Raw genomic sequence first — 288,358 nt, forward strand, 5'->3', positions numbered from 1 at the left:
AAGCAAGAATACTGGAGTGGGTTGCCATGCCCTCCTCCAGGGGATCTTCCTAACCCAGGGATTGAATGCACATTTCATTAAGCATGTCTTCTGCATTGGCAGATGCCTTCTTTACCACTAGCACCATCAGGGAAGCCCCAGGGATAATTTGGGGAAAGAGAAAACCTGAAAAGATAATTTTTAAAAAGCTTTAAGAAATAATGTGTGACCCCACCCAAGAAACTGTCAGCAAAAATACATGTTGCTGTCTACACTCTCGGGTCAGGTTTGTGGGGAATCTAGTCGTGTGAAAATTGCACACGGACAACAGGTGAAGCACAATTAGGGCATTTCCCCAAAGTTCACACCAAGAAGTGTACGTGTATAGCAAGTGGCAGAGCTGCTCAGAGAATGGTTCTGGAAGGACAGCCTCAAAAATTCGGAGTGGAAAGCAAAAGGAGTGCATGTCTACAGAAAGGACGAAGCTTTGCCGATTAACTGGGTTTTGAGGGCGAGTCTCATAGGAGATTTCTCTGCCCCCGGCTCCCCCCTGCCCTCCCCCACCCCCGACCCCCACCCCATCTGTCTTTTTTGCCAAAACCAGAATGGAGGAGTCTGGAACTAGTACTTCAAGACCAACTTTTAAAGGCTTATTTACTCTTAAAACATCCTTGAGGGACCCCAGGGGAAGAAAAGGGAGGAAAAAGCCAAAGATAAACACCTGGCCGGGCTCACAGAACACCTTGGAGAGTAGTCCCGGGTTCAGACCCGCACCAGCGGCCAGAGGAGCAGCTGCGGGGGCCGCTGCAGCTGGATAATGCTTTTACCATTTCCCATTCGGCCCTGGATCCCCGGCCGTCCCTGAACAGTCTCAGTCACAATCCCTCTTCTGCTTTAGGAATCTGTTCACCCAAACAGATTAAGCAGAGACAGAGGCCTAAATAATTTGAACAGGGGTAACAGGCGGGGCGGCTCAGCCACGTTGTCAGGAGACCACAGGAGGAGGACTTTTATTTCCTGCCATGTCTGAGGCTGTGGAGGGGCAATTCCAGGCGGGGACAAGCTCAGGGGTCTCTGGGTCTGGCACCCAAGGCCAGGACTCTCTCGAATTCACCCAACTAGCAGGAAATGGTGTTTGAGCAAAAACGCCAAACAAACTGCTCCATAATCAGTTAAAAGATAAATCTCACAAAGCAAACAACTGAGTCCCTGGATGTTCCGAGTCCCTTTCTCCAAGAGAGCAAAAACAAAGAAAATTCCTAAGTTACCAACAGGAGGGTCAGGCCTTCCAATTCCAGATCTTTGCATGTGTTAAGCAAACCAAGAATAAGCAAGAAAATATGCTATTTGAATTGCGTTCAAAACGTCTTTTACAAGTGAAGCAAATTACTTCTGCATGTTTCTGGGGCTCTGCAGAGAACAAATAGTGTTCTGCGTTTAATGGGTAAAATTACACAATTTGCTTTTAACAGTAAACCCGAAGCCACGGTGGCTTCAGATAGCATTGCGCTCCCGAGGATTCCCTCCATGCAGCTCCACTCCCAGCAGTTTCCGAGCACTTTGGAGGCACGCAGTTGTCCCCATTGCTCGCAGCGTAGCGAGGAGAGGCCGGGAGGGCGCCGGCGGGGACTCTGCCCTTTTCCCTGAAAGTTTTGTTTCTCTTCCTCCCGCGCCACCGGTTTCTGGGATTGGGTGTCTCTCTGATATGCCCGGTGGAGGCTGGCGGGGCACCGAGTCGTCCTGAGTTACAGATTTACCGTTAGGCTCCCGGGGGTCCCGCCCCTAAAGGTGGGTGCCAACTGCACCAGGAGTCTCTATGGCGAGGGCAGTCCCCGCGAGGTCTGGCTGGACGTCCCGAAGGCTCCACCTTTGCGTCCAAGAGTTCCGAGGAGCAGGCCGGAGGGCGGGCGCGGGAGGCGAGTCCGGGGACGGAGCGGCTGCCCCCCGGTTCTGGCCCCGCGCTGCCCGCGCGCCCCGCCCGCTACGGGCGTGTCCGTCCAGCAGGGGGCGCCAGAGCTGGCCTCTCGCTCTGCCCATCGGGGCGGGCGAGCCTGGGACCCTGCCTCCCTGCTTGCCCGCGGTCCGCCCCCCGCGCGCGTCCGGCCGGCCCGAGCCGAGCGGCGCATCCGGGCCGAGAGAGGAAGAGGACCGCGAGTTCCTCGAAAGGGACCAACTTGCCAAGCGCCCAGGAGAAAGGGCAGCGGACGCGTGGCCGACAGGGGTGGTGGCGCCGGATCCCCGCGCCCAGGCCCCTACGGCCCGCGGCATGGCCCGGGGTTCGGCGCTGCGGTGGCTGTGCGTCCCGGCCGTCTGGGCGGTCGCCGCTCTCTTGCTCTGCGTGTCCAGGGCCTCAGGTAGGAGTCACCAGCCCGCGTCCGCCCGGGCGCACCAAGCGCGGGCAGAGGGCTTGCCACTCGCGCGCCCGTCCCTTCCCTCGCGATGCTGCTGCTCCGGCCGCCGCGCCGGCGCCGGTGCTCCTGGGCGAGGGGCGCCTGGCGGGGGCCCCCCTCCCGTGCCCACCTCAGCCCGGCTCCGCATCTGCGCCCCGCCGCCCGGGGCTGCTTTCAATAAGGCGCGCTCCTGGGACGCCTAAGTGTTTCCAGAGGCTAGGGCGGGCGGCCCCGGCGCCCGCGAGGAGCCCCTAGCCGGGGGTTTCCGAGGGTCGTGAGTGTGAATGCGGCCGGCGCCCGGGTCCTCAGACGTGTCCGAGGTTCTCAGGACCTTATCTCGGCCCTGCTCCCCGAGGTTCTTTCCAGAGCTCCAGGTCTGCGGCGCCCGGGTCTGCGCCGACATCTCCCCAGGGCCGGCGCCGCGGTGGGACGAGGCTCAGGGAAGGGGGCTCCCGATCCCCGCCCCTTGGTTGGAAGGGAATTTGGCTTCCCTTTTGTTGGCCCCTCACCCCCTCCGCCACCGCCGAGAAGTGGCCAAAGCAGCGTTTCCTTGCCTGGGGTCCGGGGTCCCCGGGCTGCCTTTCCGCTGCTGGAGACCTAGCCTTTTTCGGGCTGGCTGGAGGGTGGGCCAGGCTCCCGGGTGGCATTCCCCTCGAGGGTCGCACGCTGTTGGGCTGCGTGGACCCCGGGGCGAGCAAGAGGTGCCATCACGTTCGGTGGAAGCTAGGGGGATCGGCCTAGGGTGCCACGCTGTCCCGATACCCGCGGCACCCGCCTGCCCGCCCCCACCCCGCCCCCCGCCAGCCAGTTTCCCGCACCCTGCTGCGGCGAGGGAGGGCGGCGGAACCTCTAGGTTTGAAAGCTAAGGGGGTTCACCTCGTGACCCAGAAATGTGTGAGCTGCCCCTTACACCTAAGTGGGTCTCCGTGTCCCCCACTCAATGTACTGTGCCCCCTCCCACTGGCATTTCTGCAGGTAGGTGAGAATAGACAAAAGCACAAGAAGGGGGCTCGGTGGTTGTCGTCTTCTGCTGCCAACTGCGCGCTCCAGGGATCCATCCAACGATTCAGGAATGCTCGGCAGCCTTTCCTGGGGGGCGTTTGGGTTTAATACAAGAGCCAATTACGGCACACATCCTTGGTTACTTGATTTGGGAAAGGGGTTTGCGTTTCTGTCGCTGTCCCTTAAAGTGTAAGCCGCTCAAGGTGCACGGTACAAAGGTAAGTAAAGCAGACCTAAGTTAGTCTGTGCCTTTTGAACAGCATCCCTCTAGATTTCTGCACCCTTTATCCCGCTAGAATCCCTCTCCCGTTTCGAGTCAAGGTGTGCATTTGCTGCGCTGCGGGAGGGGAAAGAAGGGGTTTAACCGCGGGGGCTCGACGTGCCACTGAACAGCGTTTGCCTCGTGGCCATGTGGGGGTTAATTGCTCTGCAAAACCCTACTGCGCAAACCTGTGGCCCAGCGGTTTTAGTTGCATTTGCCAGGGGGGAGTTGAAAGTGGGTGATGTGAGAAAAGGTGATGGGTCTGTTCCTTAAATCAAGATTGCAGCAAGACTGAAAAGTTGCTCGCATTTTGGGCAGAGGAGTTTAAACATTGCCATAGTTTCCAGTAGAGTTAAAGAAATCTCTGAGGAACAAAGCAATCCAGTATCACTTTCCTTAATTTCTGAACCCTGTGTGGAGGTAATTTTCTTTCTCCAGTGAAATAATAGTAATTTCTATAGGGGAGGGAGTAAGGAAGCTGTTTATAATTCTCTTTCTTCTGAATGTTAGGTGAGGTGGAAATGCAAAGAATAAGATCATATTCAAACTATGAATACAATTTTATGATTACAGGAGATTCAAGTATTTGGCATCTTTTCTGCTGTAAAGAGGAATCCCTGTAATCTGAGTGTATTTTATACTCAAAACATACGTTACTATGTAAAAACAAGGAAACGTTATTCTGAAAGGATTTATAAGTTCTATGTTTTTATAGAAGGTTCTGTTCCTTAGGGAGACAAATGCTTAATTTTGGACTGTGTGTTCTGCCTGGGTTTGACAGGCTGGGAGTTTTGGGGTCTCTTCACCCCTGATTTTAACAGTGCAATGTTGACTTCTGGCCCATATCCCTGGAGTGATGGCAGTAATAAATAATGATAGTGATCCATTTGAAAAGAAGTAAATGAAAACATCTTGAAAAAGAAGACTGTGGAAAAAGAAAAGTTTTTATATACTCTATAGTAAGGCAACATGTTTTTCTTATTATGGCTGTGTACCAAGAAAAGAAGAAGCACACATTTGAAAATTGTCAGTATTTAATAGCAAAAGCAAGTTTAACCCTCATGTCTACTTGACAAAAATGCCATCTGGACAATGACCACCACTATGTGGCATTCCATGTGAGCTGCTGTACTGAACTGTTTATAAAAATGGCGATAGGTGACCGAGGGGCTCTAGCCAACGAGGCTGAACTCTTGATTAGTAAAGCAAGTCATGGTTAGACAACTTACAAGAAATCTACTTAACATTTTTGCCTTCAGAAAAGCAACATGGGTTTAAAAAGATACATTGACCAGGGGTTTTGGGTGACAGCGATCTGCAGATTTACAAGACAACGTGAAATACCATTTCTATTTTTATTGTTAAAACGTTTTCTTGTTGTTTGGTCAAAATACCACTGTAATTGTGTGTGTGTGTCACTCTCGGTTATGGTGTGATTTGTCGTGAATTACTTGTTCCTTGTGGACGTTTTGTCTTTCTACCCTCGGTTTAACCTTTGAGACATTGAAGCCTCGAAGAATTTGGGTTTCACGCTGTAGCCTTTGGAATCTTTTCCTGAGATCAACGGGATAGAAATGCAGGGGCTGGGGAACAGCCTGTCTGACAGGTAGGGAAGATTAATCCCCTAAAGAGGGATTTCTAAAGCAAGGTTGCAGCTGGAGAAGTGGCACTCCTTTAAAATGCATTCCACGGGAGGCCAGGATGTAGAAAGTTATCATTATCATTGAAATGGGAACTGGGTGTGAAAGGCTTGGTCCCCCCCCCCGCCGCCCCCCCGCAATCTGCAGAGCCCTGGCCACTCTGATTCGGTATAGGAAATTTGTGCACGCTAACTCTTTTCTCAGGGAGAGGTGTAATTATATACTTCCAAATTGTAGTCAGGGAAGAGAGAGTGGGTTACTAACTGTTATCTGTACCCAAGGTTTATAACCATCTTCTAAAACATTCGTTGATGTCAGGGGCCTTTTGGTGTTTATCTGGTCCATTCCCTGGGAACCTGGAGGGGGACCGGCAGCATCCTGTGGTTACCACCTGGAGAAGGGCTGGGCTGTGAAGCTTTGGGTTTACTCTGCTGTCCCCCATGGGGATCCCCTTATGCGCTGTGATATGTTCCTGGTAAAGAAAGTTGCCATTAAGATATTTCTTTCTTTGGGGACCCTGTGGTGACTGCCAGGTGGACCCTATGAATACCATGCCTGGAAGGTGTCAAAGCAAAGTAACCAGGGGGCTTTGCTTTGCAGAGAAGTGTTGCTGATTAAGTCTGGATTTTACATGTCCGATAGCAATTTCATGAAAGGACAGCTGGGCTGAAAGAACTGGTTTTGAAAACATTGCTTCTCAGTGACTCTGAGTTCTTTGGTTTTATATTGTAGAACTGTATCACTGTAAAAGAATTGCTACAATTTTGGTGGGTAGTGCAGGCTTCTTGAGTTTTGAAATAAAAATCTAAGCAACAAGACCAGTTCTGGCCCACTAATTATGGCTGCAACTGGCTGGGGTTTGTACCAGCCTTCTTCTAGTATGTATTTATTTGGTTTTGCCGAGGAGCTTGCCAAGTTGGAAAAAAGGGCGGGACAGCTCTGCTTGCATGTGCTGCTGTCATAAAATATGTCTGGGGTGTGATCTGTTTAAAATCATATTAACAGAGTGGCCAAGGAATTGTTGAACAGTGTTGGGAAAACTTCAAAACTAAGGAATTGTGTTGGTGTTATTTGTACCATTTTGGGGATTTCCATTTTTTTTTTCCCCCAAGTTCTACTGAAAGAACCAAAAAATCAAAAGCCAAAGGGAAGGAAATAATTACAGAACAATCTAGCCTGATTAGACTAAGTGGCTTGTCCTCTAGAAAGTCCAGTGAGATGTGGTGTGTGTCTTTAATTGTCATTGGAATGAGCTTCAGTAAGCGCTCTGTCACTTTTGAGATGTTATCTGGGGAGAATGTGGCAGCTTCTTCAAATCCTCCTGGAGTGGGGGAGGGTTTCCCCCAAGTCTCAGATGCTTCCAGCCTCTGGGTTTCCACACCTCGGGTGCCCTCCTGGAGGGCGAGTTAACCCAGTGTGCACTTAAATGACAGAAATCCTCACTGTAGGCTTCTGCTGTGGAGTATAGGTACATGTAACTATTTAGGTTAAAATTAATTAAACTGAACTGAAATGAAAGATTCAGTCCCTCCACTGCACTCGCTGCATTTCAGGTTCCTCATGTTTGTGGTGCTAGTGGTAAAGAACCTGCCTGCCAATGCAGGAGACACAAGAGATGTGGGTTTGGTCCTTGGGTTGGGAAGATCCCCGGGAGGAGGGCATGGCTACCCACTCCAGTATCCTTGCCTGGAGAGTCCCATGAACAGAGGAGCCTGGAGGGCTTACAGTCCTTACGGTTGCAGAGAGTCGGACACGACTGAAATGATTTAGCACACAAATGTGACGGGTGGCTCGAATGGTCCAGGAACATAGAGGACATCTCCAGCATTGCAGGAAGCTCTGTCCACCACCACTCTTCTTTGCCGAGCGTCTCTGTGTTAGTCGCTGTTGTTTTAGGAATGTCTTGTGGAGTCCAGAGTCAGGGAGGGGCTTACCTTGTTTGCTTAGAGTTCTGTTTGTTGACTGTGGGAGATTTGATGGCAAAAATGAACTGGATTGACTGACTCTAATCTGTAGAGTTAGATTAGAGAGGCTTCCCCAAGAGGGGCTTAGCAGAGGTGTGATGACCAAGGCGACATGCATACACTTACATACCATATAGTGCTGATTTGGGGAAAATGTTATTTCTAAAGAATTCACATATTAAGGGCTAGACAAAATTATACGAACATGTTGTGTGTGTGCATGTGTGTGGGAGGGCCACATCATGGCTTCAGTGCCATTTAAAAAGCACATGAAACGGTCAGAGTGATGACTGTTGATTCAGATTAGACTGAGTCTGACGTAATGGAGGAATCTTCAAGTGTTGAAAGGAAACAAATATCACATCAAGGTTTAAAGCACAGATGCAAAGAATTCCAGCACAAGAAAGGACGAAGAAACTTGCCTGATTACTGGTTGGATTCCCCTGCACAATGCCAGGCACATTCGGGGTGTGTGAAAGCAGTTTCCCACTTGAGGAAGGAAATCACAGTGGGGGTGAGACAGGGAGCTGGGGAGATGATCTGAGAACATGTTCATGGACCAATTCTCAGTCCCATCTGAACTGAGCCTTAATATGCTTCAGCTAGGATTTGCCAAAGATTTCCTGCAGCCCACAGCTCTGTGATGACGCCTGATAGTGGCCAACCTTCCCAAGATCTTCTCATTTATTTCGGAGCCACCACGTGGGATGCGGTGGAATGTGTTTGTGGAATGTGTTTGCAGATGGGAAAGGGCTGAGAGAGAAGGGCAGGCATGGAAAGAGGCAGAACCAAGAGCAGCCAGAGCACCGTCCTCAGAGAAGGGGAAATGGTGTGGAGTCAAGAGGGTGAGGATCTTAGCTCTCAGGCAAATGCAGGGTGTGATGCGATAAGCAGGGCAAGATATGGTGAGCCGCAGCCATATTTTCAGAGGAGGATTTGGCAGCAGCGAGGGGTAGTGGTAGGGGAGCTAAGTGGGTAGTAGCTGCACCCCAGAAAGGAGGTGCTTGAAAAATCAAGGGGCTTGGCCTTGGATTTGTGGGGGAATTCCCAGGAACGGTCCTGGTGGAGGAGCATCCTGGGAGGAAACTGAGGCAGAAGGAAATGTCCAGTTATTCCTTGGGGGTCTGGAGGAGGGACGCACACAGCAGTTTAGCTTCTGGCAGACAATGGGCACTGGGAAGGAGAATGAGTAGGATTTGGGGGATGGTGAGGAATTGAGGGGGGGCATAAGAGTTCCATCTAGAAAGTGAGCCACTTTCTAGTGGATGGTAAGAGGGGTGTAGAAAGGGAGTGAGGGCCAAAGCTGAGAAGGCTTTCAGGCACAACCTCTGGGTCACATTCGGTTAAGTGTCCACCTTGGTGTCCTGTTGCAGGGTGTTGCCTTATGTTTTCAACTGTTAGTGAACATTTGGAAATAACATTTAGAAATTAGGAATTTTTCTCCAGACAGGGAAATAACCACCAGGTCACTATAGTCTTTGTATAACACTGAATACGTTTCTAGAGCAGCTTAAGGGCTACCGGAGGAGATGGTGACGAGGGGGAGCTCTGTCTTACGAGAAAATAAGACATGGAGGGACGGATTGTACATCTGGTTATTTTGCAAAAAGAAACACAGAAGAACCTAGAAAGTGACATCAGTTACCTGAGATCTTTTTACAATAAAGGCAAGTGTTAGTTGTTCAGTCATGTCCAACTGTTTGCAACCCCATGAACTATAGTCCACCAGGCTTCTCTGTCCATGGGATTTCCCAGACAAGGATACATTCCCTTCTCCAGGGAATCTTCCCCACCCAGGGATGGGACCTGGGTCTCCTGCATTGCCAGCAGATTCTTTACTATCTAAGCCACCAGGAAAGCCAAAAATAACGGTAAAATATGTATAAAATAGACCTTTGAACCCATTATAAGTGTGCATTTCCCCAGTGTTAAGTGTCTCCACCTTGTGCCACGTCACCACTGTCCATCTCCAGACTTGTCTTTATCCCCCAGGTGGAGACTTGCCCCCGTTAAACCCCAGTGGCCCATTCCTCCTGCCAGCGATGACGGTCCCCATTCTACTTATGAAACTGACTACCATAGATATCTCAAATAAATGGAAGTGTATGGTATTTGTCCTCTTGTAAATGGCTTCTTTCACTTAACACAGTCTTTTCAAGTGTTCATCCATCTCAGAATATGTATTAATACTTCTTTTTAAGACTGAGTAATACTCCATTATGCACACATGTACCTACACCCCGTGCATACACCACATTTTGCTTTACCGCTTTTTCTGTCTGTTGGCAGACATTTGGGTTGTTTCCACCTTTGGCCGTTGTGAATAGTGCTGTTATGAACATAGTTGTACAGAAATCTGTTCGAGTCCCTGCTTTCAGTCCTTTTGGATATATACCCGGAAGTGGAATTGCTGGATCGTATGGTCATTCTAAGTTTACTTTATTGAGTAACCACCATGCTGTCAACATCAGTTATTTTCTGCTTTATTGATAACAGCCTTCATAATGAGTGTGAAGTGGCTTTGATCTCATTGTGGCTTTGATTTGCATTTTTCTAATGATTCGTGATGTTGAGCATCTTTTCATGTCATTTATATATATTTCATGCACCATTAGTATATCTTTTTTTGAAATATGTCCCAGGTGCCCCTGATGGTAATGAACCTGCTTGCCAGTGCAGATGTAAGAGACGTGGTTTTGTTACCCTGGGTCAGGAAGGTTCCCTGGAGGAGGGCATGGCAACCCACTCCAGTATTCTTGCTTGGAGAATCCCAAGGACAGAGAAGCCTGGTGGGCTACAGAGTTGACACAACTGAAGTGACTTAGCATGTACTATTCAAATCCTTTGCCCATTTTTAAATCAGATTGTTTGGGTTGTCTTGGTTAAGTTGTAGGAGCTCTATATATTCTAGATATTGACTCTTTATCAGATATATGATTGCATTTATTTTCTCCCATTCTGTGGGTTGCTTTTCCACACTGTTGATAATATCCTTTGATGCACAAAAATTTTTAATTAAAAAAATCAATTTATCTATTTTTTTAAACCTGTGCTTTTGGTGTCACATCCAAGAAATTGTTGCTAAGTCCAATGTCCTGAAGCTTCTCCACTATTGTTTTTTTCTAAAAGTTTCATAGTTTTAGCTTTTGTTTGGGTCCTTGATCCATTTTCAGTTAAGGTATGGGTTTGACTTCATTATTTCTAATGTGGAAATGTAGTTTTCCCAGTACCCTTTGTTGAAAAGACTTTTCTTTATTCATTGAATAGTCTTGGTATCCTTGTTGTTTGCTCCACATGTAGAGCGGGGCAATTCTGGATTCTCTATTTTATTCCATTGGTCTGCGTCTATCCTTTTGTCAGTGTTTTGATTATTGCAGCTTTGTAGTATGTTTTGAGATCAGGAAGTATGGGTGCTCCAACTTTTTCTAGATTGTTTTGGCTATTTGGGATCCCTTGAAATTACATATGAATTTTAGGGTGGATTTTCTCTTTTGACAAAAGTGTCTGAGATTTTGATGAAGATTGCACTGAATCTGTGCATTGCTTTGGATGTTCAGTTCAGTTCAGTTCAGTCGCTCAGTCGTGTCCAACTATTTGCGACTCCATGGACTGCAGCACGCCAGGCCTCCCTGTCCATCACCAACTCCCAGAGTCCACCCAAACCCATGTCCATCGAGTCGGTGACACCATCCAACCATCTCATCCTCTGTCATCCCCTTCTCCTCCTGCCCCCAATCTTTCCCAGCATCAAGGTCTTTTCAAATGAGTCAGCTCTTCGCATCAGGTGGCCAAAGTATTGGAGTTTCAGCTTCAACATCAGTCCTTCCAATGAACACCCAGGACTGATCTCCTTTAGGATGTACTGGTTGGATCTCCTTGCAGTCCAAGGGACTCTCAAGAGTCTTCTCCAACACCATAGTTCAAAAGAAGAATCAATTCTTCTGCACTCAGCTTTCTTTATAGTCTAACTCTCACATCCATACATGACTACTGGAAAAACCATAGCCTTGACTAGATGGACCTTTGTTGGCAAAGCCATGTCTCTGCTTTTTAGACACCTTAACAAATCTTATAGTTCACAAAAACAGCCCAGAAATAGGTCCAACTTAAAGGAGACTACAGGACGAGAAAAGTAAATGCGGCATGTTTCTGAAGAGGACTGGTTTAGAGTGAAAACTGACTTGCACATCATTGGAAACTTTGATGAAATTGGACTATGGAGGTCAATTATTTAAAGTGTGGTCTGAGTTCAGTTTCCTGAATTTGTTAATTGTACTGAGGTTCTATGAGAGAATATTTTTGGTCTTAGGAAGTGTGTACTCAGTGTTAATGGATAAAGAGCATAATGTCTGCAACCAATTCTTAGTTCGGAATAAAAAGCAGTGTGAGTATGGAGAGAGAATGATGAAGTATGTGGGGTGAAACATGAAAAATTAGTGAATCTGGGTAACAAGTATGGGGGAGTTTCATGCATGAATCTTCCAACTTTTGAGTAAATTTGAAATTATCTCAAAATAAGGTATGAAAATTATGTTAATTGATACAAATGTGTGACTGTGGACAGTGAAATCTATAATGGGGTTGAACAGATTTGCTTAGAGAGACTCAAGTGGTTATAATTTTATGGGAAATGGTGTCGCACCTCACCTAGGGATGGGGTGGGGCAGGCTCCACGTGCCTTTTACCTACACTGTGTTTATCAAAGAATGAAAATCACCAAGTCTTAGTCCAGTTTCTGGATCCCCAGAACTTCTAACATCTTTTACCTTAGCCTTTTACTATAGAAAACTTCAAGTATACATAAAATTAGACTAGTACAGGGAACCCCTATATATTTTTCACCCAGCTTCAACAGTTAACAAGTTCTGTTCATTTCATTTCTTCTGGCCCACTTAATGGGTCCTGGACAGCTTTAATTTTTCTCTTGTAAATACTTCAGCATGAATGGTAAGACCTGTTTTCCATATAATCTCTGTACTGTTATCACAAGCAAGTGATACTTGATACCCAGGCCCTGCCCAGCTTCCCCAACTTCCTGGAAAATGGCCTTTCACATTTGGCTTGTTTGCAGCGGGACCCAGGCAAGGTGCGCCCGTAAACCCTGGTTTTCACCATCAGAACGGCCTTCAGCCAGAGGGAGTCCCATTGGGTCTGAGGTTCCGAATTCCAGCAGGTATAGGCGCTGCTTCTCTGCATTCCCAAGGCTGCCCTCAGTGTGGTAGGGACCTGTACAGAGCTGGGTCCTGATGCAGAGGCCTGGATACCCTGCCTTGGAGCAGCAAAGTGCGTGGTGTGTGTGGGGGGCACAGGGAAGGCCTGCTGAGCTGTGTCCAGTGCAGCCCTTCATTCATCCTCTTTTGGAGGGTGCTCCTATGACTGTCTCCAGGAGAAATGCCCCTGCAGAGCCTTGCACAGAGTGGGCCAGCCCACACCCTTCTCAGAGCCCTGGACTCATTAACACAAAGATTGTTAAGGTGTAGAAAGGGAGCGAGGAAGGCATTTTAGCTTTCTCGTGTGTATTGTACCCTCTTCCCCTTTTCAACAACAACATATCACAAGACTCAGTTTTGTGCTTCCTGGTGGATGGTTTGACATCCCACTTGAAAATTCAGACTGTTTGCTGGGAAGACTGTGTTTTACCAAATATATGACAGATGAGCAGATCTGTAACCAGAATACATAAAGAACTTGTAAAAAAAATGTTCCAATTAAAAGGGACACAATGCACAGCAAGCGGTTTGCAAAAAAATACAAAAGACCCAAAACTTAAGAAAAAGAGTTTGGTGTTAGTAGGGTTCAAGAAAATGCAAGTTATGAGGCAGTTATCCCAAGGTATTTCTGATTGAGCAGGTCAGAAATGGGTCATAAGGAGCATGTCAGTAGTGATATGAAGAGGGTGGCATGGTGGTGTGTAAGCTACTGCTTTGAGGGCCATGTGACATTTACAATACACATATTCTGTGGCCTGATCCACAAAAGTATGTGCACACCTGGAAAACATGCTGCACCATTTCTAATAGTGAGAAGTTGGAAATATCAGCATGTCTTTTAATGGAAGCCGAATAATTGAAGTGGTACCATGTCTCTACTATGGATTACTATACAGTGGCTAAAATGAAGATGAAACTCTGTAGATGCCCACAGAGGAAGATTTCAAAGTGAAATTCTGGGTAGGGACAAAATCAAGTTGCAGAAGATATCCTTCTTCGTGGGATTGATCTAAAAATGTCCCACGCCCCTCTCCTCTCTCTGTGGATAAAGCTGTCTCTAGAATAAAGCCTCCAATCTACAAGTCAGATTGACAACAGTGGTTACCCTGGGGGAGATGGGAAGGCGTCATAGGAATCTTCAGGATCTTTGATTCCACCATACCTCCTGTGCTAGGGATTACTTTACTGGATCCTGTTTATAAGCCTCGGGGGCAACATTTATGTCTACACATTCAGATAAATTAGCAGGAACTGTTACACAGTTACTTCCTCTCTCCCATCATCTTGCTCTTTGCTTTGTAACAAATTCTTGTCCAGCTCTGGCCAGAGGGGAAGGTGAAGGGAAAATGTGGCAAGTCAATTTGTTGAGGAGATGTGGAAGTTTTTAAGCGATTCATAAGCTCTTCAGGGGTGCATCTTGATCTTTGGGTTGAAGGCAATGGCACCCCACTCCAGTACTCTTGCCTGGAAAACCCCATGGATGGAGGAGCCTGGTAGGCTCCAGAGTTGCTAAGAGTCTGGCATGACTGAGCAACTTTACTTTCACTTTTCACTTTCATGCATTGGAGAAGGAAATGGCAACCCACTCCAGTATTCTTGCTTGGAGAATCCCAGAGACAGAGGAGCCTAATGGGGTGCCATCTATGGGATCGCACAGAGTCGGACACGACTGAAGTAACTTAGCAGTAGCAGCATGGGTGGTAAGTGCTTCTGGGGTAGCCTAGCTAGTAAAGAATCTGCCTGCATTTCAGGAGACCCTGGTTCAATTCCTGGGTCAGGACGATCCCCTGGAGAAGGGATAGGCTACCCACTTGGGCTTTCCTGGTGACTCAGTCAGTAAAGAATCCTCCTGCAATGTGGGAGACCTGGGTTCGATCCCTGGGTTGGTAAGATCCCCTGGAAGAGGACATGGCAACCCACTCCAGTATTCTTGCCTGGAGAATCCCCATGGACAGAGGAGCCTGGTGGGCTACAGTCCATGGGTTGCAGAGAGTCAGACACGACTGAGTGACTAGGCACAGCACAGCACAGCACATGGATGGGTAAAAAAATGGAAGTTTGGGGATGTAGAAAACTAGTGCCTGGGGATGTAGAAAACTAGTTCAGCTAGTTCTCCTGGTTGTTGAATTCTCTGGACTTTGCAAATATTCAATCTAAATTCCATTTTGATGACTTCCATGGTGGTCCAGTGTGAGTTCACCTTGCAGTACAGGGGACACAGGTTTGATCCCTGGTCAGGGAACTAAGATCCCACATGCCTCGGAGCAACTGAGTTGGTGTGCCCCAACAAAAGACCCTGCATGCCACAGCAAAGATCCCGTGTGCCACAACCAAGACCCAAGGCAGCCAAATAAATAAATACTAAGAAAAAACACATTAGATTCTGACATATTTAATGTTTTTAGAGCATCATGCAGAATGCCCTCATGGTTGCTTCATGCCGGCCCTGTGATGTCTCTTTAGACAGCTTTGGGTCAGCTTGTTTTGGTGTAGCCATCTCTGTATAAGCCTAGAACCCCAATTTTGTTCTGAGCACTGTTGCAATACTTTTCCTTTGTGAAAATGGCCACAAAGAATCCAAATTATCTTATATTCTGAAACTGAAGCAAAATACAGGAAATCTAGTTGCTTTGCCAACAAAGGTCCATCTAGTCAAGGCTATGGTTTTTCCAGTAGTCATGTATGGATGTGAGAGTTGGACTGTGAAGAAAGCTGAGTGCCGAAGAATTGATGCTTTTGAATTGTGGTGTTGGAGAAGACTCTTGAGAGTCCCTTGGAATGCAAGGAGATCCAACCAGTCCATTCTGAAGGAGATCAGCCCTGGCATTTCTTTGGAAGGAATGATGCTGAAGCTGAAACTCCAATACTTTGGCCACCTGATGCGAAGAGTTGACTCATTGGAAAAGATTCTGATGCTGGGAGGGATTGGGGGCAGGAGGAGAAGGGGATGACAGAGGATGAGATGGCTGGGTGGCATCACGGACTTGATGGACGTGAGTCTGAGTGAACTCCGGGAGTTGGTGATGGCAGGGAGGCCTGCTGCTGCTGCTGCTGCTGCTGCTAAGTTGCCTCAGTCGTGTCCGACTCTGTGTGACCCTATAGAGTGCAGCCCACTAGGCTCCTCCGTCCCTGGGATTCTCCAGGGAAGAATACTGGATTGGGTTGCCATTTCCTTCTCTAATGCAAGAAAGTAAAAAGTGAAAGTGAAGCTGCTCAGTCGTGCCCTACTCTTAACGACCCCATGGACTGCAGCCTACAAGGCTCCTCCATCCATGGGATTTTCCAGGAAAGAGTACTGGAGTGGGGTGCCATTGACTTCTCCGCAGGGAGGCCTGGCATGCTGCAATTCATGGGATGGCAAAGAGTCGGACACAACTGACCAACTGAACCGAAACCAAAAAGGACATTGAGGTGGAAATATGATTGGAACTGTCTTTCAAAATGTACCGTTTCAAGGTTTTATGGCTACAGTCCATGGGGTTGCAAAGAGTCGGACACAACTGAGCGACTGAGCACAAGTGCGTGCAAGATGAAGTTCATTCCTTTTGTCATAAAGATAATATTACACTGTTACAGGTTAAATAGTGTTTTCTTCCAAAGATATAGTATATTGGAGTCCTAAAACTGTGAAGAAGGCTGAGCGCCGAAGAATTGATGCTTTTGAACTGTGGTTTTGGAAAAGACTCTTGAAAGTCCCTTGGACTGCAAGGAGATCCAACCAGTCCATTCTGAAGGAGATCAGCCCTGGCATTTCTTTGGAAGGAATGATGCTAAAGCTGAAACTCCAGTACTTTGCCACCTCATGCGAAGAGTTGACTCATTGGAAAAGACTCTGATGCTGGGAGGGATTGGGAGCAGGAGGAGAAGGGGACGACAGAGGATGAGATGGCTGGATGGCATCACTGACTCGATGGACATGGGTCTGAGTGAACTCCGGGAGTTGGTGATGGACAGGGAAGCCTGGCGTGCTTCGATTCATGGAGTCGCAAAGAGTTGGACACGACTGAGCGACTGAACTGAACTGAACTGAATTGAACTAAATCCTCAGTACTTTAGAATGTGATCTTATTTGGAGAGAGGGGTTTACAGATGTACCTGAGTTAAACTGAGGTCATCAGGGGTGGGCCCTAATCCAGTATAGCTGGTGTCCTTATAGAAAGGGGAAATTTGGGCACAGAGGGAAGGCCACGTGTGGACACAGGGAGAAGGTGGCTGTCTGCAAGCTGAGGAGAGAGCCCTCAGAAGAAGCAGCTCTGCCCACACCTTTATCCCAGACTTCCAGCCTCCAGAACAGTGGGAGGATGGAGGTGTGTAGTCGAAACCCCCTAGTCTGTGGTGCTTTGTCAAGCCAGCTGAAGCTGACTCATACAGACACTTCTGCACTTACATGCAGGCTAATCAAGTATTGCTTTCTATCGATTTTCTTTTCAGAGGACCTGCATAGGAATTCAACTGATAGAAATGTTCCACTGCTAATGGACACTTCTGTGGCTGAACCCGTCATGCCTGGGGTGGCAGCAAACTGGATTGGCCCCATGATTGGTTAGTGATGCAGTTAGGAGTCAGAGTCACCAGGCCCAGTGTGGGCATGGTCAGACTCTCTCTGTGTGCCTATGGCCTGACTCAGGCCAGTCCCTTGGCATCAGAGGGCAAGTCCACTCCCTGGAAAGCTTGCTGTTTGGGACTGCTTCCCTGGTTGATGCTTTGGCCGGCTCCGTGTGGTCTTCCGAGCACCTCTGTGGGACCAGCCCTGTGTCCAAGCCTGGATGTCTTTGGTCAGTCACCCATCTGTCCCCTTTCCCTTCCTCCAGCTGTTTGCCTGGCTCTTAAGAGAGGCTTTGATGGGAGTTTCCTGGAGCTCAGAGGAGAGAGAGGTGGGCTGTTGAGGCCCCAAGATGTCAGGCACCCATCCCAGCCTTTGTTTCCCTTGGGGGAGCCTGGGTAACAACGAAAACAAAATCCAACAAAAGCACACATCCTTGGGCGCTGGGACGGGGCGGCTGTCAGCCTGTGTGATTTATCTGGGCCTGGGAGCCTTTGAAGCAGGAGGCTGTTGGAGTCCTTGAAGGCTGGCCCTGCAGGGAGGCCCTGGAAGTGCCAAATGGAGAGGAAAGAGCAAGCGGGTTGAGAGGGGTGGTGAGGGAGGGAGCTCTTGGAAGTCCATTCCTTTGTCCTTTGGGTCAGCAGCTCCTTTCTTCACCTTTGTCCTGTTCCAAAATGCAGGGGTAGCTCTGGAGGCCACAGGAAGGTCCTGTGGGCAGAAAAAGGCATCGACTTTGGGCTGGCCCTGAGTTTGCCAAGCAGGACTCCCAGAGGGCTTCCCTGTAGCTTTTTGGAGACTCTGGGCAAAGATGCGGGGAGATGAGGCCAGCCCCTTCCCAGAGGGGCACCCGATGTAGGCACCCATGGATGCTGGAGAGGGAGGTAAGCATGGAGTCCTACAGAGGATGAGTTTTAAGGATGAGCATGTGTAGGGGTGTCAGCCTCCACCAAGTGGCTGCTGGGGCTTCTGACTGGAAGGCAGCTTTATAAGAAGGAGCCCAGAGGATGCTTTCTTAAATGTCAACAAGAGGTATAATTCTGATACAACCTTCTGACTGTTTCAGTAATGGTCAAGCACATATGTTTCATTGTTGAAATTCAGCTGCTTTTCTGCTATATACATCCCAGTTTTTCTTCACTATTTGCTAAATTCGATGTGTCTTTCTCATTTTATTTTGGAAGAAGGAAAATCCTTTGTTTTACAAGGCAGTGCCCAGGCACAATTACCTTTAATTAGCAAAGCATTTTCAGAGTTCAGATAAGGTTCACCTTTTTTTTTTTTTTTGCTACTCTAAACTTTGACCCATTTGTTTTCTTATTTAAAAAAATAATAATTAAGGAAAAAACCCAAGATAATCACGTTCCTTGTAGTTGACTAACCATAGATTTCTATGGCGTCTAAAAGCCAAACTGATTCAAAACAAAATGAAAGAAGGAAAGCCAAGTATGGGTATAAGTTGATCTGCCTGGGATTAAGTTTTTAAAAATGTTCTTTATAATTAGTTTTTTCCCCAGAGGTGGAACGAGTCCTGCCCTAAGTTTTGGGTGTGTGTGTGTGTGGGGCAGGGGATGTTCTCATGATACTGAGGGAACTTTGGCTTGGGCCCAACTATATACTTATGATTGCAAGTATTTTATTTTTTAAAATCACTATGTGAAAACTCCCTCAAAACAATGCTTTCTATCTTTTCTGTTGGCAAATATTTACTAGAGGGCCCTCCTAGCATCGGGGTGTTATTTAGAGGAACTTCACGTAGTTTCTTCTGAATTGTTTTCATTTTACTTTATAATTTTTTTATCTTTTAATTTTTTTCTTTTTTTGGCCATGTTGCACAACTTGGGGTATCTTAGTACCTTGACCAGGAATTGAACCCAGGTTGCCTTCAGTGGAAGCACAAAGTCTAAACCACTGGTCAGGGAATTTCCTGTTTTCATTTTAAATCAGGGTTATGCATTTATTCCTCAATTGAGTAATGATCTAGAAAAACAACAACAAAAAACCCCCAGTAACAAATGGTGATGACTTAAAAAGTAAAACTGAGAAGGGTATAAAATGAAAAGCCCTTCTCACTTCTCAACCACCCTCCACCTCCCCTGCAGAAAAGTGTTAGTCACTCAGTCGTGATCGACTCTTTGCAACCCCATGGACTGTAGACTGCCAGGCTCCTCTGTCCATGGAATTCTCCAGTCAAGAATACTAGAGTGGGTAACCATTCCCTTCTCCAGGAGGTCTTCCTGACCTGGGAATCGAATTCAGATCTCCTGCTTGGCAGACAGATTCTTTACCTTCTGAGTCACTAGGGAAGACCTGCAAAGGTCCCAGGTGAGCTTGGCCCACAGTCTTTGTACTTCCAGACATTTCCTGGGTTCCCGTGCTTGTCTGTGCATCTCTTTTGTTTATTTTTAAAAACTGTGGTAAAATGTGCATAACATAAAATTAACCTTAAATGTACAATTCAGTGGCATTTTGTGCATTCACTGTGCTGTGCAACCATCACCTCTGTTGGTTTTAGAACATTGCCATCACTCCCAAAGGAAACCTCCTACATTAGCAGTGACTTCTCACTCCTATCCCCAGCCTCTTGCAACCACTAAGATACTTAGAGTCTCTCTGGATTTGCCTATACTGGAAATGACATATAAAAAGAATCATACATTATATGGCCTTTGTATTTGGCTTCTTTAACTGAGCGTAATGTTTCCAAGGCTCATCCGTGTTGTAGCATCCTTGAGTTGTTTTTGTATACAATGAGGTTATACCTTACATACTGAACTGAGGTTTGCTATAACAGTAGTTCTTGCAGATCTTTCCATCTTAGTGCATGCTGCGCACCTCATTTTTAAAAATCCCTTGTTAATACCTGCCATTTGGATACACATCGTTTATTTCACTGGTCTCCTATGGATGGATACTTCTGATTTTTAACTGTTACAGGAAAGAGTGCTACAGGTACATCTGTACATAGGTTTTTATTTTCTCTACACTATGTATCTGTAGAGTCAGTTCCCAGAAGTGAATCTCTTTGTCCAAGGCAATGATACAGATTTTTTTATAGATTCTCCAAGGTTGTACTTCCCAAAGGTGGCAGTGATTTATGTGGCAGCGAGGGTGTGTGAGCCTCTCTGGTTTTTCCAAGTCCTGACCAACACTGGAAATTGCCAGGCATTTTAATACTACTAAGTCTGCCACAGAGAAACGGCATGTTAATTCTTTGTATTGACATTTAAAAAATTGTCCATGGGGCTGAATGTTTTCATAAGTCTTTTATTTATTTTTTTCTGGGAAATAAATGTTTGCTTTCTCTACTAATTTTCAACTCATTGTTCTCAATTGTTTCACTGACTTCTAAAACTCTTTAGGTCTATTCCAGAGTGTATGAAAATATTTCCTTCTCAGGTTATCCTTTTACATTGCTTATGATTGTTTCCACACAGAAAGTTTTATGGAGTCAGGCTAAGCTAGCTTTTATTTTATGTGTGAGTTTTGAGTCAGACATTGCAATCTCTTTTCCATTCCAAGATTATTTTAAAAAATTAACCTTTTTTGAGGAAGTTTTACGACACTTTTTATGGTTAAGTCTTTCATTCACATGGAATTTTGGTCCAGCTTTAGTTGTTCTCCTCAGAGAAGTGAGTTGCCCTGAACTCTTTTATTGAATAACGTGTTCCTGTTCAGTTGTTGGCAAACAGCCTTTTTTTTTTTGGTATTCCATGTTTGTTTGGTCTTATTTTGAGATCATTCAATGTCTTCCTGTTTCTAATTAATTATCATAGCTTTATACATTTAGTGTTCTACACGAACCTTAGAACACTTTTATTATAAGTAAGGCAACTTTTTAAGGTTATACATTTTCCTATGCATGTAGCTTTGGCTACTGCTTTTAGATTTTGTTACAAGTTGTTATTTTCCAGATAGTCTTTAATCTCAATTTTTATTTTCTCTGCAATTCAAGAGTAAAGAAGAACATTTAAGACCTCCAGGAAGTTATTTTCTAGTTTCATTGCATTTTGTTCATAGAGAGCGTGGTCTGCTGTATTTTGGTGTTGGGGAATTGGATGTTCTTGCAATGGCGCCCCACTCCAGTACTCTTGACTGGAAAATCCCATGGATGGAGGGGCCTGGTGGGCTGCAGTCCATGAGGTCACTGAGAGTGGGACACAACTGAGCGACTTCACGTTATTTTTTCACTTCCATGCATTGGAGAAGGCAATGGCAACCCACTCCAGTGTTCTTGCCTGGAGAATCCCAGGGACGGGGGAGCCTGCTGGGCTGCCATCTATGGGGTCGCACAGAGTCGGACACGACTGAAGCAACTTAGCAGCAGCAGCAGCAGCAGCAGCAATAGCTTAAAAATACAGTTATTATTTTTTATGTAGAGTGGGAACTTAGATATAATCTTGGTTTCAGTTCAGTTCAGTTCAGTCGCTCAGTCGTCTCTGACTCTTTGCGACCCCATGAATCGCAGCACGCCAGGCCTCCCTGTCCATCACCAACTCCCGGAGTTCACTCAGACTCACGTCCATCAAGTCTGTGATGCCATCCAGCCATCTCATCCTCTGCCGTCCCCTTCTCCTCCTGCCCCCAATCCCTCCCAGCATCAGAGTCTTTTCCAATGAGTCAACTCTTCGCATGAGGTGGCCAAAGTACTGGAGTTTCAGCTTTAGCATCATTCCTTCCAAAGAAATGCCAGGGCTGATCTCCTTCAGAATGGACTGGTTGGATCTCCTTGCAGTCCAAGGGACTTTCAAGAGTCTTTTCCAACACCACAGTTCAAAAACATCAATTCTTCGGCGCTCAGCCTTCTTCACAGTCCAACTCTCACATCCATACATGACCACAGGAAAAACTATAGCCTTGACTAGACGAACCTTTGTTGGCAAAGTAACGTCTCTGTTTTTGAATATGCTATCTAGGTTGGTCATAACTTTCCTTCCAAGGAGTAAGCGTCTTTTAATTTCACGGCAACAGTCACCATCTGCAGTGATTTTGGAGCCCAAATCTTGGTTTAGAGCAACCTAATTGATTAGTAATTTATTTTTACTTTCTGTGTTCTTTATTTGCCTAAGGCAGAGAGGTAGATTTGGTATTCTATGCTATTATTTCTGTCTATACCTCTGATTTTATTTCAATCTTTTGGGCACTGTGGTATTTGCTACGTATATTAATGAAAGTTCCTCACTGAGGATTGTACCCTTAATAATTTAAAAGTGTCTTCCTTGTTTTTTGCTTCTTTCTAAATCATATATGTTAATAGTATGTGATTTTTTTTTTGTTCTTAGTTGTCTAGTAAGTCTTTGTTTCTAAAGATTTTTCTGCTTCCTAGCTGTTTGGTTTAGATAGCTATTTTAACTATAATGAATAGCTTTATTTGGGTTTTGATCCTGATTGTCCTTTTCTTCTAGATAACAAGTTTTCCTCTGTTATGTTTATTGAAATACGGCCTTAAATCTGTTGTCTTTTGGGGTTACATTTTCTATTTTCAGTGCTTCCTTTTGCTCTCCCTTTTGTTTGATTTGTTCTCTTTGGCTTTGATGTGAGTGCATGTGTGCATGCTAAAGTTGTTTCAGTCGTGTCTGACTCTTTGAGACCCTGTGGACTGTAGCCTGCCAGGCTCCTCTGTCCATGGGGTTCTCCAGGCCAGAATACTGGAGTGGGTTGCCAAGCCCTTCTCCAGGGGATCTTCCTGACTCAGGGAACCTGTGTCTCTTGCACTACAGGCAGATTCTTTACCACTAAGCCACCTGGGAAGCCCTTTATGTAACAACGTATCTAATCCCAAGTTACTAGAAGGTAAAAAAGCAGGTCAAAGATTTACTAGGAAAATATGAATTCTTGAAATTGAGTAACTTTATCAGCTTGTACCCCAAAAGTGTACCCAATAATCTGTTGCCATTTTTCTTGGGGCCTAATTAACTCTTCCTTTATTTCAGTTCATTTTCATCTGTCATACTTTTGAATGTGTGCATTTTTTGTTGCTGTTTGTTTTCTGTATTCTCTGGGGCACCACTTGTGGTATGTTGTGTCTCAGCTTCTGTGGTCTGCTGGCCCATCTTTTGTCCCCTCGACTCCCTCTGTGTGATTTTCAACCTTGCCTGTGAGATGGGCTCACTGATGGAGCTCTTCATTTATCTATAGTGGGATCTACGTCATGTACAAATGTCTCCAGTGACTCTAATCAGAATCTCTGCTTTTCTGGGGAGCCTTAACATATGGCATTTGGGTTTCTTCCTCCCTGCTTAAGGTTCTAGTTAAACTGGATGGAACGTGGCTACGGTATCCAGATTGTTTGTAAGGCTTCCAGTTAAACCTTATGCTCTGATGGGATTGCTCAGGAAGGCTGTCTACTCGCAGTACAAAGCAGTGTATGATTCCTCTTGCTGTCAGAAGCTTTCTTCAGTGCTTGTTTTGGGTCAAGGGCAGCTCTGTGCACTTTAGAATTGTCCCATAAGTAATGATAACCTTCACCAGGACAATCACTAAGACAGGTGCTATTATTAGTCCCTTTTACAGATGAGAAAACTGAGGCAGAGAGAGGCAGCATGACTTGTCCAGAGACATGCCTGTGGGGTGGCAGGGTCAGGATCCTGCTTTCTGGAGAGGTGCTCTTCATGATGACTATGTTGAGGGAAACCCACTGGCCTCTTTTCCTTTGCCCACCACGGGTCAGTGGGCAGCCAGTGATGGGTCACGGGTGTGTCAGTGATTGTACCTGTGGGATTTTATGGAAAGAAGAATTTACCACCTACCTTTCTGGTGGCTCAGATAGTAAAGAATGTGCCTGCAAAGCAGGGAACCTGGGTTTGATCCCTGGGTCGGGAAGATCCCCTGGAGGAGGGCATGGCAACCCACTGCAGTATTCTTGCCTGGAGAATCCCATGGATGGAGGAGCCTGGCGGGCTACAGTCATGGGGTTGCAAGAGTCAGACACGACTGAGTGACTAAGCACGCACGCACGCAGTGAGTGTTGATGCAATAGGTGTGGTCTGAAAAGGACTACTTTGCTCTGTTAGGCTAAGTCTGGCCTGTGAGATGGGGGAAAATAGAGCCATTTCACCAACTTCTGTGGTATATTACTCTTTTTAAGAAAAACTGATTATTTTTCACATTTTAAAATTGTGGTAAAATACCCATAACGTAGAGTTTACCAACTTGACACCATTTTCAAGTGCACGGGCCAGCGGCATTAAGTACACTCACACTGTTGTGTGAACATCATCATCGTCCATCTCCAGAACATTTTCATCTTGCACAGCTGAAACTCTGTCCCCAGTTAAACACTGACTGCCCTCTCCCCTTGCCCTAGGCACCCACCATGCTACTTTCTTTCTCTAGGAATTTGCCTTCTGGGTATCTCGTCTAAGTAGAGTCATACAGTACATGTCCTTTGGTACCAGGTTTGTTGACTCTCTGCAGCCCAATGGATTGTAGCCTGCCAGGCTCCTCTGTCCATGGGATTCTCCAGGCAAGAATACTGGAGTGGGTCCCAGGGATCAAACCTGGGTCTCCTGCATTGCAGGCAGACTCTGGATTTCTATATCTCATGGCAGTGATGACCAGTGGTCATGATGAAGACTTTAAGTTTGAAAATTCACCCCCTGTTGATATGTTTTAAATTCTTCTTGGAAGGATAGATACAGGATATCTTAGGTATAGCAATTAGTTGCAGGAGAAATTAGGCAGGGTGCCTGGAAGTCAAGTTACTTGTTTCTCACAAAGAGGAAAGGCCTTTCTTCAAGGTCCTATTGCTGGCTTTTCTGCCCAGGCCTCCATCACTGTTGAACCCAGAGTAGTGTCCACGTTGGAGTCTTCTCCCCGCTTTCCATGGAATGAGTAGGTTCAGTGAGCCAGGTTTCATCTCTGACCGCCACTCCTAATATAGGACTGTGATTATTCCATGTTTGAGTTCTTGTGTACTGCCTGGCTGCATGTGTCTGTAGATTTGATGCCATCCAAGAAACTTAGGTTTATGCACGCATTTGGGGTCAGGGAAGAGTCACAGAGAGGGAACTGGGAATTGATGCTCATGTGGAAAAGAGTCATAAGTTTGAGCAGAAGTGGGTGTTTATGCTGGGCACCAAAAGCAAGCAAGTGTGTGTGTACACAGACCAGAAGCCAAGAGCATCTCTGAAGACCTGGCTCAGTGAGCCCACCGGGGTGAGGATGCAGCACACCTGGGGGTGGGGGCTTTGGTCTCATTAGTGGAAGGCTGTATCTGTCTGCAAGGTGAACAGATGCAAGATGCTGCCAGGGTGTCCTTTTCCAGGAAAAGGCAGGGATTGTCTCAGTGTGGTCCTTGGGCCGGCATCACCAGCAGCACCCGGGAGCACGTTAGGAATGTGAGTTCTTGGACTCGCCCTAGAATCTCCGTGATCAGAAACTCTGGGTGCGGGTTCCACACTCTGTGTGTTAAGAAGCCCTCCTGGAGAGTCTGAGGTATGCAGAAGTTTGAGAAACAGCGGTTGTGATTCTCGTAGTGCACCGGGGCCAGAAAGAGCCTGGCAGAGGCCCCTAGCCTCGAGGGTGTCACTCATCACGAAGGGATTAAAACCGAAGTCACTTTCCTTCTGCCCTTTCTTCCTTCTCCTCCACCACAGGGACCACCAGGCAATCTCTAGCCTAACTGCAGGAGTCCTGGTGTTGGGGATGGGACGAAGAAGAAAGGAAGGGAGGTGCTGTGGTCAGCTACCGCAGAGGACTAAAGCCCCAGCTGTGTGGAATGCTGGGCCATTTGTCCACAGTGCAGATGGGTGGCGGGACAGTGGTCTGAGAAGAACTGGGAAGGATTAGTGGTCAGTGGTGTGGCCAAGATGAGTTGCAGAGGAAAATTAAGGGTGTCAGCAGCCCATGGGTCAAAGTGTGGTGTGTGATGGAAATGTGTGAAAGCAGAGCCTCCTGGAAAATTTGGGGGAGAGAAAGGCACTCACATACTCTGAGACCATCTTCAGTTCTCTCAGTAGGCATCATAGAGGGCAGTTCATCTGACATTTTTGCCACCTACAGAATCCTGGTGGCCCTCCATTTCTGGGCTCTGACTCACAAATTGCAAAGATATGCCTGTTGAAGAGGCTTACTGTCCAGAAAATGTGCTCTTTTGTATGTACGTTATTGTTGTTTTAAAAAATGTTTATTTATTTATTTGGCTGCATTGAATCTTAGTTGTGGCATGCAGGATCTTCGTTCATCATGTGGGACCTTTGTGTGCTCCGGAGAGTGGGGGCTCAGTAGTTGCAATGCCCAGGCTTAGTTGCTCCTCTGCATATGGGATCTTAGTTCCCAGACAAGGGATTGAATTGATAACCCCTGCATTGCAAGGTGGATTATTAACCACTGGGCCACCAGGGAAGTCCCTGTATGTTATTGTTACTAAGTCACAAATTTATACATGCTTTGATAAAACTAGGTCAGGATTAAAGTATTAAAGTCACTGCTGTCAGCCTGAAATTAATTATAAGACATTGATTACTTAGGAAAAATATAATGTTTGTCATCCTCCCATGGGCTGTCTTCAAGGCTTTTAATATAAATTTTAGAAAGTGTTCAGATCTTTTCCCCAGGCTGTGGTCTCCATAACCGTTTCTCTCCTCAAGATCTAAATTCACTAGCTGCAAATTTTGTTATCTTGGACATTTCTGAAATATAATTTCAGGATGCCTGGGGTGTGCATTGTTTTGTAGCTGCCCTAGGTAGCCACTAATTGCATGCGGCTACTTGGTTTAAATCCATTAAAAATAAGATTACAGATGGAGCTCATCAGCCAAGCATAAGTGCTCGACAGCTACAGGTGGCTGGTGGCTACCATTGTAGGCATGCAAATACAGAGCATTGTTATCACCAGGAAGATTTCTGCTGGGCAGCGCTGCTCTGCACTGTGTTCTCTTGTTGCCATCATTCCAGCCAGTCAGTTTTTGAGCACCTGCCGTATGCCTGGGAGATGCTAATTTGTCAGTTTATTCAACAACATACATCAGGTATCTCTGTGTAACAACATCCCCTTTAATGTTATTATTAGTGTTTTTTTTTTTTTTTTTTCCAATTGGGAAGAAGCCTCTGATGTGAAGGAGTGACTTTATGTGCAAGTGGAGATGTCTTGGGCAAGGGTGCTTGGTGGGGCTAAGGGAGGCCATGTCCCACAGAGCCCTGGAGGAGTGCATACGTGGGGGACCGTGCTTGGAGGAGCTGAGGGCTGTGCACCCGGGAAGGAGGGCTGGGACCAGGCTGCCTTGCTCAGCCACAGGGCTGACTTGCCCAGCTTGCTGGGAGAGGAAATGCTACCACGGATGAGTCAACAGGCTTTGGAAAAAATTTCCATCCAGTGGTTCTTAAAGCATTATTTAAGTGTGGTGGTGGTGGTTTAGTCGCTAAGTCGTGTCGGACTCCTGTGATCCCATGGACCCATGGAGCCCGCCAGGCTCCTCTGTCCATGGGATTCTCCAGGCAAGAATACTGGAGTGGGTTGCCATTTCCTTCTCCAGGGGATCTTCCTGACCCAGGACTTGAACCAGGTCTCCTGCGTTGCAGGCAGATGATTTACCAACTGAGCTATGAGGGAAGCCCTTGTTTAAGTGTGCTTAACATGAAACACTTAGTGTGGACATCATACAGTTACTATTGAAACTGTTTCTCACAGGATTGCAAAGAAGAAGATTGGAGAAGTCGGTGTGGATTCCCACAGACACATTTCCGTCACACAGACAGTTTTCATCTCTCTTGGGTATACCTAGGAGTGGGATTGTGGTGTAGGTCCAAGAGCCATCTGATGCTGGCTAACGTCTGGAGCATCTGGCCAACGTCAGTCTTAGCTTGTTCTATATTTTAGTAACTGAGGAAGTACTTTATAGAAAACCTCAAACTTATATTTCCCTGAGAATTTCTTTTAATTTTAACTTACACATTTCAGTTTAAGCCATTATACTTTAACAAATGTCAAAGCCTATTTACTCTATTTTTCAAAACATTTTTTTCTTCCAGTTTTATTGAGCTATAATTCACATACAACACTGTATAAATTTAAGGTATATAGGGTAATGATTTGATAATCATGTCATACATTTAGCAGATATTCATCATCTCATATAGATACAAAATTAAAGACATACAAAGAAATATTTTTTCTTGTTATGAGCATGCTTAAGATTTATTCTCTTAACTTTTTCATATAAGATACAGCACTGTTAATTATATTTATCATGTGGTAAGTTACATCCCTACTGCTTATTTATCTTATAACTGGATGTTTAGACTTTTTGACCACCTACATCCACTTCCCTCTCCCTCCACCCCTGCCACTGGTAATCGCAAATCTGACCTGGTTTACTGTGGATTTGTTTTTGAAATATAATTGACCTACAACATGGTTAGTAATTCAGTATTTCTATACATTTCAAAATGATCAAAGTCTACTTGTGATATGTCGCCATACAAAGATATTACATCATTTTTTACTCTATTCTGTACTTTTCATACCCATGTCACATTTATTTTGCAACTAGATTCAAACTGTGGTTTTGATACAACCAATGAGGCACATCCCTTGGCTCTTATCTGATTGCGGCCACAGTAATTGAATTATGTTCACTTCACATGTCTCCTCGGTGCTCTTACTGGGTTCCATTATCCATTTTGTCTATGACTCTGTCCCGTTTGAATGTACCATCTACTTGATCTATTAATGATGTGTTAGTTTTTTGTCTGTTTCCCAGACCGAGGGCAGAGATCCTCCTTCTCTTTGTGGCTGTATCCCCCGGGCTCCTGGAAGGGCACCTGAAATGCAGCAGGTGTTCATTGCTGAGTGAGTGCAATGCCAGCCTCCTCCACTGGCCTCTGCCCCCTTCTCCCCTCTCTGCATTCTCATGTGGGAGGATAAAGCACAGCGCTTATTCTTAACACAAACAAAGGCCTAAAGTTAAAGGAAAAAAAATGGACATCATAGTTCGAGAATTTTTGAATCAGATGGTATGCTCTATATCAATATTTGGGTCTTAACAATAACACCATATAATCTCATGTGTAATTCACTAAGGATTAGATTCTTTTCAGTGTTTCAGGAGTTACTAAAAAAGAGAAATATCTCTTAAAACTTTCATCTAACATACAAGTGTCCTCTTTAATATTAGGAGTTGAATTGGGTTTATGGGAGCTGTGGGGGGAGCCTTTGGTCACTTTTGGATATTCAGGGTAGGTGGTCTCAGTGGGGCAGATGTAGGGTGGAGGCCAGGCCTGCTCAGAGCAGTCCCAACCAGCTTGCCAAAAATGTTTCAGGAAATCCTTGTTCTGTAATGTTGGAACCCACAGTCTGTTCTCTCCCTCAATTCCACCCAGGAATGCACAACAGACTAAGGGGTACAGAGAAGCCTTTCCAGTGAGGTCAGAAGAAGAAGAATCCAAGAGCCGGGGGGCCTGGATCCACCTCTTCTACCTCCCCACCTCCACCGGGCGGGCTTAGAGACCTGAGCACACTGGAAGAAGCAGCTGGAATAGGATTTGCACTGCCAACTGTCAAAGGAAATAAGTTCATGTGGAGACTTAGCTAAATTAGTATTGTAGGAACCCAGGTTCATGTTTGGTAAGAGGAAAAAAATTAAACGAGGCTGTTAAACATGTGAAATGATCCTCTGAGATTTTTGAGTAATGTTAATACTGGAAGTGAGATGGAGGAATAATATTTGGAAGGTTATAAATCTTGGGTTAGTTATTCAGATGGTCCTGTTCTCAGAGACACAGAGGGATCTGTGGGTTTATTGAACTGTTATTTTTATAAGTTGGCCTTTGCTTTAATATGAATTTATACAGGATGAATTTGGTATTTAAAGAAAGAATGGACTCAAGGAAAATAGGCTCATGTACAAATCCAGAGCACATCATATTGTACAATTGGGCCAAGGAATTCTGGTTGTCTGAGAAATCAGCGGTTTAGAAGTAAGGGATCTTGTGTAAAAACTCTAATTATGTCAGTAGCTATAAGGAACGCTTATTGAATGCCCATTTAAGAGCAAAGTGCTGTCCTGGCCACATGAAGAAGTTCATTCATGATTTGTCCTTAGAGATTTTCCTGTGTGTTTGGGAAGCTGGCCTACATACATTTTAAAATAATGTAAAATTGAAAACAGTGGTTATGTTGAGAGGAAGGGCCTGTAAAATCAGGTCAACAGGGGATGTAGACTCCAGAGAGTGATGCTGTGGATTACAGGGAAGCTCTGGAGATGGGATCCAGGGAAGATCTGGAGTTGGGGATCCAGGGAAGATCTGGGGTTGATGGTTCAGGGAAGATCTCAGGATGGATCCAGGAAAGATCTTGGGATGGGATCCAGGGAGAACTGGGAATGCGGATCCAGGGAAGATTTGGGGATGGGATCCAGGGAAAATCTTGGGATGGGATCTAGGGAAGATCTGGGGATGGGATCCAGGGAAGATCTGGGGATGGGGATCGAGGGAAGATATGGGGATGGGATCCAGGGAAGATCTGGGGATGGGATCCAGGGAAGATCTGGGGTTGGGGATCCAGGGAAGATATGGGGATGGGATCCAGGGAAGATCTGGGGTTGGGGATCCAGGAAGATCTGGGGTTGGGGATTCAGGGAAGATCTCAGGATGGATCCAGGAAAGATCTGGGGATGGGATCCAGGGAAGATCTGGGAATGGGGATCCAGGAAAGATCTGGGGATGGGATCCAGGGAAGATCTGGGGATGGGATCCAGGGAAGATCTGGGGATGGGGATCCAGGGAAGATCTGGGGATGGGATTGGGGGAAGACTTGGGAATCAACTGAGCTCAGTATACGGGCCTGACAGGACCAGAGAGGCTGACTGCTAATTCTTCCCAGTTTGTTCTTTCAACTTCATTCATCTGTAATGAAAGCAGCTTCTGCTATATTAAAATAAACCTGTTAGATTTGACCACAAATTATGTGCTCAGGACATTTTCTGGCATTTCCTGCCCCTTTTATTTTAATGACAGAATTATTGAGATAGAGTACACATACCATACAATTCCCTTTCTGCATGGGAAGTCACTGTTTTTTTGGAGTCACAATATCATCCAGCCATCACAACTATTGGACTGAGGGGCAGCCCATCACGTGTGCCTGTTTTGACAAGATAGGAGGTTGTACCATGTAAGATTGATTGTCCCTGGTCATTTTCATCCTGCAAACATGGCAGTGTTCTATGTTCTAGCTTCCAAATAATGTTTTAAAAGAGCTTCTCTTGAAAGCTAGTAGAGGATTTTTTTCCTGCATCTTATCTTAAACCATCTGAAAAGTGTTTGGAGGTCAGGAACCCCATGTATGGAGAAGAGTTAAAGGAGATTTACGGACAGCCCACTCTTGGCCCTTGAAATCTGTCACATGTGAGAACTTGGCCATTTCTCTGTGTGCTTTGGCCTCTGAGGGAAACAGTAGGAAGTGAACAGTGAGATAGCTTCGAGGAAGTATTGAGGAACAGATTTCAGTTTGATACAGCACTGAGATTTCTAGATGTAAAGCTGCCTGACCAACAAGCTCTGTGCTGTATCCAGTTATCACTGGGTGAATTTGAGCTGAGATGAGGGACCCCTGGACTGGGGCACAATTGGGAGGTGCTTCCCACTGGCCTCTCTGGCTTCTTCTCACCTGACCAGATGCTCTCTTGAGCACCCCACATGGGGAGTGCCCTCAACATCCTCATCTTGCAGGACCTGCCTCATCTATCTAAGAAGTCCCCCACATTTGTCTGGTCAGCGCTGCTCCCAGAAGATGCCAGTTTCAGTGTGTCTGTATCCTTGTTTGGGGTCTCCCAGGCCAAGGATAGTGTGATCTCTCTCTGGGCCCTGGCTCCCTTTCTGAATCAGAAGCTCCCTGAGGACAGGACTGTGACCCGGCTTGCTCGTTGCTGTACCCCAAGCCCCCTCTGTGGTGGGCTCCGGCCCCCTAGCTTCTCAGTCAGTGTCAGAAGAAATGATGGGACTTGCTTTGTAAGCAGTTGTGAGTGTGTGTGCACAGATATTTGTGTGTGTGTGTGTGTAATTTTGTGAATACCCAAAGGAAGATAATTCTATTAGGTTAGAATGAACGGTATGGAGTTGCTGCCTTTGTGGATTGAAAATGGCTGAACATTACGTGAAAGCAGTCAGTCTGAAAAGGCTACACACTCATCCCAACCATATGATGTTCTGGAAAAGGCAAAAATATGGAAACAGTAAAAACATCAGTGGTTGTTAGGGGTTAGGGAGGAATGGAGGAATGAATTTTTAGGGCAGTGAAATTACTTTGTATGATACTATAATCTCCTTGCAGAGACTGGAGATCAAACCAGTCAGTCCCAAAGGAAATCAGTCCTGAATATTCATTGGAAGGACTGATGCTGAAGCTGAAACTCCAATACTTTGGACACCAGATGCAAAGAACTGACTCATTGGAAAAGACTCTGATGCCGGTCAAGATTGAAGGCAGGAGGAGAAGGGGATGACAGAGGATGAGATGATTGGATGGCATCACGGACTCAATGGACATTAGTTTGAGTAAGCTCTGGGAGTTGGTGATAGACAGGGAAGCCTGGTGTGCTGCAGTCCATGGGGTCGCAGAGAGTCAGACACAACTGAGCAACTGAACTGAACTGACTGAACTGATACTATAATGGCAGGTACATGACAGCCTCCTCTGTCCATGGGATTTCCCAGGCAAAAGTATTGAAGTGGATTCCATTGCCTTTTCCAGGGATCTTCCTGGGACCCAGGGATTGAACCTACTTTTCCTGCATTGGCAGGAGTGTTCTTTACCACTAGCGCCACCTGGGAATTAGGCATTGGTTAAAACCCCTATAACTTTCTATTAATAACACAAAGAATGAACCCTAATGTAACTATGGACTTTAGTTAATAATATTGTATCAGGATGGTTTCATTAATTGTAACCAATGTACCATAGCCATACAAGATGGTGATAATACAGAAATCAGTTGAGGGTGTCCAGTGGGAGGGGAACTACATGCAAATATGGTACTTGCTGCTCCTTTTTTCTGCAAACTTAAACTAGTCCAAAAAATAAGGTCCATTCGTTTATAAAAAGGTTAAATAAGAGCAGTTTTGTATGATTCATCTTTCCTTTGTTAGATTCTTTTTAATAATACTAATGGCTTTATCTGAGTCACATATCATAAAAATTTAAAAAATTCAGTGGTTTTTAGTAAATTCACAGAATTGTGTATGCATCACCACAGCCAATTTTAGAACATTTTCATTACCCTAAAAAGAAACCCTGCATCTCAGGTCCTGGCAACCAGTCATCTGCTTCCTGTCTCTTTGGATTTACCTGTTTGGGATATTTTATATAAATGGAATAGTAGAATAGGTGGCCTTTTCTGACGTCTTCTTTCATCCGGCATTATGTTTTCAAGGTTTGCTCATGTCAAACATCGTATCAGTACTTGGTTCCTTTTCTAAATTAAAATAAAGTTTTTTGTTTAAGAGCAATTTTAAATTTATAGAAAAAATGCAAATATAGTCCAGAGAGTTTTCAAATACTGCACACTCCATTTCCCTAATTATTAACATCTTGTGTGAGGACAGTGCATTTCTCACAACTAGTGAATCAGACTGAAGATCATGCTGTATTCATATTTCTTAGTTTGTACTTAATGACCTTTTTCTGTTCCAGGATATCCCACATTCCTTTTAGCCTCAGATCTCCTTAGGCTCCTCTTGACCGTTACAGTTTCTCAGATTTGTTTTGGATGACCATGACAGTTTTGAGTAGTGGTCAGTTAGTGTCCCTCAATTAGGGTGTGTCCAGTGTTTTTCTTATAATTAGTCTGGGCTTGTGGGTTTGGGGAGGGAGACCACAGAGGTTAGGTGCACACATCCTATGAAGGAACCATGGTATCATCATGACTCATCACTAATGCTGTTCCACCTGGGTCACTACTCATTCCTTGTTACTGCCAGATGTATTCCACTGTTTGGAAATACCATGTTTTATTTATTTATCAGTGAATGGACATTTGATGTATTTCCACTTTTTGGCTATCGGGACTCATGCCACTATGAACATTTATGTACCCGTTTTTGTGTGAACACACATTTTCCATTCTTTTGGGTATCTTCCTGGGGGTGGAATTACAGGGTCATATAGTTATTCTGTGTTGAACATTTTGAGGAACTTCCAGATTTTATGTAGAGTCCACAGCATTTTACATCCCCCTCCTAGCAGTGTCTGAGGGCCCAATTTCCCCACATCCTCATCAGCACTTGTTATTTCCTATCTTTTGGATAGATTCTCCTGTTGTTTAAGAGACCCAGTCTAACTTTTTGAAACTACCTCTGGGCATTTTCTGAGTGTCATATGAGTCCTTTGTGGTGCAGAGGGTAGCTGGCCCATCTGTCTTGCAGTTCAGTGGGGTCTGCCTGCCGAGGAGGAAGATGGGGTTGGAGGTGGGGCGAGTGGGCAGGTGTTGGGTACCCAGGCCCTCTTGGGCAGTTTTCTAGTGTTTCTAGCTCATCTGTCTCTTTCAGCACAGAGGGCTCTTTTAATCAGAGGTTCAGGAGGTTGGCACAGTGCTACCTCTAACGGTGAGGGCACAGGGCTTTGCCACCTGGCAATAAGGAGCAGTGTCCCGAGCCTTGGCATTAATCATACTTCCTCACAACACATCTTTCTCTTTTGAGGGGGTACTGTTTATAATCAATTTAGTAAGTTTTGTTTTATTTAAATAAATAAAATTGATGCAGATGGAAGATATTGGGGTACATTGCACATAGTCAGGAAAATTTTGTCTTTGCTAGACTTTGTTTTAAATACATACATGTAAATATATACTGGGCCAGGAGTAAAATGTATTTATTAATGTGAATCCGTCGAAATAGTTTAAGGTCAGCAAACTATGGCTCAGAAACCAAATTTGGCATTCCACCTCTGTCTTAGTCCGTACAAGCTTCTATAAAAGAATACCGTTAAGTCAGGCTGCTCATAAACAACACATATTTAGTTCTCACAATTCTGGAACACAGCTCATCTTTCTTGATAGCTTCTCCCCAGATGTCTTTCCCCCACCCTCAAGTATCTGGGTTTTGGAGCCTCTTTCCTGAGTTGATTTTTAGATCACAGTGGGTCAAGAGTTTAGAAACCTACACAGACCAGTGGAGGGGGGGCACATAACAGCATGAAGGGCAGCACACAGATCCCATTTGCAGAGGGAATTTGAAATCCACAACAGACCCCAAATGGCTGAGCTGAAGTGTTGCTCTTAACTGTTCAAGAAAGTGGGAGGCATGCAGTGGGGTCAGGAGGAAATTAATGACCGTCACCGGATGGTTGGTGATGAAACAGATAAGCAACAGTTGAATAAACACTGGAATTAATTTTGGAGCCACTGGGAAGGAGTAAAAAACTAGAGAATTATGGAAGACACAGTGTCTTGTGGTTTTATTTGTTTGCTGAGACTCAGAGGCGGCAGTTATTTTCCATCTGAGAATGGGAAAACCTGGAACCAAGTGAAGCTTGTTCTTTTTAAAGAACTTGAGAGGGTCTTCCTACCATGCTGGTGGCCACATGTGGTTCTTTTTCTCCTTTGTTTCTTCAGAGAAAGTAGTTCTCTGTCACTTATGTAATGAGGTTTTGCATTCTAAAGAGTGTTGCTAAGTTTCTCTTAAAAATTTTTATTAAAGACTTTATGAAATACCTCTTATCAGGGCTTGGGAAAGGCCCCCAAGCACAGTGATTATCATTTATTTGGCTCTTTGCTTGAGATCTGAAGTATTATGGTGGTGGTGGTTTAGTCGCTCAGTCGTGTCTGACTCTTGCAGCCCCATGGACTGTAGCCCACCAGGCTCCTCTGACTGAGGTGTTTCCCAGGCAAGAATACTGGGATGGGTCATCATTTCTTTCTCCAGGGGATCTTCCTGACCCGGGAATAGAACCCAAGTCTCCTGCATCGCAGGCAGTCTCTTGCGTTGCAGGGGGATTCTTTACTGACTGAGGTATCTGAACCATAAGGAAAATCATGACTGCATTTTAATGCAGACAGATGGGATAGGATGGCTGATGGTTACAAGTCTGAATTTAAAGGTGGGTTTTTGGTTTTGAAGTCTAGAAGATGTTGGCAGTTGGGTGAAGGAGGGCTTGTGAGGTGAGGGGCAGGAGTGGCTGGAGGCCAGAGTTCCTCAGGGTTACTCTGCAGGAGGGAGGTGCCCAGCTGAGGCTTTGGGGAAGGAGCAGGGAAGCGGTGAGATGGGCTGGTTGCTGACTGAGCATTCACAGGCTGGGCATTGCACATAGGAAATACTTGGCTGGATGACAGGATTCACTGACAGAAAAGTCATGGAAGCGTCCCCTGAGCAAAAGTAATGGGACTTAAAAATCATGTGAGATTATTCATGACTTCAAGTTTCTAATTTCATTCCAGAGTTATGGACATCTGGCAAGACCATGGAAGAGTTCCAGGTGCCGAGATGATTACTGACTGAGGAAACAACTTTCCATGATTTTATCAAATCAGCAGTGGCTCCTGGGAAGAGGCTCCCTGCCCTCCTTCTCGTTGCTGTCCTGAGTGGAGCCAGTTGTAGCCAAGACATGACTTCAGACCCCCTGGGCACAGTCCATTGTGAGACTGAGCTCTTAGAGCCTCTGTTAACAGATGCTGTGATATGACTGAGGAAGAGATGTGAAGAGTTACCAGACACTGAGTTCTAGGCTAGCAGCCTGCCCTTTGCATCCCCTGCCTCACTTCCCCAAAGGGAAAGAGAATTGTATTGACCTTCTTCCCAAGGGTGCCAGAGAGAGAGAACAGATTCCAGTTAGAAGGAACCACTTTTGGCAGGCCACATGTACAGGATGTCAGTTGGGGGCCATAAGTGGTGGTCAGAGTCTTTTATCAACTGTATGACCCTGTGTGAGGAGGAGGCCGGGAAACCTTGGATTCGTCCTTCTCTGTCACAAAAGGGGCTGACACAGGCTGGCTGCTGAGCTGGCATTGAGATGTCAGAGCCTGGAAATGCCAGGTGTGGAAAGCCACTGCCACTGTTCCCAGGATGGTGGCCCCTGTGTTTGAATGGCCAGTTGTTTATCCTAGAAGCAGTCCTGAGGTCAGATGCTACTGTAGGGGAATGGGGATGTTCTGACACAGATGGTGGAGGCACCTATGGATATAAAATATGGTGGCCGATTGGCTCTTAAGTAGGGGTGTTGAATAGACTTGTGATGTTTTGATCCAGAAACCAACGATAGAAATAGGAGGATTAAGTCCTGTAGGAGGGCTTCTCCTACCTTTTCTGATGCCTGCCTTATCCTCCTTCTTGCAGCCCATGTTCAGGTGTCCTGAGTGGGACACAGGCTAGCAGCCTGCCCTTTGCATCTCCTAGCCTCCTTCTTGCAGCCTATGTTCAGGTGTCCTGAGCTGAGTGGGCCTCTGGCTTCATCCACCTGGACCTGTCACGGCAAGCACATTTGTCTGTGCTTGGTTGGGGACAGAACCAGTGATTGGTTGGGGACCAGTCCATCTCCTGGTTCTGGCCAATGAGATGTGAGGGAAGGAGGGGCTTCTTACAGGAATAAGGAGAGACTATTAGAGAAGGCCTTTGGCCACTGTCTCTCCTTTACTGCTGGTAGGTGATGTGATCCCTAGAGCTACCTTCTGTGACTGTGAAGTGACCAACAGGAGGATAGAAAGCTCATTGCTAAACATGATGGGATGAACAGATAGAGCCTTAGGCTTCAACGATGTCACTGGACCCCTCCCTTAGGCAGATCTCTTCCTAAAGACCCTTATGGTTAAGATTTTTTTTTTTGTCATATTTAGAGCCCCAAACATCCTAACTGCTGGACAAGAATAGAGTTGTACTGTATGCATATCTCTCAGGAATTTAGACTCATTCTAGTGACTGCTTTGCTGAACAAAACTGAACTTTATTGGAGCCTTAAACTCTCTGTAGATACTTTGAGATATTGTTGTATTATATTTGTTAGGAAAAATAAAATTTATCAAGCTACAAGCAGACCTAATGAGTTAAAATGAGGCTAGTTTGTGCCTGAGTTCTTAGCTTTGGAACTTGAAGTTGACTTAATTTTACAGAGCTTTATGTCTGCAGCTTCCCTTTTTCCTAGGCCAGGCTGTGGTAAACACACAGGTAGGCACCTGGGTGGTGGCAGCTGTAGTGTTAAGGACAGTCACATTGTTGTGCCAGCATCACCATCATCCATCTCAAGAGCTATTTTCAGTGTGTAAACTGAAACCTTATGAATTAAACACTAATTTCCCATTCCCCTCACCCCGCCTAGCTCCTGGCACCCGTTATTCTACCTTCTGTCCTGTAATGTTTATGTTATCTAATGTATGAAAGCTTTACAAAAATCAGATTTCTTAAACTCTCAAGGCTTGTGAAAGCATTGACTGGCCAGGACAGAGTAGGGTTTGGAAATAGCTTAGAAAAGAAATCCATGGCAGTTAGCTACCTGGGAAGCAGAGTTCATGCCCCTGAAGGAGTTCTTTATAGAGCAGGAAGTTGGCATTGTGTTTGCCTGATGTAGTCATTCTGAGTTGAATCTCTGCCCCTCACTGTTATTCAGAACCGTCCTCGGGTGTTTTATTTCTTGCCTGGCCATTGCCAACTGGAGGTAACTAGCTTCCTCTCAATTGATGTCATCTTTCTAATTAATGGTGGGTCCTGGGGCGACTGTTGATAATTGTCTTCCCCTTGGTCAGCTTTGGCTATTGAGTCTCTAGGAGGCAGCTGAAAAGTTCTAGTGAATTCTCTCAGCTGATGCAACAGAGAATTCCTTGCCCTTTTCATTGACTCCCAAGGCTGGGATCTTTTTGTAGAGAGAAAAGGGACTAATCCTTTCAGTATGATTCATTCCAAAGGATAGAAGTCTGATCGGCCCGTATCAAGTGTGGATCCTGTTAACAATGTATTTGAAGGCTTTCTATCATATATTGTCAACTGATGGATTTTTGTGGTCACTTTAACTTTTAATAAATATTATCAGTTTTTCCCTTTAAAAAGATGTACCATTTTATACTCTTTGCTGCCTTTTTGCTTAATTATTTCTATCTCAAGAAAATATTAACTAAAGATCTAATTATAATGATAATGCAGTATTAGAAATAGAATATTAATATATGTAAACATTGATTAAAGAATAGAGTTATAAATCAAAACAAAAAAAATCAAAAAGATCCTAAATTTTAACCTATTGCATGTTTGATGGATTTAATAATAATTTTCTGAAAAATTTATTCTTTATGTTCTTTCAAATATATTGATTTTTGTTTGACTTCAAAAAAATTCATCTCGGCAGAAGAATGTACATGTAACATGCGTGCACATGCATACACACGCAAACACTTTAATTTTTAAATACGTTTAGATGTATAGAAAAGTTGCAAAAATAGGGTAGTTCCCTTAACCTTTCACCCAGCTTTCCCCAATATTAATATCATATGTTGAGGTGCACATTTATCAAAACTAGGAAATTAAGGAACTTCTGTGGTGGCCTAGTGGTTAAGAATTGCCTTCCAATGCAGGGTGTGAGGGTTTGACTCCTGGGTGGGGAACTAACATCCCATGTGCTGCTGGACAACTAAACCCATGAGCCGCAACTAGAGAAACCCCTCGTGCCTCAACAAAGACTCAGTGCACCCCCCCGCCAAACGCCCCAAATAGGAAATTAACTTGACGTAAAACTGTAATTGAGCCATAAGCCTTAATAAATCTTGCCAGTTTTTTCATTAATGTCTGCTTTTCGTCTGGGATCCAACCCAGGATTCTGCATTTCATTTGAGTCACATATTTCCTTCTTCTTTTAAAATCTGTGACAGTTCCTTAGTACTGCCTTGCTCTTGTTGACCTTAACACTCTTGAAGAGCACTGGTCAGTACTTTTGTACACTATCTTTCAATTTGGGTTTGTTTGTTTTCTTATGCTTAGATTCAGGTGATGTATTTTTGGCAGGAAGAGAACAGAAGTGATGAGGTATTATATATCCATAGGTGCATTATGTCCACATGTCCCTCTGCTGGAGAGGTTAGTGGGATCACTTGCTTAAGGTCATATCTGCCAGATCTCTTCACTGGACAGTTTCTAATTTTTTTTCTTTTTGATTAGTACCTTAGTCTCTCTTTCTCTTGCAGGGAGATACTTCGTGAGTACAATAAAATCCTGTTTCTTGTCATGGTTTGTCCAATGATCTTACCAACCAAAGTAATTCCGTGATTTTTGATCAAGTGGCTTTGTACTTCCATCATCCTGTCTACATTTAACAATTGGAATATGTACTTTCAAAGAGAACCTGTGTTTAGAACACTGAGTTTTATCTATTTTTAAAAGGGGCAGGTGACAGAGTTGGTTGGAGTCATAGTGAGGAGACCAGCAAGGGCTTGTTCCCTCCTTTGTCCCAGATATTTATTTGAAGAAACGTCTGTAGTGAATGCATGGTGCTGGTTGGTGGTTTAGTTGCTCAGTCATGTCCGATTCTTTGCGACCCTATGGACTGTAGCCTGCCAAGCTCCTCTGTCCATGGGATTTTCCCAGGCAAGAATACTGAAGTGGGTTGCCATTTCCTTCTCTAGGGAGACTTCCTGAACCAGGGATCAAAACCAGGTCTCCTGTATTGCGGCAGTCTCCTGCTTTGCAGGCAGATTATTTCCTCACTGAGCCACCAGGGAAGCCCCATAGTGAATGCATAACAGTGTTGTAAATATTAACAAAAATGAAGGATAAAAAAATCATACGATCATCTCAATGGATACAGTAAAAGCATTTGAAAAGATTCAATATTTGATTATGATAAGAACTTTTAACAGAATATAAAGGGACTTTATCAACATTATAAAGGCCATGTATGACAAGCCCACAGGTAGCATACATGCTTGACAGTGAAAAACTGAAAGCTTTTCCTTTAAGATCAGGAACAAGAAAAGGATGCCCACTCTCTCCACTTTTATTCAGCATAATATTGGAAGATATAGAGCAGTTAAGTGAGAAAGAGAAATAAAAAGAATCCACATTGGAAAGGGAGAAGTAAAACTCACTGTTTGCAGATGACATGATATTATATGTAGAAAACCCTGAAGACTCTACCAAAAACTGTTAGAACTAATAAATTCGGTAAAGTTGCAGGATACAAAATCAGCATATAAAAATTGGTTACCTTTCTATACGCTACTAACAAACTCTCAGAGAATGTAAGGAAATAATTCCATTTACAATTGGATCAAAAGAATAAAATCCCTAGAAAAAACTTTAACCAAGGAGGTGAAAGATCTATTTATTGAAAATGTTAATGAAGAAGACACAAATAGATAGCCCATGTTCATGGATTGGAAGAAGTAATATTGTTAAAATGTCCATACTACCAAAAGTGACCTACAGATTCAAGTCAATTACTGTCAAAATTTAAATGTCATTTTTCACAGAAATAGAACAAACAGTTATAAAATTTGTATGGAGTCATAAAAGACCTTGAATAGTCAAAGAAATTTTGATAAGGAAGAATAAAGCAGGAATACATGCCTTCATTTCAAACCATATTACAAAGCTATAGTAATTAAAACTGTGGTATTGGCATAAAGACACAGACATAGATCAATGGAACACAATAGAGAGCTAGAAATAAACTCGTGCTGCTGCTAAGTCACTTCAGTCGTGTCCAACTCTGTGCAACCCCATAGATGGCAGCCCACCAGGCTCTGCCATCCCTGGGATTCTCCAGGCAAGAACACTGGAGTGGGTTGCCATTTCCTTCTCCAATAGATGAAAGTGAAAAGAAAAAGTGAAGTCGCTCAGTCATGTTTGACTCTTTGCAACCCCGTGGACTGAAGCCTACCAGGCTCCTCCGTCCATGAAATTTTCCAGGCAAGAGTACTGGAGTGGGTTGCCATTGCATATATCATCAATTAACCGACAGCAAAGGAGCCAAGAATATACAATGGGGAAAAGACAGTCTTATTAGTATGTGGTATTGGGACAATTGTACAGCCTCAGTCAAAAGAATAAATTTGGGCCTCTAACTTACACCATACTCCCAAATTAACAGAAAATGGAATAAATACTTGAATGTAAAACCTGAAACCATAAAACTCCTAGATGAAGACAAAAGTGGTAAGCTCTTTGTCACAAACCTTGGCCATGATGTTTCTGAATCTGATATCAAAAGCAGAAGCAACAAAACCAAAATAAACAATAGAGCTACATGAGACTGTCAGCAAAATGAAAAGGAAACCCACTGAATAGAAAAAATATTTCAAAATCATATATCTGATAGGGGGCTAATGCCTAAAATATGTAAAGAACACATACAACTCAATAACAAAAAACCAAACAATTCTATCAAAAAATGAATAGAAGATCTGAGTAGACTTTTGTCCAAAGAAGATATAAGCTGGCTAACAGGCACATGAGAAGATGCTTTACATCATTAATCATGAGGAGAATGCAAATCACAATGGGATATATCACCTCACACATTTCAGAATAGCTGTTATCAAAGAACAAATAACAAGTATTGGCGAGGATATGGAGAAAAGGGAACTATTTGCATTGCTGGTGGGAATGTAAATTGGTACAGCCACTATGGAAAACAATATGGAGATTCCTCAAAAAAATTAAACTAGAACTACCATATGGTTCATAATTCCACATCTGGGTATTTATCCAAAGATGAAAACACTGATTTGAAAAGATATATGCACCCCCATTATCCTTGCAGCATTATTTATGATAGCCAAGATATGGAGACAACCTAAATATACACTGATGGGTGAATGGATAAAGACAAATATTTATACACACATACATGTGTATGTACATATTTGTGTGTTAGTCACTCAATTGTGTCCAACACTATGACCCCAGGGACAGCCCATCAGGCTCCTCTGTCCATGGAATTCTCCAGGCAAGAACACTGGAGTGGGTAGCCATTCCCTTCTGCAGGGATCTTCCCAACCGAGGGACTGAACCTGAGTCTCCTGCATCTCCTGCACTGGCAGGAGGATTCGTTACCAGTGTGCCACCTAGGGTTTGTAGTTTCAGTGGGAATACCACTTAAGTTTCTTTTCCACTAAATTTACAGGTCAAAAATAAGGAGACTCATAAAGCATAAAAAAGGCAGATGATTTGAAGTAAAGACACAGTATTTCTTTTCTTTTGAAAGAATTAAAGTTTTTCAAGGGATCAAAATCCACAGATGGAACAGGAGGGGAAAACCAGATCTGAGGTACAGTTAATCATGTGTGTCTGAGAGACAGAAGTAGGTGGGGGTGCCTGTCGAGGGTTTGGTCTTCATTCTTGGTTTCCCAGTCAGTGGGGATAAACCTCTTCATTCTCCAAAGAAGAGGAGCTTTCCTGGTTTCTGAACTGGGAACCAGTGTGCACAGCCTCTTGCATACTCTTGTCATCGCTTGTCTGAGTCACTGCCCTGGGAGCCCTGGTCAAGGAAGCAGCAGCTGTGTGGAGGGGGTGGACCCCACCCCTGGGGCTGAGGGTGCACAACTTGACTCTACCCTGGTGGGTGAAGTGCACCCAGGCTCAGAGATTTGAAGACAGATCGCTGGACAGGAAAAGCAATTAAAAGCAATTTAAATTTTCTCATCTGAATGAAATTCTATAGGTTGTTTTTGGCAAAGTGATGTGTTGCGTTAGGCTCCATGGACTCTGGTGCTCTGTAAATTAAAGAGGTTTGGGGTCATTGTGGTTTCTTCTTAAATTCCTCTTGTTGGCTTGATGCCGCTAGCAGCCGGATCCACCATGATGTGCTAATTTGGAGGGATGGAAGGGAAATTTTCCCTCCTGGTCCGCAGACTCCAACTGCCCAAGGTGTCAGCTTTATGGGTTCCCATAATGAAATTGTAAGGGGTTTGATTTCTAGGAATTTGAGTCATTTTTCTTAATTGGCACCTTCCACTTGAACACTCAGTGCTGTTTCTTTTGGCTCTATTGAGTGTTTTAAAATCTCGGTGGGGCTCATTTTGGATAATCTCTTAATGACATTAATTTTATTTGCTATTCTATCAATTAATAATCACTTTTGAAGAAACAGTGGAGGGATGTTGAATTTATTTTAATCATCTTTCATTGGGACTAATGTTTATTATGATGTCCTCTGGCTTCCTATATAACCATCCCTTCCATAGCTTAAATACCAGTGCCCACCTACCTCACGGGGTCCTTGTTTTGGGGATTAAATGATTTAATAGTTATAAAGTCCTTGGGACCATACTTGGCTTGTAGAGAGTGTGAGACTGATGTTTGCTAAGATAACTTCTGTAGAGCCTGTTTGTGTTCCTTGTTAAAAAGTCCTTAAAACTTACATTTTCCCTAGCTAAATATTCTATTGGAAAAATCTCCCATAGTTGGGAGATGTTTTGGTGGGTATTTTCCATAAATCAATTGCTACCACAGATCTTGCACTGGATGTGCTGATGGTGCCTCAGAGGCTACAGGTCCAAAAGCAAACTTGTCATCAGCCTCCTTTGGGGTCTGCCAGCCTGTCTTTTGAGGCACAGAGTGTCCCCTCCCCTCCTCTTGTGATCAAGACAGAAGCCAAGGAATTGCTCCTGACTCATCCCTCTCCTTACATTAATCCTCTTCCTCCCCAGAGGATAATACAGCCCTCCTGTGTCAGTTTCAGCTAAAGACTAATTTTAGATTCCCCTCTCTTTCTCTCTCACCCAGTCTGTCCCCTGCCTGCCAGCTCTGCTGTAGGTCCCACTAAAATCTGTGTAGGATCATCAGATTTATCTCATTATGTTCTTGCTGTAAGCTGTAGGATACTCTTCAAGCTCTGCCTGGGACGTAGGGGTGCCTCACATGGCTGTAAAGATGTGGGCAGAGATGCTGCCCCCTCCACTGGCACTTTGAGATGCCTTTCAACAGAACCTCAATGACACTCAAGCTGCTGCAGAATTCAGTAGTGGCTTCTAGAAGCCGTGAGTGTAACCAGGTTCCTTTATCATGCCCTCTCTTCCAGGCTGCACTCCTGGCAGCTGGTCTCATCTCTTTCTACCTTCAATGCCTCAGAAGCAGTACACAGGAGCTTTTCAAATGGTGGCTGACTTTGTTTCGGGATGGATGACTCTCCGTGCTTGCTTCTGCTCTCTTCAGCTTGATGATCTCTTCATTCTGAACCCCCTCTTCACTTTGTCTTCACTGCATGCATTTGGAGGCAGCCCTCTGAGAATGGCATTGATCAGAAGAGGCAAGTTTCTGGGAAAACAACAAATTTAGGGGTGGAAATCAGAAACTTCTCAAGGGAACAAAACTAAGGCCACCCATGAATCCTGGTACTAATTTAGAAGCATCTTTCTGACACCTAGAGTCTGTGTTTTTCATGTATATTACCTGGCACATGTCTGTGGTAATGAACAACTTGATTCCCAGTTTATTAACCTGGAAGTAGACTTTGGATCTACTTCCCCAGAGTATCCCAAATGCCTATATGCATGGAAGACACTTAATAACTCTTCTTGGGTTTTTAAAAAAATTTTAAATTGTGGTAAATTATATGTAACATAAAATCGACCATTTTCACCATTTAGTTCAAGCAGTTAAACAGTTCAGTGGTATTGAGTACACTCATGTACTTTTGCAACTATCACCATCCACCCATAGAACTTTTTTCATCCACCCGTAGAACTTTTTTCATCTTCCCAAATTGAAACACTGCACCCATTAAACAATTCCCCAACCCCCCTCTTCCCAGCCCCTTGACAACCACCATTCTACTTTGAATTTGTCTACTCTCTATATTTCATTTAAAAAAATTATAGTTGATTTGGGCTTCTCTGGTGGCTCAGCGGTAGAGAATCTGCCTGCAATGCAGGAGTCGTGGGTTTGATCCCTTGATCAGGAAGATCCTCTGGAGAAGGGCATGGCAACCCACTCCAATATTCTTGCCTGGAGAATCCTGTGGACTGAGGAGCTTGGCGGGCTACAGTCCATGAGGGGCAATGAGTCCAACATGACTGAAAGACTGAGTACACACACACAGTTGATTTGCAGTGTTGTGTTTATATTTCATATGAATGAAATCAGGTAGTATTTGTCCATTAAAGATGGGCTTATTTCACTCAGCATAATATCTTCAAAAATCATCCATGATGTAGTGTATGTCAGACTTTCTTTCCTTCTTAAGGCTTGGTGTTCCACTATATGTATAAACCTCATTTCGTTTAATCATTCATCTGTCCATGGACACGTGGGTTGCTTCCAGCTTTTGACTGTTGTAAATAATGTGCCTGTGGACAAGGGTGTGAAAATGATTCTCTGAGACTCTGCTTTCAGTTCTTTTGCTCTAAATTCTTTTCAACACCCAGAAGTGGAGTTGCTTCATTGTTGGCTAATCCTATTTTTAATTTTTCATTATGGAGTTATTGCATTGTGGCATTTGCAGTCTCCAAGGAAGTTATTTTCCATTACAGTTCATTGCGTCACAAACCCCAGTTGTTTCCCGAAAACCAGACTCTTTCCCTTTACTCTGAGCCTATGCTGCACCCCCACTGGAGGCAGCATATGTGGGGCGTGTAGGGCTCCCAGATGCATCCTGAGCCTGGGGACGGGGTGGCCCCCTGATCCTGTACTGAAGAGGCTGGTAGGAGGTAGGAGGCTCACAGTTCATTTCACTCCATACGCAGGTCCATTTAGAACATGAGAAGATGACTTCTATTTAAGGAATGGAAGCTGACCCTTTAGAAATTAAAGTGAGTGGAAACACGTGGTGTGCTGGCTGAGAAGGCTTTTAGTATAGCTGCTCGGAGTGTGGTTTTCTCAAAGATTTCTTAATTGACTCATTTTTGATCTCTTCTGTTTTCACATCCCCTTTCCCAGTCCTGTATTTTTTTTTCCCATCTGCAGAATCTCAGCTCACTTAGGGATTAACAAGTTGATGCCTTGAAAGAACTTGGGCTGCGTGGCTGCCTAAATCTTTGTGCCCAAGGAGTGCAGGAGGAGTCTGTTCTTCCCTTCCTTTCCTTGTGGATTTTGGAGAAATTCTTTACATCTGTTTGTGTTTGGGATGGGCCTTCTTCCCATGTGTGTCATCTCCCATGACATTGGCACCAGGAGCCTGGGTGCTGTGATACCCCTCAGCTGGGAGAAAAAAATGCGTGCTGGCTCCTGGGAATGTAGGCTTGACCCCCCTTGTAAGGGAGTTTGTAAATAAGTGGCTTCCTGTCTGGGGTTTTAAGATAATTATGCAGATTTCTCCTTTAATGAGGTTTTATTTGCTGCTGTGATTCAGCCCCTGCAGTTTTATCTCCCTTGATTTTAAAAATGGATGAGATCCAATGGGGAGTTGTTGTGAGTGGGACAGTTTTGGTTCTGCAAGATGCAAAACCTCTGGAGATGGATGATTGTAATGGCTGCACACTTATGTTAAGGCACTTAATGCCACTGAACTATGCACTGAGAAATGGTTAAGATGGTACATTTTATGCTATGTGTTTTCCACAATTAAAAAAAAATTTCTTTAAAAGAAAGCCTGGAGGCTTGAATGCCCTGGGCCGGATGGAAAATGTGTACAACTGAAGCCTGGACAGTTTGTTAACATTCCTCTATGCTTCTCAGACTATCAGGGAAAGAACTGGTCAGGCTTTTTTCCCCCAATCATGGCAAATCAGTGCTTTTCTAAAGTATAGCAAAAAGAACTAATAGAAAAGGAAAGATAAAACAATTAGATGAAGTCCATTTAATAATGCGAAGATCATATGACCTTAACTGAAAGAATAAAAACAGTGAAATAAACAAAATATAAGAGATTTTCTTAAACTCCATGAAGGGAGGGCCCATGCACAGTGGGAGTGATTGTCAGGAGCTCCACTCTACTGACTCTCGGGAGGTCAAACACCAAGGGGCAGCTCTGGCTGTAGGGAGAGGGTCCCTTGGCCAGAGCTGGGACTGTACATGTGATCTTGACTTGGTGAGTTCCTTGGCATCTTGCCACCATGTGCCGGTGGGAAGGCTGCTCAGAGTTTGGTGGGTGTGCAGATGTTGAGCCATCCTTGAGAGGTTCTTTTCCTCCAGATGCCCAGACTCTTAAAGTTTGCAATGCACAGACATTGTTCTGTTGGTCAAGGAAGAATTTACCTTATACACTGCAAATTTGCTGTGGCTGACATTCCAGTACCTGAAATATCAGTCTGTGCCCCCCTTCTAAGAGCCACTTTCAGCCTGGGGACATACAGCTCCCCTGAACTCAGCCCCTGCAGGCCAGACTGGAGGGGCCCACAGGGAGGCAGCCATCTGTGTGCATAACACCAATCATTCGGTCCCTGGGCCCTGCCCTCACCTCCTGCAGCCAGGGCTGAGGTCACTGCTGGGACAGCAGGAGCTTCAGGGACAGTCGACGTCTCTCAGGGGTTGGTGTGGCTTAAAAACCCTCCCCTGAGTTTAGCTTCATTATGCCTGCTCAGCAGTTATTACTGTTTTTTTTTTTTTTTTAAAGAATTCCCTTCAAATGAGCAGTGTTTTTGCCTCTTCATTAATAATAGTTTCTCAAAACCAGCAATTCAGTGTTGTACATAAATCTAGCCTGTAATTTTCTACATTTTCTTTAATATGCAATCTTCTACTGGGATCTAGAGTTTCCCAGGAATGGTTGTACTCTCGGGTTGTTTTTTTTTTTTTGTGGGGGGGGAGGGATTTGTTCTTTTTTTCTTTTAACAAAAAGAAGAATATACTGATTGGCTCCCTTTCTTAGTTCTGGGACTGTCTTCCCCCATTTCTTCATATTCACTTTCGTTTCCATGTTCTCTTCTGAAAAATGTGCTGTTTTGCTCCCTCCCCGTCTCTGCTGTCCATCTACCATGTGGAACAAGGACTTGTAGTCTTTAATAAAGAAAAATATTGGACAAGTGTGTGTCCACGCACACACGTGCATGTGTGTATCTGCATATGCGGACGTGCATCCTGTGGTCGTGAGCTCAGTGCAGTCCCAGGCAGCAGGTCGTACTGAAGGCGTTGAGCAGTGAGCAGTTCGATTTTTCACTTTTGGGGGCTCTGCCTTGTTAGCTTGGAAGCAGGGGCTCCTAACACCATTTGTTATTGTCTAGTTGCTCAGTCCTGTCTGACATTTTGAGACCCCATGGACTGCTGCATGCCAGGCTCTCCTGTCCTTCACCATCTCCTGGAGCTTGCTCAGACTCATGTCTACATGATGGATGATGCCATCCAACCATCTCGTTCTCTGTCACCCCCTTCTCCTCCTGCCCTCAGTCTTTCCCAGCATCAAGGTCTTTTCCCATGAGCTGGCTCTTTGGCAACAAAGGAGGCCATCACATCACAATGGGAAGCCTGTGCACTGCAACCAGAGAGTAACCTCTGCTCTCCACAGCTAGAGAAGGGCAGGCATAGCAACTAAGACCCAGCAGAGCCCAAAATAAATAAATAAAATTATTAAAAAAAACAAAGAAAATAGATAAACAATGAGGTTGTACAGCAGAGGGAACTATATTCAGTATCTTGTAATAAACTATAATGGAAAAGAATGTGAAAAAGAACACCTCTATCTATATCTGAATCATCTTGTTGTACACCAGGAACTAGGAACACCATTGCAAATCAACTATAATTCAATAAAAAGAAATTCGATAAAATAAATTTTTATTGTGCCAGACTCTATCTTAAGACCTGGGGTAGAGCAGCGGACAAAATAAGCCAAGTTCTTGCCCTCATGATGCGTTCACCCTAGTGCCAGGCCCTTCAAGGATCAGCCAACACTGCCTGCCCACCCGTTGCCCTGCCCAGCTGCCCCGCTGATGGCCTCACCTTGCTCCCACCAGGCAGTGCTCACAGACACTGGGCCATGTTCAGAAGAGAATAGATGGTCACCTTCCTCTTGGGACACTCGTCAAGCCACATGGTCGACCGAAGAAGGGACCCAAGATGGAGGGAAGTCAGGTCTGGTGGCCACCACCAGCTCACCAGCCCAGTTGTCTCTATTCTTAACCCTCTTGACACTCTCATATTTGCCCCAACCCTCATTTCCTAACCATCATCCCCTCTTTGGGATTTTGTTCCAGAAAACAAAGGGATATTGTAGCAGTATCCCTTTAAATGCATAAAACAAGTGTGGGCTTTTATTGCCATATAATTCCTAGTCACCCTGAGTCTCAGGTATTTTTATGAGCTCCTGGTGAGCCTTCTCTGGAGGCGGCCTGCTCTGGAAGAGTCTGTTGTGAGTCCCCTTTGTCTGGAGGGCTTCTTGCATTCTCGCTGAGCCCAGGGGGACCAGGCTGACCAGGGGACCGGGCGACTGTGCCAGGTAGGTGCATGCTGCCTTCCTGAACACCGAGAGTGTGAGGAGGAAAACCCACTTCCAGGGAAGGAGCCAGTTTGCTTGCTGCAGGGAGAAAGCTGTCATCCTTACGGAGAACACTTAGGTTGATGTTGTTTGTTCTGACCTATGCCAGGGATGGATGAAGCACAAGCTGGAATCAAGATTGCCAGGATAAATATCAATAACCTCAGATACGCAGATGATACCACCCTTATGGCAGAAAGTGAAGAAGAACTAAAGAGCCTTTTGATGAAAGTGAATGAAAATTTGGCTTAAATCTCAACATTTAGAAAACTAAGATCACGGCATCTGGTACCATCACTTCATGGGAAATAGATAGGGAAACAATGGAAATCGTGACAGACTTTATTGTTATGAGCTCCAAAATCATTGCAGATGGTGACTGCAACCATGAAATTGAAAGACACTTGCTCCTTGGAAGAAAAGTTATGACCAATCTAGACAGCATATTAAAAAGCAGAGACATTACTTTGCCGACAAATGTCCGTCTAGTCAAAGCTATGGTTTTTTCAGTAGTCATGTATGGATGTGAGAGTTGGACTATAAAGAAAGCTGAGCGCTGAAGAATTAATGCTTTTGAACTGTGGTGTTGGAGAAGACTCTTGAGAGTCCCTTGGACTGCAAGGAGATCCAACCAGTACATCCTAAAGGAAATCAGTCCTGAATATTCATTGGAAGGACTGATGCTGAAGCTGAAACTCCAATACTTTGGCCACCTGATGCAAAGAACTGACTCATTGGAAAAGACCCTGGTGCTGGGAAAGATTGAAGGTGGGAGGAGAAGGGGACGACAGGAAGAGACGATTGGATGACATCACTGACTCAAAGGACGTGAGTTTGAGTAAGCTCCAGGAGCTGGTGATGGATAGGCAAGCCTGGTGTGCTGCAGTCCATGGGGTAGCAAAGAGTTGGACATGACTGAGTGACTGAACTGAACTGACTAATGCCAGGGAAGAATTTGGAGGTGTGGAACTGGACTTCATTTCTGACTTGATAAGTTTGGATTGACACTGTGGGGTACATTTATTTGGGGGCTTGTGTTGCAGAAGTAAGAGGGTACACAGTGGTGGGGTTTCCTTGGCTTTCGGGCCTGGGGTAGGATCCACAGCCTGGCATCCATGCAGGCTCTTCCCAGCCAGTGCGGGTCAGGCCTGCTCATGGGTCCTCCCAGGCAGGAGCACAGAAAGATCTGATTGCTCTTTGAAGTGGCAGTTTTTCTATTCTTCGAATTCACAGTTTAGGGGAGAATTTTTTTTTTTCATTTTTGAGCATATGGCCTTTTAAAAAACGTTATAGTAAAATGACACACTGCATAGTTAACCATTTAAATCATGTTAAGTGTCCAGTGTGGTGGCATTAAGTACATTCACATTTTGTATGGTCATTACCACTATCCATCTCCAGAACACTTGTCATCTTGCAAAATTGAAAAACTGTACCCATTAAACACCAACTCCCTATTCCCACTGCCCAGTCCCTGGCCCCCACCATCCTACTTTCTGTCTCTTTGAATTTGCCTGTTTCAGAGTCCCCTGGTGAATGGACTCAAACAGTCTGTTCCTCTTTGTGACTGGCTTACTTCATTCAAGCATAATGTTTTCTGGGCTCATCTATGTTGTAGCCTGTGTCAGAATTTCATTCCTGATAATGCAGTTTTACAATGGTTATTTTGTTTTGCCAGTGCAGATAAATGTTCATATATTAATTCTGCTCTGAAGAACCAGAAACTCATATTAAAAGGAGTTCCAACATGTTCTTTTGTTGTTACCAGCGGGCTGGTGTGTTAGTGAGGGCCAACCCCACCCCTGGGGTCTGGTGGTGGGGAGGTCTGGGCCTCATGGCCTGACCCACAAGCAGTTAGGAAGCCCTCCCACATGTGGCATCCATCAGGAACTGCTTTTTGAGATCTGCTTTCAGTGGGGGGCTGCCGTAGGCTGAGGGAGAAGCTAGGGGCTTGGTAAGGCCTGGCTTTGTGGCTGGGGTCAATCCGGTGAGCCCCTTGGATGGTTGATCCTGGAAAGAAGGAAAGCAGGAATGAGAGGGAATGAGAGGTTTACTTCCCTTAGGGATAAGTAAGGATAGAACACTGAACATTCTGCTTTGGCTTAGAAGTGCTTTCTCCTATGTAGGAAAGAATTAGATAAAGAAAACACTAGGAAAACTTTTGGAAAGATTGCTTCTTCACCATTCTCTGTATTTTTGTGCATCCCAGTCTCTTAGTTATTTCAGAGTACGTAAAATGCCAATCAACCATTTTGGGATTGTTTTTTTCCATGACCATGGAGGTAGCCTTGCCAGTTTGGAGGAGATCCCGTTCTGTTCAGGCCTTGGCATTATCATTTGTTGTGGAGGAGAAAGTGCAGATGGCCCTGGAGCTGGCACCTTGAGCTGGGTGGAGCCCTTGTGAGTTAGTTCATCTCCCTGAGCCTCAGGTTCCGTGTCTGCAAAATGGGCATGACAACCCCATCATGTGGGTTAAAGTGTTGGGACTTGTTGAAGGAGTTGAGGGAGGGACTCTGTGCAGAAGGTCTCTTTTCAAGTGTCTTTAGCACTCCTGGCCTGATGTTCTAGACTCAGCTGGTGGCCCCTGCCACAGGTACAGATGGCCTCTTTCACACAGGAGCGGTGGAAGAATCAAGCTCTTCCTGTGCCTCAGGTTGAGAAATGTCAGAGCACTTTTATTTTTAACTCTCTGCAGAAGTAGATAATATACTCAACATTTGAAATCACACAGAGCTTTTCTGCCTGTTGGAAAACCTAGAATGTAGTTCTAAGTTGGAGGGAAATTCAGCCAATGAGGTCATTGTAGGTTTGGTTACATTTGAAGCAACTCATAAACTGTCTCTCCTTAGTTGTGTGAGGTTTTTTTTTGACTGTCAGGAGGTATCTGAAACACTCCCACAAACAGTTAGCATGCAGGTTTACATTTCCAATGGGTATAGTTTAATTTATACTGGATATACTATGTAATTTATCTATTTATATATACCATGTAATTTATACCATCCTTATTTATAGTATAGTCTGAATTTCAGATGGGTTTAGTTGGGGCTCAAGAAAAACAATTAGATGTGACATTTTTGTTTCTTTAACTGAATAAGAGAAAAATTAGAGAAATCAGAGGTGATGCCTTGAGAGCCTTTGTGCCCCTATGATTCGCCCGTGTGTGATCAGTAAAGCAAAAGGACTTATGCGTGGTGCAGTTTCCTAACTTATACAGGACCCATAGCTTTTCTTTTTCATCTGCCTGGAAAAGGGATTTACAATCCAGTACTTGATTAAACGGTGTGTTTTTTAATTTCAAGAGTCTTGCTTCTTAGTTGCTCTTTAATTAATAACGGATTCCCTTCTTTAAAAATACATCTGCATTCTTGACTTAAAAGGTTTTTTTTTTTGGCCTCCAAGAATGTCCCTCTGTTTTTATAGGATTGAGGTGCAAAGTGTGTGTAGTTGTAGTGACTCCTTGGGGACCATGATTTTATGATAGAGGTGAGGGGTGACGAGAGGGATCTCCCCATCCCCGCCCCTCCCCAGCCTCCAGCCCCTCAAGCTCTGAGGGCAAAATGGACCCCTGATCTCAAAGCAGCTGTGCCTTCTGGCCACAGGGTGCCCAGCCTGCGTGGAGCTGGAAGTCCGCAGGGAAGTGGGGTGCAGCAGGGCTACACGAGCTCTCTTCAGGGGTCTGTGGCCAGGCCGGATGGCGGCGCTCGGTCCTTCCGCCTTACCATCTTCTAGGGGACACAGGTGTCTCAGGGACCCGTTGGTTGCTGCGGCCGCCTTACACACTTCCTTCTTATTCTGTGTGGTACGGGGCACTCCAGACCCTGTACCCCTGTCACACACGTGTCCTCATCTCAACTCCATGTCTCTGGCTTATCTGGAGCCCTGGCTGATAAAGTGCTGGGGCCGATTACCTCCTCTCCAACTGTGGCTCAGGCTGACTAATCTCCCTGGTGGGAGAACCACTGGCTTAGGGGCTGGATGCTTCTGGTCTCTAGGTACTTAGAGATTAATGTTTCACTAAGTTATCAAGGCTGCATTCACAGGTCACCATAGATTTTATACTTCTATAAGCTTAATTCTCTTGCTGTTGGCTTCCTGGTGTGTGTGTGTGTGTGTGTGTGTACTGCATGCCTGTGTACATGAGTGTGTGATTTCCTGGTGTGTGTGTGGCATATGTGTGTATGTGTGTAGTTTCCTGGAGTGTGTGTGTTTGTAGTTTCCTGGAGTGTGTGTATGTGTGTGTATAGTTTCCTGGAGTGTATGTGTTTGTGTGTATGGTTTCCTGGAGAATGTGTGTGTGTATGTGTGTGTTTGGGTAGTTTTCCTGGAGTTTGTGTGTGAGTGTGTCCATGGGAGTGTGTGTAGTTTCCTGGCATGTACGTATGTTGGGGTCAAGGTGTCAGTGGTTAAAGGCAGAGTTTGGGGGGGCCTTTGGGGGGCCTGGTCTCAGATGGATACCTCAGCCCCCCTGCCCTTCTATCCCTGAACGGGGGAGGGTCTTCCCAGCTGCCCCACCCCCTGAGCCCTGCTGACTTCTTTGCTTCTAAGCAGGCCCATTTCCCAGGTATAACCTGTTCGCTGTTTACACTCATGTGCCCCTGACAAGTCGCACCTGGGCATGTGGAGGAGGAAGCGTCCCAGCCTCCGGTCACACGTACAGTAAGCACCTTATCCCAAGACCCCGCTCTCCCCCCTGCACCCAGATCCGTCTGCCCTGCGGTGCCTGCAGCCCCCTCGCAGAGGCTGTCAGCACATGTGCCCACTTTATCTCCCTGATTAATTCTCGTGGATCCTTCCCCGCTGTTGCTGCACCCAGGCCTTTCTGGTGGGATTTATTGCTTGGGTCCTCTCTCACAGCAGTGTGCTCCCATGGGCTGGTTTTGGGTGGATGCGAGTATCCTGCCCACAAATCCCTGAGGGAGCTGTAAGGGACTTGGCCTCACGATGCGGGTAGCTCCTGGTGGCTGTGTGGCTTGGAGAGTGAGGGGCAGCTCTGCCTTCTCAGTTGCTCTCCTTGTTCAGAAAGCTGCTCCTGCTGTTGCTTCTTGAGCAGCACAGAGTGACCAGGGGCAAGACTAGGGAGAAGAACCTTGGGGCACATGGCCTGCAGGGGTCCCAGGTCTCCCCCAGCCTTTCCAGAGGCCTCAGGTGGAGGCAGGGTCCCACGGCAGGGCGAGTAGGTGCCACTCCCCGTGTGGCTTGGCACCTGGTCTCTGCCAGTTGGCTCTGGAGGTAGATGCTGTTTCCTGAAAGGGGAGATAAATTCAGCTTAGTAAACAGGCCTGTGTCCTTGGAAACTGCTGCAAGAATTCATGAGTTAAGGGCACCTGAGTAAACGGCCCTCTTGCTGGTAGGTCCCTGGCCCAGGCCCCCTGGTGAAAGGGGGCTCTATTGCACAGGTGAGTGGGTTTGCCACATCCAACCAGGGGTCCACATTGTCACATGTAATTTACACTTTAGGAAAGTTGAAGTGAACTTAAGCGTGGGCTCTGTGGGACCTTTCGGGTTTTGGATCCTAGCTCTTCCTTCATGTTTTGTATAATGTTTAATCATTCAGGTTTAATATCCTGGGTCTCACTGTCCATCTGTGAAAGGAAAACCCCTTTTTCCCTGACAGGGGTATGACTGGGTCGAGTCCCAGCACACTGCCAGCTCCTTGGTGTTGACTGCTGTCATCACTGGGGTCTTTGAGTGGGCCATGATCACTTTTCCTCTGAGGGCAGTTTGTAAATGGACCATTTATAGAGAAGAGACTGACACGGGATACATCACCAGATGCACATAGACAGCCATTTGGGACATCCTTTCCAGAAGTAGTGACCATGATGGTGAGGCCTAAGGGATCCAAGGGTCTGGGGGCCCAGCTGCGGTAGGGTGTCCATGTGGCCTGTCTGTCATTTCCCTCCATCTTCAAGCATCTCCTCCTTGCTGTTTGTGGCTTCCAGGCATCAGGGCTGCTCCCTCTGTAACCACAAACACATGTGTGGATACGGTGATGCAGACCAGGACACGTGGCGTCTTCAGGATGGGAACTCTCCATGTGTCAGCTAGGTCCACCTCTGGGCTTCCTCCTGACCCCTGTCTTGGAGCCTTGGAGTGGAAGTCCTAGGCCTTGAGTGTTCTCATCTAGAAAGAGTCATAAGGTTCTCAGTGAGCTGGTCCTCCCAGAGTTGCTCCCAGGCAGGACCCAGCAACTGTCCAGCCCAGATGCTCCTATCTCTGGGCTCTGGGGAAGCCTGTTGTCTACCCACAGTGGGCTCCTTAAGCTTACCCCACATCCGGGACTCTGCACCTTTGACAAGGTAGTTCCCTCTACCTGGAATTCGTCCAAAATCCTGCTCATGGGTCTGAGTACTGCTCCACATGGCTTCCTGCATTTATCTCTTGAAAATTTCCTGAAGTGTTGGAATTTTGCACTACTTTTTAGTGGAGGGGGGGTGGTGTCCAGCCATGGGACTATTTATACCATTTATTAGCCCTAAGACCTCTGCAGTGCCTTAGAGTAGGGCATGCCAGGAGATCTCGATTACCTTCTTCCTCTTTAAATGAGCTGTGTTACCCCAAGAGAGGGTCTAAAGAGAGCAGTGGAGGGTGGTGGAGCCCAGCGGTGTTTGCTGGGGGCTGGCCAAGTGGAAAGCAGGCCTGTCAGGAGTGATTAAAGAGCCCAGTGTTAGAAAAGAACAAGCCTTTATGTTAGTGGTAAAATGATTAGGAAGTAATAAGAAAAATGCAAGTTTGGACAGAACATTGTTTTGTTTAATCAGTTCTAAGTCCAAAAGGAAAAAGAAAAAGGACCCTTAGAAGTCATTTAAAAAGAGATTACAGCATGCACGTGAACGTTTTCCACCTAGCTTACAGGTTTAAACTTTCGAGGGAAGGGGCCAGACAAGTCTCTGTTCCTGGCTGTGTTCCTCTTTCTTCAGAGGAGGCCGTTTCTATAATGGGAACTGGAAGCAGAGGGCGGGTGAAAAGCAGATGGGTGTGAGCAGGAGGTGTCGCCTGGTGCTCGCAGTTTTGTCTGCTGCACATAATGCACTTGGGTCAGATCGTCCCAGAAGCCGAAGGGAGAAACCTGGAGTGTGATCACCTTGCAAGGAGAAAGGAGAACTGAAGGAGACTGAATCCTGTTGGTTTTAAAGCAGTGTTGTTTCTGAAGGTAAACCTGATGGAGACAGAATTGTGGAGGAACAGGGGGTCCAAGGTTCAGTCAGAGACAAAGTCGAGGGCTACGAATATGCCCAATGGAGCAGCACTGTCGGAGCCCAACAGAGTAGCCTGATGCTGCTTTTTTGTATAGACTATAGTCGGACATGACTGAAGCGACTTAGCAGCAGCAGCAGCATAGGATATAGACTGCTTGAAGGGCCTTTCTGGAGGGAGGAAGGCAGAGAGATTTAGGGAAACCTCTTTAATAATGAGTCCTAATTTCACTTGGACCCTTTGACTTTTACGGTTGTTTGCAACACTGTGACATTCATGAAAAATGGAGGCTTGCTTGAATATTCTTAAATGACTTGTGCTGCATGTACTTAGTCACTCAGTTGTGTCTGACTTTTTGCAACCCCATGGACTGTAGCCCACCAGGTTCCTCTGTCCATGAGGATTCTCCAGGCAAGAATACTAGAGTGGGTAGCCTATCCCTTCTCCAGGGGATCTTCCCAACCCAGGAATCAAACCAGGGTCTCCTGCATTGCAGGTGGATTCTTTAACAACTGAGCTACCAGGGAAGCCCAGATGATTTGAAAAGGGTTAATGCTTGACTGATATGCTAGCAGTCTCAGCGCTTCCCTGATAAGAAGTACTGGCACAGTGCTGTTGTCGATGAACAGGGCTTCTCTGCATCACCATGTACTCAAATGATTGAGTTCAGGAAGAGTGGTTTTGTTTGTTTTGTTTAGGTGATTTTATATTTTAGAGCAGTTTAAGGTTCACAGCAAAACTGAAGGGAAGATACAGAGATTTCCCATATTCCTCCTGCCCCCACTTACACACAGCCTCTCGCCATATCAGAGTGGTGTATTTGTTACATTTGATGAACCCGCACTGACACATCACAAAGTCCATTGTTTATATTAGGGTTTGCTCTTGGTGTCACATATTCTGTGGTTTAGGAAGATGAATAAATATGTAACCATCATTATAGTATCATATAGAATAGTTCTGCCCTAAAAACCCTCTGTACTCTATCTGTTCATCCTTCCCCCATCCCTAACACCTGGCAACTACTGATCTTTTAACTGTCGCCATAGTTTGGTTCTTCCAGAATTGTCTAGTATTGAAATCATTCAGTGTGTAGCCTTTTCAGATTGGCTATTTTCACTTAGTAATATGTGTTTAAGTTTCCTCCATGTCTTTTCTTGGCTTGATAGCTCCTTTCCTTGTAGTGCTGAGTGACATTCCATTTCTGGATGCACCACACTTTATTTACCCATTTACCTACTAGAGGACATCTTGGTGGCTTCTGAGTTTGGGCAATTATAAAGCTGCTGTAAACTCTGCGCAGGTTTTTGTGTGGACATAAGTTTTCAGTCCATTTGGTAAGATAGCAAGGGACATGATTGCAGGATCAAATGGTAAGAGTATGTTTAATAAAAAACTGTCAGACAGTCTTCCAAAGTGGTGTACCATTTTGCATTCCCACCAACAATGAATGACTGTTCCTACTCTACCACATCATTGCAGCATTTGGTGCTGTTGGTGTTTTGTAGTCAAACGCTGTACGCCTGAGCTATACCCCCTGCCACAGTGTTCTGAACAGGAAGAATTTTCAGTGAAGGTTGAGTATCCTTAAAGGGAAAGGAAAGGACAGACTTTCCTTTCACCCCCCCAGGAATAACATTGGAAATGCCCAGGACATCCAGTGTTTCTAACCAAGGTCTTGAGCATATTTTGGGCACCTACAAATTCTCTATGAGAATTTTCAAGTTTTGTGCTTTTCTGTTCAGTGACAATCTCATCTAAAATCGGTGTTAGCCAGTTAGTAAACGTACATGTTATGATGTGAGTGAAGATCAGATTAGCCTGAGGCACATTGTGCAAATGAAGTGAAGATAGGAGATGAGGGACAGAACACTGGAATGTGTAAGGAAGAACTTTTGTGGTAGAGGGAGGGGTGGTACAAAGGCCCTGCGGCTGGAACAAGCTTGGCGCATTTGAGGAGTAAGTAGTGTGGCTGGAAGTGGGTGTCAGAGGAGTAGGCCTGGGGTTCATAGGGCCTTGCAGGCCATAGTGGGAATTTACATTTTATTCTGTGTGCACTGGGAAGCTTTGAGCAGAGGAAAGTTGTTATCTGGTTTTATGTTTAAAAAAAAAAAATCCTCCCCAGGGTCAGAGTGAGAAGGAACAGGAGATGGAGCTCAGTTCTGCCTTTCTGCAGGTGGTGGGCAGGGAGCTTAGGCATCCCCAAGCTTCCTGCTCCAGCTCCCAGCCTGTGACTGTGATGGAGCTCTCTTTCGTCATTAGGTTATCTCTCTGACCTGGCCATGTCACAAGAGACCCGCTAAGTCTAGAGGACAGAGAGGAAATCAGGACTCAAACTGTGAGGAGAACTTGGTGTGTGTGTCTGGCTTTGAAGATGGAGGGGAACACATGGCGAGGAATGTGGACAGCTTCTAGAAGCTGAGAGCGACCCAGCCCACAGTCAGCAAGAGAATGGATGCTTCTGTTCTACAGATGCAAGGAATGAAGCCAGAGGACAACTCAAGTAGCCCAGAGTCACTAGAAAGGAACACGGATCTTGCTAGCACCTTGTTTTCAGCTTTGTAAGACCCTGACCTGAGAACCTGCCACACCATGCTTGGACCTCTCATCTACCAAATTGTAAGCTCATCAGAGAGTGGTGTTTTAAGCCTCTAAATTTATGGAAAATTTGTTGTGCAAGCAGGAGAAATATCCTGAATCCAGATGTCTTCTCAGCATTTGAAAACAAAGATACAAAAATCCTATGTAGAATTTAGCAAATAAGACCTGGCATTATGTTAAATGAGCAATAATAAAAATAGTTTTTCCGAGGAATTCTAGGATGATTTGTCACTTAAAAAACCCACATTTACAGAGAGGCTAAGTTAAGCTAAGTGAAAGTCACTCAGTCATGTTCAACTCTTTGCAACTCCATGGACTATACAGTCTATGGAATTATCCAGCCCGTAATACTGGGATGGGTAGCCTTTCCCTTCTCCAGGGGAATCTTCCCAACCCAGGGATCGAACCCAGGTCTTCCACATTGCAGGCGGATTCTTTACCAGCTAAGCCACAAGGGAAGCCAAAGAATTCTGGAGTGCATAGCCTGTCCCTTCTCCAGCAGATCTTCCCGACCCAGGGATCAAACGGGGGTCTCCTGCATTGCAGGTGGATTCTTTACCAACTGAGCTATCAGGGGAGCCCTTTACAGAGTAGAGGGGGAAAGTAGTCTCAATCGATGCTACAAATGCTTGTGCTAAATTTCAGAATTCTTTGCTGATGAAACAATGAAAAAAATAGGCCTAGATAACTCAATAAAAGGAAATCTTTTAGAAACCATACATGAGTATTATATTTCGAGTACAACATTTGAAAGTCAGGCACAAGAAATGGATGCTGCAGTGCTGTTCAGGAAATCCCAACAAACATGATTGAGACAAAAATGGGAGAAAGCTGTCATTAGTAGGTTATATACATGTTCATCTGGAAAATTCAAGAGAATCTACTGACAAGTATTAATACCAAGGAGACAATCTAAGAAAGGGACTTGCCTTGGTAGTCCAGTGGTTAAGACTCCTTGCTTCCAATGCAGGGGGTCAAGGGGTTTGATGCCTGGTTGAGGAACTAAGATTGTCCACGCCACTTGGTATGGCCCAAAAAAGAGGACATTAAAAAATTAAAGCATTAAAGTATTTTGGGACTTCCCAAGTGGTCCAGTGGCTAGGACTCTGCACTCCCAATGCAGGGAGCCTGGGTTCAATCCTTGGTCAAGGAAGTAGGTCCCACATACTGCAACTAAAAGATCTGCTGCTGCTGCTGCTGCTAAGTCTCTTCAGGCGTGTCCGACTCTGTGCGACCCCATAGACGGCCACAGCAAAGATCGAAATTTTCGCAAGCTGCAATTAAGACCTGTGCAGCGAATAGATAAATAAATATTAAAAAATAATAACTCTGTTATGAAAACCAAAAAAAAAAAAAAAAAAACACTAAAGAAAACAAGATGACTGAATGAGTTAACATAGAAAACTCATCCACTTCCTGATACATCATGAATGACCCTATTAGAACAAAACCAAAAACAGTAAAACACCTAGAAATACATCTAGTAAAAAATGTGCAACATCCATGAAAGGAAAACCATAAACGTTCTTAACAGATCCCCAAAGAAGATCCAAATGAAAGGAGAAACTGTTATCATCTAGGAAATCTCAGTTCTGTTCAAATGTCAGTTCCCAGCCCCAGCATCCTCACCCCTACACCCTCCTCCACTCCCCAATTGCCCCCAGACCCAGCCCCACCCAAATACTGTCTCAATTCAGTGCATTGTTAACCAACCTCCCCCAAAGGCTTTTTCATCAAACTCAACAAGCTGATTCTAAAATTCACGTGGACGTGCAAAACCTAAAAGCAATTATGACTATTGAAAGTTAACAATAAAAGTGGGGAAGTTATCTTACTAGATATCAAGACCTCGTCCAAGGCTTAATAATTGGAGTTGTGTGATATTGACACAGGAATAGACAAGTGCTAGGAGCTGAATTATGTTCCCTCTGAAGTTTGTATGCTGAAGTTCTAACCCCCAGGACCTGAGTGTGACTGTATTTGGAGGTAGGGTCTTCAAAGAGGTGATACAGTTAAAATGAGGTCATTAGGGTTGAGCCTTAAACCAGGTCGACTGATGTCCTTAAAAGGAGAGGAAATCAGGACATGGGCAAAGAGAAGCCCATGTGAAGACCTAGGGAGAAGACTGTCTGTAAGCCAAGGAGACAAGCCTCAGGAGACATCAACCCTGCTCACACCTTCAGCTCAGACTTCTGGCCTCCAGAACTGTGAAAAAATGAGTTCCTGTTATTGAAGCCCACCAGACTCTGGGACTTCGTTACAATAGTCCTGGAGTACTAATACAATAACTTAGTAAGAAAACTGAAGATCCAAAATGAGCCATGTCTGTGTGAACTAAATTTAATATAAAGATGCTAGGCTGTTGGGTATTCATTTGGGGAGAATAGCTCTACCCTCACCATTCACAAAAATGAATTTAAGATGGAGTATTGACCCAAAAGATTAAAGAAAGGCATATAAAAGGTTAACTTTGTAACCTTGCCCTGAAACATCTTCTCTGTGGGAAAAAAAAAAAAGCTGCGTGGGAGAAGATTCCTACATTCTTTATGTGTAGCATTATCATTCCATAGTGTAGATATCTTTAAGTGAGTGATTTCTTCTTTTATTTTTCTGAGAAAATCTTGCACTTTAAAGTCTGTTGTATTGGGTGCTTGTTGTAGGGGAAGGAAGCCAGGCTAAGGAGGAGGGGACTGGTGAGACCCCGTTTGGGAGGGTGGAGGGCTCACGCAGTGCTGTGAGGGGTGAGGTGCTTTGTTTGAGAACCACTGAAATCCCAGTACATTCTGCCAGGTCACATTCATGGCACAGTCAGCGTCAGCGTTTCTTCATAAGCCCTCACTGTAAACCATGTGTGTCAGGCATAGAATCGTGGTGTTTACCCCAAAACATACAAGGAAAATGGCTCTTTGGAAAAAGGGGATCCTGTTTCTGTTGGAAGAGCCGTGGCATCATATTAATGGACTCAATGTGTGTGAGCATCCGTCTCTGACCAACATTCACTTGTGATCAGTTGTCTTTTTCGGTTTGTGAAGCTCAACCGTGTTCTGTGAGTTGTAGTTACAAAGTCGGTGCAGAAGGTCTAGATCGAAGGTGAACACAGGCAGGGCTTCCGGGGAACCCCTGATGGAACCCTGGGAGGCTGGAGCACTTGGGTTTGCTTTCTGGATGGAGGTGTGGAGAAACCGGTGCTGGTTCTAACGGCTTGTCATGAGAGAAGTCTGAAAGGGTGGGGGGCACACTGCCCATAGGAGTGATGTGGCTCTGTTGTCCCAAAGGACAGACTCCCTGCTTGAGCCCGAGCACAGCTCCCAGGGGCAGAGGGTCTCTGCTCACAGATGTGTCCTTGCCTATCCTGTCCTCATCCCCAGAAGTGGCCTTTAAATTGTTCTCTGGCCCCTGATTTTTCTCTTCTGGCTTTTCTTCCAGGATACTGAGGAAAAGAGTTTATTTCCATTCTCTAAGAAAAGAACAATCTGAGTAAAGACCGATGGACTCACCCTGGGCTTTTACTGCTCTCGCAGCTGAAGTCACTGGCCCCCTGGGGTGTAGCCTGACCTGGCCGGCCCTGTAGGAAGCAGAGCCAGCCAGTCCTGTCTGCTCTGCCTGGGGCTGGCTGGCCTGGAGCCTTGGCCGCGGTTACAGTGACTCCCACCCCAGCATCCATCCAGTATTCTCAGGGGCTCAGGCCAGAAAGATTCTGGAACGTGTCCGGTACACGGGGGTTTCCTGTGTGGGTCAGCCATAAAACACCCATTTCTCACTCTGACGGCCCCTTAAAGAGGCGAGGTGCATGAAAGTAGAGTTTAAATTTGAGTGCTAAGTTTTCAGACTTCAAGAAATTTCTGAGTCAGCTTTTCTGAAGACAATCTTGGGCCCAGTTTCAGGGAATTAGTATGTTTCATGCAGTTTTCAAGTCTGACATTGGCCTTGATGTTTTTAGTAAGCCTGTCTTCTGGTCAGAGAGGCGGGATGTCTGTCCAAAATTCTCAGAGCAGCAGATCCAGTGCTCAGGTCTCTTGACCTGGCCACAGCAAGCACATCAGCTGCATATTAGAATTTTCTTCAGCTCTCTGTGGGGTGACTTGCATGACGTGACCTTCACGATGCCTGATGTGCTGGGTGGTCCTGTAGTTGTCTGGCTTCCTAAGGCTTGGGCTTGGGCCCACCGTTGCCAGCCTCAACTCTGCAGGCAGGGGCTGCGTATTCAGCCTCAGGTGTTAACAGGCTCAGGAAGGGCCTTGGGCCTATTGAGTCACTCCACCAGTCTTGCTGGAGAGGGTTCAAGGTTTAGTATTAGCTAGATGTGGAGGAGTGAAGTGCCAATCTCTTTTATTACATGATCTCTTTTCCAAATGGAGTTATCCTATGATGGGTTGTTTTTCCAAGGGGTTGTTCAGACTCAGTGAAGAGCAAAGAAAAATGAACAGTTAATGTAAAATGTTAAAAAGTGGCAAACGAAACCCAGCAAGCCACTTGGTGATGGCCTGTGGGCAGGAGATAGTGAGGAGGGTCTCTTCCCTATCAATGCTGGGAGCCAGAGAGTTGTTAGCCTCGAGGAGGCCCTTTTCTGTCTTTGGTCTGCAGCAACTCCTCTCCTGGTGGCCACTGGTTTCTCCTTGCTAATTTAGCCTTTATTTTCATGGCCAGACACTCCTGTTGTCTTGCTACTTCTGAGCAGTGGCCTCGGGCTTAACCCACATCAGAGAGCAGTCTAGGACATCTGGGTAGGAAGGGAGAAACATTTACTTCTGTTCCACTCCATCTGGCACCCCACTCCAGTACTCTTGCCTGGAGAATCCCATGGATGGAGGAGCCTGGTGGGCTGCAGTCCATGGCATCGCTGAGAGTCGGACATGACTGAGGGACTTCACTTTCACGCATTGGAGAAGGAAGTGGCAACCCACTCCAGTGTTCCTGCCTGGAGAAGCCCAGGGACCGGGGAGCCTGGTGGACTGCCGTCTATGGGGTCGCACAGAGTCGGACACGACTGAAGTGACTTAGCAGCAGCAGCAGCACTCCATCCCAACACTGCCACCCTTGTGACTCCAGAGACAGAGACGTTAAACAAAGAAGGAACCTTAGGAGTGTCTGTGGTTAGCTGGATGCAGAGCTAGTGTGAACTGGTGTTTCATCATGTCTCATCTCCTGAAGGGATGTCAGCATGACAGAGGAGGGAGGTGGGTGGTGGGAGGAGAAGGAGGTAGATACTGCCCGGGTATTTCCCTGGATATAATGCACTTCCTCCCCAAGGGTCAGTGTGGCTTGTGGTCCATTGTTTGTACCTTTAAATCTTCGTAAATACCCACATTGCCCTCTAGCTAAATAAATGGAACTAAAAAATATAAATAGGCAACTCACCTATAAGGAAGCCTTTGAAAGACTCATGAATCTGAAAATACAAGTTAAAACCTCAGAGGGACCACTTTGCCTCTGTCAGGGACCCCAAAATTTTAAAGTCTGAATTCCAAGTGTAGGCAAAAATATGCTGAGAGAAGAAACTGGCAGAGGGAGATAATTGACTAGAGGATATTTTTAATTTAAAATAGTATGCAGCATATTCTAATGTTAAGATCTCTATTGGGTTAGTGTTACCCTTGACCTAATCTGGCGTAGGTAAAATGTTTATGTCTGTATTCTTTTCTTTTACTGATTCCTTGTGTAAGATAAGTGTTCTTGCTTTTAAGCTTCTAAATAAACAGAATTGGTAACTTACTAACAATCTGTAAATACAAAGTATTTTCTATTCGGATCAAAACCTCCCATTTTCTGTGTTATGTTGTTATTGAATTATGTGAATAATTATGTGGATAAATTACAAATTATAATTGGGTTATTTTACCCACTTCTTTAAATGAATATTTGATTAGTGTATCTTATTCTCAATCTCCCTTTAGTTTTAATTGTCCTGATTTTAGCCCTCTGCTTTTTAATTTTTATTATTTGTATTAAAAAAATTATTGATGTATAGTTGATTTACACATGGCTGTGTTAATTCCAGGTGTACAGCAAAGTGATTCAGTTATACATACATATATATACTCTTTCTTTCACATAAATATACTTTTTTTATATTCTTTTCCACTATCGGTTATTACAAGCTATTGAGTATAATTCTCTATGCTATACAGTAGGTCCTTGTTGTCTATTTTATATCCAGAGTTGAGACTGATATACCTGCATTACTGAGTAGCTAAGCCCCAGCTGGAGAAGTTGGATCCTGCCCCAGTGAGGAAGGTACCAGAGAAACTATCACACACGTCGGAAGGGAACCACAGTGGGGCTATTCACAGAAACTGCAGACAACCCAGATGTCCACAGGATACAACCCAGATGGTGATGAACTGTGATCCTGCTTACTGAGTAGAGCCACAGGTTCTAACACGCATGGCTCTCACAACACAGCTTGAGCAGGAAAAGCTAGCTGTAGGAGGATTCACGTGACCTGATTCTGTTTACGTAAAGGTTAAATCTGTACAGAGCAATCTTACATGTTGCCTTGGGATGAAGATGTATGTGGCAGAAGCTTGAAGCTATTTATGGGAATACTAAATTAATATAAATTCAGGATAGGATAGCGGGGGCCTTTGCAGTGGGACTGAGAAAGGAATAGGGCTGTATTTTTGGCTATTGTATTATTCATTCACTTTTTCGGGATATGTCTGAAAGATAAACTATTTCCAAACCTGAAAAACAAATGAATTTGAAGTCTTTGAACAGTTGAAGGTTAGGAATGGAACCCTGGAAGGCTTTTTTCTTCCCATAATGTGCCCTGTTGCCTAGGATAGAAGATTGTCCCCTGAAGCAAAACCCCCACATAGCACGTCCTGCCTGGCCTTGTCCTGCCTTTGTGGGTCCCTTCTGGGGAGCCAGATACGTTAAAAACTGTTTTGCTCCAGATGCTTGAAGTGTTTGCAGTTTCTTAAGATCCTGGGATCCTGGACAAAAGAAAGGCGGGCTGTCTCTCCTGCTGTCAGGGGAGCCCCTCTTGGGTCTGTATTTATATATTCTTAGGACCCTCTCCTGCAGGGCTTTTAAATGGTGAGTAATGGGTTCATGACCCTTGGTGCGAAGAAAGATAACCCCAGCAGGTAATATTATCTTTTCCTTTCATCTGCTAATCTCCTTGCTGCCGGCCAAACACCCCAGAGCACTGGGTCTGTGTGCTTGCCAGCCAGAACCCTGCAATTACACCCTTTGACACCCCCATCCCCCACCCCCGCCCCCTGCCCGAACTGGAAAACCTGATTTTCTTAAGGAGAAAAGAAAAGAAACCTCATCCGGGGAACGGAATTTGGTTTGTGTTTCCAGAGAAGCATGGGGTGGTCAGGGATCACTTCCTGACCCGCAGACCCAGAGCGGGAAGCGTCAGGCCTTTGTCTCAGCGCAGGAGGGCAGCTGCCCCCAATCCTGGCTCCTCTGCTCAGATGCCTCGGTGTAGACAGTCTGAGGTGTAGACGGAATCATCGTTCCTGCCCAGGTGTGCTTGGACTTGTGTCGAATCCTCAAAATGGGGAGGGGGAAGGATTGATAAGAGTAATCAGAGTTTTCATTACGAGAAAATTTCCAACTCCTACAGAAGTAGAGGGAGTAGTATCAGCCCTCTCCCCCTGTGGACCCCACCCTCCCCACTGGCTCCAACAGTAATCGTCTATTCACATCTCCATTCTCTCCCCTTCTACCCTTTGAGTCATCATTTCATTTGTACATAAACATCTTATTATGTGTGCCCAAAAGATAAGGTCTCTATGACAAAGCAACCACTTTCTGCCATTATCACATTTAAAACAGTGAACAATTATTTCATAATATAAAATATGCAGTTGGTGTCCACCTTTCACTGTTTCATGATTATCTTATTTTTCATTCTTCAACCAGGATTGAAATAAGGTCTTACACATTGCAAATGGTTGATTGACTTAAGCACATTAATTTAAATTAAATCTCACCACTGGAGATGATCACCAGCTTATGGTGGGTGGGGGAGGTGCTGGAGGTTTCATGTTGGAATCACATTATGGTACCTCTCCCATTTAGGATCCAAGCTTCACTGAGACATCTAGCTCTGTGCTTTCAGTTCACTCTGTGTCATATTCACCTGGTGCAGCAATCCAGGTGTGGGGGTCACACTTCTGGCCAGCGTGAAGCCCCACCCCTGCCACCACAAGGGTGGGACGAAGGGATCGTGAAGCACTTTAAGGAGGACAAGCAATCCCCCTGACATGACAGCTGTTGCTGGGCCCGATGACACAGAGGGGTCTGTGGAAGCTGGTTCATTCCTGTGGAGGAGGTCTGGGAATGGGCCTCCAGAACCATAGACAAACCACCCCCACCGCACCCCCCCCAAAAAAAAAAACTTTTACAGAGGCTGTCTTTTTTTGTTTTGTTTTTAGTCTCTCCAAGGCCCTCTGCTGCCTCCCCTCAGCCCCTCTGTGTTCCGGCCAGCTGCAGGCCATGCCACCATTTGGAAGCCAGACTGTCTCCCTGGGTCTGGCTAACAAATGGGAGAGAGCTGGGGTGCAGAGACTCCCGCCTTTCACTGACCAGTTTGGAGGAAAGTTGCGGTGGAGAGGGCTGCCTGTTCAGTCACCCCGGGTTCAGGGAACTGCCAGGTCTCCACTGACTGCTGAGCTCGAAGGCTTGTTAGCATTCTCCGTAGAAGGCTTAGTGCGCTCTGCTGGGTAACAGAAAATGCTGAGTTAAGGCAACAGAGTGCTTTCTACATCATATCCCTCACCAATTAATCACCTTCTCAGCACAGGAAGTCGATGACTTCATTTAGAAAATATGATTTAGAAAAGTTGGTCCAAAGACTCTTTGGATTTAGTGCATGTTAATATCTCTCCAGATTATATCCTGACATTCGTTTAATTAAAAAAAAAAGACTCAAAAGTTTTTCCAAACTGGAAGTGGAATCACGCTGTATGGATGGAACAGTCTTGGACGTGCTTGGCAGCCTGAGGGATGCTCCAGTAGAGGAGCGAGTTTGTTAGATAATTATCAGATCAGCGAGAAGATTGAGATAGAGCTCTGCAGCATTAATATTCTGACAGTGTTAAAAACTGTCAGGCAAACAGTCATGATAAATGGAGAATGTAGAATGTAGAAGTTGTGTGCACCTAGAAGGCCTGTTTTTTGTTTTTGTTTCTTTTTCCTTTAAGGTGATCAAGAATAAATGGAGAGTGAGTAATCCTCTTTGTAGATCAATTAGGTAAATTGCACCTGAGTTCTCCCCCATGATTCCTGGAGGGGTGACTGTCTGTCATACACACGTGACTGCAAAGTGGAATCCGGAATCCTAGTGCAAAGGGCCTTGACTGGTGTGTGTTACTACTGCCTGTGTTTATTTGGATTTAGTTGGGCAGAAACTGACATGTGGACAGGTGAGGTGAGCTTTATTGGATGGTGCTGAATGAGGAATGATGGAACTGAATTGAACAGGACTGACAGACAGAGCAGTGAAAGGAAGGATGAAAGAAGAAAGGGATTAGAACTCAAGTACCTTGACTTCCCAGACCGAGATTCGGCTGGAGACTCCTCTAGCTTCCTTTGGGTTGAGTGGCTTGGTGGTTCTATGTACAAGTCTTCCTCAGTGATCAGTGCAAAGAAATAGAGGAAAACAATAGAATGGAGAAGACTAGAAATCTCTCTTTTTTTTTAATTTTATTTTTTAACTTTACAATATTGTATTGGTTTTGCCGTATATCAAAATTGAAGGGAACATTTCATGCAAAGATGGGCACAGTTAAGGACAGAAATGGTATGGACCTAAAAGAAGCAGAAGATATTAAGAAGAGGTGGCAAGAATACACAGAAGAACTCTACAAAAAAGATCTTCATGACCCAGATAACCACAATGGTGTGATCACTCACCTAGAGCCAGACATCCTGGAGTGTGAAGTCAAGTGGGCCTTAGGAATCATCACTACAAACAAAGCTAGTGGAGGTGATGGAATTCCTGTTGAGCTATTTCAAATCCTAAAAGCTGATGCTGTGAAAGTGCTGCACACAATATGCCAGCAAATTTGGAAAACTCGGCAGTGGCCACAGGACAGGAAAAGGTCAGTTTTCATTCCAATTCTAAAGAAAGGCAAAGAATGTTTAAACTGCCACACAGTCGCACTCATCTCACACACTAGTAAAGTAATTCTCAAAATTCTCCAAGCCAGGCTTTATCAGTGCGTGAACCATGAACTTCCAGATGTTCAAGCTGGTTTTAGAAAAGGCAGAGGAACCAGAGATCAAATTGCCAACATCTGTTGGATCATCGAAAAAGCATGAGAGTTCCAGAAAAATATCTACTGCATTATTGACTACTCCAAAGCCTTTGACTGTATGGATCACAATAAACTGTGGAAAATTCTGAGAGAGATGGGAATACCAAACCACCTTACCTGCCTCCTGAGAAATCTGTATGCAGGTCAGGAAACAACAGTTAGAACTGGACATGGAACAACAGGCTGGTTCCAAATAGGAAAAGGAGTACGTAAAGGCTGTACATTGTCACTCGGCCTATTTAATTTATATGCAGAGTACATCATGAGAAATGCCAGGCTGGAAGAAGCACAAACTGAAATCAAGATTGCTGGGAGAAATATCAATAACTTAGATATGCAGATGACACCACCCTTATAGCAGAAAGTGAAGAGGAACTAAAAAGCCTCTTGATGAAAGTGAAAGAGGAGAGTGAAAAAATTGGCTTAAAGCTCAAAATTCAGAAAACTAAGATCATGGCATCTGGTCCTATCACTTCATGGCAAATAAATAATGGAAACAGTGACAGACTTTATATTTTTGGGCTCCAAAATCACTGCAGATGGTGACTGCAGCCATGAAATTGAAAGACATTTGCTCCTTGAAAGAGAAGTTATGATTAACCTAGACAGCATATTAAAAAGCAGAGACATTACTTTGCCAACAAAAGTCCATCTAGTCAAAGCTATGGTTTTTCCAGTAGTCATGTATGGATGTGAGAGTTGGACTATAAAGAAAGCTGAGCACAGAAGAATTGATGCTTTTGAACTGTGGTGTTGGAGAAGACTCTTGAGAGTCCCTTGGACTGCAAGGAGATCCAACCAGTCCATCCTAAAGAAAATCAGTCCTGGATATTCTTTGGAAGGACTGATGCAGATGCTGAAGCTCCAATATTTTGGCCACGTGATTCCAAGCACTGACTAATTAGAAAAGACCCTGATGCTGGGAAAGATTGAAGGCAGGAGGAGAAGGGGACGACAGAGGATGAGATGGTTGGATGGCATCACCGACTCGATGGACATGAGTTTGAGTAAGCTCCAGCAGTTGGTGATGGACAGGGAAGCCTGGCGTGCTGCAGTTCATCGGGTTGCAAAGAGTCGGACACGACTGAGTGACTGAACTGAACTGAACAGGAGCTTGTGAATTATTGGGTCTTGACATACTATAAATGTGTCTGCAAATACACTTTAATTATATTTGTTACTGTGTTATCTTGCTATGGCCACTGTTACAAAGAACCACGCATAGGGTGGCTTAGACACTGGAAATTTATTTCCTCACAGATCTGGAGGCTGGAAGTTTAAGATCAAAGTGTTGGCAGGGTGATTTTTCTGAGGCTTCTCTCCTTGGCTTATAGACAGCCACCTTCTATTACAGGTGTTGTTGCTGTTTGGTCACCAAGTTGTGCCAGATTCTTTGTGTCTCTGTGGACTGTAACTAACCAGGCTTCCCTGTCCTTTACTCTCTCCTGGAGTTTGCTCAAACTCATGTCATTGATGTTGTCTAACCGTCTCATCCTCTGCCTCCCCCTTTTCCTTTTGCCTTCAATCTTTTTCAGCATCAGGGTCTTTTCCAATGAGTTAGCTCTTTGCATCAGGTGGCCAAAGTATTGGAGCTTCAGCTTCTGTATCAGTCCTTCCAATGAATATTCAGGGTTGATTTTCCTTTAGGATTGATTGGTTTGATCACCTTGAAGTCCAAGGGACTCTCAAGAGTTTTCTCCAGCACCACAATTCAAAAGCATCAGTTACTCTGTGCTCAGCCTTCTTTAATTTATAGGTCTGTCTGTGTCCAAAATTTTGTTTTTATAAGGACACCAGCTGGATTGGATTAGGACCTGCCCTAATGACATTATTTTATTTTAACCATGTCTTTAAATGCTCTTTCTCCAGATACAGTCACATTCAGAAGTACTGGGAGTTAGGGGTTCAGCATATAGATTTTGTGGACAGCACTTAGCCCAAAGCAGCTACTAACTGGGCTTTTTTGCTTTGACGTTCTACCTGGCCAACATTTGCTGGGATGGAATACTCAGTTTGTCCTCCTTAACTTTGCTAAGAATCTTTTCATACGATGCCAGCACAAGCCGAGGCCAAGTTTCTATGTTTAAGAGGAGGCACGGGCAGGGCAGGCGTTGGAACTGAACCCTCCATAATCTTTGTGTAAGTTAGCCAGTTCTCTCTTGATACTTGCTGAGGTCTTCACTTAGTCTTTAGGGCCAGGCTTCTGTCAGAACCAAGAGTTTTCCTAGGATTTGTTTCTTGGTAGGCATGTTCTGACCATCATATATGCCTGACTGCACATCAGAAAAGATTAAGGATTTGTGGATATTTAAAGAATGCAGGAGTTGTTGCCTCTGCAGAGTAGGGAGATGGGTGGCTGGGGAACAAGAGTAGAAGACTTACTTTCCATTTCTTTAAAACTTTAGAATTTGTTCCATTCTTGTGTGTGTGTGTGTGTACATATGTCTCTTATTTAGAAAATAAATAAGTAAATAAAATTATCCTTGAAAATAGAGAGGAAAGAGTGTCAGTGCATCTTTCCATGGCTTTGTCCTTTGTTCTTTGTTTCTTATTTATTTTAATAATTTAATTTTAGTTTGTTATTTTGACTGCACTGGGTCTTCCTTGCTGTGTAGACTTTCTTCAGTTGTGGCCAGAGGGAACTGCTCTCTGATTGTAATGCATGGGCCTCTTGTTGCAGTGGCTTCTCTTAGTGTGGAGTTTGGGCTCTAGGGCGCACAGGCTTCAGTGGTTGCGGTAATTGTGGTACATGGGCTTAGTTGCCCTACAGCATATGGGATCTTCCTGGACCAGGGATCAAACCCATGTCCCCTGCATTGCAAGGTGGGCTCTTAATCACTGAACCATCAGAGAAGCCCCATCCTTAAATTCAGAAGGATGTCGCCACTATCTTTGCTGCCCCAGTGGTACAGAATTCTGGGCTTCCCTATCTCGTTTCCTGGAATAGAGCCCAAGTCCCATTTGCTGGTGATGTGAGTGAATATATGCTATGTATTGAGAGTTCCTTTTCATGGAAATCAAAACTACAATGAACTATCATCTCACACTGGTCAGAATGGTCATCATCAAAAAATCTACAAACAATAAATGCTGGAGAGGGTGTGGAGAAAAGGGGACCCTCTCACAGTGCTGGTGGGAATGTCAATTGATATAGTCACTATGGAGAACAGTATGGAGATTTCCTGAAAAACTAGGAATAAATCTACCATATGACCCAGCAGTCCCACTACTGGGCATATACCCTGAGGAAACCAGAATTGAAAAAGATATGTACCCCACTGATCACTATTTACAATAGCCAGGACATGGAAGCAACCTAGACATCCATTGACAGATGAATGGATAAAGAAGCTCTGGTACATATATACAATGGAATATTACTCAGCCATAAAAAGGAATGCATTTGAGTCAGTTCTAATGAGTTGGATGAACTTAGGCCTATTATGCAGAATGAAGTAAGTCAGAAAGAGAAAAAGAAATATTGTGTATTAACACATATATATGAAATCTAGAAAGATGGTGCCAATGAACCTATATGTAGGTCAGCAGTGGGGACACAGACATAGAGAACAGACTCGTGGACATGGGTGGGGGTTGGGGGGAAGGAGAGTGTAGGACAAATGGAGAGAGTAGCATGGAAACATATACACTATCATATGTAAAGTAGATAGCCAGTGGGGATTTGCTGTCTGGCTGAGGGAGCTCAAACCAGTGCTCTGAGACAGCCTGGGGGGATCTGATAGGGAGGCAGGTGGGAGGGAGGTCCAAGAGGGAGAAGACATATGTAAAAGTATGGCTGATTCATGTTGATGTATGGCAGAAATCAATACAATAGTGTAAAGCAATTATCCTTCAATTAAACATAAATAAAATTAAAAGAAGAGCTCCTTTTTGGTCATTTGCAAGGCTTTTTGGGATGCCTTTCTTTTGGATTTGTCTTTTTAAAAAAACTGGAATTTTTTGTACCAAGTTCTTTGCAGAAGGATTCTAGAAATACGGTTGGCTTTTAATTTTGGCCTCTAGAGAATGAAGGCCCTTCTTACATTCATGCTTCTAAGAAGATGATGGGTCACAGTTTGCTTGAAGCCTCTGAGTGATGTTGCAAAGAGGCTAAGCCTCTGAGTAGTGTTGCAAAGAGTTTAATTTGTCACATTTATCCAAAAAAAAGTGTTGAGCCCAAGAGAGTCCTGAGAATGAATAAACACAAACTCTGTCCTTATGTTTTATGTGAGGAGCTGAACAAGGGAATAATCGTTCATCTTGATAGATACTGTGAGATGGATAGGTCTATATGAAATACCAATTGATGACCCTCTGCTGATGAGGCCAGAAAAGCTTTGTGGAGAAGATATGGCCTCTGGAGCTGACCTTGAGGGACAGATCATCTTCACAGGTGGAGGATAAGAAGAGCTATGGAGGTGTGAACACAGGACCTTGGACCCTGGGAGTGGAAGGAGCTATCATGGTCTGTTGAGGCAATATCTATTCATTCTTGCTGCCACCCACCTGGCCCTGTCCTCCATTGGTATCAGTAGACTAAGTGAATTGAATGAATGGGCACAGTTACAGTGCTACTGTGATATTTTTCAAGCAAGAAAGGGATTTTTCAGATACCATAAATATTCCATTTGTTGGAGGAAGCCAGAGTTGGTACTGGGCCCTAGGAAGTTCTAAACACTCTGGAAATCTTGTTAAAGCTAGAGGCTTAAACAGATTAAAGGGTCCCTATCCTTAAAGTTTTTCTTTGTCAGCCTCCTTTTGATGAGAAAATAATTGATTATCTTTTATAGTCCTTCTCCCTGGGGAGCACTGGAATAGATTGAAAATGCAATCTAATTATAAATCTTGAAAGCTCCTACAGTGGTAGGAGGCAAGTATTATTACCCTTTTGGTCCCTTTCTCCTCCTGTTTTTAGCTTAAATCTGACCCTGGGAGATGAAGAGACTTGCCTAAATATAATGTAGTCTGTCAATGGACATAACAAAAATAACTGTCATATAAAAACTCCAGCTGCGAAATGATTTGATAACATCATTTGCTATGGTTCTTCAGAATTATTAGCTACTGAACAAGAATTGAGTGAATATAGTAGTAATCTGGCAACCCTTGATCTGTTTCCTGGAAATCCAGGTTTTTTGGCACGTCTGAATGATAATTTTGCCCTTACAGTATTGCTCTTCTTTTTCTGACACTGTAGTCTTTGACCTTCTTGGTCCTTTCTGGTCACAAAACCCGTCAGTCAATTCCCTGGGAAGCTTGTTCTGTTTTGTCCTGCCTCTTATCAGTCTAGGCTGGATACCTGACTTAGGGATGGGCATGCTCCCTACGCCAGGCATCCATCGGACTTCTTGATATTCTCCTTTCAGGAAGGGTGGATGAAACCTTGAGTGTGGTGAGTGAGGTTGGAAGGAGAGTGAAGGGAGTCATGGGAAGTAAGATAGGTACTTTCTAAGAAGCATTGTATAAATAAATGGTAAGTTTTCTGAATCTTTGTAAATCACACACACACATGCGATAGTTTGGCTGGGTATCGTTCTCCTTTGGACGTTATGTTCCCGGGAACATCACCCCACAGTTGCCTGGCGCCCTGTGCTGCCTTCTGAGAGGCCCACTGCCCCTTGTAGCCTCGTTTCTTCTCTGGTGACTCATTTCTCCTTGCAGAGTTTTGATGATCTTCTATTTATCCTTAGTGTTGCAAAATTTCATGATGGTATATTAGGTGTATGTGTTTTTTGGTTTGTTGTTCTGAGTGCTGGCTTGGCTCCTTTAATAAAACAAGTCTTTCAGCTTGGGAATGTTCTTTGTATCCTTTTTTAAGCCCCTCCATTTTTTTTTTTTTATGTTATCTTTCTAAAACTCTCCTCTTCCTTTTTTTCCTCCTGTGGAATTCCAGCTTTATCACTCTGCCCTTCTATTGAATTTTGTTTTTAATGTGGGCATCATATTTTAATTTCCAATAGCTCCTCCTTCTCTATTTCATTACATTCTGGTAATTTTTAAAGAATTTGATACCATCTCTTGTGTCTCCAAAGGTTTAGTTTTCTTTCTTTTGACTTCTCTGGAATAATTTGCTTGTGTTCTTATCTTGGTACCTCTCTTTATATTGGGGGCTTCAGATGTGTGGTAGTTCTTGGTTGATTCTTGATTGAGACAATAGCATATGACCATGAGACCAATTTACCTGTGTGGACAGGTGAATTCACTTTAGATTCAGTGTTGGGGACTTGGTACATTACAAGATGTATAAGTCTGTTCCTAAGTAGTCTCAGTTCAGTTCAATTCAGTTCAGTCACTCAGTCGTGTCTGACTCTTTGCAGCTCCATGGACTGCAGCACACCAGGCCTCCCTGTCCATCACCAACTCCCAGAGTTCACTCAAACTCATGTTGATTGAGTCAGTGATGCCATCCAACCATCTCATCCTCTGTCGTCCCCTTCTCCTCCTGCCTTCAATCTTTCCCAGCTTCAGGGTCTTTTCAAATGAGTCAGCTCTTCTCATCAGATGGCCAAAGTACTGGAGTTTCAACTTCAACATCTGTCCTTCCAGTGAACACTCAGGAGTACTCTCCTTTAGGATGGCATGGTTGGATCTCCTTGCAGTCCAAGGGACTCTCAAGGGATTTCTCCAACACCACAGTTCAAAAGTATTGATTCTTCAGTGCTTAGCTTTCTTCACAGTCCAACTCTCACATCCATACATGACTACTGGAGAAACCATAGCCTTGACTAGATGGACCTTTGTTGACAAAGTAATGTCTCTGCTTTTTAATATGCTCTCTAGGTTGGTCATAACTTTCCTTCCAAGGAGTAAGCGTCTTTTAATTTCATGGCTGAAGTCCCATCTACAGTGATTTTAGAGCCCCCCAAAAAAAGTCTGCCACTGTTCCCATTATTTCCCCATCTATTTGCCATGAAGTGATAGGACCAGATGCCATGATCTTAGTTTTCTGAATTTTGAGCTTTAAGCCAACTTTTTCACTGTCCTCTTTCACTTTCATCAAGAGGCTCTTTATTTCTTCTTCATTTTCTGCCATAAGGGTGGTGTCATCTGCATATCTGAGGTTATTGATATTTCTCCCGGCAATCTTGATTCTAGCTTGTGCTTCTTCCAGCCCAGCGTTTCTCATGATGTACTCTGCATAGAAGTTAAATAAACAGGGTGACAATATACAGCCTTGACATACTCCTTTTCCTATTTGGAACCAGTCTGTTGTTCCATGTTCAGTTCTAACTGTTGCTTCCTGACCTGCATACAGATTTCTCAAGAGGCATGTCAGGTGGTCTGGTAGTCTCATCTCCTTCAGAATTTTCCACAGTTTTTTGTGAGCCACACAGTCAAAGGCTTTGGCATAGTCAATAAAGGAGAAATAGATGTTTTCTGGAACTCTCTTGCTTTTTTGATGATCCAATGAATGTTGGCAGTTTGATCTCTGGTTCCTCTGCCTTTTCTAAAACCAGCTTGAACATTTGGAAGTTCACGGTTCACGTACTGTTGAAGCCTGGCTTGGAGAATTTTGAGCACTACTTCACTAGCGTGTGAGATGAATGCAATTGTATGGTAGTTTGAGCATTCTTTGGCATTGCCTTTCTTTGGGATTGGAATGAAAACTGACCTTTTCCAGTCCTGTGGCCACTGCTGAGTTTTCCAAATTTGCTGACATATTGAGTGCAGCACTTTCACAGCATCAGCTTTTAGGATTTGAAATAGCTCAATGGGAATGCCTTCACCTCCACTAGCTTTGTTCATAGTTATGTTTCCTAAGGCCCCCTTGACTTTGCATTCCAGGATGTCTGGCTCTAGTTCACTTTAATCTTGTATGCCTGACATACTCTTTTTCTTTGGTCTGTGCAGGGGTTAGGAGAAATATAAGTCCCTTGGACTATAAGGAGATCCAACCAGTCCATTCTGAAGGAGATCAGCCCTGAGATTTCTTTGGAAGGAATGATGCTGAAGCTGAAACTCCAGTACTTTGGCCACCTCATGCGAAGAGTTGACTCATTGGAAAAGACTCTGATGCTAGGAGGGATTGGGGGCAAGAGGAGAAGGGGATGACAGAGGATGAGATTGCTGGATGGCATCACTGACTCGATGGACATGAGTCTGATTGAACTTTGGGAGTTGGTGATGGACAGGGAGGCCTGTTGTGCTGCGATTCATGGGGTCGTAGAGTCGGACACAACTGAGTGACTGAACTGAACTGAACTGAAACTTAAATCATACAAATATCCAGGAAGTCACCAATCTTTTAATGAAAGCCAAGGTGTTTTGGTGAGAGTCATCGAAATGACCCTCAATTGTCCTCTTAATTGGCCATTCCAGCATTTTCCTGGTATGGTCCTGCTGTGAAGCAGATCAAGTTTCCAGATAGGAGTCCTCAGTTGTCTTCCTTGAGTAAACTACATCCAAAAGTCAGATGTTTATAATATCTTCTTATATATATGATATTATATATAATATCACTTATACTTTTATCTTTCACACCTCATTCTAAAATAGGTTTTATTCATTGTATTGAGTCCTTTCGAAGCCAACGTAGCTTTCCTAGAAAGAACTCTTTTTACTTTCATATTTCCTCATAAATATTATATATAAATAATGCTGGATTATGTACTTTAATGACCATAAGAAGTTCCATTGGCATAAGCAGGTTTGGAAACAGATGTGACTGAGTTCTGGCGAGTGTGTATGTCACTTCCTGGAGCAAAGTGTCAGTGTGTTTTCCAGGGGCCACGTAGAGCCTCCTGTAACTCCCAGAGGAGCTGGCTTGGAAGAAGTTGGTTAAGAGCATTTTGCTGGAATGGTCCTGCTGTGAAGCAGATCAAACTTGAGTCTTCTCTCTTTCTCTAAGTGTAAGCCCAAATGTAATGGTTTCTGGAGAGTCTTTCTGGGAGTGGGGCTTTGGCAGCCCCCTTCCAGGTGTCTACTACCTTTACTTCACGTCCTGACTTGATTTTTAGGGATAGACACTGAATTAGGGCTGTAAGTGTTTGTCGAAACAAAAGAAGCCCAACTGCCCCAGCCCATCCAACAGACCACCAAACAGCAAAGCCTTTGATGTATTTCTCCTAGACACTCTCCTTTTAAAATCTGTCTCCAAGGAGAAGTGAAAGTTAATTTGTCAAAGGTAATTTACAACCTGAATTTTCAGGGGAGAAAAAGTTTCCCTGAAGGCATCTCTTTATGGAAGAATTTGGATGTAGAATGAGACGTTGGGCTCTGGGATTCAGTTGCTCTGCTCTGGATAAATTACAGTGCTGTCAATGCAGCAATATTTATTGCTGGGTTGGGTACAGTATGTTACTGTGGAGGTGGTGTGTGCATCTGCCCTGGTTAAAATGCACTTCAGATGTCCCTGGGACTGTAACAAAGAGGCCTTATTGCATCCTGAGTTCCCTTGGTGGCATTTTGGTGTTCTTGCCAAACACTTCCACTGGTTGACAAGGGGCTTGGGGCCAGATGCACACAAGCAGTAGTAAGTGAGTCAACGTGCAGTTTTCTTAGATGCAGAATGATGGGATCCAGGAGGGGGTAAAAACCAATCTTTATGCTGTTTCATCCAGAGGAAGGAACCAGACCCACAGGGCCAGGAGTCATGGGGACAAGCCTTATCCCATTGCTAACAAGAGCTGGAGGGAAATAGGATGATGAATATACCATGAAAATGGTTAAGTCTCTGTCAACTTTAAGTATTTTCAGGGCTTCCCTGGTGGCTCAGTGGTAATGAATCCACCTGCCAATGCAGGAGACATGTGTTTGGTCCCTGATCCAGGAAGATCCCACATGCTGAGGAGCAACTAAGCCCATGTGCCATAACTACTGAGCCTGTAGAGCCCGGGAGCCTCAACTTACTGAAGGCTACATACCCCAGAGGCTGAGCTCCTCAACGAGGGAAGCCACTACAATGAGAAACCCACGCAGTGCAGCGGAAGAGTAACCCATGCTCACCGCAACTAGAGAAAAAGCCTGCTTTGCAACTAGAAAAAAAGCCTGTGCAACAATGAAGATCCAAAAATAGGTTAATAAATAAAATTATGTTAAAAAAAGGATTTCAAAGAACAGTACTCAGGTTCTCCTGCAAAGCAAAAAAATGTGAGATAAGGGGACACTGGGTCTGTGGACCTACCTGGGTGTAGTTCCTTAGTTTTAGGCAAAGTAACTCATGGTGCTTTAATTCTCCTCACTGTGAACAGGACCACAGTGTCCAGGTCCTTCTCTGTCCCCCAGCATGTGTTGTTACTTTGGCTGTGAGCCATGGCTCCCTAATTTATACTGAGGGACTGCTAAAGGAGTTCTTATTCTGTGTATTTTTATATTTCTAGCCCAGCCTCCCGGGTTACATATTAAAATGCAGGCCCTGTGTTTTGATAGCCGACAGTGCTGCCTATTGAGCACCATATGAGGGGGTCCATAGAATACACCGCACAGCAGCTGAAGAGGAAGAGCTTGGAAATACTGAAATGAAAGAAGAGTTAACTCACTATCAACCTTACAAAAGTCTGTCTTGACAAAAATAGAGTTGATTCTGGTCATGTGTAAATGCTGCCTGATCCTACCTCAAGGCTGAGCAGGAAAAGGAGGAAGAGTTGTTGGGCCTGTTGGAAATCTAACATCTGTTGAGAAAGAAAAGTAGATTTCCTTGAGTGATGCAATTATTCATAATTAAAAGAACCAAATGGATCAAAGGGTGAATAGTGCCCATATGAGACTATAGTTTCAACTGTTTTTACATGCGGAACCTAGATCAGAAAACTTTCCACCCTCCATAGGCTTAGACTCCATTCGTAAAGATACGGGAATATCGCACCACCTTACCTGCCTCCTGAGAAATCTGTATGTAGGTCAAGAAGCAACAGTTAGAACTGGACATGGAACAATGGACTGGTTCCAAATTGGGAAAGGAGTACGTCAAGGCTGTATATTGTCACCCTACTTATTTAACTTATATACGGAGTACATCATGCAAAATGCCAGGCTGGATGAAGCACAAGCTGGAATCAAGATTGCTGGGAGAAATATCAATAACCTCAGATATGCATATAATACCACCTTTATGGCAGAAAGCAAAGACGACCTGAGGAGCCTCTTAATGAAAGTGAAAGAGGAGACTGAAAAAGCTGGCTTAAAACTCAACATTCAAGATATGAAGATCATGGTATCTGGTTCCATCACTTCATGCCAAATAGATGGATAAATAATGGAAACAATGACAGACTTTATTTTCTTGGACTCCAAAAATCACTGCAGATGGTGACTGCAGCCATGAAGTTAAAATGATGTTTGCTCCTTGGAAAAAAAGCTGTGACCAACCTAGACAGCCTATTAAAAAGCAGAGACATTACTTTGCCAACAAAGGTCCATCTAGTCAAAGCTATGGTTTTTCCAGTAGTCATGTATGGATATGAGAGTTGGACTACAAAGAAACCTGAGCACCGAAGAATTGATGCATGTGAACTGTGGTGTTGGAGAAGACTCTTGAGAGTCACTATGACCATACAATACAGAGGTAGTGACCATATGCCAGTCTGAATGAAGCCCAAATCTGGCCAGATTCCACTTTCTGCCTTTAGAACACTCATTCTTGGACACCAGCTGCACATGATGAGGCCAAACCACAAGGAGAGGTCACATACGGGATCTCAGGCCAAGAGACCCTCCTGAGCTCTAGGTCAATAATTGGCCTCAACCATCTGCCATGTCAGTGCACCATCTCAGATGATCAGCCCAATCAAGCCTTCTGATGAGACTTCAGTTCAGTTCAGTTCAGTTGCTCAGTCATGTCGGACACTTTGTGACCCCATGGACTGCACCACGCCTGGCTTTCCTGTCCATCACCAACTTCTGGAGCTTACTCAAACTCAAGTCTATTGAGTTGGTGATGCCATCCAACCATCTCATCCTCTGTCGTCCCCTTCTCCTCCCACCTTCAATCTTTCCCAGCATCAGGGTCTTTTCCAAAGAGTCAGTTCTTTGCATCAGGTGATCAAGGTATTGGAGTTTCAGCTTCAGTTTCAGCTTCAGCATCAGTCCCTCCAATGAATATTCAGGACTGATTTCCTTTAGGATTGACTGGTTTGATCTCCTTGCAGTCAATGCCAAGGCCCACCCAGATTTTGGAGGATGGGGAACCAGTGGAGAAGTGTCAGGGTCACCTTGCAGAAGAGCATGTAAAATGGGAGATATTTTTCCAGTTTTCTTTGGAAAAATATAACTTCTTACAAGATTTTAAAATCAACATTGTATATACAATTCTTTTAAAATAGCCATATACACATTTGTATTATTACAGTACACAGCTTACAGAACACATTTTTCCAGTCTGTAGGCTGATTCTTTCATTCATTCAACAAACATTTATCTAGTGCATACTGTGCAGTGTATCATGGCCAGTAAATGACAAGATGAAAGAATGATAGAAAGAGAGAGTAAAAGACGCAGATAATTGTTTGGATAGAGAAAGACAAACAGTGATATATCAATCAGACAGCTGCTCTACACATGGAGAGAACCCAATGCATAAACAGAGAAAATGAGGCTCTCCAGAGGGGAGAGCTGCATACTAGAGCTGTAGGAAGGACAGCATAGGATAGACCATCTCAAGTTGTACTTTCTCTCCTCTGGACTCTCACCTTGTGAGCCATGTTGAAACAACCAGGAATTTATGTGATCTGGAGAGTCCTTCTCTGGAAGGTGCCACTTTAAAGAGTAATTTGATTGAGCTGTAGAACAATACTATTTTTAATGCAGGTATTAGCAATCTTTATGATTGTATTTTTACTTAATATGAACTCTGCTGATAGAATTCTGAAAACTAAAGGATGATCATGCCTCTAGTTTTTGTACTCCTGTGAGTGTCATTAGAATAAATATTTTCCCTAGGTATATAAAAATATTATACATACTTAGCCAGACTCTCCTTAAAAATCAGTTCCAAATATGTGGCTTAGGGGCATTTACAGGCTGCATGAAATAATGCAGTCCAGATTGGCTGAAATATGAGGGCTTTTTTTTTTTTTGGACTTAAATACTAAATGCTGTCTTCAGTTTCAGCATTTAATATTTTATTCAACATTAAAAAATCACTTTTGATGCAGAGTTGCTTTCAACATCACAAGGAAAGATATGTTTGTGTAATCACCACCAAAATCCGGATACAGAACAGTTCCAGCGACTTCCCAAATTTCCTTGAGGTACCCCTTTATAGTTGCCCCTCCACCACCCAAAAGCATTGGCAACCATTGATTTTTTTGTTCTCTGTCTTATATTTTGTCTTTTCAAGAATGTCATGTAGTAGAATTATAAAATATTTAACCCTCAGAGTTAGCATAATGCCTTTGTGATTCACCATGTTGTTCCAAGTCTCAGCAGTTTATTGCTTTTTATTGCTGGGCAGTAGTCCGTTGTATGGGGGAAGCACAATTTGCTTGGCCATTTACCTGTCAAAGGGCATTCGCATTATTTTTAGTTTTCATGGTTGTAAATAGAGTTGCTTTACTATTCATATACTGGTTTATGTGAGAACATAAGTTTTTGTTTCTCTTATGGTAAATTGTAAGAGTGGGATTGCTGTGTCATATGATGTGTATATTCGGTTGTATGAAGCCTGCTGAACTGTTCTCCAGAGCAGCTGTACCACTTTGCGTTTTCACCGTCAGTGTAGGAAGGTTTCAGTTGACCAGTTTTGTTCTTCTTCTTTCATTCTTGATTATCTGAGGTTTTCTTCTGATATTAATTTCCTTCTGTGTGAAGTATTAACCAGTTAGTCACTCTGTCGTGTCAGACTCTTTGCAACCCCATGGACTGTGGCCCCATAGGTGCCTCTGTCCATGGGATTCTCCAGGCAAGAATACTGGAGTGGGTTGCCATTTCCTTCTCTAGGGGATCTTCCTGACCCAGGGACTGAACTAGGATCTCCAGCACTGCATGCAGATTCTTTACCGTCTGAACCATCAGAGATGCGCAATATGAAGTACTTTTGCAGTTCTTGTATTGTCTGCAACAATGGATTCAGTCAGTCTGCTGACAATGGATTCCATTAGTTTTCCTGCGTTTAAAAATATCGCCTTCATTCCTTAAAGATGTTTTTGCTGAGTGGGTATAGAATTCTGGGTTGATAGTTTGTTTCTTCAAACATTCTAATATCTATTCAATATCTTTCTGACCTCTATTATTTTTAATGAGAAATCTGCAGTCATTAAGGTAGTTTTTCCTTTAAAATAATTTGTTGTTTTTCTGTGGTTGCTTTTAAGTTTCTCTTTGTCCATGTCTTTAGGGTTCTTTTTTTTTTTTTTTTTTTAGCAGTTTGATTGTTATATATTTGGGTGTAGATGTCTTTGAGTTTACTTTCTGGGGATTTACTGAGTTCATTGGGTTTATATTTTTGCCACATTTAGGTTTCTTCTAGTCATTATTTTTTCAGTTTTTTCCCTCTCCTTCTGGGACTCTGATGATACAAATGTTAGACTATTTTGTCCCACAATTCTATGAAGATTTGTTCGTTTATTTCTCAATCTTTTTCTTTTTTTGTCCAGATTCTATAAATTTTATTGAAACCTCTCTATCATTTCCATATTAGTGTCCGTCTCATCTCACAAGGTTTTATTCCACTGATTGTATGATTTTTACTCTAAAATTTCCATTTTTTTTTATAGCTTCAATTTCTTTGCTGAGACATTCCACCTTTCTTTTGGTTTCCCAAGTGCTTATTACTTGTGGGAGAATTTTTATAGTAGTTGTATTAAAGATTCTGTCAGGTAATTCCAATATCTATGTCCTCTGATTTTAGCGTCAGTTGATTGTTTTCCTGGTACTCTGTATGTTGAGTACTTTCGGATTGCATCATGGAGATTTAGCATATTATATTTTGTCTACAAGATTGAGTGTTGTTTAACTCTTAGGGGAATGTTAATATTGTTTTAGCAGGCAGTCGACCCATTTGGTTCAGTCTACAAGCTCCCAACAGCCTTCTGTATTTGTGGTTCTAGTGTCATCTGCTTTCAAAGCCTGTGTAGTGCTATTTGTAGAGACAATGAGATCTGTCTCTTGCGTGTGCCAAGCTGTGGCCAGTCTGGGACCTGAGTGGTGTTCTATTTTTTGATTCTATTCTCAACATCTGTTTAGGGTCAAATCCACACATGCACAGCTCATGGGTGGTCTCAGGAGTTTATAAACAATTTTAAGGGATCACTTTTCTTAATTTCCCCCTACCATGGCCTCCCTTATACTTTCTAGTTCCTTGGAACTCTCATTTTCAATCCCCTCGCACAAAGCCTTGGGCTTTAGTTACATGTTCAGTTGCATACCCACCTTGACTGTGCCTGTATCCAGGACTAAGCAGTTGGAAGACAGAAAGAGTAAAGGCAATGAATTTGGCCACTGCCTGGGACCCCAACTCCTCTAACTGTGGAAGTAGGTCCTTTTCCTTCTGAATTTTAGGCTACTTTAGTCACCTGTTGCTACCTCCAGTACCACCTCCATAGCACCCCATGGGGCTGGGGATGCAAGAGTGAAAAGAGTAAGAAAATGATAAAAACAACTGGGGGTGCTCTCTGTGCTCTTCTAGTAAGGAAAGATATACAGATGCCCAACTTCTGATGGCTCGACTTATATGGTTTTTGACTTTATGATGTTTCAAAAATGATACTCATTCACTAGTAATGACCATACTTCAAATTTTCAATTTTAATTTTTTTTCCTGGGCCAGCAATATGCAATATGATATTCTCTTATGATGCTGGGCAGTAGCAATGAGCCACAGCTCCTGATCAGTCATGCAGTCAGGAAGATAAACAGCTGATACATTTATGACCATTCAGCACCTGTATGACCATTCTGTTTTTCACTTTCAGTAAAGTATTCAATAAACTACATGAGATATTAAAAACTTTATTATAAAAACAGGCTTTGTGTTAGATGATTTTGCCCAACTTCAGGCTAATGTAAGTGTTCTGAGCATGTTTAAGGTAGGCTAGGCTAAGCTAGGATGTTCAGTTGGTTAGGTGTGTTAAATGCATTCAATTTCTATAGTATTTTCAACTTAGGGTGGATTTAGGGTAGGTTTATAGGGATACAGGGTTTCCCTGATGGTTCAGCCAGTAAAGAATCCACCTGCAGTACAGGAGACACAGGAGATGCGGGTTTGATCCCTGGGTCAGGAAGATCCCCTGGAGGAAGGAATGGCAACTAACTCCAGTATTCTTGCCTGGAGAATTCCATGGACAGAAGAGCCTGCCAGGCTACTGTCTATATGGTCGCAAAGAGTCAGACATGACTGAGCGACTAACACTCACTTTACACTGTAGGGATATAAACCCATCATAAGTTGAGGAAGATCTGTATTTATCTTTATACTCCTCAAGAAGAGCCAGAGGAGTTCTTCTGGCACTTTATTCTGTTGATAACCATGTGTGAATCTTGGGCTGGGTTAATTTCAGGTCTGCAGACTGCAGAGGTGCCAAGTAGCTGCTTCCTTCATTTATTTAGTGGGAAAGACGGCACAGTGTACTTACAGCATCTTGTCCAGAACCACCACTCTTAAGGTATTTTGATCATGATAAACAATTTACAGTTTTTAGTTTTTATTTTCCCTTAAAACACACTAGCACCAACTTAATTTTGAGGAGGATTTACAGACTTCAGATCGTTTCAAGATTTTATCCGCTTTTTCTATTCCAACCAAAAATGTCTACAGGCAGTATCTGTTAGATTCTCTCAGTTCTATCTCATAGAACTTTTGGGGATGACGGGAATATTCCACACTTGTGTATGGTGGCCATTCATGTCATGTGGCTCTCAAGCACTTGGGATGTGACTGGTGAGACTACCTGAATTTTAAATCTTCTTTAATTTCAGTTAATTTAAATTTCAGTAGTCCCCTATGGCTACTGAAGGAGCTGCATGGTGGCTCCTTTGCTGTACAGTTGCCACTCTAAAACATGCAGCTGGTGAGCCTGGGTTTGCATCCAGGGAAGGGACATCTCTGTTTCTTGCTTTGCCAGTTCACATGAAAGCGTCTTTGCAGTGATTCCACTGTTGTAACACAACACCTAGCTGGAATATTTTGATTTAGGTAATTCGGGAAGTGCCCGTTTTTCAACACAGGCTGAATTTGGATAGTGTCTGTGTTGGAGGCATATCCTGTGGAGCCATTTAAAGAAAACATCTCCTGTATTACATTTTAGGGTGTGGGGCTCTATTGAACAGCTCTGACAACTCTGATTCAGCTGTTTCCCTTCCTTTAAAAGTCGCCTGAGGCCGGTTACCTGGCCTTGGGACAAGCCAACAGTTTTCACTCTATCCCTACCCATGCTTCCAACTGAAAGCCAAAGTGGAACTTAGTCAGTGACCTCATAATTGTGCATTTAATATAGACTCACACTTTAGGCCTGTATTTTGAAATATGCCTTTGCCTAAAATTTTTAAGGAATGACAAAAGACTTATCTCCAAAAAGCTATCTCTTTCTAGCTTAGTGCTTTTATTTAATAAATTGCTTTTTGGTTGCTTTGTGTGCTTTTAAAAATGAATACTCTTAACTTTCCCTAATTTTATGCTTGCAGTGTCAGGGTTTTGGTATTCTGATTTGGAAAGAGATAAAGAGGAAGAAAGTTAATGTGATTAAAGTCACATTTTTCAGTTTAAAAAAAAAAAGGTTTCACAATTGATTCATTTGATTCCACCAGTCTCTCATCTGGGGAATGTTCTCCTAAGCTGAGGTGTCACTTACAGAGAGGTGTCCCTGTCAGTTGCAGGAAGAGCCTGATGGTTGGAAGTGTGCAAACTGCCTATTTACTGCGAGTGATGGGCTTAAGAACAGTGAGTGCCTTCATGTGGTTTTTCCCTTTGTTGTCCTATGAAAGAGCTGGTGGAGATCTTTTAAGCTTTTTATTGCCATCTAGAATTACTGTATTTGAAAACTATACTGAAAGAAAGCTTTTGCCTTAGCTCTTACTTTGGGAATGTTGTAGATCACAGAGAACTGAGTCAAAGACTTTGCTGTTGGGGAGAGTATTTCGCAAAGCACACAGATTCCTGGCTCAGGGAAATATTGTGGCCATTTGACTTTCCCTTGGCAGGAATGCTGCGGCTAAGGCAATGTAAATGAACTTATCTTTAGAAACCACTGTCCTCCCCTTTAGAGCAGACAGAAGGAAGATAAAATGGGCTCCGTGTATCATCAGCAGAAATAAGATGAACAGTACATTTCTGTTTATCAAGTTCTAGTTTATCTATTTCTTTTCCTTTGTTCAGTTATGGTGAAAAGGATTCATCTTTTAAGTAAGTTGTGTAAAATGAGTACATCCTGAATTCATCCCAGTCTCAGTGACTCCTTTGGCATGTCCTCATGGACACAGGAGTCAGATGTTTGGGACTTCTGCTTGAAAGGAGCAGCTATGTGAGGGTGACTGCGCCGTCATGGGGGCCAACTTACTGCAGACCTTCTTGATTCATGTGACTTTCGCAAGTCCCGGAGGGGCGCCTTCCACATGCTTTGATCTCCAGTCGTATTTCCCTGCAAACTTTGGCACGAGAATCACAATGTCTCTAAGTCATATTTAAGACTGTACGACAGGAGTATCCCTGACCCCTTCGCAATTGGCAGTGCTTCCTTATTCCCACACTCCCACTACTCCACATGCCTGTTGTAGTCCTGGTTCTTAGCTCCCAGGGGAGGGGAGGCAGAGGGGACGCGGAGTGGTTCTTTGACAGGATGAAATGTAGATTTTTCTGCATTGCTTGATTCTGGCCAAACCACTGAGGTGTGTGTCAGAAACAAGAGGACCCCTTTCCCAGAACAGTCAACTGATAATATGACACAAATGTCAAGATTTTCAGGTTGAGTTTTTTTATTTTTAAATTAATTAATTAATTACTTTGGCTTCTTTGGGTCTTCGTTGCTGGGCGGGCTTTCTCTAGTTGCGGAGAGTGGGGGCTACTCTCTAGCTGTGGTGCACGCGCTTCTTATCGCGGTGGTTTCTCTTGTTGCTTCTCAACCTTTCTGTGCTACATTTTCCTTACTTGTAAGTCAGAGATGCTGGCACTAGCCTTAGAGGGTCATTGTGAAGATGAATTGGTCCATGTCGGTGTTTAGGACAAGTGTGGTGTGGGGAGGCTGTGTGGAAACGCTAAGTGCTCTTACTGTTACTGCCTCTGAGCATAAAGAGTGTTTTCAAGTGAAGTCATAAAATCACTCTATTTGTTTTGAATGTAAATGGACTTTATTTTTAGAGCAGTTTTGGGTTTACAGGTACTTTTTGTGAAGGTTCAAAGATTTCCCACATACCTCCTGGCCACCTCCACAGTCTCTCCTCCACCATCAATATCCCCACTAGGGTGGCACCTTATAGTTGATGAACCTACACTGACATGTCATTGCTCAAAATCCATAGTTTACATTAGGATTCACTGTTGGTGGTGTGCATTCTATGGATTTGAATAAATGTATCAATATATGTATTATGGTATCATAATGGTTTCATATCATTTTGATATCATACAGAGTAGTTTCACTGCCCTAAAAATCCTCTCTGCCTTGCTTATTCACCCCCAACCTCACAACCCCTGTTAAGCACTAATGTTTTACTCTCTCTATAATTTTACCTTTTCCAGAATGTCATATAGTTGGAATCATACAGTATGTAGCCTTTGCAGATTGGCTTCTTTCCCTTAGTAATATATGTTTTAGTTTCCTTCTTGTGTTGTCATGGCTGGAGTGTTCATTTCTTTTGTGTTGGTTAATATCAATTTTATGAATGGTTTATTGTTTTTTAAACCAATACTTCACCTCTGTGTGAATAAGATCTGCTCTGCAAAGTGGTGGCTCTCAACCTTTAGCCTTGGGTGCGTGCCCAGTCACTTCAGCTGTGTTTGACTCTTTGTGACCCTGTGGACTGTAGCTTGTTAAATACAGATTGTCCTCTCCCACCCTCAGTGTACTGGATTCTGTAGGTCTGGGGTGGGGGCTGAGAGTCTGCCTTTCTAAGGATTTCCTGGGGCTGCCGCTGGTGGCATGCACTTTGGGGAGGCAGTGCTCTGTGGAGTGTGTATGTGAGTGTGTCCCACTCTTTTGCACCTCATGGACTATAGCCCTCAGGCTCCTCTGTCCATGGGATTCTCCAGGCAAGAATACTGGAGTGGGTTGCCATTTCCTCCTCCAGAAGATCTTCCCAACCCAAGGCATTGAACCTGTGTCTCCTGTGTCTCCTACATTGGCAGGTGGATTCTTTACTACTGAACCATCTGGGAAGCCCTGTATGTGCACAGATACATGATTGTGCATGAATAAGCAAGTTTGTATGTGTATACACATGTGTACATGTAGGTGTATATGCATGTGTGAGCCTATGTGCCTGTGTGTGCACATGTATGTATATGTGTGTATGCATCTGTAAGCCTATTGTGTGAATGTGCGTGTGCATGAGCATATGTGTATGCACATGCATTTACATGTGTGTGCACGTGAATGTCTGTGTGTCCTTTTCCAGTGCCCGGCCAAGTTGCTGATGGTCACCACCCTCCCTGGGTCAGCCCTGAGGGTGGGTATAGGAGCCCAGGTTGGGGACTAAGGGAATAGGGGTCATCCCCTTAGGAACAGACTGGAAGGACATAGTCTTTGTTCCAAGGTGCCGCCTTCAAGTGGGCCAGGGTTGTCTTTGTTTTCTCTTCCCACACAGGATCAGGGCTGGATTCTGAGTGGGAACCAGATTCGTTTGTGTTACAGGGTTTGGCGGCTGCACACTGGCTTCTTCTGAAATCCAGAGGATCCATGGCATAGCATCTACTCTCATTCTGCACATTCACCCCTTTATTTTCTCATGTTCATTTCAACAGGATTTATGCTTGATTAAGTTACTCTCTTTTATCATAATTAAAGAAAAATGTGGTGGGAGAGCCCTCCAAGCTCCACTCAATGAAAACCAGATTGTTGAACCTGCAGGGAAACAAGGGCTGCCCTGTGCACCCGGCGCCCAGTGGAGAACCAGCCTTCAGGGGGACCAATTGGCCTTGAAGGGGATATGCCCACCCGGCACTGCCCGGATGACCCAAGGCCAAGGGCAGAGTGGCCTGTTGACCTGCTGGCCCCAGCCCTGCCTGGAGGCGCTGCACCCTTGGTGCTAACTCAGGCGCAGTGAGCTGCCCGGGTGCCCAGCTCGGCTCATAAAGACCCTTTCTTGTGGGCCCGCCAGCCACCTTCAGTGTCCATGCGGATGTCTGTGAGGAACGTGCTTCTAGCTGACTCAGAGCTGGTCAGGCTTACTTATAGAGGTGACATTGCAAGGGTTGCAGTGCCACCTGGGGGGTCACAGAGCCTTCCATCTTGCCAGGACCAGGGTGGTAAGGGTCCCCCAAAGACTCAATTAAGTGAGGTTGATGCTGGCAGGTGGGATGGTCTCACAGCACCAGGGAAGACGAACTTGCTGATGCTGATGGGATGGCTTCTGTGATCCACATGGATGCTTGGGGCGTTTAGAGCCCCGGAGTCCCAGACCTGAAGAGCCAGACAGGGAGAGGGGAGGTGGTGCTTGAGAAGGGGCAACAGTCGCCAATGAAACCAGGAGCAGAGGTGGGGGCTGTGGTCCAGTCCCAATTCTGCCACAACCACACACAGGGTGCACTGGCCCCTCTGACCAAGGGACCCTTTTGGGGGGTGGGTGTGAGCATGGGTTCTGGAGCCTAACAGCCCGGGCCCCTATCCTGGTGCTGATGCTTGCCAGCAGGCTGAGCCTGGTGAGTGACTTCAGCACAGAGTGGCTGGATTTGATCCTCTCTCCACTGTGGATACAGAAAATGATATCCCATGTGAAGGTGTTGTGGTGATTGGATGAGTGGGGTGCTCAGAAAAGCAGGCGCCTGTCAAGGGTTGGGAATGATCGCGATGGTTAGGGGATGTCTCTCTGGGGCTGTGAGGCCTCAGACCATGGCATTGTTATCATTCGATCTGGTTACCACAACGGGGACCACAGACTGGGCGGCTTAAGCAACAGGCATTTGTTGTCTCAGTTCTGGAGGCTGGAGATCAAATTATTGGCAGGGCTGCTTCCTTCTGAGGCTTCTCTCCTTGGCTTGAAGTCCCTTCTCCCTGCATCCTCACCTGGTTGTCGCTCTGTGAGTGTATTTATAAACAAACACTGCCTCCTGGACCAGGGAGGAGGCCTGCATCAGCCTCCAGGGAAGGGGATGCAGTAAGCAGGGAAGGAGGTTGGCTTTGTCACTTACTCAGCTGATGCTCACTGCGCTCTGCATGTGCTGGCCCTGGGCACCCAGCACCCCTGCCCTGATGCAGCTGGCAGTTCTAAGGTCCTGTCCACCTCTTAGCCTGAGTCCTGTCCACTTCTCAGACTTGCCCTTTTGCTGTCTGGTTGCCAGAAACTCATGAAGTGAAGTGAAGTGAAGTCGCTCAGTCGTGTCCGACTCTTTGCGACCCCATGGACTGTAGCCTACCAGGTTCCTGTGTCCATGGGATTTTCCAGGCAATAGTACTGGAGTGGATTGCCATTTCCTTCTCCAGGGGATCTTCCCGACCCAGGGATCGAACCTGGGTCTCCCGCATTGTAGACAGACGCTTTACCGTCTGAGCCACCAGGGAAGTCCAGAAACTCATGGGGGGTACAGTTACTGCCGCTGCCTATTCCAGTGCTGTGGGAGACGAAACTTCTCCCCTTCTTTTCTCAAAGAGGGAATTCATGCCTGCCTGGGAGTTTGGGCTTCAGAATCTGCATGACATCCCTCCTTGTCCAACAGCTCATCTCCATCTACAAGGACATCCTCCGTGTCCTGGTCCAGAAGCCTCAGAGGAAAAAAAGGCCCATGGTTTTTATTGAGCCTTCTGGGAACATTGCTTTCTTGTCACATGTGAGAATAGGGTTGACTTTAAGGTAAATTTTTAGTAATCTAAGAGCTTCCTGGGGAGAAGGAAATGGCAACCCATTCCAGTACTCTTGCCTGGAAACTCCCATGGACAGAGGAGCCTGGTAGGCTACAGTCCCTGGGGTCACAAAGAGTCGGACACGACTGAGTGACTTCACTTCATTCACTTCATACTTTATCACTGGGGAAGGAACTGGCGACCCGCTCCAGTATTCTTGTCTGGAGAGTCCTATGGACTGAGGAGCCTGGCGGGCCACGGTCCATGAGGTCGCAGAGTGTCAGACACGACTGAAGTGACTGAGCACACGTGCAAGAGCTTCCTGGACCCAGAGGACATGTGACAGCACTTCAGAACTGAGTTGCTGTTAAGCTGCTATGTCATGTCCAACTCTTTGTGACCCCATGGACTGCAGCATGCCAGGCTTCCCTGTCCTTCATCATCTCCTGGAGTCTGCTCAAACTTGTGTCCATTGAGTTGGTGATGCCATCCAACCATCTCATCCTCTGTTTCTCCTTTTTTCTCCTACCCTCAGTCCTTCCCAGCATTGGGGTCTTTTCAGTGACTTGGGCTCTTTACATGAGGTAGCCAGAGTACTGGAGCTTCAGCTTCACTATCAGTCCTTGCAGTGAGTATTCAGGGTTGATTTCCTTTAGGACTGACTGATTTGATCTCCTTGCTGTCCAGGGGACTCTCAAGAGTCTTCTCCAGCACCACACTTGGAAAGCACCAGTTCTTCAGTGGGGTGAGCATCAGTGAGGGCCCAGCTCATCCTACCTGGTCCTACCTGGAAAGATAAGGCCTCCTCTGAGAGTAGAGAGAGTAAGTGATAACTTATTTAACTTATGGTCAGAATATTTTTAAGAGCAATTGAGTTAAATTTTATGTTCTTAAATATGAAACATTAACTTGATAATTCTGATTTCCTGAAAATATTGCTCTTTAGCATTTTAGAAATATCAGTTGTGGTTATAACCTATTGATAGGGGTTTTCATTTGCCTCTTCTAAAATATTTGAGGTATCGCTACTAAATACAGTTTTTAATATAAAGCCTTTGCTAGTTCTCTGTTGTCTTATCCAAGCCAAATGGCTGGTGACAATGTTGCTTTCATGACACTCTGCAATTCAGACTTCACTTCTAACTGGAGTCAAAGTTGTTGTTGTTGTTATTTAGTCACTAAGTCATGTCCTACTCTTTTGCAACTCTATGGACTGTAGCCCCCCAGGGTCCTCTGTCCATGGGATTCTCCAGGGAAGAATTCTGGAGTAGGGTTGCCATTTCCTTCTCCAGAGGATCTTCCCGGCCCAGGAATTGAACCCAAGTCTCATGCATTGGCAGGTAGATTCTTTGCCACTGAGCAGCAGGGAAGCCCTGGAGTCAAAGTTAGAAGGAGCTTAATCTAAAAGTGAGACCCTCGGCTTACTAGGCATCTGCCACTGTGCTACGTTCTTAGAGACCACAGAGGATCAAATGACTTTAGATTATGAATCTTGGAATCCTTTCTTGTTACTTGGGTTCTTTTAAAGAGAATGCTTGATCTTTTATTTCTTGATTTAAATCATTGGGAAGTTATATGGAGTCAGATCATCTTCACTGAGAAAATGGAGTAAAAAAAAATCATTGCTTTATTACTCTGCAGTCAAGATTTTGCAAATGAGTAATGTCTTCATATAGAATGTCAGTAGCCATAGAACATATATGTGACAAGGAAGGTGCAAGGCCAGTAATTCTGTAGTGGACCAGTGTTGCCAGTTGGTACCCCTGCCATGTCTTGCAGTCTGCTGACTCTAAGCCTCTGGGACTCTGCCCCAAGTCTTTCCTGGCCAAGGTCATCCTTGACCCATAGATAAGATACACTGGAAGTGTGGGGAGCTAGCCTATACCCTCTGCCTCCATCAGTCCTCCATGAGCAATGACCAGGACCTAGTAAAGAAATAAACCAGCTTCCTTGGCTATTGGGTGGATCAGCTCCATGATGTGTGATTGCATGACCTTCCAGGGGTGCATCCTGCTCATCATTTCACCTGGTTGGGGTTCCACCCCACCCCTGCTTTCCTACTCCACTTCCAGGGTGTGACATAACCAACAGAGATTTGGTCTCTGCACCTGGTTCCTGACACAGGCCTCCTAAAACCTGGGTCATTTCTTGAGTGATGGATTCGAGAAGCATCTTTTGTGCCACTGTGTGGTCTTTGACCCCAGTTCCTGACGCAGAGCTCCTAAGTCCCTTGGGATTTCCTGGGTGATCTGAGCATATTTTATTCCAATGTAGTGGCTTATCATGAACACCCTAGCTTCAGGATGAGGGCTGTTCACCAGGCAGACCAAGCTGTGATGACAAGCTTGGAACTTGCAGGCTTAGCCCCACCCTGGGGAGAGGACAGGGGCTGGAGATTGAGTGAGTGATTTATCCTACTGGTATGGTGAAGCCTCCATAAAAATGTGTGAACTACAGGGTTTGGAGAGCATCCAGGTTAATGAACAAATCCATGTTCTTTGAGTGTTGCACCCCCCAACTCCACAGGGACACAAGCTTCTGTGCTTGGGACCCTTTTGGACTTCACCTAGGTGTCTCTCTTCATATGACTATTCATCTATATCCTTTATAATAGCTTAGTAAATATAAATGAACATTTCCCTGAGTTTCTGTGGTTCTAGCATATTATCAAGTCTGAGAAGAGGGCTGTTGAACCCTTTACTTTGTAGCCAAGGTGGACAGAAGTGTGAGTACCCTGGTGACCTAATACTTGAGACTGGTATCTGAAATAAGGATGTCTTGTGGATCCTGACCCTAACTCTGTGTAACTGATGTGAGAATTGAACTAAATATGGGACAACCATTTGGTGTCTGGAAAGCTGGAGAATTGGCTGGTAGGGGAAGATACCCCCACATATTGCCTGCCAGAAGTATTGTGAATAAACGGTTTACCCTTACAAGGCCACCTGGGATAACTTCCCAAATACACTGTTTGCTCTCAAATTCTTGTCTCTGAGTTGACTTCTTGAGGAACTCAACCTATGATAGAATTGGCAGATTTTGGCTCAGGGATACCTTGTCCATCCGCATCTCAAGTATCCCTGTTTTACTCACATTTACCCTTTCTATTATCTTCTCTGTCTCTGTCGTTTTACACTGTCAATGTGGGTGCCATGGCAGTATCATACCTGCTGCTGCTACTGCTGCTGCTAAGTAGCTTCAGTCGTGTCCGACTCTGTGCGACCCCATAGACGGCAGCCCATCAGGCTCCTCCGTTCCTGGGATTTTCCAGGCAAGAACACTGGAGTGGGTTGCCATTTCCTTCTCCAATGCATGAAAGTGAAAAAATAAAGTGAAGTTGCTCAGTAGTGTCCGACTCCTAGCGACCCCATGAACTGCAGCCCACCAGGCCCTTCCGTCCATGGGATTTTCCAGGCAAGAGTACTGGAGTGGGGTGCCATTGCCTTCTCCAGTATCATACCTAAACACATATTAATATGTGGAATTTGACAGAACTTGGTTGGTCCTGTTTTACTCACAATATCAGCCCATGTGAAATTAATTCACATAGCAGAATGTTGAGTGGAATGCATCCTGTCGTCTCGAATTAGCAGCCAAGACCCCATTCATCAGGTGGGTGAGGGCCTCTGCAGAGCTCCTGAAGGGGCCCAGCCACCTCCAATACTATGCCCTCCTGAGTCTCTTGCTCCTGATAATTAGAGGGTAGAGGAGGGAAGGAAGTTGGACAGCAGTATCCTTGGTTTTGTCACAATGTCACTTGTCTGCAAATTTCATCCATGGGATGGCTCATCTGGTACTGGGATGTCTGGGGTCTGGACTGCCTCATCTCCAGGGGCCTTGTCCTTCACCTGCACCAGGTGCTGCCACTCTTGAAAGCTCTTTATTTGGGGAAAACCTCCTTCTTTGCTACCTTACAGGAGCATCTGGTCCACCCTACCTGTTCATGGCATGGTACCGTTCACCTGTTCACCGAGTGACCACTATCCTACCTATTTATGGTGTGGTCATCTTTCAGTACTCTTCTTTACATGTGTACCCTCTGGTCATTAAGTTCTGGGGTCATCTGGTGAGACCCAGCGCTGGAGAAATCCAGCTGGCATGCTCTCTGAGTCTGGGTCTGGGTAGCAGTACACAGCTGGAGGGCATCCCACAGCTTAGAGTGGTCAGTCCTGTTCACTGATGATTGTTGTTCCTAACTGGGTTCTCATTGCTTGGCACACTCACTCCTCCCTTGGCGGCTCATCCTCATGTGTTCCCCATAGATTATTTTTATCCATTCCCTCAGCCAGCATTTCTCAAGTGCCCTCAAGGAGCTTGTACTCAAGAGGGAGTGAGAAAGGCAGTAAGCAGGTAGACAAATAATAGGTGGTGTGAAATGAATGTGCTGCAGATCAAGCAGGCTCCTGTGATGGGTGACTGTGACCAGCTTCTCTTGCATGGTAGAAATCTTCCTTTCCCTTCACGTCTTCAGACATTTCTGCCTTTTAATTCACAGACACTAAAGAAGGTTTCAGATGGGAAATCCCTCAAATTCTTGATCTTCATCCTCTCAGCATCCTGTCCTCGCTCTTCCTATCAGGAGAGATTTCTTTTTTCTTTTTTTGAAGGACAGTTCTACTTCCTTTGTGGCCCCCATTCCCTCTCATCTTCTCACAGACTCTCCAGTGGTCTTGCATTGATTTCATTTATTTGTAATCCTGCCCTTTCATCTGAATTCCTCTCACCACCTTCTAGATGAGATCACATTTCCTGCATTTGGGGAAACATTCTGCCTGCTACACCTCTTCAAGGAAATGATCCCTTATTATATCTTGAATGTACTCCCCCTCCACCATGTGGGATGGAATTTGTTACTTTACTTCCCACTGCACGTGGGGTGGTTATATGATAGTCATATCCACTATTGTGAGAGGTGAAGCAAGTGTCAAGAACACTAGAAGGTTTTAAAGAGCCTAATTTCTTTGAGACAAAGTTAAATGAACCTAACAATAAATAGTGTACTTTTTTTAAAGTGATAAAGCTGAAATTAATTGTAGTTGGTTCAGTTTTCTATGTATAGAAAGTCCAAAGGAATTTGGTTGAACATCTTAGAACTAATAAGGGGATGTGGCAAGTTAGCTGGATTTAGGATTAACTTAGAAACATCAGTATCATTTTATTTACTTGTGGAAAACTATGAGAGCAGAACACAGGTTGGGAAATAATCCTGTTCACAATAGCAACGAAACCAATCAGATAAGCAGAAATCACCTTAGTAAGAAATGTGCAGCAGCTCTGTGACTTCATTGAAGGATATAAAAGATTAAAATAACTGGAGAGGGAAACCCCGTTGTTTGAAAGGGAAAGCAATATTATAAAGATAATCAGTTCTCTTTAAATTGACATATTAATTTATACAGTTCCATTTAGTAGCCTATTAAGTTATGTTACCGGATTTGGCTTGCTGTTTCTAAAATCTATGTAGAATTGAAAATTAGCAAGAAGATCCAGGGTAGTTTTGCAAAAGAAAATCTAATGGGATCCTTTCTCTATCTGAAATCAAAATGTGTTACGGTGATTAAATAGTGTGAAAAATAGGTCACAGGAATAGAATAATGAATTAATAGACCCATGAAATATTTGGGAACTTATTAAATGATAAACATGCCTTTTCAAATGAGTGGGAGCAGTAATGAAGTTTTCAAAAATAGTGTTGAAATAATTGAAAGTAGCCTTTGGGAGAAAGTCATATTAGAGATTTGCTTTATACCAGTCACCAGAAAAATATACAAGTATTTATTTATGACCTTGACTTAGGGAATTTATTCTTGAATAAGTCAGGGAAAACAATAACAGAAATGATTGAGAAATCGTAATAGAAACTCTGTTGGGTAAAGGATATTTTAAAAGGAATTTATAGAAAGGAATATAAAAAGTAGCCAGTAAATTTAGAAAAAATCCTCACCTCAGTAGTTGTATTAGTTTCTCATTGCTGCTGTAACAAATAATTCTGGAGGTCAGATATCAAAATGAATTGGTGTGTGCTGTGTTCCTGCTGGAGGCTCCAGGGGAGACTCTGTTCCCTTGCCTTTTCTTCTTCTAGAGGCTGCCCACATTCCTTGGCTTGTGGTCCCTGCTTCCATCTTCAAAGTCAGCAGCAGAGCATCTTCCAGTCTCTCTCCCCTTTTGCTTCATCATCACATAACTTTTTATTTTTTAACCCTCCTGTCTCAATCTTATCAGGACCCTGGAAGCATCAGTTTTTTGGTGCTCAGTTTTCTTTATGGTCCAACTCTCACATCTCACGTTTTGAAGGACAGTTAGCCGTATTTCTTAAAATTAACATGGTATGTCCCCAGGGGCCTGGGCTTGCCTTGCAGACTCACTGAGTGTGGGGCACAGAGGAGCATGTACAAGATATTCATGACAGTAGGTTGTTGTTTAGTCACTAAGTCATGTCTGACTCTTTGCGACCCCTTGGACTATAGCCCTCCAGGCTCTTCTGTCCATTCCCCAGGCAAGAATACAGCAGTCAGTTGCCATTTATTTCTCTAGGGGATCTTTCTGACCCAGGGATCGAACCTGCATCTCTTGCATTGCCAGACAGATTCTTTACCACCGTGCCACCAGGGAAGCCCAGCAGTGATGTTGGGGAGAGAGAAAAAGAAACATTAACTATTTATTGTTTTGGACATGGTGAAAAAGCAAGAAAAAAACTCACAAACATGGTATATTCATCCTAAGGAATATTATGTGTTCATTATACAGGAATGAAATGGAAAATTGGAGGTGACTCTAACCTCAAAGATCATGACTCAGTGAATAAAAGTCATTTGCAAAGTAGCATGTGTACAGTGATGGGCTTCCCACGTGGCTCAGTGGTAAAGAATCTGCCTGCCAATGTAGGAGACACGGGTTTGACCCCTGGATCAGGAAGATCTCCTGGAGAAGGAAATGGCGACCCACTCCAGTATTCTTGCCTGGGAAATCCCATGGATAGAGGAGCCTGACAGGCTACAGTCCATGGGGTTGCAAAGAGTCAGACACAACTTAGCAAGTAAACAACAACGATGTGTACTGTGTTGCTATTTAGGGGAAAAACAAGACTCAATAAATATTTGTATAGCTAGAGAAAAATTTGGAAGCATAAAGGACAGAGTACAAGCTGATTGTGGTTGGGGAGATGGGGTGAGTGGACTTCAGCTATATTTACGAGTGTGACTTGGGGTCGGCAGTGTATTCACATATTACTTGCATGGTGTAAAAGAAACTTTGAAAAGCAACGGCAACTTCTTTGAAGCAAAAGGTCAGATATTCTACAGTGATCACCCAGAAGTGTGAACACTTTAAGACAGTGAACTTGGTTCTTGGGCTACAGGTTCTGTATGAAGCTGGCTGTGTGGCTGGGGTGGGGTCTCGGGCTGGAGCTGGGGCTCCTTGTAGTGGCCTTCCTTGCAAGTGTTAGCCTTAACCCCAGGGTTGAAGGGCAGAGCCGGGAAGTACTTGGTCTCCCTCAGAGATTGTGTTTTCTCACCACCTGGAATAGCTGGCTTGTCTGTTAAGATATTCCTTTCTTTTTTTCCCTACAAGCTGTATTTTTATTTTTTATTAATTTTTATTAGAGTACAGTTGCTTTACAATGTTGTATTAGTTTCTGCTGTACTGCAAAGTGGATCGGCTATATGTACACATACATCCCCTTTTTTTCAGGTTTCCTTCCCATTTAGAGCAGTAGAGTTCCCTGTGTTATACATTAGGGTCACATTAAATATCCGTTTTAAACATAGTAGTGTATATATGTCAATCCCAATTACCATGTTCATCTCACTCCCACTTTCCTCCATGGTATTCATATGTTCATTCTCTACATCTGTGTCTCTATTTCTGCTTTGCAAATAAGTTCATCTGTATCATTTTTCTAGATTTCACATATATGTGGCATTATATGATATTTATTTTTCTATTTCTGACTTACTTCACCCTGAATGACAGGAGAAGACCATAATTCAAAAAGACACATGTAACCCAGTGTTCATTGCAGCACTATTTACAATAGCCAGGACATGGAAACAAACTAAATGTCCATCAACAGAAGAACAGATAAAGAAGATGTGGTACTTATATACAATGGAATATTACTCGGCCATAAAAAAGAATCAAATTGTACAATTTGCAGAGATGTGGATGGACCTAGGAACTGTCATATGAGTGGAATAAGTCAGAAGGAAATAGTTCTCATGCTGAAGTTTTATCTGCACCTTCTGGACCCCTGCAACTGACCTCTTATTGCCTTTCCCTGCCCTGTGATTCTCAGTGTTGATATCAAGAGAAGCCTGGGAGTGCTGCGTGACTGTGGTTGAGACGTGAAGTGGAGTTCATGGGCACAGTTTCTCTAATGCTCCTCAAGTCACATAAAATTACCGTGATCCACAGTCAGGCTCACCTAGGTGATCTCCTCACACGATGAGCAACTTTCCTGTCGTCACGTATGTCACTTTGAATGTGGACACATGGATGGGCTTGCGGACAGTGGTGGCTGTGGACTTGAATTCTCAGTCCTCAAGGTTGGAGTGTTAAAAATACTGGTATCCCTGGAAAAGAATACTTAGAGTTGTAACTGCTTTAAAAGTCTTGGAACACAGAAGTATTACATAATGCATTTCTTTCCTTCGTGTATTATTTGAAGATTATTAGGAAAATATTTCTAACTGTAGGCCAGCATGAGTCCAGCATGATATTATGGACTGCATCCTTATGTCCTGCTGTTATTGAGAAAATAAGAACTCTTTAAGGAGACTGGTGAGGAGAGTGGATGGTCCTGAGCAGCGGAATATCTGAGTCCACATCCCCTGGAGTCTGGGGGTGGGCAGACACACAGATGTTCACCCCTTTCTGAAAAGCAGGCAGAGTTTAGATACAACCTCCCTCCCCTGGTTTAATTACCTAAGACACCTCCCTCTTAACCTTGACCTTCGATGGGATTCTCAGGAAAGAACCCTCCTCTCAGGTCCTTGAATGGCATTTCCCCTTGATTGCAAGCACCCACCATGCATCCATTATTGGAAAAAGAAATCAAGAAATAGAATCAAACCAACACATTTCCTTGTTTTATTTTCCATAAAACACATCTGCCCCTTCTCTGTGAGAAGACTGGAGTATCATTGGTTTTGTGACCCAGGTGATAAACCTCAAGTTTCTGCTTGCTCTGAAAGATTCCACAATATAAATAACTTTTTCTTTAAAAGCCTCATCTGTTTTACATTTCGAGGCCGTTTCGACACTGCTGGGTGGGGGATGCTGGCCTAGGAGTTCTGCCGAAGCCAGTGCCTATGTACTTCCCATGTTGCAGAGTGAGTCTGTGTGCTTCTTGCAAGATCAAAGACAGACTCGTGTCCAGCTGAGCGGAACTTGAGCTCTGGGGAGTATAGTTTTGGTGGCAGCAAAGACGTGAAGGATGTCTTCCTGCTCAACAAGAGCCCCTCGGAGGGAAGGATCAGGGTCTGCTCTGGGCGGGGGGGTTCTCACCTGATCTTCCTCCCCCACCCTCCACGCACCCGATCAGGAGATGAGAAATGCAGGTCTGGAGGAGAGATGTGATTTAGCAGAGCTGGGTCTTGTCTGTTCAGACTTGTGTTTAAAGACTGGAATTGTCACTTTGTGTGCTGCCTCTCACATTGTCTCCTCCAGCATCCATGGAGCCTGCCTACAAGAGGGAGCTGTGGATGCAATGCCGGCCCCAAGCCCACATGTTGAAGCCCCACCCCCAGTGTGATGGTATTTGGAGATGGTGCCTTTGGGAGGTGATTAGGTTTAGTTGAGGCCATGTGAATGCGGTCCCAGCAATGGTATTAGTGCCCTTTTAAAAAGAGGAAGAGACAACAGAGCCCCCTCTCTCCCTATCATGAGAAGACAGCTGTCTGGAAGCCAGAAAGAGTGTTCTCTTGCCAGAACTGAATCTGCCAGCACTGGGTCTTAGGCTCTAGGCCTCCAGAGCTGTGAGAGGTAAACTGTTTGCTGTGCAAGCCACCTGTCTGTAGTATTTTGTTACAGCAGCCTGAGCTGGTTGAGAGTGGGGAGATAGGTCTGGGAGCCCTTTCCAGGGGCACATCAGGGCCTCTGTGTGGTGTGGAACACAGCCTTCTGTTTTGGGGTGTATTGTACAGAGGAGTAGCGGCACAGGTACTTAGCAAATACTAAGTACTTACCTGACTTGTTTCCCAGGTGGCTCAGTGGTAAAGAATCCGCCTGCCAATGCAGGAGACGCTGGAGATGCAGGTTCAATCCCTGGGTTGAGAGATTCCTTGCAGAAGGAAATGACAACCCATTCCAGTGCTCTTACTGGGAAAATCTCATGGACAGAAGAACTTGGTGGGCTACAGTCCATGGGGTTGTATAGAGTCATACATGATGTACAGTATATACATACATATACGTATATGTGTATATGTATACACATATACACAAGTACTTAGCAACAGGTTGGGCCCTGAAAGGACCTCCTGGAGCTGAGAGAGACAGAATCCCTGCCCAGGGCCCAGGAGGGAGGCACAGTGGCTTCCCCCAGGGGTCAGGTACAGTGCCCCCACCACCGCAGCCCTTGGCATGGAGCCTGTCTGAGTGGGACAATGGTCCTTCCAGGGCCCAGCCCACCCCTGCTGTTTGCTCATGCTGACAACTTGAGTCTCATCTCATTCCTCTGTTGTGGGGACTGGGCTCATGGGACTCACTGGGCTGCAGCAGCCCCAGGATACTTTTGAGAAGGACGGGGGTCATGCCCACTTCAAGCCCACACCCTTTACATGAGTGCTGCTCTCTCCTTGGACTCACCCCTCCCCCGTCTGTTCCCCACCCCCACCCAGGCTGTTTTGGGTCTTGGTGCCTTTGCAGGTGGTGTCCCTTCAGCTGTGCAGCCCTTTCCTGCCCCCCGGGAAATGCGCTTGCCTCTGCCCCAAGGCATCTGCACGCTATGTGCTGTGGTTGGCCACATTTGCTGGGTACTTTTTCTTTAGCAGATCCTTGTGCGATTTGACCTATAGTTTCTGACACATTAGGTCTGTCCCCAAGCCAGTTCATATATGGATCATGGTGTTTCCAGGGGAATGTGTCTCATCTTCCTTAGAAGGCAGGGGAGCAAAACAATGCAAAGACACTCCCTGCCCAGCAGCCTTCCCACAGTGTGCTCAGCAGCTCTGGTTTCAGAGGAGGTTCAGCCACAGAGGGGACAGCAAGACTCAAAACCGAAGCCCCACACCCTTATGCATAGAGTACCTCCAGCATATTGTTCTTTTTTAAAACAATTTATTGAAATATAGTTGACCTACAGTGTTAAGGGGCTTTCCAGGTGGCGCTAGTGGTAAAGAACATGAGACAAGAGATGTGGGTTCAATCCTTGGGTTGGGAAGATACCCTGGAGGAGGAAATGGCAAGGTCTTCAGTATTCTTGCCTGGAGAATCCTATGGACAGGGGAACCTGGCAGGCTACAGTCCATAGCGTCACAAAGAGTCAGACACAACTGAAGTAGCTCAGCAATTACAGTGTTACGCTAGTTTTAGGGCACAGCACAGTGATTCAATATGTATACTTTTTAGATTCTTTTACTCAAAGGTTACTACAGCATTGTGTATAGTTCCCCGTGCAGTACAGGAGGTCCCTGTTCATCCATTTTATATACAGTAGTGTGACTATTTGAATCCCATCCTTCTAATTTACTCTCTCATCACTTTCTCCTTTGGTAACCATAAGTTTGTTTTCTGTCTGTGAGTCTCTTTCATTTTGTAAATAAGTTTGTTTCTATCTTTTTTAGATTCTACATATAAATGACACCATATGATATTTGTCTTTCAGTCTGACTTATTTTAATTAGTATAATAATCTCTGTCTATCCGTATTGCTGCAAATGGGATTATTTCATTCTTTTTTGTGTGTGTGGCTGAGTAATATTCCATTGTATGCATGTACCACATCTTTTTTATCTATTTATCTCTAGATGGGCGTTTCGGAGAAGGTAATGGCACCCCACTCCAGTACTCTTGCCTGGAAAATCCCATGGATGGAGGGGCCTGGTAGGCTGCAGTCCATGGGGTTGCTAGGAGTCAGACACGACAGAGTGACTTCACTTTCACTTTTCACTTTCATGCATTGGAGAAGGAAATGGCAACCCACTCCAGTGCTCTTGCCTGGAGAGTCCCAGTGTTGGGGGAGCCTGGTGGGCTGCCGTCTATGGGGTCGCACCGAGTCGGACACGACTGAAGTGACTTAGCAGCAGCATAGATGGGCGTTTAGGTTGTTCCCATGTCTAGGCTACTGTGAATAGTGCTGCTGTGAATATTGGGGTGCAGGCGTCGTTTCGAATTCGAGTTTTCTCTGGATATATGCTCAGGAGTGGGATTGCTGGGTCATCTGGTAGCTCTATTTTCGGTTTTTAAATGAACCCTGTACTGTTCTCCTTGGTGACTGCACCAGCTTACAGTCCCACTAATGGTGTAGGCGGGCTCCAGATCTGTTTTATGTTGAATAATGAGGGTTAACCTGAGATTTCCTGTAAAGAGAGGGTTTTACTGCTGAAAGTCTGTCTCAGTCAGCCTGGGCTGCTCTAATAAAGTACCACAGACTGGGCAGCTTAAAGGATTGACATTTATTCCTCATAGTTCTGAAGGCTGGAAGCCCAAGATCAAGGTGCAGGCACAGTATTCTGGTTTGCCCTCTTCCTGGTTTGCAAATGTCCCCCTTCTCACTGTGTCCACACATGACAGAGAGATAAGCTCTTGGGTGTCTTCCTCTTCTTATAAGGGATCCTGTGGGATGAGGGCCCCCCACGACCTCATTTAACCTTAATCACCTCCTCACAGGCCCCATCTCCAGATACAGGCACATTGGAGGCTAGGGCTTCAACATACATAGGGGTTACACAGCCCATTCATAGCAAAATCAAAACCCACTGTACAGCACTCTTAGTTTTGAGATGGAGAATCTGAGGCTCAACTTGATCCAGCTATTCCAGGTGTGACCAGGGGGCCCAGGCCTACCACCTCCACCTCCTGTCACCCCTACCACCCAGGGAGACTGTTGCTATAATCGCCTAGCCTGGAGCAGTTCTTAAGAGGCTGACCATGCCAACCCATTGTGGTCACTTCTTTTGCCACCTGCTTCTTAAGGCTGCTTGTGGTGCTGCTTACATCAGTGTTTGTACTTGCTGGCCAAGATGCGCTCCTGAAATGTGAGTTTTCTTGTGTGTGAACTATAACCCAGTATAGGTGACTTAGAGTCCTTCTTTGTGACATTGTTTTGGGTTTGATTTTAGGATAAGATATTCATACGTGAACTAATTTTTAAAATTTTGAATGAGAGTAAAACCTTCAGAAGAGTTATAAGAATGAAACGAAGCATTTTTATTCCCTCTTACTCTCCCAAGAGCCAGCTACAGATACAATGCCCTATCACATTATTTGGAGGCATCTAAAATAGAAGAAATTGTGTGCTGTAAAAAAATCTGATGTATGAAATTCTTATACTTTGTGCTTTGAATAAAAAGCATTTGCTTTGGTCCAGTGGTTGAGAATCCGCCTTCCAGTGCAAGGATCGCTGGATTCGATCCTTGGTCAGGGAACTAAGATCCCACATGCTGCAGGGCTACTGAGCCACGCCGCGACTACTGAGCCCCAGCACCTCAACTAGAGAGAAGCCTATGTATTGCAACGAAGAGCCTGTGTGCTGCAACTGAGATTGATGCAGCCCAAAATAAATATTTTAAAAAAGCATTTGCTTTATTCTGTTAACATGTAAGAATCCTTCTCTGGGGTGAATAGCGTGGTTGCATGTGCATTTGAATCTGCCCCATCAGGATGATGAGCTGCACGGGAAGTGAAGTACGTGCGTCAAGAATTCCCGCATGTTTGTCAAGTGGGTAAGTTTTGAGTAAGAATTAAATGGTGAGGAAAAGAAAGATGGTTATCCAGAAGGATGTGTCCACCAGCGTCCTCTGACTTGAACGCTGCTTTGAGCAGAGTTGGCAATAGAGTCTCTGATTTCAGGGGAGGCCTGGCCTTGCAGCTCTTTAGGGTTGCTGCCCAGAAGGGGTTCCCAGTTGAGTCAGGGCCTGGCTCCCCCAAAGTAGCTCTGACTCTGAGCTTCCAGGTTGGACATTAAAGGTGAGGGGTGCTGGGAGGACAGGGTCCAGGGCCCACTCCAACCCCCACTGTGTCCTCATGTTTCTGGACAGAGGGTGATGGAGGAGAAAGGGATCTGACCTTGAGCACCTTGGAAGTGGGAAGGGCAGCTACCTGGCCTTGAGAGGGCAAAGAATCAGGACTTGTCCTTTACAGCAGACCATGGGAACGTCCTCTAGTTCTGATTGGATTCGTAATTTCAAAATGTGTCACAAATGCATCTTGCTTTGTGTAGCAATATTTTGCAAACCGTGAAATGGATGCTTTAAGTCAGGACACATGTGTGGAAAATGCAGAAATTATTCCTTCCCCCTTCTTCCTCCAGCCCTGACCCTCCGGGGCAAAGGCTGAGGTTATGGAAAAGAATTCCTAAATGTGGCCTCTGGGGCCCCAGGGCTTTCCCCCTGGGTTCTGGTATTCCTTTCAATCTTCCCAACCCAGCAGGTTCTGGTGGCAACGAGGTGTAGTCCAGACACGAGAAAAGCTGTAATGCTGCAGACAGCCCAAGGATCTTGAGTAAAAACCACAGTGTATGTGATAGCGATTGGCAGAGAGGGAAGCGGTGGCAGCGCCCTGGGCAAGAAACAAGTGCTTGTCTGTGGAAGGAGCGCAGTCCAGAGCGCAACGCGCCTTCCCGGAGCAGGCCTGTGACCCTCCAACAGTGTTCCTTTGTGCTCTGGGCTCCCGGGACTAACGGCCTGAAGCTGGTAGCTAGGAGTCTAGCCACCAGGCAGCGGTTTAAATCAAAATAATCACTTTAAGAAACGGTAGGGAGCTTAGCTGGAGAACCATTTCCTCTGCCCCGAAATGCTAAAAACACATTCTGATTTATGCTGTTAGCTCTGGGCAGCTTGCTAAAACATCCAGAGTAATGCTAACCCCTCCCCTCTCCTTCCCCCACTCCGGGATGAAAAACATTTCAGGAGGAGAGTTTGCGGAAGGCCTTTAGTGCCAGCGAGTGGCTGTTGAAAGGACTTGGGTCTGCAGGGAGGTGGCGATGGGGCGAGATGTGTGGCCAGCCAGCTCGGAAGTGTGCGCTGAGGCTGACTTCGTTTTCTTCTGAATTGAGAGTGTTAGGAAGCTGTGCTCTGCCTCTTTAACTTGACAGTGTCCCTTGAATTTGATGTTGGAAGTTCTCCTTCCTTAAGAGAAGCAGGGGCAGCACTAGCCTCGCACGGGGCGTGCCAGTTCAGGCTTCGTGGTAAGGGTGGCTCTGCACCCTGTGTCTCCACCCCCATGTCCAGTTCTGGGGGTGATGTCATGGTGTCATGTGGCTTCTCTCCACAGGTGATGAGGTTTTTTGAATTTCTTCCATCAAGCAGATGTGGATTTGGGGCTGGAAGCCGATTTTTCTCCTCACAGCAGCAGGTGGGCGAGTGCCACACAGAGGGGGTGCAGGGGCTGACTGGGGCCCGGGGCCCTATGCCCAGACCTGCTGGGCTCCCATCTCGTCCTTCTCATCCTTGGTCTAGTGCGAGCTTTCCACCCTCTTCCCCTCAGGTGGGGTCTAGTCCCTTAGTTTTGGCGTTTGTCCATGCAGACTGTGTTCTGGGTGAGTCTGATCTGGTAATTTCTTTCAAACAGCTCTGTTGATGGGCAGGAATGCCCTCCCTGGACAAGTTGACTCTGCCAGGTGTCTGGGGCAGGCTGGAATTTCCAGGAAGGGGGGCAGGAGGGTGGCAATGGGTGTTCCAGGCTCCCATCTCTTTTGTGCATCTATTACATAAAACATTGAACCCAGCCTTGGGGCAGGGTCTGTGGACACAGTATGGCTAAGTGGGAGCAAGCCTATGGGAATGGGGCAGAGCCCGGTAGGGGAAGTCCATTTCCTCCCAAGAAAGTAGGAAATTGCTGTGGTAACACCCGCTCTACCCCAGTCTAGATCAGCATTTCTTACAGGGGCTGTGGCTGTCAGGGTGTATTATTTGGGACATTAAGAACAATCAATAAGATTAGGATGAAAAGGATGTCTCAGTGGGGCTATGTGGGTCTTTGACTGGCTCCTGCACCCCAGCCTCTCCCTGGGGAGTGTGGAGTGCCCCCCTAGGATGGGAGCCCCGTGTGTCCATGGGCCTGTGGTCACAGTCCACCAGCCCCCTAGCTCCTTCCTAGGCTCCAGCCACCTCTGTGTGTTGCCCAATTCCCTAGGTAACTGATGCTGCTCCCTTCAGTTCTGACACACCTGTTTTCACCTAAACACACTCACCATGGTCCCATTCTTTTCGCAGGTTGTTCTCATTTAAATTCATATTCTCCCAGCAAATGCTCCTGAGTGTCAGTCAGAAAAGTCCATCCAGAAATCCTTTTCAGAAGGGAGGGTGGGCTTCACTGGTGGGCAGGTGGGCACCTTGGTCCAAGGGACAGGAAGGAACGGGCCACGAGAGGATGCTGCCTTGTGGATCAGGGGCCAGGAGCCTGTCCACACCTTTCCCCCCACCAGCCCTGTGTGGGTGGCTCAGGGACCTACAGATTGAGTAGACGCATGGCCGGGCAGCCCAGGGCCCTGGGTCCTGGGGTTGCGGTGGCAGTGAGAACCGGACACTTCTGCCCTCCCTCGAGGCACTGGCACTCCTGTCTGCTCACCTGATGCCCTGCTGGGGTCTGGGTCCACTCCCCCCCCCGCCAGCTCTGTACTGGGTCATGTGATGGGGAAAAAAATATGTGGAAATGTCCGGAAGTGACTGTCTGGGCACCACGGGCTGTTTCTCCTCGTTGTCTTGGATTTGAGGAAGCTGTGTGCAATTAGAACTGGCTGTGCTGTCCTCTGGTGGGAAATGGGGGCTGTGTGACTTGGCTAGCACAGCACAGTCCTGGGTGGGTTTTTCCTGTAGGGGGCGCTCGTGTTCAGGGTTGGGAGGAGCCTCAGTGTCCACAGCGGACCAGTGGGGTGACAGTGGGGTCATGAGGATTAAATGGGATGACGTGGGGCCGGCGTCTGGCACACAGGCCATATGCACTGGTCATTTCTGAGACATGTAGCAGCAAGAATAATTAATAATACAGCAAATATTCAAGAGGGCTGAGGACCAGGAATATGTTTGAGAAATTGGAGGAGGAAGAAGATTAAGAAATCCTTTCCAACACTGACTTTGCATCTTGGGGAAAAAAATCTAGTTTTTGACAGTTTTTCCTCTTTGTGCTTTTCCTTGCCTTTTCTTTCCTTAGTTTCTACTGTCTCTCTTCTTAGCCAGTTCAGCACTGGCTAAGCAGAGTCCAACTGCACTGGAAGTGTGGATTTGTGGCCTATTGGAGAGCACAGGGCTAGGGACCTGGCCCAGGCCTTGGGGGTAGGTGTCCTTGTCTTCTCTTTGGGAAGCACAGATAGAGATGCTCTCAGATGACTCCAGCCAGGTCCTGGACAGAAGATGGAGGAAAGTGCACAAGTTTCTTGACATTGTGCTTAGTTGTGTGTGCTTAGTCAGTCGTGTCTGACTGTTTGTGACCCCTTGGACTGTAGCCTGCCAGCTCCTCTGTCCATGGGATTTTCCACACAAGAATACTGGAGTGGGTTGCCATTTCTTTCTCCAGAGGATCTTCCTGACCCAGGGATCAAACCTGCGTCTCTTGCATCTCCTGCATTGGCAGGTGGGTTCTTTACCACTAGTGCCCCCCGGGAAGCCCTCTTGCAGTTGCGGTGCCCTTAATGTAAGAGGAGGAAGATCAAGAAGAGGTAGCCAAGTAGGGGTGGCATCAGGGCCTCTCCTGGGCCTGGGAAGTGCTGCCGAGGGGCTGGAACTCTGAGGGCCTTGAACACTGGCCAGGAATGAAGTCAGTTCCAAGAGCAGTGGGGACAGCTTTGGAAGCTGAACAGTGGGGGAGCCATGGTCCATCGGAAGAACTCAGGAGGTGACCTCGGGGCAGAAGGGAGGAGGGAGGCTACTTAGGAGCCCCCACCCAGTGCTCTCCTGTGGAAATAAATAGGGATGTTTGCAGACGTCCCTACAGGCCCACATCCACTTTCTTTTGTGGATCACCTACTGGCTGGAATTAAAATCATATCACTTTAAATAAACCAATGGACACAGTCTTTTTAAAGTAATGTTCATGAAGAGCTTCTGGCCTCAGCCAGTCCTGATAGGGCTGTCTTCGGGCTTGTTACCAGATTCCAAAGTTGGGCCAACACTATTTATTAATGTTTGTGCAGTGGAAGAACTTCTTTCAGAAGCATTCATGCCACAGAGAGAAACTTGTAGCTTAGAAGATTGCTTTATGTCACCGAAGCCTTTTGTGAGCAACAGAAAGAAATGTGCTTGTGAAGAAAAAGGAGTATGGTTCATGTTGCATCCTAAAATAAAAGGTAGTGGGGACTGGGAAATTTTATTAAACCCATGTGTGGCATCTACCAAAACATTGTAGAAAAAGTGAGAAAAATGGCTGTAGGCCCCTGATGCCACATGCATACATCACCTTCCCCAGACACAGATGCATACAGACAGACAGACAGAGATACACAGAGAGAGACACACAGATAGACACATATACACATATAGGAACACAGACAGATATACATAGTCACAGATAGACACACACACACATGCAATGCACGTAATGTAGGCAGACACATATTAAAAACACTCATAGACACACATATTGACACAGACATACCCAGAACGTGGGCAGACACACTCAGACACAATGGGCACAGAGACACAGACACAAATGCACACAGGCTATTGGAGGAGGTGTTGGTAAAGACAAAGTAAACCCAAATGTCCTGGCTATTGTAAATAGTGTTGCAGTGAACACTGGGGTACGTGTATCTTTTTGAATTATGGTTTTCTCTGGGTATATGCCCAGTAGTGGAATTGCTGGGTCACATGGTAGTTTTATTCCTAGTTTTTTAAGGAATCTCCATACTATTCTCCATAATGGCTGTATAACACAGAAAACTCAGCCCCATGCTCTGTGATGACCTAGATGGGAGGGACGGGGGGTGGGGTGGGAGGGAGGCTCAAAAGGGAGAGGATATATATATGCATATGGACAGGGAAGCCTGGTGTGCTGCAGTCCATGGGGTCTTAAAAGAGTCGGACATGACTGAGCGACTGAACTGAACTGAACTGATATGTATACATAAGGCTGAGCACATTGTTGTACAGCAGAAACGAACACAACATTGTAAAACAATTACCCTGTAATTAAAAATGATAAAAAATAAGTCCAACACCCCCTGTGCTGCCCCTGAGGCTCCTTGTCTTATCAAATCACTTGGGCTCCCCCTAGTCTCCTGTCATCAGCCTGTGCCCTGCCCCGCAGAGGGCCCTGGGCCTGTGTGGTATGAGCTCCGAGTATCTTTATTTTAAGGTCCTTCTGACTCTTTGCCCAGGATCAGTTATGAGATTTTCCTCTCAACCAAAGTGAAACGTGTCCACTTTTCCTTCAGAGCTCACAAAGAAACCTTCTCTCTGGTTTCTGCTGAAGCAGACTTCCACTGTATGTTGAAAAACGATTTTCTTGTTCCTTGTGCTCTTTTTATTGAAAACTCTGGAGTGGAGTATTTGCTTTTATGAATGCTGGGTTTCACGAAAATTCATAACATCTGTAATGGTTAAGTGTGTAAACACGCAATGCCTGTTTTGCTCTTTTAAAAGGCTTTGGTAAGATCTATCAGTTTTCTGACAGCTTGGGTCCTCTGTCCTCAGAGGATTCCGCCGCCAACTCCCCCGCCTTCCGGAGAGAATGGAGCCATGCTGTGGGCGTCCCCCTGTGCACCCAGTTGGGGAACAGGCCCTGGGCTGCAGATAATTTTTTAATTAGAGGTCTTACGTCACAGTGAAATCCCCCCCTGGGTTTTGATCTGTCAGTATTTTTGTGTGTTGTTTTATATAAAGGTGATTTACGATGAAGGGAGACAAGGTCGAGGGTTGTAGAACAGGCGGGACTAGGTGTTCTCTGGGTGCCGTGAAATCCGGAGTGGTTGTAGTCCAGCCCATGGCCAGGAGGCACACTTGGGAACAGGGGGACCACTCCAGGGGGTTAGAGGAAAGCCCTGGAAGCCCGCTTCTGCACACCTTGGGCCTCCCAACTGGTGGGGGCTCCTAATGCACTCGCCCTCACACCTCCTTTCTGGGCCTTCAGCCTAATCCAGTCTGAGACTTGTGGTTTGGGTGGCTTTTGCTCTGTCCCAAAATGGCCTCGTACTGCCTGGTTGAGTTTGTCTTTATGAGCTCTCAGGCATAGCTGAGCTTTTCAAAGGGATACTCTTTTTCTGAATTATGAGTTGCAGTGGACATATCTTTCAGCGTCCAAAGGGAGAATTATGCACGCCAGGTGTGCCCAGGTTAAAGAATATGCTAAAGATGTTAACTGCCTAATAAACTATAAATCTCAACATAAACTCGTGAACAAGACAGGAAAAGCTCCAGGTCAACATGTGTACCTGAAACCTGTCTTGTGAGGGCACTGAGTATATGGATCATTTCTATTTTTCCTAAATGTGTATTTAATGTGGCAGTTTGACAATGAAAACTATCATTTGAGATTAAAAATGTTTTTTTTACATGTTCCAGTTAGAATGTGTGAGCCAGTGACACTTTATATCTCTTATTCTTCTGCTTTGTAGTTCAAAATCAGAGTATGGGGAAAAGGAATTAAACCTACAACAGTGCTTAAAATTTTTTTTTCTACTTGCCAAATGTGTATAAATCAACATAAGAACCCTTAAGAAAATTTCTTGTGCACAATTGGAATCTTTCCTCTCTTTTTAAAACAGTTTAAACATCTTGAAAATGAGACAGCTGGGAAATGAACAATTTACAAGGCGCCTTTGAGAATAACTGCCGACCCTTTAATTGATCAGCCCCCTCCCCAAACCCCTCAAGATCTCTCACCTTTGGACAGTGTTCATAAAATATGCAAGGGTGGAGGGGTTTATTGCAATATAGCCATTTTTTTCCTTTTTTTTTCTTTTTAATTTATTTTTTTATTGAAGGATAATTGTTTTACAGAATTTTGTTGTTTTCTGTCAAACCTCAACATGAATCAGCCATAGGTATACATATATCCCCTCCCTTTTAAACCTCCCTCCCATCTCCCTCCCCATCCTGCCCCTCTAGGTTGATATAGAGCACGTTTGTTTCCTGAGCCATACAGCAAACTCCCATTGGCTATCTATTTTACATACGGTAATGTAAGTTTCCATGTTACTCTTTCCATACATCTCACCCTCTCTTCCCCTCTCCCCATGTCCATAAGTCTACTCTCTATGTCTGTTTCTCCATTGCTGCCCTATAAGTAAATTCTTCAGTACCATTTTCCTAGATTCTGTATATGTGCGTTAGAATACAATATTTATCTTTCTCTTTATGACTCACTTCACTCTGTATAATACGTTCCAGGTTCATCCACCTCATCAGAACTGACTCAAATGCACTCCTTTTTATGGCTGAGTAATATTCCATTGTGTATATGTACCACAACTTCTTTATCCATTCATCTGTCGATGGACATCTAGCTTGCTTCCACGTTTTAGCTATTGTAAATAGTGCTGCAATGAACAATGGGAAATGTGTCTTTTTCAATTTTGGTTTCCTCAGGGTATATGCCTAGGAGTGGGATTGCTGGGTCATATGGTGGTTTTATTCCTACTTTTTAAAGGAATCACTATACTGTCTTCCATAGTGGCTTTATCAATTTACATTCTTACCAACAGTGCAAGAACGTACCCTTTTCTCCACACCCTTGCCAACATTTATTGTTTGTAGACTTTTTGATGATGGCCATTCTGGCTGATGTGAGGTGAAATCTCATTGTGGTTTTGATTTGCATTTCTCTAATAATGAGCCATATTGAGCATCTTTTCATGTGTTTGTTAGCCATCTGTATGTCTTCTTTGGAAAAATGTCTGTTTAGGTCTTTCCCCCACATTTTGACTGGGTTGTTTGTTTTTCTGGCATTGAGCTGTATGAGCTGCTTGTATATTTTGGAAATTAATCCTTTGTCAGTTGTTTCATTTGCTATTATTTTCTCCCACTGTCTTTTCACCTTGCTTATAGTTTCCTTTACTGTGCAAAAGCTTTTAAGTTTAATCAGGTTCCACTTGTTTACTTTTGTTTTTATTTCCATTGCTCTAGAAGGTGGGTCATAGAGGATCTTGCTTTGATTTATATCATTGAGTGTTCTGCCTATGTTTTCCTCTAAGAGTTTTATAGTTTCTGGTCTTACATTTAGGTCTTTAATCCATTCTGAGTTTATCTTTGTGTATGGTGTTAAGAAGTGTTCTAATTTCATTCTTTTACATGTAGCTGTCCAGTTTTCCCAGAACCATTTATTGTATACACCCCATTGTGTATTCTTGCCTCCTTTGTCAAAAATAAGGTACCCATAGGTGCATGGGTTTATTTCTGGGCTTTCTATCTTGTTCCGTTGGCCTATATTTCTGTTTTTGTGCCAATACCATACTGTCTTGATGACTGTTGCTTTGTAGTATAATCTGAAGTCAGGAAGGTTGATTCCTCTAGCTCCATTCTTCTTTCTCAAGACTGCTTTGGCTATTTGGGGTCTTTTGTGTTTCCATATGAATTGTGAAATTTTTTTGTTCTAGTTCTGTGAAAAATGCCATTGGTAATTTGATAGGGATTGCATTGAATCTGTAGATTGAATTTGGTAGTACAGTCATTTTCACAATATTGATTCTTCCCAGGAACATGGAATATGTCTCCATCTGTTTATGTTATCTTTGATTTTTTCATTAGTATCTTATAATTTTCTGTGTACAGAAAATGTCTTCTTAGTTAAGTTTATTCCTAGGTATTTTGTCTCCTTAGTTAAGTTTATTCCTGGATATTTAATTGTTTTTGTTGCAGTGGTGAGTGGGATTGATTCCTTAATTTCTCTTTCTGATTTTTCATTGTTAGTATTTAGAAATGCAGGTGATTTCTCTGTATTGATTTTGTATCCTACAACTTTGCTAAATTCACTGATTAGCTCTAGTAATTTTTTGATAGTATCTTTAGGGTTTTCTATATGCAGTATCATGTCATCTGCAAACAATGAGAGCTTTACTTCTTCTTTTCTGATCTGGATTCGTTTTAATTCTTTTTCTTCTCTGATTGCTGTAGCTAGGACTTCCAGAACTATGTTGAATAATAGTGGTGAAAGTGGACACCCTTGTCTTATTCCTGATCTTAGAGGGAATGCTTTCAGTTTTTCATCATTGAGAAAAATGTTTGCTGTAGGCATATCGTATATGGCCTTTACTATGTTGAGGTAGGTTCCTTCTATGCCCGTTTTTTTAAGAGTTTTAATTATAAATGGGTGCTGAATTTGTCAGAGGCTTTCTCTGCATCTATTGAGATTATCATATGGTTTTTATCTTTCAGTTTGTTAATATGATGTATCACATTGATTGATTTTGCATATATTGAAGAATCCTTGTATTCTTGGAGTAAACCCAACTTGATCATGGTGTATGAGCTTTTTGATGTGTTGCTGAATTCTGTTTACTAAAATTTCATTGAGGATTTTTGCATCTATGTTCATCAGTGATATTGGCCTGTAGTTTTCTTTCTTTGTGTTGTCTTTGTCTGGTTTTGGTATCAGGGTGATGGTGGCCTCGTAGAATGAGTTTGGAAGTGTTCCTTCCTCTGCAATTTTTGAAAGAGTTTTAGAAGGATAGGCATTAGCTCTTCTCTAAATGTTTGATAGAATTCTCCTGTGAAGCCATCTGGTCCTGGGCTTTTGTTTTTTGGAGATTTTTGATCACAGCTTTAATTTCAGTGCTTAGAATTGGGTTGTTCATAATTTCTATTTCTTCCTGGTTCAGTCTTGGGAGATTGAACTTTTCTAAGACTGCCATTTCTTCAAGGTTATCCATTTTATTGCCATATAGTTGTTCATAATAGTCTCTTATAATCCTTTGTATTTCTGCATTGTCTGTTGTAACCTCTCCTTTTTCATTCCTAATTTTGTTGATTTGATTCTTCTCTTGTTTTTTTCTTGATGAGTCTCGCTAGAGGTTTGTCAATTTTGTTTAGCTTCTCAAAGAACCAGGTTTTAGTTTTATTAATGTTTACTATTGTTTCTTTCATTTTTTTTCATTTATTTCTGCTTGGATCTTTATGATTTCTTTCCTTCTACTAATTTTGGGGTTTTTTTTTGTTCTACTTTTTACATTGTTTTAGATGTAAACTTAGGCTGTCTATTCGATGTTTTTCTTTTTTCTTGAAGTAGGATTGTATTGCTATAAACTTTCTTCTTAGAACTGCTTTTGTTGCATCCCATAGGTTTAGAGTTGTCATGTTTTCATTGTCATTTGTTTCTAGAATTTTTTTTATTTCCCTTTTGATTTCTTCGGTAACCTGTTGGTTATTTAGAAACATGTTGTTTAATCTCCATGTATTTGTGTTTCTTACAGTTTTTTTTTTTTTCCTGTAATTGATATCTAGTGTCATAGCGTTGTGGTCAGAGAAGCTGCTTGATACGACTTCAATTTTCTTAAATTTACTGAGGTTTGATTTGTGACCCAAGATGTGGTCTATCTTGGAGAAGGTTCCATGAGTACTTGAGATGAAGATGTATTCTTCTGCATTTGGATGGAATGTCCTAAGATATCAGTGAGATCCATCTCATCTAATGTATTGTTTAAGACTTGTGTTTCCTTATTAATTTTCTGTTTTGATGATCCGTTCATTGGTGTGAGGGGTGTTAAAGTCTCCTATTATTATTCTGTTACTGTCAGTTTCTCCTTTTATGTCTGTTAATGTTTGTCTTGTGTATTGAGGTGCTCCTATGTTGGGTGCATAGATCTTTACAATTGTTATGTCTTCCTCTTGGATTGATCCCTTGATCATTATGTAGTGTCCTTCCTTATTTCTTGTAATCTTCTTTATTTTAAGGTCTATTTTGTCTGATATAAGGATTGCTACTCCAGCTTTCTTTTGTGTCCCATTTGCATGGAATATATTTTTTCATCCTCTCACTTTCAGTCTATATATGTCTTTAGGTCTGAAGTGGGTTTCTTGTAGACAGCATATATATGGGTCTTGTTTTTGTAACCATTCAGCCAGTCTGTGTCTTTTGGTTGGAATATTTAATCCATTTACATTTAAAGTAACTACTGATGGGAATACCAGACCACTTGATCTGCCTCTTGAGAAATTTGTATGCAGGTCAGGAAGCAACAATTAGAACTGGACATGGAACAACAGACTGCTTCCAAATAGGAAAAGGAGTACGTCGAGGCTGTATATTGTCACCCTGTTTATTTAACTTATATGCAGAGTACATCATGAGAAACGCTGGACTGGAAGAAACACAAGCTGGAGTCAAGATTGCTGGGATAAATATCAATAACCTCAGATATGCAGATGACACCACCCTTATGGCAGAAAGTGAAGAGGAACTCAAAAGCCTCTTGATGAAAGTGAAAGTGGAGAGTGAAAAAGTTGGCTTAAAGCTCAACATTCAGAAAACGAAGATCATGGCATCTGGTCCCATCACTTCATGGGAAATAGATGGGGAAACAGTGGAAACAGTGTCAGACTTTATTTTTCTGGGCTCCAAAATCACTGCAGATGGTGACTGCAGCCATGAAATTAAAAGACGCTTACTCCTTGGAAGGAAAGTTATGACCAACCTAGATAGCATATTCAAAAGCAGAGACATTACTTTGCTAACAAAGGTTCGTCTAGTCAAGGCTATGGTTTTTCCTGTGGTCACGTATGGATGTGAGAGTTGGGCTGTGAAGAAGGCTGAGCGCCAAAGAATTGATGCTTTTAAACTGTGGTGTTGGAGAAGACTTTTGAGAGTCCCTTGGACTGCAAGGAGATCCAACCAGTCCATTCTGAAGGAGATCAGCCCTGGCAGTTCTTTGGAAGGAATGATGCTAAAGCTGAAACTCCAGTACTTTGGCCACCTCATGCGAAGAGTTGACTCATTGGAAAAGACTCTGATGCTGGGAGGGATTGGGGGCAGGAGGAGAAGGGGACGACAGAGGATGAGATGGCTGGATGGCATCACTGACTTGATGGACATGAATCTCAGTGAACTCTGGGAGTTGGTGATGGACAGGGAGGCCTGGCGTGCTGTGATTCATGGGGTTGCAAAGAGTCGGACACGACTGAGTGACTGATCTGATCTGATTGATATATATATGTATATGTTATTCTTATTGACATTTTCTTAATTATTGGGGTTGCTTTTGTAGATATGTTTTCTTTGCTTTTATTTCTTGACTATATAAGTCCCTTTAACATTTGTTTTAGAGCTGGTTTGGTGGTACTGAATTCTCCTAACTTTTGCTTGTCAGAAAAGCTTTTTATTTCTCCATCAATATTGAATGAGATCCTTGCCAGGTACAATAATCTTGGTTGTAGATTTTTTCTTTCAGTACTTTAAATATATCCTGCCATTACCTTCTGGCCTGCAGAGTTTCTGCTGAAAGATCAGCTGTTAAGCATATGGGGTTTCCCTTGTATGTTACTTGTTGCTTCTTCCATGATGCTTTTCATATTCTTTCTTTGTGTTTATTCTTTGTTAGTTTCATTAGTATATGTCTTGGTGTGTTTCTCCTTGGGTTTATCCTGTATGGGACTCTTTGAGGCTCTTGAACTTGATTGACTATTTCCTTTTCCATGTTGGGGAAACTGTCAACTGTAATCTCTTCAAAAATTTTCTCATAGCCTTTCTTTTTCTCATCTTCTTCTGGAACCCCTATAATTCAAATGTTGGTACATTTGATATTATCCCAGAGATCTCTGAGACTATCCTCAGTTCTTTTCATTCTTTTTACTTTATTCTTTTCTTCAGAAGTTATTTCCACCATTTTATCTTCCAGCCACTGATTCATTCTTCTGCTTCAGATATTCTGCTATTGATTCCTTCTAGAGTATTTTTAATTTCTGTAATTGTGTTGTTTGTCTCTGTATATTTATTCCTTAATTCTTCTAGGTCTTCGTTAATTGATTCTTACATTTTCTCCATTTTGTTTTCAAGGTTTTTGATCATCTTTACTGTCATTATTCTGATTTTTTTTTCAGGTAGTTTGTCTATTTCCTCTTCATTTATTTAGACTTCTGTATTTCCAGTTTGTTCCTTCATTGGTGTAGTGTTTCTCTGCTTTTTCATTATTTTCTTTTAAACTTATTGTGTTTGAGGTTTCCTTTACCCAGGCTTCAGGGTTAAATTCTCTCTTCCTTTTGGTTTCTGCCCTCCTAGGGTTGGTACAGTGGTTTGTGTAAGCTTCATATAGGGTGAGATTTGTGCTGAGTTTTTGTTTGTGTGTTTGTTTTTCCTCTGATGGGCAAGGCTGAGTGAGGTGATAATCCTGTCTGCTTATGATTTGGTTTGTATTTTTGTTTTGTTTGTTGTTTAGATGAGGCATTCTGCACAAGGTGCTACCGGTGGTTGGGTGATGCCAGGTCTTGTATTCAAGTGGTTTCCTTTGCGTGAGTTCTCACTATTTGATACTCCCTAGGGTTAGTTCTCTGGTAGTCTAGGGTCTTGGAGTTAGTGCTCCCACTCCAAAGGCTCAGGGCTTGATCTCTGGTCAGGAATGAAGATTCCACAAGTGGTTTGTTATGACATTAAGTGAGATTAAAACAAATATCCAAAAACAAGAAACCAAAGATGAACAGAATATACACATATACGTATACACCCAAGAGCAAAGTCAAACAGTCCAACAAAAATAAAGTACAATAGATTGACCCAGAGAACAAGGAAATCAAAAATTATATTTACCAGTTAAGAACAAAACTAACTAAAGCACAAAGTGGAAAACAAAACTAAAGCAAGGTGCCAACTGGGGAATAAAGCAATGAAAACAAAACTAACAAATATGTTGAGAGGAAAGGAAAGAAAGAAAAGAAAGAATAGATATGCAAAGTTAAATAGAGGTAGATGAAGAAGATTCATATACATTAAAGATTAACTGCATGGGGAAAAGAACAGTAGGAAAGGCAAACAAAGGAATAAGTGTAGATAAAGTATAATAAGTTTAAAAAAATTAAAAGTTAAAATTATAGAAAAGAGAAAAGGAAAAAAAAGGCAGAAAAAAAAAAAAGGAAAACTCCACAGAACTGCAGAAGCCCAACATAGATGCAGAGGTTTATAACAATAAAAAGTGTGATTGAATATACACATATACATATACACGCATAAGCAAAATTAAAACAGTCCAACAAAAATATAGTACAATAGATTGACCTGGCAAACAAAGGAAACCAAAAATTATGTCTACTAGAACAAAACTAACTAAAGCACAAACTGGAAAAAAAACTAAAGCAAGGTTCCAATTGGGGAATAATGCAATAAAAATAAAAATAACAAATATGTTGAGAGGAAAGATAAGAAAGAAAAGAAAGAAGAATAGATATGCAAAGTTAAATAGAGGTAGTTAAAGAAGATTTATATACATTAAAGATTAACTGCAAGGGTAAAAGAATGGTAGGAAAAGCAAACAAAGGAATAAATGTAGAAAAAATAATACTAGGTTTAAAAAAAATTAAAATTAATTTATCTGATACGAGTATTGTGACTCCTGCTTTCTTTTAGTCCCTATTTGCATGGAACGTCTTTTTCCAGCCCTTCACTTTCAGTCTGTATGTGTCCCCTGTTTTGAGGTGGGTCTCTTGTAGACAACATATGTAGGGGTCTTGTTTTTGTATCCATTCAGCCAGTCTTTGTCTTTTGGTTGGGGCATTCAACCCATTTACGTTTAAGGTAATTACTGATAAGTATGATCCCGTTGCCATTTACTTTATTGTTTTGGGTTCGAGTTTATACACCATTTTTGTGTTTCCTGTCTAGATAATATCCTTTAGTATTTGTTGGAGAGCTGGTTTGGTGGTGCAGAATTCTCTCAGCTTTTGCTTGTCTGAAAAGCTTTTGATTTCTCCTTCATACTTGAATGAGATCCTTGCTGGGTACAATAATCTGGGCTGTTTAAATTAAATTAAATTAAATTAAAAAATTAAATTAAATTAAAAAAAGAGGAAAAAAAAAAAGGAAAACTCTACAGAACTGTAAAAGCCCAATGTAGAGGCGGAGGTTTATAACAACAATAAAAAATGTGACTGAGAAAAAACAGAGAAAAATTAAAAGCTTAATTAGATTTCATAGTGCCAATAAAAACAACTACAACAGAGGGAGAAAAAAAGGAAAAAAAAAAGAAAAATGCAAATGAATATACAGAATAAGTCAAAACATAAGAATAATAAATGTTTTTCTTGAGTCACTGCTGTCAGAGTCCTTTCCCTCCCTGGGAGTCACAGTCCACCTCACCTCCCTAGGACGCCCTCCAGCACTGTGCTGGTCTCTGGACCTGCTGTGGGGGCAGCTCAGATTCTTATCTGATCCTACTCCTCTGTGTTCTTGCCTTATCTGGAGGCAAGATAGTCCACAGCTATCAGGACTAGTGCGTTTTCTTTTGTGGGAGCTCTTAGTGACCTTTTATATATTCCATAGACACAGAGTCTGCCTAGTTGATCATGTGGATTTAATCTGCAGCTTATACAGCTGGTGGGAAGGTTTTAGATCTTCTTCATTAGCCACCCTGACCCTGGGTTTCAATTGTGGTTTTATTTCCACCTCGGCATGTGGGTCGTCCCCTGGGGTTTGCTCCTGAGGCTGCCCTGGAGGGCTTGGGTTTGCCCTGTGAGGGTCAGGTATGGAGGTGGTGCAGCTTCTTGGGTTGCAGGGGTTCTGGCAGCACCAGGTACTCAGAGGAGTTAGCGGCCAGGGCAGCAGGAAATATAGTACTCTAGAAGGGTATGGCAACCAGTATTGGCCAATACACTTCAGTATTCTTGCCCAGAGAGTCCCCCTCTCTGACAGAGAAGCCTGGCAGGCCACAGTCTTCAGTTTAGTTCAGTTCAGTTCAGTCGCTCAGTTGTGTCCAACTCTGCGACCCCATGGACTGCAGCATGCCAGGCCTCCCTGTCTATCACCAACTCCCGGAGTTTATTCAAACTAAAGTCCATTGAGTCAGTGATGCCATCCAACCATCTCATCCTCTGTTGTCCCCTTCTCCTCCTGCCTTCAATCTTTCCCAGCATCAGGGTCTTTTCCAATGATTTGGATCTTTGCATCAGGTAGCCAAAGTATTCGTGGAACCCTTAAACTGATGCCACAATCCAATGAAATTGCAGGTGTCTTAAAGAAGCCATTGAAATCGGAGTATTTCACCAAGATGGGACCAGGCTGTTTGTTCCACATAAATAAACAAGCCACATCTTTGCTTTCGTTAGCAAGCAGCTCTCTCTGAACCAGCTGAATTAGCTGGGTTGGTAACAAACGGTTGGAGAAGTGGGAGGCATTGGCAGAGCGAGACTTGTTGGCTGCTTCCAGCAGCAGGGCCACGTGAAGACTGAAGGGGCCATGTTTTTGGAGGGCCTTGGGCATCTTAAATTCTGTCGCCGTGTGTTCAGACCTGTGCGGGCCTCTAGCCCACCCATTTGCCTGATGCTTGTGCTCAGACATAATGCAGAACGCATTCTTGGGCTGTACTGAAAAAGCAATCATTTCCTGGCAGAGGGCTTGGTCCAGTTATAAAGTGGCCTCCCTTGAGCAGAGCCCATGCTATCGGGTTTTATTAGGGCTGTGTTTATCTTGAGCCCCGTGGGAGTCAGAGCCGTTACTCCAACGGAACTTTTAGGTAAACCTTCAGGCTGCATCAGATGGACCACACCTTCCTTCCTTTCAGGACTCACGAAAGTTTTTCTCGGTCTTAAAATCATAGGGGTTTTCACTTGGGACCCATAGTTTTTGAGAAGGTTTTAAAAATTCAATTCCACTTCGGGTTTTCAGTTTGGAATTTTAAGTGTTTGGATAGATGGGTCCATTACCCAGGGTTGTGGGGTTTTGGGGGCTGGAACATAAATCTCGCTGACATTTATGTTGCTCAGCTTTAAAGAGCAGCCCTGTTGACGTGTGCTGGGGGACATTTTCTCCCCATTACTCCACATGTGAGTCTTGGCCGAGAGGGCTTCCACCTCTGCTAGAATTAGATGCAACAAAACTTCAGACAGAGCACACACCAAGACTAAGTCAGGATTCATATTTGCTCAGTGTTTGAATTAAAAAATGTAGCACAAAACACAATGACCCTTCAAACAGGGTGGCTTTAGGAGCTAGCAGCTGCCATGTGAGCTGTGAGCGGTAGGTCCTAATTGAGGAGGTTGGGGATGACGGTCCTGGCGGGGGCAGAGCTGCTGGTGAAGCGGGATTTACAGGTGACACATAGGTGTCCCAGGGGAGGCATGCCTGCTCGGGCTCCTACACCCACTGCTCCTAGTCCTATCCCGAGCTAGGGCTGTGCCTTTCTCTCTGAGTAACAAGATTTACTGGTCTTTGTCATGGAGATTAATTTGCAACCTGAGATGGATTTTTTTTTTTTTTACTTTCCATTCATCAGCTGCAATGGAACTTGGATGAAATTTACAGCCCTGCAGTCCAGGAGGACGAGCCAGCCCCTCTCCTCAGCCTCCTGGACAGTTCCTGAACTCAGCAAGCAGTGCCTGAGGCTGGGGGTGAGACCACTGGGGAAAATTGTGTTCACAGCTGCCTTGGATTTTCCAAAAGCTGGGCTGGGAAAAAGCAATTCTAATCAGGGTATTTGAGCCTACCCAGCAGGGCTCAAGGAGCTCACTCTCAGCTCATGGGGAGGAGGGAACTTGAGCCTTCTCTCCTGCCATGGGGCCCAGCAGAGTGGCCCTGGGGGAGATTGGCAGGACTGGAGTCCCCGAGGGTGGTGGTCAGGTTACATAGGGTCCCCAGGCTGGACTGGGACTTGGGCTGTTCTCCTGGTGAAGGGGAGGCACCAAGAGCTATCACAGAGCAGACAAGTGGGTGTTGGTGGGGAGACCGGGGGAGAAGGTGTGGTAGCTGAGCCAGCGGGCTGTGATATGGGCTTGGTTTTCTTCCACATGGTTCCTGGTACATGGAAATACTTACAGATTTCACCTGAGCTTGCTGGCTGCTATGAGATGCCTGTGTTTAATTACAGATGTGCCTGTGAATATGGCCCAATGTTTCCACTTGTGGGCTATTGTGGGGTCTGGGGGAGATCCCACCCGCACCTTTGCCCCTGCCTGTGCTTTTCAAGTCTGGAAGTGTTGGGGTCTCCTAACGGGAGAGCTGTGAACAGCCGGGCCCCAGGGCCGGGCACTGAACATCTCCTTGTTCCTTGGAGGACACCCTGCCCTGCCTGGAGGCTGGTCAGCTGATCATTCAGGCCCACCCAGCTCTTCTAGGGTGACCCACATACCTTTCTCACTGATGGACTGGCTAGACTATAGCCAGCATGTGGACTCGGCCATCGCAGGGGCAGGGGGTGACGAGAGGGGATCACACCATCTTTTCTCTGCCATCTTAATGCTTCATTTAACATCCCTCTGATGCTTTTTCTTGAAAAAAATTACCAGTGCTTTCTTTGTAGCTAACTCAGTGTTTAACTTTTAAAGTAGAAAGCGGTACCAATGACAGTCTAGAGAAAGATGCCCCTTCCTGGAATGACATGGACTGGCAGCCCACTGTGTCCTGGGCCCTGTGTGCGCCTCTCGTGGGCTCTCTCCATTCTTCACCTGAATTCTGCAAGGTCAGCCTTGCAGTGACTGGTCAAGACCACCAAGTGGTTAGCTCAAAAGTCCAAATGGGATGGAAGCCCTGAGGGAGCCCTGTGTTTGGGGAAAGACTTGAGTCAGGGACGTGATGGGTTTGAACTTGGCCTCACACAGAGCATCCTTTTATATGGATGGAAGATGGGACTGTCCTCTCTGCTGGTGCAAGCCTGGTCTGCTCTTCTTAAAGGGAGCCATCCTATGGGGACAGTTGCCTCTAGGAAATAGTAGCATAAAATCCTTTTGTGTGTGTGTGCTTAGTCACTCAGTCATGTCTGACTCTGTGACTCCATGGACTATAGTCCACCAGGCTCCTCTGTTCATGGGATTTTCTAGGCAAGAATACTGGAGTGGGTAGCCATTTCTTTCCCCAGGGGATCTTCCTGACCCAGGGCTCGAACTTGGGTCTCCGGCATTGCAGGCAGATTCTTTACTGTCTGAGCCACCAGGGAAGCTCCAGCATAAAATCCTTGACACCAGTGAAATTCTACTGGCTTCTTTCACGAAGTCATTTGATTCATCTGTCCTCCAATCAGACTTCCTGCTTGCATTCTTTTTCTTAGAAATGAATTTATGTTACAAAAGTAATAATATGAAATTCTTAAAAATTCGTATAAAAAGCATATAATAAAACATGTATCATGTTCATTCTTACCTTTGCATTTCTCAAAGACCAAATGTAGTTACTGGTAACGGTTCAGTGTCTGTTTTTCCAAACTTTTCTTCTCTATATACAAACTGTGTATGTTTAAAAAAATGTTCATATTAATTTTGGTGGGGGATATCGTTTTCTTTTCTTAATATTGAAACATAGATATCATTTACTTCAAAGATTGGTTGTATAATTCCTTCTTATTCTTTTTAGTGGCTGCAAAATAAACTAGAAGCTCCATTTCCTTTGTAAATAAACTGACAGTTGCCCACGGCGCAACAGCACTGAAGGCTGCTGGGTTCCTCTTCCCTAAGTCTTCACATACTTGCTTCCACAGTGGGACTGTGTATTGTTAGCCAAGAGTCTTCTGAAGCCTGCTATGGGAGCCGTGTTTGTTATCACACATACATAACTTAATTACATTACCCATAAGTCCTATGGGATACAGAATGCAAAGAAATGAAAACTCCAAATGAATGCTCTAAAAATACAGAATGAGAAAAACTTGTTAAAACCTCGCTGTTGATTTAAATGGAAGTCATAGTGAAAATTGATTAGGGTATTGTATTGTTTCATAGGTGTATGCAAGCACATCACTTTAAGAAAACCAAACCAGGAAATAGACGATATATTTATGAAGAAATTAATATAAACAAAAATCAGTATAAACAGAAAGGTCCTGGGCTCTGCGTCAGCAGGTTGATTAATGGTGGTTCATCTCTGTGTTTTAGGTTCAATTAAAATATTTGTTGTAGGAATACATCACTTTTATGGTTTCCCACTAGATGTCATTGGCTTCTGTTGATCAATCATCTTCAAATCCTGATTGTGTTGATAAGAAAGTGTCACCTGATCTGTATTCCAGAATGTGGGTGTGCCTTCCTTTCATCACCCTCAGCTATAATTATTTAAGTTTTTCTTCCACATGGTTCCTGGTACATGGAAATACTCACAGATTACGCCTGAGTTTGCTGCCTGCTAGGAGATGCCTGTGTTTGATTACAGATGTGCCTGTAAATGTGGCCCTGTGTTTACAAGGATGGCCCAGAGTGGTTAATTCATTTGTCTTCCTCTGAATGCACTTCAGGAAAGTGACTGCACGTGCAGTATAGTTTATTTAGAGGTGGGACAGTGTGACGATGGTTAGTTACTGTATATTAAAGCTATATACCTTGAGGTCATTTGAAAATGGAATTCTCCCTCTTTCTCAGCTTGTGTTTACTTTCTGATGTCTGTAATCATTTAGACAGTATAAATAGGGAGATTATGAGATACCCAAAAGGCTTTTAAGAAAATTAATCACACATTTCTCATTTTACAAAACCGTAGGAAACTGAGATAGAAGGATAACTTTTTACAATGTTAATTAATATCTATGCCAAACTAAAAACAAACATTAGTGGTGTAACCTAGATATTCCCATTAATATCAAGGCCAGTTAAAAAAGCCTTAGGTGACGTCGCTTTGTAAGTCTTGCCAATGTACTAAGACATAAAACAGAAACAAGGAGAGATTTAATGGATTGTACCAGATATAGTTATTGTTTTTTACAAGACTGTGTATCTTAAAAGCCCTAGTAAATAGACTAAAATAGACTAAAAACTTTTTAGAATTAGTGAATATATAGTTGGAAAAATGTATTGGAAAATCAGAAGCTGTATGGGGGTAAAATTCTACTGAGAGAAGCAAAACCAGATAAACCATATTGGTTTACCATCATACCATCAGAAAGTGTGTAGGTTCCACTGAAATAATCTAAAAACTTACCAAAGGATATGAAATCATGTTAGAATAGTGAAATTTTAGAAAGCATAATAATTTATTCATGCTTTAGAAGACTACATTTTCAAAAGATGTCAGTTCTTCTGAGAGTAGCAAACGTTTAATCTCAGTCCACATCCCAGTGGGACTTTGGGGGGGTGGACATTGGACAAAATGACCCCAGGGATTCTCTGGGAGCATAAAGAAATGGTTAAATGGCCAAGAAAATTTTGAACATAAAAAGTGATAAAAGAAAATCTTTACTATGTTTAAAAATATCTTGTAAAGCTGCAAATACTAAAACAATATGATGCTGCCCCCAAACGAACTTCTAGTAGGAGGGGTGGGCAAAGGACACTTGTAAACTCACAAGAAAAAATAACAATGAACAGAAACTTCAACATCTTCAGAATCCTTCGAGAATCCAGAAGTAGATAATAAGCTTAATGATGGCCTACTACTTCTTGGCTATCAAATTGCAAAATGTCTTAGAACATTATAGTTTTATTCACTACTGGTAACTATATAAATTGGACCAGTCTCTGACCCAGTACTTTCACTTCTAGGAATAGTTCCTGAGAACAAGGGAAGAGAAATAAACAAAGATTTACTGATGGGGATGTTTAGAATAGGTTTGTTTGGTCCAGTTAACAATGAGAAACAGTCTGAGTGCTCACTAGCTGGAGAAGAGTTACGTAAACTTGGCGAGTTACATGGCAAAGTATTTTGTAGATTTTTTTTTTTAATCACATTTCAAAGCATAAGGATATAGCAAAATCTTCATGATACAGTGTTATTTATAATGATATGGGAAAAAATTTACAATGGAATATTCATGTGTTCAACTGGGACATATACAATGTTTGATATTCACCAGGCAGTGCCCTAAACACCCAGAATCTGTCTGAATTATGTAGAAGGATCCCCTTGCTTATAGGGTGTAGAGACCAAGGACGGAAATAATGATATACTATTAATGATATAATAACAAAAAGGTCAGTTTAGGAATGAACTCTAACCCATAGTATATCTAGTTTGGGAAGCTGGAAAGAAAGGCACCCAGATTTTAGCACTGGATTTGTCTGGGTCAAAGTTTGACAGATGATTTTTGTGTTCTTTTCTTATGCTTTTCAGTTTTTTAAAATAAAAGCTGACTTAGATTTTAGTAATCAGAACAAAGTTAAAAAAAGCACCCCTGCCCCTGGACTCCCTTTCTCAAAGTGCTACACACACAGTAATTTGCAGACACAGTAATTGTTGCTTATTTGTATTTACAAAAGATCTTTCACTGAACCCATGAACTGCCCAACAAGTACGGTTGCAAGGTTATGGAATTTAACCATGATATATTCTGAGGTTTTCTCTGGATTGTTTGTTTATTTGTTTAGGAACACTTCGGTTATAACACAAAGATGTGGGTATGTCAGGGTTAAAAATGTCGTGAAATTAGAAATGGGACCTGTAGAATATGGGGGACACAGATCTCTATAAAAACAAAATTTTAAGGTCAGTGTGGGAGGACTGCTTACTGCCATTCTGTGCTCTGTCCTCCTGCATCTCACCTTGGTAGGCGTCTCCCCCTTTTTATGGTTGGCCTGAGGCCTGCATGCTCCCTGGGAGCTGTTGCCTAGCTCACACTGGCTAATCAGGAATTTGAACCCAGGGAGCAAAATCATAAGAAAATCTACAACAGTAACGTCAGCATTCCCTCCTGAAAAGCGGTTATTTCCCAGCAGCTGGGGGCCAGAATAATCATCCCTGATTTCCCACCCAGTTAGATTTTCATAGACGGCACAGGGAGAGGCCCCGAGAGTCTCTGTCCCTCACTCCTGTGGGTCACGGCTGGCTGAATGAGCCATAATGCCTTTCACTGGTGTGTTTGCTAAAGAAGGGATCTTCTCTTTCTTTTTTTTGCTAAAAAATCAGAGTGTTTGGCCAAGTCAGCAGTTTGTGGCCATGGAGAAAATCTGAGGATTCTCTCTGTGGCTTTGCTAAATTGATACTCCTCCTTTCACAGTCCCAAAATCCTGTGATATAGAAAAATATGCCATGTGATGGGTGGCCCCGTTTCTTGGGAGGTGGGTCCCAAAACATGGGGGTTGGGCTGTTTCCTCGGAGCCCCCCCTCTCCCCTCCCAGGACTCTGGCCGGATATCCTTGTTGAAATCTCTGTAAATAATCTGGGCCATGGCAGCTCTCCAGGTCTTCTAAGAGATGGTTTCTCAGATACTTTGCTTTCTGTTTCACGTTTTCACCCCAGAGTCCTAAGAAGTAAGTTAATGGTAAGCGGGTTGCAGAGTAAGTTTGAAAGGTCTGACCCCTCTACACCAGATACCCAGGGTGGGAGTGGATCCCCAGCCTGTCCCTAGCTGCTGTCTCCTACCTCACAGCATCCGCTCTTGTTTGGGGGTGAGTGGCTGAACACTGGTTTTTACTTTATTGCCAGTCCCCAGTCTTCCAGGATTACTGAAGGCTTTCTTTCACATCCGGGGAGGCAGGCTTGTTTGAAGGGCTTCTGTGTATTACAGACTTGTTGCCAGTTGTGGAAACAGATGTGTGTGTTTTTCTTATTGTCCCCATGTCTGAAAGACACATGTTATTTGTCACTGGCTTCCATAAGGACACAAAGAAACATTCAGCAGCTTAGCCATGTGGCCTGTCTGACTTGGGGCACAGGATTGAGCCCGCAGCTCCCTCTTCACTTCGTTTCCTGGAGACCGGAGGACTGGGCTGCCTTGTGGGCAGTGGTCTTCACTGGGTTAAGGGGCCTTGTTTTGGCAGAGAAGAAATTGTGGCTGGCAAGAGGCCTTGGGGCCCTCCCCTCCTGCCGGGGCAGGCTGCTGCCTAATTGCAAACACATGGGCTGGTTCCAGAGAGCGGGGACACATTTCAGGTCCTGCCTGGTGAGAGCCTTGTGTATTTCACCCCATGCCCTGTTTCTCCTCAAGGAAACTGGGGCACCACATACCAGAGACAGCGGATAGCTGCCTTGGGTGAGGTGGGGCCTCCCAAATGTGCCTGATTCGAACATTTTTGGTGTAAGTTGGTGAACACTGGGATTTGGTCGCATGTCAGTTATCCTCTATTTCCTCTCGCATTTTTGGCGAATGATTTTGAAGACTTTCCCTGTTTCCTTTGTCTTGGTATGAGCGTATTTGCTGTTATAAATAGACTTCTTAAATACACTGTATCCTGCAGAGAGTTGCCCTTCACACATGTTCCTGTGCTTCAGCCAAGTTTGGTTTCCCTTAGGGACTGACGAGGACCTACCTCCCACGGCATGTGAGTTCCCAGGGGCCTAGCTTAGGGTGGGGAGGATCCTTGTCACCGCAGAGCAAGGTGTTATGGGGACCTCACAGGCTTGGATCAGACCCACCTGCTTTCAATGCCCACTTCCTTGTGACTCTGCCATCTGGTCCCCTTCCTGAGGTCTGATCTTGAAGTGCAAAATGCCAGCATCAGTATCTCCTGCAGGGATTCAGGATGATTGCAGGGAGGGTGTGAAGTAGAGTCTGCTTTGAGCTACTGGCTCATTATGAGAGACCTGCTTTCTAAGACCTTGGACTTGAGAACCTGAGGGCAGTGGAGAAGGAGCAACCACAAGCTGTGAAGGTCTTGAAAGAACTGCCATGAATCCAGGTGTATGGAATTTCAAGCAATTCAGGAGACCCAGAAGCCTTGTGCATTGGGAACTTTGAGGGTGCTGTGTATCTGGGGTTTCTCTGAGAACCTGACTGAAGTGAACAGAATCCTGTTGACTCACCACCACCCCATGGCTGTGGGCCTCTTTCTTTTCTCTCACCTTTGATGCTGAAAGTTTTCAAGTATGTATCAAGTTGAAAAATAGTACAACAGGCACACATAAATGCTCCACCCAGATTCAACAGCCTGTGGTGTTATACCAGATTTCTTGCTCTTTCTCTCTGACCCCTATGCAGGCATTTTGTAATATTGCTTGCAGGGGTGTGTCTGCCGCTCCCCATGGGCCTTTTTCAGCCCTTTTTGCCTCTCAGAATTCTTTCAACCTCTGTGTCTGTTCTCCTGAGCTCCAGGTACCCCTTGGTTTCCCTGGTGGAAGCTGGTCTCATCTTGAGCCATCCTGAGTCCCAGCCTTCCCAGTGGGTTACTGTCCCTGAATGTGCTCAGTTGGGCTGGCCATCCTAGGAGCACCCAGAGAGCAGGTGCAGCTGCTGGCGACTTGATCGAGAACGTGCCCATGGACAACTCCAGGCCAGGCTTTAGGTGGCCGTGCCTGGGTCTCCCTTTGTCCTGGGCTCCATGGACAAGTGGTCGCCGTCTCCAGCGTGGAGGCAATGGGTTGGCTGCGTGGCTTCCGAGGTCTGAGTCTCAGTCCTGTCACCTTTCTGCTGGGTCACTCCAGGACACAGAAGGATCTCACAGGTAGCCAAGGCTGCTTGTGCCATCCTGCTCTTGAGGATACCTCAGGGGGGCCTGCTCCAGCCTCACCTGCCTTGATCATTCCCAGGGACCGAACTGCAAGTGTCTGAGAAATAGAACCTTGTTTTTTGATTTCTTGGGCCTTCTGTTTTGTGGACAGGACTAAGGGAGCCTGTATCACATGGCTGGGGTGGAGTGGGAAAGGGCTTCTTGGGTGATGGTGGGTATCCAGTGGTGCCACCCGCCATATTGTCTCGGGGTCAAGTGCATGTGTATGTGCGTGGTTCTCAGCACAGAGCTGGCAAAGGAGATGCTGAGTAACAATGCCAGCCATGCCAGTCTGTAGGCGGCCGGAGTTACAGGGATTCTTGCCGGAGATCAAGATGTGAAGGTCTGCTCAGCAGAGATGTTTGGGTCCCAGAGTGAATAGCTGAGACAAGCTTGTGCTTGACAGGCTGAAGGGCTTGAATCCAGGCAAGTTGGCCTGAATCAAGTGAGTGGACCGTGGAGGGTGGGAGATGTGACCAGAGGGGCTGCATAGGGGATGGCAGCTGGAGCTGCAGGGGTCGCTGAGTGAGTAGGCTGCTGGGAGGCCAGGCAGCGGGGGAGGAAAAGCCGTTGGGACAGAGCTGAAAGCAGAGCAGCGGTCCGTGGTGGAGAGGAAACGTTTCTTATCTGACGGGGATGTTGGGTGATGATAACAAGCAGTGTGAAGGCCTGTTGCGTGCTGTGCAGGTCGTTTTGGGGCATTGTCGCCAAGCACCGCAGACTGGGTGGCCTGAACGCCAGACACTTGTGGTCTCACAGCTCTGGCAGCCAGATGTCCCAGGTTAAGTTGTCCACGGGTTTGTTTCCTCCGAGGCCCCGCTCCTTGGCATGCAGGCGGCTCTCCTCCTGCTGTACCTTCACATCACCTTCCCTGTGTGTGTGTCTGTGGCCAAGATTCCCTTGTCGATAAGGACTCCGTTCAGATTGACGTAGGGCCCACTCTAATGACCTCATCTTAACTTGATGCCTTCTGTAAAGGCCTTCTCTCCAAAGCAGGTCATACTCTGAGATGATGACTTCAGCATATGAGTTTGGGGAACACAGTTATACGTAGATTGTGAAGCACTGGGCTGCATAATAACTTCGTGCTTTCATGGGTGTGAGGGGCGAGGGGAAAGGAGCTTGGTGACGGACCCTCCCCCCAGGACTGGATTGCAGCTGCTCCTGTGACTGTCCCTCTTGGGACCCTGTTGAAGCCACTGTGCCCATTCTCTGCTCTGAGTTGGGGACAGGACCACTAGGCCCTTTTCTGGACCACCCAGGAACCTTCCCTGTAGTGAGGGCTGGTCATTCCTCTTCACCTGTAGCTTGTTAGTTCATTCCCAGGGAAAACATCCAAATTTGGTTTTTCCAACAGTTTTCACCTGCTATAGCCACAAACAAGTGGGCAAGTGGATACTCTGCTTTTCTTGGATTAGTAGGAAGACGTCCATGTGGCTGCTTGGGTACCTTCTGTGGTTGGAATTTCTGAACTATTATTTTTTATTCTCTTATTGATAGGTTTTCTTGCATTGCTACTAGTAAGTAACCAAGTTTAATTAAAATTTAGAGGTCAATACCCTTGTCAACAACAGTTGTTTCTTTTCCACTTCTCTGTAGGCGGATCTGCTGCGTGTTGCTTTTTCAGGTATCTCTGCTTGGAAATGCCAAGTTTTCCTGGTGGCTCAGTGGTTAGGAATCCACCTGCGATGCAGGAGAGTGCGGTTTCGATCCATAGGTTGGCAATATCTCCTGGAAAAGGAAATGGCAATCCACTCCGGTATTTTTTGCCTGGAAAATTCCATGGACAGAGGAGCCTGGTGGGCTACAGTCCATGGGGTTGTTAGAGTCGTACATGACTTAGCAACTAGACCACCATGACCACTTGGAAACACGCTCCTTCCCCTCTTGCTGTCGCCACCCCTACGTCTCCCTCCTGGCTTTTCTTTCTGTATCCATGCTCTACAGGGCAAGGCCCAGGGCCCAGCTGCTCCTGTCCTCGGGACCGTCACCCTCAGCATCTTTTGGAAGTTAAGAGTTCCCAAATGCTCAGCTATAGTTAAGACCTGGTCACCAGAAGGTTTTCATTTCCCTGTGAGAGTCTCCTTCAGGTCCTCTTGGTGTCTCCAGACCACTTCTCTAAAATTGCTTTTGCTGCTCAGGAGGGATTATAGGGCACTGATCGGTGTCAGGAGCTTGAGCCTGTGGACTGTAGAGGCTTGGCCTTTTGAAGAGGAGGACAGACCCTCGGCATCACAGGTTCTATCTGGAAGGAAGATGTAGTGTGGAAGGGGATGTAAGTTTGGGAGTGGGTTGCCAGGAGAGCCAGGGTCCAGTTGGAAGCCTGGAGCATTTGTGTAAAAACCCCCAAAGGGAAAAACAGTAAACATCCCAGCCCTGGTACCCCTAGGTCTCGCAGATGGCCCAGTTGTGAACATGTGGAGGCAGCCTAGCTGAAACACTGGCTGCCCTATCCAGGGAAAAAAACCTTGGCAGACGAAACCTGAGTGGAGGGAATCATGTAATAGTTTATATAGCCCAATGTGATCCTATTTGCATGGAGCTCTTTCGAGTGTTCCATCTTTTCAACCCTGGCTGCGTGTATTGGAATTTCCTGGGTTCTCAGCCGCAGAGGTTCTGATTTCACTGCTCTCTGTGGGGCCCTGGTGTTGATCTTGCTCAAATTTCCCAGCTGATTGCAACATGCAGGCAGCCCTCTTCTGATCTCTACTCCCCTGCCTTTTACATGAAGAAACTGGAACTTAAGCAGCTCAAGAGGCCGGTCCAGAGCCAACCTCTCCTCGGTGCTTGGAATAGCTGCGCAGGAATTGAGGTTCCCAACCTCCCAGAGGTGGGGCGATGGTGGTGTGCCTCTCACAGTGGAACCCAGATGAGGCACGCAGACCTAAGGATGAGTGTTGTCTTTGCGATCTCTTCTTTTTATATACAAATTAACATGAATTTTGTATTCTCCTCTATTTTGTTTCTATGTTTGTTTTGATATTTAACATTTTTCCCCAAATTTTGAGTTAAAAAGATAATCCACTTTCTGGGAAGATGGACTGGTTTGCCATGTGGCTCCTGATTCATCTTGTTCCAGTCACACATGCAAGCACACACAGATACACACACACACACACACACACATGCTCACGCACGGAGACATACATATGTATATACATATATGTAGACACATAGACACTCAACAAAGACATACATACACACAGACATAGACATGTACACAAATATACACAGATATTAACACAGAAGCATATATCCACATACATAGGCACGCACAGATACAAAGAGGTACTTACACAGACATATACACATAGGCACACACTCACAAACAGACCAGCACTCACTGCCTGGGGTGTCTCTGGGAGGAGATTGAGAAGCATGGCCATTCTCTGTACTGATAACTCTGCAAGGTGTCCTGTGGGTAAAGGAATCAGAAGCTTCATGATAAGATGGAAGAAGATGGGCAGTGACTGTTATTGTTGTTGAGTTGCCAAGTTTTGTAATTGTTTTGTGGCCTTCCCTGGCGGCTCAGACAGTAAAGCATCTGCCTACAATGCAGGAGACCCGGGTTCGATTCTTGGGTTGGGAAGATCCCCTGGAGAAGGAAATGGCAACCCACTCCAGTATTCTTGCCTGGAAAATCCCATGGACGGAGGAGAATGGTTGGCTACTGTCCATGGGGTCACAGAGTCGGACATGACTGAGCGACTTCACCATTATAGTGATGATAGTCATTGTGCTTTTTAAATTCTTGCCCCAGTAAAGGTATAAACTGTGCTTCATGGGGGGAACTAAGCCCTGGGCCAGTGCATCCTCACCTCTCCAGCACCCCATCCCTCTATGCCTTGCTCCCCACTCACTGTACTCCTCAGGGGGCTGCAGTAGAAGCTGGTCATCTCATCCTCCAGGCTCACCTAGCTGACTACTCAGCGGTGGGCATTTCACCAGAGCTGGACCACCAGGCCCCTCCACTCTGGAGCTGAAGCAGGGAAGGAGGGGTGGCTTCTTCAGTGTCTGCTTGGGCTGAGCTGTGGGAACAGTGGGGAATATGTTTTCTTCATGGAGCAGCAAAAGACAGGTACTATCCTTCAAGAACAGCTTTGAATAAACACATAGAGAAGAGCAGAAAGAGAGGCAGATGGGAGATTCTGCATACCTGAGAGGTCCTGTTTCCAGAACAGGATGCTCTACTGGTCAAAGTAGGGAAATGACCCAGGGTCCACAGGTCAGAGCTGGCTGGAGTTGACCTACATTGAGTTCATGAGCCATTGGAACTGAGAGAGTCCAGAGTTCATTCTGCAGTTCTGGGTGTTTCAGGTCACCACTTTGGTTGGTATTTTTTGTTTCTAAGCTGTCTTGGTACATTCGACCACAGGCTGAGTGACTTGCAAACAACTGTCATTTATTTCTCACATTTCTGGGGGCTGGAAGTCCAAGACTAGGGTACTGGCAGGGTCAGGTTCTGATGAGGGCTGTCTGCTGGGTTATAGACTGCTAACTTCTTGCTGTGTCCTCAAGTGGTGGAAGGGGCCAGGGCGCAGCTCTGCAGGGTCTCTTTCCTAAAGGCATTAATGCCTTGCAGGGGGGCCCCACCCTTATGACCAAAGCACCTCCCAAAGGCCCCACCTTCTAATACCTCCACATGGGGATTAGGTTTCAGCACATGAATTTTGATAGGACACTTACATCCAGACCACAGTGCAAGTCCACTGGAGGAGTTGCTGAGTGCCCCTAAGTTCTGCCCCATTCTTTCTGTTTTCTCCTATATAAAAGGGTTAAGCTTATCTATAACCAGCCCAGGCAGTTGTTTCAGATTCTTCCACAGGGAGTCACAGGAGCTTCCTTTGTAATAAATTCTTCCTCCTTCTACCCCAGCGGGCTCTGTTAGGAAGGATTCAGACTTTCAGTGCAGCCAGTGGGTGTCCAGGCAAGTGGGGTGACCCAGTTGGGGGAGGGCTGGCAACACCACACGAGGGATGAGTGGCTGTCATGGAGGAAGGGGGCTTGTGGGGTTTGTGGCCTTTTGTTCCCATTGAAGATATTTCAAGAGATGCTAGTGCACAAGGAGTACTGTTAAGAAAAATCGAATGTTTCTGCCTGATGTGAGTGAAAGACATTTAGCTGTGCATATCAAAGAATAGAAATCTGTCATCTTAAAAGTCACTAATGTATAGTTATGTGACACAGATTTGAGTAATTAGAGGATTTGATCACCAAGCATGTGAAACCTATACAAATGTTGGTTGACGTTCTTGGAAAGAAGTCAAGCTTTGAGACTATTTGAGCGAGTCATGACTCTTTAAAGGTTGCCACAAGCTGAATTGATTTAGTTTGGCAGAAACTACAAAAACAAACATGGAGTTTAGAAAAGCAAAGACTCATGTGATCACAGCTCTGGCCCCCGAGAAAAGGAAATGCTCCATAAATTGCACCGTGGACCCGCATGCCCAGGCTCCCTCTCCCCCACCTGATAATTTTAAGATCGTCTGGAACAGCTATAAACAAAAGCTGGAGACACTGAAAGAGCCTTGGCGGCCCTCCCCCTTCCCCTCCCCCCCCTCCTGTTTTCTCTCCCCCCTCCATTAACAACCCGCTGGGCTTGTGGTTTCTTTCTGCTTTTACTCCCTAAGTAAATCTTCATCATGGTAGTTAAACGCGGCCTTGACTTTCCTTTTGTTCCCATGGATACCAGACGGAACCTTGGCTTGGCAAGATGGTCATGGGGCAGCCTGATCCAGAGGGGCCATGGCGCTGTCTCCCTGGGTGCCAGCACTTGGACCCTGGGGACCAGACCAAAGGAGGCCCCTTCTTGGGCTGGCACCTGCCTGGTGTGCAGAAAGGTACAGGGCTGCCAGGGCTTGAACCCTTTTCTCTGGCTCCTTCTGGTACCATCTCTTTTCAGATGTGTGCACACACCCCAAGGCCACAGTCTTGCTTGTCCTGATGTGGCTTTGCACATTTATGTTGATCATGTGATCTCATCAGTTAACCACTGGACTGGCATGGCCATGTGGGTCTGGGCTACCACCATGATCTCTGGAAATCACAGAAGACCTCCTAGGGTAACTGAACATGGGGAGGTGGAGAAAGGAACCCACCCTGGTCTGCCCCCTGGGTCTTAGCATCTTTCCCCTCCACCTCAGATGTCAAGTTGGCCACGACTGAGGCCAAGGTCCTCCCCAGCACCAAGCTTTTGGATGTGCTATTTGTCATGTTTGAAGTGCAGGTTGAGTCAGCACTCCCTACTGCTTGATAAAGGGAATCTCTCAGAAGGCAGCGGGTGCCAGAGGCCATGGCCTCTCTCCTGAGAATTCTTCATCTCTCCTTCAGAAATGCATGGCAGCCTCAAAGTTGTTCAGAAACATCAGTGGTCAGTTAAAATATACTTTGTCACATTTTCAGGACAGTTAAGGTAACGTCCACTAATACAGTACAATTTGCTAGTGAATGGTGATCAGTATTTCTCAAATCCCATTGATGAGTATCTTTTCCTTTTGAAGCTGGGCTTAAAACTAGTAACAAATGGTAAATGACTGTCTTTGTCCTCCTCCCCGGTGCCCTTGCTTCTTTTATTAATATGTAATTTGATTTGTTTATTTTTGGCTGTGCTGGGTCTTCGTTGCTGTGTGGGCTTTCTCTAGTTGCAGGAACTGGATCCTACTCTTCATTGTGGTGCCCGGGCTTCTCATTGCAGTGGCTTCTTCTTGTTGAGAGCACAGCCTCTAGGGCACATGGACTCAGTAGTTTCAGCTCCTAGGCTCTAGAACACATGGACTTAGGTGCTCTGAGGCGGGTTGCTCTGACATGAGATCCTCCCAGGTCAGGGACTGAACTCATGTCTCCTGCTTTGGCAGGTAGATTCTTCACCACTGAGCGGATTGCTCTGACATGAGATCCTCCCAGGTCAAGGACTGAACCCGTTGCTTTGGCAGGTGGATTCTTTACCACTGAGCAACCAGGGAAGTCCCTACTCTTGCTTTTTGATCTCATGTTTAAATCCTCTGTGGATTGTCATGTCGTTTTCCTTGGAACATACAGAACCCACCAATGCTGGAGGGGAGTAGAGACAATTAACAGCTAAAAAATAAGCAAACGAATTGCAGATAGAAATAATGGCAATGAAGACAGTAATGTGAGGGAATGAGGTAGAGTGATGGGGTGTGGGGAGCAGGGAGAAGCCCAGGGGAGGTGGGCATGGAAGGTCTGTCTGAGAAGGGGCTTCTGCATGGAAGCCAGGCCAATGAAACACATGTCCATGTCTTAGGGCAGGAAAAAGCTTGTGTGGACTAGAACCATCAGGGAGGTCAGTGGCTTCTCTGGAAGGAGGAGCCAAGGCACTGCAGTGCGAGGATTGGCTTTTGCAGGGGATGGTGAGAATATGGGGCTTTAGTTGAAGTGGGATGGGCGCCTGCATAGTGGATTTGAAGCAATGATGTAACATTTTGATAAAGTTTATCTTTTGAAGGGACTCTTCTGGCTGCATGCCAATAGATAGGCATGCCATTGTGGTTGAATGGGAAAGTAGGGAACCTGGGTGGAGACCAGGTTGGAGGGTCAGAACAAGGATGGTGGAGGCTGGTGTTGAGGTGGGGGCAGAGGAGAAGGACAGAAAGAACTTACTTCTGACATGTTCTAAGGATAAAACTGACCCCTGACCAACTGACTACCAGGGGTTAGGGGAGGATGAAGCAAGATGGCAACTTGGCATTTGCCTTGAGCTGCTGGATCCAAGGTGAGGCTGTTGACTGTTTATTGAGGAGGGTTTTCTAAGAGAGAGAAGCCACTCAGTTGTGTCTGACTCTTTGCGACCCCATGGCCTATATAGTCCGTGGAATTCTGCAGGCCAGAATACTTAAGTGGGTAGCCTTTCCCTTCTCCAGGGGATCTTCCCAACCTAGGGACTGAACCCAGGTCTCCTGCATTGCAGGTGGATTCTTTACTATCTGAGCCACAAGGGAAGCTCAAGAATACTGGTATGGGTGGTCTATTCCTTCTCCAGCGGATCTTCCCGACCCAGGAATCAAACTGGGGTCTCCTGCATTGCAGGTGGATTCTTTACCAACTGAGCTATCAGAGAAGCCCAGGGAAGCCACAGGTACTGGGAATTCTACAAGGTTGTCCATTATCCACTGCCGGTGACCCTGAGCACACTTAGATTAATGGCCACGGCAAGTGGATTTAGGGGCAGCCTCTCTCCCACTGCTGACTTGCTTTTGCCTAGTTGTGTTGTGGATTTTTGAAACCTACCTATATTCAGACATCTGGGTGTTGCCTGGGGAGCTGATGGTTTCCTCCTAATCAATGAAAAAGGGCCTCCAGACCTACTCTGCATTGCCAAGTGGTCTTTTAAAATTTCGTTGGCATCATATCAAGTAGTTTTGGTTTGCAGGGAATTTACAGGAAGACCATCAGTTTCTCGAAGGTTGACAGTTGAGGTGCTGTCACGTTTTCTGTCAAGAATACCCCTCGATAGCCAGCAGGCAATTTCTGAGCTAAGAACAGTATTTACACTGTTTATTTGAGGATTAGTGAAAATCCTGTAATTCTCTATGACCCTGTCAAAGCAAGAGGAGCTTGATTTAATGCCTCGGTCTTGAACAAAATGCACTCATTTTACCTGTAAATATTTAATGTTCTCTTTTAAGCACCTTTTCAGACCCATGTATTCTAATTGCCTTAAAGTTTATTTTTCAAACCATGTGATAACTTTTATTATGAATGAAAATGCCTGTGGTTTCTTTGCTACTGAGTGGGAGCTTATACTGCTCTGAAATAACTGCTCATCAGAGAAAAATCATTTTATATATGCCATGAATCTGTAATATGGCATGTTGGAAGCCATAGATCATTTAAAAAAGGTAATGCATATCATTTAGTATGGAAAGCGTCATTGATGTTATTGGATTTCCTTCTTGAAACATAATCTATGTAACCATGAACTTTTTCTTAAATCCATTACATAAGTAGACCTTCATGATTCACTGGGAGAATTAAATTGCTTTTGTTTAGTGATCTTGACTTAGAACCGTTGTCACTTCTCTGCATTCTGGTTTTTGAGGAGGTGATGTGGGGGGAACTCTGCTAGGTGGCAAACATTTGACAAGGTCCTTTTCAGGAACAACTCATGTCTCAGGGCTGCCTGTGCCTGACCAAGGGAAGCAGAGGGTTGTCACTGAAGATGTTGGCCGTGTGGGCTGATGAGAAAAGAGCTGCCCAGTGAATTTAGCGAGTGGAAACCAGCAGACCCTATATTTGAACTGTTTTGTTTTGTCTTTCAAATTCCAAAGCCTAAGTTCTTACTTTACAGCCTGCTATAGTTGAGTGTTAATCAATAAACTCCCCTTTTCTGGGAGTTGAATTGTTTTCCCACTGCTGTTGAGATCCTTGAAAGGCGGGAAGGAACCCTGTTGCTTTTATCTTACAGAGGAGTTAGGAGCACAGAGGGAATCCCTAAATCTTGAGGGAACAGAGTAACTGAAAAAAATGTGATCCAAAGTGTGTTTTTTGTTTTAGTATCCAATAGTCAGCTTTTTGGCAGCGCCATAGTCCCTGGGGGAGAACCCATGAAAGTGACTTGAATCTAGGATGACTATCATGCTGTGGCCCTCAGAAGGCCCTATGGCATCTACAGGCCTGGTGTCCCTTCTCCTCCCCGGAGCAGGCGCCAGAGGCCAGAGTATGCAGGTGTCAGGAGTGGTCTTCTGTTCTCTAGGTGACTGACAGAGCTAGGCTGTTTCTCTCCAGAGGTGGAAGATGCCTTCCAAGAGTAGAAATATTGCAAGGTTTTCTTTCACTGTGGTTTTTTCCCCCTTCAACATTTTTCTTCTTGACAGAACATCTTATGTGGCAATTTCTTTTCTTCTGAGGGGAGAAATTGCAGTACCATTCAGAATTGTCACCGAGTGCCTACAGTGTCCAGCGGGTCCTCAGATCTCTTGTTCTGCCATCTTTCAGTTTTGCCGGTAGATCCTGCTCATTTCTGGTGCTCACCTGCTCTTCACTGTGGTTTGGGGAAACCTCCTCCCTGCTTCCTGGGTCATGGATGCTCTCTTCTGAGGACTGCATGGCGATGATGGAACAACTGTGTGACGGGAAATCCAGAGAGGCTATTCAGAGAGCTTTCTAGAGTGCGCCCTGAACTTTTACTGAGTAACGAATTGCAGTGCATGGGGTAGGACAGAACCTTCCGGAAGGCTGCTCTGGGCTCCAGAGTTGGGTTTCTGTGGGGGAATGTTTTTTGACATCCCTTTACTGTGTGGTTCACAGGCCCCACAATGCAGGCCTATTTACAATTCACAAAGACCCTTTCTCGCGTCATAAGTTCCCCACTGCCCCATTTATTTGGGCCTTTTAAGCGTGTGGGTTCTGAGTGGTGCTCCACAGACGGCCAACCCACCCCAACCCAGACGCGCCAGCCCTAAACAATCTGGTTACTGTTTAAACAACCGGTGTAAATAATGAGCACCTCCATTACCGAGAGTATAAATACATTGAGACAAGTAAGAGTTCTGTAGAGTGAAAGTTTAGGTTATGCGAAAACATCAACAGCTGTAATTTGTAGGCCCTTGTAGAGAGAGGGGCGTGAGTGATGTAAACTGAAGAAAGCCGACATTTCGTTTATGTGTATTTTGTCATTGTGCCAGGAGGCCAACTTTGTTATATTTCCTTTGCTGTGAATTCATCTTGAGGGGGCAGCACCTGCCAGAAAAAAATTTTTCAGCCAAAAGTAAACTTAAATATTCGTTATAGGTGGCTCGTGTTAACGAGCGTCCTGGCAGGGCTGGGTCTGGCATGACCGACTTTGGATGGGGAGCTGCAGTTGGTTAGCTGCTCTTTTCCTGGTCCTGAAAAAATAATTAAAGCCAACCACAAAGGCATGGAGAAGGACACGTGACAAGGGACCGCAGTGTTGGCTCCAGGTACCCAGCCTAACGTTTCCCTGCTCTCAGAGCACAGGAAACTGGTCTCTGTAAGTCAACACAGCATTGGCCAGGGTTCACTTGGTGAATGGGTAGCAGGAAGACTCCCTCTTTTTATTTTTTGGCCAAAGCGGGAACTATAACTTAGCTATAAAATTAAGTAGTTTTTTTTTTTTAAACAAGGAGAAACAGATGAGGCAGAGAGTCACTTGGGTGTGAGGGATTACTGGGCTTTCTCCTCACTGTCAGCACAGTTCATGCCTGCCCAGCTCCAAGCCAGGGTGTGTTTGAGAGGGTCCCAGTGTGGGAGACAGGCACACACACACACACGTGTGTGTATGTGTGTGTGTGTGTGTGTGTGTGTGACTGGCCACACACGTGTGCATGCCAGACCCTCAGAGGTGCTGATCCTGCCTTGTGTTTGGAAATAACATTTGTGCTGATTTTCACAGTCACTGTGAATTCACAGATTAGCTTCTGAGGCCACCACTGATGCCCCAGATACTCAGCCCAGTATGGCACCTTGAGGACATACTTGTATTATGATCACCTGCTTGGGGGCTTCCCAGGTGGCTCTAGTGGTAAAAAAAACCTGCCTACCAGTACAGGAGACATAAGAGACATAGGTTTGATCCCTAGGTTGGGAAGATCCCCTGGAGGAGGGCATGGCAAACCACTGCAGTATTATTGCCTGGAGACTCCCATGGACAAAGGAGCCTGATGGACTACAATCTATGGGGTCGCAAAGAGCCGGAGATGACCGAATTGACTTAATATGCATGCATGCACCTGCTTGGGAAGATGTACAGATTAGGTGATCTCAGCTAGCTGTTTGCTAAATCTGCTACCATTCTTCCATGTCTCCACTTCCAGGAGATGAACCACCGATTAATTCTACATGTGTGCATATATGCATGCATGTGTGCGTGTGCACATACACATACACACACAGCTAAAGGGATTGTTTAGATTTTAGTTGAAATGAGAATTGAGTGAACTGAATGCCAGGGCAGGCCATAGTCTAGAGTACAAGGGAGGCGATGCTTAAAGGTGTGGGGAATTCCCCTGGCAGCAAGGCCCTGTTTTAAAATGTGCCTGTGATTTGTTTAAGTCACATCTGGTAAATACATGGACATAGTAACAATTGCTGTGAAGAGAGAAGTTTTTGTCTTCATGGAGCCTAAAAACAGGAGATGGGATAGGCAGGGCCACACAGGGAAACACCAGGGCCAGTCAGAAGGCAGAGGGGAATGTGGGTGGGAGCTTTCACTGTGGTTTTTACAGGAAGAAATGGGCAAGGCAGGGTGAGTAGTCTAAGCAGGTGTAGGGGCTGCCCTAGGTGCCTCATCCAGCCCTGGGGTGGTAGAGCAGATGTTGAGGGTGTGAGAGCCTTGCTTGGTTTGCGCATTGTCCAGATCACAGTATGGGAGTGGGAGCAGTTCCTTCAGGGTCAGGTATCATGGCGCCAGATGTCAAAAACAGAGAAAATTTTAAGGAGTGATTAATACAACCCCTTCTTCAGGCTGGCTTAAAAGTCAGCATTCAAAAAGCGAAGATCATGGTATCTGGTCCTGTTACTTCATGGCAAATAGAAGGGTGAAAGGTGGAAACAGAACATGTTTTATTTTCTTGGGCTCCAAAATCACTGCAGATGTTGACTGCAGCCATGAAATTAAAAGACCTTTGCTCCTTGGAAGAAAAGTTATGATAAACTTAGACAGTGTTTTAAAAAGCAGAGACATAACTTTGCTGATAAAGGTCTATCTAGCCAAAGCTATGGTTTTTCCAGTAGTCGTGTACAGATGTGAAGGTTGGACATGATTTAGCAGCTGAACAACAACTTCCTCAGGAAGACCCCAGGTGTAGAGCAGGGCTAAAGGGAGGACCTGAGGGAAGTGGACAGATTTTCACAGGGGCCGAACTCAGACTCCCCCCTGCCCCAACAGCTACACCCTGGTCTGGCATGGGCTTGGCACCCTAAAGAGCACCCTGGGGTCAGCATTTCTACTGTTGTCCATGTGGCTGCCCCACAGGTGACTGGAAGTGGGCTAGAGGCAGTGTGGTACTGGGCAGGGGATTCTGTAGGCTCTTGGGTGGCAGTGTGGGATGAAGTGGATCAGTGTGGGCGAGTGTGTCCTGTTCCACCCTGAATGCTACACCGACTTCCACTGCCCCAGCATCCCCAGTCCTCCCAACCACCCCTCCTTTGCCCTGAAGGCAAAAGGGAAGAAGAATGCATCTCTCCTGCTTGTCGCTGCACTCGGCTGAACTTCACCGAATCCTTAGTTCTTGATGTGAACCTGCACGTTGTATTTCTGCCAGGAAAAGAGCCAAGAGACACAAGTAACACCAGCGGTCCTCACCTTCCCCAGGAAGCTCTGTTACCTGAGTATTTGTGTGTCTGTTCTCCTCTATGAGGAGACAGCCCCTTCATTCATAGTCTGTGAACTGTTACATTATTAATACCAGATCATAAGGAGGAGGGTGCAAGGATGTTTACTGTAGCCTCGCTCGTAGTTACAAAACAACCATGTGGAAACCAAGTAAATGCATGGCTCCAAGGGACGAGCTGGACGAATTCTGGTGCATTTATACCATGAACCTGTGTTTATACCATGGAGCATCAGTTGCTACTGAAAAATGGCGTAGAGCTCTGTCAATATCTGATACTTCTGGAGAACTGTATGGAAGGATGTTTACCAAACATCCTTTGGAGGATGTTTGAAGGATGTTTACCAAACAGTGGTTACCAGATTGTTTGGAATGAAAATGTGGTCCAAGGAGACGCTGAGATGTATATGTTTGTGTATATATGCATACACACACACACACACACACACACACATATAACATATAATCGAGATATATAGATGTGTTGCTATCTTTGAATATATAGCTATTTATATGCTGCTGCTGCTCAGTTGCTTCAGTCATGTCCAGCTCTTTGTGACCCCATGGATTGTAGCCTGCCAGGCTCCCCTGTCCATGGGATTTCCCCAGCAAGAGTACTGGAGTCGGTTGCCATGCCCTCCTCCAGGGCATCTTCCTGACCCAGGGATCAAACCCACATCTCCTGTATCTCCTGCATTGCAGGTGGATTTTTTACCTGCTGAGCCAATTGGGGAAACCCAAGTATGTGTGTGTGTATATATGTGTGTGTGTGTGTGTGTGTGTGTGTGTGTGTGTACTATTAATAGAAATTCATTTTATTTGGATTTTATGGATTTTTTGATTTATTTATTGGATTTTTTTTGATGTTTTAATTGGATCACAGACATGTCTTAACCATACTGAGCATCAGAGTTTATTTACTATACAAATATGTGATATTTTATGTGGAGGAAAAACAAGTAACATCACTGTGAGAAAAAACCACCCACACATTGCCAGCATGCTCTCTAATTATATGCATCCAGCTTGACACACACAAGGCAGAGGGGTGGTCTAGGTACTTAGGAGATTGTGATGGCTTGTCTGTACATCTTGGTGCCTCACCCTACCTTTTACACTAATACTGTTCTGGGCAAACACATCATTTGGGGATGTGGTACTTTCTCTTTCTTTGAACTTGAGGTGCCTTAGTCTCATATTTATATGTGCTGGAATCTGGCACACAGGGTGACAGCTTGGGGGACCTGCTCATGATTTATTGTTTGTTTCCTGTGAGTCTCACCTTGAAGTCTCACAGGCTAGGAGAACTGAATACACAATTCTACAGGAAATGTGCTCGTCATCCACACTCCATTATGCAAATAGTTTATATGCTGTTGTCATTTAAGGCTCTGATTTCAGAATTCTAATTGGAGCTCAGAAATTTCTCACCTAGTGGGGCCTCAGAGTTCATGAACTGTCCCCAGGGTCACCCTCACCCTCATCCTAAGAAGAAGCTGATGGGTCTGGTGTGGAAAGGTGGGGCTGTTGGTTCTCTGTGTAGCAGGACTTTGGACTCACTCTCAGGTTTCTTCTTGTTGACTTTATTTATTTATTTTTTCTTTTTTTTTCTCTTATTTATTTATTTATTTATTTTTTCTTGTTGACTTTAAAAAAGAAAACAACTATGGAGTGAGCAGCCTTGAGGGCCTTTAAGGCCATGGCAGGGCTCGCTGTTCAACCCTAGCACCCCCTCCACCTTCCAGTCTTCACTGTGGACTTTTCCCCCACCTGGTCCAGGCCTTGCCGCATCCTCGCCATCTTTTCTACTTCAGACTGACCCCTCCCGCCTGCTCAGCCTGCTGCCCTGCGGCATCCTCACCTTTAGCCCTGCCAGCCTGCCCTCCTGTTCCCCCATGCCCCACCTGACCTGCGTCCCCAGGCTTATCATCCCCTTCCCCCACTGCCCTGCAGAGGACCAGGTGCCTTCCTGGTCCTTGTGGTCTTGGTGCTGGTGGGAGCTGCAGGAGGGTGGGGCTCCTTTGTGGACATCCTGCCCCTGCAGGCCCGCACCATGTCACACTTGGAATTTGCTGAAGGAACGAAGGAATCCAGGTTCTCATTATCGAGGGTGGATCTTGTAACAGTTTGGAGTGTGTCCTCAGAGGTACCTGTGAGTTTCCCTCACCTATGTAGGTGGTCAATCCTCTGCCTGGCAGATATGAGGAGGACTGGCTCTGACATCATGTACCAGAAGAAAGAGGACCTCCAGTTAGCATTCTTCCTCTACTTCAAGTGCCCTCTTTCCATGTGGAGTAATGGCTAAAATCAGATTATAAATTGTTACAAGGTGACAGCCAGGTGAGAGTGGGCAGGAGCTGCCCAGTGGGAGAGGGCTGACCTGCTCTTTGCTCTCCTGAGGGAGACAATTGCCACCCCCAGGCAGCTGCAGTGGGCTCCTTCCTGCACCTCCACCCTGCTAGCACTTACTGACTGCTCTTCTTTTCAAAAAATGCTGTGTTAGCAAAGGAAACTATAAACAAGGTGAAAAGACAACCCTTAGAACGGGAGAAGATAATAGCAAATGAAACAACTGTCAAAGGATTAATTTCCAAAATATACAAGCAACTTACGCAACTCAATAACAGAAAAGCACACAACCCAATCAAAAAGTGGGCAAAAGACCTAAATAGAGGTTTCTCCAAAGAAGACATACAGATGGCTAATGAACACATGAAAAGGCACTCATTACTAGAAAAATGCAAATCAAAACTACAATGAGGTATCACCTCACACTGGTCAGAATGGCCATCATCAAAAAATCCACAAGCAACAAGTGCTGGAGAGGGTGTGGAGAAAAGAAAACCCTCTAGCATTGTTGGTAGGAATGTAAATTGATACAGCCACTATGGAAGACAGTATGGAGATTCCTCAAAAAAAAAAAAAAAAAAAAAACAACAACTGGCAATAGAACTACCATATCATCCAGCAATCCCACTTCTAAACATATATCCTGAGGAAACCATAATTGAAAAAGGCACATGTACCCTTATGTTCACTGCAGCACTATTTACAATAGCTGGGACATGGAAGCACCCTAGATGTCCATCATCAGATGAATGGATAAAGGAACTGTGTTGCATATATACAATGGAATATTACTCTGTCATAAAAAGGAACACATTTGAGTCAGTGTTTGTGAGGTGGATGAACCTAGAGCCTATTATACAGAGTTAAGTAAGGCAGAAAGAGAAAAACAAGTATATATTCACACACACACACATATATGGAATCTAGAAGGATGGTACTGATGACCCTATTAACAGGGCAGTGATGGAGATGCAGATGTTTATCTTCTCACAATCCTGGAGGCTAGAAGTCCCAGATCAAGGTGTGGGCAGGGTTGGTTCCTCCTGAGAGGCCTCTCTTGTTAGCGTGTCGATGGCTGCCTTCTCCATCTGCCTTCACATAGTCTTCCCTCTGTGTGTCGATGTCCTAACCTCGTCTTATAGGGACACCAGTCATGTTGGATTAGGACCCACCCCAACAACCTCATTTTACCTTAATCACCCCTTTAAAGACTCTGCCTCCAAACGTACTTCCATTCTGAGGTGCTTTGGGTTAGGACTTCAACACTTGGGTTTGGGGACCCAGTTCAGCCCATAACAGATGCCAACCTGAGAGAGCAGGAGGGTTAGGCTCAGGCTTCCTTGTGAAGACCAAACACTGGTTCAGGGCGGGAAGTGCAGGTTGGGCTCCTTTGGCCTCACCTGTTGTCCCTGTAACTCACTAGCTCTTTGGAGAGGGCTCTGGCTGAGGTGAGGCCACTCTCCTCCCTGTGCAAAGTGGCCAGGCCACATGGGGCTTTCGCAGCTCTGTTTAGCTCAAACCTACTATCCACCCCCTACCCGACCCCGTGTCCTCCCAAGAAAAGTGAGGTCATTGCAAGTCCAGTTCTCATAGAGGCTTGCTCTGCATGGCAAGCAGTACTGCTCAGGCGATTCCAGCCTTCCTGGACACTCTGGCCCTGCTGTGCCCTCTGTCACCTCTGAAGCCTGAGCTATGAGCACAGAGAGTGGTCTCTGCTTTCCAGGCCATCCCCTGTGACACAGGCCATAGGGCATCACACCAACCTCGTGGCAGGCCTCATTCTTGGGCACACAGGCTTCTGTTGGGAGTGTCTGGGAGGTCCCGATGTTAACGCCCTGTTGGAGGTTGAATTTACCCACGTGTTAGCCGTCTGTGGACTGCAGGATGTTACATGTCAGGGCTTCCTCCTCTGCCTGTGGCTGCACCAGAGCTTCTGTTAAGAACACGGTGGGCTGGGGCTAGGCCAAGCCTCCGCCTGGAACCAGCCAGAGCTCAGAGCAGGGAGGGGCTCCCAGTGCGGCTGTGTGTCTTGGCTCCTCCTATGGAGCTGTTCAACTGTGTGTCACAGGTAAGTAATACCTGTGAAAACATCTGCTTAAGCATAATGCAAAACCACACCTGTCAATCCAACAGGCCCTTCAGGTCTTGACGGTGGCTTCTAAGCAGGTATTTGCTTTTTCATGTTCTCATGTTTGTGACAGATACCCTTGTACATGAATGCTTTGGGATGGGCTTGGTTTTCACTGTGAAATAGATAGGGGTGGCTGTGAAACCTTCCCAGAGAGGTGGGAACTGGTGCCAAAACACTCTTGAACTTCAGGAAATCTTTGTGCCCTATTTCAGAGGCTGTCAGCGGGACAGCCTCAGCAATGATGATGGAAACTGTCTCTGCCCAGAGTGGAGGGCACAGCCCCCTTGCGTGGTAGGAGGGGGTCACCTCGTGCCGCTCTCTTGCGTTCAGTCATGTCAAGGGGGAATCCAGCTATTTCCTTGACTGACTGTTGCTAAGAGTTAATGGCACAGCTTGGCTGGTGTTTTCCCCTCTTGGTTCCTATTATCAATCTTAGCATAAATTGCCACACATTATATGTCTGAGAGAGGGGCTCATTGTCAGCTACAGCTCTCCTTACTTTAGACACTGTTTTGAGGTCAGGAATGTGTTAAAACCAGTTCCTAGTGATGTCACTTCCTTTCCTTTAAAGGTTAGTGTTAGCTCTCGGGATGTCACAGTGGGGATCAAGGAAGCTCTCAGACACATGTGCTTTCAGACAAATGCAGTAGTGAGGATGCCCATAACTTTTGCCCTCCCTTGCTCTCCACCAGTCCCTAGAAACCACAGGAGATGTTGCCATGTGTCAGCGAGTTGTTAGATGTGAATCACGCCGGCAGGCTGAGGACCAGGATTTTATTTGGTGCAGGACCCACCCCCATCAGTGGACTTCCCTGTTAGCTCAGCTGGTACAGAATCCACCTGCAATGCAGGAGACCCCGGTTCGATCCCTGAGTTGGGAAGATCCCCTGGAGGAGGGCATGGCAACCCACTCCAGTATTCTTGCCTGGAGAATCCCATGGACAAAGCAGTCTGGTGGGCTACAGTCCATAGGGTCGCAGAGAGTCAGACATGACTGAGTGACTAAGCTCAGCACAGCACAACACCCCATTAGTACAGGCTTCAGACAGCTGAGGTGGGCCTGACTCCTCCCTTTTGTAGCCCTCCACCCTTCCCCAGTCTTCCCCCTTCTACCCAGTCCCTTTCCCCTCCTCCCTTCTCTTCTGTCTGGGGTGTCTGGCGTGGCAGTCACTGTCTGGTCAAAAGGGATTCAGAGAACGGTGAAGCAAAATTGTCGCTTTTGCCAGAGAGTGACTGAAAATGCATGTGGTCATTTATAAAGAAACAGAAATAATAGGAAGTCAAGAAAAGCTGGCTCCCAGTTATTGCTGATAAGTCACAGAGGGCCGGGGAACAGCTCACAGATTCTGGCCTTTAAAGGACCATGAGCTCCATGCTGGTTTATGAGCAAAATGATAGATTTTGTACTGACATTCCAACTGAGCAGATTATCTGCATCTCTTTCAGAGAATGTTGGCATAGAAGAATACTTCCCCAGGAGGGAAGGAGGAGGGAGGGAGGAAGGACCTTGTAGACAATTTGAGAACCCCTGAAGGAAGCCAGCCATCGAGGTGGCAAGAAAGTTTTGACAGGTTGGGAGCCCTGGAACCTATCTTCCTTTTAGGGCATGTGCAGTTTCTAAATGAGAGAGAGGGGCCGTGAGATTCAAGTGAAGAAATAGGATTGAGCCTGTGGATTCTTTAAAAACAGCTGTCATTTCTGTAAGTGGACCTGAATTGACATCTGAGTCTCAGATCCTATCTCTGGTATTGCTCCCATGACATGACTGTGGGCAGAATGTCCAAAGCAGCTGTAGTTGAGCTGTGGTTCCTGGACCTGCAGCATCAGCATGGACTGAAAATTGTTCGAAACGCAGATTGCTGGGCTCTGTCCCAGACGTGCTGAGCAGGAAACCCCAGGGGTGGGCCCAGGCGATTCTGATACTCGCCCTGGGGAGCTTGGCGGGCCTGGGCTTCAGTCAGAGCATGGGATATAAAAACCTCCTGTGCGTCTGCTGTGTCCCGAGGGCTGAGACCCAGCTGTTCCCAGTTGTGGGGGGCACTTCTCCATCAGGGGTCCTTCCATAAGTTTGGATCAGAATGCGAATTGGCTCCATGCTGTGGTCTTCCTGGCTATTTCTTGAGCTCTGCTTTTTTCATGTGACATGCCAAAGGACAGACGATGGATGTTCAGATGACTGACTCACCAGTTAGGCATTTAGGAGTTCTGAAATACAAAACCACATCTCATGTCTTTCCAGGGAAGCTGCCTCATTTGTTAGCATATATTCCAGAAACTTGGGAAGTGTCCTCACCCATCCATTCAACGCACTGAGATGTTTCCCGGGCTGGTTACACGAGCGGTTGGGCTGCAGTTGGGAGCAAGACTGTCCCATGCTCCGTGACCTGAGGGAGCTCTTTTTGTGTGTGACGTGTGTGAAACGTACCATGTTGGGGACTGCTGGAACAGAATTCCTCCTGGATCCCCCAACATGGTCAACACCCCTGCTTAGCCACTCAGACTACAGCCTGTCTCCTCATTTTTAGAGTGGAGTTTTGTCTGGTTTCTGTTGCACTGCCCCCTAAACAATGTGGATGTCAAATGGCACAGGTCTTACCCCAAATTCTGTTCTTCTGCTTTCACTCTCATTGGGAAACTGGTGTTTATGATTTAGGTTTTGGTAAGTTGCAGCTTTCTGTGCCAGGCCCTGAGCTAGCTGCAGGGGTGAAGTGTTTGTCAAGTGATTGGAAGATTTGGTGGTCTGAATTCATGTGCTGGGGTGAGCAGAAATTTGCAGTTCTTTAAAAAGATAATTACTTTTAAAATGTTACTGAAGCTTACTGTGTATTTTCCTTTACACTTTCTCTGTTGGTGGTCTTGTTGTCATCTGAGCAGTTTCAGGTAGAAGTCAGTGGAGTCTTGTATGCAGATAAATCCCACTCATAAGATGAGAGGTCCCACCTCTTAGCATAGCTGTTCTCACATCAGCTGTCAATGGGAAGACCCAGTGAAACCTTGGCTTGACTTCCTGTGAGGTGAAGTGAAGTGAAGCGAAAGTTGCTCAGTTGTGTCTAACTCTTTGTGACTCCATGGACTATACAGTCCATGAAATTCTCCAGGCCAGAATACAGGAGTGCGTAGCCTTTCCCTTCTCCAGGGGATCTTCCCAACCCAGGGATTGAACCCAGGTCTCCCGCATTGCAGGTGAATTCTTTACCAGCTGAGCCACAAGGGAAGCCCTTGGATTTGGTTAAATTGCTTACTTCCTTTTGGCCTCAGTTTACCTATCTGAAGCATGGATAATAATAATGACTACGTCATAAGGTCATTGAAAGAATAAAGGATAATATTATAAAATTCTTAATACATTCTCTGTCACATGATAAGTAGTCAACAAATGGGAAGTGTGGGGGTTGCTGATGGAGTTAGAGGAGGATTCTTTAGTTATGATATGATGAGAGCTGTCAGCTGAAAAATTAGATTAAATAAGGAAACATTCAGATCTATACTCCACATACTTAATGTTAGCTCATAATGTGCATTACTTTACTGATATTTTAATTGAGGGGACCTCTTCATGAGTGCCGTATCCTTCTCAAATCAACCACAGCCAAAGAGCATTTCAGTGATTTCAAGCTTTTGATTTCTATAAAATGAACTAAAAGCTCCTAGATATTTTGAACTTGTAGAATCCTAATACATTTTTACCCCCTGCCAAAGTTTTATCGGAGAAGGCAATGGCACCCCACTCCAGTACTCTTGCCTGGAAAATCCCACGGACAGAGGGGTCTGGTGGGCTGCAGTCCATGGGGTTGCTAAGCTAAGGGACATGACTGAGCGACTTCACTTTCACTTTTCACTTTCATGCATTGGAGAAGGAAATGGCAACCCACTCCACTGTTCTTGCCTGGAGAATCCCAGGGACGGGGGAGCCTGGTGGGCTGCTGTCTATGGGGTCGCACAGAGTCGGACACGACTGAAGTGACTTAGCAGCAGCAGCAGTAAAGTTTTATAGTTCTCATGTGTACAAGTACCTGATTATTTTTTAAGCAAATACTTTTTCCCCTGAAGTATTCAGCTTAGTTTTTCTAACAATGACTTTCTTCTTGTTAGCACTTTTGTGTCATCACATTTGGTAATAATTAACTAAGTAGTGTAGTATAATAACCTTACAGTGGGCATAAACAGGTTTGGTTCAAAGAGACATAGAGATAGTCAAGAGGCACATGAAAAGTTGTTCATCATTGCTAATTATTAGAGAAATGCAAATCAAAAGTGCAATCAGGTACCATCTCACACTGGTCAGAATGGCCATTACTAAAAAGACTACAAGTAATAAATCCTGGAAAGGGTGTGGAGAAAAGGGGACCCTCTTACATTTTTTTGATGGGAATATAAATTGGTGCAGCCACTATGGAAAACAGTGTGGAGATTCCTCAAAAAAACTAAAAATGGAGTTGCAATATGATCCAGCAATCCCACTCCTGCCATATATCCAGACAAAACTATAATTTGAAAAGATACATGCATCCCTTTGTTCATAGCAGTGCTATTTACAATAGCCAAGACATGGAAACAACCTGAATGTTCATCGACAGATAAACGGATAAAGAAGATGTGGTGCATACATATTATATGTATAATATATATATATACAAAATGAAATATTATTCAGCCATAAAAATAAGGAAATAATGCCATTTGCAGCAACCTGGGTAGACTTAGAGATTATCCTCCTGGGCAAAGTAAGTCAGAAAGAGAAAACCAAATACTACGTGATATCAGTTACATGTGGAATCTAGAATACAGCACAGAGAAATGGGTCTGTGAAACAGAAACGGGTTCACGACATAAAGAACATACTTGTGGATGCTAGAGAGTGAGGCAGGGCGGGTGGGGGATGGATTGGGAGTTTGGGATTAGCTATATATAGGACGGATAAACAACAAGGCCCTACTGATAGCACAGGGAACTATATTCAATATGCTGTGATAAACCATAATGGAAAATAATATATATAACTGAATAACTTTGCTGTGTACCAGAAATTAACACAACATTGTAAATCAACTGTACTTTAGTTTGAAAAAAAAAAAAAAACAGTTTGGGACAGCAGCTGACCTTTCGTGGCACAGAGCTTGATTGGTGCAAGCAGGGACACAGGCAGCAGTCTGGGGCGGAATGCGGGCATCCATCTCTTGGCGCCTTTTCAGAAAAAAAATGGAAAGGATCCTCTGGCAGATCAGCCTGGGCTTGTTTGGGAACAGACATACTTCTGTCATATTATCATAATGTACAGTGATCTCACTGACCTCCCCAACAGGTCTAAATGGAATTCGTCCTTCTCCCTCGCCAAACCACCATTGCGTCTTCTCTCTAATTCTGTTCATAAATCACCACTGGGCCCTTTCTCAACACCGCACACCCAGACACGTAGTCACAGAGCAGCTGGTTCTACCACGGAAATGCACATCATACACAATTTTACTTTCTAACCTCAAGTTAAAATTGAGCTTAATATTGAATTCCACCAGATTCTCAGCTGCCTCAGTAGACGTTTTGTGCGGTGATGTGACCTCCTCTGCAGTGCTGATGTGTTGTGCTTTCCCATTGGTTATATCCTGGAAAGAATGTTAGCTGAAAATAATATATGTCCTTATCCTTTCAGGGTGGGCAGTATTGATAGGCTGGGATTCAGTTGAAAGTTTGAGTGCATTTCCATCATCCCATCCTTTTTCCTTCATTCAACTTACAGGGTGCTGGCTCTGGAGGTGAAAGAGAAGTGTGTGTGTGTGTGTGTGTGTGTGTGTGTGTGTGTGTGTGTGCACATGTCCTCATGGGTGCTGCTTTCCCTGAAGACACACCCAGAGCATGTGGGCATTTCTTTCTCTGCTGACCCCTTTGCTTCTGAGTGTCTGCATTTTGAATTTCCAGTTCTCACGTTAGGAGCTGCAGCTTCTCTAGGCTTCTGGCTAGAGCTGAGGATGGAGAGTGTTATTTAGGGGCAGAGAGAGAGAGGAAGGGGAGCTAAATCTGATGAAAGAGAAGGAGCAGATGGGAGAAGGTGGACCTCAGGGCTCCTCTGACCTCAGATGTGCCTTGGGCTGTCTTTGGATCCTCACCTGTGAACTTAGGTCCCAGGTCTGAGGACTAATGCTAAATGAGGGGCCTCTCAGCTTGGCTCCCCCCTCCTTCCCCAACTCAGTGCCTGGGAAGTAGGTGGACCAAAAGCATGTCATCCCATGACGGTTGTCAGCCAAGCATGGATGTTACACAGTCGAGTGTGGGAGTCCTCTGTTGATGTTGTGCGACTGTGTGTGTGGCAGTAGGCCTGTGCGTGACCGTGTGCTCCAGGGATACTGAGAGAAGGATTCTGAGGGCACTGGAGAACAGTCACGTGGCTTTTGAAGACCAGAAGCTGTTGTAGGTTGCAGTGATTAAACACTATTCGAGTATTACCGTGAAGTACTCTGGATAAGTAAGAGCTCCTTTGTGAGGAGAAGGAGGATTAAGGGCACATACCTTATTCCTGCAGAGCATTTGGTTTAAGCTTTTAAATCATAAAAGAAAGAAAAAGGAATTTTCCTGAGGTGGGTAAAATACTAATAGAGAGGGCTGGATAATACAAATGAAGCTTTCAAGTGATCCAGTTCATTAAAAATAGAGGAAAACAACTCAGAAGTCAAGGGCTGAGGAATTTAACAGCTGTTTTCATTCATGTGTCTCATCTCCAGAGCTCAGGCCTGCGACCCCACTCTTAACCCACTGCTGTGGTTTCATCACCCGTTTGCTCTTGGTGGTGGATTCCAGGACCTGAGATGGCCTGGGAACTTGGGAGGTGTCTCCAGGAATCAGCCCTGGGCAAGAGCCAACCGAAATGCAAAGCAGCAGTTCAAAGGCAGGCCCAGGAGCACAGGCACTGCAAAGTCGTGGGTGGCCTTTCTTTCCCTGTGCTAGGCCGGGACAGAGCCTTGGTATTCTGTGCCTGTTACCTCCTGAAGACCAGCCACCAGGGTGGGGGCCCTGGGCCCTGGGAGGCCCCCAGTTGGGCCACAGGTTAAGAACAGGCCCCTCCAAGGGCCGCTAGGCGATTCTGCAGCTGGAGGGGCAGGGCTCTGTTAAAACAGCTCCTGGGTCATATGATGTGTATGATGGCTCAGTGTTTCAACTCAGGGGACTGTAGGAAGACAGAGGAGAGAGTGGGCAAAGGGAATGTTGACCTAAACAGAGGCAAACTGAGACCAGCTCCAAATTGTCCAAAAGATGAGTTATTTGGGAACAGCAGAGGAATTGCAGTTCGGGACGGAAACTGCAGCAAGCTATGGACAAGGGTTTGGGGTAGGCCGTGTTGAAGTGCAGGGAGTGTAAAGAGGGGAGGGTTCAGGTAGGGTCAGTTAAAATAAAAAACAAACCGAGACCTACTTGGAAGTTCCTCGAGCAGACAAAACCAGTCCCAACATACAAACAGGGTTCAGTTCAGCTGATTTTTCAAGACCAACCTGACCTGGGTCATTTGCTTGTTGGTGCCTCTGGAAACTTCTCGAGGTTAATGATAGGAGGCAATCTCTGACCAACTCCCTATCGTTTAGAAAACAGGATATATCAACGTATATGTAAATAATTATATATCAAAATATAAATATAGAAATAAATCAGGGATTTCCAAGAAGTCAGTCCTTTAGTTTTGTTTTCCTGAGTGCCCAAGTGTGAGATTTACCAGTTTATATCCTTCAGCTCCATTTTAGGTTGAAATTCTTTCAGAGGACGAAGGTGGTATTAAGCGCCTTCCGCCGTGGCCACTGAGTCAGCCAAGGCTTGGTGTCCAGTGTTGCTCTTCATGCTGTCAGAGGCGGGTGCTATTGCTGTTGTTTCCCTTTCTAGATGTGCAGACTAGCCACAAGGAGCTCTCCTGATGTCAGACGTTAGAAACGGGTGTGCTTCTGGTGGTAATAGCCTTCGTGGGGTCACAGTCAATTAAAAAGAAAACCTAAAATGCTTTCACTTAGAGAAGGGATGATCCTAGATAGTGACCTGGGCCTTGAAGCCCACTTCCTGATTCAATAAGATTCTAAAGGCAATTGTGAAGCAAAACTTTTGTAGTCAGAATAATTCTTGAAAGCGACTGAGGCTCCATGGAGAGTACAGAGCTCTTAGCCTGGTGTGCAGGGCTCCAGGCGGTCCTGAGTGGATGCACATCCGTATTCACCCAGGTGTGGTGTGTGGGCCTAGGAGGACATGCCTGGAGGGCACTTCTCCACTACTACATGGATGTCCTTCCTGAAGCGCACTGGGTCCTTCTCTGGAATTCACATCTGGCTTGTGTGGATTTTTCTTTTTTACTTGTGATTAAAAAAAAATACAAAACATAAAATTTAGTATCTTAACCATTTCTGAGTGTACAATTCAGTCATGTTAAGTATATTCACATTAGTTTTGTGCCACCAACTTCCAAAATTTCTCATTTTGCAAAACTGAAACTCTATACCACTTAAACACCATCTCTCCATTTCTTCCTTCCCTGGCCCCTGGGAACCACATTTCTGCTTTCTGTTTCTATGGATTTGATGATTGCTCTAGATACTTCACATGAATCATATATTTGTCTTTTTCTGACTGATTTATTTCACTTAACAGTATGTTCTCAGGTTTATCCATGTAGTAGCATGTGTCAGAATTTCATTTTTAAGGCTGAATGATATCATGTTGTATGGATGTACTACATTTTGTTTATTCATTCATCCATTGGTGGGCACTTGGGTTATGTTCGCCTTTGGCTATTGTGAATAATGCTCCTGTGAACACAAGTGTACAAATGTCTCTTCAAGACCCTGCTTTCAGCAGTGGAATTGCTGGTTTGTATGGCAATCTTAATGTTGTATGGCAGTTTTTTGAGGAACTACCGTATTGTTTTCCATAGCAGCAGTACCATTTTACATTCCCACCAACAGGGCACAAGGATGCCGATTTCTCACATCCTCACCAAAAATTGTTATATTCTATTAAGAATGTAATATTGCTGTATTCTCATGGTTTTTGCTTGCATTTCTGTCATGATTAGTGATCGTTGAATGTGCTTGTTGGCCATGTGTATATCTTCTTTGGAGAAATGCCTATTTTTGTTCTTTGTGATTTTCTGGTAAGTTCCTTTAATTCTTCATGAGTCAGCATTGCTACATGGCCCTGGAATGCCCTGTGCGTTCTTCCTGGAGTCATTGCTCCTGGTGGTTCCTTCGCCTCCCCAGTGGTCAGGGAAACCAAGAAAACCTCGCATTCTTTCCACCTGGGCTCTCCTGGCCCATATTGCCCACTCGGGCTGGATTCAGTCCATTTCCCATGGGCGAAAGGAGAGGTGTTTCTGGTGCTATTTAATGTTCTGCGCCCGTCCGTCTCTACGGCCCCTCTCCCTTCTCTTTCTTTGCCAAGCCCCGTAGTTGAAGTTGACTGTATTTTAATGGCCTTTGAAGAAGCTCTACTGCAGAAAGTGCTGCCCTTACACCCTTGGGCTAACCCTTGGGCTAAAAACAGTGGTGCCTCTCAAAGTAGTTTCTTCTGCCCACCAGTGAGACTAGGCAGGGGTCTCAAACTCAAAATGTCTGTGGGGCTCCAGTATAATGTAAATGCCAATTGGGTGCTCCACCTAAAACCTTCCAAATTAAGGGAAGGTGTATTTGCGGTGGGCATCACTGACCAATCACAGGACCTGGTGACAGCTGCTAGTCTTAACCTCGCTTACCTAAAAGGGTGCCCTGGGCCACAGCCTGTCTGCCTGGAAGCCAAGACCTCATTGCTCACAGTGGCCCACACACCAGCAGTATCACTTTGCCTGGAAGCTGTTAGGAATGCAAAATCGTGGGCCCCACCCCACAGAGTCAGAATCTGCACTTAACAAGCTCTTTGGGTGGTTTGTGTGCTTGTTAAAGTGTGAGAGGGCTGGTCCAAAGGGATTACCTCAGAGTAGACACTCAGGGCTCCTGGCTGCTACCCAGAGAATGGATAGCAAAAACCTGTCTACAAATGTTCTTCACAGCTTTATTTGAAATAGTTCAGAATTGGTAGTAGTGGATGCCCTTCAGTGAATGAATGGATAAACCAACTGTGGCCCATTTATGCCATGGAATACGTGCTCAGTCGTGTCTGACTCTCTGATCCCATGGACTGTAGCCCGCCAGGCTCCTCTGTTCATGGAATTTTCCAGGCAAGAGTACTGGAGAGGGTTGCCATTTCCTACTCTAGGAGATCTTTCTGACCCGGGAATCAAACCCATGTCTTTTCAGTCTCCTGCATTGGCAGGTGAATTCTTTACCACTGCACCATCTGATAAGCTCCATACCATGTAATACTATTTTGCAATAAAGAAGAAATAATTAACTCTATAGGCATCACATTAGATAACTCTCACAGGGATCCTGTTGACTGAAAGAGCCAGTATCAAAAAGTTATGTAGGGAAGGAAAAAAATGTATACTCTCTTAGGTTCTGTGACTGGGGCCTGGGAATCAAACTGACAAAAGGAAACAGGAGAAAAGTCATACTGACTTTATTGATGTTGATGTTTTTATATGCATGACAGCATCACAGAAGAAAAGTGAAAATCGACAGATGTGATTTGGCTTGGGTGCTTATGTACCGTGTAAACAAAGAGCAATAAATTGTGGATACATGATTAGACAAAGGAAAGAGGTTGGGGCTTTTTAAGGATTGTAGACCATGAGAAAGTGACTAGGAAATATATTGTGGGAAAATAATGGTAGGTAAGGGTTATTTAGTAAGCTTTGGTTATGCAGATTCATCTTGGTGCTATCTGTATATGTGGTGATAAGGGTTCTTCCCTTCCTGGTCTAAGAGATGGGGACACCTTCAAGAAGCAAAATTTATGTGCTGCTTTTAGGCAGATGGAGGAGGGCAGAGAGCTATTCCTGTCTCTGCTGTTTCTCAGTTATCTTCAGCTCAAAATAATTATGCCAGAGTGGTGCATTTGGGAGTGACAGGTGCTAATCCCCAGTGACATACTGTGTGATTCCATTTTATCTCAAAAAGATAAAGCTACAGTTAAGAAGAAAAAAGTCAGTATGTGGTGTGTGCAGTGGTGCATCTGCATGTGTGTGTGTGTGTGTGTGTGTGTGTGTGTGTATGGTGTGGTGTGGGTGTGACTGTAGAGGGAGAGCATGAAAAGAATTTTTTGAGTGATGAAACTCTTCTATATGTTGATTAGAATTATGGTGAAATTGGTTATGATTGTGGTGAAATTAGTCTATTTCCTGTGTTAAAAAGCATAGATCTGTATACCAAAGGATAAAACAAAAGTCAATGACAATGTAAAAAAATGAAAACCCAGTGCTTCAGTGAATAACCACGTCCACATATCATTTCACGCATATGTGAGTTCATTTTGTAGGACACATTTCATAGAGGTGGGATGGTTGGGTCCAGGGGTGTGCCTTTGTAGATGTTGGATCCAGCTCATGGTCCTGTGTGGAATTTGGCACAGTTACATGCCTGCCGCCGTATCTCCACCATCCCAGAGCCAGGCCTGGTCATCGTGTGATCCAGCCTCACGGTCTTCGCCAGGTGATGGGAAAAACAACTATAGTTTTTAAACGTCAGATGACCTCTGTTTTGTGAGCTGTTCACAGGCCAGTGACACAGAAGTGGGCCGACATAAGCTGGGATGGTTTCTATGGCAAGGGTTTTTGCACTTGACCTTCATATCACCTGAAAGAACTTCTTCAGCAGCCTGTCAGCAGCCATAGTTTTGTTCTTCTCATGTACTTGTCATTCAGGACTTGGTGGTGGAGTCCCAAGGCCCTGCCCCTTAGGCCTTGGCCACAGTCCACCTGTCAACAGGTAAGATAGCTTCAGGGATTTTGGACCAATCACAGCAGGCTTGGAGTTAAGCCTTCTTTTTCGAGTTCATCTTTTTCTAACCCTCCTGCATCTCACAGGGGGCCTCTCCTCTGACAGTTTTCAGGTTGGCCTATTTTCCCCTCCAGTGCCTTCCCCAGCAGATAAGGCCTCTTCTCCCTGTGTGAGGTAGCAGTGTGGCTTGGGAGAGCATTGTTTCTGTCCTCAACAAGGAGAATGAACCCACTCCAGGAGAGTTGCTGTCATTTTCCCTCATGAAAACTGCCTTCTAGACTTTCTCAGGGTCTCTCCTATTTCACTTCCCCTTTTAGCACAAGGCTTTGGGGACAGTCCGGTCCAAAAGGAGCTTGGAAAGAAGATAACCTGAAAGCTTTTCAGGCCACGCCCAGCCCCCTGCCCTGCGAATCTTACCTGTGGGTTGGTTTCTGTGTTCAAATCATCCTCAGTGTCTTCAGGGAACATACACTGGGGGGCAGGGCTGCGTGGGGACCGCAAGACTCCCCGACCTCCCCTATGGGATGCGTCTGTGCTCAGTACACTTGTCATAGATTCCAGGGCCCAGTTTATCTAAAGTCTTCCATGCTTCACGTTCTTTATGCATGAAAGCACTGGTGGGAGGGGCGGTGAGGCAGGTGGGGTTAAATTATGCAGTTTTCTGTGTGAGAGTCACCTGTGCTGCTGGTGTGCAGAGTTCCAGGAGCCACTTCATTGATGCCTTGGCCTGACATCTGCATTTTTGCCAGTCTTTACCCTCCAGGAGGGAGAGTTTCCAGACCTTACTCCCATTGACTTTTACGTGGTGTTAGATTTGGCATCTGTTTTGGTGCATATTTTAAATGGGGCTGTGGCCCATTATGAGCTCCTTGCTGTTGGCAAGCCAGTGCACATAGAAGAATGGCTTGTTTGCATAAATAATGAGTCTCTTTGGAAACATAGCTGTGAACTTTACTGTGGCCTAGTAACTAAACGTAAAACCATCTGGGAAAGGTTTGCCGGTTTGAGGGTGTATGTTGGAGTCGGTGTGTCCACACTGTGACCCCTGGCCCTTGACCTCCTTCCACATCTCCTTCATGGTCCAGCCTTTGTTTCATTCTCACTGATCTTCCTTCTGTTTCATGTTGCATTTTTATTACAGTGGGGAGACACAGGAAGGTGAGACTGTGAAGTTTCTCCTGCCCTTGTGGAAGGGCATGTGTTTCCTCCAATAGTTCAAAGATCTAAGTAACTCAATTCTGTCTCCCTCCAGCCAGCAACACTCTCCCCACCTTTCTTTGTAAATCTAGCGGGGGTGCCAAGAGGGGGATGGCCTATGGGTGCTGAACAACACACTGACGATGGCAGTGTCTGCAATGATGTCACTCTGAGAAGCCAAACTTATGAGAAGCAAACAGAAACATGCTAGTGTCACTGAGAAGGAGAGTGAGGCCCAAGATTTGTCCTGCCCATTCCTTCCCTTCTCAGTTGCCACCTCTTTCTCCTGACGGATCCCAAGTCAGGAACACCTGGGGCTGGGTACTGGTGCTATGTACTGGATGCTGGTGTTGGGTGCTGGTGCTAAGTACTGGGTGCTGGGTGTTGGTGCTGAGTACTGATGCTGAGTGATAGTGCTGGGTACTGATACTGGGTGTTGGTGCTAGGTACTGGTGCCTGTGTGGGCCCTAGTGGTCATGGGGCCATTCCACATAGGAAGGGGCTATGACCTTGGCCTAGAAGGCATTCACAATGGCCTAAAGGCCTTGCTGGCATCAGGAGCATCTCCCAACTGAGTTGGAAGAGGAGGAAGAATTAGAAAAGGGGGGACAGTTGGAAAAAAGCATAAACATTTATTAACCTCTGTGTAAGGTGTGCAAAGAGAAGAATGGCATGGATCTCGTCAAATTGGCACCCCATGAAGTGAAGCTTCTTTACTGCCATCCTGTATTTGGGGAGATGGAGATGCCCGTGGGCCATTTCTCTTGCCCCCAGTACAAAGTTCATAAGTAGCAGAGGCAGGATTTGCATGGGCGTCTGACTGTAAGGTCAGGCTTTTCTGAATCAGCACCACCTTTTGAGGGCTCAGTTTCTATACTGGAATTGGGACAAGGATGAACATGGCTGAATGAGGTTTTATCTAAATTTTATCTCAACTCGCAGGCTTGCTGACCTGAAACTGAGAACCTGCAGGAAAGGTAGGTAGTCTGGAGTCAAGCAGAGTTTCTCAACATCACACAGTTGGTGTTTGTTGTTGTTGTTGTTCAGTCACTCAGACCTGTCCGAGTGTTTGAGACCCCATGGACTGCAGCACACCAGGCTTCCCTGTCCTTTACCATCTCCTGGAGCTTGCTCAAACTAATGTCCATTGAGTTGATGATGCTGTCCAACCATCTCATCCTCTGTCATCCCCTTCTCCTCCTGGTTGGTATTTGGGGCTTAGTAATTCTTCATCCTGAGGGTCGCTTTATGCATTGAAGATGTTCAACAGAACCCTGGTCTTGATCCCCTAGATGCCAAGAGTGCCCCCCACCTGGAGTCTGACAGGCTAAAACGACTCCACTTGTTGCCAGATGTCCCCTGGGGGGGAAATTCTTTTTATCCATTGAGAACCATTAAAGTAAAGGAAAGGACTTCCCAGGTGGCACTAGTGGCAAAGAATCCACCAGTGCCTGAGGTACAAGAGATACAGATTCGATTCCTGAGTTGGGAAGATCCCCTAAAGGAAATAGCAACCCACTCCAGTGTTCTTGCCTGGGAATCCCATGGACAAAGGAGCCTGGCCAGCTATAGTCCATGTGGTCACAAACAGTTGGACATGACTGAGCAACTGAGCAGAGGAGAAAGAGAGTAAAGGAAAGATACCTTTGGAAGGGTGGAAAGGGAATTGGGATAAGAAACAGAAAAGGGGTTCATTATAACTTCTATTAACTTTCACATATCAGAACCAAACAAAAAGGAAAAATACAAAATTAATGTGAGAGAAGGGAAAGGAGAGGAAGGATGGGAAGGATGTGTGTGTGTGTGCATTTGAGAAAGAGAGAGATTGGAATTAACCTTTTAACTTGGTTATTGTGTTTGAAAACTTCTTCATAAGCAGATTTCCCACAAAAAAGGTGTTTTGTTCATGTGTACCTGTGGATAAGCAGGGAGGGGATTTTATTTCCTTTGGGTGGTCATCTGTCATTCCTGCATCCCAAAGTCCACCTTTGATACTTTATAGGCAGAAATAGGATTTCCTCTGAGTTATGCTTGAGGAAAGTAGAACACAGGACTAGAAGATTTGATTGGAGGCATATTGTGCTACCATTTTCCTGGACAAGGAATGAGAGCCAGGCACATCAACCCCTGTCCATGTGCCCGGGGATGTGTCAGCCCACATTGTTCTCTTCATCAGGTCACATTTTCCTTCGAATCCAATGGTTTAAGGTTACTGAGAGTGTAAAAAAGGTGAGGATGGAGCCACAGGGATCCCCTGAGCCCCAGAGTCACTTGTGTGTGTCTGTTTCCTTGGCGTCGTATGTGTGTACTTTCAAATGTGTTTTTGTGATAATTGACAGAGAGAGAGGTTCCCGGGTGTTGTTTGGTTGTTAAAGCAAAAGTGCTTTAAAATAGCAAACTGAGGGCACACCTGCAGCCTCAAGAGACAGAAAAGGCAAGTCACCCCCACGGTAATTACCCATGACAGTATTCCATGATTGATTAGTTTAGGGCTTCTGGCTGTGAAAATAAAAAAGCCTCAAAGGAAAGCCTGAAACAACCATGATTTATGAGTTTAAGAGTCTCAATTAGGTAAAACAAAGTATTGAAAAATGTCCCTTTTTATAGGGGCAGGGGAAGTAAGTAGTGTCTGGTGATATAATTGTAACTTAATTCTTTCAGCAAATTTTTTTCTTTAGAAGAGAAGCTTAGAAAAGACAAGGACTTTAATTTACTGAAAAGAATCACAGTTGGCAATTATGTGCATTTTTTATAACTACTCACAATGGTTTATATTGCTTTCATCTGTTCAATATTAATACTACAATACTGTGAAATACAAATGTTGATGTTGCAGAATCCTTGCTTTTTCATTGAAGACATCAGACATCATACAATTGTATCTACTGCAGTGGAAGATATTCAGGAAATAGAATATAAAGACTCTTATCTTAAAATTGTTTCAAATGCATGGGAGAGGGGCATGCAGGGAAATTCTAAACACAGCTTCATCTCTTTCTGTGCAGTAGGTATTTTGTTATATACGTTGTTGAACTGTTAACATTCTTTAAAAAAAAAAAAAAAGAATTTCCAAGGTGAATTATTTTGTTTTACTCTTAAAAAAAAAAAAAAATCAAGGAACCCCAGGTGGCTCAATGGTAAAGACCGCTCCTACCAATGCAGGAGACATGAGTTCAATCCATGGGTCAGGAAGATCCCCTGGAGGAGGAAATGGTAACCCACTCCAATATCCTTGCCTGGAAAATCCCATGGACAGAGGAGCCTGGTGGGCTACAAATCCATGGGGTGGCAAAGAGTTGGACACGACTGAGTGACTGAGCATTCACACACAAAAATTTAGGTTTTTTTTTTTTTCGAACAGGAAAAAGCTGAATGTTCTAAAACAATTGAGACACAGGTTTACTTTGTCCCCCACTAAAAGTGATCTGTTTCTTATGTAGCTTTAGCAGTTCTAAATAGCCCAAGTTGTGTGTGATCAGGAGTGGCTGTGTATAGTCCTAATCTTGCTTTGCTCTTGAAAAAGTTGGCTTAAAGCTCAACATTCTGAAAAATAAGATCATGGCATCTGGTCCTGTCACTTCATGGCAAATATATGGGGAAACAGTGGAAACAATGGCTGACTTTATTTTTCTGGGCTCCAATATCACTGCAGATGGTGATTGCAGCCATGAAATTAAAAGATGCTTACTCCTTGGAAGGAAAGTTTTGACCATGTGTACCTGTGGATAAGCAGGGAGGGGATTTTATTTTCTTTGGGTGGTTATCTGTCATTCCTGCATCCCAAAGTCCACCTTTGATACTTTATAGGCAGAAATAGGATTTCCTCTGAGTTATGCTTGAGGAAAGTAGAAAATAGGACTAGAAGATATGATTGGAGACATATTATGCTACCATTTTCCTGGACAAGGAATGAGAGCCAGGTACATCAACCCACAACCAACCTAGACAGCATAGTAAAAAGCAGAGACATTACTTTGCCAACAAAGGTCCATCTAGTCAAGGCTATGGTTTTTCCAGTGGTCATGTATGGATGTGAGAGTTGGACTGTGAAGAAAGCTGAGCGCTGATGAATTGATGCTTTTGAACCCTGGTGTTGGAGAAGACTTTTGAGAGTCCCTTGGACTATAAGGAGATCCAACCAGTCCATTCTAAAGGAGATCAGTTCTGGTTGTTCATTGGAAGTACTGATGCTGAAGCTGAAACTCCAGTACTTTGGCCACCTCATGCAGAGTTGACTCATTGGAAAAGACTCTGATGCTGGGAGGGATTGGGGGCAGGAGGAGAAGGGGACGACAGAGGATGAGATGGTTGGATGGCAACACCGACTCGATGGACGTGGGTTTGGGTAGACTCTGGGAGTTGGTGATGGACAGGGAGGCCTGGCATGCTGTGGTTCATGGGGTCGCAAAGAGCCGGACATGACTGAGCGACTGAACTAAACTGAACTGAATTCAAAAGTAAATACTTTGCTCCAGCATTAGTCTTTTTGCCTCTCTTCTTTGAACTATTATTTCATACAAATTTCATCTTTATGTGTTTTAAGTCCATTGACATAGTTTTATGATTATAGTTTTATGCAGTAATCTTTTAAAACAAATAGAAGAAAAGAGTTATAAATAAAAAATATGTTTATATTGTCTTGCACAGTATCTGTGTAGTTACCTTTCTGGTACTGTTTTATTTCCTTGTATAAATTAGAATTCTTTCCAATGTTGTTTTATTTCATTTCCATGACTCCCTTTACTATTTCTTGTAGAGCAATCTGCTCATAACAGATTTTTTCTTTTGTTGTTATTTATTTGGAAGTGACCTAAATTCTTCATTTTTGAAGAAGAGTTTAGCTAGACATAGAATTCTTGGCTGATGGTGTTTTTTCCCCTGACATTTTAAGTATGTCATCACACTGGATTTCTGATGAGAAATCAGCTGTTAATCTTCTTGAGAATTCCATGTACATGATCAGACACTTCTCTTGCTGTTTTCAATATTCTTTGTTTTTCAACAGTTTGGTTATCATATGTCTAATTGTGGATATTGTAGACCTACCTACATTTCCTTGAGTTTTTTAAGTGTACTTTTAATCAAATTTGATAGGTTTTTGGTTATTATTTCTTGGTATTTTTTCTTTCTTTTCTCCTTCTGGACTCCCATTATGTATGTGTTAGTACTTTTGATAGTGTCCCACAAGTCTCTTAGCCACTGTGATTTTTCTTCATTTGCTTTATCTTCCTCTTCTCAGACTGTTTAGTCTCTCTCCTAATAAACTGTCTTCCAGTTCACTGATTTTTTTCTTCTATCCACTCAAATCTGTTGTTGAGCCCACCTAGTGAATTTCAGTTATTGTATTTTAAACTGTAGAGTTAATTTTTGAGTCTTTTAATTCCCGTGATTTTATTGATATTCTCTGTTTGCTGAGATAAAGTTGTTGTAATTTCTGTTACTTCTTTAGTTATTCTTTTCTTTACTTCTTTGAATATATTTATAGTTGTATTAACCCCTCAGGGACCCCATTTTCTGTTGGGTGTTTTTCTTTGTTTCCTATGTATGTGGCATATTTCCCTATTTCCTCACATGTCTTTTTAGTTCTTTGTTTTAAATTTGTCATTTTAGATAATATTTCAACAGCTCTGTTAGCAAATTCCTTAAATCTATCAAAGTTTTTTTGTTGTTGCTGTCATTTTGTTTTGGTTTCATTTTGGATGTTTTTAGTGTTTTTTATTTTATTGCTGTTGTTGCTAAGTCGATTCAGTCATGTCTGACTCTGTGCAACCCCATAGACAGCAGCCCACCAGTCTCCCCCATCCCTGGGATTCTCCAGGCAAGGACACTGGAGTGGGTTGCCATTTCCTTCTCCAATGCATGACAGTGAAAAGTGAGAGTGAAGTCGCTCAGTCATGTCCGACTCTTAGCGACCCCATGGACTGCAGCCCACCAGGCTCCTCCGTCCATGGGTTTTTCCAGGCAAGAGTACTGGAGTGGGGTGCCATTGCCTTCTCTGATACTATTCGTTTATTTAGTGGTTTTCCTTTGCTAATTCTGAGGTTTCTATATTTCCTTTGATGTATAAACACTGAATTATCTATCATCTTTAAGTTACTTTTAAAACCATTTTATTGAGGTATGTATGATTGGCATTCAAAAAGCTGTGCATATTTAATGTATATGAGTTGATAAATTTGAAGATAAGTATATGCCCTTGAAACCATAACCACAATCTGTGCCATAAACATGTCTATCTTCTCCACAGGCTTCCTCTCTCTCTCTTTATATATTGTTGTTATTATTGTTGTGGTTATAATTATTGTTATTTTGTGTGTGTGGTAAGAACACTTAACATAAGGTCTCCTACATCTTTAAGGCCTGATTCCTAGGGATGACATCCAAGTAAGTATATTTGTGTGATCAACCACTCATTGATCATGAGATTTTCTTGCACCTTTTGCCAAGGGGATCCTGTGAGAAGGCATGCCATCTAACATCAGCCTTAGCTGTCACTTCTTGATTGCATTGGCGACAAGAGACTGGTGTCATCTCCATTCCCAGGTCTTTCTTGGGCATGTGCATAGCCTTCCATATGAGCATGACCTTTTCAATCCTGGAAATACATTGGCACGTTTAAAGTTCCCTGAGGTCCTCTACTTCTGGATTTCCATTTAAATTCTGGGCTGGGCTAAAGTTTACTGCAGTTGTAGTCACAGCATTAGGCAGCTGAGGGGTTGCCAGCAGTTTGTTGTTGTTTGGGTAATGCCCCAGGGATAGCACCACCTGCCACCCTCCCCACGTCCCCAGCCCAGCCCAGCTCTGAGTCAAACCTAGAGATTTCCCAGGGTGCTGCAAGTCTAGACAAATTAGTGCCTCTAGGATGGCACTTTTAACAGAGCTTCAAAAGCTTCAGTTCTGCCGGCCACCTGCAGGGCTGCTGGGGAGGGAAGGAAGATGGTCACATCCCACATTAAACCAGCACAACCCTGCTGTCTTGGCAAGGGTCTGCCATTTCTCTTGAATAGATGATTTTTCAGCTTGTTCCGTGACTCTGGTGCATTATTTGAGTTCTTAAATGGTTGGTTTTAGTCATTTTGCCTATATTTTTGTTGTTTGAGAGGGAAAGTGAGTTCATCAATATCCTCACACCACCATTCTGAAAATTTATTCTCTAGTATGTCCCCCATGAGTCTGGCCTCTTCACTTAGCTGGATGTATGTGAGATGCACCCATTGTGAGGTGTGTATCAGCAGTTGATCCTTTCTATGGTTGAGTAGATGGTTTTAAAATTGTAAAAGATTCTTTTCAATTCATTGGAGTGTAAAGATGTATGCTGCTGCTGCTGCTAAGTTGCTTCAGTCATGTCCGACTCTGTGCGACCCCATAGACGGCAGCCCACCAGGCTCCCCCGTCCCTGGGATTCCCCAGGCAAGAAGACTGGAGGGGGTTGCCATTTCCTTCTCCAGTGCATGAAAATGAAAAGTGAAAGTGAAGTTGTTTAGTCGTGTCCGACTCTTCGAGATGCCATGGACTGCAGCCCACCAGGCTCCTCCGTCCTTGAGATTTTCCAGGCAAGAGTACTGGAGTGGGCTGCCATTGCCTTCTCTGTAAAGATGTATATGCACATTCGAAAGAGTGTGTCGTCAGAGAGGTTATGGAATATGGGCCTGGTGGCGCTCCTTGGGGCATTGCCAGCAATCTCAGGTTTGGGGTCCACTGAACAGGGCAGTGTTCATTAGTGGTTTGGAGGACCAGATCTTACAGCCTGTCCCGGGGGAGCAGAGTTACAGCACCGTTGTCTGCCTCTGGGAAAAGGAGCTGACAGGATGCAGGAAGAGGCTCTGGTGCAGTGCGCACTGCCCATACCTGGAACAGCTATGAGCTCCATTCTTCAAAATGTGAGGTAAAACTCAGGACTCTCCTGACACCTGAGCATGATGGTCCCAGGACACAGCAGTGTTTCTTTACTTCTCACATGGTCATAAAGAGCCTCGTGCAGGCCAGAGTTCCAAATCGTGGACACCAGACGGTCTCCCAGAGGCTCCCAGCATGGAGGCCACCCTCTTCTGATATGAGACATACATGGACAGCTTTCAATAAGAGCTTCCAAGGGAGGTCTTGTTTATGAGCAAACCCTGGAGCAGAGGAAGTAATCAGGGAGTTAGAGAGAGGCCCGGGGAAGAGTTTTCCAGGCAGAGGGAAAAATAAATACAAACCTCAGAGGGAGAAGGGGCTGAGACTGTTGCCGAGAGAGTGAAGGGGAAAGGAGTTGAGGTGAGGTCAGGAGTGTGTGTGTGTGTGTGTGTGTGTGTATGCAGGCACACACATGCCCTTGTGGAGTGACTGGAGAAGGGGCTCTGGCTGCTCCTCTGGGGGATGTGAAGGTGCTGGAGTTGTTGAGCATGGAAGCATGCATTCATTCATTCATCACATGAGCAACCACTGGGTGTGCTCCAGGGGCTGGGGAGAGAGCAGTGAGCAGACAGGCAGAACCTCCTGCTCTCAGGATGAGGAAATGGAATCAAACCATTGAACTGATCATCATCTCTTGGAAATGCTAAGGGGGAAAGAAAAATGGGAAGCAGGGTAAGTAGCAGGATTGTGTACATAAATGTGAAGGGAAGTGTTTGGCATGTTGAATAGGGTGTCCTTTCTTCCTGACCATCAACCCCAATGTAACCAGTCTTCTCACCTCCATCATTACAGATGCCTCTCTGCCCGTTTATGAATGTGGAATAAGTGGGATCTCACAATGCAAGATATTTTGAATATGTATCTTCTTCTACTCACCCTTTTGCCTTGCTATCACAGGCCATAGTGTTTGATGCTCTGTTTACAGGTCAAGTGTTTCTGCTGCATAGACAGCAGTGGAAGGGGAGAATGGACCCACGGAGGTCTGGGGGAGGGCAGTCTGTGATCCAGCAGGATCAGAGCTGCTGGGACTGTGTGTGACCAGGGAGGGTGAGAGCATCACATTCTGATGCATTTTGAAGACAGAGCCTAAATAGTGTTTCTTGATGGATTGCATGTAGGGTAAGAGAGGGAAAGGAGTCAGAGATAACCAGGATGTGTGGCCTTAGCCCATGAAAGGGTGGAGCCAGAGTTTAGGCAGGCTGGTGACTGCAGGGGAGTCATACCAGGTGACTTCTGGTGACTGGTCTGTGGAGGAAAGCTGCATTTGTGTTTTGACAAGCTAAGCATGATGTGTCTATTAGATGTATAAGTGGAGATGCAAGCAAGCCATCCCGTTTCTGAGCCTGGTTTTCCATGGAGAGGTCCAGCCAGGAAAGGTGCACTGAGAAGTTGTGGGCATTTGGCTGTCATTTGAAGTCAGGTCACTAACGGGACAGGTACAGAAAGAGGGGGAAGCTTTCGCAGGCCCAGCTCAGGGGCACTCCAGCATTTACAGGGCCAGAGACGAGGAGACACTTGCAAGAGGGACTGAGGCAGGAGGGGATCCAAACATGGAAAGTCAAGTGAAGGGAGTTGTGAGAATGCTGTGCATCATGCAAAGTGGGCAGCCCTGTGTAAAAGCTGAGCAGCGTCCTTACCAAAAATGGTCAGACGACTGCTCTACATCCTACCACGGCATTCCCTCTGGGCCTGCCATGCCGCTCTTTGGGAAGAGTGATGGTGGTATAAATATTATGAGAAAGAAGGAATGCCAGCCTGAGAGGGAGGGATCTGGTAAGATGCCACAGCTGCTGCTGGAAACTTTGGGGAGATGAAGCTCAGAGGACAGCAGTGTCTTCAGCTGACGTCTATTTGAGGGCAGCCACAGGGAGACACCTTCAAAATGAAAGAGTTGGGGTGCTAGTCATTAGCAGGTTGTTGGCAGGTCCCTCCAGCATGTGGGTAAGCCCACACCCAGCCCCTCTGTACTTAGTCCAGGTCCCCTGTTTATTCTTTCTTGTTGAGGCTTTCTCTGCTCCATGCAATTGCAAAAATCACTTTCAAGTCATCTTTAATTATAAAGATATTATTAATTATTGAAGATAAATAGCACTGCCCGTTATGAATTGAATTGTGTCCCCCTCAAAATAGATATAATGAAATCCTAACTCCCAGTATTTCAAAATGTGACCTTATTTGGAAATAGTTCTTTATGGAGGTATTCAATTTCAAATGAGGTCACTAGAGTGGGCCCGCACCCACTGTGACTGGGGTATGCACACAGAGGGAAGACCATGTGAAGACACAGGGAGAAGTTGGCCATCTACAAGCCAGAGAGAGAGGCTGTAGGAGAAACAACCCTGCCAACAGTTTGCTGTTGGACTTCTGGCCTCCAGAACAGTTGTCTGAGCCACCCAAGCTGTGACACTTTGTTGGAGCAGCCCTAACAAACTCATATATGGGCTACCTTTACAAAAATTCACTGCTGCCATCTTTGATTATAACAGATGTGCATCCTTGTTTGTTTCTATGAACTCAAAGTGTTCACTGCCAACAAAACCTCTGCTTTCAATTATGCCAACTGGTTGACTTGCTCTGGGGATGAGAACAGCCTTTGGCCACGTAGGTATTGAAGGTATTGAAGTGTTAGTTGCTTGTGCTTGCTTGTGCTTAGTGTCCACCTATTTGCAACCCCATGGGCTGTAGCCCACCAGCCTCCTCTGTCCATGGAATCCTCCAGGCAAGAATACAGGACTGAGTTGCCTTCCTGATCCCAGGAAGATCCTGGGATCAAACCTAAGCCTCCTGCATTACAGGCAGATTCTTTACCATCTGAGCCACCAAGGAAGCCCCTCTGGACACATCCTGAACACAAATTCCTGGCTGAAAGAGGGTGCTACAAACCTTTGGAACCGTTTCCCTATGGGTCTCATTCACTGCACCATGAGATTTCTCCAGACAACCGTGGGTTCCAAGGCTGCTAGACCTGCAGCACAGGAGTTTAACTCTCCTGAAGCAAACAGAAAATAACCTCCAGCATTATCATGGGATAATACACAGTCTCTTTTTCTATAAATTTTTTTTTAATCTTTTCCCTCCTACCTTTAATTAAACACCGTCTAGAGGTTCGAGATGAAAAAAAAAAAAAAAATTCCTGTGTGCATGGGAATAACTGATACTCCAAACAGTCTTCTGTAAAACCAAATGGAAACAATGAGCTTGGAGTACTTACCTGGCATTTCTGTTGGCTCCCTTTGTGCAAGTTTTGCTGCAGTAACAAGCAGGAATATCACTGGATTAGGGGCTTGTGTCGTAGTGAAGGGTGTTGGGGTCTCACCCTCCCAATCACATATGTTGTGGGTGGAGGCTCCTGGCTTCCCAGCCCCATGCCACCATGGCCAGGGGTTGCAGGTGTTGGGAAAGAGAGAAGATCAATGAAAGGACCCAATTCAGCCTCCTGAGCAGCTTCATCCCTACTTTAACCAGCTATTCACTTGGGCCTTGACAGTGGGACCTTTGTTGAGGGTTCTGGGGGGCTGTCTGTGACAGAGGTAGAAAAAGCATTATGACAGCAATATTGGAGGGAATTGGGTCTGTGCCTGGATCATTTGGGAGGGGTTGATATTTTTGCTGTAGAAGTAGAATCACAGCAAAGGTTAAATTGGTGAGAGGCACTGCTTACTCCATTTTCAGGCTGTTGGATTTAACTTTGTATTTCCACAGCAGAGTTAGGTCTGCCCTTTAAGGAATGTAGACACAGAGGCTAATATTTACTCAATTTGCAGTTCAAAATAATGAAATGAAAAATTGCAAACTGTTAAGACGATTGCCGATTATGTACTGGCAGCTCACCTTGAATGCTGTGTGGTTTTCTAGCTGGCCGTTGAGACACACGGTATAACATTTTATTGAGTACATTCCCAGAAACATTATCGAGTCTCTTTACTGTGGACATACTTTCTCTGGCCCAGTTCCCAGGCTAATGGACTCACCTTTTAGGATTTTATACTCTGCTCCTTTCCAGTTATTAGTTCTTTTTCCTTAACTGTTGCATTTCCAGCGTCACGGATGTTTTTGATTTGACGTGTTGCTGAGCTAAGTGATTGTTCTGGAACACACGATGAACATTTCCAGTTGCCAGTGGATATACTGACTTCTCACGCAGCACAACTCATCATAAAATGCATGCTTGCCCTTCCGGAGGCACCCAGCATGCCACACCGTCTTCCTTCCAGGCTGTGGTCCTTTGCCCGTGTGCCCTTGACTGCTTGCTGTTCGTTCTCATATTCTGGAAATTATACCTTCATTTAGGATGACCAAATCCAAAAATGCCAAGCTTTGGTGAATGAAATACCCTCTCTAATTAAAAGGAGACTGCTTTGAAGTTGTCCAAATAGGCCAGAGACTGCATCTAATTAAATCACAAGGAGTGTACTGATTCAGATGAACAGGTTAGAGATTAATGAATGAATAATCTGAATAACAAAACATTTTTTTAAAGAGAAACACAAATCAAAAGCAGAGTAGCACATGGACTCAAATCTAAGAGTGTGAGTTGAATGTCATTAGTAAATTCTCTCTTAATCGTGTCTCTGCTCTTAATGAGGTAGCCATGGTACAATACCAGAAAGGAGCCTGGAAATCAGGACAGACCCACTTGTACTTTGTGGATCTGAATTTCTTTTATGTTACTGATGCCTTAAATCAAGATGTCATTTCAGTGGACCCTGTTGAGAGGTCTGCAGAAGATCCTGTTTGTCTGGGGCACAGTTTCTGATTACTCAGAATTTGTACATGTTTGGGGCTGGGTGTGCATATCCAGCTGTCGAAGGGCTGTGGGAAACCTTGACTTCTTAACAAGCCCAGCGACATCAACAATGCATCCTTTCATATGGTCCTTCTGAGGAAACCAGTTGGTTCAGCCCTGAATATATAGGACATTAATAAGTGCTGCTAAGAACACACGCCAAGTACTAGGTTAGGAGCTGATATCACCATGCCATGACAATTTACATACAGTTTAGCTCAAAACCCTACATACTCAAAAGTGATTTAGTTGCTGAACATTCCCTGGCATGCTACTGAATCTTTGAACAACCTGTATCAGATCCTGTGAATCTGTGTTGTATTTTGTTCACATGGTTAGTGCTTATGCCTGTCTTGCACCATTAAGGCCACTTGGAAATAAGATCTTTCTTACAGCTCTTCTTTTAAAAAAATGTTTTTAATTATTTTATTTATTTATTTAATTTGTTTTATTTTTGCTGTGTCTTTATTGCTGCTCAGGCTTTTTTGTAGTTGCAGTGAGTGGGGCTACCCTCTAGTTGCAGAATGTGGGCTTCTCATTGTGGTGGCCTCTCTTGTTCCATAGGACGTTCTCTAGGGCATGCAGGCTTCAGTAGTCGTGGCTCCCGGGCTCTAGAGCACAGGCTCGGTAGTTGTGGCACACGGGCTTAGTTGCTCCTCGGCATGTGGGATCTTCCTGGATCAGGGATTGAACTCGTGTCTCCTGCATTGGCAGGTGGATCCTTTACTACTGAGCCACCAGGGAAGAGCCCCCCTTACAGCTCTTCTTTACTTGTGAGCCTTGGTTAAGAGCTTGACCAATGTGATGGGATGTATAATTGTTCCTCAAAAAACTTTTTACTGTGTGAAGGTAGGTCAAGAGTTTACATATTCCTCACACTCTGTCCCCTCTTAATATTAAATCTTAGTGTGGTACATTTGTCACAGCAGATGTGCCAAGATCAACACATCGTTGTTGTTGTCATTTAGTCACTAAGTCGTGTCTGACTGTTTTGTGACAGCGCGGACTTAGCCTGCCAGGCTCCTCTGTCCATACATTATTCTTTACTAAAATCCATACTGTTCGTCTTTCTTTGAACTTTACCTGGAATCCTTTTTCTATTCTAGGATCCCACCCTGGTTACCACATTGTAGTCAGTCTTTGCTCTAAGCTTCAAAGTGTAGTTTAAAAAAAACATTTTATTTATTTATGAATTTGTATTTTTTTAGGCTGTGCTCTGTGGCATGTGGGATCTTAGTTCTCCAACCAGGGACTGAATCCGTGCTCCCTGTATTGGGAGCACAGAGTCGTAACCACTGGACCACCAAGGAAGTCCCTAAAGTATAATTTTGACCTGGATCAAACTATACACTTAATGTATCATTGCAAGGCAATGAGTCACAGTTAATTTTTTTTCATATTAAATACTCTCCTTTCTTCAAACATCAAAAAACCAATAAGGAGCCAATAAATCACCACTACCTGATTGATGAGATCAAAGATTTGAGTTTTCCAGTAGCTTTACATTGTTTTGCTGGTTTTTTTTTTTTTTTTTTAGATGAAGTTCACTCATGTCCAATGGAAAAAGTTAGAGCATCCACATTCTTAATGGACATGTGTGGCCTTAGTAGCGTGGCTTTTAGTATTTACCAGAATGAAGGACCTGTAATTTGCCTTGAGGAGTAACCTCATTTCAGAAAACAATAATTAAGTCCTGAGGAGTTAGGGCAGCTGAGTCCTCCCAGAACTTTTGCTCTCTTTAGGCCTTCCCCATCTTCAGTTAGCCAGTTGGGGGAAAGCATACCAGCACCCGGTAAATCCAAGGGGGACTTTGTATAAAGAAGCTCTCAGGACAGCCATGTGGAAGGCATGACTTGACTCACCACCTTGGACCAGTCGCTGCCTGAACTGGACTGGCAGTGATTGCCAAGGTGGGTCATGGGATGAAGAAGGAGAATAGAAGTCCTTTGTCCAGTCTTGGTGACCTGGAGAAGAACGTGCTAGCCGGGGAGAAGCAGTGGCCCCTAAACGCGAGGTGGAGAAATGCTTCCTTTGTCCTTGTCATGAGCTGTGTCTTTCTGCAGCAGGAATGTGAACGTGTGCTGGCTTCTTCTCAGTGAGACTCTCAGCTCCTAAACCATCACATCTGTGGACCAGTAGTCCTGGTTCTCTGGCTTTTCATTAGTTCTCTGTCTTTTATCCATTAGTCATTGCTGTGTCTCCATGCATCCTCCACATCCTGTCTACTTAGGCAGCCAAAACTTTCCCACAGGGTCTGGGCAGTGGTCTGATGTGCTGATGTAGCATTTAAAGGCCTTTGCTAATCACCTAGTGCAATGTGCTTCTCTCCAGCATTTTTTTTTCCTTTTCTTTTTGGGCATGACATTTAAAAAATCTAATGAAATTAATGTTTGTTCAAAGAGCCACATATGATATCATTCCATTTATATGAAGTGGCCCCAGTACTAAATCCATAAAGACAAAAAAACAAGTTAGTGGTTACAGGGTCTGGGAGAGGTGAGATTGGTGGGGGAGACTGCTAATGGAAATAAGCTTTCTTTTGGAGGTAATAAAATATTGCAGAATTACATAGTGGAGATTGTTGAACAACCCAATATTAAAAACCACTCAATTGGCAGACTTTAAAATGCTAAAATTTGTGATATATGAATTATTTCAATTAAAGACTTGGTGCTTGTTCATTGTACAGATGTTGAAAAAGAAAATAAAAGAGGACTTTTAAATTACTATATAATTTCATGTAACTAATAGTGGGTGACAGTTTTTATTGTTTCTGTTTTTGTGTTTGTCTCATTTTTTTTTCCTTTGGTTGTTCTTGACCCTTTTTGGGCCAGGAAAATTCCTCTTGGAATCTGCTGAGACACTAGACCCTGTTCTCACTTGTTGGAGGTGCAGCATCTCGAATAAGGATAGCCATTCTACAGTGTAGGAGAATGATGATTTTTTGTATATATATAAAACTAGGTCTACTTCGGACTGTAAATGGTGCCCTTATGTCTCAGTTAGGAAGCAACAACAGGGCCTAGTTTTCCTGGAACTTAAGGCCTCAATTCTAAGGACCGCAATGACTGGATATTGTGAATTTATTCACACATTTGACTTGCAGAGGAAATGTGCTAGAGCTCAGGCTCTGCACACTTTCACATCTAAGTCCCAAAGACTGGGGTCCCTGATATTAGCCTTGAAAATTAGTGAATTTTACCTGTTTTTCCAAATATGTAGATGATACTCTTTTGCTTAAATATCCAAACTAAATTTTACCTAGAGTAAATCTTAAGGCTGAAAGAAACTAAAAATCAATTCCCAGGGAAGGTACTGATCAGTGCAACATATTCAGGGAGAATCTCAGCATTTCTAATTTCAAAAGGGACTTTGCATGTCTCTGTGTGTGTGTGTGGGTGGTGGTGGTGGGGGGGATGACATCTGCTCATGAGTCAACAGAAGCGTTTGTATCACCTCCGGCTCTTCTCCCATGAAGAGTGTGCATGTCCACACCCCCAGCTCAGAGGAACACGAAAATACTTATGCTTCCAAATTGAAAGCTGCCTTGGAAGAGCTGGGGCTCTTTTGCACAGTGGAATTGGGCTAATGTGCTTATTTTTCTACAGAGTATGTATTTATTTGACTGTTTCACACCATTTGTCAATTTCTAAGCAGTTAATAATTTTTATTCCTCTTTCAGATGTGTGTATATAGTACAAGTGTGTTTGATTTCCTGTGGTCTCTCTACATTTAAACAGTGCTGAGTGATGGTATGTGTAACATGCCAATTTAAAATTTCAAACCCAAACTGAACCACATTGATTGGCCTGTACGGCTTATGCTTGTCTCTGTCCTGCAGCCCTGAATTCTGTCTGGGTTTCAGTCTTCACTAGAGATGCAGCAGCTGATATCCTCTAGCTGTTTACAGTCCCTTGAGGAGAATTAAAATATATGCAACTATTGATTCAGGGGATGATGTGATTGCCATAGGAGAGGTGTATGGTTCAGGGGATAGTTTTAGAGAATAAAGTTGTTACTTCTGAAAGGTTGATCAAGGATGTTTTATGAAAGATGGTGTGAATGTGTGACTTCTGACACGTGGGTAAGTTTGGACTAGCAGTGACAGAAAGAAGGAATCTTCCGTAACTGAATGAAAAGCCATGAGCCCGTTTCAGAAATAATCTCCCCTCTTGGTTGCTTGGAATTGGGCCTGAATTCTAAGGGCGTTGCAAGCTGATGTTGTTACCTCGCAAGTCCTGGGATTTAGGAACAAGTGGGCAGAGAAGATCAACTGAGACACATGGGTACCCGTGAGTGTAAACTGGCCAGTGTTTGTTGAGCTAAATAATTTAAAGCATCTTGTGTACCTGACTTCTGTCTGAAAATCACTTGTACTCCGCTTTTAGGTCTCCAGATTTTTGAGTAAGGCCTCATCTTAAGGGTTGGCAGAGGGGGTTCCTGAAGTGTCTCGGTGTTTTGTTATGCATGCTCCCTCTCATTTAAGGGAGGCATGCATAAATGCTCGCTCTCATTTAAGGGAGACAAGTTGGGTGGCCCAATATTGAATTATAAACTACCTTTTTTATAATAATTTTTTTTAATTTTTGTGGTAAATACACAAAATTTATCATCTTAACCATTATTAAATGCACAATTCAGTGGCATCAAGTACATTCACCTTGTTGTACAAGCATCACCAATATCCATCTTTAGAACTTTCTCGTCTTACCAAAATGAAACTCTGTCCATATCAAACACTTAACTGCCCATTCTGCCTCCTCCAGCAACCTGTACCCAGTATTCTACATTCTGTCTATGAATTTGACTACTCTATTTGTTTTTCTGTGTCCATCTCACTCAGAATAACCCACCCATGTTGCAGTATGTATCGGGGTTTTCTCCCTTCTAAGCTGCATCATTTGCCATCACATGTGTGTCCCGCTCTTTGATACTGTCAAGCCAGATTCATCCAGATGTGTTGGCAGAGTCACCCTGACAACATATGGCTTCACCATTTCTACCCCCATCCCCCACCTCCAACCAGTGGGACCCCAGTCAAGGCCAAGGTATGGGGTGGAAGTCTTCAAAGCAAACTGCACTGGGATATTAAGAAAGGACTATATGAGGCCCCGAACGGTTTCTAGGTCATCAGTCACACCTACCCATCCCTCCTGGCATCTCAGGACAGGGGACCCATGAGTTTGTGCTGTACTCTCACTTGAGCAAACCAGCTCTGCTCTTGCCCTTGGTGTTTATGACTCTGGGGTGACTGCTTCTGCTGACACTGTCTCTGAGGGAGTGAGGTTACTATTGCCATAAAGATGAGAAACTTCTGTCTTTATGCTTATTGGGTAGATCAGTTCTTGGCTGTTGGCTGCTAATGAGTCTGGGGGCTGGGGTGGGCAAGAGGGAATGAGCTGCTGAAGAAACTCTCCAAATCTGAATTTATTCAGAATTATAACAGGCCTATATCTGAAGGACCACCTGCTGACTCTGGCTCCAGAAGTGTTTAATTTTGCCAGCTGGTGTTTTAATCTTTCTTTTTCCCAAAATGAAACTTGGGCCACATGTTTGCTTCCTTCATGCCTGCTGTAAAGCATTTGCATTTTGCCTGGGATTGCAGAATGATTGCAAAATTGCAGGAATCACTTTTGCTTTGGGGCCAAATCTGATGCTACAAAAGCCCTGTGAATGTTACTGAAACACCTTATCCCTCTGCTGCTGCTGCTGCTAAGTTGCTTCAGTCGTGTCTGACTCTGTGCAACCCCATAGACGGCAGCCCACCAGGCTCCACCGCCCCTGGGATTCTCCAGGCAAGAACACTCTAGGTGTACTATAAACATCGGGCAGTTTTGCTAAAACACTATTGTCTTTGCATGAAAAGCAGAATAAAGCCCTGAAGAGAAATCTCATTAATGTGTGTGCTATGCTCTTTTGCCCAGGGCAAGCGGAAGTTCCTGACTCAAGTGACCCTTTGGGACAACTGGATGGACATGACAGCCCTGTTCCAACTCTGAAAGGTAAACCGTGAAGTGTTCTTTGAATGCAAGCATTTGAATGTGTTTTCAGAGTACCATGCAGAGTGACTCACTGTGCCACTCTGCTCAAGGCTTGGCCTGCTGAAATGGATGGTCAGGGTCTCCCATGGCCCAGTGCTGCCCCATGGGTGGGTGTAAAGCTGAATTCCACCTCTGTACTCCAACACTGAATCATATCTCAGAGACAGGGTTTGGGGTGAAGTAGATAAGAATAACTTTATTGCTTTGCCAGGCAAAGGGGGCCACAGCAGGCTAATGTCCTCAAGACTACGTGTCCCAACCTGGAGTGGGAAGTGAGAAGTTCTATAGGAATTTCTGGTTCAAAGAACTTCATGGTTCAAAGAGGGAGTGATCAGCTTGTGGATATTCTTCTGATTGATTGGTGGTGAGGTAAGTAGGAGTCAGCACCGTCAATCTTCTGGTTCCAACTGATCTAAGATCTGTAAGATTGTGAGCAGCATTCTGTTAACTTCTCCTACCTGGTAGGGATTTCAATATCTGCATAACAGCTCAGAGATATTATTATGTGTACCACTTGAGGAGGAACAATGACCCTACTCCAAAGTTGCACTATTGTTGTGTTGTTTTGTTTTTTTGACAGCTCCTCCTTTGTCTCTGCATCTCCTCCCTTCCCTGATTAGCAACTGTTTGAACCTGCCCATTGGAACTCAGGCAAAGTTATGAAGGCTGCTCTTGTTTTTTAGTCGCTAAGTCCTGTCCACCTGTTTTGTGACCCCATGGACTGTAGCCACCATGCTCCTCTGTACATGAGATTTCCCAGGCAAGAATACTGGATTGGGTTGCTATTTCTTTCTCCAGGGGATCTTCCCAACCCAGGGATCGAACCTGTGTTTCCTGCATTGGCAGGCAGATTCTTTACCGCTGAGCCACAAGGGAAGCCCCATCATGAAGGCTAAATGAAACCTGTTTCCTGTAATCAAGAAATGGGGGCATACAGAAAGGCTTTTGTGCCCAGGAGTTCCACAGGGTCCTGCTTGGTATCAGGTGCAGTGGCATGCCTCCTGAAGCAGTTTTGAAAGCTGGGTGGAGCTTGTCAGAAACTGGTGGGTGGGTGGGAGATGAGAGGGCAGGGGTAGACAGATGGCCACTGAAGGGAAGAAGGAGATTGAAGGGAAGAAGGAGATTGAAGGGCCCTAGGACCTGGACTCCTGGCTTGGCCATGAAGTCTCCTGCTGACAAGGTCTTCTCGGGCTATTCTCCAGATGTAATTGTCCAGACTAGGGAGTGCCTCAGGTGGGCAAGTGGCCCTCCTCCACAGGTCACCAGAGCGCAGGTTATTTGTCTTCTTGCTCCAGTCTTTCCCAGAGGTCACTGCCAAGATCACTGCTCACTTGGCACACTTTGTAGGCATCTTAGATTTGAAAATCAGTAGACACCATTTCTTGTAATGCAGCCCAGTCACTTGACGATGTGGTGCTTTGCTCCCTTCATCCCCTGTCACCATATTGCCTCAGTCAGCCCAGGCTGCCACAACAGAACACCACAGGCTGGGCGGCTTAATCGGTAGACGTTTACTCCTCACGGCCCTGAAGACTGGAAGTCTGAAATCAAGGCGCTAGCATTGCTGGGGTCCTAGTGGCATGCTGGGTTTGTAGACAGTGTGGTTTTGCTGTGTCTTCACAGGGAGAGAGAGAGTGGGCTCTGGTCTCTTCTTGTCTTATAAAGACTCGAATCCCATTATAGGGATCCCACCCTCATGACCTCATCTAACCCTAATTACTTCCCAAAGGTCTCACCTTCAAATGAGGCACCACTACCACACAAGTGCTTAAGGCTTCAACATGTAAAATTTGCGGGCACGCAGTTCAGTGTATAATAATTAACTGTTAAAACAGCTACTTTATTTCTGTTTAGCTTCTTTTTGTAAGCATTATTCAGAGCCCAGACATCCAGAAATTTCTCAGCCCCCTGCATGTTGAGGGTCCCTGTGTCCCCTCAGGATTGTGTTCACCTCCACGCGCCCAAGGCTGGGTCTCCTGGAGACTGAGTAGAAATGACTCAAGTCCACCAGTCTCAGCTGAGTGGAATAGATGTCCCTCTGTGTCCTGAAAGAACCTCTTGGGATCACACAAGGAACTTCCACATTCTGGCCTCAGAATAGTTGTTTAAATTCACAGAAATAGAGTCGTAGATGTGGAAAGCAAATGTTTGGTTACCAGGAAGGAAGGGGGCAGGAGGGATAAATTGGGAGAATGGGATTGATATATACACACTACTATATGTAAAATAGATAACTAATAAGGACCCACTGTATAGCACGGGGAATTCCACTCAATATTCTGTAATGACCTATGTGAGGAAAGAATCTAAAAAAGAATGGATACATATAGATGTATAACTGATTCACTTTGCTGTCAAGCAGAAACTAACATAACATCGTAAGTCAACTACGGTCCAAGAAAAATTATAAAGCAAATGAATAAACAGGGTGTGTGGATCAATTTGCTGTTGGTGGTGCCTTGTGTGTGGAGGCTCCTTGATAATAATTTTCCCCTTTCGTATCTTATGCAGTAAATATATAGGTTAGTTTCCTCACATTGACCCCCTCGCAGTCCTACTGTGGTCACTGTGACCTTGCACAGAGTCAGGATGTTTGGAGGAGAGGGCCCTTTTTGGCTAGGTAGGGATGTATCTCCATGGCGACCAAGATCTGGGCTCTGGAAATTTGTGTACCATGCTGGGCCTTAGGATAGATTTCTTAGGAAGAAAGGTAGTTTTTGGTGGTTAGATTCTGAAGTCATTTTTCACAAGTGTGATTGAGCTCACAATCTAGTATTATAGAGACTCAGATCCATCACAGGGGTCCTGCCCTCACGGCTCTTGCCCAAAAAGGGACTTGCCCCACTCTTGCTTTATTCTCCCCTGGCCTCCTCCTCACACCCTCAATGATGGAAGGAACTGGCTTGGCAATGCCAGACTTATTAATCCACACACTTTTTTTTTGTTTAAAGAGCTTCAGGGAGCATTACTCCTTGGCCACATTTGGCTTAAATCATATATAAAAAGTAATAATAGTTGAATGGACTGTATGAGCTATTTCTTTAATCCAGTTACCGTTTATGATGCCCATGCATCTGTAAAACTGCAGGCAGGTGAAAATGGCTAGCGGGCAGTCTGTCACTGGGTGAAACAGAATCTAAGAATTAGTTACAAGCTTAAAAAGCATTTTAGTTCAGATGTACTGGGCCAGGATTGAGCACTTAACATATAATTGGTGGTTGGTATTCAGAGAGGGAGATCCCAGAGCCAATATAGAAGGAAAAACAATACAAAAGGCGTGATTTGCAGCTGAAACGTTTGCCTGAAATTTCTGTATGCCAAAGTACTGTCATCGTTAGGACTGAAGCTGGCCTTAGGACTCTGGTAATAGTATTTAACAGGAGTTTTATATTCTTTACCATATTAGATACACGATTTATTATTATTGTACTTACAAAAGTGTTCATTTGGCCTAGAAACCATTTGCTCTTTTGTTCCAAGGCTGTATTTTAAATGCATATGTAACTGGTTTTGTAAAATCAGTACTTTGGAATGTGTGTGGGCAGAGGATCATTTCTGAGAGCCTGAGCTGGTGGTGCTCCTCTTGTTCGTCTTGCGTCCTCCAAAAATAGACCTGCTTGCTTGTGTCTCCTGCCTAGGAGAAGGGTGCTCATCATCCCGGCTGAAACCAGAAGGGGAATTCCTGACTCTCTGCACTTGAAGCTGTGTTGCAATTAGAGGTGATCTCAAGGGCGTTCTAAATCACAGGGCAGGAGTTGATGCCTTACTCACCAGGCTGCCCCCTGCTATTTGTGACATGTTATGTTGTGGTGCTGAACTGAAACTTCCTGGGACAGAGAAAACAAAGCCATCAGCAGAGTTCACCCTGTTGGCATGGAGACCATGCCTGATATCTGTTTCTTGGGTGCCTGATCCACCTAGGATGCAGGGATTGATTAGCATATGTGTTGGGTGCATTTCTGGTTTATTCTGGGACTCTTGGTGCATGTGTGAGTGTGTGTGAGCATGTGTGTGATTGTTTCCTGGAGTTTATGGAGAGTAGGGTCTCCAAGGCTGATGGGTAAACTTGAAAACAGCACTCTACTTGCAGTAGCTTAGGTCTGTGGCTGGGAACTTCAGGCCAAGCTCAAGCTGTGAGTCTGGGCCCCTGCACCTCCCCTCTGAGTGGCCCCCGGCTGGTCATGGAAATCTGGGGCTCCCCTAGACGGTAAGCAGAGAGTGTCCAATGTTGCACCACTTCCTTGGACAAATTTAATGTGAGTTTCTGGGCTCTGAGCCCTGGCCACTCTCCAGGTGAAGGCTGATCATTGAGCTCCCTTGATCCTCCTGCAGCCAGAATTTTCTGAGCCCATTGGGCTGCCCAGGATCTGAACAAACTGAACATTGTTGGGAGAAAGCCAAAACGTACAGATGAGAGATTTCAAAGTGAACAAGTCCTATGCAGAGTGGATTGGGTAGCATAGGACCTCATATACACATATGAGAGCCCTCTCTGTGGGAGGGCAGGGATGCAGCCTGCTTCTCAGAGTGGTGAGGCCAGTGTGGGCCTCCAAGCCTTCGTCTCTGCTTCTCCTTCTCCTTCTCAGTGTACCCTCTCACTGTTTCAGGATAACTGCTGCGACCTGCCCCTCAGCTGGGATGGAGTCATGGTAACCGGTGGCCAGTGCCTGGCTGGACTGTCCATTGTTGTCCCTACTGAAGGTGACAGACAGGCAGTCGCCCTTTCTCAGCCCACTGGGTTTGAACACCAAACTGCACTGGCCTTGTTCTTGTGTGCTTGTCTAACGTGTGTCCCAGGTGTGTGCATCTGTGTGTGCGTTTCTGTCTGTATGAACCTCCCAGAACCCCGCCACTGAGAAGTCAGCAGCTTGTGTGTACTCCCAGTTGCCTGTGTTTTTCTGTGTGCTTCTCTCTCTGAGTCTGCCCGTGTCATCTGGTTTTCTGGGTCTAGCTCTGTCTTCTTGTGCCCGACCATCTGTGTGTGTGTGTGTGTGGGGTGGGTGTGTGTGTGTGTGTGTGTGTGTGTGTGTGTGTGTGTGCATCTGTGTCCCTGTCCCTTTAAGAGGATGTGCTACGTGTGTTGTTCAGCCGCTCAGTGTGTCTGACTCTTTGCGACCCCATGGACTATAGCAACCCAGTGTGACCCTGTTTGTCCAAAGGCCTCCCTCCTTCTCTCTCTTACCTTTCTTCTTCAAACCCACTATAGTCGTTTCCAAGGACTGTCATTACAAAGTACCACAAACTGAGTTCCATAAACAACAGAAATTTGTCCTCGTGGTTGTGGAGGCCAGAAGTCCAAAGTCAAGGTTTTGGCAGGGTTCGTGCCTTTGGGAGGCTCTGTGGGAGAAGCCATCCACATCTCTCTGAGCTTCTGTTTTGCTGGCAGTCCATGCAGTTCCTGGGCGTGGGGCCACATCATTCCAGTATCTGCCTGTTTTCATGTGATCTTTTCTGTGTCTGTATTCAAATCTCCCCCTCTAAAGAATACTAGACATTTGATTAAGGCCCATCCCTATGTCCTCATCTTAATTTGATTATTTCTGCAATGACTCGATTTCCAAGTAAGGTCACATTCACAGTTTGCCACTATCTCACTGGAGGAACACAGTTCACCCCACAATACCCTCTTCTCCTCCAAAGACTCTTACATACTTTTCTCCATTTCTCAGGTCCTTTAAATTTCATTTCCCCATTTTTCTCATTGTCTCTGATTCTCATTCTTTCTAGTCTTACACCCTCCTCTGACCCTGGTAAGCTCCTCCTCCCACCCTTTCTGCAACTGGTTCCATGTAGACCACTAGACAACTCAATGGGAGCGTCTAAGTGGGAGTGGCCCCTGCCACTGCCCCTGACTGATTTATTGGCCTATAAATACTTCCTTCTGGGAAAAGCAGCTTTATATCCTCCATGCAGCTCTCAGGGTCCCCTCGTCACCTGCCCTTCCAGGCAGGTTGTTTTATTTCCCACCAGTCAAAGCCCTGTGACCTTGTAACCCTGGTACACATGGCTTTCCTTATCTCCTCCCCAGGCCAGCCAGTGTGACCTGGTAAACAGGCAGATCCTCAGACACTTTAGTCATTTAACCACATTGGTGACTACGTGGATGGTCAGTTGGGGTAAAAAAATCATTCATCACTGATCTGACTGTGAGGTCAGGAGTGGTGTCCTCTGGAAATGAGTTCTCCTGTTACCTCTGTCTTTAGTGTGTTTTCATGCTTGGATTGAGCTCACTGTGCAGAGTTTAGGGGTGAGCAGAGAGCTGACCTGGGCACCAGGGAGATGGAATTCATTAGCATCAGTTGTTGAAGTGACCTGCTGTGAGGAAGGGGAAACCCTTTCGGATAATCAAAAGGGAAGACTTCTCCTCTTTGAATGCTGTGGAAGACTGGCCAGATCCAACTTAGCTGGATTCCCAGTCACAGGTGCTAGCTCCTCCCAGCCTGTTCAGTGGCAGCTGGAGAGGTTTGGAGCAGCTCTTGAGGAAGCCCTTGTGAACTAGAGGAGGGCTTAGCAATAGCCAGGACAAATACCATATTTCACACATAAAGGAAATGAAACCGAGAGATGAAGTGGCTGGCTGGGAGTTAACCACCAAGAGAAAAAGTAGTATTGTGCTTAGTCTTCTGAGAACTTTCATTCTGTTTTCATTTTGGCCTCCAGTGAATGAATGATGGTTGTAACGGTGGACCAAATTTATTTGGCCACCCTCCCACTTACATTACAGACGAGTGCTCAATAAAATATTCATCGAAGATGTAAATGATTAGATGAACTTGCAAGAGAGTTGGAGAAACGCCCAGGAGCCAGGATTAGGAAGGAAACAGAACTGTGACAGTCCTGGGCTGCTGAGGAAGGAAATGCTGAGGTGTTCCATTCTGTTTGCAGCCTTAGGGAATGGCCCAGTTTTCATGGGAAAAGGTTTATGTGAGATAAAGAGTTGGATTCTGCAGATGTCATGCTATTTATGACGTGAGCTCTCCAACAGTGAGAGGCAGTGTCACCATGTGGCCGTGGGCAGATGTGGATGCATCCATGGACTCTGGAGTAGAGGGGTACCAATAAGACAAGGACACCTTAGCAAAAGCTGGTACAGGCAAAGACAACTGCAGACACATCAAATCCTTTCATGCTTTGATGCTGAAAGAGCTTACACTAGAGCAAATATGCAGAAGTAGAAAATCCTGATTTTGAGATTACATGAAATAACTAAATATGCTAAAGTTACTGATTTCACTGGAATTGGATGGATTACATTTCCTTCAAACAGGAAAAGTAAGGGGTTGAGACAAAAATCAAGTTTGGTTTTAGGAAATGAAGGAATTTACATTCCTTATATCTTAATATGGGCTTCCTTGGTGGCTCAGATGATAAAGAATCTGCTGTAATGTGGGAGACCCAGGTTCAATCCCTGGGTTGGGAAGATCCCCTGGAGAAAGGAATGGCTACCCACTCCAGTATTCTTGCCTGGAGAATTCCATGGACAGGGGAGGAGATTTTCACTCACTAGCCCAGGAAGGTGAGGAGAGGGCTTGCCTCAAGCCTGGCTCCAGATGGGACAAACAGGAGGCTTTCCCATGAGAAATCAGACTTGGACCTGCACCTCAGGAAACTAAATTTACATTACCAGCGTGTTATGGAAGGATCAAGAGCCCAAGAATTAACATAAAAACTTGGCACTGCCTATTTCAGGAACCCAGTCCTCAAGGGATTCCCACAGAAAAACCAGCCCTGCAGTGAAAAATTACAAAGTACACTCAGAGAGGCCCAGGATGAGTGATGAGTTAGTAAACAATGAAGCTGAAAGGATTAAAGGTAAAGGAAGAAAAAGCAGTGGTGGGTTTGAAATGGAACCAAAGAGACCTTCTGGAAATGAAAAGTATAGTAGATAAAATAAGAAATTTGATGGATAGTAGTAGATGGCACAGAGCTAACGATTATAAAAAGATAGGGAATGTAAAGTAGAAGAGCAGGGAAGGCTCTTATAAGGAAGTTCAGCATATATCTAGAAGGAGATTTCAAAGGAGAAATAAAGGGGGAAGGGAGAAACAGTATTTCATGACATACTGATGGAGGATTTTACATAATTCATGGAAGGCATGAATCTTCAGATGTTGGGTATAGCACTGAGGCCTGTTGAGGCTAAAATAAAAATAAGTTCATAGCTAGTGATACTTTGTTATGGCAAAGACAAGGGAAATAGGAAAAGCAGCCAAAGAGGGGAGAGGTCAGATTATCCACAAAGGCATGGTAAGACTAGTAACAAAACCACAAAAGACAGAGGACAGTGGTGTAATTGTCAGTCTAGAATTCTGTACCCAGCTATACTGGCATTCAAGTGTGAAAGCAACAGATAATTTTAGACCATGACCGAGAGTGTTTACAACCTTTTTTTTACACAAAGAGCAAATGTGAATCAGGAAGAGCTCAGTTGAACCTGGGGGAAAGGAATGAGATGCAGGCAGTGTTGGTAAGGGAAGAACTTGTTAACCAAGTTGGCAAATCTAAATAAATTTTGTTATTGAAAATCATCTGTAATAAGGACCACTGCTCCTGCTAAGTCGCTTCAGTCATGTCCGACTCTGTGCGACCCCATGGACTACAGCCTACCAGGCTTCTCTGTCCATGGGATTCTCCAGGCAAGAACACTGGAGTGGGTTGCCATTTCCTTCTCCAATGCATGAAAATGAAAAGTGAAAGTGAAGTCGCTTCAGTCATGTCCGACTCTGTGCGACCCTATGGACTGCAGCCTGCCAGGCTCCTCCATCCATGGGATTTCCCAGGCAACAGTACTGGAGTGGGATGCCATTGCCTTCTCCAATAAGGACCACTAGGAGCTTACAAATGGAGTGTAACTAAACATTGGGAAGCAATAATTCAAAGCTCTGGTGGTTGGGGTGGTGTTTGCAGCTCACAGCATTTCAAGGTGCTTGTATTTCATTGTATTTGGGAAACTTTGCCAAATTAGGTATGCCTATAAAAAGTAATAAAGCTAACTACTTAAGTGTAACTTTTGAATAAGTAAAGGGAGAATAAAGGGAGAAAAACAGAAGAAAATAGGAAGGAAGAATTAAAAAGCAAAATTAACACTTTTAAAATAAACTCAGTTAACAATCTCATAGGTTAACACATATAGACTTTTAAATTAGCATGTTAAATTATATGTTATTTACAAAATTCGTGTCTAGTGCATGCCCAGTTGCTTCCGTAGTGTCTGACTTTTTGCAATCCTGTGGACTGTAGCCCGCCAGACTCCTTTGTCCATGGGATTCTCCAGGCAAGAAGACTGGGGTGGGTTGGCATGCCTTCCTCCACGGAATCTTCCCGACTCAGGGATCCAACCAGCGTCTCCTGCATTGCAGGTGGATTCTTTACCCATTGAGCCATCTGGGAAGCCCTCATGTCTAGTGTATAATCATAAAAATCATTAAAAGTTAAAAATACAGAGTAGAACTACATTAACCAAAAATACTCTGAGGTAACTATATTAACATCTGACAAAATGGTTTTTTAGACACAAAAGCCTTAAATAGTGATATAAAGACTAGATGATGTAATATATTTGAAGTTTATTGCACCCAGGAACATAGGTTCCAATATACAAACTCAACCTCACAGAATTAATAATGTCTATTTGACATATACAGTATCAGTTAGCATGTATCTCATTGAAACTAAAGGTTTCCTGATGACCTAGCAAGTAAAGAATCTGCCTGCAATGCAGGAGATGCAGGAGACACAAGTTGGATCCCTGGATTAGGCAGATTCCCTAGAGAAGGAAATAACAACACACTCCCGTATTCTTGCCTGGGAAGTCCAATAGACAGAGACTGCTGGGCTACAGTCCTTAGGGTCACAAAGAGTCAAACATGACAGACCACACACAAATGCATGATCACACACTGATTGAAACTAAGCATTTTTAAAAATTTGAGCAACAAATTGACAAGTTTAATCTTTTGGGCACATATAAGCCCCTGCAGGGAACAGTTAGAGAAAATACATTCTTGCCAATCAATGTGGAGCATTTCAGGAACTGACTGTACTAGACTGTAAAGCAAATCACAGTGGTATCAAAGAATTACCATCACACGACTATGTTTTGTGACAGCAGTATCATTAAAGCATACCTTTAGTAACTCATAGCCAAAAATTTATAAATTATAAGAGAAGTGGAGTCTGACCGACCATAAGGAGATTAAATAAATTAACTTATTTGATGGCTAACCCTTGGGAAATTTCTCACTTAATGCATACATTAGAAAAGAGAAAGAGAAAATTTATCAACTGTAGAAGTTAAAAATATAAAGATTTGAATAGATAATTATAGTAGGAGAGGCTCAAGGGCCAGTAAACCTTCCTAAGGACTCTTGAGCTCATGAGGAATTCTTAAGGTGCAACCTAAAACAGTAGTACTATTTCATGTCCATCATATTGGCAAACATTTTAACCCACACTCCCCCGCAAAAAAACCCAAATGCTGGCAAAGTTACAGGGGAAATACTTTAACTCACTTTTAGTGGAGTACAAATGGTTTCAAGCACTTTTAAGACATAGATAAATGAAAGACTTCAAGGCCTATGGCTTATCACTAATGCATGTGGTTGGGTGCTTGCAAGGTTACTCCCATACATGTACAGAAGGAGATATATACAGGTCGTCATTATACACTGTCTGCACTGGCAAAAATGTAGAAACAAATTATTGCCCCTGAATTGGGAAAAGGATAAAGAAATTGTGGATTCTTTTACAGTAGAATATTATGAAGTAATTAAACAAATGAACTGCATCAACAGAGAAACCCCAAGCTGACTTTGAGTAAAAAAAAAATAGCAAAGAAGGTCTTTCAGGGGAAATTCTATAAATATAAAATATAAATATGCATTGGAATAGTACATACTCATTCTCTGGAGAAATAAGGGAAGGGTGTGCTTTAGTTACAATTCAGAATGTCTTATGTTTTTAATTACTGTGAGTCAACATTTAAAAAACTAAGATCATGGCATCCAGTCCTATCACTTCATGGCAAATAGATGGGGAAAATATGGAAACAGTGTCAGATTTCATTTTCTTGGGCTCCAAAATCAATGTGGATGGTGACTGCAGCCACTAAATTAAAAGACACTTGCTCCTTGGAAGAATGGCTGTGACAAGCCTAGACAGTGTATCAAAAAGGAGAGACATCACTTTAACAAAGGTCCATATAGTCAAAGCTATGATTTTTCCAGTAGTCATGTATGGATGTGGGAGTTGGACTATAAAGAAGGCTGAGCGCCAAAGAATTGATGGCTTTTGAACTGTGGTGTTGGAGAAGACTCTTGAGAGTCCCTTGGACTGCAAGGAGATCAAGCCAGTCAATCCTAAAGGAAATCAGTCCTGAATATTCATTGGAAGGACTGATGCTGAAGCTGAAGCTCCAATACTTTGGCCACCTGATGTGAAGAACTGACTCATTGGAAAAGACCCTGATGCTGGGAAAAATTGAGGGCAAGAGGAAAAGGGGGCAACAGAGGATGAGGTGATTGGATGGCATCACTGACTCAATGGACATGAGTTTGAGCAAATTCAGGGAGATAGGGATGAACAGAAAGCCTGGCGTGCTGCAGTTCATGGGTTGCAAAGAGTCAGGCATGACTTAGTGACTGAACAACAACAACAACAACAAAGTCAAATATGGTAAAATGTTTGCATAAAATCTTGATGTTGTGTACATGCATGCTAGTGTGTTAATATATGTATTTTTCTCTGCAACATTTCAGTGTTAAAAATTGTTAGCTCAGAAATCATTAATATTGAATAGGAAGCAAGAGGAGATATGAGCAGTATGAATTTTGGAAGCTAAAAGGCTGTATTATTGTTATTTGAAGAAAATGATATCTTCAAAGAAAATCCAAGACAATCAACTCAGAAACTATCATAACTAAGGTAGTTCAGTCAAGTGGCAAGGTAAAAGAAAAATACACTTGCTGCTGCTGCTGCTAAGTCACTTCAGTCATGTCTGACCCTGTGCGACCCCATAGACGGCAGCCCACCAGGCTCCCCCGTCCCTGGGATTCTCCAGGCAAGAACACTGGAGTGGGTTGCCATTGCCTTCTCCAATGCATGAAAGTGAAAAGTGAAAGTGAAGTCGCTCAGTCATGTCCGACCCTCAGCGACCCCATGAACTGCAGCCTTCCAGGCTCCTCCATCCATGGGATTTTCCAGGAAAGAGTACTGGAGTGGGGTGCCATTGCCTTCTCCGAAAATACACTTGAGGGACAGAATAATGACCTATCAGTGATGTCCATGTCCTAATCCCTGAACCTGGAAATGTGTCACCTTATTTCATAGGACAGGGACTGTGCAGATGGGACTAAGTTCAGGATTTTGATGTGGAAATGATCCTGGATGATCTGTATGGCCCAATGTAATCACAGAGGTCCTTATAAGAGAAAGACAGGAAGGTCAGAGCCACTTGTTGGAGATATGTTGATCATGGAAACAGAAGTTAGAGTGATATAAGGAAGGCACCATGAGCCAGGGCATGCAGGTGGCCTCCAAAAGCTGGGAAAGGCAAAGAAAAGACTCTCCCAGAGCCTGCAAAAGAAATACCATCCTGCCAACACCTTGATTTTTGGACTTCTGACCTGCAGAACTGTGTGACAGTGTATTTGTGTTGTGTTACACTACTAAGTTTGTGCTAATGTGTTACAGCAAAGTAGGAAATTTGTACAATATGTAGAAATCTAATAGTTTTCCCATAATAAATGCACTTATCTGTCCATCAACATCCCAGTTTTTAAGTGGAAGTTATCAGGATGATTCTAAATTGAATCTGAAAGAGAAGTAGCCTTGAAATTAAGAAATATGCCCCTCAAAGTAACATTTGTTATTCCTGATGTCAAAATGTATTTCAATCATCTTAATGTAAAAAAAAAAAAAGATGTTGCCATAGTAGCAGGCCAAGACCAGTGGTGTTAGGGGTAAGGTTAGCAATGAATAGAAGCTATTTTGATGGGAGAATACCCTTTGTAGAGGTAACTTGAGAGTGAAGTGAAAGTAAAGTCGCTCAGTCATGTCTGACTCTTAGCGACCCCATGGACTGCAGCCTACCACGCTCCTCCGCCCAGGGGATTTTCCAGGCAAGAGGACTGGAGTTCACTTTCACTTTTCACTTTCATGCATTGGAGAAGGAAATGGCAACCCACTCCAGTGTTCTTGCCTGGAGAATCCCAGGGACGGGGGAGCCTGGTGGGCTGCCGTCTATGGGGTCGCACAGAATCAGACATGACTGAAGTGACTTAGCAGCTTAGCAGCAGCAGAGGTAACTTTCTGGCACAGAATTGACCCATGAGAAATAGAAAAGATCCGAGGACAAGAGGTTCTTGGCTGACTGCACAATGAGGGATCAGTTGGATGGATGTGTTTTAGGAAAAGCAAGGGACACGCCCCTTCAAAGTAAGGGACAGTATAGGTAGGGAGAGAAACTTGCACCAGAATCAAGAACCAGAAGCCTTGATACAATGGGTATAAATTAGATTTTCTTCATTGTTTGTCTTTCTGATTTCTTCCTGAGGGCTCAATATTATTCACCTGCCTAGGGAGGGAGCTGTGAATGTATGAAGTTGCCGTGTTATCCACCCATGCTTTTGGTCTCTGAGTTTCTCATAGAGCATAAAGGAGGCTGATTTCAGGCCTGGGTTGGGACATGGATGGTATCTGTGGAGATCCTCCCTTTGGTCCATTCCCAGCTGGACAGGCCTTTTAAATGCTGTTGTACTTGGAACTCCCCAGATGTAGGTGCTGGTCACTTACGAGCTTTCTTTCTAGTCCCAGTGTCCCTTCCAGCAATGCTTTCAGTGTTGTTTCTGATCAGCTTTAAGTTCATTCTTGGATGGGTTTTGTTTTTCTCTTTCCTCAGCCCTTCAAAGCAGGATTCTGGGTCTAGGCTGCACACTTAGAGCTTTAGACAAATTCCCAGGCCCTTAGTGGCATGATGTGCAGGTGGATATTTTTATCAGCTTCCACGTGACCCCAATGTGAAGTCATTGTTGAACCCCATGGGTTTAGATGGTATAGAATGGAGAGTTGTCAAGAACTCCACATGTGGATTAGATCACTTCACTAGCGTCCCCTTCATTTTCTGTAAATTGAGGAAGCTGTGACTTTAGGAGTGAGTGTTCATCTGGTCAAGAGTGAAGAGAATGCATATAAATTGGGCACCTCAGGGTGGGAGAAAATCAGAGGAAGTCTTACCCTAGGTCTGAGCAAAGCTGAGGGTGATGGCTAGTACTTTTGAAAGAATGCTTCCAGGAGTGTGGCCCTCTTCCCCTTTGCCTGGCATCTCCACCTCCCCTCTACCTGCTTTTACCTGGTTTGTTCACCTGGTCTCCCATGCCCACCCCTCCTCAGGAGACATTTCCTGACCTAAGGATTACATTTTTAATGTTATGCAGCCATCATTACTTTCTAGTTCCAGACATTTTCATCACTCCCAAAGGGAGACCCTACACTCATTTAGAGTTACTCCTTAAATTCCCCTTCCCCAGCCCCTGGCAACTACTAATCTGTTTTCTGTCTTTGGATTTACCTATTACGGATATTTCATAAACAGATATAATCAAGATAAATTGATATAATTTATCAATTATAAATTGGTAAACAGAAATAATCAAGAGTGCTTTAAAGATTAAATCCACTGTGTAAGGTGCTTGATTCCAGTACAAATGGATTTCTCCAGTCCTTGTTAGCTAGAGTTGATTAAGCATCAAAAAGGGAAATACTGGCACCATCCCTGGTTAAGCCATCTGACTCGTGTACAGTAAGTCCCCTACATACAGATGAGTTCTGTTCCTAGAGCATGCCCATAAGTCCAATTCATTCATGAGTCCAAAAAAGTTAGCCTAGGTACCCAACCAATACAATCGGCTATATAATACTGTATAATACTGTACTGTAATAGGTTTATAATATTTTCTATATAAATAATACATAAAAACAAATAAGCACAAAAAATTAAGAAGACATTTTCAATCTTTCAGTATAGTACCTGGAAAAGTACAGTAGTACCAGCTACATCACCACTGTTTTTGCACTTGCTTCCAGACATCCTGGGCTTGAAATAAAGATACCATGCTACTGTACTCTGTACAGTTCTACACTAAAGTACACAAAAGTGTAACCACATGTACAGCGTGCACGCATGTGACAGTGTATGCCAGATACGTGAACCAACTTACATGATTAGACATGCGAATGCACGTTCAAATCTTTGAAAGTTTGAAACTTGGAGGTTCCAATGTAGGGGACTTACTGTAGATGGTTTCACAGTGCCCCACCCGGTGGGTGGGTGAGGGTTAACATCACATGCTCTGTGCCCACATGAAAGGCAAACCAAGAAGGAGGTCATCTTCCCTGTTCTGCATTTCTCAGAAAAGGAGCCTTCCTGGAGTAAAGACTAGGTCTAAAACCACCATCAGTTATCAATCAGGGGTGTAGGAGAAGCTGTTCACTGGAGTGGAGAAGGATTTCAGGTTTTTGTACTCCTTCAATGTGAAAAAACAAGATATTCTTGAAAAGAAGTAGACCATGAGAGTCTGTGTATAGAGTAACTGGACAGTCTCGAGCTCTCCCCAGGTTTCCTTCTATAAGTTGTACAAAAGGAACCCTCTCCTTAACTTTCTCCTCTGAGAGGTTCTCTCCCTTTCTTCTCTTTCTTGATTCATATTTTTTTTTCCACGTTGAAGAAGATCCTCCTATGTCTTTCAAGATATTTAGATGATCAATGGAGATGTCCCAAGTTGATGTATGCAAATACCCTAAAAATGGAGGAAGGTGGTGGCAGAACTGCTTTTAAGCCAGTCCTCCAAATAGATGACTCAGTCTTAGCCCTCAGAACCCTAGGCCTGCTCCTTTTAGATTTTTGCTAGTCAGCTTGGAGACACAGATCCTTACACTCCTGTGTCTGTGTCTCCCAGGAAGTCATGGAGTGTCAAAGGCCTTTGGAAAAACTGTCATCAGGGTAGAGATGAGAAGTATAATTAAACTTGTACCAGACAGAAGAGATCATGGTGACTTTAATCTAATATGTCATTTGCTATTTTAAGTTATGATTTGATGACTATTTTACATGCCCTACTATGCTTTTAGTGTTATGAAACCTTAATGAAGCATTTGAATCTTAAACAACTTGTAACTACTTGGGTTCTGGCCAGAACACAGTGAAACAACGTGTTTGCTATAATCTGGGCAGCCCAGATTATACCATAGCAACTGCTTCGGACGGTCGGATCAGATCTCATTTTGGTTTCAAAAATGCAGGATCTAGCGCAGGAGCCTCAGCAGGAACGCAGGTCTCCCCAAGTTGAGCCTGTATGATTAGTGAACAACCATGACATCCAGAATGTTACCTGCTTGATTTAGCCTCTTTCCAGAGTTTTGTCATTAACATTTCAGTTACCTTCTGGCTTTGTGTCATCAATAAGAATTCTCTTGTACAACTTAATTCACTGCATTAAAAAGGGGGTTGACTAGCAGAAAATAAAGTTGAACCTAATAATGTTGTTAATAATAATCACAAATAGTAATCAGCCCTAGTTAGTGACACCTCTCTACACAGATATCTACCCACTCTCCCTTGTGAAGGGAAACTATCTTCATCTTGAAATTAACAGCCTCCTGCCTCTTCAGCTTCTTCCTATCTCCTTCACCCGGCCTGTGAAACTTATCCCCGGGGTCCACTAGAAATCCTATAGTTTTTCATCCAGTTAAATCAGTAATACAGATATGTGCCATCTTTCCATCTTCTACTTCATTAAATAAAACGAAAAAGAGACCAACCAGAAATCAAGACACAAGATTTAGAACAGTACTATCCTTTATAGTCTTTTTCAGATTGCTCTGTTGTCTTAGTTTGTCTGCAGTGATCTCATCTCCTGATGATTGATTGTCTTGTCTCTCTAGCCTTAGTGGGTTTTTTTGGTGTTATGGAATTTTAGTGTGCATGTTTATCTTAACAGAGAGTATCCCTCCAGCCCCTGACCAGCAGCACGTGCACACACACACACACATGCACACACACACACACAGACACACGCACAAATCCCTCCCAACTGCTGTCTGTTTCACTTCCTCTTGTTCCCCATGGTTTGTGTCACTAGCTGAGAGCTCCTGACTGTGATTGAATGGGGCCCCACATTCCAGGGCAGCATTTCCAGCCCTACTTGCTCTGTATTTCGGGTACCTTTAGGCCCTGTTTTCCCTCTTGAATTCGAACCTGGGATGGTTTCTTCCTGGTTCTGCCCTGGTGCAGTGGGACAGAGCCTTCCGCAACACTCAGCCTTGTTGTTTTTGTTCTGTTCAAACCAATGATTAGCTTGTTTGTGAGGATGTCTCTGTTTTGTCACACACTTTCTTCTTCTCATTTCCTTATTGTGGCTTGTGCTTGATGGTGTGGTAGGAAAGAGGATGGACTTTCTGAGCATGAATTTGCTTAATAAATTAGTGAGGTTAGATTAGATTTAGTGCTTGCAGAGAGAATGTGATCCTCATTATTTGCAGATTCTGTATTTTCAAGTTTACTTATAACCTAAAATGTGTTTGTAACCCCCAAATCAATTCTCACAGCATTCATAGACATGCCTACAGCAGTCAAAATTTTGATTTGCTGATTCACATGTTCCCTGATGAGCTTGTACAAAACAACACTCTGTCTAATGCCCCAGCTCATACTGTAAACAAATGTCCTTTCCATGGTCTGTTTAGTGCCATGTATTTGCATTTTTGTGCTTTTTGTTGGTGATTGGCTATTTAAAATGCTCCCAGTTATGGTGCTGAAGTCCTGTCTGGTGCCATAAACACAAGTGTGCCTTAGGGTGAAAGCGTGTGTGTTAGATAAGCTTCTTTCAGACCAAGTTATAGGGCTGTTGGTTGTGAGCTCAGTGTTAATGAGTCAATAGTACTTATTAAATAAAGTGTCTTTAAAGTGAAGCACACTAAAACAAGGTTCTTTATTGATCAGTTGGTGAGAATGCTGTGAGCGGAGGCAATCAGGAACCTCACCCTGTCTTTCTTCAGGAGCAGCCCATTCCCTATTTGCTCCTTCAGTGGTGGAGGCAACATTCTAGAATATAATTACCCCCATTAAGCCAATAAGGAGAGTGGAAGGTTTGTATGTGACAGTCAGAACCTCCCCCAAGCAGTTCCTAGAAGGCGCCCCAGGGAGCCCTTTCTCCCTGTTCTCACCGACATTTGCTCTTCTCTGATTCTTCTCCTTTGCAGGGTACTTTCTGAATTTTCTGGAGCCAGTTAACAATATCACCATAGTCCAAGGCCAGACAGCGATTCTGCACTGCAAGGTGGCCGGAAACCCGCCACCCAGTGTGCGGTGGCTGAAGAACGACGCCCCGGTGGTGCAGGAGCCGCGGCGCGTCATCATCCGCAAGACGGAATACGGTTCCCGGCTGCGGATCCAGGACCTGGACACGACGGACACCGGCTACTACCAGTGCGTGGCCACCAATGGGGTGAAGACCATCACTGCCACCGGCGTCCTGTTTGTGCGACTCGGTGAGTGGGCACGGCCCCGGGCACATTGCTTAGCAGATAGGAAGGTCCCCAGCCACTGAGCACAGATTAATTTGCAGTTTGAAACTGAACACACACAAGCAACAGAGAGGAAATCAATAAAACCCTTCCCCGAGGCCTTTCCCATTGTGCATGAGGTCCCCAGCTTAACCTGTTACCCATTTACTAGTAATAAAAGAAAATAGACGCAGATGGAGGGGTCTATAAACCTGGAGTGCAGAAAATAATGCCAGACATGTTGTGTGTCAGGAGGTCACCCCCACGGGGGAGGCCCAGGCGATCCAGACAGGCGCCCACCCACCCACGGAAACCCGACCCAGCGCAGAGGATGGGTGGGGAACAGAAGGTGAGCACGATTCTGTACTCTTGTACTTATCACAGGTGGCACAAAGCAATCAACTGGCAGACAGAGATGTATCCCTTTCATCCGAGTTATGAGGAGGTCCCTACCATGCCCCAGCCATTTTGTCACCAGTGAGTAAGACAGATCTTGTGAATCAAGGTTGGATGAGAAGAGAGAAAAGACAGCAAAAATTCCCAAAATATCTCTCGATGTTTCTGCATCAACAGAGAGCACCCCTTCCATCCTCAGTGGGTTTTGCCATCCCTGGCATATAATCTTGGGCAGGGGCAGAGCTGGAGGCTGAAGATGGCTCACCACAAATGAGCACCCTGGGCTGCGGTTGCCTTTACCACGGGCCAGATTGGAAAAAAAATTTATTCCAAATCATGAAGTATTAATAACTTGTCTTTTTTTTTTTAATTTTAGGTCCAACACACAGCCCAAATCATAACTTTCAGTAAGTATCTGCTTTCCTCAAACCATTTTCTCATTCTTTGTGGGCTTCCGTTATGTAAGAATCCAGGTTATAAATTGGGCAAACATATGTCTTTGCTGAATTTGCTAGAGGTTGGCTAGACTTCACACAGGGATGGCAATGTGCTTGCTTTGGGCTGAAAACAGTTGTATTTTCCATGTTGAGTGTTAGGGAAAAAGCCATAAAAACACTGATAGTTGTTTTCAGAGATTATGACCTTACAGGACAACAGGAGGCAGAGTAAGTGTACAGACCATTCTGCCGGGGCTGCCAAGACCCTGATGTCCCAAGAACATTTGAAACAGGGAAGTGGATGCGTGCATGCTAAGTCACTTCAGTCATGTCCAACTCTTTGCAACCCCATGGACTATAGCCTGCCAGGCTCCTCTGTCCATGGGATTCTCCAGGCAAGAATACTGGAGTGCCCTCCATGCCCTCCTCCAGGGGATCTTCCCAACCCAGGGATCAAACCCATGTCTCTTACATCTCCTGCATTGACAAGTGGGTTCTTTACCACAAGTGCCACCTGGGAAGCCCAAACAGGGAGGTAGTTACCCTGAAATCTCAACACCACCCATAACCGCACCACCAGCTACAGTCTATGAAATGTGTGCTCATGGAGCCTCCACCATGGGGTGGGGGTCGGGGGTTCTCAGACCCATTTCAGAGATGAGGAGACTGAGGCTCAGAACCTGGCTCACTGGTCTTCACCTAGCTGCGGGCAAGTTCTGGCTGTGAACTCAGGCCTCTCTTTTGCTGATGCAGCCTCTTTTCTCCTCTGGACATCACAGGTCCATGAGAATCACTCTTTTCAGCCCCTGTGTTTGAGGTTAGCAGTGGCTGTGGATTCCTCATTTCCTGGACAGGCCATTGCTTCATCTCCCAAAGTTCTGAGCAGTGGCACAGACACTGTGTTGGTCAGCCAAGCAGTGTCTGCTTATCTGTGTCCCCCTGCAGCCTCATAAACACTGGCCGTTGCGCTGAGGTAGGGAAATGCACCGTCTCACTTTTGTTCACTTTTTCACATAAATTAATATTGAACTTGACATGTTTAATTAACAGTGTCAGTGTGTTTTACATTTCCCTGATGGTCTTTCTCCTGCTCTCTGTCTGTGGGAATTCCTGTTGTTTCCCACCTGCACAGTGGCCGCTTTGTTAGGCTGGTGGACAGTTTCTCTAGGGGAGATTCTGGGGAGTAGGACAGGCAGGGACACAGGATGCACCTCTCATAAGAGAAAACCTGCCAGTGGCGGGTGGGTGGGGGAGGGCACAGAGGTCACATCCCTGCCACAGTGTGGACCCATTTCTCTTATCTTCCAAGATGATTCTCACATCCATTCATTTCTGCTGCTCGGAAGGAGGAAAACTGATACTGACTGCTTTGTTCTCCCTTTCTGTCACCAGTGAGGCCGTGATAGACATTTCCTAGCTTATGGTGCTTCTTTGTCAGCTGGTTCTTCATAGTCTTTGCCCGTGATCCTCACATTGTTTGTTTCTTAATTATTTTTAATAATTATGTCTTATTTCTTGCTGGAGAGGATGTAGAGGAAGAGGAATCCTCCTACACTGCTGGTGGGAAGGTAAATTGGTACAGCCACTATGGAGAACAGTATGGAGGTTCCTGAAAAAACTAAGAACAGTTACTATATCATTCTGCAGTCCCACTCCTGGGTGTATATTCAGAGAAAACCATAATTTGAAAAAGACACCTGCACCCCTATGTTCATAGCAGCACTATTTGCAATAGCAAGACATGGAAGAAGCCTAGATGCCCACTGACAGATGAATGGATAGGAAGATGTGTGGTGTATATACAATGGGATTACTCAGCTGTAAAAATAAATGAAACAATGTCATTTGCAGCAACATGGATGAACCTAGAGATTATCATATTTAGTGAAGTAATTCTGACAAATACCAAACGATATCACTTATACGTGAAACTTAAAAAGATGATACAAATGAACTTATTTACAAACCTTATTTACATAAATAATAGGCTTATGATTATCAAAGTGGATAATGGGGTAGAGAGGGGAGAGATAAATTAGGAGTTTCAGATTAACAGATATACACTACTATATATAAAATAGGTAAACAAGGCCCTACTGTATAGCACAGGGAACTCTATTCAATATTTTGTAATAACCTATAAGGGAAAAGAATCTGAAAAAACATATATATGTGTAAGTGAATGGCTTTGTTGTACACTTGAAATTACACAAATTGTAAATTAAGTATATTTCAATAAAAAAGAGGTAATTAAAACATTGAAAAAATAAAAATCATAGAAATCAATGACAAAAATTAATGTCTTATTTCTTGATTGTGTAGCAGTTAATATTCTTCTGTCATTTATTAATAATTGCCAGTAATTGTATGGGTGTTTATGTTGTCTTGTTAAAGAACACACTAATTTCCTTGAAGAATTCTGATGTTATTTTGATTAGAATTGCAATGAATTTTTAGATAAATTTGGTTGAAAATTAATACCTAAATCAAATTGTTCTATCAAGGACCACTTTCTTTGTGTTTTAAGATATTCTTTTCCATGACATTTTATTATGAAAAATTCAACCACATGAAAAAGTAGAAAGAATTTTACGGTGGACATGCAATCCATATACCTGCCAATGAGATGCTGCCATTTACATTTTACTCTGTTGGCTATTTTTACATACATTTCTATTCATCAGTCATCTAATTTTTTATTCATTTCAATAAGTTGCAGATATTTGTACACTTATCCTGAAATATTTTACATACCATTATGGATTATGATATCACTTAGCAATATTATGGGAATCATTAACACGAGTTCAACATCTGTGTACTTACTATTCTCATCTCTTCTTTTTGAGTTAAACTTGCATACAATGAAATGCGCAGATCTTATGTATTCTATTAATAAGCTCCAAAAATGTGAAAACCTCTACACTATAAACCCTTATCCAGGCACAGCACATTCCTATTATTCTAGAAAGTTCCATGATCCAACTTCTTAATCACTACTCCCCCACCCCAGGCAATAATTGTCCTGACTTTTTTTCTACCATGAGCTAAGTTTACATGTTTTAGAACTGCATAGAAATGAAATCCTGTAGCACGTAGACACTTGAACCTGGTTTCCTTCAGTTCAGTGCAGTTGCTCAGTTGTGTCCAACTCTTTGTGACCCCATGAACCACAGCATGCCAGGCCTCCCTGTCCATCACCAACTCCTGGAGTCCACCCAAACCCATGTGCATCCAGTCAGTGATACCATCCAGCCATCTCATCCTCTGTCATCCGCTTCTCCTCCTGCCCTCAATCTTTCCCAACATCAGGGTCTTTTCAAATGAGTCAGCTCTTCGCATCAGGTGGCCAAAGTGGAGTTTCAGCTTCAACTTCAATCCTTCCAATGAACACCCAGGACAGATCTCCTTTAGGATGGACTGGTTGGATCTCCTTGCAGTCCAAGGGACTCTCAAAAGTCTCCTCCAACACCACAGTTCAAAAGCATCAATTCTTCAGCACTCAGCTTTCTTTATAGTCCAACTCTCACATCCATATATGACTACTGGAAAAACCATAGCCTTGACTAGATGGACCTTTGTTGGCAAAGTAATATCGCTGCTTTTTAATATGCTATCTAGGTTAGTCATAACTTTCCTTCCAAGGAGTAAGTGTCTTTTAATTTCATGGCTGAAGTCACCATCTGCAGTGATTTTGGAGTCCAAAAAAATAAAGTCATCCACTGTTTCCCCATCTATTTGCCATGAAGGGATGGGGACTAGATGCCATGATCTTATTTTTCTGAATGTTCAGCTTTAAGCCAACTTTTTCACTCTCCTCTTTCACTTTTATCAAGAGGCTCTTTAGTTCTTCACTTTCTGCCATAAAGGTGGTGTCATCTGTATATCTGAGGTTATTGATATTTCTCCCAGCAATCTTGATTCCAGCTTGTGCTTCTTCTAGTCCAGCGTTTCTCATGATGTACTCTGCATAGAAGTTAAATAAGCAGGGTGACGATATACAGCCTTGATGTACTCCTTTTCCTATTTGGAACCAATCTGTTGTTCCATGTCCAGTTCTAACTGTTGCTTCCTGACCTGCATACAGATTTCTCAGGAGGCAGGTCAGGTGGTCTGGTATGCCCATCTCTTTCAGAATTTTCCACAGTTTTTTGTGATCCACACAGTCAAAGGCTTTGGCATAGTCAATAAAGCAGAAATAGATGTTTTTCTGGAACTCTCTTTCTTTTTTGACAATCCAGTGAATGTTAGCAATTTGATCTCTGGTTCCTCTGCCTTTTCTAAAACCAGCTTGAACATCTGGAAGTTCATGGTTCACGTATTGCTGAAGCCTGGCTTGGAGAATTTAGAGCATTACTTTACTAGCATGTGAGATGAGTGCAATTGTGCGGTAGTTTGAGCATTCTTTGGCATTGCCTTTCTTTGGGATTGGAATGAAAACTGACCTTTTCCAGTCCTGTGGCCACTGCTGACTTTTCCAAATTTGCTGGCATATTGAGTGCAGCACTTTCACAGCATCACCTTTCAGGATTTGAAATAGCTCAACTGAAATTCCATCACCTCCACTAGCTTTGTTCATAGTGATGCTCCCTAAGGCCCACTTGACTTCACATTCCAGGATGTCTGGCTCTAGGTGAGTGATCACACCATTGTGATTATCTGGGTCATGAAGATCGTTTTTGTGTAGTTCTTCTGTGTATTCTTTGCACCTCTTCTTAATATCTTCTGCTTCTGTTAGGTCCATACCATTTCTGTCCTTTATTGAGCCCATCTTTGCATGAAATGTTCCCTTGGTATCTCTGATTTTCTTGAAGAGGTCTCTAGTCTTTCCCATTCTATTGTTTTCCTCTATTTCTTTGCATTGATATCTGAGGAAGGCTTTTCTTATCTCTCCTTGCTGTTCTTTGGAACTCTGCATTCAGATGCTTATATCTTTCCTTTTCTCCTTTGCTTTTCATTTCTCTTCTTTTCACAGCTATTTGTAAGGCCTCCTCAGACAGCCATTTTACTTTTTTGCATTTCTTTTCCATGGGGATGGTCTTGCTTCCTGTCTCCTGTACAATGTCATGAACCTCCATCCATAGTTCATCAGGCACTCTGTTTATCAGATCTAGTTCCTTAAATCTATTTTTCACTTGCACTGTATAATCATAAGGGATTTGATTTAGGTCATACCTGAATGGTCCAGTGGTTTTCCCCACTTTCTTCAGTTTCAGTCTGAATTTGGCAATAAAGAATTCATGGTCTGAGCCACAGTCATCTTCCGGTCTTGTTTTTGCTGACTGTATAGAGTTTCTCCATCTTTGGCTGCAAAGAATATAATCAATCTGATTTTGGTGTTGACCATCTGGTGATGTCCATATGTAGAGTCTTCTCTTGTGTTGTTGGAAGAGGGTGTTTACTATGACCAGTGAGTTCTCTTGGCAAAACTCTATTAGCCTTTGCCCTGCTTCATTCTGTACTCCAAGGCCAAATTTGCCTGTTATTCTAGGTATTTCTTGACTTCCTACTTTTGTATTCCAGTCTCCTATAATGAAAAGGACATCTTTTTTGGGTGTTAGTCTAAAAGGTCTTGTAGGTCTTCATAGAATCATTCAGCTTCAGCTTCTTCAGTGTTACTGGTCGAGGCATAGACTTGGATTACTGTGATATTGAATGGTTTGCCTTGGAAATGAACAGAGATCATTCTGTCGTTTTTGAGATTGCATCCAAGTACTGCATTTCGGACTCTTTTGTTGACTACGATGGCTACTCCATTTCTTCTAAGGGATTCCTGCCCCCAGTAGTAGATATAATGGTCATCTGAGTTAAATGTCAAGTGGTTTCCTTCACTTGACATAATATTCTCAAAATCATCTATGCAGTACATATTTTGGTAGACAGCTGCTTTTTATTGCTGAATGGCATTCCCTTGTTTGACTATTTCATTTGATTTATCCACTTTCCTGTTGATGGACACTTGAGAAGATTGCATCTTTTCATGTTGATGAATATTTTCATTTCTTTTAGATAAATTTCCAGAGTTCAAAGTGCTGACTTATCAGATATGTATATGCTGAGCTTTGTAACAAATACCAGACCTTTCCCTAAGGTAGTTGTACCACTTTGTACTCCCACCACTAGGTAGGAGAATTCTGGTTGCTGCAATGTTTGCCAGCATTTGATCTGGTTGGTCTTTCTATAATAAATTGAGCCATTTTTATGTGTATGTAGTGATTCCAGTGATCTTTATGTCATTCTGACTTCTTCAAAAAGTAATTTCTTTATTAGTCATTTTAAATTTTCAAACAAGTGCATTTAGAACAATGAAGTTTCCTCTGAATATCATTTTGGCTATATCTTTTTCCCCTCCAGGTATATAAGCTTTTGTTTTTTGTTGTCTTCTGATTTTTGTTGTATTATTATCAGTGAATTTGCGATGTATTTTACAGTTGGTAATTGGTGAAGATTTTCTTTTTACTTAACTATTGTTCTCTAGTCGCTAAGTTGTATCCGACTCTTATGATCCCATGAACTGTAGCCGGCCAGGCTCCTTGGTCCATAGGATTCTCCAGGCAAGCATACTGAAGTGGGTTGCCATTTCCTTCTCCAATGTATGGCAAGATTGTCTTCAAAAGTAATAAAGAATTTCATAGACCCACTGGCAAAGCATAAGCTTATTTTCTTATTTCCTCATGTTTCCCAGCACATGGTATTATCAGAACTCAAAACTGTGCCAATGTCTTGGGTGTCAGTGGTAATTTGTAGTAGTCTTACATTAGATTTCACCAGTAAATATTGAAGTTGAACATATTTGTATTGGTTTAATAATCATTGGATTGCCAATGTAAATACAATCTATTCTTATTTATGGATTCAATACTTGAAAATTTTCTTACTCAGTAAAATTTCTTCATAACCCCTAAAGTAATAATCAGGATGTTTTCATGGTCACTCATGGATATGTACAGAGCAGTGAAAAATTTGAGTTGCCCCATGCTTTCATTCGCAGCTGAGGCCTGCCATCTTGTTTCAACTGTCCTACTGTGCACACACGTCCTTTTTTGAGTCTGTTTACATTTTGTGCTTTTTATTGGTGATTTTGCTGTTTAGAGTGGCCCCAATACAGCATGAAGTGCTTTCTTATGTTCCTAAGCACCAGAAGGCTGTGATGTGCCTTATGGAGGAAATATGTTAGATAAGCTTCATTTAGGCATGAGTTAAGTGCTGTTGGCTGAGAGCTCATTATTGATGAATCATTAACCACATTAAATAAGATGTCTTTAAACAGAAACACTCATAAAACAAGGTTATGTATTGATTGGTTGATGAAAATGTTATGATGAGACTTGTGGAAAACTATCTCTGTATTTGCCTTAGGGACAATGGCTCAGCATTTACTAGTTCAGTGTTTGTGGTGACTATATAGAAAATAACCATCATAGACAACCAGAATCAACTGTATTTTGTCCATTTTCATTGGGATATTTGCTTTTCCTTATTGCTTTGTAAGAGTTTAAAGTTATAATTTTTACATAGTTCCTACTTCATCTAGAATTGATTTTTAAGCTGGTATAAGCCAGGGTTCTACCGTAATGTTTTCCTATCTCAATGGTCTACTGCCTTGGCACCATATAATGAATAGCCCCATCTGTAATCATTAAATTTAATAAGACTTCTGTCATTGGTGAAATTTCTATACGTGTAGATCTGCTTCTAGATTCTGTTCTAGTAACTTTTGTGCCTGGAATAAATACCACAATATTCTAATATTATATCTTTATTCCGTATGTAGAGAAATATTCTCACTTATTGCTGTGGATTAAATTGTGCTCCCCTCCACCAAATTCAGATATTGAAGCCTTAATCCCCCTTCATGTGACTGTATTGGAGACAGCATCTTAAAGGATGTTATTAAGGTTAAATGAGATCATAAGGGTGAGGCTCTGACCTAGTAGGACTTGTGTCCTTATAGGAAGAGGAAGAAACATTAGAGATGTCTGTCTCTTTTCTCTGCCATGTGGGGACACAGCTAGAAGGGAGCCGTCTGAAAGCTGGGAACTAAATAGGGTGACACTTTGATGTTGAACTTCTCAGTGTCTAGAACTGTGAGAAAGCAGTGTGTGTTGTTTAAGCGTCCCAGTCTGTGCTATTTTGTTATGGCAACCTGAGCTGGCTAATCTAGCTACCTCAGCTCAGCTGGTAAAGAATCCACCTGCAATGCCAGAGACCTGGGTTCGATCCCTGGGTTAGGAAGATTCCCCTGGAGAAGGGAATGGCTACCCACTCCAGTATTCTGGCCTGGAGAATTCCATGGACATGTGACATGGGGTCGCAAAGAGTCAGACATGATGAGTTACTTTCACTATTACTACACCAATTCTTCTAAATTATCTTGACTGTTAATTTTATTCTTCCATCTGAATTTTACCAGTTTGTATTTTTATCAGAATTGCTTGGTGGTTTGATTTTGGCAGTTACTTTTTTAGATACAGAGGTGATTGTGTAGTGTTCTGCTTTCAACGTATTAATATGATGTTATGTAACAGAGTTCCTATTATTAACTACAGTTCTAAAGTGAAATCCATTCGGTCAGAATGACATATTCTTTTAATATGCTACTGAGTTGATCTGCTCGCTTTGTGTTGGCAGATGACCCTCTATTTGGATACTTCATGGTCGAAGGCAGTTGTCTTTTTGTGGCCACTATTCTTTTCTTCCCATTGACTGTGATTGTGTTTAACCTCCTTTATATTATCTCGGCAACTTGACCGAAACAAAGACAAAAAAAGAGGGAACATCAGCAGGCTTAAAACAGAATTATCCATGTTCTCTGTTTTTGTCTCTGGAATATCTGTAGCTTTTCTGATGCTGTGACTGTTCTCCTGGGCCCTTTCCTGAGAAAATGCACAGCAGTTAGAGCTCTTTTGCTGTTGGTCGGCTGGCATATGCTGTACCTGCAAGTGGAGAACTGAGACGGTGAATAATCAGATAGCCCTGGTTGATCCCTGTGTACAGCATGTCAGGACTGGGGCACGCTGGTTCTGAACCGTGAACAAGGATGATCCCCTCCGGGCTCATCACTCTCTTCCCTGGGCTGCTGCCCTCACGCATCCACACACACGGACGCCAGCAGTTGACTGGACATCAGTCTGTGTGTGTTGAAGGAGGTGAGGGGTGAGGTGGAAATCCTCAGAGGTTAAGGGATTTATTACCATCAAAACAGTGTTTTCCTTCCATCCATTTGAAGGAAGGGTGAGGCGGGTGTGTATATAGAGAACAAAGGCTTTAAGAACAGGCTGTTTCTCCACAGATGTAGGTTCAAAGACTGGGTGATTATAGCTTACTCAGGTAGCAGTTTTGGTAATGCAAGGGGATTAATGTGAGGCTACGTGTCTCACATTTCATGTGTGGGTTTCAGGTCTCTCTGCTCTTTTAAAAAGTGCTTTATTTTCATGATGATAGATGCACACATGCAGTGCTGGGGTAGCCTAGTGATACTGAAGTCAGCTGATGGGGTAGCAGGACAGTGGTCCAGGGGGTGCTCCCTGAAGCCTGAGCTTCGGTTGTCCTGGCCACCCTGATGATGGCCAACAAGTATGTGCATGCATAATGTGCTTCACTAAACATCTGCTTAAAGGAAAGTGTGTTGTTTTTTTGAACAATTAAAAGTTATGTTAATTACTGGCCGCTGGGAAATCATTCTCCCTGAGGCCGTGTCCCGAGCACTTATTGCTTCATAACCTGCAGATAATTCCAAGGCTTCAGCCATTCTCCACCCATATGCTCATGATCCTGGTGTCTCCAGTTCCAAATCTGATTTATCTCTTTATCTCAGGCCTCCCAATTTGGCCCCATCATGGGCATCTCCAGGGGGATGATTCACAGGCATCTCACAATTCGCCTGTCTAAACAGAACTCAGCCATTTTGTACCTCAGAGTCCTTCCATTGCTATTTTGGGGAAGTTGTCATAAGCCTAGTTCAAACTTTATCCTAATTACAGGAAAATAGCACTATGAAAAAAAAAAAAAAAAAAAAACCTGAAACTGCCAACTGACTAGCCAGTAATTTAAAAAACCCTGAAACTGCCAAACCGACTAGCCAGTAATTTAAAAATGACTTCAGGAGAAACCAAGCTGCCTTACTAACAAGTTGGTAAAAGTAAACTAACTCAGACAAAAGGCTAACATTTAGCATTTGATGTTAAATTCATTAAACCACTAACTAATCAAATTGAGGTCTTCCCTGGTGGCTCAGATGGTAAAGAATTTGCCTGCAATGCAGGAGGTCTGGGTTCGATCCCTGGGTCAAGATCCCCTGGAGAAGGTAATGGCTACCCACTCTAGTATTCTTGCCTAAAGACTTCTATGGACAGAGGAGCCTGGCTGACTATAGTCCATGAGTCAGACATGACTGAAGTGACTTTAGCATGCAATCAAATTGAGTTGGAAGGAGGGGAGAAGGCAACCTAATTTTTTTCTCTGTGACTTCTTGTGATAGGTTCTTTTTTTCTGGAAAATATCAGTTCAGTTCAGTTCAGTCGCTCAGTCGTGTCCAACTCTTTGCAACCCCATGAACTGCAGCATGCCAGGCCTCCCTGTCCATATCACCAACTCCCGGAGTTCACTCAAACTCATGTCCATCGAGTCGGTGATGCCATCCAGCCATCTCATCTTCTGTCGTCCCCTTCTCCTCCTGCCCCCAATCCCTCCCAGCATCAGAGTCTTTTCCAATGAGTCAACTCTTCGCATGAGGTGGCCAAAGTACTGGAGTTTCAGCTTTAGCATCATTCCTTCCAAAGAAATCCCAGGGCTGATCTCCTTCAGAATGGACTGGTTGGATCTGCTTGCAGTCCAAGGGACTCTCAAGAGTCTTCTCCAACACCACAGTTCAAAAGCATCAATTCGTCGGCTAATTCTTCAGACTAAATCCCATAGTCAATTCTTCGGGCTAAATCCCATAGTGCAGAACTTAAATAAAAATTAGAAACTTAATTCATTTTAAGATTAGTGGTAAGTGGCGAAACCCAATCACCGGTAAAGTAATCAGAGAATACACACACACTCTCCTTAATTCAGATCTCACAGTGACACAAATGAAAGTGTTTGTGCTTTAGCAGTAATGATAACATTAGCAGGTTGATGGTGGCAGCACATTGAATGTTTCCAGTAACTCTTTGTCTTAATTTGAACCCATGTATGAACTTCCCTGGTAGCTCAGCTGGTAAAGAATCTGCCTGCAATGTAGAAGACCCTGGTTTAATTTCTGGATTGGGAAGATCCCCTGGAGAAAGGATAGGGTACCCACTCCAGTATTCTTGGGCTTTCCTGGTGGCTTAGATGGTAAAGAATCCACCTGCAATGTGGGAGACCTGGTTTGATTCTGGGGTTAGGAAGATCCCCTGGAGGAGGACATGGCAACCCACTCCAGTATTCTTGATAGGAGCCTGGTGGGCTACAGTTCATGTGGTCACAAAGAATTGGACACAACTGAGCAACTAAGCACATAAGCTAATATGCCCTGTTATGCATGGATGAGAACTTTTTACTTGCTAACCTCCAGATTCACCCAAAAGTCACCAGTCTTCAAGGCTGATGTGAGAGGGACCAGCCGCCTGAACATAGTAGGAGAGAATAATGTTTACTTCCTAGTGAACTATTAGTGTCGGAGCCACTGTGTCTCTGCCTCCTGTGATCCCAGTGTTAAGCATAGACATTGCAAAATCCAGTGTTTCTGAAAGGTTCTGCTGACTTTGATTTCATAACATGAATGTTGGTGTTGATTTTATGAATAAATGTGCTCAGTTCACATTTTTGCCACATCAAATATGATATCAGTATAATTGGATGCTGTAAATATTTCATCTCAGAAGTAGAGAGGAATAAGTTATGATGCCTAATTTTCAAGAAAATCATTAATTCATCTATTCATTTTTTAAATAATTTTATATTGAGGATCAGCTATATGCCAGGCCCTGTTTAAGTTGTTGGAGGCCCACCAATGAATGAAAAAAAACAGACAAAAACTAAAATATCCTGCCTTCTGCTGCTTACATTTTCCTGGGAGACTCTTATGTCTGGCTTTTTTCACAAAATATAGCATCAGAAAGATACTTTCTGTGGTTTATTCTTTTTTATTCATAAGAGTCTGTTGTATGAAGATATTACAATGTGTTTATTACCTGTTGATGAACATTTGGGCTTCCAGTTTGGAGCAGTTATATAAATAAACTGCTATGGATGTTTAATTTTAGGGAACATGTTTTCATTTTTCTAGGATAAATCCAAGGTATGAGATTGCTCAGTCAGATGGTATACGTACATATAAACTGTATAAGAAATAAGCAAACTCTTCCCCCAAGTGATCGTCCTATTTTACACTGCCGTCATCAGTATATGAGAGTTCCAGTTGCTCCACATCCTTACCAACGTTTGATATTGTCATTTAATTGTAGCCATTCTAGTACCTTTTGTTGCAATGATTCATCATGGTTCAGTTACATTTCCTCAATCACTGAAAATGGGACCATCTTCTAGGGACACACTTTTGTGGAGTATCTGTTAGTTCTTTTGTCCAGTTTTCACTGTGTTGTATGTCTGCCTATTGAGTTATGGGAGTTCTTTTGTCAGATATATAAAGTGTTTTCTCCCAGCTTGTGGTTTGTCTTTTTTATTTTCTTAATGCTTTCTTTTGACAAGCAGGAAATTTTAATTTTGTTAAGTCTAATTTATCATTTTTTTCATTTAAGCCCCATGTCTAAGAAATCCTTGCTTTTGCCTATCTAAATACTATAAAGATACTTTTCCTGTGTATCCTTCTACTAGCTTTTAATTTTAGCTTTTATGTTTAAGTCTGTGATCCATCTCCAAAGCAATTTTTGTGTATGGTGTGAGTTAATGGGTTAACTCACACCATTAACTCACACCATTAATGGGTTAACTCACACCATTAACTCACACCATTAATGTGAGTTAATAGTGTGAGTTAATGAGTTTGTTTTTTTCCGTATAAAAATCCACTTGTTCTGACATCATTTTTGAAAAGACTATCCTATCTTCTTTGAATACCTTAGTATATTTATTAAAAATCACTTGACTACATATGAAGATACATTTGGAATTCTCTGTTATGTTCTATTGATCTATCCTTATATTCCAATACTATGTTGTCTTGATAAATATAAGTCTTAAAATTAAGGTGTGAAATCTTCATTCTTACTCTCTTTCATGATTGTCTGGCTGCTCTAGTACCTTCACATTTCCATGTAAATTCTAGATTTAGTTTGCCAGTTTCTACCAAAGTGCCTACTAGGGTGTTTTTAACTTTTGATTTTGAAATAACTTCAGATTTATAAAAACACTACAGGAATAGTAATAACTAATCCCATATGTCTTTACCTAGGTTGACCAATTTTTGTCATTTGGCCATAGGCTTATCATTCCCTCTGTAGCTGTTTGCCAGTATTGTTTTTTGAAACATCTGAGAGTAGGTTGCATTCATTATGCCACTTTGCCCTTTAACAATTAGGTGTATATTCCCTAAGACCAACAATGTTTCCTTACAGAACAACAGCTTCATCTTAGGGGTGTCTGGATTGCCAGTCATACTCCAATATCTTTCATTGTCCCAGTAATGCTCTTTAGATCCCCTGCTCCGGGATACAGGCTCCTCACCATGTTTCCTTAGTCCTCTTTACTCTGCAGTAGTTCCTAGACCTTTCATGGCACTAAGATTTTTGATAAGTGAAGAGCTGTTATTGTGTAGAATATCTCTAAATTTCAGTTTGACTGATGTTTACTCACAATTACATTCTATTTATACATTTTTTACTGAAATAACATAAGTGATGTTTCCTTCTCAGGGTATCATATCTAAAGGTTTGCCCCTTATTGGTGATGTTAATTTTTCTCGCAATTTGCCCCTTATTGGTGATGTTAATCAGTTTGCCCCTTATTGGTGATACTAATTTTTCTCACTTTGTTAAAATACATTTTCTCATTATGTAGTTATTTTTTATTTTGTAATAAAAGGAAGTTTGTGAGGAGCCTGCTAGCATTTTCATGGGGTGATACTGTACTTTGTGAGACTTGATTTCTTTAAACTACTAGTGTTCCAATCTATGAACATGGTATATATTTCTGTTTATTTAGATTTTCTTTCCTTTCTCTCTGCAATATTTTGACGTTTTATGTGTGGAAGTTTTGTACGTATTTTGTTAGGTTTATTTCTAAGTACTTTAAACATTTTAGGTGCATAATTCAGAGGCATTAAGCACACATGCATTGTTACGCAACCATCACCACATCTCTCTTGAACATTTTCATCTTTCCAAATTAAAACTCTATATCCATTAAACAATAACCACCCTCATTTCCACCCTCCCCAGCCCTTGACAATCACCATTGTTTTCTTTCTATAGTTTGACTACTCCTCCATATATTTTTAATGTTATTGTAAATGATGTTTGAAAAAAATTTCATTTGCTAATTGTTGCTCAAATGTAAAAATATAATTGATTATATTGACCTTATGTGACTTTATGAAATCCATATTAATTTTTATAGTTTTTAAATATATTCATTAGAATTTTCTATGATGTTGTTCTGTCATCTATGACTGAAGACAGTTTTATTTCTTCGTTTCTAATCTGTCAGCTATTTATCTATCTATCTACCATCTCTCCTCTATCTATCTCCTTTTTGTAATGATTAGGACTTTCATGGTGATGTTGGGTAGAAAATGTAAGAGCAGATATCTTTTTCTTATATCTATGGGGAAAATATTCCTTCAGATCAGATCAGATCAGTTGCTCAGTTGTGTCCGATTCTTTGTGACCCCATGAATCGCAGCACGCCAGGCCTCCCTGTCCATCACCAACTCCCGGAGTTCACTCAGACTCACGTCCGTTGAGTCAGTAATGCCATCCAGCCATCTCATCTTCTGTCGTCCCCTTCTCCTCCTGCCCCCAATCCCTCCCAGCATCAGAGTCTTTTCCAATGAGTCAACTCTTCGCATGAGGTGGCCAAAGTACTGGAGTTTCAGCTTTAGCATCGTTTCTTCCAAAGAAATCCCAGGGCTGATCTCCTTCAGAATGGACTGGTTGGCTCTCCTTGCAGTCCAAGGGACTCTCAAGAGTCTTCTCCAACACCACAGTTCAAAAGCATCAATTCTTCAGCACTCAGCTTTCTTCACAGTCCAACTCTCACATCCATGCATGACCACAGGAAAAACCATAGCCTTGACTAGACGAACAAGTAAGAAATTCATTGTGACTTTCTCATAGATGCCTTTTTATTAGAATGACAAAGTTATTTTCTTTGTTGAAAGTTTTGAAAATGAATGAGTATTGGTTTTGTCAACTGACTTTTTTATATTAGGGCTTCTCTGGTGGCTCACATGGTAAAGAGTCTGCCTGCAATGCGGGAGACTGGGGTTTGATCCCTGAGTTCGATCCCTGTGTTGGGAAGATCCCTTGGAGAAGGAAATGGCAACCCACTCCAGTATTCTTGCTTGGAAAATCCCATGGATGGAGGAGCCTGGCGGGCTACAGTCCATGGGGTCACAAAGAGTCGGACAGGACTGAGCAACTAAGACTTTTTTATATTAACTGAAATTAATACATGGTTTCTCTCTTTGACTCTGTGTTTCCAGTAATTGTTTTTTAAATGAAGTAACTTTGTACTCCTGGGTTAACCCATTTTGGCTCACTCCCATTTCTATATTGTCTTTTTATTTTGCTCAGTCTAGTTAGCTAGTGTTTAGTGGACCCTGTTGCCTTTTTGATCAGGAGGTCTACTGGCCTATAATGTCCTTGGAGCATACTTGTCAACTGTTTGTATCTAGGAACGTTTGCCTTGTGAGATGAACTAGAAAGTACATCTTACTCTTTATCTTCTGAAAGAGTTTATTTAAAATTGCTGAAGTTTCTTTTTTAAATACTAGATAGAATTCACCAGTTTCTTTTATTTTGGACTGGAGTTTTAATCATGGGAAGGTTTCTGATTACAACTCCAAGTTCTCCAAGAGATTTGGGGCTAATCTGAGTTTTTATTCCTATTTGTACTTATTTTGGTATATTGTCATTTATCATCTTTTTCTAAATTGTCTGGTATGTTCATTTATTTGTTCATAAATTTCTTATTATCATTAACATTCAAAGTCTTTGGTGAGTCCCCTTGTGCATTCCTGGTGTTGGTAATGTATGCTTTCTTTTAATCAGTTTTTTCTCAGTGTTAGCCCTTTCACTTTTCACTTTCTTGCATTGGAGAAGGAAATGGTAACCCACTCCAGTGTTCTTGCCTGGAGAATCCCAGGGACGGGGGAGCCTGGTGGGCTGCCGTCTATGGGGTCACACAGAGTCGGACACGACTGAAGTGACTTAGCAGCAGCAGCAGCAGCGATTTCATTAATTTTTGAAGAATCAACTTTTGGCTTTATTGATTTTTTTATTGTTTGTTTTCTATTTTATTGATTTCCTCTCTCACCATTAGTATTTGCTTCTAATTACTTCAGGTTCAACTTGACATTCTTTTTCCAACTTCTTAAGGTGTAAAATCTTATCTGGAGTGGGGTGCCATTGCCTTCTCCGAATTTAAGCATTCAAGGCTATGAAGTTCTCTCTTAATTACTCTTTTAGCTACATTCCACAATTTGGGGTATCCTGTTTTCATTTCTCATATTTTATGTTTTCTCATTCCATTTAAAATACTATTTAATTTTTCTTACATTTTCTTTTTTGAGCACAAAGGTTATTTAGAAGTGTGCTACTTAATTTCCAAACAGTTGGAGAAGTTATAAATGTATTTTTGTTATTGGTTTCTAACTTAATTCTGTGTAATCAGAAATTTATGGTTTCACTTTTTAAAATTTATTGTGAGTTATTTTATGAAAAGCATATGGCCTGTGTGGGTGAACTGCCATGTACGCTGACACATGTATGCTGTCTTATTGGGTATATTGTTCTACAGATATCCAAGGGTCAAGGGGGTGTTAGTGTTTCTGTTGTTTCTTCACTAAATTTTGCCTGCCTCAGTTAATTGCTGAGAGACAGGTATTAAAATTTCCAACTGTAATTATGGATTTTTCTGTTTTGTCCTCTAGTTCTGTTAATTCTGAAACTCTGATAATTAGGTCCATTCATGTTATGTCTCTTGGTTAATAGGCCCTTTTATTTGAAAGATATTTTTGCTGAGTATAGAATTCCAGATTCACATTTCATTTTTCTCTGCTAGTACACTGAAACTGTCATTCTCCCATCTTCTGTTTTGCATTGTTTCTGATGAGCAATCAGCCATTAGTTTTTATTTCCTCCCTTTTCTGTTTATCCTAAGTTTTTAGCAAGTTGACTGTGATATCAGCAGTCATGGTTTCCTTTGTATTTATTCTGCTCAATTTTCACGTACATTCTTTAATTGGTGTTACTGTATTTTAATCAAATTTGGGGAAATTTTGGCTATCATTTCTTCAAACCTTTCCCCCCAACTCTGTGTATCTCCCTTTTCCTCCTGGAATTTGATTGTATGTGTTAGATCTCCTGTACTTTCCTATAACTTACTAAAGCTCTATTTAATTTTTTGTAGATCTTTATGTCTCTGTTTCAGTTTGGAAATTTTCCATTGACCTGTCAAGTTGACCAATTTTTTTTCTAATTTTATCCAATCTGTTGTTAGTATCATACCATAAATGTTTTATTGGAGATTATATGTTTTAGTTCTTCTAGTTGATTCTTTTACAGTTTCCATCTCTCCTGAGATTACTAATATCTTCATTATACTTTCTTTTGTACACTGTTTACCATACTTTTGGTTCCTTAAAGTCCTGGTCTTCTAAGTCTAACATCTGGGTTTGTTTCTCTTGACCATAGGTTATATTTTCTTGTCTCCTCACATGCGTTCACAGGTGATTTTTTATTGTATACCAGACATTGTGGTTTATACTCTAGATTTTGTCATCTCCTTCTGAAAAGTGTTTTGTTACATCAACTTACTAGGTTACTAGCAGGTCATCTGAAGCTTATGGAGTTTAGGATCCATTTTTGTTAAAGATGTTGCTTCCTCTGCTTTCCTCAAGCAGGAAGCCTATTTATCACAGACAAACAGACCTTCTCATAATAACAGTAACAATTATGAAATTATTTAACCAGTTTTAACAAAAAAAATTGGGGGGAAAAGTTACCTTCCTACACAATTTGTAACTACTTTTGAGTTTTGGTATTGATTACTTTTCAACCTCAAAGGAGCCTGCTGCAGCTGCTGCTAAGTCGCCTCAGTCGTGTCTGACCCTGTGCGACCCCATAGACAGCAGCCCACCAGGCTCCTCTGTCCCTGGGATTCTCCAGGCAAGAATACTGGAGTGGGTTGCCATTTCCTTCTCCAATGCATGAAAGTGAAAAGTGAAAGTGAAGTCGCTCAGTCGTGCCCAACTCTTTGAGACTCCATGGACTGTAGCCCACCAGGCTCCTCCGTCCATGGGATTTTCCAGGCAAGAGTACTGGAGTGGGTTGCCATACTTTCCTTTAAAGATTATTCATTGTTTATAACAAGGAATTTTTGTAAGCTTTTCTTCAAACCAGTTTTTGTTTCTAGCAGGTACCATTACAGGGAAGGTGCTGAAGTGGCCCACCATCTCCTAATCCCTTTGTGAAGAAGCCTTTTCTATCACAGTATAATGATTCCTTTTTCTTTTTCTTCCCAATCTCCAACTCCCTTCCCGTAGCTTTTTTTTTTAGCCTAAGATTGTAGTTATTTCTGTCTCTCTCCTCCTCTACTATGAACTTGTTGCTATAAAGGTTTCCTCTTCATCTGTGCTATTAGTGCCTGGTGGCATCAGGAAAGAAGGAGATTTCCAAAACTGAGTTTCTATCATATTGATGTTCTGAGGTTTGGTGAGCATGCTTGTTTCACTGGTGTGGTTTAAGGGATTTTACAGAAGACAGCTTCTGTGTCAGCACTTTTCTTTGGTCTCTGAATGACCGGTTTTACAGCCTTTCTGCAGCTCTGTCACTCTTCAGAGGACCCAAACAATGCCAGGTAAAAATAAGACAGAACTGTTTGAGACCTACAAGTAATTCTCACTTGTTCTCCCAAAATTCAGAAGCCTGGGGGATGTCACTGTCCAAACGTTTCTGTTTGTGTTTCTGGATGTTCTCTAAAATTCAGATTAGAAGCCCACAGAAATAAGGGGACCAGTCAGAATGGCTGCGATCCAAAAGTCTACAAGCAATAAATGCTGGAGAGGGTGTGGAGAAAAGGGAACCCTCTTACACTGTTGGTGGGAATGCAAACTAGTACAGCCACTATGGAAAACAGTGTGGAGATTCCTTAAAAAACTGGAAATAGAACTGCCTTATGACCCAGCAATCCCACTGCTGGGCATACACACTGAGGAAACCAGAATTGAAAGAGACACGTGTACCCCACTGTTCATTGCAGCACTGTTTATAATAGCCAGGACATGGAAGCAACCTAGATGTCCATCAGCAGATGAATGGATAAGAAAGCTATGGTACATATACACAATGGAGTATTACTCAGCCATTAAAAAGAATACATTTGAATCAGTTCTAATGAGGTGGATGAAACTGGAGCCTATTATACAGAGTGAAGTAAGCCAGAAAGAAATACACCAATCCAGTATACTAATGCATATATATGAAATTTAGAAAGATGGTAACAATAACCCTGTATACGAGACAGCAAAAGAGACACTGATGTATAGAACAGTCTTTTGGACTCTGTGGGAGAGGGAGAGGGTGGGATGATTTGAGAGAATGGTATTGAAACTTGTATAATATCATATATGAAACGAGTCACCAGTCCAGGTTCAATGCAAGATACTGGATGCTCCGGGCTGGTGCACTGGGACGACCCAGAGGGATGGTACGGGGAGGGAGGAGGGAGGAGGGTTCAGGATGGGGAACATGTGTATACCTGTGGCAGATTCATGTTGATATATGGCAAAACCAATACAATATTGTAAAGTTAGAAAATAAAAATAAAAATAAATAAGGGGGCTGTGGTCCCGGTGTGATGCCCTTAAGCCCCGTCTCAGTGTGTCTTGCCTGTACCCTTGTTGCTTCCCCAATCTTGTGGGCACGTGACCAGTGGCCAAAGAGAAGCCCACAGTGATAGATCAGGCTTTCTAGTCCCTGACTCTTGAGGCAGAGAAAGGAAAAGACTCGTTCTTGTGGGGTCACCCAAGGGACCAACTGAATAAAATCTCGTATCCTCTGTAGCTGCTGCTGCTGCTGCTGCTAAGTCACTTCAGTCGTGTCCGACTCTGTGCGACCCCATAGACGGCAGCCCACCAGGCTCCCCCGTCCCTGGGATTCTCCAGGCAAGAATGCTGGAGTGGGTCGCCATTTCCTTCTCCAAGGCAAGAAAGTGAAAAGTGAAAGTGAAGTCGCTCAGTCGTGTCCGACTCTTAGCGACCCCATGGGCTGCAGCCTACCAGGCTCCTCCATCCATGGGATTTTCCAGGCAAGAGTACTGGAGTGGGGTGCCATTGCCTTCTCCGATCCTCTGTAGAGCTGACGTTAATAAGAAAATGCACATCTTAATGCTTCTCCTGGCATAGCGGGCAAGCGCCCTAAACCCAGTCTGCAAACGGTGACATGGAACTCGAACACCAGGGCAAAGTTGACTTGTACTTGTGTTTCTTTATTTGGCAAGTGTAGGCATTAGTTTTAGTTTAATCAGCAGTTAACGCCAGCTCACAAAGAGAGAGAGAGAGGTGGGTTGGGTGTGTATTGTTAGCACATGTGCTTGCCTATTTAAACGATGTTTAAGGAATTCTTGACCCAAAGAAATAATGGCCCATGAGCTTGAAAGAAAGGGCACCCGGCTCTCACTGACACCAGAATCGCCTGTTTTAGATTATTTATGGCTCCAAGTTCTTTTCTTTGAAAAAGAGATTTTCTTCAGGGGCCAGGAAGACAGCAAACGAGGGAGAGAGCCAGAGGCGGCTGAAGAGACTGTGTCCTGCCAGACCCATTGTCTCCACTGTCACAAGCGTCCGGAGTTTCCATTTGTGAGAAAGCTAAGATAGGGATTCTTAAGTCCATTTGGTGAATTTGGACACAACCCAGATTTCACTGGGGGATGGTTTAAATCAATGTAGGGTGGATGACAGGTGGGGGGCTGATGGCAGGTTGCAGATTTGCTGGAAAGCAAGCAGATCACAGGCCCGAGGCTCCTGCTGAAGCTTGTTGTGGGAGCACAACACCCCATGTGCTCCACAGTGGACGGCAGCCCTGATATATGTGCTTTAGCCCACTTTTACTGTCTCCTTGGAGCATCCTCAGGGTCACTTTAAAAAGCATCTATCTGCTTAGAATGACTGACCTCATCAGCCAAAGGCAGGACTAACAGGTTTTACTGAAAATAATTTAGCACAGACTCCAAAGGGGTGTGTACAGGCTATTCCCTCCAGGCTGGGAAGGTTGGACTGTGGGGCAAGAGGGAGGGCTGTGCTTGTGAGAGTTTCCTTCTGTGTCCCCCATATTTGTACACATGGTCTGTGCTGTGGAGCAATGATGAGGTCACTCCTCTGTCGTGTAATGAGCACTTCTGACTGTACAAACTCTTTGAGGTCTGCCTGCCTCTTTGGCATCCTCTCCATTGCCTTTCTCCATTTGAAAGAATTCTCTCCTATCGCTTAATAGTAGAACACAGTTTCCAAATGGTCATCATCTTCATAGAAGCCTTGCTTGCAAACAATGGAAGTTAACAGAGGTGTAATGTTTCCAATGTAGTTTAAGACCAAGACGGAACACATCGACTGTTAATATTCTGTGTGTATTTGAACATAGGCATGAACATGTACACACCTATGTGTATGCTTCATGTTTTTCAATCCATCTTTCATACTCAACTAGTCCTTCATACTCAACTAGTTCCATTCCCCCCCCTCTCTCACCCTGCCTTAGAGATGCTGATTTTTTTTTTTTTTTTTAATGAATAAGCTCTATAGTTTAGGTCAATTTTAAATTCACAGAAAAACTGAACAGAAAGTATAGAGAAAGCTCAGGTACTCGTTCCCCCCATCTCCACATACAATTTTCGCTATCAGTGACGTCTTGTGTTAGTATGGTGCATTTGTTACAGTTTATAAGCCAGTTCAGTTCAGTTCAGTTGCTCAGTCATGTCCGGCTCTTTGCGACCCCATGGACTGCAGCACGCCAGGCTTCCCTGTCCATCACCAACTCCCAGAGTTTACTCAAACTCATGTCCATTGAGTCAGTGATGCCATCCAACCATCTCATCCTCTGTCATCCCCTTCTCCTCCTGCCTTCAATCTTTCCCAGCATCAGGGTCTTTTCAAATGAGTCAGCTTTTCGCATCAGGTGGCCAAAGTATTGGAGTTTCAGCTTCAACATCAGTCCTTCCAATGAATATTCAGGACTGATTTCCTTTAGGATGGACTGGTTGAATCTCCTTGCAGTCCAAGGGACTCTCAAGAGTCTTCTCCAACACCACAGCTGTAAACCAGTCAGTATTGATACATTATTATTAACTGAAGTCAGGAGGATCCCCTGGAGGTGGGCATGGCAACCCACTCCAGTATTCTTGCCTGGAGAATCCCATGGACAGAGGAGCCTGGCCAGGCTATAGTCCATGGGGTTACAAAGAGTCAGACATGACTGAAGTGGCTGAGCAGTAGCAGCATGATTTACGATAAGCTTCATTCACTCTTGGTGTTGCATGTTCTCTGGTTTGCACGAATGTATAATAACATGTATCCACCATTAAAGTATCATTCAGAGTAGATCCACTGCCCTAAAAATCTCCTGTTTTCCTATTCACCAACCCCCACCACCAACCCTTTGGCATTCATCTATGTTCTTACTGCTCCATAATTTTGCTTCTTCTAGAATGTCATAGAATTGGGATCATACAGTATGCATGCAGCCAATTCAGACTGACTTCATTCACTTAGTAACATGCATTTAAGTTGCCTCCATGTTTTTTTTTTTTCATATCTTTTCTTGATCGCTCTTTTCTCTTCAGGGCTGAGTAATATTCTATTGCCTGGATGTGCCATAGTTTATTCGTTCACTATGGACATTTTGGTTGCTTCCAAGTTTTGGCAGTTATGGATTAAGCTGCTATAAATGTCCGTGTGTGTGTTTTTGTGGGCTTCCCAGATGGTGCAGTAGTAAAGAATCTACCTGCCAATGCAAGAGACACAGAGATATGGGTTCAATCCTTGAGTTGGGAAGATCCCCTGGAATAGAAAATGGCAACCCACTCCAATAGTCTTGCCTTGGAAATCCCATGGACAGAGGAGCCTGGCAGGCTACAGTCCATGGAGTTGAAAAGAGTCAGACATGACTGAACACACACACATAGGTTTTTGTTTGGACAGAAGTTTTCAGTGCATTCAGGTAGATGCCAAGGGACAAGATGGCTAGCTCACCAGATGCTGGATTTAACAAGAAAAAAAAAATCCTTGGGGATAATTTCAGTGTGCTCACGGATCGTGTGTTTTTCCCAGAGACGACTACCATGAGGATGGATTCTGCCAGCCTTACCGGGGAATTGCCTGTGCGCGTTTCATTGGGAACCGGACCATTTACGTGGACTCTCTTCAGATGCAGGGGGAGATTGAAAACCGAATCACAGGTAGGAGTGCAGTCCTTTGTTCTGAGACACTGAGCATGCATGCAGCTGCCTGTCGCCCCGATGGTGTGTTTTCAGTCTCATTTGTGTATTTTGTCCCTTACAACCATGGCCAGTGAATCCTTGTGCCATGTCTCCTGCAAGAGAAAATCAGAGGCCTTTATCAGAAGTGGTTGCAGTTTATCCTAAAATATTCCTCTTTGTATATGCAAATTAGCAAGCGCAGTCTGCTTGGAGTGGACCAACGCGCTGACTGCAGTCAGGCGAGCGGTTCCCAAGCCCTGCGCCATCTTGTTTCCCTCCACTAGCCACATGGCCAAGCCAGCACTTGTGATGTTCAGTCTCGGTTCTGCCTTTCCTAGCTCTTGTGCCTTCTCAGAGTTACAAGGATCCTGGCTTGGGTACAAAGTACCTGGGCCAGATTTTAGGTACTGGGGACAGAGGTTCCAGGCCATCAGCTGTACCCTAGGGACATTGCAGTGAACTCAGACCCCCATTGGCCCTTGGTTTCTGGGCACAGTCAGGTCTTTGGTTACCTGCTCCCCCCCCCGCCCCGTATGAAAAGTGGTTCAGATCCTTTAGGAGTGAACATGCTCGTTTTCCGTCATATAAGAAGTTGATGTTAAGAACTTCCTGGGGGAAACTCCTTAAGAAGTGAGAAAATGAATTACACCAAGGCCCTGAAAAGCCCTCCCCCCAACGGCTCTGCTCTCCTCACAAACCCCCACATTTTCTCCTTAGACTCTAAGGAGAATCTGGTGAAGATGGCAGGTGTCCCAGTTGAACTAGGTTCTCTGCACAGTGATTCTTGACCCAGGCTGATCCCTGATGTGGGCTCCCTGGAGATTCTGGAGGGATTTGCAGAGGGGCTGGCAAGGCACTGCCCTGTAAGGGTACAAAGGAGGACCCCAGGTAGAAACTCATGCAGGTGCCACTGAATGTTCTTCTAAGTCCAATTTGACCCTGGCTTTGTCTTTCGCCCTCAGTCTGGAGGGCCTGCCTGGCCCATGGCTACAGAGACCCCTGAGGACACGGTCAGGTGTCCAGTGAGAAATGGAAGGGCAGTAATGGGACTCCGAGATCCTGGAAGGTGCTGTAATGGTCCAGTGGGCACATGTTTTGAACTTGTTTGTATCTCTCATTGGAAAAGCTCCCTATGCCATTTAAAGCAGAACTTCTTGAACTTTATGATCACAACCCATAGTATAAAGTTTATTTTACATCGTGACTTAGTATCCATATATATCTGCTTCATAGAACTGAAATGGGTTACAGGAAACAACATTTGCTTTAACAAAGGCAGTGCAAGCTAATTTTTCCCTTCAGTTTTATTTCATTAATGAAAAAACTTGGTTCCAGCCTTAATATAAACCATGTACTCTGACATCCTCTGTTCCATTCTCATCATCGTTTAAAATACCAGCCACAGACTCCAGAATTAATTGTGTATCCCACTAATTAGCAAACACTGATTCAAGTCACAGGGCTGTCTCTCCGTTGTCTCTTCAGGAAGTTTAAAGGATAACAACTCAGATATCTAAGCAGACTCATGCTATAGCATTTTTTTTAAAGATAAAAGTTTAGAAGGAGGGTTCTCTAGATTTGTGTATTTTTGAAAATGTAAATGTGAAGTTGCTCTAGACTGACTGATGGTTTAGAAACTATGTTGGTTGTGGAGACAGTCTGTTTGAAGAGAATGCTTGTCAGAACGAGTTCCAGGGACACTGGAAGCTTCCCAGAAATGAGCCCCAGAACCATCAAAGTGATGTGCTGGATGTAAACAAAAACAAGCACATGGGTTGTTGGCTCTCTGTGATGCCTAGAACCATCTTTCAGAAATAAGTCCTCACGTGATGGGCTCTGGGACGGGGAGAGGAGCAGTCCTCTAAGGGGCGGCCTTCACATCCTCTTAGTTGATAGCCCTGAAGCAATGCCACCTCTGGCTTTCTTAGGCCTTTCGCTGCCTGGGGGTAGAGGTCAAAACTGGTGACAGATCTTCTGGGAGTCAGTTGTCAGCTCACATGAGGAGACTGAACTGGGTTCAAACCCAGTTCGCCAGCCAACCCTAAGAGACCCTGCACCTCAACCTCTTACCTGTCTGTTCCGCAATTTTAATATTGGCCAGAAGGGACGGAAGGCTAAGGATGACATGACGAACACGCTACAGAGTTCCCAGCAGCCAGTGCTGCATGCGGTGCATGGAGACAGCCTATTACCAGAGCCCCCTGGACCAAAGGGGCTGTTTACCTTCTGCGCTATTTTATAGGCTCCGCATGGGTTTCCATTTCCCAAAGTGTGGCCTCAACAAATCACTTGACAGATAGAGACCCAGGTACAGAAAGGACTGAGTGACTGCCAGTCCTGTGGTAAATGAAAAGGCTGGGCCAGAACAGGGCTCCCGTGCCAGCTCACCTAACCCAGTGCCAGCCATGGGTACCTTGCTGGGTCTTTGGAGGGAAATGGGTGCCAGCAGTGCCACCTGCTGGCCGCACTAGGCACGGCACTACAGGTGATGGGTGGAGCTGAAGTGTCCCAAGGACCAAATTCCAACCTCTCTAGGTTCTCTCGCCTTCTCTCAGCAGGGAGTATAGGCACAGGAACCTCTCTTTCTCTAGCTGGCCAGGGTCAGATCCTTATAATCAGGTCCTACACAGGTCAAAGTGGGGTGGGCACAGATGGGGCAGCTGATGCTTTCCTTTGAGTGCTGACTGCCACAACCCGGAGGAGAGGGCCCTGGAGTGCACACCTTCCCTCCTGCCACTGGCAACTCTGCTCCCATCCACCTGCCCAGACTTGGTCTCTGCAGCCCCCACCCCTTTCCTTTGTCCATGCAGGTGTCAGTTCTTCCCATCAAGCCCCACCCTGTGATGTCTCGCCCCTAAAAGCAAGCCAGCCGACCTGGGCTCCAGACACTCCTGTGATGGCTTGCTTCTCTGCTCTCCTTCACAAAGCCCTGCCACTCTCCCCGCTTTGAACCTCCTCTGGTTGTTTCTGGGCTCTCCCCAGACTCCACCGGAAGGAATCCCCACTATCCACTCCCATTGTCATGGACTCCTTCTTGGGCCACAGGTCACAGGGCTGGTTGTTCATCTTTCTGGCTCTCTGTGTTCATACCCTGGGTCGTCCACTCCTTGGCCAGGCCTCCGTTCTGCACGCAGGCTCCAAGATGTCAGGAAGACCAAAGCTCCGACCTTATGCCTCTTCTCCAACCTCTCCTTCTAGAAGCCACTCAGCCCGTGGCTTCGCCTACCACCAACTGGCAGAGCCGGTTCATAACAGGACCTAGGAAGTGGTTTTGGGTCTGGTACCAGAATCTTTCTGCCTTGGAAGTAGTATCTAGGTGGATGAGATCTGTGGCCCGGTTTTCCTCCTTTCTTGTTTCATTTTTGATGTTCGAAAGGGAAGCCCTAGGACCAGGGCCTTTCTGTGTCAGTTGCAAATCTGGGCGGCCCATGTGCTCCCTGGGGTGCTGCTCTCCTGAGAGCCACTCTGGGCCAGCAGAAGGCAAGCCGGAGGGCTGGGGGTGGGGCACAGATGAGAGATGGGGGCCAGGGTGCCGGGCAGGGTCGAGGGCCTGGACCGAAGATGGGACCAGGGGCGCTGGGCAGGGGTGGCCGTGCAGGGTGTTTGCCCCGAAGCAGGACCCACCCCACCCTAACTCCGACCTCGCCTCCTCCGCAGCCGCCTTCACCATGATCGGCACCTCCACGCACCTGTCAGACCAGTGCTCGCAGTTCGCCATCCCGTCCTTCTGCCACTTCGTGTTCCCGCTGTGCGATGCGCGCTCCCGGGCGCCCAAGCCGCGCGAACTGTGCCGGGACGAGTGCGAGGTGCTGGAGAGCGACCTGTGCCGCCAGGAGTACACGATCGCGCGCTCCAACCCGCTCATCCTCATGCGGCTGCAGCTGCCCAAGTGCGAGGCGCTGCCCATGCCTGAGAGCCCCGACGCCGCCAACTGCATGCGCATTGGCATCCCAGCCGAGAGGCTGGGCCGCTGTGAGTCCCCACGCGTCCTCCTCCAGGACCTGGGTCCTGCCTCTTAGAACCTGGGGACCCCATTCCAGCCGTCCAGGAAAGTCCCACAGACCCGCTCCATTCCGGTAGGGCAGCCCCGGGGTGCAGACTCCCTGTCATCTAGTTGCCGGCGCACAGCCCTCCTGACGCTGCCTGTCTGTGGATCCCCAATAAGTCACTCTACCCCAGTGAGCCGCACACTTAGCTTCTCCGACAGGAGGACTCTGGGCCTACCGCCAAGAAAGGAGCTTAGGGGAAAACAGCCCCCTTCCAAGCCTTCCCTGTGGTGCACAAGCATCTCTCAGCCCCTGACTGAGGATGATGGTGCTCCTTGAGAGGAGCCGACCAAGAAAAGAGGTCGACTTCCTCCCAGACTTGGGAAATATTCACTTCCTTGGTGAGGCTGGAGTTCCCTAGAGCAGCAGGGCTCCTCACCAGGTGGCCAGAGCCTGGTCTCCAGACCCACTGCACCATCCAAAGCCTGGCATCTCAGCTGACATCATGAACCTCCTGGCAAGTTGCTTAAATATCAGTTTCCTCATATTACACCATGATAATAACTACTGACCTCAGGAGCTGGAATGAAGATTAAATGAGTTAATATTTAGAGAGTTCTTAACACAGTGCCTGCACACAACAAGCACAGTGTAACTGGTATTCAACAAACACACATGCCAGGTGTGACTCAAAGTGACCCTGGGTCTCCTCTGGGAGTGGAGTGGGCTCCCAGGGGGGCTGGGGCTCTGCTCACAGCAGGCTGAGCCCTGTCCTCACTGAGTTTGGGGGCCAGGTCTGGAAGTTTCTCATCCCTCCTGTATAGTTTGGTTTTGTTTCTAATGCAAGTGAACGTGAGGTTAGGGTTGACATCGTCATTGTAGAGGGGGGGGTGCCTGCTATTTCAGGGTCATAAACTTCTGACCAGGTTCTTCCCCACATATGTCCCTGGTGCATCCATCCATTTAATTTGTGGGCTTGAGGACTTCTTTTCTTGGAAGTTACCTCCAATCCCTTGGTCTTTTGGAAATTCCGATTTGGCGAGGTGGTTTGGTTATTACTTTTTGGAATAGTTGAAGACAGGTGCTCCCTGGACCCACAGAAGAGGGCTGCTTCCTCTTAACTTTCGGGCTTCCTGACAAACCTTCTCTCTCAGACCATCAGTGCTACAATGGCTCAGGCACGGATTACAGAGGGACGGCAAGCACCACCAAGTCGGGGCACCAGTGCCAGCCGTGGGCCCTGCAGCACCCCCACAGCCACCACCTGACAAGCACCGACTTCCCGGAGCTCGGAGGGGGGCATGCCTACTGCCGGAACCCTGGAGGGCAGATGGAAGGCCCCTGGTGCTTCACGCAGAATAAAAACGTACGCATGGAACTGTGTGACGTACCCTCTTGTAGTATGTATTCTCTCTTTTTTTTAAAATGTTGACTGGGGGGTGTACTTTGTGATGACATTGTACCAGGAGGCTGGTAGCTCTGGGATTCCCCCACCCACCGTGTTTCACCACCATGATTATTTGTTTTATGTAAAGTTGTGGCTGGTTATAAAAGTAATACCTGGTCATTACAGGCCTTTTTAAATTATAGAAGAAAAAAAAAAAAACTAAAGAAGAATGTGCAAATCACCTCTAGTTTCACCACTCAGCAGAGACTGCTGTTTACATTTGGGGGCCCTTCTGTCATTCCATGTGTGGTCCTGGGATATTCAGTTTGGCATCTTGTTTCTCAATGAACACTGTCAAGCATTTCCCACTATTAGTGAAAATGCTTCCCATTACAATTACAACCAGCTTCTGAGACCAGCATCCGTGCTTGGGGTGCAGCCCTCCTGTTCCTCCTCCCTCACCTCCCACTCTGCTCAACTGTTTCACGTAGACTTAGCAGAGTGAGGAGAAAATAGAACTTAAATCTCTTGTTTTCCCCGAAGTTTCTCTCTTAAAGTATGACTAGAAGAAAAGTGTGTAGTTCATGGTAGCAAATTTTACAGACGTCGTTATCTCTGGGCTTGCCAGGTGGTTCAGTGGTAAAGAATCCGCCTGCCAACTCAGGAGCCACAGGGGATGTGGGTTCAGTTTCTGGGTTGGGAAGACCCCCTGGAGAAGGAAATGGCAACCCACTCCAGCATTCTTGCCTGGAGAATCCCATGGACAGAGGAGCCTGGCGGGCCACAGTCTCAAAGAATTGGACATGACTGAAGTGACTTAGCATACTTGCAAGATGTTTTTACAGTGAGCAGTTATTATTTTTGTAATTAAAATTTAATCAAGAGATAAAGAAATATGTATGTTCTTTCCTCTGGCAATGCCACAGGAATTTTACTTTGCAGAAATATTTGCACTGAAACAGGCAGAAATGCAAGGGTATTTGTTGCAGAATCACTTCTGAGAGCTAAATAAACAGGCAGTTGTTCACCAACAGGGGATGAGGCAACAGTTCATCTGTGCCGAGGGACAGTGTGCAGTTCTTGATGAATGGCTGGCACTGTGTGTTCTTCAAGAAACATAGTCTGGTATATTGTGTTGTTGTTGCTTAGTTGCTAATTTGCGTTCAACTCTTTTGTGACCCCAGGACTGTAGCCCGCCAGGTTCCTCTGTCCATGATATTTCCCAGGCAAAAATACTGGAATGGGCTGCCATTTCCTCCTCCAGGCAATCTTCCCAACCCAGGGAACGAACTTGCATCTCCTGCATTGGCAGGCAGATTCTTTACCACTGAGCCACCAGGGAAGCCCTTCTGGTCTAGTATATTATTCTAACCACAAAACCAGGAGCAGGAAAATATGGATGATATGATTCTATTTTAAATGAGCTCTATTTAAATTCTATTCTTAAAAACTGTATGAGCTGCTTCTTCTATTTCAAATTAGTTGAATATTGGTTTATTCATGAATATTATTTCATGTTCAACTTAAATATATACATCAAAAAATAAGTGAATACCAACCTGTTAGCGATGGTATGAAGTGAAAAGTGTGCATGCTCAGTTGTGTCTGACGTGACCCAGTGGACTGTAGTACCAGGCTCCTCTGCCCATGGAATTTTCCAGTCAAGAATATTAGAGTGGATTGCCATTTCCAAATTACCTATTAAGAATATTCAATTTTCTCTAATACTATAATTATTAATAAGCGTGTATTCTGTTAGTGATTTTTTAAAGATAATGATAAAATAAATGGATATACAAAACTATGGATAGTGCTCACATCTCATCTTGGCTTGAGGATCATGAAATTTCCCTCCTAGACCTTAATTAGGAAAAATGACCCAGAATCTCCACTGCTCCTGAGGCTTTGAGAACATCTGCCTCCAGAGTGGGACCAGGAGGGTTTTGTGGGTGGTTGTATTTGATTTTTATCTTCTTTTGGAGACAAGGGAACAAGAGTGGGTTTGGGACAGTGCTGGTGATAGTGGTGATTTTTAGAACTGAATTAGCTCTTTAAGGGACCATGTGGACCAGAAACCACTTGTTTGCTTTCTGATGGAAAGCTCATTACCACTGGTTATAGGGAAGCCCAAGTTCCTGGGTAATTATTCACAAGGTTAAGATGAAAACTGCTGGGGGCATTCGGGGCGGGGCTTTGGAAAACATGCTTCCGCATCACAGAGAAGAAGCCTTAACTCTCCCTCAGAGGGCAGCACCGAGGTGCTTCAGCCTTGCGGCCCAATGCCCTCTGTGCTTTCTGTGAGTCCTGTAGGGGTAGACTGTGCGTTGCTCTTCACCATAGAGGGGAAAAAAGAGAGAGAGAGGGGAAAAAAAGAGAGAGAGTAAAGAAAAGAAAGAAAAACGTCCTGAAGCCTCAGTGTTTGTACATCTTACCTGTTGTTTTTCAAGAGTTTGTGTACCCCTGCTGCATATTGTTGGGTTAAACCCGTTGGCTGCCAGTGCTCTTTTAAATCATGTGCATTTTTAATGATTGCCTTTTAAGAATATATGTTCATTGTACAAACATGAGGAAAACCCTAAAATGTTGAATGAAGTCAAGGATCATGTCTAATCCCAATATCCAGTTCCTTTCACTGAGGATCAGCATGACACTTGTGTTTCATCAAGTTTAGTCAACTCATCAAGTTCAGTCAACTTGAAAAGGTCAGAGCATCCATGTCCAACAGGATTCAAGTTAGGAAGCACCGTGTTGGTGGTGACTGCTACTGTAAGACCTTTAGAGTCCGTTGTTTGTGCTCTGTGTTCTGAATTGCTCCCCTGGCAGGGAGTTCTAGGTCATGCCTCACATGGTGTGCATTTTGGGGTACACAATGTTTTTTGAGGTTTGGTTTGTAATTTTGTTCCTTCATGCAGCTTACATAACTATCTGCTAGTGCTTAAATATTTTAGTTGGAGGTGGGAGTGGGCTGGTGGAGAACTCTGAGTTGAAAAGGGCGGGTATTTTCAGAAAAACCATGGATGCCTTGCTGTTCACAGGTCCCCAGGACAGCAGCAGGATGGGAATTCTGTACATCTTGGTTCCAAGCATCGCCATTCCCCTTGTCATCGCGTGCCTTTTCTTCTTGGTCTGCATGTGCCGAAATAAACAGAAGGCTTCTGCCTCTACACCACAGCGGCGGCAGCTGATGGCCTCGCCCAGCCAGGATGTGGAAATGCCTCTTATCAACCAGCACAAGCAGGTCTCTGTGCCAGTATTTGTTTAAAGAGGCTGCTCCCCCAGGCTTAACCTCTACCTGGAGATTGGTTACCCCCAGTACTCACTTTCTTAATTTGCTTGATTCACAACACATGATTCTTTTAAACTGGCCTTCTTTTTGTCCTTTCTTCTCTAAAATATCCTGGGACATTTGCTTCCTTAGGAAATATATGGCAGGTGAGTTTGGAATTCACTGTTTTGCCTCGACAGAGACCTGCGCTATTATCACAGGCTGGGAATGGGCTTTCCTCATTCTGCAGTGCTTCAGCTGCCCCCTCAGGAGGACACACAAAAGAGGGGCTCAGATTGCCCCCACAACTAGAGGGTCGAATATGGCGCTTTTAAGGAATGAGGGCCTGTTTTCTGGTCAGTTTGGGGTTGGGCTGACTTTGTTTTGTTTTTCAGGGAAGAACAGAGCAACAGTCCTATAGAGGTGGTAGTAGGGACAGGTCACCCCTAACCTGGCTCCTAGGATGGTGAGAACGAACTGAAATGTGTAGCACAGGAGAAGGTTTCCCCAAGCTCACCCAGCCTCAGTGAAGGGGCGTTTACATTACTTGCAAGTTTTGGGGAAAAATCATTTCAATCTGGCTTTGAAGTGGAGGAGGCTGGACTTATTCAGTTCTGTAGCCAGGCATCACTGAATTTTTGCAGGGGGTGGCAGGGTGGAAGGGGGTTTAGCAGGTGAGGACACAGATTCCCCTGGGTTCAGACAGCCTCTGAGGACAGGGCTGGGCACACAGAAGGGGCAGGAAGTTGTAGAGGCTGAGAGATGCAAGACTTGAATCAATTTCACCAGTGTGGTGCCTCTGTCACGTGGCATCTAATGAAGAGTCTAGTCAAGAGGAAGCAGCAAGACAGGCCCTTTGAGGTGCATCTGGAGAGCAGCTGGCCTGAACTCTAAAAATGACTCAGATCGTGGGAAGCACACCTCAGGGTTCAAGAGAAATAGACATCAGGGCCTTGCTGATGAGTAGAAGCGGCTGGGCCTGTTGGTGGGCACATAGCAGGGAGCAGCAGCCAAGGCCCTCAGTGGGGGACACAGCTGAGAGGGTATCCTGGGACAGCTGGAGCTCAGCGTGCACACACCCACCCTCACCCACACACTTTATGATGCTTTCTTGAGGTGGCGGCATTGTTTGCAGCCTGGTTGGGACCATTTGAAGGTTTCAGGCAGTCCCTGCACATTTAAGAGCAGAGAGCAGTGTGTGATGCAGGCTGAAACTGAGCCTGGTGGGCCAGGGCGTGGCTCTAGGAGCCCCCGCCCAACCCCTTCTCCAGCTGTCTGGCTCTGCCTTCTGGTGTCTTGGTGGCAGAAATGTTTCACTGGGGCTTTTCTTCTTGGCAGGCCAAACTCAAGGAGATCAGCTTGTCCACCGTGAGGTTCATGGAGGAGCTTGGGGAGGGCCGGTTCGGGAAGGTCTACAAAGGCCATCTGTTTGGCCCGGCGCCGGGTGAGCAGACCCAGGCCGTGGCCATCAAGACACTGAAGGACAAAGCGGAGGGTCCGCTCCGGGAGGAGTTCCGGCACGAGGCCCTGCTGCGGGCGCGGCTGCAGCACCCCAACATCGTCTGCCTGCTGGGGGTGGTGACCAAGGACCAACCCCTGAGCATGATCTTCAGCTATTGCCCACACGGTGACCTGCACGAGTTCCTGGTCATGCGCTCACCGCATTCGGACGTGGGCAGCACAGACGACGACCGCACAGTGAAGTCCGCCCTGGAGCCCCCAGACTTCGTGCATGTAGTGGCGCAGATCGCCGCGGGCATGGAGTACCTGTCCAGCCACCACGTGGTCCACAAAGACCTGGCCACCCGCAACGTCCTGGTGTATGACAAGCTGACGGTGAAGATCTCGGACTTGGGGCTCTTCCGCGAAGTGTACTCGGCAGACTACTACAAGCTGACGGGCAACGCGCTGCTCCCCATCCGCTGGATGTCCCCCGAGGCCATCATGTACGGCAAGTTTTCAGTGGATTCGGACATCTGGTCCTACGGTGTGGTCCTGTGGGAGGTGTTCAGCTATGGCCTGCAGCCCTACTGCGGCCACTCCAACCAGGACGTGGTGGAGATGGTCCGGAGCCGGCAGGTGCTGCCCTGCCCGGACGACTGCCCCGCCTGGGTGTATGCGCTGATGATCGAGTGCTGGCACGAGTTCCCCAGCCGCCGGCCTCGCTTCAAGGACATCCACAGCCGGCTGCGCGCCTGGGGCAACCTGTCCACCTACAACAGTTCGGCCCAGACCTCGGGCGCCAGCAACGCCACGCAGACCAGCTCACTGAGCACCAGCCCAGTCAGCAACGTCAGCAACGCCCGCTACGGGGGACCCAAGCAGAAGGCCCAGCCCTTCCCGCAGCCCCAGTTCATCCCCATGAAGGGCCAGATCAGACCCATGGTGCCCCCTCCCCAGCTCTACATCCCAGTCAACGGGTACCAGCCGGTGCCGGCCTATGGGGCCTACCTGCCCAACTTTTACCCGGTCCAGATCCCAATGCAGATGGCCCCGCAGCAGGTGCCTGCCCAGATGGTCCCCAAGCCCGGCTCCCATCACAGCGGCAGCGGCTCCACCAGCACGGGGTACGTCACCACAGCGCCTTCCAATACATCGGTGGCGGACAGGGCAGCCCTGCTCTCGGAGGGCACTGAGGATGCGCAGAATGTCCCGGAAGACGTGGCCCAGAGCCCCGTGCAGGAAGCTGAGGAGGAGGAGGACGGCTCAGTCCCTGAGACCGAGCTGCTGGGAGACAACGACACTCTGCAGATGAGCGAGGCCGAGGTCCAGCTGGAAGCCTGAGGGCCATGGGGCCGTTGGGCACTGAGCGGACAGACACGGGCCTCAGGTGGAGGGCAGCCCAGGAACCGCTGAGCTGGAGGGCAGCCTCCCTGTGCCAGGTCCTCCTCTGCAGTCCTCTTGTGCACAGAGCTGCGCTGTGCCCACCTGTTTGGTTGGAGGGCCTTTTGGCCAATGGCTCCTGACCAGGCGAGGGTAGTAACCCCGCAGGACACGTGGTGACTCCCAGTGCCACCTACATTTCCCCGGAGGTTGACATCAGTGAGCAGCGCTTGTGCTTTGAAGGAAATTAGGTGACATCTTCTCTCCATACTGCCTATGGATTATGTCCAAACATTGGGAAAAAGCGGCCTGCGACAAGTTGGGACCTTGGGATTTGTGATGCCCAGCGGCTGGGCTGCAGGCTGAGGGTGGAGGAGGCTGCTTTGCTCTCTGCTGCCCTCACCTGCCAGTAACAGTCTCCCCTCACCCACCAAAGATGAATGGGAACAAGAAGTGGCCACCTGTCAGGGTCTGATGAGGAAGGGGCTCCTGCAATGGGAGTTCTGTATTAAAACGTTATGTGCCTTAAAAGAAACCCACATGATTTTGTATTCTTGTGAAATAATTTTTTAATTATCCTGCATGTGTATTTTGCCCAGTTTTCTGGAATTCAAGGGAAAGTGTTTTGGGGCCTTGGAATGTTACAGAGGAGGCAACATTGTACAGAGCACATTGTTATTTTTTTTTAGAATCCTGTACAGACCTTAAATGTAATTTATATGGTTTTTGTATGCCGTTTTCATTGAAGTATTTTGAGCTTAAAATGATGACTTCGTAATTTAACTGTTTACATTACCCACGTTGGGATACCACCAGATTGTATTCTGGTTTGCTTGTGTTTGTACCATATGTAAGCGAGGTCCGTTCATTTCAGAGCTCCTGTGACAGAAGGCCCACAAGTACACTGCATCTGACACGCGGGATAGAGTTCACTTGTAACTCCCACACCTGGTGTACCCAATAAAGCGAAAGAGAAGGTTCAGACGGCTCTGCAGGTCATGAGGATGTGAGGCAGTGGAGGTTGCTGGATGATGGAGACGCCGAATGGTGATGGTTTGGGCTGCAGTTGGGGCTTGTCCGGGAGCAGCAACTTCATCTGAACGTGGATATATTATACGTTGGCAGATAAATGATGGGAACAGGTTGCATTGCTTTTCTTGGTAAAGTCTGTAGCAGAGATTAACTGCAGATGAGATGAAGATGGTTTGGGGTATTAAACCTCTCTCCTCCTGAGGTCCCAAAGCCCCTGCCATTTTTAGACCTGGAGTCTGGCGCTTCCCCAGGCCTGGAGCAGGGCTGGAGGGAGAGACAGTGAAGGAGACTAGGCCTCCTTCACCACCTGCCCGAAGCTGCCTGCCTTCCATCGTTGGTCAGCAGCGCAGCCAGCCGAGTTTCGGTATACCTGGACCAGGGTACCCCTGTGGGGTCAGTGGCTCCAGGGCTTCCAGTCAGGGGAGGGGTTGGATGAGGCCTGGCGATGCTTCTGCTGTCCAGCTAATGGCCCCTGCTGCCCCTCTCCCCTAGGTAGGTCCCTTTTACCTTGGCGTGGCCTGGGTGGTTTTCCATGTTTAATGGAGTGGGTCCACAACCCTAGGTTAAGCAAGGCTCAGCTAGGAATTCACTTCACATCCATGAGCAGTGGGCCTTTATCATACATCAGAACATCCGATGGAGCTTGTTACAAAACAAGCACTGCCCTACTTGCTCCCAGGCAAGTCTGGGTGGGGCCAAGAAAGTGCATTTCTAACAAGGGTCCAAAGGGTCCTGATGCTGAAAGCCTCTTAAGTACAGCACCTGGGTCTCCCTGGCTCTCTGGCACCTCAGGCCATCGTGGACACCCCTTGCTCCTCTGTTAGCATGATGCTGCTGAGGGATATAGCCATGCACACAAACAAATAACATGTCTGAGTGTACATCCTGTGAATGTCTGGGAGCCCCCTGGAGCCTCTCTCCTGGCCAGTGTGGTCTGGATTGCATATTAGAAGAACCCAGGGCTACAGGGGGCTACTTCTCATTTCCACTGATCTGAAAGAGGAACTTCAGTTTATCTCTAATTTGGTACACCTGATGGTTTAACTGTTCCGTTGAGACCTAAGAATGAAAAATGGGAAATAGCCCTTTGGCTGCCCTGTCCGCAGACCTAGCCAGAGAGGCAAGTGGCTGCTTCAGTTTCCCGTCACTCAGCACCCAGACGTAAAGGCGGTGCTCGGGGCCATGGCCGGGACCACAGAGCGAGCAGCCAGGATTCTGCAGAAAGACACTTGGAGGGGTTTTTGGCAGAGTTGGGGAGGTTTTGATCTGGGGGATTTTTTGGCTCGAAATAAAATTTGTTTGTTACTGCATCTTTAGGAAGGTTATTGAGCCATTTATAGTTGGTGCAGTTGAACAAAAGTGACTTAATTGGGATGTTCCAGAACAGATTTTAGAGCTAAGCTGCCTAATTCAGATATATGTCACTCGTACTGTCCCACCTAGCCCCACGCCTGTTTACACCCACAAGAGGGAGATTTCCACACCAACTGAGTAAGGTCACATAAGTGTTCAGTTCAGTTCAGTTCAGTCGCTCAGTCGTGTCCAACTCTTTGCGACCCCATGAATCGCAGCATGCCAGGCCTCCCTGTCCATCACCAGCTCCCAGAGTTCACTCAAACTCATGTCCATCGAGTCAGTGATGCCATCCAGCCTACTCATCCTCTGTTGTCCCCTTCTTCTCCTGCCCCCAATCCCTCCCAGCATCAGGGTCTTTTCAAATGAGTCAACTTTTCACATGAGGTGGCCAAAGTACTGGAGTTTCAGCTTCAGCATCAGTCCTTCCAATGAACACCCAGGATTGATCTCCTTTAGGATGGACTGGTTGGATCTCCTTGCAGTCCAAGGGACTCTCAAGAGTCTTCTCCAACACCACAGTTCAAAAGCATCAATTCTTCTGCGCTCAAGCCATATAAAGCCACAATTACTTTGTACATGCATTATTTTTTTTTTTTTGTATACAGTACTTATTGAAACAGTCTGTCAGAGCAATGGCTAACTTTTCTGTGCTACCTTTAGGGTGCTTCACTCAATGTTACAGTTATATAACTCTTCCCACTAAATCAAGACAAACCTCTTGGGTCTCTCAACAGGGAAACATTTGTTTAAAAGTGTTCGCTTTGGAAGAATTCCACCTGTCAGTTCAGTATTGACAGCTGTTTTCAGTCAGTTTATGACTTTCTGATGGGAACTTAGAAAATCTTTTTTGAGATGAACTTTTCAGGAGAAGGCTGTATCAAAGTAAACTTGCGTCAGACGACTAGCTCGATACCTAGCGGCTGGAAATCAGTGTGGCCTTTCCAGGTCAGAACTGTTCCACCCCCACCTCCTGTTTTTCCTTCATCAGTCCCTAAAGTCGTAGTAGACACTACTGCTGGAGTCTCTAGCAGTAGAGACTTGAGTGGAGACTTCAGTGGAGTAGAGACTTGAGTGGAGACTTTAGTCCCTAAAGTAGTAGAGACTATAAGTGTTTCTTGGCCTGGGACTTCATGGGTGCTCAGAAATTAGCTTTTGAAATAAGAGTAATGCTTTATTTACGTGGAGGAGGCCTGAATTTAGACTACCTGACACCCTCACTGAGAAGAACATGAGCCTGACTGTCAGATCTATTTCTTTTTCAGTTTTATTTCATTCATTTAGTTATTCAATAGAGAAAACAAATAGCTAATATTGTAACTACAGCTAGTTCCTGTAGTTCAGAGTCACAGTGGAAATTTCCTCTCCTATCCCCAGCTACCCCCCTACAAAGTAATGACTACTATTGCTTCATTGTGGATCCTGTCAGCTTTTTAATGCATATATAAGAATGTATACAATGTGTTCTTATATTTATACCATTTTTTAAACATAAGAGGTACCTTCTCTACAAATGGTTTTCTGTTTACTTTTTTCACATAACTGCATCTTGGGGGTCTTGGCTTGTCAGTGGATGGTGGCTGGTCTGCTGGAGGAGTTCCTAGCAGTTGTCCTGCCCTGAGGCCCTAAGGGCAGGGGTTGTAAGGAGGCAGATGCCACTGCAGTGCCCCCCCCCCCCCCCGCCACGACCCCCGCGCGCGCGCAAATACACACACACACAGGCTTTGGAGTGCTGTGTGGGTGGAGCGAACGGAGAAGGACTGTGGCGGACACACTTGGCTCAGCTCTAATGTGTGTTTTTTTAAACAGACAGGACAAGTTAACATTTTTAATTCAGTAGTATTGTTTCTTCACTAATTTGTTCTGTTTATTCTTTTTCCCAGTCTGAAGTGCTGAGGTTTTAGTGAAAAATGTTGCCCAGATATAGAGACAGACTCAAAACCATCTTTTGTGCTTTGGAAGGCCTCAGGGAAGTATGCCAGTACCAAGGGAGGGATGGGGCCAATGACCACTTTTTTGGAACTCCAGAAGGGAAGTACAACACTCCCTCAACCTTACTGTTCCAGGATGGCAACTGCCCCCCCCAACACACACCCCTGCTCAGGATGGCAACAATACTCCCCTCCATAAAAATGAAAACTGCCCACCCCAGGATGACAGCACACCCCTCGCACCCCCCCCCCAGGTCATGACTGCATCCACTAGATGGCTAAGTTGAGGTGATATTAATGGTATTTCTCAGATCTAGATGGAAAGTGGGGAGACAGTGTCCAAACAGGTAAAGGAGAATTCAGGTGAGAGGCAGCCACACCCTCCCTGTGCTCTTGCCGCCCCCATTCATGTTTAACAGTTTCAAAGAATCATCTTATCAGATTGTTTTTTTTTTTTGCTGAATTTTATATTTTGCTTGTCTCCTCACCATGGGGTCTTACCGAAAAACTACACTAAAGCCATCTCTTTGAGGGAAAACTAAACTAATAAGAATGTGAAATTGTGGAATTTTGTTAAGGAAATTCACCATTACTTTGAAATATGTGGACCCATGAAGTGTAGCCTGCTAGGCTACTCTGTCCATGGAATTTTCCAGGCAAGAATACTGGAGTGGGTTGCCTCCAGGGGGATCTTCCCAACCCAGGGATCGAACCCGAGTCTCTTACATTTCCTGCATTGGCAGGCAGATTCTTTACCACTAGAGCCACCTGGGAAACCCTTGAAATACACAGAATAATCCAAATTAGGCTACAGGAGCCCAAGGAAAAGACTGAAGAGACTAACAGGCAGATTGCCTGCAAGGTGGTTTTCATGTTCAAGAAGCATCCTCCTGCTAGATGACTTCCAGTCTCAATTTGCTACACAGCTTTTCCCACAAATAATGCAAAGGTGTACTTCAGCCATGGCACAAAGGTAGACATTAGCTGGTGTTTGAATGACTTACAGGATGGGGGATGGGAATAGCTGGAATTTCCAACCTGTAGATGAACCACCTGAAGGGCCAGCTACAGATGCTTCCACATCTGGCCATTATCTTGTTTCAGACTCTTATATGCTACACCCTCATGCTCCTAACCTGGGAAGATAGAGATCTTGAAATTTACTTTCATGAAATTCACTCATCCAAAGTATACAATTCAGTGATTTGTAGTAAATGTGTAAATATTGCAGCCTTCACCCCTATTTAATCTTACCACATTTTCATCACTTCCTCAGCCCCAGGCAATCTGGTCTGTTTTCTGTCTGAATGGATTTGCCTTTTCTGGACATTTCTTATAAGTGGAATTAAACAATATGTAGCATTTTGTTTCTGGCTTCTTTCACTTAGCAGAATGTTTTCAAGTTTCAACCAAGTTACATATGCATCAAAGCTCATTTTATTGCTGAATAGTATTCCATGGTATGTTTTGGTTATCCACTCATCCACTGATGGATATTTGGATTTTTTTAGTTTGGGGCTGTTATGAATAATGCTGCTATGAACATTGTGTATGTTTATATGTGGACATATGTTGCTTTTTCATTTCTCTTGGGTAGACTCCTAGCAGTGGAATTGCTGAGTCATATGGAAAAGTCATTGATGTTTTAAAGAAATTTCCAAACTGGTTTACACTCCCTCCTGCAATGAGTGAGGACTCCAGTTTCTCTACATACTCTCCAACATTTGTTATCATTGATTTGCTTTCATTAGAGCCATCCACTTTTAAGACTATCAGAAGAAAGCATTACTTACACGAAAAGATCAAGCTTGCAGACAAGTTCTGTGAGTTGTTCATCAAATCTCAACAAATGCCCTTCACTTCATTGTTCTTATAGTCATTCAACAAGTATTTCTTGAACATGTACTGTCAGCTGAATTCAGCACTGAATAAGATAGGAAACACTATCCCCACTTTTTCAGGAGAAAGTTTTTTAAACAAGAAAAACTGTAATAACAGGCAAAGTATTCCTTGGGTAGCAGTATTTGTTGTGCAATGACGAAGGAGGGCATGGCAACACACTCCCTTATTCTTGCCTAGAGAATCCCATGGACAGAGGAGCATGGCGGGTTTCAGTCCATAGGGTCACAAAGAGTCAGACACGACTGAAGTGACTTAGCAGGCACAATCGTACAATGCCTTGGTCACAGCCCAACTGTGTCAACTGATGAGCATCAAACAAGTCTCATTAGATTGGGTCCCAGGGTTTGCAACTGACAGTGGACAGAAATCCCTCCGTTATGGGCACACTGGCAGGGGTGCTGCCCACAGTCTTCTAGAGCTTGTGACTACAGGTGACTGGAGTGTTTCTTTGGAGACTCTGCATTTCCTGGATCCCAAAACAGGTTGGCAGGACTGTACCCTGGTGCTCAAGACTCCCTGGTCCTGCGTGTGAATGTGGATGGGAAAAAGTACACGTTCATTTTCACTAATCTCTAACTGAAATGTAGCATTTCCTCTTATTGTAAATGTAGGGAAAAAAGCCCAAAGATATATTTGGTGTACTCATGGCTGCTCATCAGTAAAAACTGATTCCTTTCACATCACATTGCAAATGCCGCATCACTAATCCAAGGAGACACCCATTATGGGACCCTGTTGCAAAACCTTGCTACTGAGTTAATAGAGAAGCCCATATATTACAACTCTGTTTTTTAAAAAGTATTTTGATAATTTCAATGTAGATGTTTTCTTTGTAATTTGATTGCCTTATTTTCTGTGTTAAAACCCTGCATTTGAAGAAGGGAGTGCAAAGGTCCCTTCCGTGGTGCAGAAAGGAGCCCATTTTTGTGGCTTCTCTTCTGAGACCACCCACCACATGGACCAGTGCCCCACTCCTCCCGGGATGCACTTCTTCCCTGGAGTCACGGGGGTCGGGTGGGGGAGGGATGCTGCCAGGAGACTGGGCCCTGGCACCCACACTCACTCACCAACACCCATCTTTCCCACCTGCAGCCGGGCCTCTCTGTCTGCTTTGGTCCAGATGAGATGGAGTGGCAGGTGGACGAATGCTGTGCTACCAACCTACTTTCTCAATCTGTTTCAAAGCTGCACATTGAGAAGACAGCAATGCAGAGAAGCAGGAACAATGTCTCACTAACCCAATAGGAGCACAAACTGGTTTTACTTTTTTTTTTCCAGAGTAAACACCAATATTATTGCTTTTTCAAGTCTACAGGTGCTCACAGGCTCCTGCCACATAGTAACTGTTCTCTCTGGGCCCACACTTCCCTGGAGGGGACAGAGGGGACTCGGGCTCCTGCAGGCTCCATCTGCCAGGCTAGGGTCTCACCAGGGAGAACAACCTATCTTTTCCCTTTTTCTTTCCGAAAAATATTTAATTATTATCCCATAAGGGTAAAATTCTAGTTCCTTAAAACAGTTTTTTCCGTATGGATTTTCTTAGCATAAATAAATGTCACATTTCTTTCCATCAACTGAAAAAAGGAGCAGAACATATGAGAGTTAGAAGTTAACTATTATTTGGGGGAAAATGAGGATTATAGCCTGGGAGGCAGCATCTCAGATAGCCCTGAGAAACTGCTCCAAATTGGTAGGGGGGAGGTCAGTGTTACATATGATTTTAGTAAAGGGGGATACATGCAGTGAGCACAGAGTTTGGCAGAGGCTTGCTGCTTGTCAGGAGGGGCAGATGTCACCATTAATGATTTTAGTGCTTTTCTAGATACAAGGCGATGCAAGAACTGCACCATAAAACTGCTCATAAAGTCTCCTGAAAACATCTATTGAAAGACCTGTTCTTCCATTTTTTCCCCAGAGCACAGACTGCTTCATTCCTGATCTCCACTCTGAATTCCTTTTAGGGAGTGATAAAGTTTAGCAGCTGCAGTGGCTCATGATTTAACCCTTGTCAAGGTAGATGGCAAGTACCAATTTATACTTGGCGTTACCCACAAAATACAATCTACCATATTCACTTTATCCGAGATACAGTGATCTTCTAAGAGCTGGATTGGTTATGTAGGTCCTATAAATATGCACATTCATTGCACAGGTTCTGTTTTCTTAGTGTATTTTATTAACTTGATTATACCTTGGGGCATTTTTTGCTGAAATAACCTAGCATAAAAACCTGATATGTGCAAGAAAACTAGAGTGCTTATTAGAGAAGCTCTGCCTTTGCTATACTGCAATTAACACAATTATTTAGAATAGCAGTTATGGATTTAATTGTGGGCAAAACGCTCTGTTCCAAATGCAAGTATGCAAAGTTACTGATTGAGCCACAGAAATCACAAGGAGATATTTACTCTCCAAACCGATCCAAGGCAAGATCATTAGATTAATTTATTGACAAATGCTGGTGGAAGCCTGCGGTGTGCCTGCTGCAGAGAACCCGGTATACAAACCCGGCAACAAAGTACATTCTCTAATGTCTGCGATGCTCAGATCTCTGATGAAAACACAGCAGGGTGAAGGTTCCTCCGCAGGAGTGGGCAGTTAAGTGATCCGGTCTTTACTCATCAATCGTGCCTCTAAAAAAAATACTGTGACCAAGAATCATCTAAAAATGTTTGTATTCAGAGTTCCTTTTGTTGTAGCCAGTGATGGCTTTTTCACTAAATAGAAACAAAACCATGCCAGCAGAGCCACATACAGTCCCCTTATGCAAGAGAAAATAACAGAACTTGGAGAAATCCTGTCTCACTATTAAAAATTGCATCCCTATAAACAGTGTGAATTTCCAGTTCACAGGGTTAGGATCTCAGGATCATAGAGAGTGGGAGAAAGAAACTGGTGGTGAGTCTTGATTTTTATGGGGGCAAGAAGGCCATAGTCCCCACACGATTAGCTAGGAACGTGATTAGTGCAGGAAACTTATGACCTTGAAGCAGAGCTATAACACCCCCACCCCCACCACTGCTGCCGGCCAAAGCAGCTGAGCTGGGAGCAGGTTCCAGTCTGCGGGAACACCCAGCCTCTCTCAGACCTCAGCCCCCAAAACAGAAGTGCTGCAACTCTAACAAATGCCACTAGAGGCCACTAGAAAATGAATTCTAATTAGTTAATCCATTGAGATCTTTATATAGGTCTCTCTTTTTCTAATTTTAATTCACAGAGAAAAAGGCCAAGACTGCTGTTTGATGCACCAATTTAAACAGACCGCTCAGTCGTGTCTGATTCTTTGTGACCCCATGGACTGTAGTCCACCCAGGCTCCTCTGTCCACAGAATTCTCCAGGCAAGAATACTGGAGTGGGTTGCCATTCCCTTCTCCAGGGTATCTTCCGAACTCAGAGATTGAACCCTGGCCTCCTGCGTCGCAGGCAGATTCTTTACTGTCTGAGCCACCAGGGAAGCCCAATTTTAAAAAGGAGGGATATAAAGATAAACATAAATCAATGGAGAAAAGTATGCCCCGGTTGCCCTCATTCCAAACATGCAAAGGTAGGATCACAAGAGGTAAAGACCCACAGCAGGGGTTTTCTTCTGTTTTATTCAATGTTGTGTCCCCAACAGTGGGGTGGGGACTAGGTGACTTTTAGGCTTTGCTAGGCAGGATCATCAAATCTGGTGCTAGAATGGAATCACTATAGACAGTGGGGTGAAGATGACATTTCCCCTGCAATGCCCAGCATGGTCCTTGGGCATGAATGTAAGGTGATGAAGGACTTCTATTCCCATCGTGTCAGGACAGACTGGAGTGAGCATCCAGAGTGTTAATCTCATTTCTAACCTTTACTTAGAAGTCACTTAAGGATGTGTTCCAGCAAACAGGAGGAGGAAATCAAGAGAAAAGATGATGTGGGATCCAGGAAGGTAGTAAAAAGGCCTCCTAAAATTCCTTTCCCGAGTTTCATAATTCAAAGAGGCTGCTGTCTCTTTGCATCCCTCCCTCCCTTCTTTCCCCTTCCCATTAGCTTTGAGTCTCGAAGATGGCTTGATACCACACATGGGTGTGCACACACACTCACACACATGCATCTCTATTCACTTCTGGGAATGCAGTTCTTTGTTTTGTAACTGATTTTCTTTCTTCAAGTCCTCCTGGCAAATTTCTAGTGAGATTGTCCACCTCTAGACTTTTCTAGTACTAAGTACTTTCTAAATGGAAGTATAGTGGTGGTTTAGTGCCTATAGTGTCTGACTCCTGTGACCCCATGGACAGTAGCCTGCCAGGCTCCTCTATCCATGGGATTCTCCAGGCAAGAAGACTGGAGTGGGTTCCCATTCCCTTCTCCAGGGTATCTCCCCAACCCAGGAATCAAACCTTTGTCTCCTGCTTTGCAGGCAGATTCTTTACCAACTGAGCTACAGGGAAGCCCAGATGCAAGTGTAATGTTTCAGTAAACACTCTGATGCATTAAACTGTGACCGGCCACCGCTCCTATGTGATTGGCTGCTTCGCCATCCCCGACAGGGCTCCTGCTGAGCTACAATATCTGTCTGCTTTCCCGCTTTTCTCAGGGTCCACTTTCGTTTGCCTCTCCAATATGGTCTATTCTGATATCCTTCCGCTTTCCTCTACCCCATAGTGATTATCTTCTCACAATATCTATGCCTGTGGATGGAACCCAGGGGGAACAGAGTTTCACCAAAAGCCCCTCTCCTCTTGACTTGCAGTGCTGCCAAGTAATAAAGCTGTCACTCACAAGGTTCTGTGGCCAGGGGTCTTGGTCAAGGTCTCTATGAATTCAAAAGCACATAAATTGAACAAAGCCTAGGATAAATGCCATGGAATTAAAGTATAGAAAGTTTCAAGGTGGCCTCCCCACATCAAGGGAGAATCTCTATATTAGTTTTCGTTCCCGTTAAAAAGTAGATATATATATATAGTCTAAAGTCTATATTGATACTAGACATGGGGTGCTTATTGATTACTGGTGTTCCTTCAGAGGTTAACTCCTGAGTGACTTATGTTTCTAAAAGGCAGATGATCATCCAAACACAGCCAGGAGTGTCTACTCTGCTCCTCAGGCAGAGATCCTCAGCCCACTCAGTCCTCCCCACAAGAAGGTGAAGTGATTTGTCTAAGGTCAAAAAAATTGATTAAAAATAAAAAAAGATGGAGGTCACTGTGAATGCAAAATGTGCTCAGTCACTTCAGTTGCGTCCGACTTTTGCAACCCCATGAAGAAGCTTGCCAGGCTTCTCCAGGCAAGAATGCTGGATTGGGTTGCCATTGCCTTCCTCCAGAAGATCTTCCCAACCCAAGAACTGAACCTGCCTCTCCTGCATCTACCATATTGTGGACAGATTCTTTACCGCTGAGCCACTGTGGGATTTAAGGCAAAAGAACTCAGAGAGAAGATGTGGTGAATCTTTACTGTAAGATTCGTGAAAAAGTCAGGAAAGCCACAGATGTTTACACACCAAGCATGGTGGATAAATACTCAGAGCAATAAATACCAGGAATAAATAGCCATTGTGGGAAAAGTAAATGTATCTTTTAGAACCTAAAAGAGTAAGTCAAAAACATAAGCAAACACAAGGCACTTTAGGAACACAATCCCAACTTGAGCTAACAGACTTGAAAATTTGTTCCTTATGCAGTGTGTAATCTTAGGGCACATTCCAATGATCAGTCAAGGTACTTCACAACAAAGTCAACCTGAATACAGCTCCCAAAGTAGAGACTGACAGACTCTATTCTCTGACAGTCTGATCACCATCTCAGAAAACTGAAGATGGCCATCTTCTTCTGATATCACAGACATTAAGAACTGACTTCCTTCATTTCTTCCCTGGTGAGAAAATCAGACTCACTGAGGCCTGGAATCCCACCATCCACACATCATTGATGTGTCCTGTGGGTGGAATGCCCATACCTGCCTTGTCAGTTGGCACCACCGTTTCACTGTTTATTGGTATTTCCACAACATGGAAGGAATTCAGAATAGGAGTCTAGCTTAGAAATATATATTTGGGAGCCAGTAACACATAGATGCACCCCAAGCTATGACACTGGAGATGTCATCAAAGGAGTGAGTGTAGATTAAAAATACAAGAGGCTGATGTGTTGGTTAAGGGTCCCAGAGAGGAGGAGGAGTGTTATGAAAGTGGGAGAAGGATTAGAAGCAAGATCTTTTACTGAAGCCCACCCAATCTCCCTAGTTTCCCACATGGTTCAGTGGGTAAAGAATCTGCCTGCAATGCAGGAGACACAGGAGACTCAGGTTAGATCCCTGGGTTGGGAAGATCCTCTGGAGGAAGGATGGCAACCCGTTCCAGTATTCTTGCCTGGAGAATCCCCATGGACAGAGGAGCCTGGCAGGCTACAGTCCATAGGGTCAAAGAGGCGAATACGCCTGAGCGAGTGAGCACGCACAAGCACGCATGCACCAGATCTCTCACTGAGTGCAGAACATGAGGCTGCTGCCAGAGGAGATCTCCAGGGATGCGTGGGTGGAGAGGCAGAACAAACTGGAAGGAGTAAAGGGCCAGGGTGTGATTAATTAATCCTTTAAAAAGGACTGTTGATGGAAACAAGCTGTATGCTACTCTGATTTTCTTTTTTCTTTTAATAATCTATTTTTCCTTTCTGTATGCTTCTAAGATATTTTTCTTCTAATTGACCAATTTCCTCGGGCTAAAGCCACATGTATTGGTTTGCTATAGCTGCCAACACAAAGAACCACAGTCTGGGCTGGTTTTCACCAAGAATTCATTTCCTAACAGTTCTGGAGGCTGGAAGTCTGAGATGGTGATGGTGACAGGGTTGGTTCATTCTGAGGGATGTGAGGGAAGGGTGTGTTCCAAGCCTGTCTCCATGGCTTGTAGGTGGCCACCTTCTCCCTGTGTGTTCACACCATCTTCCCTCTATTCATGTCTGTATCTGTGTCCAAAGATTCCTGTTTCGTGAGGACACAGTCATGCTGGACCACCCTACTTCCTATGACCTCGTCTTAAATAATTACAAATGCCGCAAACCTATTTCCAAATAAAGTCACATTCTGAGGTCCTTGGAGATAGGACTTTAACATACAAACTTGGAGGGGACTCAATTTAGCCCAGAACACTGAGCATGTGCCTTTTAAAAAGTAGGGCACATGGCAGAGTATTAATATCACTTAAGACAAATCGGTCCTGCCAGTTGCTGGTCTGACTCTTTATTCAGATGAGAGGATTTTTTTTCCTGTTTGCTGGAATAGCTCTTCTCCACATTTCCTTTTTCTTGTCAAATTACTTTCTTGTCACATGTTCCATCTCCTTGGTCCCATCCTCCAAGTCTCCTATTTCTCCTCATGATTTCCCTCTTTGTATTTTTGCTTTATGTTCTGAGACAGTCATTCCACTTGGTCTTTTATGGAAGATCTGAACAAATATGTGAACACTCATGTATTGAATTTTGAAAATCATGTCTTTACACATTCATTTTATGCTTTTGGCGAAGCTCCTTGAAAGTTCTTACCGGTGTGTGGATAACATTCTCACCCGACTCTTCCAGTTCTGTCTGCCCAAGTGGGAGGCATCAGTTTGGTGTGTTTGCTGCCTTGGTTTCTTCTCTCTGGTGACTGAGACCTTGGCAGTGAGTATCTTCCTTCTTCCCTCTTCTATGCCTCATGACTCCAGCTCATTGGCCATCAGGAAAAGCTGCAAGAAACTCTTAAGCAACAGCAAACCTGTGTGAGGTGAAAGGCAAACAAGTTTCTGGTCTCTGAGTGGCAGTCAACCAAGCTCTGCTATCTTCCCGGGGGAAAGAGTAACTCTGTCCCCACAACAGAGACAGGACCAATGTGGGTCTCCAAGAGACTCCCTGCCCAGCTGGATGGGCACCCCACAGAGATCCTCTGAAACTAGGCAGCTTCTAAGAAGTGACCTCTCCCACAGTGGTTTGTGGGTCCCTACTGGCTGATCAATCAAGGACTGGTGAATGCTTGGTCTCTGCTCTAGTTCTCAAGGCAAGGCAAGACGCCTTTGCTCTTGGTTCTTTAGCAACCATACCACTTTGTATTTCCTTGTGGAGACACTGCTCCAGCCTGTGGCTTCAAATTCTACTAACTCTTTGTTCTTTTATATCCACTGTACAGGCAATTAGGAGGAAGATGTCAGATATACAAGCACAACCTGCCAGCTTCCTATCACTCTGCTTCCACATTATAGGGAAAAATTGTTGACAGTCTCCCTAGCATCCATTACCCACCACTCCTTCCTACCATCCCAGAGCTTCAGTGGTTCTAGGAGGGAAATCCATGTGGTTCTAGAGAAGTTGGCTCCACCGTTGGATTTAGGAGTGGAGCGAGTGACCTGGGTTAAGCAGTTACCGTGGGATTAGTTCGGGAATGGACAAATATTCTACACTACACCAACCAGCTTGCCAGAAAACCTGGGACAAAGACTCTGCTCTCACCCTCCCCAATGAATGTGATCAAAAATATGTGGAGCCCCAGGAACTGTTGGCAAGAATTTTGAGATCATGATAGAAACCATTTTAGGTTGAATCAGCAGTATGAAAACAGAGCTGAAAGCTCCAAAGACACAAGTTCTTGATGGCATTACTAAGCTCAGATCCATATTTTAACGTCCAGACTCATAAATTCTCTACTAATGAAGTGCCACTTCTGTAACACACATATGTATGGGTAACGTGTATATGTGTGGACAACATCTGAAGAAGTTTCTAGAGTACTGTCTTCCGTGTAATGCATAAAACAGAGGAATTCCATCTTTCTGTTGTGTTAATACCTCTGAGTTGCTTGTAAGGCCACATGACCAGTGGACTTTTCCGTCACTCCTGATAGAGATCTCGGAAGGAATTCAGACCCTCAGGGGGTCACACTCCTAGGCAATCCATCAGCAAATATTTAATTCCCAAGAAGCTTACTTTTATCTACAAAATGAGTCTATTTTTCTTACTACATAAGGCAGGGTAATGCAATCTTAAGGAATTGTGTCATGGATACTGTCATTCATTTATCTTTTATCCTTTCAGAACTCCCCAGCATTTCTTAACTTAGTTACGAAATGCAGCGTTGCAAACTTCTTAATTGTTGCGCAGTGTACCCAGTCTTCAGAACTGACATGGGGGAATCACTGTGATCAGGTAGATGAGACATCTTGAATTAGTTCTAGCTGTATTTTCTGAAATAAGGTGTATTTAATGGCGTGCTGCAATTCATGGGGTCACAAAGAGTCAGACACGACTGAGCGACTGAACTGAACTGAAGAAATAATTACTGTTTTTCCTTTTTTTAAGCTTGGAAATGAGATATGATGACCATGGTGACAGACAGGTCTAAGTTCTCCCCCGCCCCGCCCACCCCCGGCTGACCATGATCCCATTTACCGGTGTATACACCTCTGTATAGTACTCTCCACCTGGCAGGACCTCAGGCTTGCTTCAACTGATCCAGTCTGGCCAAAGTGGTGAGATGCTGCTCTGTAATGAGGTACATTGTTCAAGACCCTGTTGCTTGCAGACTTGCTCTAATCTCTCTCGCCATTGCTGGCTTTGAAGAAGTGATCTGCTGTGAGTCCTACAACTGCAAGGAAGCTTCCCCAAGCAAGCATCCGATGAGAATTCATCCCTGGTCACTATCCTGACTATAGCCTGTGACTCTAGGCAAAGACTCGACTCAGAGTGCCTGGACTCTTGACCCAGAAAAAACTGTGAGAGATAAATGTGTGTTGTCTTCAACCACCATACAGTATGTTTTGTAATGTAAGAAAGTAATGCACCAACTTACAGATTCTCTCTGAAAGTCGCTTCTCTGGCTGATGCATAAGTTGGTTGGAATATTCCAACCAATTCCATTGAGTTTGTATTTCTCCAGATAAGAGGTATGAGAATGTTTATAGTAACACTCTCTCAGCTTAGGAGTGGTTCTAAAATATATAGCATTTCTACTTTTCCTGCCTGCTTTCTACATGCTCTCAAAGTCAGAGCACTTGAGCCAAGCCAACAGCTGGAGAAGGGAGGGGCCAGGTCTTTCCAGATTATTGCTGTGTCCCCAGCTTCCAGTGAGGGTCTGTCATATGACAGGCTCAATACATATTTGTTGAATAAATGAATAACAAATGAATAAATGTTTGTCATCGTATTCTTGTTACTGTTACCTCACCTCTGTCTTGGGCTCTGTGGTAAGCATTTTATCTATGTCATCTCCCTGAATCATTAAAATAGCCTTGTTAAGCAAGTCATATCATTTGTGTTTTACAAGTGGGAAAGCTGAGGTTCTGAGAATTTAGTGATGGCCCAAGATCAGAGGAAGACTGAAAGGCAGTGCTGGGGGCAGGTTTTCTCTACTGGAAACATATTTTAAAATGCATACATACAAAGTCAATCCTAAAGGAAATCAATCCTGAATATTCACTAGAAAGACTGATGCTGAAGCTAAAGCTCTAATACTTTGGCCATCTGATGGAAAAACCAACTTGTTGGAAATGACTCTGATGCTGGGAAAGATTGAAGGCAGGAGGAGAAGGGGATGACAGAAGACGAGATGGGTGGATGGCATCACCAACTCAATGGACATGAGTTTGAGCAAGCTCCAGGAAATGGTAATGGACAGGGAAGCCTGGCACGCCGCAGTCCATGGGGTCACAGAGTCTGACATGATTGAGCGAATGAACAATAATAAATACACACACACCCTATCTATTTATCATCTATGTAAATTTTTAGTAAAACGACTGAAGTTTTCTTTTATCTATACTAATCACTTCCCTCTACAGGAATTTCAGTTTATGGAACTTAGGGAGACCTGAGGTCCCTTTGCATTTCCTGCTTCCCCTAAACCCCTGCACCTCCCTCCGTGGGCTGTAGGTGGCACTTGAGTTCTTATCAACTGGTTTTCTTTTGCTTCTTAGAAATGTCTGTATTTACTCCTGGCATCCTGGGCTCTTTGGAGAGCTTATTTTCTCACACTTAATACAGATGGGTGGTCTCATTATGGCCGATTCTTCATCTGTGAATTATTTAGTGTAAAGTGAAGTGCTCACACATGCTTAATTTCTAATAGCAATTTAGAAACCTTTGTGCCAACCACTAGGAGAGAAATAGGAGACACTGAAAGACTTTTTACAAATCTGAGGTTTTCCTGGTGAATGAAGGTAACCAGGGATGGGATTTTGCATTACGGAGTGATTACTCTGTGACTTTAAATGACTTAGTTTGCCTCATTAATCTCATAACATCCTTATGAGGGAGGTACTTTTATGATGACTCTCACAAAGAAGGGGTAACAGATGCAGAGAGTAAAAATATTCTAAAGAAAGGGAAGGATTGGGGGTAGATTAACACCAGAGGCTGCTCCGACCAGAGTCCTAGACTAGCCTTGTTCTCTACATAAGCTTAGGAAGAAGAGAAGGGGGCAGAGACCTCTTGGGAGAACTTTTGTTGTTATAGCTTGTTTCCTTTATACAAAGGTCAACAAGAGTGAACCACAAAGCAACAGTCTTGTCTTGTGCTTATTCGCTCAGTCGTGTACAACTCTTTGTGCCCCCACGGACTGTTGCCCGCCAGTCTCCTTTGTCCATAGGGATTCTCCAGGCAAGAATACTGGAGGGGGTTACCATGTCCTCCTCCAGGGGATCTTCCTGACCCAGGGATCAAACCCAGGTGTTCTGTATTGCAGGCAGATTCTTTACCATCTGAGCCACCAGGGAAGCCCACAAAGCAACAGAGATGAACTCAAAGCTCACTTTGGACAGCACAATCTAAGGAACCATGTGACCTGTGACCTCTGTGACACAGATGTCCACCCTGTGGTCAGATCTCCCCCTACTGTGGAAGGAAGATGGGTGGGGAGCAGTAGTGGGACACCCCAGAGGTGGATGCTGGTGCCTTTGGGGGACTACCTGGTCAGTTAGATGGATGTGAGGCAGTTAGGTGGTAGAGGGTGTCATGGGGGTTCCTGCAGTCATAAATAATTTCTATGCCATTTTAAAGAACTAACCCTAGAAATATTAGATGAATTGGGATCCAACTTAAGCCAATAGGATTTGAAATGTAAGTTTCTATAGTTTACACCAATCTAGACAAAATAGATCCGAACTCTGGTTTCTGTAGGGTTCCCAGCAAGGGGCAATTAGTAGGAGGAAAAGCCAAAGACAGCCAAAGACAGACCAAGAGAGAGTGACCGCCTTTCCTAATGTGTCCAACTCAGTAAGTTTTTTGGGCTGCCGGGAAGGCTAAAGCCAGCCACTCCCTCTTCTGGCATCACATAACTACAATTAGTCAGTTCTAGGACATTTAGAAATTTACCAGGAGATGGAATCTCTTTTTCATTAAATCCATATGCTTGCCAGAGCGAGCAGAGGTCATAATAAAATGATGAGACAAACAGTATGAATTGAATTACACTTTAATTTTAGTTGTAATAAAACCACAAGTTGTCCTTCGGATTGGGGAAGAAGAACCTTAGAATTAACTTGTTAGGTGTGAAGTGAGAGGCCTCTGACCATGAGCTCTTCATCAAGTATATGGGCCTGATATATTGCCCTCAGATTTTTAATCAGTCTCATATGAGGCTGTGAACTAAGTAGTTACTTTAGTTACTAAAGAGTTTAAGTGATGTTGTTGAATTAGTTTTAAACCCTTGTTTGGCTGAATGAATTCTTCAGAACACTTTTTCAGCTCCTAGATTTGATCACTGATGGATTTTTAACCACTTCTTTTCCAGAATCAGTGGCTTAGTACACTTTCTCATGGAAACTATCTAGATGATTTTGTTTCAATGATATTTGATCAGGTGACAACACCTACCTCTATGTAGAATATTAAAGGTAAGGACTGTGTTACCAGCATTTAGTTCAAATTTAGAAAGTGCCCAGTCCATACTGATGGATTAAAATTTGAGACAGTTTAATAAGATAGCCCAAACGGTAAGGAGACCTCATGTCCTTCTATTCTTTTGCCTCAAGAGATCTTTCCTATTTGCTTGCTGCTGCTGCTGCTGCTGCTAAGTCGCTTCAGTCATGTCCGACTCTGTGCAACCCCATAGATGGCAGCCTACCAGGCTCCCCCATCCCTGGGATTCTCCAGGCAAGAACACTGGAGTGGGTTGCCATTTCCTTCTCCAATGCGTGAAAGTGAAAAGTGAAAGTGAAGTCACTCAGTCGTGTCTGACTCTTCGCGACCCCGTGGACTGCAGCCCACCAGGCTCCTCAGTCCATGGGATTTTCCAGGCAAGAAAATGGAGTGGGGTGCCATTGCCTTCTCCTATTTGCTTTTTGGGGTGTAAAAGGAAATGACTTATTAAAATGCACAAACGGGGCAGTGGGAATATAGTTGAAATTTAAAACCCTTTGTGTGTGTGTGCATGTGTGCTCAGTCGTGTCCGACTCTTTGCGACCCCATGAATTGTAGCCCGCCGGGTTTCCCTGTCCATGGGGTTTCCCAGGCAAGAATACTGGAATGCATTTCCTTACTCCGGTACCTTCTGCATTTCCTTCTCCAGAGGATCTTCCCAACCCAGGAATCAAACCCACGTCTCTTACATCTCCTGTATTCTTTACCACTAGTGCCACCTGGAAAAGCTTTAAAACCCTTTATTCCACTGATTTTCTGGAAGCATACAGAGATGTACAGACTATTTTTTTTAAATCACTCATCAGATACTTTGTAGGTGTATGTTTAACAATGAGCCAGATATCTCTGCTAGATACTTAGAATGCAGCAACCAAACAGGGACCATATTTTCTGGAGCTTGCAGCCGTGCAAGGAGACAGTCCATCAGCAAGCACAGGGTGGGGAAAGTTAATGATGGAAGGCACTCTGGGTGTCTGAGGGACAAAAAAAGACCAGCAGTCCAGAATTGGGGCTTCCCAGGTGGCTCAATGGCTAAAAAAAACAAAAAGTCTGCCTGTAAATGCAAGAGATGCAGGAGGTACAGGTTCAGTCTCTGGGTTGAGAAGATCCCCTGGAGGAGGGCATGGCAACCCACTCCAGTATACTTGCCTGGAGAATCCCAAGGACAGAGGAGCCTGGTGGGCTACAGTCTATAAGGTTGCAAAGAGTCAGACATGACTGAGCAACTGAATAAACACTGTCCAGAGTTACAACTGGGCTTCTCAGAAAGAGGAGGAATTATCCAGACAGAGTGAGAGAGTCTGCTGCTGCTTTGGTTCAGCCCAGGCAGGCTGCAAAGTATGAGGGGGAAAGAAGGTGAACACAGCTGGGATGCAGCAGCCAAGAAGGCAAGTCTGGAGAAGTGGGTAAGGAGACTCTGCAGCCAGCCAGCAGCTGGACATGACCCTCAGCAGTGGAAAGAGTCCCTGAGGCCTCTTAAGCACAGGAATGACCTGGTCACACTTACGCCAAGAGGAACCAGGAGGTTTTCCTGAATATATTCTCCAGGTATATTTTGTATATATATTGAATATACTTGCTATGTCTCAGGTATATTTTATCTCTTGCTTTACATTTTGCTTTTTGACTATAACTTAAATTCATAGAAAAAATATTTGCCTCATCATCGCTAAGGTGGTATAGCTCCATGTGTCGGTCAGCTGAGGCTGCCATAACGAAGTGCCACAGGCTGCGGGCTCACTCAACAGACATTTATTTCTCACAGTCCTGGAGGCTGGGAACCTGAGAGCCAGGTGTCAGGGCAGGGCTGGTGTCTCCTTGGCTTGTAGACGATGATTTCTTCCTGTATCTCATGGTCTTCCCTCTGTACCTATTTGGGTCCTAATTTCCTCTCCTTACAGGGACACCTGTCATCCTGGATTAGGGCCCCATCCATAGGACCTCATTCTAACTTAATTATTTCAGAAAAGACCCTGTCTCTGTTGCAGGAAGGGGGCCCATTCTAGGGCCTGAGAGTGGGCTCTTGTCTGACACTCAGAAATAAATTGTCAACAGTGCTGCAATGAATACTGGAGAAAAAGAAATGCAAAAAAGCAAAATGGCTGCCTGGGGAGGCCTTACAAATAGCTGTGAAAAGAAGAGATGCGAAAAGCAAAGGAGAAAAGGAAAGATATACCCATTCGAATGCAGAGTTTCAAAGAATAGCAAGGAGAGATAAGAAAGCCTTCCTCAGTGATCAATGCAAAGAAATAGAGGAAAACAACAGAATGGGAAAGACTAGAGATGTCTTCAAGAAAATTAGATATACCAAGGGAACATTTCATGCAAAGATGGGCTCAATAAAAGGACAGAAATGAAAGGGACCTAATAGAAGCAGAAGATATTAAGAAGAGGTGGCAAGAATACACAGGAGAACTGTATAAAAAAGATCTTCATGAGCCAGATAATCATGATGGTGTGATCACTCACCTAGAGCCAGACATCCTGGAATGTGAAGTCAAGTGGGCCTTAGGAAGCATCACAATGAACAAAGCTAGGGGAGGTGATGGAATTCCAGTTGAGCTATTTCAAATCCTGAAAGATGATGCTGTGAAAGTGCTGCACTCAATATGCCAGCAAATTTGGAAAAGTCAGCAGTGGCCACAGGACTAGAAAAGGTCTGTTTTCATTCCAATCCCAAAGAAAGGCAATGCCAAGAATGTTCAAACTACTGCACAATTGCACTCATCTCACATGCTAGTAAAGTAATACTCAAAATTCTCCAAGCCAGGCTTCAGCAATATGTGAACCGTGAACTTCCTGATGTTCAAGCTGGTTTTAGAAAAGGCAGAGGAACCAGAGATCAAATTGCCAACATCTGCTGGATTATTGAAAAAGTAAGAGAGTTCCAGAAAAACATCTATTTCTGCTTTACTGACTATGCCAAAACTTTTGACTGTGTGGATCACAATAAACTGTGGAAAATTCTGAAAGAGTTGGGAATACTAGACCATCTGACCTGCCTCTTGAGAAATCTATATGCAGGTCAGGAAGCAACAGTTAGAACTGGATGTGGAACAACAGACTGGTTCCAAATAGGGAAAGGGGTACATCAACGCGGTATATTGTCACCCTGCTTATTTAACTTATATGCAGAGTACATCATGAGAAACGCTGGGCTGGAGAAGCACAAGCTGGAATCAAGATTGCCGGGAGAAATAATAATCTCAGATATGCAGATGACACCACCCTTATGGCAGAAAGCAAAGAAGAACTAAAGAGCCTTTTGATGAAAGTGAAAGAGCAGAGTGAAAAAGTTGGCTTAAAGTTCAACATTCAGAAAACTAAGGTCATGCATTCAGTCCCATCACTTCATGGCAAATAGATGGGGAAACAGTGGAAACAATGGCTGACTTTATTTTTCTGGGCTCCAAAATCACTGCAGATGGTGATTGCAGCCATGAATTTAAAAGATGCTTACTCCTTGGAAGGAAAGTTATGACCAACCTAGACAGCATATTAAAAAGCAGAAACATTACTTCGATAACAAAGGTCCATCTAGTCAAGGCTATGGTTTTCCAGTAGTCATGTATGGATGTGAGAGTTGGACACTATAAGGAATGCTGAGTGCCAAAGAATTGATGCTTTTGAACTGTGGTGTTGGAGAAGACTCTTGAGAGTCCCTTGGACTGCAAGGAGATCCAACCAGTCCATTCTAAAGGAGATCAGTCTGGGTGTTCACTAGTAGGACTTATGTTGAAGCTGAAACTCCAGTACTTTGGCCACCTGATGTGAAAAGCTGACTCATTTGAAAAGACTCTGATGCTAGGAAAGATTGAGGGCAGGAGGAGAAGGGGACGACAGAGGATGAGATGGTTGGATGGCATCACAGACTCAATGGACATGGGTTTGGATGGACTCTGGAAGTTGGTGATGGACAGGGAGGCCTGGCGTGCTGAAGTTCATGGGGTTGTAAAGAGTTGGACACAACTGAGCGACTGGACTGAACTGAACTGAACTGAACATTGGAGTACATGTGTCTTTTTCAGTTTTGGCTTCCTTGGAGTATATGCCTAGAAGTGGGATTGCTGGGTCATATGGTGGTTTTATTCCTAGATTTTTGAACATGGAAACAACCTAGTTGCCCATCAACAGGTGAATGGATAAAGAAACTATGGTACATATATACAATGGAATATTACTCAGCCATAAAAAGGAACACATTTGAGTGAGCTCTAATGAGGTGGATGAACCTAGAGTCCGTTGTACAGAGTAAAGTAAGTCAGAAAGAGAAAAGCAAATATTATATACTAGTGCATATATATGGACTCTAGAAAGATGGTACTGATGAAATTATTTGTGGAGCAGCAGTGGAGACACAGACATACAGAATAGACTTATGGACACAGGAGGTGGGAGAGGAAGGAGAGGATGGGATGATTGGAGAGAGTAACATGGAAACTTACTTTACCATATGTAAAATAGATAGCCAGTGAGAATTTTCTGTGTGCCTCAAAGAACTCACACTGGGGCTCTGTAACAACCTAGATGGGTGGGATGGGGAGGGAGATGGGAGGGAGGTTCAAGAGGGAGGAGATATATGTACACCTATGGCTGATTTATGTCAATGTTTGGCAGAAACCAACAAAATTCTGTAAAGCAATTATCCTTAAATTAAAAAAAAAAAAGAAATTAATTGTCCAAGGAGACACAGTGCTGACAAAGCAAGAGACTTTATTAGGAAGAGTAGAGGTAGACAGCAGAAGGGTACGGGAACCCAGGAGGACTGCAGTTTCAGATTTTATGGTGATGGGCTTAGTTTCTGGGTTGTCTCTGGCCAATCGTTCTGACTTAGGGTTCTTCCTGGTGTTGCGTGCATCTCTCAGCCAAGAGAAGGATTCTGGAAGGTTGGTAGGACCTATGGGTTCGCATCTCTCTCCTTTTGATCTTTCCCAAATTATTATGGTTGGTGGTAGCTTGTTAGTTCTGAGTTCCTTACCAGGACCTCCTGTTAAGATAATTCATGAAAGTGACCTGGCCAGGTCTGGCAGTTTTGGTCAGTCACACTAAGGACTTTTAACATATGAATTGGGTTGGTGGAGGGGCGAGCATAGCTCAGCTCATAATGCCCACTTAAATAAAACACCTTCCTCAAGATATTACTGCAAAAGAATTTTAAGCAAAGGGGCCAACAAATTTTCTCTTGAGACTTTGGGAGTGCAACCAGTCAAATTTAGTTAAATCCATTTACCAGTAAAGTAAGTGCATCTGTACAAAGTATACTCCTCTAGAAGAAAGCCTATTGTCACCAAATCTGTGTAACTGAATCACAAAAGGTTCCTTCCTCCTGCCCCAGCACCCCACCCTCCCCATCAAATTCTTTTATCCTTTTCCAGTAAGGAAAAAAGAGAACCTTTTTGGGCATGTTTACATTTTACCTTTAAACAAAAAGAAATGGAATTAAGCAATGTAAAGTCTGGCCATGTTATATATCAACGTGAAATGAAGAGTTTCTCTGGCTAGACTTTGCTCCACGTGTACCCATATCCCCAGCATTCTCCATGTCCTGGAGATGGAATGCATGGTGAGAGAAGAAAAAGAGACCCATTAACACCATGACATATTTGTGATGATAAACATGTCCTTACTTTAAAAACCTTCAGTGCTTATAGTTGAATCTAAAAGTCCCACTTTGCCTTAAATACTTCTCCTCCTTCCAATTTTACTCTGATTTACATCTTACTCTCTTACATAAAAATTACTCTCCAAACCAGAAATTCTTCATTCTGACATCTGTCCAAAACTGTTTCTTCTGCAACTTGCAGTCATACAACTTGTTTTAATACCACCACCTCCTTCTTCCTGCTGTCACATTCCTGCAGAAAAGGCAAGTGAAAAGAAAACATTCCTCCTGGGAGCCCAGGAAATGCAGTAGAATTCTCTGTCAAGTGATTTGTTATATTTATGTAATCAATGGAAAACAAACACGAGACATGTCCTACAATCAAGAAACTCCAGTTTGCTCTAGTTTTTAAAATCTTGGTCTGCTTTCTCAAGGAGAGCCAGCTATGGCCAGAGTTTATAGATTTGTTACCAACAGGGACATCCCGTGCAAGATGAGGAAGGCTAGAACAAATTACTCAGCATAGTACATACTTTTAGAAGTTCATAGCCCTACCACTATGGTGGAAAATTGAGGGGGAAAAAAATGAATTTTATATCATAGTGTGTTGTGGTAGGAAAAAAAAAAATCAGTGATGAGGAAAGATATTGAGGAGGAATGATTAACCTGTTAGGTACAAAGTAGAAGGCTTCTAATCTTGGAATATTAAATATCCAAGACTGATATGTTAACCTAAGATTTTTGATAGTTTTAATGAGACCATGGATTATTTATACTTTAGTTACTGAATATTATAAATGATTGGGTCATAGAATCACCTTTCATTTAATGTAACCCCAATAGGAATTTTGAGAAGGAATTCAATGTTTATCCCAAATACTTTCTGAAAGAACAAAGCATGATGGCCAATATAATTTTGAAAAATAAGGAAAAAATGGAGATTTCTTGTCCTTACCATAAGCAAAACATGCTATAGAGAGACCCCTAGTGAAAGGGAGTAGATGTACATTTTCTTATTCCTCATTGTTAGTACAACTAAAACCCCTAGAAATTATATGTAAAACAAACGTAAAAATATTGTGCTTGGCGGAGGGAAGATAGCAGACTGTATAGGGATCCTTTGACCCAAGGACTGACACAACAGTGAGTTTTCTGGGTTTTCTTTTTGCCTCATATCTGCTCAGACTGAATATTGAAGAAGCCCTTGTCGTCGTTGTTTGGTTACTAAGTCATGTCTGACTCTTTTGCAACCCCATGGACGGTAGCTTGCCAGGATTCTCTGTCCATGGGATTTCCCAGGCAAGAATACAGGCCTGGGTTGCCATTTCCTTTTCCAGGGGGTCTTCCTGACCCAGGGGTTGAACTCATATCTCCTGCATTGGCAGGTGGATTCTTTACCACTGAGCTACCAGTGAAGTCCATTGAGAAGCCAGCAATCTGTAATCTGTAAATACCAATGTGCTCAGGACAAAAAATCTTCCCCACAAAGACTGCTCCCTTCAGACACAGGTTGAGGAAAGGAGTAGTCTCACAAGACAGGAAACTTGTAGATAATGACTGTTCTGATTCATCCAAACACCACAGAAAAAGCTGTGGCCCCACCTCCACACTCACAGCTGGCTGAGTGGGAAGCCTAGATTTCCACTCCTGACAGGCTAACAAGGTGCCCCAACTTCTCACTTCGGTGGTGTCAGAGAAGGCAGAGTGAGGGATTGGGACCTTCATTCATGCTGGTGGTAACAAGCCTTTCTTCCATATTCTGGGTGTTCGTGGAGATCACACGGAAGGTTGGGCCTGCACCCCCTCAAGGTGTACCTCCTCATATTGCTGGGGTGTGTTGGAAGAGATCTAGTGGAGAATCAATACTTTCACTACCCACCAGCAGTCAAGGGGCAACAAAGACCCAGGGCAGCCAAAAATAAATACATGAATTTTTAAATGACTAAAAAGCACTCATATTTGACCAAAAAATTAAAAAATAAAAATAAATAAACCCATTAAGCTACAGGTTAATGAAATTAAGTAAACTCTAGTCATATAAACTCAAAGAAATTCACTTAACCACACATCACAGTCAAACTTCCAACACTTGAAAACAAAGAAAAAGTCTTAAAAGTATCCAGGGAAAAATGACATTACCTATAGTGGGGAAAATGATTTAAATGACAGTGGATTTCTCATCAGGAACCAGAGAGGCCAGAAGGAAATGGTATAACATTTTTAACGTGCTGAAAAAATCTTTGCAACCCAAGAATTCTATATCCAACAAAAATATACTTTAAGAATGAAGGTGAAATAAAAATATTATTAGATGAAGGAAAATGGAGAGAATTTGCTGTCACCTGAAAAATAATAAAGGAAGTTATTTAAAAAGAAATAATAAAGAAAAGAATCTTGGAAAATCAGGGAGGAGAGGGGGAAACAATAGACTTTCCTTCTCTTCCTAAGTTTTCTAAATTATGTTGATGGCTGAAGCAATAGGTATGTGGTTCTCAATACATAGAGAGGAAATTTTTAAAGTATTTATTTATTTATTTGGCTGGGTCAAATCTTAGTTGCAGCATGCGGGATCTTCATTGCATCACGAGGGATCTTTTGCTGTGTTGCAGGCTCTCTAATTCTGGCACAAGCTCCAGAGTACATGGGTTCAGTCGTGCTGAGCAGGCTTAATGCTCTGGAGTATGTAGGACCTTACTCCCCTGATCAAGGATAGAACCCATGTCCCCTGCATTGCAAGGTGGATTCTTAACCACTGGACCTCTAGGGAAGTCCCTTGAGAAAATATTTAAAGCAATTATATTCTAACTTGTGGGTTAAAGGGGTATAAAGGGAGATAATTGTTCTTCCCTTTGTCTGAACTGGCAAAATGTCAATGATAGACTTTGATTAGTCATGAAAATGGAATATAATTCCAAGAACAAACACTTAAGAAAAAAAGAGCAAACAACAAAAGAGACACAGTTAAATTACTATTATTTACTATAAATTATATAAAATTATTATAAATAAAAATAAAATTCTAAAAATGGCCAAGTAACTCAAGAAAAATGGGAAAACAGAAAATGCAAAAAAGAAAAAAAAGTAGGAAAACAAAATGGCAGACTGAAGCCTTAACCTGGCAATAATTAAATTAAATGTAAATGTTCTAAATACACCAAGTAAAAGACATAGATTGACAAAATGGATTAAAAAAAGATGTCCCAATTATATACTATGCATAGTATTGATATACATAGGTTGAAAGTAAAAGGATAGAAACAACATACAATAAAATATTAGTCAAAGAAAGCAGAAGTGGCTATATTAACATCAGATAAAAATGAATTTTAGAACAAGAAAATTACTGAGCCTAGAAAGAAATTTTACATATGATAAAAGAGCCAGTCCACATAGAAACATAACAATTTCAAGTGTGAATAACCCAAACAAAAGGGCTGTAAAACATACAAAGCAAAACCAGATAAAATTGAAAGGAGAAACACAAGTGCATATTTAGTGCTGAGGACTTCAATACTTCTCTCTCATCAGCTAAAAAAATAGATATAAAAACAGCAAAGATATAGAACATCAATGAATAGGATCTAGTCAACATTTATAGAATCTTCCACTGAACAGCAGCAGGATATACATACATTCTTTTCAAAACCCCACAGAATATATACCAAGATAGATCCCATCCTGGGCTAAAAAGTAAACTCAACAAACTTAAAAGAATTGAAATCATGCAGAGTATGTTCTCTGACCATTGTAGGATTAAAGTAGAATAAGCAACGGACAGATAACTGGAAATTATCTTTTGGAAGTACTTTTCTCCAAGTGTGTGGAGAGACATTTGAAACATAAATAATACACTTATAAATAATTCATGCATCAAAGAGGGAGTCTCAGAGAAATTTAAAAATACACTGAAGGAATTTGAAATTACAGCTTAACTTTTGTTGGACATAACTAAAATGGTGCTGAAAGGGAAACTTATAACACTGAATGTTTATGTAAGAAATGAGTAAAATCCTCAGATGAATAATGTAAGCTGCTACCTTAAGAAACTAAAAAAGAAAGAGCAAAAGAAACCCAGAAGGAAAGAAACAATACAGATAAGATCAGAAAGGAATAAAATTGTGAACAAAAAACAACAGAGAAAATCAATGAAACAAAAGACTATTTCCTTGAAAAGATAATTAAATTGACAATTCTCTAGCAAACCTGACAAAGACACAAATTATTGCTATCAGGAATAAAACAGGGTTTCATGACAAACCCTACAGACGTTAGATGGATAGTGAGGAAATCCTATGAACAACTGCCTGCCAGGCTTCTCTATCCATGAAACTCTCCAGGCAGGAATACTGGAGCGGGTAGCCATTCCCTTCTCCAGGGGATCGTCCCACTCCAGGGTTTGAACCCTGGTCTCCTGCATTGCAGGCAGATCCTTTACTGTCTGAGCCACCAGGGAAGCCCATGAACAAGTGCACACACATAAATTTGACAATGGACCAATTCCTCTAAAAGTGAAGTGCCATAATTCACCTAATATGCTATAGATCATTGAATAGCCAGTTAACAATTGATGACTGAATTTGTAATTAGAAAGCTCCTGAGAAAGAAATATCCAGGCTTAGGTGATTTCCCTGAAAATTTCACCAAGAAGTACTATCAGCAATGCTGTATGTTATCTTCCAGAAGACAGAAGAGAAGGAAACACATCCATCTCATCCAATAATATTATCCTAATGGCAAAATTAGGAATAGTACACACACACAAAAAGAAATAAATAAAACTGTAGACCAATATCTTCATGAAGATTCAGAAATTCTTTTTCTTTTATGTATTTAACCTTTTATTTTTATTTATTTTTTTTGAGGTATAGTTGATGTACCACATAGTGATTCACAATTTTAAATATTATATTCCATTTACAGTTATTATAAAATATTGGCTATCTTCCCTGTGTTGTACAATGTATCCTTACAGTTTATTTATTTTGTGCATAGTAATTTGTACCTCTTAACCCCCACCCATGTCTTGCCCTTCCCCCTTTCCCTCTCCAAACTGATAACCACTAGTTTGTTCTCCATATCTATAAATCTCTTTTTCTTTTTGCTATATACACTAGTTTGTTTTATTAAGATGCTTAAATTTTTAATGAAATATTAGCAAATAGAATTCACCAATGTATAAAAAGAATTACATGGCATGTCCAAGGTATGCAGGGCTGGTTCAATAATCAAAAGTCAATCAGTATAATCTATTGTATTTACAGGTTAAAGCAAACAAAATTACATAATCATATCAATTAATGAAGAAAAAAGAATTTGAATAATTTGACACTCATACATGGAAAAAAAACTCTCAGAAAATTAAGAATAGAGGGGAACTTTCTCAACTTGACAAGGAACATGTATAAGAATTCTAAAAATTATACCTAACAGTATAATTAGCTGAAAATCATAACTAGCAGGGAAAAGCTGAATGGTTTCCCTCTATGACCAGGAACAAGACAAGGATATTCACTCTCACTGCTTCTGTTCAATGTAGTACTGAAAGTTCTAGGCAATGAAATAAGGCAAGAAAAAGAAATAAAATTCTTAAAGATAAGAAAGAAAGATATAAAACTACTTCTATTTGCAGATAATGTGATGATCTGTGCAGTAAGTCCCAGAGAAAATACAAAGAAACAAAGTCCCCAAGTTTTAGAACTAATAATTGAGTTTAGGAAGGTTGTGTTGTTCAGTGGCTGAGTAGTGTCCACCCGTTCACTATCCCATGGACTACAGCACACCAGTCTTGCCTGTCTTTCACTAACTCCTGGAGTTTGTTCAAACTCATGTCCATTGTATTGACAACGCCATCTAACCACGTTATTCTCTGTTGGCCCCTTCTCCTGCCCTTTGCCATGCCCAGTATCATTATCTTTTCCAATGAGTCAGGTGTTCTAGAGCTGACTGTGACTCAGATCATGAGCTCCTTATTGCAAAACTCAGGCTTAAATTGAAGAAAGTAGGGAAACCCCTAGGCCATTCAGGTATGACCTAAATCAAATCCCTTATGGTTGTACAGTGGAGGTGACATAGATTCAACTGGTTAGATCTGATAGATAGAGTGCCTGAAGAACTATGGATGGAGATATATAGCACTGTACAGGAGGCGGTGACCAAAACCATTCCAAAGAAAAAGAAATGCAAGAAAGCAAAGTGGTTGTGTGAGGAGGGCTTACAAACAGCTGCGGAAAAAGAGAAGCAAGAGGCAAAGGAGAAAGGGAAAGATATACCCAACTGAATGCAGAGTTCCAGAGAATAGCAAGGAGAAATAAAAAAGCCTTCTTATGTGAAAAATGTAAAGAAACAGAGGAAAACAGTAGAATGCAAAAGACTAGAGATCTCAGAAAGGTTGAAGGGTAGAAAATCAACATAAAAAACCAGATTTATTTCTACATACCAGCAATGAACATGTAGAAACTATACATTTGTAGTCACTTAAAGAACAATGAAACATTTGAGTGTAAATCTAAGAAAACATGTACAGGAATTACATGTTGAAAATGACAAAGGGCTTATAGAATATATAAACAAATAGAAGACTCAACATAGTAAGGAGGTTAATTCTCCCCAGATTGATACACAGATTTAATACCAAATCCCAAAAAGAATTTTTTGTGGAGACAAGATTATTCTAAATTCTATACGGAAAGGCAAAGGATAAACATATGAATCAGTGGAACAAAATAGTGGACTCTTAAATAAATAGTCCCACAAAAACGGCCAACTGATTTTTGACAGAGTTGCAAAAGTAATTTGATGGCAGGATAGTCTTTTCAACAGACAGTATGGAACAATTGTATATCCACAGACAAAAAGTTAAAAAAAGAGCCTAACCCTCATATCTCATGCAAAAATTCACTGAATATGGATCATAGATTTAAAAAGTAAAACATAACACCTTCAGGAAAAAAAATACATGAAAAAAACCCTTTGAGACCTAGGATTCTGTGAAGTTTGTTATGACATCAAAAGCATGTTCTATAAAAGAAAAAAAATGGATAAATTAGACTTTGTTAAAATTAAAACTTTTGTTTTGCAAAAGACCCTGCTAAAACTGTGGAAAGATAATGGGCTGAAATATTTGCAAACCAATTCTCTGACAAAGGATTCATCTAGAATAATAAAGAATCATCAGAAATCAACCTTTAAAAAATAATCTGATTAGAAAATGAGCAAAAGACTTGATGATATGTGGATGGCAAATAAGCACTTGAAAAGATATTCAGCACTTGGAAAAAGTTTTCTTTAGAGAAATACAAATGAAGACCTCAATGAGATATCACTATGCATCCATTACACCAGCTAAAACAGAAAAATAGTGATACCTATAACTTCTGGTAAGGAAGCAGAGAAACTGGATTTCTCATGCATTGTTGGTGGGAATGTAAAATGGCACAGCCACCCTGAAAAATAGTTTTGCAGTTTCTTAAGAAACTAGACCTATACTCGCCAAACAGTCCAGCAGTTGCACTGTTGAACACTGATCTCAGATTGATGAAAACTTAAGCCCACAGTGGTTGCTGCTGTTGTTCGTGTTGTTCAGTCCTGTCCAACTCTTTGCGACCCCACGGACTGCAGCACACCAGGCTTCTCTGTCCTTCATCATCTCCTAGAGCTTGTTCAAACTCATGTCCATTGAGTCAGTGATGCCATCCAACCATCTCATCCTTGTCATCTCCTTCTCCACCTGCCTTCTATCTTTCCCAGCATTAGGATCTTTTCCAATGAGTTGACTCTTCACATTAGGTGGTCAAAGTATTGGAGCTTCAGCTTCAGCATCAGTCTGTCTAATGAATGGTAAAGTCCGTGGGGTCACAAAGAGTCAGACACGACTGAGCAACTGAAGAACAATAACAAAATGTGGAAAGAACCACAGTGTCCCTTAACAGATGTATGATTAAGCAAACCTGATCCATCATATATAGAGTGGATTATTGATACACGTGGCAGCTTGGGTAGGTCTCAAGGGCATTATGCTGAGCAAAAAAATACTATCAGAAGGTAACATACTGGTATGATTCCATTTATATAGCATTCTTGAAATAACAAAATTATAGAGGTAGGAATCAGATTAGTGGTTGCCAAGGATTAGTGATGATGGGGTAGGAATGGGAGATGGGTGTGACTATAAAGGGTTGCACAAGGAAGATTTTTGTGATAATGAAATACTTTTGTATCTTAATTGTGTTTGTAGTTATACAGATTTGCACATCAGATAAAATGACATCAAACTATATATACACATACTGTACAAGGTCAGCTTCTTCTCCTGATATTGTGCTATAATTATGTAAGATGTAACAACTGGGAGAAGTGGAAAGGGTACTGTGCCTTCTTCCTACTATCTTTGCTACTTCTTATGATCTATAATTATATATTTTAAAAGATTTAAAAATAACAAAACATAAGGTTACACTAATTAAAACAGTGTTGTAGAAGATAAAGGATCAAAGGAACAGAACAGAGTCTAAAACCTTATATAAATAAATATGGAAATTTGTTGCATGGTAACAGTGGCATTTCAAATCAGTGTGGAAAATGTAGATTATCTAAATAAGAAAATTGACAATCCAAAACAAAACAAGTTAGATCTATAAGCCAAGTTATTAAGAAATTCCAGAAAGAAAAATGTTGGGGGCTGGCGTGAGGCGCTCCGCCCATGACAAAGGTCATGAGGAAGGAGGCTCGACATACGCAAAGGCGGGATCAAGCCTCAGGAGTCCCCCTGGAAATCCTTGAGCATCTACCCCCATAACCAGAGCCTGCCTACTTTACTACTTTGTGCTCTCACTTACACCTCTGACTTTACGGGGGGCTGTCCCCCACCACCTCTTTCAGAGAAGGAGTTAACTTAGAGCTCCAGTTAATAATAATTCCTGGACGTGATAAGAGTATTTTAACCTACAAACTCCTCTGAAGGTTCTCTAGCCTGCCTGACAGGCTTGTCCAGCCACATGTGATTGCTCACAGCCTCCCAACTGTGAGAGGCACGAGATGCTTTAAACCTTCTAAAAACATGTTCTTTAGAGAAGTTAGAAAATTATAAGTATAGTGGGCTGATTAGAAATTGTATTGGTGGAGGGTTTTTCATTTGTTGAGCCAATGTTTACCGCTTAGTCTCCACATCCCCTGCCCTTACACACATTAATGAATATATAGAAGAAATAAGTATTAACCTTTGATATATATCACATTAGACCTTAGGCTAAGTAAATTCTTTCCTTAACTAAAACCCACTACACCCTCACCCTATAGGAATGTAACTTTATTTGGGTGGCGTCTGTTTTAAGAATAATCACCCTTGGAGAAAAAAGTGTTCTGGTTGACTGACCACTGTCACAAGGAGAGGGTCATAAATTGTCAGCAGGCCCCCCTGGCCAGAAGATGATGTAACACCCCTAAGACCTCTGTATACATTTGTATGAAGCACCTGACTTTAATAAAAGTCAGGACTGCTGTCCCCATGTGACTTTTGTATAACATCTCAGTGTATAAAAACAGACTCTGGAAAATAAAGAATTGGGATCAGTTCCTCGAAAGACTGGTCTCCCCATGTCGCTCTCTCTCTCACTCTGGCTGAATCTCCATCTGGAGCGCTGAACCCGCCATGCTTACTAATTATGCCTGGGCTTCTAAGATCCAACCGGGGAGGCCTCAGTGTCTCCTCTCCTTCGGGAGAACGGAAGGATGCCTGCGGCCTATGTAAGTGGTGCAAACTTCTTGTCTTGAAGTTTTATTGGTCTCCCGCATAAACCAAGCTACTCAGCCTCTTTTCTCCACTGAATTTTCCTACTGAGCTATCCTCATTCTATTACTCTTTATATTTTTGATGAATATTTAAATAGTCGCCGAAGCCATCTCCCCTTCAAATACCCTGGATCAGCCGGGGCTGGACCCCGGCAGAAAAACACCAATACAGTATAATAATGCATATATATGGAATTTAGAAAGATGGTAATGATAACCCTGTATGAGAGACAGCAAAAGAGACACAGATGTATAGAACAGTCTGTGGGAGAGGGCGAGGGTGGGATGATTTGGGAGAATGGCATTTAAACATGTATAATATCATATAAGAAATGAGTCGCCAGTCCAGGTTCAATGCATGATACAGGATGCTCGGGGCTGGTGCACTGGGATTACCCAGAGGGATGGTATGGGGAGGGAATTGGGAGGGGGGGTCAGGATGGGGAACACATGTACACCTGTGGCGGATTCATGTCAATGTATAGCAAAACCAATACAATATTGTAAAGTAATTAGCCTCAAATTAAAATAAATAAATTTATATTAAAAAAATTAAAAAAAAAAGAAATTCCAGAAAGTTTCAAGAACTAAAATCCTATTCATCAATGGTAGAAAACACACATAATTTTTGAAATATTTAAGTGGAAATATTTTTTCTAAGCATGATGTGGACTTCAGAACCCAATGAAAGATAACAGATATTGAAGGATAACAATGGTCAAGGATATCTTGATATTTAGAAAGAATGCATTTTTACTCAGTAAGCTATACCATAAATAAAACAAGACCTATGACAAATTTGGAGAATATATTTGGAACACAACAATGAATAATACATAAAATGCTCCTGTTAATGAGAAAGAGAATATGTAATCTAAAAACAGACCAAGGAAATGAACAGAGAAGAAAAAAAGCAAAATGCCAGACAATATTTGTAAAGAAGTTCAGCCTTACTAATAATAAATTAAATACAAATGAATATATTAATCAAATATCATAAAATATTGATCTTATGGGCAATGATTTGAAACAATTCATTATACTTTGTGTTCTGAAGATTGAGGAAATGGACACTCACAGAAAGTTCCTGGATAGTGTCATTATTTGGGTTACAACTTGGCAACAGCTATAAAAACTTATGATGATGACTCTTGGATCTAGCACTTTAAATGTCTGACATTTATGTTATAGAATTATTTGGGCAGTGGTATTAATGCATATGAAGAGGAAGCTATTTGCAGCATTGTTTGAAATTGTCCAAAGTTCAGTTCAGTTCAGTTCAGTCGCTCAGTCGTGTCCGACTCTTTGCGACCCCATGAATCACAGCATGCCAGGCCTCCCTGTCCATCACCAACTCCTGGAGTTCACTCAGACTCATGTCCATCGAGTCGGTGATGCCATCCAGCCATTTCCTCTGTCGTCCCCTTTTCCTCCTGCCCCCAATCCCTCTCAGCATCAGAGTTTTTTCCAATGAGTCAACTCTTCGCATGAGGTGGCCAAAGTATTGGAGTTTCAGCTTTAGCATCAGTCCTTCCAAAGAACACCCAAGACTGATCTCCTTTAGAATGGACTGGTTGGATCTCCTTGCAGTCCAAGGGACTCTCAAGAGTCTTCTCCAACACCACAGTTCAAAAGCATCAATTCTTCAGCTCTCAGCTTTCTTCACAGTCCAACTCTCACATCCATACATGACCACTGGAAAAGCCATAGCCTTGACTAGACAGACCTTTGTTGGCAAAGTAATATCTCTGCTTTTTAATATGATATCTAGGTTGGTCATAACTTTCCTTCCAAGAAGTAAGCCTCTTTTAATTTCGTGGCTGCAGTCACCATCTGCAGTGATTTTGGAGCCCCCAAAAAATAAAGTCTGACACAGTTTCCACTGTTTCCCCATCTATTTTCCATGAAGTGATGGGACCATATGCCATGATCTTCGTTTTCTGAATGTTGAGTTTTAAGCCAACTTTTTCACTCTGCTCTTTCACTTTCATCAAGAGGCTTTTTAGTTCCTCTTCACTTTCTGCCATAAGGGTGGTGTCATCTGCATATCTGAGGTTATTGATATTTCTCCCTGCAATCTTGATTCCAGCTTGTGCTTCTTCCAGCCCAGCGTTTATCATGATGTACTCTGCATATAAGTTAAATAAGCAGGGTGACAATATACAGCCTTGATGTACTCCTTTTCCTATTTGGAACCAGTTTGTTGTTCCATGTCCAGTTCCAACTGTTGCTTCATGACCTGCATACAGATTTCTCAAGAGGCAGGTCAGGTTGTCTGGTACTCCCATCTCTTTCAGAATGATCCACACAGTCAAAGGCTTTGGCATAGTCAATAAAGCAGAAATAGATGTTTTTCTGGAACTCTCTTGCTTTTTTGATGATCCAGTGGATATTGGCAATTTGATCTCTGGTTCCTCTGCCTTTTCTAAAACCAGCTTGAACATCTGGAAGTTCACCTAACCCAAAAAAGATGTCCTTCTCATTATAGAGGACTGGAATGCAAAAGTAGGAAGTCAAGAGACACCTGGAGTAACAGGCAAATTTGGCCTTGGAGTACAGAATGAAGCAGGGCAAAGGCTAATAGAGTTTTTCCAAGAGAACTCACTGGTCATAGCAAACACCCTCTTCCAACAACACAAGAGAAGACTCTACACATGGACATCACCAGATAGTCAACACCAAAATCAGATTTATTATATTCTTTGCAGCCAAAGATGGAGAAGCTCTATACAGTCAGCAAAAAAAAGACCAGAAGATGACTGTGGCTCAGATCATGAATTCCTTATTGCCAAATTCAGACTGAAACTGAAGAAAGTGGGGAAAACCACTAGACCATTCAGGTATGACCTAAATCAAATCCCTTATGATTATACAGTGAAAGTGAGAAATAGATTTAAGGGACTAGATCTGATAGAGTGCCTGATGAACTATGGACGGAGGTTCATGACATTGTACAGGAGACAGAGATCAAGACCATCCCCATGGAAAAGAAATGCAAAACAGTAAAATGGTTGTCTGAGGAGGCCTTACAAATAGCTGTGAAAAGAAGAGAAATGAAAAGCAAAGGAGAAAAGGAAGGATATAAGCATCTGAATGCAGAGTTCCAAAGAATAGCAAGAAGAGACAAGAAAGCCTTCCTCAGTTGATCAGTGCAAAGAAATAGAGGAAAACAACAGAATGGGAAAGACGAGATCTCTTCAAGAAAATTAGAGACACCAAGGGAACATTTCATGCAAAGATGGACTCGATAAAGGACAGAAATGGTATGGACCTAACAGAAGCAGAAGATATTAAGAAGAGGTGGCAAGAATACACAGGAGAACTATACAAAAAAAGAGCTTCACGACCCAGATAATCACGATGGTGTGATCACTGACCTAGAGCCAGACATCCTGGAATGTGAAGTCAAGTGGGCCTTAGGAAGCATCACTATGAACAAAGCTAGTGGAGGTGATGGAATTCCAGTTGAGCTATTTCAAATCCTGAAAGATGATGCTGTGAAAGTGCTGCACTCAATATGCCAGCAAATGGAAAACTCAGCAGGGGCCACAGGACTGGGAAAGGTCAGTTTTCATTCCAATCCCAAAGAAAGGCAATGCCAAAGAATGCTCAAACTACCACACAATTGCACTCATCTCACACGCTAGTAAAGTAATGCTCAAAATTTTCCAAGCCAGGCTTCAGCAATACGTGAACTGTGAACTTCCAGATGTCCAAAGTTAGAATCACTTTAGTGTCTTTTGTTCAATAGTCAATTTGTTAAATAAGAAGTGGTATATCCATATGCTAGGATATTGAGCAAATTTTTTAAGTGGTGACTCAGAATGATTTGTATGAAAAATACTTAAAATGTAGAAAACTTTAAGTTTAATCAAAACTTGAATTTTAGAGAATGAGGAATAATTAAGTTTCTACCACAAATATTGGCAATTATGTATGTATTTATATATTAACAGAATAGTTATAAAAGGATACACAAGAAATTGATAAAACTTTCTAGAGAAAACTATGGGATGAGGAATTTGGGAAGGATTCTTTTTTTTTTTTTAATGTAGTTGTTATTTATATCAAAGTGCTATAGATATGTTGCTTACAATGTCAAGCAGTACTATAGGGTTTATAATGAAACCAATCTTAGGTGGGGATTAAAGGTTTCTGGTAAAAATAATTTGAAAAGGAAGAATCATCATGAAGAGAGAAAAGAGATGACACTGAAAATTAAGGAGAAGAAAACATGAATTAGACCAACTCATAAATCCACTCATAAGTGTAGATATATGTGTAGATAGACTTTTCTACTTTGTGGTTTTCATGAACACAACTCTGTAGAATCTTCACCGATATTTCCAAAGTAATTGACCATCTGCACTGACTTAAGAGAGATCAAGGCCAAGAAATGACAGGGGCAAGATCATCCCCTTGGTGGATAAACGGCCTTTGTTGGCTGGACAAAGGAAATCAGTGGCAGACTGTACATTCTCTCAGCTGTTCTGGTAAAAAGGAGTAACTCATCCTCCCTTCCTTGGATGGGGACAGTTTAGTGTATGATTATGAAGTCACCAAAGTTTCCCCAAGACAGCAAGATCTGCCTAGACCCTCCCCCTGGTTTCTGTGGTTTCACTAACCCGCCATACAAATTGGTGACACGTGGAATGTTTGGTCCCCAAAACAACATGGTGAGATAGACTCTATTCCATAGGCTTATACTCAATAGATCATAGCCCCTAACTTCCAGATTTTCTGCTGAGTTCAAATTATTAATCTTCTTTTCAAATGGTTCTGGGAACTACCAAGCATGCAGTTTTCACTTAGTATTTTACAACTTGCTTTTACATTAACAAGCAGCAGTGTTTTCTTTGTGGAATTAGACTCGACAAAAATATCTTTGCAAGCAGATTTGTGTCTTGATAACAATCTGTTGATTAATTTGGCTGCAGAATGCTGATGGAGTGCGTGAATCTCTGGGAAGTCTTCCAGCAGATACACATCAGTGTAATTAAATTCTTCCAGCATTTTACAACTGTCAGGGGGTGATGTTTTACCATTCTGACACCTAGTCTGTTTCAGCTTGAAGGTGTGTGTGGGTGTGTGTGTGTGTTTTGCAGCAGTTCAAGTGCTATGTTCACACTCAGCCCTCTATACCCAGCATTTTTGGTGCCCCGACAAAGATACAGAAACCTCATTTCTGAGGGATACAGGGTTTATTCTTTTCACCTTCCTTTCCCCAAAATTCTTCTCTGCTTTGTCTGAAGGTGAAAATAATAGTCATAATAAGTAGTAGTGTAAGAAGTAGAGGGGAAGGGCACAGTGTTTGGAGTTAGAGCCACATTTAAATTCTGGTACTGCTATTTTTTGGCTTCCCTGATGGCTCAGTGGTAAAGAATCTACCTGCCAATGTAGAAGGTGCCAGTTTGATTCCTGGCTTGGGAAGATCCCCGGGAGAGAGAAATGGCAACCCTCCCCAGTATTCTTACCTGGGAAATCCCATGGACTGAGGAGCCTGGCAGGCTACAGTCTATGGGGTCGCAAGAGAGCTGGACACAACTTAGCAACTAAACAATAACTGCTGTTTACAAGTTCTGTGATAGATCTGAGCTTCCTCCTGTGTTAAATGGAGTAATAATGTTCTAATAGGAGATAATTTATATATATATATATGTGAAACATTATTTTAATAGGAGACAATGATAGAAGAGTTCTCTAGAGAAACAGAACCAGTAGGATGCATATAGGTAGATATATAGAAAGAGATTTAATAAAAGAAATTGGCTCACTTGATTTTGAAAGATGGTAAGTCCCATGAGCTGCAGAATGAGTCAGCACACTGGAGACCCTGGATACTGATAGTTTTGTCCTAGTCTTAAGGCTTCCAGTCTTAAGACCCACGAAGCAGGAGAAAGCCAATGTCTTGGTTCAAAGACAGGCAGGAGAGTTAGCTTTTACTTACGGGTTCAATTGTATACAACTCCTACAACCTCATGGACTGTGGCCCACCAGGTTCTTCTGTCTGTGGGATTCTCCAGACAAGAATACTGGAGTGTGTTGCCATTTCCTGCTCCAGGGGATCTTCCTGACCCAAGGATCAAGCCCAGGTCTGCTACATTGCAGGTGGACTCTTTACCATCTGAGCCACCAGAAAGGCTTAGATAGGGTTCTATTTTGTTCTATTCAGTCCTTCAAATGATTGGATGAGGCCCACCCACATCTGGAAGGGCAGTCGACTTTACTCAGTTTACTGATTTAAATGTTATAACTCATCCAAAAACAGCCTCACAGACACACTCAGAATAATGTTTGACCAAATATCCAAGCCTCTGTGATCTAGTCAGTTTAACACATAAAATTAACAATCACAGAGACTTTTGAAAACTAGAAGTCAAAGCTTGGGAAATGCTTTAATACAGGGACACAGACATATGGGGATTAGAAAGTCCTTAATAAATGGCTGCCAAAATAAAAAAAATGTTTTACATCATTTGATCATCATACATGATCATTGGATCATTTGATTTTCTTAACAATCTGAGGAAGTAGGTGGGGCAGAGCTATTCACCTGCTCCTAGAGAGGAGGAGATCAAGCCATCAGTCAGTTGTACTGCTTGGCCAGGGTTTTCTAGCACATACTAATCCTATGCCTTTGAGCTGGGGTGGGGCAGGTGCATAGCAGGGCTTATAAAGACTAGGAGTGTCAGTAAGAGGGTAGGACAGTGGCCTATGCACTAAGCCAGAAGCAGATGTGGAGTGCTTCAGACTCTGAAAGTGTTAGTCACTCAGTCGTTTCGACTCTTCACAATCCCATGGACTGTAACCCACCACGCTTCTCTGTCCCTGAAATCCTCCAGTATTCTTATACTGGAGTGGGTTGCCACACCCTCCTTCAGGGGACTGAGCCAGGGATTGAACCTGGGTCTCCTGCATTGCAGGCGGATTCTTTGCTGTCTGAACCACAAAACTCTTTGAGAAATGGGGGGAACAGAGTAAGTGAGGTAACTGAAGAACTCTTTAATTCTCCTCATCAATGTTTTTGTGACTGAATCTGAAAGGTGGTTACCGAACGTGGTAAATCCTCTTCATACTAGGAGTGGGAGCACTGACATTACCCAGTGTCTGTGAGTGGCAAGCTTTTGGAAGTTGGAAGAGATACAGGAGTATTTAGAGTCTGTATCTTAGAATTTCAGATAATTCTACTTGTGTGCGACTGAAGTCTAACTTTGTACTGTCTCATTAACCATAGAATCTGGGGATTGAAAAAGATCTTGACGTTAATCCAGGGCAACCATGCTTAATTCTGTAACCATGTTACAATACCTGACATTACTGTGTTTTGAACTTTGTTAACCATTTTCAGATATAGTGTTCAGAATGACCAGGACACACGTCACAGCAGGGGTGTGTAAGTGACTTGCTCAAGGTCTTTCCGCTATTTAGAGAAGAGCTAGGACACAGGCTCAACTTTCTAGCCCCTCCAAACCTCCTGAAGAAGGGTGGGGAACACCTACATTTCATATAGAAATTATAACAGAAATCCCCTTATGTTGACATTGTTTTCACTCACTTCTTTTCCACTGACTGTAAATTTTTCTTTGAAATATCAATATATCTTTGTATAACTTCTGTTGGTAACTCATAAAACAGGGCTAAATCCTGTACTGGGAACAAGGAACAGCTCTTTGCAAATTTAAAGCCAGCTCCCACATGCCCTGTTCACTCTCCTTTCTACTCCTCTTTTCCGGGATTCGACCCTCAATTCTACGTGCTCCAACACTTGCCAAGGGTTTTTGACCCCTCATCTTCTAGTTTCTTTGCTTGAGACACCCCTCAGTAATTCCTTAGTAGACTGCATCCTGCCAACAGCCACAGTGTTCTGGAAGGGACTTAATCTTCAGAGTAGAACATGTGTGGTCTTTGGAACCCCTCAGCCCAGGCTCTAGCGAGCTGAAAAATGAAGGATGAGCAATACCAGCTCATGTGTGTAGGGGCAGTCACATCATCTCCACCTCCTCTTATTACTTGAGCTTTGCTCAACCTCCATCGCTTTCACTAATTTTGACTCTTGGTTCAGTGTCCACTGGACCCTATACTTTCTGTCTTAATATTTGGCCATCTGTTTTCCCTCTGCTTGGTAAGTGGGTTTGACCATCACCACCATCTCCTTAAGGCAGACAGGACTATCCCAGGGAGTGATAACTGGAGAATGCACCCATGGAGAAACTATGGACATCTTTATTCCAGATATGCTAACTTTATTATACTCTATTAGAAGAGTTGACTCATTGGAAAAGACTTTGATGCTGGGAGGGATTGGGGGCAGGAGGAGAAGGGGACGACAGAGGATAAGATGGCTGGATGGCATCACTGACTTGATGGACGTGAGTTTCAGTGAACTCCGGGAGTTGGTGTTGGACAGGGAGGCCTGGCGTGCTGTGATTCATGGGGTTGCAAAGAGTCGGACACGACTGAGCGACTGATCTGATCTGATCTGATAACCGCGTTAGTTTTATTGAAGAGGTGTTGATATTGATGTTGATATTTACTGTCTACTAAGCCCATCTCCCAGTCTTCCTTCACATATTCAGTTTGTATTGTGCTATTAATTTCTTGGATTCAAGTACAGGACTGAACATTTACTCCTACTGCATTTTCCTTTGTAATGTACAATCTTCATCCTACAGCTTAAGGTATTCTTGGACCCCAATCCTATCATCCTTAATGCTCACTTTTTTCAAAGCTTTCAATCATTTCTTAAGCTGGATTTAACTTTAAAATTTAACCGTAATCCTTTCTTTCTTCTTCTCTTTAATTTTTTTGAAATGAGTTTTCATTTCTCCCTCCCCTTGTTCACATAATCATGAGAGTATGTATGGTGACATTTTAACTCCTCTTACATGCATACACATACACATATACATATACACGTATTTTCTTTATCGGGGGTTTAGAAGTCAGTGCTGAAGGAGAACCATGAATAACTAGCCCTGGTCAAGTTTCACAAAGAAATTCAGCTATTAGGTGAAGATTATGGAGCCCCACTGGAGAGCCAACAAGGCTCACAGACCTCCAAGATCCAGTCTTGTGGCAAATCTCTCAAGAGTAGGGAAGCACTGGGGACTCCATCATGTGAAAATGCAACTCAAAATCAAGGAAGGCTGTTCCAAGTCAATATATCATGAATATGACAAAAAAGATGTAGAGGAAAAAGTTTCTCCTGAATGGCAAAGATGCTAGATGTGAGATTTAGCAAAGCATTTATCATTTACATTGCTGAGAAATCTAATCAAGGAGGCAATATATGATATGACAAATTCTGCTTGAATTTGTTACTTGTAATGGGGGACAGCAGCTCTTGCCACAAAGGATCCCAGGAAAAGAATGTGGCTTACCCAAGACCCAGGATAAAATACCTCCTAGCTTCCAACATAACAGTGACGCAGCTTAATAAGCATTTCAACATTCATTTTAAAATAGACTTAAATTTAATGTTGATGTTGGGGCATTTCATGGATGTATTTTATCCCTGTATCATTATCATTATCTTCACCAAGTGCTTCCTGGAAGTCCCTACTGTACATGGGGTGAATATATTTTCCCCATCATTCAATCCACATATATAAACTATTTCTAGTAGTTAATATACAATCATATTTTATAACATGTAGTATATAATAAAGTGTGATATATGACATGTAATATATCAAGGACTGCAAACACAACTTAAGGGCTAGCCACCCGTTTTTGTAAAGTTTTATTTGAACATAGCCACATTCATTTTTTTACATATCGCTTATGGCTGCATTTGCTACAATAGCAGAGATAAGTAATGACAACGTAACTTACATCTTGCAAGCCCCAAATATTTAGTTTTTATCCCCTTAAGATAAATATTGCCCAAGCCAGTAATATATAAAACAAGATGTACTAATATAGACTATGTCACATATAGTATATATTAATATAATATTCAATACACGCCAATATATATGATCATAAGTCATATGTAATCATTATATTTGTCTAAAATTTGAGAATAAGGTATTTGGTGGTTTGCACAATTAAACCATTAAAGCCTTTTTCTAATTTTGAATGTTTGTCATGTTAGAAAATCTGAAAATTGTCCCTTGGGGCTGGTTAGAATGTATAGAAACTGTTCCACAAAAATAATGATTGATACAGCAATTAACAAACACAATTCTAGTTGAGGTTTTTTCCTGTTTTCCAAATAAATCGTTAACAGATGGAGTTACTTCTGAGGCTGGGCCTCATCAAAGACAATGGTTCAAATTGGGGTTGAGTGATTGATTTTCTGAGCCTTTCAGAGAACATACACATTGGCATGAAATCAGGAGATTTGAATTTTGTGGCCCAGACGGAAAAACAGCTTTGGGGTCTAGAGCATTCAAAAGCTAATTTTGAGGGAAATGGTATAAAAGTCCAAATGTGTTGAACAGATGTATGAGCGTTTTCACTGTGCGCATTTCTCAGACCCATTTAAATGGTCTATGTTTTGCTCTTTGGACGTCTTTACTGCAAAGTATTGGGATAGAGTCAATATTAAGCAGATTTTATCCCACAAGATGGCATATGAAATTGAGTTATTTACCTGTGTAGCACCCTCCTTGTGTGCATAGGTTTTATTTTCTACCCTCAGACTATAGTGGACAGGTGTGTCTTGGCTGTTTCTAAGTCTCACAAGGCTGTTTTGCTCTAACCTAAGCAGTTGAGGCAGAGCCTTAGTTAACATGCGTGAACAGAGTACATAAACTTGGCAGAATTGCACACCTCTTTCTGTTTGTTGACAAAGAGACATTGGATAGTTTTACTGGAGCCAAACAATTCTCATCTGACGCATATGAATATTCATTGAATGCCCAGGAATTAAATTATAAAGGCATCTGTTACCCCATAAGGGACTTATCTGCTACACTGAGCACTTCTTATTTATTATTTGGATTGTCCACAAAGAAACATTCATCTGAAAAAGATAATAAACTTCTTAGTGTACCTCTGCTAAACTGAAATGATTAAGTTCCACTAGCATGGAGATCAGAGAAGGCAATGGCACCCCACTCCAGTACTCTTGCCTGGAAAATCCATGGATGGAGGAGCCTGGTAGGCTGCAGTCCATGGGGTCACTAAGAGTTGGACATGACTGAGCGACTTCACTTTCACTTTTTACTTTCATGCATTGGAGAAGGAAATGGCAACCCATTCCAGTATTCTTGCCTGGAGAATCCCAGGGACAGAGGAGCCTAATGGGCTGCTGTCTATGGGGTCGCACAGAGTCGGACATGACTGAAGCGACTTCGCAGCAGCAGCAGCATGGGGATAGTGGAACTTAAAACCCTGTTAGCTTAGCTGGTAGAGAATCTGCCTGCAACGCAGGAGACCCTGGTTTGATTCCCGGGTTGGGAAGATTCGCTGGAGAAGGGATAGGCTACCCACTCTAGTATTCTTGGGCTTCTCTGGTGGCTCAGCTGGTAAAGAATCTAACTGCAATGTGGGAGACCGTTATTTGATCCCTAGGTTGGGAAGATTCCCTGGAGAAGGGAATGGCTACCCACTTCAGTATTCTGGCCTGGAGAATTCCATGGACTGATTAGCCCATGGGGTCACAAAGAGTTGGACACGAGTAGGCAACTTTCACTTCACTTCACTTCACTCCACTTCACTTCAGTTCACTTCGCTTCACTTTACTTCAGCATACAGGTAGGCTTGGCTGGCAGTCTGCACACTCCCTCTGACCACCAACATCACAGAAATTGGTGATATTTCCCTTTGGTCCCTATTCACTCACTTACCTCCCTTCCTTACCTTCTCTCCCCCGCCTTACAAACCTGCTAATTTTAGGGCATGAATTCATACTGGGTTAGTGATGCAATGGTGGCATGAGATTTGCCTGTTAACAGAGGTGCAGGGTCAGAAAACTTTCATTGGGAAATATTTCTCTGGGCATCTTGCTTTTCTTGACAGAACATCCCCTGCAGGAGGAACCATTCCCACTCCACCTTGGTGTGCTTTAGACAGTGTTTTCCAAAATACCTCTCTCAGGTTTTTTGCAGCTGGACCATAATATATACGATCAACATAAGGAGGGAATGTGTTAGCCTCTTGTGAGTCAATGCTATCTTAATTTTAGGTGTGAAAATCTAGTTACATGTTTCTAATAATCCTATTTCCAACCAGGGTTGACAGTGCTGTGGTTGAGAGCTGCTGCCATTGGATACCCTCTGGGAAATGGGCACCTGCATTCCTACCCGTCTATCTGAGGAAGTGGGGGTGGGCAAGATGGTGAAATGAAGTGATGCATGGAGCCTGACCAGTGGGTGCAGTGGGCACTGTCGATAGCGGAGAGTCAGGACAAAACAGACAGAGAAGGAGGATTCCCTAATTACCTAGAGGCTTTTCTTTCTATTACTAATTAATTTTCCTCCAAATCAGGCAACACCAGGCTCTCACTGAAAAAAGAGCTAAGTCCCTGCTGTGTTCTCTCACAGCATTGGCAGCTGGCACAGGTTGGGGCATCAGCCTCTCAGATTGGTTCTGGCACAGCTTGCCTACCTTTTGAGGCTTATAAAGTCACTGACGTTTCGAAATTCTCTTGAGCTTTGTTGTGCTGCTGTTAACCCATCATCCCTCAAGGGCAGTGTGTCATCTGCTAATTATTCCCAAACGCTCATTATACTCATTCTGCTGTGATGTAAGGAGGGAGGGAGGCCGATCCACCTGGAGGTGGCCCAGGATGGCAGCTCGTGGAGTCAGGAGTGATCCAACCTGTTGGCCCTGTGGTCTCACTTTGTTTTCATATCCAGTGGGCGCTGTTTGTTTATTGATTTGGTGGATTGGAAACTCCTCTTCTTTCCACAGGTGCTGACGGCTGCAGCAGTGCCCATGTGTGTATCTTTTGTGTGGAGAACATAGCCCTAGTCTCCCAAGGCTGGAACACGAGTCAGCTTTTCCCAAGATGAGAGGCACGCTGAAGTCGGCAGACAGACTTTGTTAGAATGGTTCCTAAAAGCTGGGGCTTATTCCACATTCAGTTCATCTACACAGTCCTGGTTCAAGCCTGACACCCTAGAGTAATAACTAACAGTGCTCCCTTCTACTCTCAAAGGCTTCCCATTGGAATTTCACAACTTATGTTTACCTGCTAATAGACAATCTTCAGAGTGGGTTTGAGCAAGTGAATATGTGAATGTTAAGACATGAAGACAACCAAAAACTGTGCACTCATCTATAAGTGTGCAGTAGTTCCTGACACTCCGACATTACTTTCCCTCCTGGGATAGGGAAACTTTTGATCTCAAAAGTTTTGCATTCAAAGGAGTAGGTGAAGGAACTAGATTAGTGAAATACTCACAGCTGTCTACACGGTCTAGTAATTCATTTACTCCTCAAAGAAATACTGATTATTATTGAACCCAGTTTTATATTGAGAAAAGAAATTAGAGGTTGTCCCCAAGGTACAAAATAAGTGGGAAGACAAGAATTTAAACCTGCGTGTGGATATCTGCTTTGATGCACAGACTTGTCCATGATACCAGATTCACTAGGAAGACAGGTAACCAAACAAGCCAATAGCAGCTAAACCTCAGAGGGTTATCACAGGAAAGAGGTAAGACCAGTCCTTCCAGGGTGGAGGCTTGTGGAAAGAGACAGAGATGGAGGAGAGAAGGGGGCCCTGGGACCAAAAATTCAGAGAGGAGAATGAGTTGAGAGAGATAAGTCAGAAGCTGTCCATTTAGAATGTCCTCAAGCCCATACTACTGGACTGTGGAAGTTAACATAACTAAAACAGTATCTGACTGGGAACCTTAAGAGAAGGGTAATTGAAACAGGAGTGAAGTGACCCTGTATACAAAAGTGGAACAGGACCCTGATTCCAGGAACAAATGGTTTGTAGTTGAGGACAGTACCAGGCGCCCTAAAGAGCATGAATGTGGGAGAGAAAAGTACTCCTACCCAGAACTGAGTCTCTGTCAGGCAGGAAGAAGGAAAAGTTGATATTGGAAAGGGGGGTGGATACTGATGTCAGGGAGAGAAAACTGATGATGGGAAGAGGAATTCGATATTGGAAAAAGAGAAACTGATGTCTGAAAGAGGAAAATTGATGGGGTTAAATTGATAATGGGGAATTGGAAATTGAGATGGAAATGGGCAGTTGATGTTGCAAAGGGGAAATCAAAAATAAAAAGGAGTAAACTGATGATGGAAAGGGGGGAAATAGAGGTCTTTAGTGCTATAAATTTTCCCATATATACTGAAAAGTCACAGATTAACAATTTGAGCTTCAGTTCAAGAAACGATAAAAAGAATAAAATAAACCCAAAGCAAGCAGAAAGAAGTAAGTAATAAAGATGAGAAGAAATCAATGAAATTGTAAACTGAAAGATAATGAATAAAATCCACTCAAAAGCTAGTTTTATGAAACAATAACATTTAGAGGCCTTAATGCTATAAATTTTCCCATACATACTACTTCAGTTGCATTCCAAAGATTTTTCATGTTGCAATTTTATTTTCATTCAGCTCAACGTATTCCAGTTTCCTTTGAGACTTTCTCTTTGAGCCATGAATTATATAAAAACTGCATAATTTAATTTCCAAAGTTCAGAAATTTTCTTATTATCTTTCTGCTATTTATTTCCAGTTTAATTCTGTTATGGTCAAAGTACATAAATGTGTTAAATTTTATTTTATAGACCAAAATATAGTCTATTTAAATAAATGTTCCATATATGCTTGAAAATAATGTATGTTCTGCTAATGTTAGGTAAAGTGTTTTAAAATGTTACTTAGAGTCCATAGGTTGATGGTGTTATTCAGTTCTTGTATGTTCTTGCTGATTTTCTGTCTAGGTATCACATCTCTTTTTGAAAGACAGGTGATGAAGACCACAGTCATAACTGTGTATTTGTCTATTTATATTTTCAGGTTTGTCAGTTTTTACTTTATGGGTTCTGAAGCTCTATTGTTTGGTGCATACATATTTAGGCTTGTTCTATTTTGTTGGTAAATCAATCATTATGTAATGCCCCTCTATATCCTCAGTAGTTTCCTTTGCTCCAAAAACTACTTGGTCTGACATTAATACAGACACTCCTGGTTTCTTTTTATTAGTGTTTTCTTCCTTTTAGCTTTAATATATTATACAATTATATTTGAAATGTTTTTGCTACAGATAGCATATAGTTAACTCAAGTTAAAAAAACCCAATCTGATAATCTCTACCTTCTAATTGGGATGTTTACAATTTACATTTAATGTAATTACTGCTATGCTAGGATTTAGGGTGTCTATCTTATTATTTGTTTACTTTTCTGTCTATTCTTCATTGCACTGTTCATCATTTTCTGACTTTCTGTGGATTGCCTGAACATTATTTTAGCCACTCAGTCAGTTCAGTCGCTCAGTCATGTCTGACTCTTTGCGACCCCATGGACTGCAGCATGCCAGGCCTCCCTGTCCATCACCAACTCCCAGAATTATTTTAGTATTTCATTATAATTGAGCAATAGTTTTTGTCAATTAATATTTATTTATTGTGTGTAGGTATACACTCCAGAGATTAAAAATCTACCTTGATATAATATAGTTTTCTAGTATCAATATTTAACCACTTTCAATGGACTCTAGAAACTTCTATTTCCTTCTGATAATATGATTATCTTAAATATTGCCTTTCACATATCGGCTACTTAGGAGTATGCCCAGGACTTTATAGCCAAGTTAAAAGATTGCTTTCCTTAACTTCTCCTCACCCACTAACTCTACCACAACTTTACTTTTGTTCATAACAAGACAGGGTTATTTGACTGCAGTCCACTTAACAGTCTCCATGGCCGCTGTGCCTGGTGGAAGAGGCTGAGGGTGACCACCTCTGCTTGTGTTCCCTTAGTATAGTGAGGAGATTGTCACCATGGCTCCTCTCCACTGTCTCTATGGCCAATGTACCAGCTGTGTATGGGAGATGTACCATCTCTTTGCTGGTGTTCACTTGGAGTCAGGTAGGGACAGTCACTAGGGCCCCCTTCCACAGTTTCTACCATACCTACTGGTGAAGGGGACGGGTGCTATTACTGCCTGTGTTAGTGCAGGGGTGGGGATGATTGACAACACTCCACCCCAGAGTCTCCACAGGTTCACAGCAGGTGGGGAAGGTTCGGATTTCCTTTACGGTATTTGTCTTGAGTTCAGGAAATACAGTCTAAGCGATTCTTTTCTGCAGGGATGTCCTATTCTTAGGACATGTCTCCTATGGCTAGAGACAGTAGGTTTTCCTTGGGGCTTATTTATTTTTGATTAAAAAAATTTTTGGTCTGTGTCCATTCATGATTTTGGGCTGTAGAATCAACCTATGTCTGTATAGAACTTGGATCAGTATATAAAGTCAAAAACTCCCTAGGAACTCATCATCAGGTTGTCCTAGGAGGAGGCTTGAGGTCCCTACTCAATGTCCTCTACTTTCAGTCTCCCTACAGTTGTTTTTTGTATTTTACCCAGAGATTTTGGTTTAAATTAGCAGGAAGAATAGGGTGGAATGTGCTTACTCTGTCTTGTCTGGAACCAGAAACTCCTCCCTTTTACTTTTGTTGATAAAATCTTAACAATTTTGTTGATCATCTTAAACCTTAGGATAACTAGTTTCCATTAATGTTTTCCTCTCTTGAACCCTTAAAGTTCTTTACCTTGTGTCATGTAATTCAACACATAATTATATCCCAACCTGTAGTTCTTGCTGATGCATTTGTGTTTCATGGTCTTATCTCCATGTGGGAGTATATGAGATGTTTTCTCTAGTTTCAGAGTGCTAGTCACAGTTTGGGACTCCAGGTTGGGACTTTATATTTCTTAGATGAATTAATAATAACTCTTAACAAAGGTTCATCTAGTCAAGGCTATGATTTTTCCAGTAGTCATGTATGGATGTGAGTGTTGGACTATAAAAAAAGCTGAGTGCAGAAGAATTGATGCTTTTGAACTGTGGTGTTGGAGAAGACTCTTGAGAGTCCCTTGGACTGCAAGGAGATCCAACCAGTCCATCCTAAAGGAAATCAATCCTGGGTGTTCATTGGAAGGACTGATGTTGAAGCTGAAACTCCAATATTTTGGCCACCTGATGCAAAGAGCTGACTCATTTGAAAAGACCCT

The 288,358-nt window shown here is 43.9% G+C and overlaps 1 protein-coding gene across 2 annotated transcripts; it reads left to right on the forward strand.

Annotated features, from left to right (window-relative positions):
- Nucleotides 1–1,569: 1,569 nt before the first annotated feature.
- Nucleotides 1,570–239,100, forward strand: ROR2 (receptor tyrosine kinase like orphan receptor 2). Of its 2 annotated transcripts, none has more exons than XR_002181323.2 (9): nt 1,570–2,333; nt 182,168–182,245; nt 200,540–200,827; nt 201,615–201,645; nt 225,149–225,276; nt 228,955–229,269; nt 230,438–230,649; nt 233,706–233,908; nt 235,274–235,500. XR_002181323.2 is itself a non-coding variant. In XM_019966617.2 (9 exons), the coding sequence occupies exons 1-9, from the start codon at nt 1,796–1,798 to the stop codon at nt 236,717–236,719; spliced, it is 3,273 nt and encodes a 1,090-aa protein (XP_019822176.2). In that variant the 5' UTR covers nt 1,573–1,795; the 3' UTR covers nt 236,720–239,100. The 2 variants fall into 2 exon arrangements, 1 of the variants encoding a protein (XP_019822176.2); XM_019966617.2 differs by having other exon boundaries at nt 1,573–2,333; nt 230,438–230,683; nt 235,274–239,100.
- Nucleotides 239,101–288,358: the final 49,258 nt, after the last annotated feature.

Source organism: Bos indicus, chromosome 8, assembly GCF_029378745.1.
Source record: "Bos indicus isolate NIAB-ARS_2022 breed Sahiwal x Tharparkar chromosome 8, NIAB-ARS_B.indTharparkar_mat_pri_1.0, whole genome shotgun sequence".
NCBI lineage: Eukaryota > Metazoa > Chordata > Mammalia > Artiodactyla > Bovidae > Bos > Bos indicus.

What these genes read in the sequence shown, in the direction of transcription:
- ROR2 (XM_019966617.2), top strand. Translation starts at nt 1,796, where the DNA reads ATGGCGAGGGCAGTCCCCGCGAGGTCTGGCTGGACGTCCCGAAGGCTC. An exon ending in AGCCGAGAGGCTGGGCCGCT is followed by an intron (nt 229,270 to 230,437) that starts GTGAGTCCCCAC and finishes CTTCTCTCTCAG; the next exon opens with ACCATCAGTGCTACAATGGC. An exon ending in TTATCAACCAGCACAAGCAG is followed by an intron (nt 233,909 to 235,273) that starts GTCTCTGTGCCA and finishes TCTTCTTGGCAG; the next exon opens with GCCAAACTCAAGGAGATCAG.